The following is a 288358-nucleotide window of genomic DNA, read 5'->3' as shown; positions in this document are numbered from 1 at the left end:
CGGAGCTCCATTTGAAGGGAGGTTTACAACCTTCAAAGGAACTGAGGCCATCATTTCTATAGAGTTACAGGTAGACCAACGAATGAACATTTGTAGCTCATGCATCAAACGGGTTAGGCTTGTAACACTCTCATTTCCTCACAAAACAATAAGCTAATGAGCCGACCATAACGTGTTAAATAGGACTAGCAAGTCTAGTACGAATTAACTAATTGCCTCTTAATATGCTCTATAGCTGACGGGGATGCTAAAGAGAAGCTAGGGCCATGAAATGTATTTGTGTGTGCATGATTTGCACTACAACGCCCATTGTTATACGAGCTGTCACAAATAAATTAGCTTGTTGGCTTCATGTTTCTATAATCTTAAGCCTGCCAATTTAAACTTGCGACTAAATGAGTTGTCACTTGATCCTCAAGCTTGAGGTGAGTAAAATGAGTTTTGGCTCAGGTTTCATTAGGTGAGATTGCCTGTCATAGTTTTAGAACTCTGTGTGGGTTACGCTATCTTTGTAAGTCAGTTAGTTATGCTGAATTTTTAGCATGCTCAATCTTCTGTTCCCCATCTGAGTGCCGTCATATAGTGTGAATGTACAACTGGAGTTTAATATCCAATTGGATATTATTATGAAAAGATTTTCATTGACCAATTGCAGGAACTTGGCATACAATAATTTCACTGGACCTTTACCGGCATCTTTGAAAGGCAATAAAAAGATACAACTAAAGTAAGTGGGCCATTTTTTTTGTTTATTTTGGAGAAGCCAGCCCAGCATCATCATTCAACTCTCTCTGACCATTCAGGTCTCTTTGAGAATCGAAAAACTAAAAATACTATAATTGAAATTGGGTTATATTATTTGATTCATAGCATGGTTTGAGTATCTTTAATTGTCTTTGTGATTCAGTATAATAGGAAACCAGATCGAAGATGACCCAATTCCGCCGCCACCAAATGGTGGAAGAAATATGAAGCCGAGCATCATTGGAGTATCATTTTGGTCAGTCATCCTATTTCTATTGCTAGTTGGTTGTGTCATCTAAGCATGCCTTCAAATCCAACATCCCAAGCCATCACCTGATGTTGTGATGGAGACTTAATGTAGGTAACGCTTTTCATTCCTAAATATGCCTTAACATGCTCTATTTGAATTGATTGCCAATAAAAAACTGCATTAGCTTTCCTGCTCCATCTCGTAAATAGGCCAAGTCACCTCCCCATGAAAAATGGAAGCATTTTTAGCTCTACAAATAATGCTTCTTGTTGCTAAAAATCTTTTCTGAGCATCAACTCTTTTATAAACCTTGGCTAATTCATTCTGCTATTGCTAATGGCCTGGAAGTAATAACTTATGTTATGCTTTAGGGGCATACAATTGACACATAGATTTCCGCATATATGCTTGGTCTATATGTGAATCCAATGCATGTGAACCTCACCCAAACCTCTTAAAGACAGTATATGTGATTCGTGTCATTGGTATGCAATCTCATCCAGATAAGATTTCCTTCAGACTATTATTATCTTCACGGGTCACATGGTATAGAAGTGAGATTGATCCTCTTTCCCTTAGAAAGAGGCCATTTAGAAGTAATCTCTTAGCATGCCCTATGGCCAAGCGTGTTTCCAAACACGGACAAAATCTGCATTTGTCTGTGGCAGATGATCGTGGACTGATCCAAATCTACATTTGTCTAAATCAATTCAGATATCGTTAAAATTTCAGCACTCATTATTCTTTTGTTTGTAAAAGTTGTTTATCCTAGAAGAGTATGACAGTTGAGACTTAGAAAACCTAACCTTTTGCTAATTCCATCTTTCCCTGTCCCATCGTTGTTATTGTGCTTGATTCACCATTAGTTCAATGCTTAGTATATTTTTTCTCCATCAATTTTTTCATTGTTTGGTGTGAAGTTCACAAGGTTGAATGGTCAACCTCCTCCAAACTAAATCACTACCTCATGCTTGCAGCACAATCAACGCCTAGTCAGCTACAACAACGTATTCTAAAACTTCTGCTATTATGTGAAGAAGTGATTGATGTATTATTATTTTTTGAATTAAAGAGAAAAGTATATAAGAAACTATTGCACAGTTTGTCCTAAAGGGGTCGGGGTAGTGGGAGTAGGTAATGGCTGTTAGGCTGACAACCATGGTTTTTTCCCCACAGTTATCACCTCTCCTCAATAAGCTGGAGCAAGGTATGTCCCTTGGGGTTGGGTTGGTGCACAGAAGGTGAACTACAGCTGTTTCTACGAGGGTATGGGATGGATTTTCCTTCTACTTGTTTGACTAATTAATGAAAATTATTGCAAACTTGAAATGACAAATATCTTAAAAAGAAGCTGTGCATTTGTAACTCCCAACTGATATGCATTCAAAATCAATTGCTTGTATTATGCCAAACCGATAGGTGCCTTGTACTTCTTTAAGTGAATTAGGATTTATCTATAAATAAATTATGTATTGGTTATGATAAATTTGTATAGGATTATAAACAAGTTGTCCAAAAAGTAATTTGGAATTCGATTCACCGGAAAAGCTATGGTACAACAACTAGCCTATATTGGTAGTTAAACAAGATTGCATGGTAGGCTAGAATGTTTGATTATTTTATGATCTTGTAAATTATGTTTGGATTGTTTGATGATATTGGAAATGAGTGTTTTATATGGATATTGAAGAGAGACTAAACTGAATGTATTGCTTCGAGTCATTATTGTGTTTAACAATAAGTTCAAAATATGCATACAGTACGCTTACTGATTATATTATATGATTGTTGCAACACAGTTGCAGTTTCAGATTTATAGAAATTTTTTCGAAGCAATTTATGACAAACAAAAACATGCTCGAACTTTTAACATACCAAATAATTTCGTGGAAAATGGATTTATAGTTTATTCGTAAGAACTCCTCGAAGTTGACCTTATTCTAGAACCCAAGTAGGTTCTGTTTTCTAGCAGACTGGTAGAAAATCTGTTTCTCCAAATTTACACGTCAAAAATTCATAAGAACTTATGAGATTTAAAGCTAACGTCTTCATGCATGTTCTCCGAAAATATCTCAACTATTGGATTTATGGTTATTGATTTATAAGGTTTACAACAGAGATAAAACTCCGTACTTGTAACTTACTATCTTTGGGATGGTGTTGGGTTGCTGAATTTTTAATAAATCATCACTACTCAAATGAAGTTGAGTTTTTCAGCATTTTTTCTTAATGGATTTATGTTGCTAGTGAAAATTTTACAAAGGCTAAAAATTATATTTGATTTTGTATTGAATTTCAAATAAATATTCAATTCTATAAAAGGGTTCCATGCAATTCAATTTCATAAACAAAATTTTAAAAATTATTTTTAAAGGATTTTTCAATGAAAATTGAATGTGTGGTTCCTGACATCTTATCAACAGTACAGAAAATTTAACTCTTCTAGTTCCCTTCTAGACATAGTGTTTAAGCTTGTATTCTAACTGTTAAATCTTGAACTCTTTTCTAATGCTCATCTCTAAACATGATTTAAGTCTGATTAATTATGATAAAAAGAAGGACTTTTGAATAAATATATCTTTCCTTTTTGGTATATTTTGTTGAAAATGAATTATGATTTATGAACATAGTATATGTAGAAACCCAACAACTCATATATCGCTTAAAAAGAAAACTTATGTGCAAAGATGTTTAAGCATAAAATTGAGTTTTTGACCACATTTTCATATTAGAAGATAAGAAAAAAAAATTACATAAGTTATGTTTATTTTGAGAAAAACACTTGTGGCATTGGGTGCGCAATGATTTCTTAAATGTTTTTTATGATGAGTGTTATTTGTTTACACACTTAAGTGGGGAAGAAGGCAAGTTTTTGGAGAGCAAGGTGGTACAAAGGGTCTGGCTCCAACATTATATGTTTTGGAGAGCAAGGCATCTCCTTTTGGTCCGCCAAACCTGGATTTCTTGGTGGACCGGTCCTACCATGAGTGCTAGGTATTATGGTCTTAAAACTTCTCGAGTAAGTGGGGAAGAAGGCAAGCTAGTGGGACACTCTTCGATCAAAGATCACCGTAACTGAAAAAGAAAAAATTAAACCGTGTGCACCGATAGTTATCAATTTATTGGTTTGACTGTGAATACAGGCAATGTATTTTATAAAGCAAATTTTGATGCTCTATCATGTGCCACAAATAAACATAGGTTTATAATTTTTCTATTTATGTGACATTGTTTTATTATCTTGTTGGTGGTTGTGTTGGGGGAACGTCACGGTTTTCACCTCGTACTTGTTATATTCAGGAAACAACGATCAGGATCAGATTGGAAGCTAAAGAATCAAATCATCTCATCTATTGGACATCGGCTTCTGGAAATGCTTTCTTTTCTGTTGAATAAATTTTCATTGGGCTCGGAAACAAAAAAGAAATTTTATTGTATAAAAGAAAGTTTACCAATAATATGTGTGATGAAATTTTCAAGAAGACCCATGTCTGAATCATACACGATACCCTTCACAACCGGCTGAATGTCCTTCACATATGGCTCCTTGAAGATGATATTTTGAAGCATATGCAGGTATACGTAGCTCGTAATATATTGAGAGATTGTGTAAGTTTTTACGATTGCACTGGCTTTGAGCTCAACATACGATTTTACATATTGACTATTGACAAATATTTTTTCATCCACCTTGCCTTGCACTTCTTTGTTTTTCAAAGGCAACTACTTTATCCTTTACATGGTAGTAGCAATTTTTGAGATTCATATTAAGTACACCTTATGTCTCTACAGATTGCGTTATCAGCTATTTATAAATGTCTCCCTTGTCAATTTTCCCTGAATTATTAAATAGTGACCTATCTATTGCAAGATTTTGATTACTGTGTGTAACATAGAGAACCAAGGCTATGATGGGTGTGAGAAACAAGTACAACATAGAACACAGAGTTGCATAGAGAGTATTGAGCAGAGCACGATCTCACACACTGTGTTGTTGATTTTTCAAGAATATATTGAATACAACCCTTGGGTTACTAAAAAGAATCAACATTGTTACAAATCAAAGGTTGTAAAAAGTTCTTCTAGCAACGCCCATCATCCTACGGTGGTTACCAGACTTCTTCCAACAAAATGAGGTTAGAAAAATAATTGAATCATAGTTAGTGGTCATACCAGATCTAATTGAGCATAATCAGGTCTGTGGCAGTCAAAATGTTGAATTTACCCCAGATTGCAATTTTAATGCTCCTGCCACATCCGGAATTCACGGTGCTTCATTCCACCACACGATTTTGCTGTGATGTGTGTGGGCATCGGTGATCATGCCCAATATTTTTTCGATAGAAAGTTTTTTCAAATTGTTTGAGAAGAATTCAGAACCATTGTCTGACTGTATTCTCAAAAAATTAGCATTAAACTGTTTTGTCAATGAAGGGTGTTGTGTTGTGTTTGATTAGTTGTAAAAATGCGTGCTTGTTACTAGTTCTAGTATTTTCTATAGAAAGCGCTTGATTATACCCTCAAAGCTCAAGCTTGTCTATGAAGGCTACAAGAACTTGCGCTTGATTAGACCCTCAAAGCTCAAGCTTGTCTATGAAGGCTGCAAGAACTTCTCCTGTTAATTAGTTCCCATTCAAAACAGTGTTATTTGTCGCTACCTCGATCACCTTTACAATCCTATTCGAGGATCACCTTTATTGAATAGTGATACGATTTAAGGCTGTGTTCAGCTAGCCACTCTACCCCATATCCGACACCAAAGTGTTGCACCTGCACAACCAGAATGTAAGCGCTAGAAACGTTGAGTTTGGCATTCAAATTGGTTAAGGAGACCAGCTACTCAAGGCAACCATTTACCAAACACGTTACGGTTACTTCAAGGAAAGGAAATATGATCTTGCAAGAGCTTCCCAACCCGCTTGAAAGACCAGGAACCAACTAGAAAGAATAGGCCTATACCGATGATAGCTATCACCAGTATTATAGCCACTAGATCTTTACCCGTGAATGTTTTAACCTCCAAGATCACCCCTATTGCTTCCTTCGCTATAGCCTTTGGCGGGAAAATGTGCTGCCAATCCATACCGGTTATTGAAATCACAGTGCATTTCACCACCCCTATAGCCTTCAATAATTGAGGAAAAAAAAGCAGTCCATTAAACACGGTTGAATATTTTAAATGCTATTCATGTGCATGCAATAGGTGTAGATACAACCATATGCTGGCATCTAGTTTTATAAAATTTTCAACAACCCCATTATCAAACAACGCAAGCATTGAAATATCCATCAACATTTAAGAAGTTTATTTTACTAAAAAATCATAGTTCACCCATGTTCAACAAGTTTATAGCTTAATATCACTAACTAATTTGAACCAATCAAATAGAGTTGGGATAAAATTAGATGTTAGCACCAAGAAATTACTAAGCAGTACTACAAAGTAATTTGAGATAATTAGCACATTCACCATCATGTAAAACAAAAATGTACAAGAGAAAACGTAAGCCACCAGCTTGAGTAAACGACTAGAATCTAAAGTTTTGGAAAATTTGAAAGAGAAAACTATACAATGCACCATCAAACAAACAGAAGGTTCAGCATATTTCTTTTCTCCTTGCCAAGGCCCACAAGAGCAGGCTTTCAAGCTGTGCAACTTCCACTCTGCTTTCTATTTATTATGGCATCATATGCAACAAAAATAGAAAAATAAATTCATATAAAGGAACAAACTTCATATTAAGAATTAAATTTAGTTTCTATCAACAATACAAGAAAAAAATGCTATTTGTTAAAGAATTCTAAGTCTAATAGGATTATCTACTATCAGCTTGATTCTCAAAACCAATATCACACCTTCTAGAAGCCTATTGTAGGGCATCTACCTCAATCAAATGATACGGACACAACTGAGCCAACAATGTGCCACCAAGTCACAATTTTCTTCGAAAGAATACTGAAAGAAAAAAGAGAAAATCAAATTAAGACAAGAAAAAGACAGTCGAAAAAATAACTACAAAAAATAATATATAAATTGTTCTCATAAAAAAGGTGGCATAAATTAATCTCGGGATGCAGCCAAGGATTTTGGACTGGATGATCTCTGCGACCCCACTAGAGAACAAGAAATTTCAGTAACATCAAAGGAAGCTCTGAAATCTTCCATCAGGTAACAGTAAAAAGTAATGCAGAACAACCAAAGAACAACACAAACAGAAGAAGATAACGCCACCATAAGAAATTGATTAAGTACCGAAGAAAAGAAAAAGGGAAAAAAAATTAGGGTGCACGAATTTCTAGTTTTTTTCTACTGATCAGATTGACACAACATCTCTAGATTCAGAGAAACTAAATGCAGTCTGTAATCGACAATTGCTTCCCTGATCACCTATTAATTAGTAACCTGTCTGGGAGTTGGCTCATGCAGGTTCCAGAACAGGTATGTCTGATCACACCCAGTCCTCCCTTCTTCGGTTTTGCTATCAATTTGAACACATCTGCAACATGAATCAACATCACCAACCATGTACATAACAAAATCAATATACGTGGTAGAAATGAACAGAACAGAGGTAAAGTTGGCATATTGATTTTGTTATGTAACTGTGGGTATGGACCAGCAAACCCTGTTAATCATACTTTATTTTCTTTTTTTGAGCTTTTCATATAAAAGAATTACATTAAATATTTTTCTTTAATTAGTGGGTTAATTAATCACTAATTAATTTTTTACCTTCCTTAAATGCAGGGGTTTCCTTGCTAGTTGCATGATGTTCTAGAAGTAGAGTTCCGAACCAACAACAAACCTTTCAAGGTCAGTACCTCATGCCTAAGCTGTTATGATCAAGCCTAACCTACATGCATTGAATCAATTATTGAATGGTGAAACCCGACAAGTGAAACCAACAAAACAAGTCTGGGGTCAAACAACTTAAGAAAATAAAAATTAGTCTGAAGGTGAAAGATATGGAGGTATCTAAATTTTTTATAGAAGTAAATTCCATCTAAATTTCATATATCAACCAGAGAATAAAATGGAACTCACTTGTATGGAAGAGTGAAACAACTATCAAGTAGAACATCATTTTCTTGATCCGTGGCATTAGCAAATCCAGAAAAATCCTTCAAACAGGCCAGAAGAGTGTCATTGCTTGGTCATAAAGAGTGCTCCAAAACAAATTTATTGGACCAAATCTGAAAATAAATGAAAACGAAAAGCTTCAACCCCAACCTAGACCAGAAAGAGACACACACAAAAAAAGGAGAATTTTGAAATATATGCCATGAACACGATTTAGAAATAAAGCAACTAGTGTTCAGACTACCTTCAAGGATTAATGAAACCATGATTCGAAAGCTATGTACAAATGTCCAAGTAATTCATAATTGAAGCAACTTTTGCTTAGACTTCAAATTTAGTAGGTTCAAAGGTTAATAGAGGCTATAAATCAGAATTTAGACAACAAAGGTGCAGTGCGGGTAAGACTGCAAAGGGCAGGACACATTTCAGAAAATATTAATGCAAGGTAGAGAACCATTTGGAAAAGCTGGATCTGCGTGGTCAACATGCACCCACTCTTTTTCAACTGCAGAGTGTGCAAGACTTGCTGGGTTGATACAGGTCCACCAATTTCTTGCTAAGTCCATGTGACAGTTCAAAGTTTTCTCGATGACAATGATAAGCCTTCTTTTAAAATGCTACGTTCTTATCTATGCCAGATGATAATAGAAAATTTATACAAAGCTGTAGTGATGCTTCTAGAAATAGAATATAACTCCACAATAATGTATCTATTATCATTTTCTGTAGACATTAATTTTATGAAATAAAAAAATTATCCTTCTGATTGACCAATTCCTCTATTGCGTAAAATGGGAAAGCCATTTAGAGTGAAGCCTTCTGCGCAGATGCAAAATACGGTCCTTGATGACATGTGGTCTCATGCGGTCCTGTGGATTAAGCATCTACCTGCAAACTTAAGCAATCTCATGCATGATTCTCACCATCTACTCCTCGAAACACATCATACTATGCATGGAAATTTAAGTTGCAGAAAAAATGGTTCAGTACAAAATATTATATTAAAGATAATCAGCAGACAAACATTTTCAACAAAGTGTTTGCTCAATGCAAATTCCAAGTTGGGCATAAATAGTGGAACACATATTCCAACTTGAAAAAGACTGTTAGAAGACAAGGTTTCCATTATACGGCGTGGAACATATATACTTTAGAAGCATGTATATAACAAAGCTGCAGGAATGTCCTGGATTATCGACATGCTTTAGAGACATTAAACACAAGATTAGGGAACTCCATAATCGGGGAAGAAGGGAAGCATGACAATGTACTCAGATGAGTTAAAAGGAGAGAAGCCAAAAAACTTAATTATGTTTTCTCTTATTTGAGAATATGAAAAATGTTATTAATTAAAACAATTAAAATAAATCATTTTTTAAGACTGATACAAACTGATAGGAAAGTAAGTAAGCGATGCCTACCACCAACAGGTTATACTTTAAAGCTTTGGATACAGACGATTTTTACAACATTGGCATATCTAAACCTAACATTGTCAACTTAATGCCTACTATAAGTTGGAAAAGGCAAAGAGAAAGAAATGACGGAAGCCAGGGAGACCACGGGTCACCTACGGACTACCTAGAACTCTTAAGAAAAAATTCCTAGTGAAAAAACTGAAGCAAGAGGATGAACTAAGCCAGAGCATCCCTCCGGACCTCTCGAAACGCATACAAATGTCAAGAAATTAATTAAAATTGAATTTGATTGGCCGATACTCAAGATGCAAAAATCATCGCTCACTCCTCGAACCAGAGCTCAAGTAAAACCAACTAATTGACGAAACAAAAGCAAGATCAACAACTCGATTCATGAAATCAAGCGCGAATGGTTAAAGGAAAAATGAAAGGAGCTGGTTCAATCTTGACCTTCTCGTTTCGGGAACACGGCAGCAGCCTCGGAGCGGAAGAGCGCTCCGGAATCCAGAGAAACGCAGAGGTGGGCAAGAAAATAAGACGGAGCTGAGGAGTACGGGCGCCTTTGGAATGTATTACTCCGAAATTATGTGTACCTGTTGCCTTGCAACGCATGAAGCTGGATGACGGTCTGCTCCTCTTGCAGGCTGAATTTCCCTCTCTTGATGGAGGGCTTGAGCAACCATTCCCCTGGAAGATAAAGAGAGGGCGACGTATGATTTGGTGATGGAGGGCCGTGGAAGGAGGAAGATGAACTTGTGAAATGGAGAAGAAGACCTCCTCTGCCCCTTTCTCTGCAACCCTAGCCTTCCATCCTTTCATTTTTCCGGTTTTTAATAGGAGACGCGAAGGCCTGTGCGAGAGCGGAACAACGCCTTATGCCTAAGGGAGAGGCTACCTGCATATATCTGCAGCCGTGATGATCATCACCGCCATAGATAAATGTTCACCGGCACACGAAACTTCCTGGTAAATTGGTAATGACACGCCACTATAACGCTTTTTTTGTTTTTTTTTGGGGTGTACGTGCCCACTGTTATTGACGTTTCCCCAATTCTCCTATCCACTGGGTAAAACATTTTGCAGGACAACGTTCGTAATTCATGAAGTGTGTCATTGTGTGAGCTAATTTTTGAATCAAGCAGCCTTCTGCATTTTTCAAAGATTAAATAGGTTTTCTTGTTTTTTTTTTCTATATATTTTTAAATTTGCAAAAAAAGTTGATTGATTGGCAAAGTGTGTATTACTCTGCAGCATCAGACATGTTAATATTTACCCATTGAAATGCTTTCCACTTATCTTGTTGACAATAAGGGGGCGCTTGTTTGCCACATGTTGGAAACAAAAGGACCAGATTGCAAGCAAAATACAGAGTAAGATGAAAAATAGTTTCTTTGTAAACAATTATGTGTACGTGATATCAACAGAGTGAATAGTGAAATGAACGGCAGAAAGCAAAACAGAAAACTAATCTCACAGAAGACACACAAATTACGTGGTTCGGATAGACTGTTTGTCTTCCTACATCCACGAGGAAAAACTAGCAGGATTCATATTATATGAAGCATCAAAAAATACAGTGAGATCCAAAAAACCAGAACATACTAAATCTCCTTACAAAACAACAATGTCTCTGCGTGACCTTCAGCCCCAAAACTCTCTCGCTGTTTTTTGTATGTTCCTCACATAACCCCAAAACTGAAAAACATACCTCTTCTTCTAGAGACGACACACAAAATAACTGCCCACAAGAGATTTCAGCAAGTGAGAGAGTTGGTCGTGGAGTCTCCATGTTGACGACGACACCTTGAGACGCTCCACCAAAATCGCAGGCCACTCGTTGAGTTTCTCCACCAAAATAGCATACCACAAAAGAACCAAAATAGCATACCACAAAAGAATGACGTGAGGCAAAAAAAAAGGGGAAAGATGTCGAGCCCTTCCATAAAGCAAAATAAGGGTTTTAAGAAGAAAGACATAAATGCCCACTGTTGACTTACAAATGGCCAAGTCAAAAACTAATAACAGCCACAGACAAAGATCCATGGACGTTCATTCATAGAGTTTTGTCCATGGATGAAAAACCATGAATCTTTGTTCATAAACAAAAACAAAAAACCAAAAAAAGCCAACTGCGTGTGAAAAGGGCAGACAAATGTCTAGTAGTGTTCTACCTTGTGTAATTGCAGCGTGGACAAAAAAAAGCTGACAAAACACAAACTGAGTAAGATGTTCCTACTCAGAGAATAAAATGTGACGTGAGGAAACGCTTCCTAAATAAAACTATTCTTGGACAACAGTAAATCATCTTATAAGTTCAACAGTAAACCATTTTTTTTCCCTTGTCGGGTAGAGGGGAGTCGGCAGGGTCATGGTCCTCCTTCGAATTAAAAAAAAAAATCAAAAGTTTACTTATAAAATTTGAAAAATTTACACAAAAAATTTGAAACTTATATTCTAATCCTTGTTAAAATTTGGAAACTACAGTTTTGCTCATATGAAGAAATATTCTTAGTGCCCCTACCCTCAGAGTTCGCAAAGCTTGCATCAGTACATATTGTTAACCAGGACTGGACTATGAGAGTAATGCATTGGGTAGCAACATCAACCACTGATTTCATAATGCAAACCTCCTTTTGAGTAGACAACATTTCCACTCTGTTGTGTTACACCCCTCCCCCAAGAGCAATACCAACGTCACCTTTGATTCTGCTAATTACCTGCCACTCCCGTATCAGAACTAGAAGCTGGTTATATGCGTACTATTTTTGTATATGGGTGTGAAATTCTCAGGATGCCTATGGTATGTCAAAAGTAAAGCCCCTTGTAAAGGAAAAAGGTTGGGAAATGAAAAAATAAATTTATCATAATACACATTTCGTTTTTATAATAAAAAATACACAAAATTTCATTTGGTATGTATATTTGTTGCATGCACGAGATTGTACCATCTGAAGATAATTTTTTAGTTAAATATGTCAATGTTTCCAAAAGACACTCTGGACCATGTAAAAATTGTTAGAGTAACTTTATTTATCTACTGCAGGAATGTGACGAGGCCTCACATCGAGAATGAGCTACCACGGCTAGGAAGTTTGGTCTTCATGGACGTAAGCCCCCTTCTCGGACAGGACTCAAGGGAACACAAAGTGAAACAGTAAAAGTAACAAACTTTATTGACATGAATTTCACGTTGATAAAAAATAGAGCATAAAACTCCAAAACCAATTTTCAGAAGCGTGCCACTTTTGGTGTCAGTAAAAGTCAATTTTTAATGCAGCGTCAGTGACATTAATTTTTTCTGATGTTCTAAAAAGGTCAGCAAAAATTTTACTGACAGTCTTTTGGTCAACAAATACTTGTTTTTTTTTTTTTGGGTGGTGAACTTTGAGTCGGAGAGTACCCTTAAGCTTGAGTTAGCAGCTAACTGGCCTGGGCAATAGGGTGCTTCTGGTGCCCACAAATTTTTTGTTTTCACATGCATACCTTCAATGTTTGCTTTTATATATATATATATATATATATATATATATATATATATATTATTTGAAATAGTGCCTGTCGGCCAAAAATGTCATGGCGACTGGAAACTTGGACAACACAGATCTCCGCTATAGGCAACAGTGAGGCTCTTCAGGCCTTCAATGTGTGGCTCATTGGCCTGCTTTGGCTGACAATGGGGTTTTGGTGCTCCAATATCAATGCTGGATGGTCCTTGGTCTCATCCGTCGTGAAGGCCATATTAAAATCCAGATGCACCTCCTTAATCAAGATGTCATTCTTCATGGTCAAGGTGGCACCACCTTTTGGTGAACCACGGGAGCTAGCACATCTCATCCTTGTCTATTCTTGGGACAAATATATCAACAATCTGCTCAACTGGCAGCTTAGGAAGAAAAAATATTTCAACAAAGAAAATGAAAAAAAAATTGAATTTGAACAAGAATAATAAAAATAGAAAAAAAAAACATGAAGAGAAAACAAAAAGATAGAGATCTCGCAATAAATGGGAGCATTTAGAGTCGTGGAATCTAGCTTCATCACTTTTGCAGCATAATTTGAAAGGAAGAGGAAATAAACAAAAGAATATCCTTATGAAGCACACAAGGGGGGAGAGAGAGGAAGGGCATACTTGTATGAGTTATCGAATCAGAAGAATGAAGCATATTAGGTAAGGCTCCTGTAATTCTTTCATTCTTTATTCTTTGAGTAATTAAATGGTGGGGAGCCGTCAACCAGCAGGGTTGCACAGAAGAATATTAGGTGAGGAAGAAGAGATAGTAAGGTTAGGAGGGGAGGGCATCCGTTTTTTAAAAAGGGGCAAAAGATTGTGAGTGGTAAAAGGATAAAAATGCTAAAACCAACACGAAAAATGAAGGTTGAGCGGTAAATTAAAAAAAAAACCCTTACGGACAAGCAGAAGGAAAGAAGAATTTTTTTAAGGGCAGGTCAATGAACTTATTAAAGCCGAATTAAATCCAAAATTCAAAAAATACATTATACAACTTAAATTTTTATATTTTTTTAATGTAATTTTTTTTTTCCAAGTAGTTTGGGTGGGCCACAGCCTAAGTGAACCCCCTCCCTCTGCCCTGAGAACAAGAAATGTCGGGATATTGATAACTAAATTAGTGAAACTCAAAGAAGCGTCACTGACGTATCTGAGAGAAGTTACTGAATACCAAGGCTTTTGTGACGTTATGTACAAAGACATTACAAACGATTGACAAAGAGGATATCTTCGCCGACATCCAGCAAAAATACGAGACAAAAATATTTTAAACCCTTCCACCTATGCATGAATAAACAAAATAGCTCGGTCTTCAGCCCTCTCTCCTCCCCCAAACCTCCACAGTCAAACTGCTCCGTCCTCCTTCCCTTGGAAAGGGATTAAGTGTGCACCCAGCGCATGCATAGGGGTGTATAATAACTGAAATGTCCTTGTTAAAGTAAAAGAAAAAGACTTTTGAAAGAACAAAAAAATTATAAAATGCTAAAAGACTAAAATATACATAGCTTGATAAAATCTAAAATGCCCTCTTGTGCACGCAACTCAATTGCCACCGCTCCCCTTTTCCCCACCAACTCCCACTCCTCTCTCTCTCTCTGGAGAGAGAGAGAGGAGTGGGACTATAATACATAATATATACAATATAAGGTTGAGAATAATCCGGAGGCGCAGATTTCGAATAAGGCTTTGACTTTACAATATTATTTAACATAACGTTTCACGCCCACAGAAGCTTGCCTCTACGGAAATCATCAAACCGGACTTATTATAGTCTCTCTTGGCAAAATTAATCTCCAAAAAAGGTAGGTTCCGTTTCTGGAGTCTGCTTACAATCATGGTTGGAACTTGTATACCGATGGATCATTCTTTCAGGATGGCAAGATCCGTGCACCTTTTTACTTTGTGCACGGCAATCCAAATTCTCTCCTGCTTTGCGGATCGGCGTAAGTGTTCTCATGATCTCCCTTCGGGCCTGTTTTCTTTATTTACACCCAAGAAATAGACATGCCCACATGTATAGTCCACATAATTAGTGCTTCTAGTTTCCCCTCCTGCAATGACATCAACCACACTTTTCTGTTGGAAGCTCACTTTACACATGTCAGTTATTGGTTTCCTTCTCCTACATATTTGTGTTTGAAAAGTGGCATACCTTTGGAGACGAATAGCTTGCATACAAGGAAAGAATTTGATTTGGAGGAACTATAGAACCATCCCCATGGAAGGGACGCCCTTCATGCATGCATCATAACCGGTGATCTTTTCCTTTGTTTCCTTCAGTGTTCTTGAGCATTGACTGTGGAGGAACTGGCGAGCACACCGACGGTTTAGGCATCAAATGGGTGGGCGACGACAGTTACATTAAGACTGGGAAAGCTGCCCATGTCCAGAATCTTAGTAAATACAGCCAAGAGCTCAATAGTCTCCGCTACTTTCCCTCCCACAAGAAAAGCTGCTATGTGATACCAGGCGTAGCCACGGGCAAGAAACACATGGTTCGGGCATCCTTCTTCTATGGCAACTACGACGGCAAGTTATCGCCACCCTCCTTCGATCTTCAATTCGATGGCAACACTTGGGCGACTGTGGATACTTCTTCCACCGACTCCTATTATCGGGAAGTAATATATGCACCCAAGAGAGGCAACATCAGTGTCTGCGTTGCTCAGACGTCGCCGGAACAGACACCCTTCATCTCCACTCTTGTAATTAGCGAATTTGAGCAGGGAATGTACGAAACGGACGGCAAAGAAGACGCTCTTGTGCGAACGAGCAGGACAGCCTTCGGAGCTGCGGACTTCGTAAGGTAAAAATAAAAGATACATAAACTACATGTCAGTTGCTAGGCTTAACGCATAACCTCATTTACACGGACCTCGACTTAAAAGACTCAAACGAACGTATTTTTTAATTTCCCGTCCGTAGTATTTAAGGCTTTTAATTATCAATGTTCTAATGCAAATATGCTGGGGAATAGGGTTGCCTCCCTTTTAGTTAGCCATGTTAATTACGATAATCGGCATCAACGGGCCGATTTGAATCCCATCTGTTTGACCGATTCGATTAGTCGGTAGCCGACCCAAGAGTATAGTGTTCCGTTGTTGAACAAATTTTCTAATAGTTTATACATTTACTGTTTTTCAATAATATCATTTGTTTTTTTATTCATTTATTTGACATTTGACTGCCAATTCTGTTAAATCGCCGAAATCGACAGCTACACAGGTTCAATTCTCAAAGCCGTTTTCGACAGGACAAATTTAAGTACTCTTTATTAATGTCCTAATTAGCACAAAATTCTGTTTTGTCCCTCATGTTATAAAGTATAGTTTTATTGTGCAAATGAATAATATTCATCATTTCTTATGGTCTGCAGCATTAAATACCAAGTTTAGCACCAGTTATTTTACATGTTAGGCTTACGCAAGCTAGCTGTCTCTGGTTTTCTTGGTCAACTTCTTGTTTCATGAAAATCAAAGCCCCACCCAGCCATCACACCAACTACACATACACACATATATACATGTATACATTATTAGGTGAGACTTCTACCAATTCTAACTTCATCGCTTTTAGGTCTACTTGTTTATTCTTTAAATGCTTAGTACAAATCAAGCATTCAATTAAAAGAGAGAAATAGATGCTATTATTCATGGTGGAAGTTGAATTAACCTTGCCACACACACACACACAAATAATATAGCCAGTCCTTAAATGAAATTATATTTTTGGAAATCACCTAGAACGCGAATTCATCAATCAGCTCATTTGCCAGCAAAGGCAGCCCAGGATACATGGACATATATATATATCTAATATGTCTACCTTGCTGAGTTGATTCGGATTTATATTAAATCCAATTATAAAGCATTTTTCAGAATTCTTCACCATTTCAGAATTTGTCACCATCTCAAACTCTTCTATGATTGTCTTTAGATATGAAAGAGAGGTTTACCTTCGCTTGTTAACAAACATAATCAGGAAAATACACTAACAGATTGATGATGCTCATGCCTTTGTAAAATTGTAAAAAAGTTAGTAAAAAAGTTAAAAGTTCAGAAATGATTTTTCTTTTCGAAAATTACCCAAAACACGCCAACTTCCCCTCCTTTTTTTTCACTCCCACTAACCAATTAGGGAAATTTGGCACAGTGTCCAAGTTCAAGCATCCTTATCTTTTAATTCATTTTCTTTAATGAGATTGACCGATTTTAAGGTAGAAAAGGAATTGAAAAAATAGTACTTTAACTGTCAGTTGTTGCATTGGCTGCAGGTACCCGGATGACCCATATGATCGTTATTGGCATCCAAGTGGTAAGATCGATGAAGTAATTACTGCGACGAGAGATAACATGAGCTTCATCCAAAAAACCACGGATATTCCGGTGAAAGCATTGTTCCACGCCATAACACCAGCGTCGAGTAAGGCAACGACTCTGACAGTGCCAACTTCAGGAATATTTTCGGAGGATGCTACCTATTATTACATTTTCTACTTCATGGAAGTGCTGGAGGCAGCTTATCAAAACAAGAGCAGATCATTCGATTTCCTTGTTGATGGCATCAAGCGGAACGATGATCCAATCATCCCTCCATACCAGTGGCGTAGGACTAACTACAATCAAGGCCGTCACCTGACTGCTGGATCGAACATTTCCTTGGTCAACACAGCTAATGCATCCCTTCCTCCAATCCTCAACGCAATGGAAGTTTTCAAGGTCCAGCGAGGACTCGCTAATGGAACCAACGAACAGGATGGTCTCTCTCTCTCTCTCTCTCTCTCTCTCTCTCTCTCTCTTTCTCTCTCTTTCTCGCATTAAAATAAACCCATGACATATTATAAATAATCAATCAAGTTGATTAAATAACTCGCAACTAGTTCATAAAACTCTTATAATTACTAAGTCTATATAAATATAAAACTTATGCGTCGTTTGATATATGAGTTTTTTGATCTATTTAGTTGATGTTCACATGGTGCCATATGCAAGATTAGGCAAAGTAATCTTACACGTAACGTTTTATAAACAATCAAGAAATTAGTTAGACAACTATATACTCAGTTTACAAAACACACAAAAATTCTTATACTTATTTTACTAGTTCTGATCTATTCATGAGATTTTGCAATCTTTTTTGGATGCCTTTATTTTAAACATTTTTAGCACATCCATATACCACATATACATACCTTAGAATCAGCGGACTACCACTGTTGCTGGATTTTTTTTTTTTTTACATCAAACATCACATATGCAGCCGACGACAATGATGGTTGTAATCTGACTGCTGGATCGAACATTTCCTTGGTCAACAAACCAGATGCACCTGTTCGTCCAGTCTCAACACGATGGAGCTTTTTGAACTCAAGACTATACTTGCTGCTGGAACTAACAAAAATGATGGTCTCTCTCTCATAGTGTAATTAGATGATTAATATAGTGCCCTGTGTCCTTCACTTTCACTAATTAATTCCATAATTGTATATTTACTTAGTCTCTATAAACATTAGGATTGACAACCTGATCTATAAGCTGTTTGATCTACCTATATATTCATGGCTCACATGTTAGCAAGTGCAAAGTTATACTTCAAGTTGCCATTTACCGTTTTTATATATAACAGATTGTCAACGATCAATCAAATTGATTCGGTAGTTCATGTTTGATTTACATTGTTCTGATGTTTATTTAGCTGAAAGACACACTAAGACTACTAAATGAACTTATTTTATTAATCAATTTCGTTAACCCATTGGATTTTCCAATATTTTTCTAAATACCATTGCTTTAAACATGTTTACCACATCCACACGCACGGTATCTTTATAGCTGATGAAACATAAGTACTTCCACAAGCTTGCAGTGCATTAACAATTTCAACTTTAAATCAGCATAATAAGATCCTTAGTTTTTTGTTTTAATCTATGATTTAGCAATAAAGAGCTAGGGAGCCCTAAATCCCTACCGGCCATCCTCCTTTTCACATACACAACTCAATGCAGTGCAATATTAGGTTATTTACATAAGTTATTTGTTCTAGGGAAATGCAAAAAAATTAACTAGTGCTCCATTTTTACCATTTCTTTTCACTGGAAATTTGAACAAAATGTTTGGTTTTCGTGACAATATGATTTGCAGTGAACGCATTGAAGGTGTTGCAGGGTCAATATCAACAACTTCAATCATGGGCAGGTGATCCATGCCTTCCTGCAGGGTCCACTTGGGAATGGCTCAAGTGCAATACTGATGATCTACCACGTGTTACTGAACTGTAAGTAGCACATAGTTGTCGGGTCTAAGTCTCCTTTAATTTATATGGCCCACTCCTATATACTAATTGAAATTCGGATATTGAACATATTGGTTAATAATTTCGATTGAATGATACAAATCTTTCTCCTTCTCACATGCAAGATTAATATTTTAAAATTAGGCGTAAGGGAATTTTGTGTATTTTCTTTCCATTTTTCTTTACTTTTCTAGGGACCTTAGTGGGCTAGGCTTGAGCAGTCCCCTTCCAGACTTCAGCAGCTTGATTGCACTTGAGATTATGTGAGTAAAGCACAATCATGCTTGGCTTTTTGCTTGTTTAATCAATTATATAGAGTTTATTTGAACAACTTTGATTTTGCAGTGATCTGAGTAACAACAGCTTGAGCGGACAGATTCCGGACTTCTTGGGGACATTTCCTTACTTGAAGGAGTTGTAAGTTTATACACGGAAAAAAGCTTATTATGAAACCAATTCACCTAATATAAAATTTTCTTTTGATTAGTTGGAGTCCAACACTTTTAGTTCTGGTCATAATTTTGGAAATTGGTCGGGGCATTCTATTTGCTTATACACCAATAGAAATGAAGTTAATTCAACATGTACTAGGACCAAATGTGTGCTCTTCAGTTTGTTCAACTTGTTTCTCTATGGGCCCTCAATAAATTGATCAGCACCCTTCTTGTGGAAAGTTACTTTTTTCTTCTTGCAGGTAGTGAGAAGTCCATGAATATGCAGTGCCTTTGTAGCATGAAGAGACTAATCACAATAGTTTTGTCAATTAGTTATGCTGAAATTGCGGTTTATTGAATCTTCTATTCCTTTATCTGAGTGCATTTATACAGTGTGAATATATAAATGTAGTTTAATATCTATGGGACATTATTGTGGTAAAGTTTTCATTTGTTGGTTGCACGTTTCAGGAACTTGGCAGACAATAATTTGACTGGACCCCTTCCACCATCATTGACAGACACTAGAAAAATAAAACTGAAGTAAGTGGGGTTGTATGGAGAAAGCAGACAGCATTGTGAGCATATTTTGTGTGTGTGTGAGAGAGAGAGAGAGAGAGAGAAAGAGTGAGAGAGATAACCATAGGGTGCCTGGTTACTTGTCTAGGCCATTCTGCTCTCCAAGAATAGAAAAACAAAAAGTATGATAACTGCAATTTGGGTGCTGGTACCTCATCCATAGCATGACAAACTAAACTTATGATACCTATAATTAATGGTAGACGATATTTCCTCCAAAGCATGGTTTGAATCTCTTTAATTATGTCTACTTTACAGTACAAAGGGAAACAATATCACTAAAGGCAACCCAATTCCACCCTCGACAAATGGTGGAAGAAATAAGAAGTTGATCATCATTGGAGTAGCAGTCGGCTCTGTTATCGCATTTCTATTGCTAGCCAGTTGTCTCATCTATGCACGCCTTCGAAAACAATGTCCTAGGCAATCATCTGACGTTGTGATAGATAAAAATGTAGGTAAGTCATTTCATTCCTAAACATGCCTTCATAGGCTCCATTTGAATGATTGCCAACAGCCAATTGCTTTAGTTTCCCAATTTCATCTATTATATAAGCCAAGCTACAGAAAGAGAAATCTTGCACTACAAACAATGCTTATTGCTTGTAATTTTCTTTTTTAAGCATGAGCTTTTTCATACCTCTTGTTTACCTCATCCAACTATTATTAATTACCTAGATAGAGTATTTTTGTTACGCCTTAAAGACATTTAATTGAGTACAATATCCTCCTCTTCACTGCCTCACCTCCTCATGCTTGTAGCACGATCAACACTAGTTAGGCAAAATGATGTTTTCTATCACTTCAAGATTGAAAAGATACAATAAGCCCCTTTGATTAGCAATCACGACGTACTCCTCCTTTTCCTTTTAGATGAGAAAAAGAAAAATATCTAATGAAAGAAAGTCCTTTTATCTTAAACTGATAGGCATTCAAAATCATATGTTTTTTTTTCTTTTTGAAATTGAATGGAACGAAAATTGTTAAACAAACGGCTCAAAAAACATGCAGGCATGATTGGTTAAGGAATTGTTATGTGAAATTGCAGAAAATCCTATGAAGCACAAGGGTGGTTATATTCAGCTGGTGCCAAACCATTCATTCACCTATGAAGAGATTGTGGAGATCACTCGGGACTTTGAAATCCTTATTGGTGAGGGAGGATCTGGCACTGTTTACTATGGCCACCTTAATAAAGGAAAGGAAGTTGCAGTCAAGGTATTGAATAATTCACAGGAACGACTATCTAAAGAATTTGTTGCAGAGGTTTGAACTAATTTATCCTTGATCATTTATTCATCTATTTCCATTTCATTTCTATTAGTAGACAAAAGAACTCACGGTTTGCAATATGCAACACTTCAGGTCAAGATATTAATGACAGTTCATCACAAAAACCTCGTTTCATTTGTTGGTTTCTGTGAGGAAGACATGAACATGATTGTCCTTTACGAGTACATGCAGAATGGAAGCTTGAGAGAATTCTTATCAGGTACACACCTAGATAACTTTCATTTTCTGAAATTTATCATGAATTTCTAAATATAAATGCCAAATATATCATAGAAGAAATAGTCATGTCATAAGAGGAGTCACACAGGATATGTCAATGAACATATGTAAATTACTAGATTATTACTTCCCAGGGTTGTGAAGGAATTCATCTACAACTATTTATAAACATCTTGTGGCATATATGAGATCCTGCTTTGAGTCCATGCTAATAATAAAAGAAGAGTTGATTGAGAAGTTTGGTAGCTTGCAACCTGCCATCAAAAGGTTTCTCACTCCTGTAGGTATAGCAAAAATGTGGAAACTGTTTGTCTAGCCTCCATAGTAGTTTCTGGAACTTGAAGTTGTTTTTTGATTCTTAAATGCCAAAACATTTTAAAACTAAGCTTTTAAACATATAGCATTATTATTACATAGATCACAGCAGAGTCAATATTGTTTCATGTAATAGTGAGTGTGACAGTAACAATCAGAAAATTAGCCACCAAGTGATCGCTTTGGTGATATGTAGCCAAAAAAACCGTAACAAAATCCTTAACATGGAAGAGGCGCCTGCAAATCGCTTTGGATGCCGCAACTGGTATGTAAACCATTGTCATTTGGTTTCTAAAGCATCTTCGTTTTATCATTCATTTGTCAATGTCAATATACTAGCTTCATCTTGCAATGCAGGTTTAGAGTATTTACACTCAGGTTGCCGACCAGCCATCATTCATAGAGACATAAAGTCTGCAAACATCCTTCTGAATGAACAACTAGAAGCCAAACTAGCAGATTTTGGCATTTCTAGGGCTGATGGGAAGACTCAAACATCAACAGTTCAGATTGCTGGCACCCTTGGATACATTGATCCTGAGTATGTCTTTTTTGTTAAATAATTATACCTTTTGGTTTTATATTCACATGCTCTCATGGCCCATAACTTATCAAGTTCATATCCACCAATGGCATGCCATGTTGTGGCTACCATGGGCAATTACCCACATCAGTCCACAAATTTTTTTATTTACACATAGAATCTTCAATAATTTTTTTTAAGATTTAAGTGCCTCTTAAATTTTGAAATTTAATGTACCAGTGCCCCTTGACCAGAAATTTCTGGTCCACCACTGATATCCACCCAAAATATTGTGTCGGCAAGGCCAACATTTTGAAATGTTGGCTCTGCGGGGGTTGCCCCATGAACAAGCCAATTCCACATATAATTTTGTTGGTGAAAAACAAGAAAGCAAAACGATGACTATGCTTGAGCTGCATTTAAGCCTGTAAGGAAAGGGTGGCTGTTGACTATGCTTGAGCTGCATTTGGTTGTGGCATGCTGTACATGCTCAATTAACTACCACATTGTGCAAGTGGGTCACAGTGAAGAAATTGTTAACTACTGCTGCCTTCTTTAGAAGCTACACATAAGCTGCCGACTTTACACTATGCAATTAGTAAAGTTACTTTTCACGACTATAGATAGGCACCCTTCTGACATCTAACTGATTGCTTTATTTCAAATAACCTTATGCATGTATTACATTCATGTCGTACATTTCAGCTATTTATTCTAGAAAAAGAATCACATTCTATACTATCGAAGAAACAATTACAAATGAGGATGTAGTTTCATGTTATATTCGATTAAAAAAGAAAACAAGAGAAAAATTCCAGTTTAGAATATCATCAAAAAGACAGATTAATAGTTGGACTGAGCTGCTTTGGGCCAATATAAACCCTTGTATGATTGTAACTAAATCTTTAGCATTGCATAGCCCAGGGTATCCTGCAGAATGCAAGTGCTGTTATATATAGTTGATCTTCTTTCAATTAAATAAGCTGTTAGATTTTTGACCTTCTTTCAATTAAAGAAGCTCTTAGATATTTCACAATCAAAACAAGCCACTATGACTATTTTTCTACCTTTCAAATGAAGTGAGTGCAGATTTTAATTTGTTGAAGGCATTAACTCTAATAGAAGGTCGATCATGCATCCGTCTCGCAGGTATTCTGAAACAAGCATTCTCACCAAAAAGAGCGATGTTTATAGTTTTGGCGTTGTTCTTTTTGAGCTCATGTGCGGTCGTACCTCTATATTTGGCACTTCAGAGCAGCACTTTCATATTGTTGAATGGGCAACATCAAAGATTGTGAGGGGTGACATAGAGAGCATTGTTGATCCAAGGATTAAAGGACAACACAAAAGGAATTCTATGTGGAAGGTTGTAGACGTAGCATTAGCATGTACTGCGCGTAGGTCTACTGAACGGCCAAACATGTCTATTATTCTCAAGGACTTGAACGAGGCAATGGAGATGGAGACTGGCTACCAGGTGTAGGATACTCAAGCGACAGAATTGATAACTACTTTGGTGTCTTGAACTGAAACATCTGTCCCATATGCAAATATCCCAGGTCATCCATTAGCAAGGTATGAATTTAACTTGAATATCACATGATAACGGGCAGACGAAGCTTCAATGAAATGGTAGTGATCTTTTGTTCCTTGACAATTGATTTCTTCAAGACATCTGTGGATAGTGATGGTGAATAAGCATTTGCTGTAATAAAGGTTTCTCATGTCCTTTGCTTCATCACTTTTTTGTTCTTGTCTAACGTTAAATTAAAAGTGGAGCAGAAGGTGGGCATGTATGTCAAGCTATAGTTAAGCATCAAATCAAACCCACCACTACAAGAAGGTTATTATGAATGGCTTTGAAAAATCTTAAAGATTTGGCATGGGTCTCAGTAATTTGAAAGAGACCCCACAATGAATAAGAAAATATTGTCCATTTTTCTGTATCTTTTGGAATCTAAAAAAGTTAAATTTTTGTCAAAGTTATTGGCAGAAAGATAGCAGAGAACTTGTCCTTTTACAATATTGTTTACACACTAATTTTTAATTTTTTTCTGGGAATTTGCAAGTTTGTTTTCAAAAGTTTTTGATAAAAACAAAGTTTGAAAAAAAAAACATTAAGAAGAACCTTGTAAGAAAATTCTTGAATGACATTTCTGACTATTATATTAACGGATTAAAGACATGCTATTATTTTACATCGATCGCAGCCAGTTTGTGATTACAAGCACTTGGATCCACTTCTATACTTGTCAAAGCAAGTGTTTCAAACTTTTAAATGTCCAGATTAGATGGGTTATTGACAATGTAAAAACCTATTTCGAAAATCCATGAATTAATCGAATGGTCATGGAATAATAAGACGAGAGAAACATGCTTGTAGCATAATTTCAAACCTAACGGCATCTTACTTTTGCCTACGTCTCCTAAATTTCCATGTCGGTAGAAATCAATCATCAGTTTCTGGGAGTTGATGTATAACATCTAAACCAGATTCTGTGTGTGCGCCTGTTATATATGTATATATAAAATGTGCGTGGGTGGGTGTCGGTTTTCCCGGCAGGTATGAAGGCAACAGGAAGCTCCTCCTCTTGAATAGTTCCCCTTCTAATTAAACAAGGTTACGTGTCGCTACCTCACTTTACAATCCAATCCGAGGATCACCTTAGCTGAATAGGGAGATACCATCTAAGGTGTTCAGCTGGCCACTATAAGACACCGGTCTGTTTTCACCTGCACAAACCACGAATGTAAGGGCTAGAAACGTTGAGTTTGGTCCATCTAATGTCCGAGGTTTTAAAATCAGACCATTAAATTGGTGGTGTTTGATGCGGTTTTTTAAAGCATCGGTTCTCCGTCTCTCAGGGTGGCAGGCATTTATAGCTTTCCAGCATTTGGTACATCCGGGCTTTTGACGAGGAATACCCGACGCTTTATAAAAGGCTGCCAAATGTCCCTACCCACGAAGACACAGAGAGGAGAAGAGAAGAGGGAGAGAGAGAGAGGCCTCGTACCTTTTACTAGATGCCGGTCACCGTCGATGGATGAAGAGCCCAGCTTCGTCCACATGAGCAGAGAGAAATCGGGCAACTAATCACCAAACCGCCATCATCTAAGAAAAAGACCGTTTATATATTCCTGTAAAATGAATTCAAAGCCAACTTGCTTATAAACTTCGAGAGCTTCAGAACGAAATCAAACTTTAATAGTGCTTTTGACAGAGTCAAAAACTAACCTATTGAATCCAACTTTTGTTTTACTTATAATCTGGCTTTAAGGAAGCAAAACACATAAAAATATGATAAAAGAAAATTCTTATATAATTAAACAACTAACTTCTCTTCTTCCTTGAACACCACACTACAATAACACCAGTCATTTATATATGCACCGGGTGGATAATCTGGTGCATCATGTACATTTGAAAGACAAAGAAAAGGAACTTCGATAATTACTACATAAAGATACACAAAATGTTCTTTTGACTAATAATGTGTTCATATTTTAATAAAATGACAACACAGAGCAGCACGCTTCATACACGGATGTCAAAATCAACAGAAGTCACAAGAGTCCTTCCTCAATAATAGCTATCAGCAGAAATCCCAGAATTCCAAGCAAATAAAGGCTTGGTAAAAACAACGGCCAGGAATTATATTGTAAGGTAAACAATGTATTATAAATTTATTAATTAATAATCAGAAAATTTTTGTACGCAAAGAATTTAAACAAACCATTTTAAGGCCGGTTAACAGCTGTCAAGCCCTCACTTCACCCCTTTGACAATTATATTTATTGAAGGCGCTGCTTGTGGCAAGCTTCATTGTTGGTGTCCAATCTGATCGTGATAGAAAGTTATTTGCTATTGGTTGCAGAATCTGAGAAGTATTGCAGAATGTTTTTATACTCATCAGTGCCATGCTTATTATCTGTGGCAGATTGCATAAGAACCAGAACCAACTAATATGATCAAAAATCCTCTGAAACCCGGACTTGCTCAATGCCAAGTGGGAGCTCATTTACACAACTTCAAGTAAAATATTTGCAAGGCAAGTGAATTTTTCTGCTGGCTTTTCATTATCAACTTGTATCTGCTTAGTAACATCAACAAGATCACCTTCCACTAAAGCTTGGATAATTGAGTTTTCTAGTGGATCCTCTCGGCTGGTTTGTGTGTGTGTATGAAAGCGTAGGATGTTGTACTTTTTTGTCCTGGCGTGCTGTGTGCTACTCTAGTTAAGCAATCTGTCTTCTGTCACTTGATTAAGCTGAAATGGAGAACATTTTGCGAGGACTTGACTACAGTCACTTAAATTCCAAAACATTTGATATGAAGCACATCAAACTTTTCGCAGGAGTGCCTGAGCGGCTTTTCCTTCCTAATTTTGAATAAGCGAAGCTACATCTTCATTCCACAGATAAATAGGATGGTTCCTGAAATCAATCATGTTAGTGAAATTCAACAATAAGGTCAATCCCAATCTACATAAAGGACAATTATTTGACAACACAATGACTAATTATAAAAGCAATAGATGGTAATAAGCCAAATCGAACAGCACAGTCTTGTTTTACCACTGCACCAGGATGGCTCGTTTCTTGTAAAAGCCTTTATGGTTTTAAACATCCCGTGGACTGTTACCTGCATCAGCAGGAAGAATGACCAAGTCAGATTGGAAAAGAGCATTAGGGATGTCTTAAGCGTCCAATCTCTCAATGAAGGATCATGACTAGAAGCAGGGGCATAGCCCATTCCTTTACTTGAAGGATGATGAGGGCCCAAGAATATTATGAAGATCCTTTGCAAAGTGCAAGTATGACACCATCAGAGAGGCAAAGTATGAGGCCCACAAGCTTAAGCTTACCATACGTTGGCTTGACATTGAAGATGTCCATCCTGCTCATTCATAAACTACAGATTTATTATAGAATAACATGATGGCAATCCTGAACTTGCACATCACTGATTAATTAAGAAAGCTTTTCATATTCTATCAAAATGTGAATCCTAGAATAACATTAAGAAGCTCATGAAAGCTTGAATGATGATTGAATTTTCAGGCTCCATTTTGCAGCCTTTAAGTCATAGACATTTGACCTGTCACATGGGCGCGGTGTGCAGGTGCTGGTATGGGATGTAACAAGTTCAAAAAAAAATTAGGTGTGGGTGTAGCGAGAGCATATAGATATACATATATATTTGTATATATTTGTATACATATGTGTGTGTATTATTTGTTATATAAGTAATGTTATTTGTCTATATTTTAAAACTTTTTTTATCAAGTTTACTTTAATATCATACAAAATCCAAAGTTTTATTAAACAAAATAAGGGGGAAGAGAGAGAAGAGAGAAACATAGGAAAAGGGAAAAAACCAAAAAATAAGAGAAAAGAAGAACGAGTGTAGTCAGCAGCACCTGGTTCGGTTTGAAAGAGTCGGGTGCCATGTGGCCTCACCCGCACCCTCACCCGCATCAGTGCAGGTGCGCTAGTGCACCCGTGTGACTTAGCATTTGACACTATGACTGCCACTCATTCACGGAAAGCTTCTAAAATAGAAAATATCATTTGCTTAAGTATATCTTACTTTGAAATAAACCAACCTGAACACGACTATTAAGATGAAAGTGAAGACTGGAAATACAGCAAGTTGCAAGGGTTTCGGGCTCAAAGTAATCCTCAAACAACATCCTCACCATTCAAAAAGCAGTTTGAGTTTCCTTTTCTTTAAATCCAATAACAGAAAAAAAAGGATAATATAAAGCAAGAAAGTTTCTTTCAAACAAGAACATACCTAAGAAGGGACACAAGGAAAGCCGTGCAAACGAAGCTCCAATACCAAGTTCAGACAGAAAATAGAGGTCAATATTGGCTTGTATTGGAAATGAACTTCTATCGTGGCCCAAGCTTGGCTCACTTGATGATTAAAATTAAACAACAACAAGCTAGGCTAGGATTTGCTTAGAAAATTGAAATATCTATTAAGAAAAATTTGGAGAAAAAGAACTCGACTAAGATTTACGAGAGCAACTCAAACTAATAATTCATATCCATTGACAATGTTTCGGTAAAAATTCTTCTAATGTTATTATAAATTATTCAAAAGAGTAAAAAATTGCTAGAAGTAACGATCCAATGCACCACTATCCAAATCGTTCATCTACTTTCAATATAATGAAAGCAATATAGAAATCAATAACAACAACTAAATTCTCATTCAACCATGCCACGACACAAAATTTTCACTCATCCTGGACTCAACAGGAGGGTCATAGGGATCAAAAAATTAGTATGGAACCATAACCAGTTGAAACGAATAAACGAATGCAAGAACAGAAAAAAAAGTCTAGAAGAGAAAAGGCGTACACAATGCTGATCCGATGGTGACGTTGAGAAGGAAGCCTCCTTCATAGGTGGCTCATGGAGAGGAGAGCGTACGGATTCACACCCACCCCCACCTTCTCAATCATACAAGAATGCGACAAAAACAAGAAGGAGAAACAGAACCCAACCCCATTGTGCATGAATATGAACATAAGAGGGAGCAAGTAGAAGAAACCCTAATCCTAGCAGGCTTGGTGAGAGGAGAAGAAGAAGAAGAAAAAGCACAAGAGATTGATGCTACGAGTCGAAGGACTTTTGCTGAAGAAGAAAAGGAAGTTTTGCTGACCTCGATCAGATCGGAGACGGTGGGAGCGGGGAAGTGATATTCCTTCCTGTACCTCCTGAGGGTGGAGGAGAAGGGGGTGGCATTAAACTCGACGAAGTCGGCGGCGTAGCTCTTCTCGAGCCCATGGAATGGGAGGCATGGGAGGTCAATGGAGCTCGGGTGGACAAGGGCAGGTGGTCTACAAGCGGCTTCTCCAATGATGGGGACGGTGGGAAGGGCAGCGGGTGGCAGGGCGTTGGCGGAGAGACAGGAAGAAATTGGTCGTAGAGGAGATCGAAAGATGAGTCCAAGCAGAACTCCGTCTTCTTGAAGAGACTCATGTTTCTTCAAAGAAATTACCAGAGAAAGAGAGGTACAAGCCTTTGAGACTCGGCGGACAATCACTTTATTAGTTTTTCAGCTCACCAAGAAGACAATCTTGTGATAGGGATGTGAGGGTTATAGAAGTGAAAAACTAATTATTGCCGACACTTTGCATTTCATGTGCCGAGAACGTGGTATGGTATTTTCGTTGTTGTTTGGGCAATGACAAGTGACCGAGGTACCTCGGTGGGGTGTCATCATGCTCTCTCTCTCATGATATCTCTGTGGGGTGTCCCCCCCCCCCCTCTCTCTCTCTTTATATATATATATATATATTATTTTTAAAAAATTAAAGTAATTGAATTTGTGGCACTCCACCACCGATAGTTTATAGACAGGTAATAAAAGTGTTTCAAGAAAATAAACCAAAGAAAGATACCAAATAATACAGATCAGACGATACTCAAGATCTAGAGAACATAAGGAAATGATGAAGGAGAGGATAGAAAGTCTGCAGTAGGAGATCTGCGGCTCAGGTTTGACTCGTTAGCCTCTAGATGTGTGGCTGAGATGTCTTCTTTTCTTTAGTGGGATCTGCTTTTATTCGTTCTGCAAACAGACTTCTTTATTCACTCTGTCTCTGACGAATCTGCCAAACTTCTTTATTCGCTCTGTCTCTGACAAATCTGCCACTACTTATTTATTCGCTCTGTCTCTGAGAATCTGCTTTTCTTTATTCGCTCTTCTTTTATTCACTAATGGACGAATCTGCTTTTGTATGTGGTGTTTCTTTATTCGCTCTTCTTTTATTCGCTCTTGAATTCGCTAATGGACGAATCTGCTTTTGTATGTGGTATTTCTTTAGAATATATTCCAATCAATCACAGTTTTTTCATGGTAATGGTAGTGATTGAAGTATTGACTGGAATTATTAGATTTACTTCGCACAATTCTTTACCATTTCCGCATTCTGCACATTTATGCTCTGGGTATTTTTGCATGAACTGGCAAAATTCCATGAGATTTTTCGTTCCCATCAATGGTCCTTTTATTGCTCTAGTCTGTGCTGGTATATCCGGCATTATCAGGGTTTCTAGCCACCTTAAAATCTCCTATTTACTTCCTTCTTTCGTTTTTAATGACAAGGAATAGATGATCTGTCTGTTTCTTGCTTCGTACATCCACACATTGGGTTCTTGGTACTAGTGTAGCAATTCTTCAAAGATTACTTGTAAATCTCTGGGCCTTTTCCTGATAAAGAAGTCTTTCATTTCTGGCAATAATATCTCTTCCTGTAACTGGTATTTTGGTTGCACAAGCTCTTTTGTTAGTCCTATCTTGACGACATATATGGCAGGAAGTATCCTATCCTCAAATATTTCTGCTTGGGCAGCATATATCCTTAGAAATATAAGAGGTGCTTTTGTTACTTCTAGGTACCGCTTTGCTGCTTTGCATAATTCTGAAATTTCTTCTAGTTCCTTAGCATTACTGGTGTAAATAGTGTGAAGTAATCCATAACTGTGTACCATCTTTACTAGGTTTGGATCTGTGTTTGGATAGGCTATCATTTTATTTATCCCTGGATATGGTATGGTAATATAGCCTTTTCTTGGTGAGATATTCTTTTCTCTAAGATTTTTGTTTAGGTAGTCACAAACTTTTTTCAGGTTTCATAGGTAGTTATTGATTATCATGGATTGGCTTGCGGTTTTCTCCTTCTAGATGGTTTCCAGATAAGTTTGGGTTTAGGGTGGTGTGAATAGGCTCGGTTTAATTTGTATAATAGGTTTTTGGAATCTTTGGTTTAGGTTTGTGTCTTTGAACCTTTGTTTGAATATAATTTATGACTTGGTTATTTCTTGTAATGGCTTTGGTTCTTGGATTTCTATTTTTGTTTCTAGTTTTGGTGTTTGGATAATGATTTCTGGGACTTTTTAGAGGTTTTTTGTTTCGGTTTTCCATTTCAGAAGTTCTCTGATTTGGGTTTGTAACTGGGCTATCCGGGCTTGATGTTCTTCTAATTCCATTCTGATTATTTGCACAAGAAAAAGGTTGAGTTATTGAGATTATTTTTACTGAGAGGCTTGGCATGGTGACCGCAGCTCAGTTTGTAGTGTGTGTAGTGTGCTAATTGGTTCTTATATATGGTTCCAATTGTTTTGCGATCTGTATCGCAATTCATCACTTTTGTATAGTGACCATCCATAAACGGATTTGTTTAGTCTTTACCAGTAGCCGTTTGCTCTAGACTAGTCGTATTTCTCTTAACCAAATAAGGTTTCTGGTAAATACGATTACCGTTGTTACTGTTTTCTGCAGTTATAGTATAATTGGTATCCAGTGGTGTGTGATTTTTGTGTTTAATTTGTTCATGTAAATAGTACTTTCTTCCTGGTTACAATCTCATATTCCTAGACAGACAATCTGCATAGCAGTTTTCATTAGTCCTGATCACTTCAATGTCAAAATCAAATAATTTTATGTTGTTGACTAGCCTTCTTATTTCTTTCTTTACGATCGAGCTTTCTAACTTTGCACCTAACCAATGTCTTACTTGTGTATTATCGGTTCTAAATTTAAATTTAGTATAGACTACATATATTTCGAAATGTCTAAGTGACTGGTATAATCCTAAAAGTTCTTTTCGGTTTATTTCCCATTTTGTTTCGTTTTCTTTAAAGCTTCCTGAATGATATCTACATAGATATTCATTCTTATCATTTTCATACTTGTATTTTAACACTGATCCATAACTATATTCTGAGGCATCATATTCTATAATCCATATAAATGGTTTCTGTTCATTTGGTAATTCTAGTTTAGGTAAGTTTTTACACACTGTTTTAATTTGGTTGATATGTTGTTTGTCTTCTTCCGTCCAATAGTATTCTTTGTGTTTTTTCAGTTTTTCTTGGAGTGGTTTACAATGTTTTGCTAGGTGTGGTATATATTCTTGACTTGGTTTACTAGTCCTAAGAATGATTATAACTTTTTTTTAGTATCGAGTTCTTCTATTTGTGCTATTTTTTGAACAATATGGGTTTGCATTTTAATGCCTGCTTTGTCTATTTCTATTCCTAGGAAGTCAATCTGTTTTTTACAAATGACTGCTTTGTTTTTACTTATAGCTATTCCTGCCTTGTTTGCATATTTTATGAATTCGTTTAGCAACTCATAATGGTCTTCCTGTGTGTGGCTGAAAAGTAGTATATAATCTATATATATTACACAATTTCTTAACCCTTTAAACTGTTCGTCCATAAAACTTTAGAATCTTCTAGGAGCATTTTTGTATCCAAATGGTAGTACATTTCATTCATAAAATCCGTTTGGAACTGTGAATGCTGTTAGTTTTTTACTCTCTTCTTCGAGTTTTAAATGGTAAAAACCACTTTTGCAATCAAATTTACTAAAATATTGGTATCCTGATATTTGTTTAAGTTTTAGTATTTTATTTGGAATTGGGTAGTTATAAGTTTTAACTTTTGCGTTTAAATTTCTATAATCTATAACCATTCTAGTTTTTCCTCTCTTTTGTTCACTGTGCTTATTAACAATGAATGCTGGGCTGTTATGTTTTGAGTTTGACTTTTGTATATATCCTTCTTTTAACAGTTCATTTATGTGTAAATCAAATTCTTTTAGATCATCATATATATTTTAAAGATGGTTGTGTTATTATACTATCTTCTTTTATCAATTCTATTTTTACTGTTGTTTTATGCTTGTCTCAATATTGTAATGGATTTTCTGAGTACAATTTTTCTAATCTTTTTTCTATATTGACTAGTTCATTTATTTCATAAACATTTAAAGTGATGGTATTTATTTTTTCTCTTGTTAATTTTTGGGTTATTTTACTATCTCCTCTTATCCAAGGTGTTTGTTTTCTTTCATTGTTTTTTACTATCAGTGCATTGATTTTATTAACATAAACATAAATTAATGTAATTCAAAAACATAAATTTTATTAATTTTTATTACCTTTTTCCAGATTTGTACATTTACATTTTCGGCTTTGTAATTTATTAGTGCTTTGGCTCCATTAAATCCTCTAACTTCCAAAGGCTTATCTAGTTTTTCACATTCATTATCTGGTAAGCAATTCTTTTTGCATAAGTTTATTTGGGCTCTCGTGTCTATATATGCTGTATAATATCTATTATGATATCCTCGTGGTATAACTTTTATCAATATATATATATAAACTTGTTTTTACTAATATTCATTCGGTATCGCTTGATTCTTCATCACCATAGTTTCTTCTTCCAAATGCTCTATAAGTAAGATATTCTACTCTTTTTTCTTTTTCTTCCCAGCATTCCATAAACTTCCATTCTGCAACTACTCTTGCTCGTAAATAAGTAAAGAAATGCCTCCTGTAGTCTCTAAATTTCCTTCTAATCACCCTTTTTCCTAATTTTTCTATAAACCTGAGTACCCATATGTAAATTCTAAATAATCTTCCTGTCCTATTTCGTACAAATTTCCTAGTGTCTCTATTATATGCTTTTACACTTGTATTTGAAAACATTCTGTTTCATCATATGATATATCTGACATTGATTCATCTGAGTCTATGTTTCTGATCTCTCTAATCCATCTATCATGTGTTTTGTGTATTAGTCGATTAATAAATTGTCTAACTATTACCATCTTTTTTAATAATAATACCCATTTGTTTCGGGTAGCCATAACTTTTCTTCTATCGTTTACATTGATTGGTACAATATATGTTACTCTTGGATCTAATTTAATCATTTTATCCTTTCATTCTATTTATTATATTTCTCCACATTATGTCATCGTCATAGTCATAGTAGTCATTTTCGTAATCTGTATAGTCCTCTGTATAATAATCCTCATTATCATAGGCTGATAGTATGGTCAACCTTCGTTCTTCTTCTTCTACCATGTCTTTTAGGTTGTTAATAAATCGTTTTACTAATATATATCTTTAATATATTAGCTAATTTTTCTTTCCTAATTTTCTTTTCCTCTAATGCTCTATCCAATGCCTTTTTCATATCCTGTTCAAAATTTTTAGTATTTATTTGGCTAATCATCAAAACTTCTTAATATTATTATGCGCTTTCCTAGATGTTCAATTTCTAGTGTATATTTTTCAATACTAAAGTTTTCATATTTATTTAGCCACTTGTTGCCTAATATGATTCCTTTTAAACAGTCATTTCTCAATGCTTGTATTTTGAATTCTACTTCAAACAATATATTCGGCTATCTTAATTTCCTTGCTCACTTTCCCTATGCTTCTTATGATGTTTTCCTGCATATCCTTATATCTATGCTCACTTGGTAATACTATATCATTATTTATCATGTCTGGCGTTATATAATTTTCTTCTGATCTTGTATCTATTAATATTTTCTTTATCATATTGTCTATATTTCCTTTAACATGGAATTGTTTTTGGTGACTAGTTTCTCCTGATGTACTGATACTTAGTCGTTGTTTGATAATTTGTAATTTATTTTGTCCATCTTCTACGTAATATGATTCATCGTCGTTTATTATTGTTATTAATTGTTTGAATGGATTGTCAATTTATACTGTGCCATTTGTTTTTCTTTTTGCTGATATTTTATGTTTATTTGTTACTACATACATATTTTTCCCTTTGATAGTCATTACTTTATAACCTTTCTCGAGTTTTATTCCTGATAGTTTCCAGTACAATACTAGGCTTCTATCTATGTGTTTGTCTGTTAGACTTATAGTATAGTTAGGTTTTACTATAAACTTTAGTTTTTGATAAATTAGGTTTCCTCTAACTTTTGCTATTATAGTTTTCTCTGTTGGGTAGATTATCCTATCGTTTGATAAATAAAGTTCTAATGGAGTATCTATACCTTCTTTAAAACAAGCTTTTACTAATATTTCTATTCCTCCAAAATATACATATTTCGTAGGATTTTTTATTTTTAGTTGTTTTAGTTCTTCTTGGATTCCCTGTCTATTGATACGTGATACTTTAGTTGTTCCTTCAGATAATCCTGCATGTTCTATGTCTATTACATGTTTTCGTTGGTTGATAATATAGTATTCTTCTTTTTTCTTAAGCATTGTTTTTATTACTGGTATTTTTCTTATTAACGGAAAGTCAAATATTTTTTCGGTGCTAATGTCCAATTCTTGGTTCTCTATTTGCTTGAATATTTTTTCATAAAAAATGACTCGTTGTATTGTGTAATCTTCTGTCAACTCTTCTTGGTATCTAATATCTTGTGGTTTTTCTATTTTGTTACTCATCTTCACTACTGTCTGTTTCGTATATTGTCTCATTAGTGAATATCTCTATTTCACTAAGTTCTTCAATATTGATATAATCATCTTCTATTGTATTTACTAATTTTTGTTTTATAGGTTGTCTACAATTTTTTGCTATATGTCCTATTTTTCCACAGTTATAACATTTACAACTTCTTGGGTTTTTGTTATTTTTATTTTTATTTTTAATATAGTATCTTTTCTTTGGGTACTTATGCTTATATTGTTTATATTTTTTATAGTAATGTTTGAGCTTCCTATATTTTTTATTGTATTTTCTTGATTTATAATATGTTTTACATCCTAATTGAGGTGTAATATGTTCTTCACAACATTTATATGGTGATTTTATTATTAATTTTAGTTTTTTGGACTTTACATATTCATTACACATTGTTTTGAACCATGTTCTTAGGATTTCTATTCTTGATCCTAATGTATCTTCCTTTGGTTTATTTTCTTGGAACACTTTTATTACCTGTCCATAAACTATCGGTGGTAATTTTGAAAAGAACAAGTCTAAAAATCTAGGTTTTTCTTCTAAAATTATACTTGCTTGGTAATAATATTTACTGAACAGTTCTGCATATTCTTCTAGGTAGCACATGTCACATACTGCCAAATTTAAAATATTTTGTCTTGCATTTTTTTTATTTGGTTTTCATATATTTTTTCAATATTCGAATGCGAGAATTCTACTTTAATAGATCACAAGTATTTTTCTAAGATGTCTAACGAGTTTGTAGTAGTCGCTCCTTTACTATCTGTGTTTGCTCTTAGAGATTCTTTTGAAGAATTAGGTAACTGGTCAAACCATAAATATACGTTTCCTACTAATGAATTTTCTATATACGCTGGTACATTTTTAATTTCTATTTTTTTTCTGTAATATGTTTACTCATTTCTGCTTTCCATATTTGCAATAATACTAGTATGTTATTTGTGTTATCTAAATTTAATATTCCTTGTTTTCATTCTTTTTCTTCAATTTTTGTTTTTAGCCTGGATTTCCAAATTCTTTTCCATGTTTCATTTTTACTATAATCATCATGGTGTCTATTTCTACTCGGATTTCCTTCATGTGTTCTTGGACCTGCTGGATATTCTTTTCTAATTTTTATCCCTTCTTTAGGAGTTGTGTTCATATTTATTTCCATGTCTGTTATTGATTCGTTTTCTCCTTGGTTCATTAATTCTATATAAGTTATACTTGTTTCGTAGTTTCCTGTTTCAATCTCGTCTTCTGTTTCTAAGTCTTGTATACTATTTGTTTCTACCATATTTATCTCTCTGTGTTTTTGCAAATTATCTAACACGTGATCTATTTTTTTATTTGTTTGTTCAAACTTCTGGTCTATTTTATCTATTAATTTTTCTAATAGTTCTATAACTTTATCCATTTTATTTTCCAGACTCACTGAGCAACTTTGCACTGACTATTCTTGATCAGCAGGGCAACCTTCATATTGCCACGTCTTCAATTTAGGCTTAGGCTTGTATTCCTCGTTAAGTCTTCTTATCCTATGTAGGACTGTTTCGGTGTGCATTTCTTCCTCATCCAGTATTAGGTACATATCATCCTGATTTAACTCTAAAAATTTTCGTTCTAAGTTTGTTTCAATTATTCGGCATTTCTGTCCGAATACAAAAGTTTTCTTGGAATCAATTTCGTATTCTAATTTGTTCATATAAACAACTCTGTTATGACTCTTCCGATAATTAGGTCTCGGTTATACATAGCTGTTAGGTATTTTATCTCTCTTTTAACTATCTAGTCTGAAATATACAGTTTTTTTGGTTCTCGTTCTACCTTTTAGATTTTGGGTTTCTTTTGATCTATGTTTCTTAAGATATCAGTGAGTTGGTTACTTATACGTTTCTGATTTTTCAAAATTATTTTTAAGTCATACAATATTTTTTTAAAGTCTGTTTTATCCATATTTTGTGAAGGGTTTTCCTTTCCGAGAAGTGCAAACATTTCCATTGTCATGTATGTGGTTTGTGTCCTATGATCTATCGGATTGCAATAACTTGAAATAACCTTCATCCTTTATATTATCTGATAGGCTCAAGACTCATCCTTACTGTGTTTCCCTCATGACATGACCATCTCACTTTCCTCGATTGGCCTCTGTCTTTGTGGGTACTCGTCTAGGGTCTTTCCCTCTTGGGTTACACATTCAGATTCCTCTTTTACTATTCAGTCATATAATCGAACTCAGGTGAACTTCAACTTAAACAATTGATAGAAATTAAGACTACTCTGCACATGAGATCAAAATCTTAACACATACTCGTAAGAAAAACTAACACTTTATTTCACAATTAAAGCAAACATACTTACAGTTATTTCATCAATCCCTAACGAGGTTGATGATAGCTTACTACTGCTTGTCTCCGAAACAAACTTCATGAAACTACTAACTAGACTATATAGTTACAATACTCTCAAGCTCTGCTAATGATGCCAACAAATAGGCCTGGGCGTCGGGCCGGGGCCCGGGCGGGAAGGGCAGCCCGGCGGCGGCCCAGCCCGGGCAGGAAGGGTGGCCCAGTGGCAGCCCTGCCCGGCCCGACTCCCACCCTCGGGCGGCCTTCGCCCTCCGCTCGCTCCCCTGACCCCTCCCTCTCTCTTCCTGTCTCCCTCTCCTTCTCCCTTCGTCTCCCTCTCCCTTCTCCCTTCCGTCTCCCTCTCCCTTCCATCTCCTTCTCCCTCTCTCCCTTCCGTCTCCCTCTTGGCAACCCAACCCCGTAGGCAACCAATGTCACTTTTTTTTTTTTCCATTTATTTTCCGTAAAAGAGAGGGCATATAAAGTGATCCAATTTTTTCCATCGGGTCCAGGTGGCAACCAATGCTCTTGACACCAGCTCTCATCTCATTCTCTCTTCAAAGCCTCTCAGAGTACCGTCTCTGTAATTCACCGGTGACCATGAAAGAAAAATAAAAAAAAAGAAGGGGGGAAGACTCCTACTGTCCGCTTGAAAGTGGTTTTTATGTTTGCCTACTGCCTGTAAGAAAATAGGCATTGAATACTGCCTATAAAAGAGATCGGGCAGTGACAACCTTGATCGAATGTGGGCAGGAGGTGGTGATAGGTGCTTGCCCTTCAATCTTGAGCGTCACAGATCTTGTGTGAGGAACCTTTTAATGTCCAACATTAAGAGAGTAGTGTATTGGCGATTCCTAACACAAACCCTTTCTTTGAAAGGACAACGTTGCTGCCTACAGCTTGTTGAGGGATGGCTGCGTTAGCGTTCAACCATAAACTTACGATACCAAACAAGCACCTATTAACAAGTCTTTATTGACTATGTCAATGTGCACTCGGCCACGTCTGAGAAGTAAACAAAAAAAATGGCCCCTTCTAAGGACAAAGCTGGATATAAAAAATGACACCATTTTCGTGAGTCCGCTTATAACCAGACGTTGCTTCCTGTTACAGGGGTCAATGACATGTACAGTACTGTTTCTGTCCTTTAATACGACACAACATTTCAACAAACAAAACTCCACCGCGAACGATAGTATTTTTCTTTTTCCACGGAGAGACAGAAATCAAAGAATTAATATAATATGAAGTTTAATTACAACAGAAAATTTAAGAAGTCTCACAATGATTTGCGGTCCGTCCAGCCAATATGAAGTCAGAAAATTTTTATTAGTCAGGCAAAACCATAGTGTAAAAGTTTTAATAGGGGCCAAAATATTTTTTTAAAATTTTTATATAAACTTAATAATTTTTTTTAAGTTACATGTAAATTTTCCTTTTTTTTTTTTTTTGAAATTTTGGGTTGAAAGGAGGGAGGGTCCTTGGCCCTTGTCGGGGCCCCATGCCCCTGCCTGGCTCCACCGATGCATCTCACCCAACCGTACATTTAAGGACTAACATAGCGTCAGAGAAGATGGATCCTGCTATCGTGTCTGCCTTTATTGGAATGGGTGGTCATATATTTACTTAATTTATCGATCGTCTTACCAGGGATACTTGACCTTTTCACCGTTTTTTGAGTCGTTTCTCAAAATGTTGAGATTACATATGAATGCAGAATATCAACATGCGTAGCATTTAGGGAATTTGAAAGTCAAATTTGTAGATCCATTTACAAGGATTTTGAAAATTTAATAATTAGTTAGTTTCCTGCTCACATTATGAAAGCCCATCCAGGCATTGAAAATTCAGGAATTTTCCATTTTTTATGAAATTCAAATATAGGTTAATTTAATTTCATCAGCTAGCTTCACAATTAGATGAGTAGACATAAACAAAATTACTGCAGGAGTGCAGGTAAAATGATGGTTCAAAGTATGTTCCATACATGCATCAAGTCCACCATGCACGCATGGACAACGGAGGTAGATCAAAGGAAGTAGATAATGAACTTATACATTGTGTGGGTGTCTATATATATATATATATATATATATATATATATATATATATATATATATATATATATATATATATATATATATATATATATATATATATATATATATATATATATATAAAAGAAAGAGAGATGGGGAGGGAGGGGAGAGAGAGAGAGAAAGGTGTGCAAATTAACAAGACTAAACAAGTTTATGTGATTGAATCATAAGGAGGGAAATGTCCTTTAATTAAGACTTCTATTTATGCTTTTGACTTCATTTTAATGGTCTTTAAGAAATTAATGTCATTACGCAGCAAAGCTTACGAGCTTGCCTCTACCCCACAACGTGATCAAACCGGCCTTTAAATAATCTCCCTTGGCGAATTAGACCCCAAAGAAGGTCCGCGCAGCTTTAGGTCTCCTCATTGTGGGAACTCGATCAATCACCATTTCAGGATGGCAAGATCCCTGGCCCTTTTTGGCTTCTGCATTGCAATCCAAATTTTCGTGGGGTTTGCTGATAAACGTAAGTGTTCTCATAGTCTAAACTCAGGGTTCTTCTGGTTATTTGTTGAAGAAGAAATACACATGCCCACATGTATAGTCCGCATAATTAGTTCTGCCAGTTTTCCCAACTACAATAACATCAAACACAACCTACTATTGGTACTGGGAGCCCGCTTTATACATGTTATGTTAGCTTCCTTCTCCTACATATCTGAGGTTAGTAGGTGGTATCAGGGCAGAATTTGATTTAAAGGAACTAGACTCATTCCTATATCAAATTGATTATAGAATAATTCAGATGTTGATCAAAGTTCTCCATCCAAAATGCTTAGGTGAACATATGTGCATGTCAGCACATTGCTATAAACTTCATGGACGTATATCTGGTTTAAACATGTCCAGAATATCGAGGGTTTTCTGATGTCGTTTCCTGTGAAAGAACTGATATTTGCATAGTTCCGGGGCAGCCATGGGAAAATCGTTTTAAAGGGGAGCACAATTTCCGAAAACTTGAGAAGCGAATGCTAGACTCGAAAAATAGCTAATAATAGGAAGACTTTTGTGAAAATATCTATCCAAAAAGAAAAAAATTGATTTTGTGTCCTCCGGATTCATGTATGATAATCGGCGAGTCTCTTTTGTTTCCTTTCAGTGTCCTTAAGCATTGATTGTGGAGTAACTGGCAGGCACTCCGACGGGTTGGGCATCAACTGGATCGGCGACGATGGCTATATCAAGGCCGGGAAAGCTGCCGAAGTGCAGATTCTTGGTATATACTCTCGAGAGCACAACAGCCTCCGCTACTTTCCCTCCCAAAAGAAGAGCTGCTACCTCATCTCAGGCGTAACCACGGGCAGGAAGCATATGATTGGGGCACACTTCTTCTATGGCAACTACGACGGCAAGTCATCGCCACCATCTTTCGATCTTCTATTCGATGGCAACCATTGGGCCAGCGTGATAACTTCGTCCACCGAGTCCTATTATTCTGAAGTCATATATGCACCGAAGAGAGACAACATCAGCGTCTGTCTTAATCGGACATCGCCCAACCAGACACCCTTCATCTCCATTCTTGTAATTCGGGAATTTGAGCTGGGCATGTGTGAAACGGATGACGAAGAAGACGTTCTTCTACGGAGAAGCAGGATAGCCTTTGGAGCAGATGACCTTCTAAGGTAACGCAAAAAAAAAAAAAAAAAAGGTAAACTATGAAGACCTAAGTTTTGGGGTATAACTCATGATTCGACCAACCCGGTGGATATATGTAAGCTCCATTATAAACAAAATGATTAAATATCTTTTCTACCCAAATTTTTCATAAAATATTTTTGCACTATTTTTTTGTCAATTGATCTAAATAATTGAATTGGTCAATTTCGAATCGGCTGATTAGAGAATCCAACTAGCGAACCGGTTTTCACAACATTGGACAAACTACCCTCCTTATTTGCCATAACTAGAAAATTGCATTTTATCTTCCGTTATAGTTCTCTTCTCTCTCTCCCTTTATATATATATATGTATATATATATATATATATATATATAGTCTCACGATTTTGAGCTATTTTTAGTTCACATATGATAATACTTTCGTGCGCCAATATAATCATGATAAAAAATGCCATGGTTAATAGAAAAAGAAAACTTTTATGGAGACAAAAAAGAAATTAAAAAAGTAAGGTTTTAGGACTGGATAAAACTCAAACCTAATGATTTGTGTCAGTTAATAGGTGCAAATGGTTATGACCAATATATTCTTTTTGAGCGGCAAAGAAGCATCTTGTTTTTTTGCCTCGCTCATGTTGTTATTTCATACCTATGTCATTATTTTATATCCATTATCCCATGTTTATATCATTATTTCATCCTCTTGTCGTTGTCTCATACCCTAGTAATCGTTTCATGGCAATCATTATCTTAGACAATGACGTGGGTAAAAGTTTCAAGAATTTTTTTTCCATCATTCTAACATCGCCTTGTGTTCAATAGAATCAATAATAAAGATGGAAAAAAAAGTAATGGCTGTTGGCAAACGTCCTTTTGTATTCATTTTAAGGTTTTTTCTTGAACAAATTAATCATGAAATCAACATTGTACAGCATCAAACAATAAGGGCCCTTAAATATAGGCTTTTCTCTTTCTTTTTTTTTGGGTGTGATTTCCAAACTTAAAATCAAAGAAATGGATCAAGTTAAATGGGGAGTTGGTAAACAAACTTGAACACGTCCAGCTCGAACTAGAAATCTGTCTATCAAAATCGAGCTCAAGTTGACCTTGCACTTGAGTTGAGTTCAGCTGACTGAGCTCAAGTTCCACTCAGCTCTTGACACAGACAGGAAAATTGGATCTCTATCATCATTGCCTTGAAAATTTATTCATTTATGTTTCGACAGCTCATTGTAAATCATTTGATTAATTGATAATGAATTAGACGATACCATTCACGGCATCATAATTACTGAAAGTAAAGATTTGGCGCCTTCAATGTTTATATGTATACGTCACGGTTATTTACAACCTCAAAAAATGTTTTCATAAAATCCAACGGAAAAGCAAAACAATGATGAAGGTCAAAGATCATTTGCAATGAGCAAGAACTAGAACATGTTATAGGCGCTTTGATTTGCATTAATGGCAGGTACCCCGATGACCCTTACGATCGTTATTGGTATCCAAGCGATGCGATGGACGGCGTGATCAGCGTGGCGAGAGATAACATGAGCTTCATCCAGGGCTTCCAGGATATTCCAGGAAAAGCATTGGTCAACGCCATAACACCAGCGTCGAGCATTGCCACCAATCTAACAGTCCCGACCTAGGGAATTCTTTCTGTCGATGCTACCTATTACTACATTTTTTATTTCATGGAAGTGTTGGAGGACGCTTATCAAAACAATAGCAGGTCATTCGATTTCCTTGTTGATGACATCAAGCGGAACAATGATACAATCATCCCTCCTTACCAGTCTTATATAACCGATTACAATGGTGGTCGTTACCTGACTACTGGATCGGTCATTTCATTGGTCAACACAGCTGATGCGTCCCTTCCTCCAATCCTCAACGCCATGGAAGTTTTCAGAGTCCAACGAGGACTCGCTGCAGGAACCAACGCAGACGATGGTTTTTTAATCTCATTCTCTTCCTCTTTAGTTTGTATATACGAAATTGATGGAAGTCATAAGTAAACAAGTCCTCAGCTGCGGTTTGACTCGTTGGAAATATGAAATTGGAAAGAAGTTTCTACAAACTTATTTCAAGAATTGAAGAAATAGAAACAAAATTCAGTTTATCAAAACCCCTTTGTGTTTGTTGGACTTGGGTTTATATTTTAAAAAATAAATTTCTCAGTTTGATAGGAATGAAACATGAAAAAAATAGAATGATTGGATTAAGCACTGCTTTGAGAACCTATGGTTATTTTGTTCGTCTCGAAATTTTTTTTCTACCCCTTGGATTGGGATGAAATTTTTGAAAAGAAATTTTTGAAAACCAACCCAACGGTGAGTTTTTGTTTCCTGCCCATTCAAGAAGCCCATGAAGGAATTTGTGGGGGACATATAGGGTATCAGACCCTCGTCAAGCAGATAGTCAGAGCAGGGTACTATTGGCCCACATTGCAAAGAGACTGTCACCAATTTGTCAAGAAATGCATCAAATGTCAGTTGCATGCACCATCAATTCATGCTCCAGCAGCGTACCTTCATTCGGTCAGCTCACCATGGCCATTCTCCATGTGGGCCTTCGACGTAGTCGGTCCAATCAATCCACCTGCCTCAAATGGACACAGGTATTTTCTTGCAGCTACAGATTACTTCACCAAATGGGTGGAAGCAATCACTTTAAAAACAGTCGAAGGACAACACGTAGTGTCCTTCATTCATAAAAATCTTTTGTGTAGATTTGGCATCCCGCATGATATCGTTTCTGATAACGGTACTCATTTCAAAAATGAGAAAATGCGCAATCTTTGTCATAAACACAAAATACAACATCACTTTTCTGCCCCATATTACCCTCAAGGTAATGGTCAGGCATAAGCAACCAACAAGATTTTGATTCGTGTCTTAGAAAGGATAGTTGAAACAGGCCAAGATTGGCACGAGAAAATGCACAATGCACTTTGGGCGTATCGAACCACAATTCGGACACCCACCAATGCTACACCAGCAGAATTAGTATATGGAACGAAAATTGTCCTTCCATTACATGTCCAAAAACCAGCAATGAAATTTGCTGCTCTCATTGAACTCCCAATTAACAAATATCAAAAAAAAAGACTTGCTCAATTAGACCTCTTAGACGAGAAAAGACTACAAGCGGCAGAGCATGCCGAAGTCTATCGTAAGAGAGTCGCCCGACATTATGCCAAATCAGTCATTGAAAGAAAATTTCAGGTAAATGATCTTGTTTTAAGATCCATAGTTCCACTCAGGAGTAGACCCAAAGGAAAATGGGTGCCGAACTGGGAAGGACCATATGTTGTCAAAGAGGTTCTACCTCACAATTCTTATCGACTGATTGATGCCGATGGGGTTGAAATCCCCGATCCAATTAATGCTTTGCATCTCAAAAAATTCTATACTTGAATTTGCAATTCAAAAAAAAAAAAAAAATTCAAAATAGTTGTGCTTTGGTAAGCACGTTTGTAACAATTTTCAAACCAACTAAGGGGCATGGTATCCCTTAGGGAAAAGTTTCAAAAATGCATCTAAATTTTCAAACTCAACCCATGTCTTGAAGACAATTGCAAGGGCATCGTCTTGAAATAGGCAAGAAATTTCACAGACATTGAGGGACTTATGTATAGTAATTAATGTTGGTCCCGACAATCGACATTTGTAAAGGTCTAGCATGAGATGCCATAAGAAAAAGTCTTGTCACCTAAAAGACCTTGGCAAGATGCTAGAAAAAGCTATCAAGCGAAATGAGTTGAGCAATGAGCTCGGGGTGAGTGTAGTTGTTCCTCTGGTTCAAAGCTCAGCAGGCGCGGGTGGGCATATGACCTATGCTTACACCGTGAAGCTAAAAAGCAATCCATGAACATTTTGCTTATATTAAGTCTCCTAAAGCCTTCTGAATTCGAGCAAGTAAGCCCGGGGAGTGTTTTACATTTGGTACCCTGAGGCCAACTGGTCTAGGAGTTACCGGCCCAAAGCTTGTTACAAGGGTTCAGAAGAAAGCCCGATAGACTTGATATTACACAAAGCAAACTACAGAAAACCGCCAAAGCGGTGGAACTCCATAGTAGCTTTTGGGGTGGTGAGGAATTTCTCCCAAGAGTGAAGGGTGGCTCAAAAAGAAAATCAAAATTCAAAAGCAAAAGAGAGTATGTGAAAAACTAAGTAAAAGAAGAGAAAAAGCACTTGCCAATGGTTTAGAAGGCATCGAGGGCAAATTTCTCAAAGCATCAAATGCAAAAACTTTCACAATTACAAAATTTTTCAACCAACATTAATTCCTCTACAAAGTCTCCAATGAGATGGAGAAAAATCTTCTTATTTCAGGTCTATGCCTAGCATTTCCCCTCGAGCGAGGATGGTTCAACATCATTTGAAAAATGGATTTTACAAACGATTTGCAAAAATTTGGTGCGTGAATCTTTGCTATTAAGCAAATTATTCAATTTGCTTAACAACAAAGAGGGGCATCTGTTAACACCCCAAATTTTTCCACATCAAAACTGAAGCAATGTGAAAATTTCACAAAAGAATTGTGAAAATTTGCAATTTCAAAGCCAATTTCGAATCTAAAGAACAATTAGATTCAAATCGTGAATTTAACTCGATACACGAATCCCAATGCAGGATTACGAGTCCAAATTCAATTGTAAATGTCATTTGAAATCCAAATCCAATTGCAAAATGCAAATTTTGACTTAGATCCAAGAATTGGATCTAATTCAGTCTAAAATGCTACGTGGGACCTACGTGTGGGCCCCACCTAGCTCGTGTGGTCAAGAGCCCCCCAGGGGCCATGCCTCCTCCATGTCAAAAAAAATAATAAATAAATATTTTCTCTCAAATTAATTGAAGAAAAGTCATTTTCAAGAAGAAATAAAGGAGAAACCTAGGAAAAGAGAGACATTTATGTCTCTCTCTCTTCTTTAACCAGGTCCTCCTTAAAGAAAAAAATCATTTTCAAGGAAGCAATTACTAGACTGGTCAAACTCACCTAACCTACTTAATCACCGGGTGCACTCAAATGTTGTGCCAATTCCAGCTAGGTTCGGTCACCATGGGCTCAACACAGTCAAAACGTAAGTCTGTCTCATGATCCAATTAATGGACGAAAATAGACTTTGACCGAACCAAACCCACTTTGACTAAATTCAGTCAAAGTACAATTTAGCTCAATTAAGAGCTTTTTTGACCCAAATTTATCAAATTACCTCAAATAAAGTCAAACTACTTGCAAATGAGCTTTGACTTTGGTCAATTGGTCGAAATTGATCAATTTGGACAATTTTGCCCTTCTACGGTCAACTTAAGATTAAAAAGCCTAAAATGGTTTATGAAAGGCAAATAAACATTTGAATTTGTCAAATGCATGAATCAAATACCAAATTTAAATTGAATTTCTCAAGTGAAAGTTTGATTCAGTTGAAATCCATTTTCAATCAAGTTTTGGACGAAAATACCCTTTTCGAACCAAATTTGATAAAATTTTTAATTAAAATTTAAATTTAATTATCATAATTCAATGGCATTTGGAGCTTAGTAACTAGGTTTTAACCTTATAAGCTCGATTTCAAATAAAAAATAAATAAATAGTACAAAATAAGGGCAAAACCCTGTGCAAGGGCATTTTCGTCCAAAATTTTGGTCAAAATGGTCACCTAGGTCTGAACCCAAGTTGACCAAACCTAGCCCAGCCCACCTAGCTCGTGGAAATGGGCTGAGAAATGGTCAATTAGAGCCTTTAAAGTCTATTTAACTCATTTTACAAGTCCCCAAGGTCTTAAGCAAGTTCCCAAGGTGAGTTAAGAAGGTGGTTGAACCCACCTCCTCCTCTATATAAACCTCCCATTGGCCACCAAGGGGGAGGATGAAATTTTGGAGCATTCTATCAAATTGCTGCAGCCAAGGAGGTAGGAGGGAGAAGCCAAGGAAGAGAGAAGAGGTTCGTCCAAGCCCCCTTCCCCTTTTTCTTCCATTCTCTTCTTCACTTTCTTCCATTCTCCCCATTGATTTTGCTAAGTTAGGGTGCTTAAGTGAACCCTTACTTAGGATTTTCGTGGTGAGAAGCCCTCTTTACCACTCCAAATTCCAGCAAGCAAGCTATTTCTTATTCTAGCTTTGCTAAGCTTGAATCCACGGTTGGATTCTTGCTTAGGATTGCTTGGGTTAGAAAACAAGTGAAGACGAAGGACAAACTTCAAGACCGACCGCAAGGTAGGTGATCTTAACTCACTTCTCTTCTACTTTAGCTTATTGTTGATTTATTTTAATTCCAGCAATTCGTGGGAGGGTTTATTTTCATTTGCTTACGGCTGGGAATGATGTCCAGCTAAGGGAAACCTACGCTTCAATATACATGTTAATGCATAATGCATGCATATGTCGGTTTTTCTTAAATATGAACCCAAGTATCAAATTTTGAAATGGGCCCCAAGGCCAGGTCCCTTTCAAAGGAACCAACTTAATACCATTTTGAACTCCCTACCATGAGAATCCCACGGTGAGAGAGTGATTTTGCTACATCACGTATGATGAAAATGCCTATAAGGGATGGATACGTTTTTATGAATGTGATCCACCCTTGCATGGCGAAATGATGGACGAATAAGCTTGAGTATTGTTTTATTTTCTTTCTTATTCACAGTCATTTTGATTCATGTCTTTCAATTTAATTAATCAAGGGTAGTATGGAAGATTTGAAACAAGTTCTCAATCTTCCTACATAAAAGAACCCAGCCATGAATCATCATGATTCATGAGTCATGCGGTCCCTTGATAAAATTTCATTTTGAAAAGTAAGGTACGTATATGTATACATTGTTATATATGTACATATATGTATCTGATTTCTTGTCAAAAATTACATTCCTCCCTTAAAATCAGGTTGGAACATGTTTCCAAACCGGTCTTTAAGGAAATGGGCCATTTTTATTGATTTTTCTAGTGTAAGATTATAAATTATTTTCATTTCATTTTTACTTAATTTCAGCAAACTCATACGTAAGATGTATGTATGTTGTTGAAATCAGACCATGTTTCATAGGAATTGGTTTAAGAATATCAAAATTTACATATTTGAAATACCAAGCATCCTAGAATCATCCAAAGTAGTTGATGATTTCATTACTACGAAATCTGGAATTTGAATAGATTTGAAAAACTCATTGTTTCTATCTAAGAAACAAGTCCTTATTGGAATCAATGTCCACAATTTTCAGCTATTTAAATCAACACAAGGTCTGATTTTTAGCTATTTTGAGACAAAAGTGGACGTCATCCATGTCTCCCATCCGTTTCAAAGATTGAACTTGAATCATTTATATATTTTCATCATTTTGATAATTTTATGTCAAGCCTCAAGCTTATGGACTATATCTCTAATTCATGTGCTTAATCATATAATGAGCACATATAGAGAAAGTCCTACATTTTAATCAATCTTCATGTATAGATTGTATGACGTGCAATACGGACTTTGAGAGATTATGAGGGAGTGAAGAATGTATGTTTCATATGAATGAATCTTGATGGATTATGAGAGAGAGAAGAATGAATGTTCCATATAGTTTCCATTCTCGTTTCATGCATTCACTTTCACTCAAAATCAATGGCACCACATGCACATTCTCAAGAAATTAAGTGATTCAAATTTAAGTTGCAAAAAGTGACCAAGTCATATTGCAATGAGAATTTGTAAACTTCACTTAACTTCAAAAGAAAACACAAGCAATGCATTCATAATCTTTTGGCCAAAGTGCATTTGAAAAACAACATGTTTTCTAACAATTTGGAACCTATGTTCTTTCAAAAGAATGAATTCTACAAATCACATGATTTGACAAAAGAAGAGTTCAAAATCAATTTTTATCATAAGATGATCATCATCATCTAGAATTCACAACAAAGAACTCAATCCCAAATCTTCAAAAATCCTCAAGAATTATGTGTTTCAAATAACACCAAAACAAAGGTTTTTAAACCGACTTGAAAACCCCCAATATTCAAATTCATTTATTCAAAAAAATGAATTTCGGTTCTTGAATCCAAAACCTCAATGCATAAGCATATAGGACTTACATCAATAACTTGTATATGATCCAAATGATCCTTAGTCCTTGGTCTAATTATCCCTGTTAAAGGCGGCAGGAACGGTTGGACCTCGTACCGACGAGCGGATCCCTTTCTCTTGAAAATTTTCTCAAAACCCCAATTTTAAAAGAATTTTGCTTACTCGCATTTCGACCTTCTTGAAAAAGGAGTGGGGTGCGAACAACCTGACAGTTTTATTTTCACCCGATTAATCTTGCATCCAATTTCAGCTGCTTATAAGTGCATAATATGCAGCAAAAACTTGGCTCTCAATCAATTGAATGGATCACTGCATGCATCTCTAACTAGGAATGCAATGATAAACCTAAAGTGGTTCTTCTGGAACCAGAAATCAAGCATGGTTTCCCTTATGCAGAGATAGTGAAAATAACCAACAATTTTGAGAAAGTAATTGGTGAAGGAGGATCTGGCAGTCTATACTATGGACGACTTAAAAATGGTCATGAACTTGCTGTCAAGGTGCTAAAGAATTCACTGTCACAAGGAACCAAGGAGTTGCTAGCAAAGGTCTGTTTTGGCTTCACTATGTTTTCAGTTGATATTGCATATGTTTAGTGACTTTGAATTGTAGCTCATTTTAGGTGAAGCTACTGGTTGGTTACAGTTCACCACAAATGCTTAGTCCCCTTTGTTGGCTACTGTGAGGAAGGTGGACGTCTGATTCTTCTCTATGAGAACATGAGTGGGGGGATCTAAGGCAGCTGCTCTCAGGTAGGTCATATTGGCCAATTAGGCTTGTAATCAGTCCAGTATTAGTGGTCTCATGATATCGAAATCATGAACCATACCGTTGCTGGTCTTAAGAACTTCGTTGAATCCTGACCGGTGACAATAATGTGTAGATGCTGGAAAAAGAAGGGTTTGTTGTTAATAAATTTTTTATTTCCATTTGCCAACAAGAGATCCATCCACCTTAATAGGGGGATTGACATCTCTTGGCATAAGCTGGTAGGGGTCTTTCCAACCTCAGTTTGTCCTTGAAAAAAGGATTAATATCTTATTAGTTTGAAGTGATCATAGATAGTAGAGAAGTCTATGAGGTTGGAAATAACTTCAAACTAACACAAATTGAAAAAGCGATTCAAGTTAATTTTTATATACTAAGTTTCCTCTGTTGCAGGAAAGGCTAGCACATCTGCGTTTCTAACATGGTTGAGCAGACTTCAGGATGCACTGAGCGTTGCAACAGGTCCTAGTTCTCCAATATTTCCATCGGGGAGCCCTCTTGTCTTATCAATACTTCCTCGTTATCAACTGAAATTCTTGAAAAATTGACCTTCTTTTTTAGTGCAGGTTTGGAGTACTTACACTCCGGATGTAATCCACCAATCATTCACAGGGAAGTGAAAACATCAAATATTCTTTTAAATGCAAAAATGGAAGCAAAAGTAACAGATTTTGCAGGTACTACAGTACAAACCTGGTCACCAAGAAGACCTGGTCACCAAGAAGAGCGATGTCTATAGCTTCGGTGTGGTTTTCTTCGAGCTCATGACTAGATATCCTCCAGTGTTTGATGTATCTGGAGAGCCTTTTCATATAGTTCAGTGGGTAACACCAAGACTCCAGTGTTGCAGACCTTAAGCTGATGAGACAATATGATGTGAACTCCATCTGGAAAGTTGCAAACATAGCCATGTCATGCACCTCTCAACCATCTCATTCAAGGCCACACATGAGCGATGTAGTAAACCAACTGAAGGAGGCTGTCGAGACAGAGAGTTATTATGAACAGACCGATGTATTTCTGCTTCACTTTTCATGAACAAGCTCACAAAGTGACTCAGCGACGAACATGTGGAAACCACTCGTTCTTCTTCGTAATTTATTATTTGTTGTCCTGTGATAATTCTTTTTTAACTGAAACAAGTCCTTCTATTAAGATTAGAGGGAGCATGCTTCACGGTAGTGCTCTCATCATATGTATACGAGCATATATTTTTAGTGTGTGTAAATTGATTGTATTAAATTTCACATGAGCGTTAATAACATGATCTTTAATTGCCTAAACACTTATGGAAATCAGTCAAAATCTTATCATTAAGGCCACTTATGTATTGAATTAAAAAAAAATCCAACAATTTGATTGGAACATAAAGACACAAACATCGACAGAACAGAAACAAACGTTAGACAAGACAGACAGAACAGACACACACGAAACAAACGCCAGACAAGAAGAACATAATATTCTGTTCCTAAAATCATCAAACGGTGGACAAAGGACACCATTGTCCATAAGAACAGGACAATGGTGTAATGGACAGAACGTCCTGTCTCTCCTGTCCCAGTGGACAGCAATCAAACGACCTCTTAGGAATTGACGAGGGGACATGCGGACTACCCACCAAATGGTCAGACCATTATTGGAAAGAGAGAGACACGTAATTGTGTCTTATTTGAATTGGGTATCTCATTGAATCCATCTGGAAAAATTGGATATGAAAAAAAAATTAATATCTGATTAACAAACCAGATTGGATTTAAGAAATGACATTTGATCGGATTCAGATATCTATCGAATTCAGATTTAGATTCAGATGAGACTTATTTTTAGATAAATATCCTATATATAATGATCTTACATTTTGTAAATGCACAAAATTCAGTTCAAAATTCAAATTCGGATTGTAAAGTCAGATTTCAAATTTAGATATAACTTTCTTTTATTTGTATTCAAATCCAAATACATGAATATCAAAAAAAAAAAGTGGATGTGATTAAGAGTACATCTGATTGGTTGGCATACCTAAAGAGAGAGAGAGAAAAAGAGAGAGGGACTTGGTTGGTGTGGAAGTGTGGTGGATACAAGTAAGCTTGGGCACCGGGGTGGGCCATTGGCCGGTACCCCGGTACTCGGCCCAACTCGGGCCAGGCCCCGGACCCAAAAGAAGGCACCCGACCGACATGATCAATTATAGGGCAGGCCTAATATTTTTTCATATATAGTTTATTAATTTTATATATAATTATAATATTTTATTATGATGAATTATATTTATATATTATTTTATAATTTAATAGGGCCAAGCTCTAGTAGGTTTTAGGTGTGGGGCCGGCCGAATGCCCAAACTTAGGTACAAAACATAGGTTTTAGTGTGAATATAAACAAGCGTAGGCCTCCCAAGGCCATAAGGATTTGTTTTAACTCAAGACTGCTGGAGCAAAAGTCTTAATATCATCAAAACTCTTAATATCATCATCTCGTGATTGTTACAAGTTGAGGTTTACCTATAAAGTAGTGCGTAAGGTGTGTGCTTGAGTGACAATTAAAACCAAATTTGTGAAACCCAATTTTGATTCGGGTCTTGTCATACAAAAACATAAACTAGATTTCAGAAACTTATTACAAAATTAATTCTCAGAGGACCTAGTTTTTACAAAATTATGCATTTTTGAAGGCGATATAAACTGGTCGGGGTGCGCTGGTAGAGCGAGAGAGACACTACAAAAAGCATTAATTTCACTTGCGGGCAACAAATGCCAGTAAAAAGGCAAAATCCGTCAATAAATATTTACTAACGGTATCTTTTTACCAATGATAGATATAATGAATGTTTTTCTGTTGATGAGTAAATCCTTGATTTTTTGTAGTGAGAGAGAGAGGGAATGGGAGAGAGGAGGAGGGAGCCAAAAGTAATGAAAAAAACCGGAAATAGAAGGAGTTGGTGCTACATACGTGCTTGAATCGGCAACAGCTTCAACAATTCTTATAGCAGAAATGAAAGGCCAATGAAGTATTGGTAGAGCTTCGTTCCGCTTAAGGCAGACACTGACCGTGTCCACCACAGCCAAATGGGTCCAGTTGTACACTACCACATCCATCGTAGTCTGAACGTTCGCCCAGTTACTGCCGTCGATTTGGAGGAGAAAGGAAGGTGGCTGTGCCTGGCCATCGTAATTACCGTACTGGAAGATGGCATAGACTGTTATTGCAGATCCCCAAGTCACCCCGGAACAATTTACACACAATTAGACACTAATTCTCCCATTAATTAGGGAGGGAGCATTTGAATTGAATATGTGACCGAATCATTCCTAAATAACCAGATATAGAAAAAAATTAGTGTCCAATTAAGAAATGAGATCGGGTTTAGATATCCATAAGTAGCTGATCAGACTGGGATTTGGACTTGGATTTTCAAATGCTCATATCGTTTGAAAATCAGTCCAATTCAGTTCAAAAATCGGATTCAGATTTGGTTATCAATGTGAAAATCGGACTTAGAGCGCATTAAGATTGTGAAATAGGATTTTAGAGGATATGATTTATATTTGAATCCAAATTCGAATGAATATTTGAAAAAAGGGATAGGAATATGATTAAGAGTACGTTGACATCTCTAAGACGATGATGGTTATTCTTCCTATGACCTTTTTACCACCTAAGCAAGTCAAGTTTCACTCGGAACTTGACAGATATAGAACTTGTAAGAGGTCCACGCTTCATAAATCGGGTTACGTCCAATCCAACTAGCAGATGAGTAAGAGCTGTATACGGCCAAAATGTACTCACTGCATGCAACACCATAAAAGCAAAATATCAAACCACAAAGGCCGATATATGTTCACTGACAAGACTGCCAATGAGTTTATCTACCATAGAGAATTTAAAATGCTTTGAAAAAATAAATATAAAATGAGTTGGATATTTTTTTTTTCGCTGCCTTGAACCGGACTCGGATAAGTTGCGCTCGCATAAATAAAATTGAAAAAAACTTGAACCATTGGATGTAAAATTCAGTTAAAAAATTTAAATCAACCCAACAGAGGTTCTTCCAATTGACACTTGAATTTAGTAGTGAGAAAAATTAACTTGGGTGTTATAATACATGCTTCTTTAATCCACAATCAAACCTGGCATATTATCTGATTAGCAAATGCCTCAACAGTTGAGGAGCAGTGCAATGCACCGGCGGAGCCACATGTGGATAGCTGTAGGTAGTTGGTCATGCCAGCTTTTTAACATAGCAATTACACACAGTTAGACACTAATAATCCATGCCTAATTTCAACATAGCAACAAAATCGCATCTAGACGTCAATTATTGGATGGCAAACTATGGCAGAGCTACATGTGAGCTAGTGTAGACCTTAAAATTTTTTTGTAAAAGAGGTCATCTTGAGGTGATTAAAAAAACAAGCACTTAAAATGAGACGGAACAAAGGAAGAAAATTTTGCGCAATTTTTGCTGTGTGGGAGTTAAGGGCCTAGATTGGATCGGGTTGACCCGCTACCCATGATTGATTATTATTGGGCTGTGTTGGGCCGGGTCTGGTCAACCATGTCCGAAGCTCGACCCGACCCGTTTGAACTATTTTTGGGCCTTTTTTTTTCTTTTTTATTTCACACCGGCATATTATATCCTTTTTGGTAACAAAAAGTGGTCATCTTGAGGTCATTACAAAAAAAAAGGATATAATATCCTTTTTTTTTATTTCATGACCCAACGTCGCTCCCTCTAGCTCCGCCTCTGAACGTAGCTATTGTGTAGTTTATGGTGTTGGGCAACTCTGTTTTTTTATACGGCTTTTTCTTGCTTGGGGAATAAGAAGCAAAATTGTCGTTTACTTGCACTTACACTTCTAAAAAAAGTGAAAAGCGATTCTCATGAACTTGATACCTCTAGCTAGAACCGCAGATGTAGCTTTGGGGATCTTAGGACTCTTCCTGTGGCTAGGATGCCTAGTAGGCTAGGTCATCGAACTCTTCTATTTTACTGTCGCACCGGAGTCCGCATGAGTTGAGTGCGCACCGGACATGGGTGCTGCTTCGACTCACATTTGAGCCCAGTTAGAATGTTAAATTACTAAATTACTTATATAATATATGTTGTTTTGATATTTTTCTATGCAATGCAATTATTTAAGTATGTTATATACATTCGTAACTAAATTGTAATAATATGCTTATTTTGTTATATACATATAATAAATTAAAAATAATAATAATAAAATACTATCACCGCACCGCGGATGTGTCTATTTGGCACCTGCACCGGTACCAACACCCGCACCCTGCACTATGGTGACATAGCTAGTAGGGAATAAGATGTTGCAATAATTCCGACTGTCATTGAGAGAGCATTGCCATTGGCCAGCTTTATTTTATTGACCCTAAGCATGGGAGCCTTTTACCACGTAGCGGCGTAAAGCCTCCTTCATGTCGACGGCTTACTCTATAGTTGTCGTATTTCAAAGTTCGTGATCTGTGACTTCCATTCACGTACGTGTATTTCAAGTAACAATCAAGTGAGCAGAAAACTAAAAGTTTCTCCTTGGTCCAAATTTACCAAACTAAGAAAAAGTTGAAAAGTCATGTGAATATAGATTATAGTCCATGTTTATTCTTGTAATTATCTATAGTCACGATTCTTCATTGTCTGTTACGCGACCAGAGGAAAGTCGACTTATTGAATCCATTGCTGCTGACCTATTTATTGAAGGTTGTTGAATGTAGGACAGATCCATTCATGAAAATTTGGATCTGTGGAACCATTTAATTGTTCATAGATGGTTCTCTAAGGAACCACAATAGCATACTCAGGTTGCATAAGATGATAACATGATTTGAGAATAGGACTGGAAACAGCTCTGGTCAGATTCTGCCCTAGTCAGCATAGAACTGATAGCAGATTGTTGTCTATGGCAACTGACAATGTAGCAGTCAAATCTAGGTCAGATGTTCAATGCAATTGGAACTCTGTCAAAGGTCATTAACAAATTTGGTAGCATGAGCCAAAATTTTCTTTTACCATATTTAACAATAATAAATTTAGTAACCAATTTAGTAATATAAACCGACAATATTTTTCTACCAAAATTTGTTAATGACTCTCATGGAAACATTGCAACATCTCCTAAAATAAATGAGCCGATTGAGATGTTATATAACTTGTCACCATGGTTTGATGTGGTGTATGGTATTAGGTGATTCAATACAATAGAATGACATAAGTATTTTTATTTTCTCCCTTTGAACCTTCATTTTGCATTATTTGTGTTTTCATCAAGGTTCATCCTTTGTAGTCTATTGAGATTCACGTTCTGCATCTCCTTAGTCCTCAAGGGACAGCATGGATCTGAAAGGAGGCACAGAGCACTCAAATTTCTTGAGACCTTTATCATGATTTTGCTCCTGCCTTTAGGTGTTTTCAAGCATTAAGGATGTAGGGTAAAGCAAACGAGTTCCCTAGTATTTGTGTTTTTGTTTTTTCAATTTCTTAAAGATCTTTCCTTTTGTTAGACAGTTTGTCAGGAAGAAAAACGTGATAGACAATTTTATCATTTAATATTAGTTTACATTTTTTTTTGTTTTTTTCTTAACTGTCTATCACGATGGATCAAAAGACCTCTATGAGTGAGCTAAGTGACTTGAATATCAGATGTTTTGATTCAGATATTAACTCAAATTCAATTCAGATTGGATTAGGTAAAAATTGTAAAAGGTTAGAGTTGGATTGGATTCAGATATGAATTTGAAATTCAGGTTCAGATTGGATTTCTGATGTATACTTGGAAATGGAATTCAGATTGGATTTTGGATGTAAACTTGGAAATCTGACTTGGATCAGATTTTTGAAATCGGCTTTTGGATGTGGTACAAAATATTTTTTGTTCACATTTGAATCTAAATAATGCCCGCAGGGGTATCCCCTTGCCTTCTTTACACCGTCGCATTGGAAGTTTGCTTTGAAACTGAAAAAATCAGCGAGTCCCTCCATTCCTCCTACCACGACCTCGCTTCTCGTTGCAGAATGCAGGAACGCTCTCGTTTATGCTTTTGTTTCCTCACCTGCGCCTCTGAAACTTAAAAAACTGACTTCTCACTTCTTTATTGTTGACTTTCTAATATTTTCTTAATCGCCAAACCATTGTTATATATACATATAAAGTTTTTTTTTTTTTCTTTTGACCTTTGAGTTTGACTTGAAAGTCTCAACTTGCAATTACACTTTCGCGACCATGCAGGGTCCCCACTGCACTCCCTTTTAATACTGGCAAAAAGTTTATTAAAGAGCCAAACTTTAGAATCTAATTACATAAGCTCCATCTTTTTGGATTTCCTGTTAGCACTAAATGTAACAATGGGACTCACTTTTGGCTCAAGATCTTGGTTTGGCGAATCCCAATATGCTCTCTAACAGTTTTGGATCTAACCTTAAAAAAGCTACGAATCAAGACAACCATCTATTTAATAATCTTCTTATAAGTCTTTAAAAATCTCTCACAATTTTCAATAGAAAAACTAAATTTTTACGGTGTTACACCACTTTAATAAATCTGAAAATTTGCATTCCCCTTTGGTTATTGTAGCTGGACTGGACTTTTAGCCCATTGCAATAAATTACTGCTTCTTTGACCTGATATTTGAATTTGAATTAGCGTTCATGTTGATGTCGGATGGCATCCGACTGTTATCAGAAAAAAGTTTAGTACGAGGCTTGTTTTGAAAATTATTACAGATTTTAAGTTTTCTTCGGCAGTATTGAAATGAAGATTGTATAAAGCATTTGGAACGTGGGGCCTCGTCTTCCTTTTGACATGTGGGGATACCAACACTTGAACGAGTACTCTTTCCATTTTTCCAAAAGAAAAAAAAAATAGTCCGATTTGATAAAAAATGAGTCATTCTTTCTCTCTTTTATTTTTCTCATGGCTCATGGCAAAAGAGAAGACTTGGGTCGCTTAAAGTAAATGAAATGAATGTTGGTGCAACTAAAATGAAAGTTTGCCTTTTAAGAGACCCAAGTCTTATTTTTTGCCATCAGAAAAAAATAAAAGAGAGAATGGATGACTCATTTTTAGAGCAAATCGGACCAGAGGCGTTTTTTTCTTTTTTGAAAGATGTACAAGTTCAAGTGTGTTGGTATCCGCATGTTAGTGAAATGGAAGACGCGTTTGACATCCATATCACTTAATTTCAAGGCCCCAGGTTCCAACTGCTTTATACAATCTTCATTTGAATACCACCCAAAATCTGTAATAATTCTCAAAACAAGCTCCGGACTAAACTTTTAGCTGATAACAGTCGGATGCCAACATGAACTCTAATTCAAATTAGAATCTCAGCTCAAAGAAGCAGTAATTTAATGGAATGGTTTAAAATTCCAGTCGAAGGTACACTAACGAAAGGGGAATGCAAATTTTCAGATTTATTAAAGTGGCAACCTCTGGCTTTTGGAGTTCCAATCTGGCGGCTGTCAATATAAAAGCATGCCAAGCGCTAACAGGAAATCCAGAAAGATGGAGAGGCGGCTTATGTAATGAGATTCTCACCATCTTGTTGAAAAAAGAGGAAAAACTTGTTTTCCGTTCCGTTAATCCCTTTACTTTTGCATAATCCTTCCTTTTCACTCTTTCCTTCTCGCTCCATCCAAACAGTCACCTCTACCGTTTCTAGCTCTTTCCGTTTCATTTTCATATATACAAGCTGTTTATCAATTAATCATCATATCTTTGACTCTTTGTTGTTGGCATATATAGAGACAAGCGCTTGGTGGAAATGCAATCTAGTTTTGGATCAATACCTCTCCAGTCAAAATTCCTGGCTCCACGAATTTTCTTTCAATTCAACTGCCTTGGTAAAAAATGGCAAGCAAGGTTCAGTGATCAGGAATCGACTCCCATAGACCAGGATGATGAAGTTGTTCGACATTTCATAATATAAAGAAGCCTACTTCTCCGCTGGGGCTTGTTTGATGGCCACAAAAACACAAAAGGAACTTTCTTTTGTCAATAAACTGAGTGCCGATCAAATATCTAAAAGTCGACCCGCTAATCTTGGACTCAGATAATTAGAATAAGATCAGAATGCAAATTTAGATAAAAAAAACATGAGAAATCAAACTATGTGTCATAGTTTTAAGCCACGATTAAGTGTATTTTCTACTCGATAATTGGCCTAAAACGTTACATACTAGATCCAATACAAATAAACATGATATACATGTTTCGGATTTAAATTCAGCTCTGCCCCGACTGAATCTAGATCATATTGTTTGTGTTCTAAGCTCAGATTGGGGTCCACGGAGCTCCTAAATTCTTTTGTTCACACCGTCCGGTAAGTTCACCGGAAGCCTGTTTTGTCAAAGTTTACTCGAAATTCTTGGCGAATGGCAGGAATATATTTGGAACTCTTTTTTGTGAAGGAAGGTCGAACGGCGGACCTTAAACGGAAATTCGCCGTAATGAAATGGAAGGCCATTTTTCAAATTAAAAAATAGTCAGGGAAAGTAAATTTCCTAGGTTTAAGAGCCTCGCCCGCTCCCTACATTCCTAAGCTTCCCTCTTACAGTAGAAAATCTCAAAGGGAAGGAGAGCTTCAGAGGGTTCTAGCAGTCCTCTTCCTTGGAGGTACTTTTCTCCTCTCCTCTCACTTTCCAGTTCTATCGTTTTTGCCTAATTGTTCTCTTCTTTTCGGTTTTGTTTTCTGGGATTTTTTTTATCCTCTTCCCGGTTGGTATGAAGGGAATTCCCTGCTTTTGGTGTTTGGGGTTGAACTGGATGTGGATTTTTTAGAATCTTGGAGAAGGAGGAAGGAATTCCGGTAATGTGGCGCTTCCACAGGGTTGTGCTAAAGAGATCTGAATGGTTGGAAGAGTTTTTGGTCAATCTTCTGTCTTTTCTTCGGGATCTTTGTTTATGGGGATCTTGGTCTTTCTACTCTTCCACATCGATTGACCAGAAACAAAGATCAAGAACCCAAGAAACAAAGATCGCTAAGAAAAGACAGAAGATTGACCAAAAACTCTTTCAACCATTCAGATCTCTTTAGCACAACCCTGTGGACGTGCCACATTACCGGAATTCCTTCCTCCTTCTCCAAAATTCCAAAAAATCCACATCCAGTTCAACCCCAAACACCAAAAGCAAGGAATTTCCTTCATACCAACCGGGAAGAGGATAAAAAAAAAATCCCAGGAAACAAAACCGAAAAGAAGAGAACAATTAGGAAAAACGATAGAACTGAAAAGTGAGGAGAGGAGAAAAGTACCTCCAAGGAAGAGGACTGCTGAGAACCCTCTGAAGCTCTCCCTCCCTTTGAGATTTTCTACTGTAAGAGGGAAGCTTAGGAATGTAGGGAGCGGGCGAGGCTCTTAAACCTAGGAAATTTACTTTCTCTGACTATTGTTTAATTTGAAAAATGGCCTTCCATTTCATTACGGCGAATTTCGGTTTAAGGTCCGCCGTTTGACCTTCTTTCACAAAAAAGAGTTCCAAATATATTCCTGCCATTCGCCAAGAATTTGGAGTAAACTTTGACAAAACAGGCTTTCGGTGAACTTACCGGACGGTGTGAACAAAAGAATTTAGGAGCTCCGTGGACCCGAATCTGAACTTAGAACACAAACAATATGATCTAGATTCAGTCGGGGCAGAGCTGAATTTAAATCCGAAACATGTATATCATGTTTATTTGTATTGGATCTAGTATGTAACGTTTTAGGCCAATTATCGAGTAGAAAATACACTTAATCGTGGCTTAAAACTATGACACATAGTTTGATTTCTCATGTTTTTTTTATCTAAATTTGCATTCTGATCTTATTCTAATTATCTGAGTCCAAGATTAGCGGGTCGACTTTTAGATATTTGTTTCTTAGTGGTGTTTCAAAATGGCAGAGTGAAACGTGTGGTAGCTTTGTTTCCTTTTTTACCTTCTTCCTGCTCAATGTGCAACTTTGACAAAACGACACGTTAACATCTTTAAATATTTATTTTTTATTATATATTATATATATATATATAAGTGTATGCAAATCTGTGAATAAGTCTTTTCGACTCACAGCCCACAGTTCAACCATTAAGGGAAGGTGGCTGTTCCCTGTCATCGTAATTACCATACAGGAAGAGGGCAACGACGTCAATTTTGTTCGTCTGAGTCAATTCTTGTTTGATCATCGAAGAAACGGGCGGTGGACAGGAGTTGAGAATACGGGCTCGTATTCTGAACCGTTTCAATGGATCCTGATTGAATGAATTGATCGTCCCCTATCCAGTAATTCCCATTCGAATCATTGAAAGCATAAGTTGTCCCACATGCTATATTGATGTCTGCATGTCCCCCTGAATAAAGAGAAGTAAAAATGAGTACAAAAGATCGGGCAGAATTATATAATAATTGAAAGAGGACCAAATGGTTCATTTGGCAAACAGCACATTTTGTAACAATTTTATAAAAATGGTCCAAAGATTTAGATACATTTATGGAACACCTTAAAAAGTTGTATATATATATATATATATATATATATATATATATATGAAGCATTTCTCTATGTATATTAATTACAAAAATTAATGAAAATTAATGATCTTTTAGCTCATCAAAAAAGTTTTTTCCGTTTGCATGCAAGTCTCAACATCTAACTCCCATTTTTATTTGTTAATAATGCATGGTTTAGAATAGAGAAACATTCTTTTCTGTTACTGACCAAAAGAAATTAATCTTCCAATTTCAGGTTACCTAGAAGGAGGTAGATGAAAGGATGCATACGTCCCCACTTTGAAAAGGATATAATAAAGATATATTAGTCAGCCATTGAGAAGAAGATGAACATATTCGGTTAATTTATGAAAAAAAGAGGGAATTCGATAGAGAATTAGCCTTCTAACATGATGCAGGGGTGGAAGATCAGACTTACCTAGAATGAAGGAAGCCACATGCAGGAAATTAATTAGAGTGAACATAAGCACGGAGAGAATGAGAAATGATTTCTCCATCGCTACCAAGAGGGTGGAATAGAGAATGAGTTTCCTCACGAGAAATGGGGTCGCCTATAAAGAGGAATGGAAGCCATAATTTCTAATATTTCTCCTCGATAAATCAAATTAAGACCAAGAAGCATCAAGCACTCAAGAGGACAGCTAAGACTACTCGAATAAATGGGAAAATCATCATAATTAATGCATCTTGGACTTTTGAGATCAGATAGCAAGTGGTCTGAAAATTCAGATAGGGCCCACCATTTTTATTTAACTGACATCAGCTGATTTTTTTTTTTCTAAAAACCAGTGATCGGAGGTTCGATGTTAATCTCTCAGCCCCTTATATGTTGCGCTTAGGGTTGTTTAATGAGTCCAGCTAACTCGAGCTCAACTCAAACTCACTCAATAAACTTGACTCCAACTCAACTTGTTTATTAAACAAATCGAGTTCGAGTTAAGAAATGAACTCGACAGCCTAAACGAATCGAGCTCGAGTTAAGTGGGCTCAGATGTGTTAAACTCAATTGAGCTCGAGAAAGAAAACATATAAAATATGTCTCATAAAATTATAAAAAAAAATAGATTTTTCAGATGGGTATACATGTGCACGAGGTTTCATGTTCAAAGTCTATATGTTGCCTCTTCATTAAAAAAATATATATTTTTTTAATTAAATGCTTGGTTTGGTCAATCTAAACTTTGGCTCGAATTTTTGAGTTTTAAGAACTCGAGCCGAGTTCGAGTTCCTTTGAAGACATGCGAGCTAAGTTCGAGATGGCTCAAGTCTGCTTGAGCTTGCTCATGAACAGCCTTAGTTGTGATGCATCAATCAACAATTGGCTTGTATTTTCTCTAGACGGGTATATTTGAAATTAATTACAAAAATAAAGCATTTCTGAAATGACATCTGCTTGTATCTTTTTTTTAGATGAGACAATATGGGCCAATTCAAGACCATTAACATTATTGTTAACATCCTGACATTGAGATCGGAACCTTCCGACGCCTCTTTATTGTCATCTCTCATTCTCTTTTGGTGAATCGATAATATATAAATAACGCTTGTAAACATTGTTTCTCTAAATTTGGCATTTTATATATATATAATCTGCAGTGACATGGAATGAACTGTCAGCAAAACTAAATCTTTAATGTGTAAAAGCATCACTCGACTGCCTGCATCAGTGATCCTTTGAATATTATAATGCTTGTCAAGCATAAGTAAAGGCGAAGACACACAAGGTAAGCATAAGTTTACTGAAGGTATCGGTGACGCCGTCTGGACTATCATTATGGACTAGCAATATGCTCGTATTGGTGGAAACGTCAATAAAGGTTTGATTGTTTGTTTCACATCAATAAAGGTCATTTTTCTGTCGTGAAGCTCTTTAACATAGGTGTTTATTTTATAAAGTGACAGCCTGGCCCCTCTTGTGGATAGGCTGATGTCATGCTTCAGTCAATCATAGCATAGACTGTGAACAAACAAATAGTTACTTTTTTATTTGTTTTTTATTTTCTTACTGGACAAATTTGGTTATTATTGTTTGTTTGGAAGAAGTAAATTTAAGTTGTTTCTGCACTCAAATTTGATTGTCACTGGTTCTTTGTCTAGTTGTGATAACCTCTATTTGCTTGATACGGTTGCTTAATATCATGAAACCTTGCATGTTACGTATAGTGGTACTAAACGGAAATTGGCCAAATAAGAATTCTCCTATGTTGTGGCATAAGCGCTTAGCACATATCTTTGAAAGAGGATTACAAGATTTATGTCGAATCGAATTCTTAAATCCCTTGATTTTGCAGACTTAAACGTTTGCATGGGATGTATAAAAGGAAAACAAACAAACATTAAGGGGTTATAAGTTTTATAATCCAATCAGTAAGTCTTTTTTTGAAACGGAAAATGCCCATTTATTTGATGATATTGAGTTTGGGGAGGTGATTAGGTTAAACATATTGTCTTTGAAGAGAGACGTGAGTCTACTCATACAGATGTTGTAAGCAATAGTCAGGTATTTGTTCCTGTCATTGTTCCATCAACATATTCAGAAGAAGACAATGATGTCGGTCTTCCTAATGAAGAACAAACTCAACAACCTCAAGAAAATCAAGTAGATGTGCCACTTATGAGATCCATTAGAGAGAGGAGAAATACAATTTCAAATGATTTTGTCTATATCCAAGAACATGATGTTGATATGGGCTTAATGGAGGATGATTCTGTCAACCTCCAGCAAGTAATAAAGAGTTTTAAATCTCTTAAGTGGATAGATGTCATGAATGAGGAAATAAAGTCCATGATGGACAATGACGCATGAGAAGTTGTTCCCTTGCTTGAAGGTGTGAAACCCATTGGTTGTAAATGGATATTTAAAACCAAGAGGGATTCATTAGGTAACATCGAAAGGTATAAGGTACGTCTTATCGCTAAGGGCTTTACTCAAAAGGAAGGCATTTGTTATACAGAGACTTTCTCTCCAGTCTCGTCGAAAGACTTTTTCAGAACTATAATGGCACTTGTAGCTCATTTTGACTTATAAATGCATCAGATGGATATTAAGACAGTGTTTCTAAATGGAGACATTGATGAAACAATATATATGGTGCAACCAGAAAACTTTGCTTTAGGTGATGCAAAAAAAATGGTCTGCAAACTCAAGAAATCCATCTATGGGCTAAAACAAGATTTCAGTCAGTAGTATTCCAAGTTTCATCAAGTTATAGTTTCATTTGACTTCGAGACTAATATGGTTGATAAATGTATATACCAAAAGTTCAGTGGGCGTAAATTTATCTTTCTGGTTTTATATGTCGATGATATATTCCTGACAAGTAATGATGTAGGCATATTGCATGAAACTAAGATTTTTTGTCAACAAAGTTTGACATGAAGGATCTTGGTTGTGCATCTTTTGTATTGAGGATCCAAATATTTCGAGATCATTCTCGGGATATTCTTGGATTATTACAAAAGACGTACATTGATAAGGTGCTTCAGTGATATAGCATGAAGGATTGTAAACAGGAGATACTCCAGTTGCTAAAGGAGACAAGTTTAGTCTCAAACAGTGTCCTAAAAGTAAAATCGAATATAAGAAAATGGAAATGATTCCCTATTCGTTTGTTGTAGGAAGCCTTATGTATGCTCAGGTTTGTACTTATCCGGATTGCATTTATCGTTGGAATGTTAGACATATACTTAAGTGATCCTGGTATGGATCATTGGAAAGCAGCCAAAAAGAGTTTTGAGGTACTTACAAAGAACATATGATTTTATGCTCACATACAGGAAGTCAGACCAGTGGGAGATCATTGGGTATTCATATTCTGACTTTGTTGGGTGCCAAGATAATGGCATCCAATCAGGTTTTGTGATCGCAAAATTTTGTCACGAGATTACGCATTATGTATGGTATAGAAAGATCACTAAGGTTGTTGTGTGATAATAATTCAGCAGTCATGTACTTTTATAACAGCCACACTTTGTCAAAGTCGAAGCACATCGACATTAAGTATTTGGGCTGTTAAAGAGGGGATACAGAATAGTCAGGTGTCTTTAGAGCATATTAGGACAAACTCTATAATTTGCGGATCCGCTTACCAAGGGTTTAACATATAAGGTCTTTCACGAACATGTTGTTTATATTGGGGTGTTATCCTTGAATGATGTGCTGGTTTAGTGAGAGTTTGTATTTTGTTTGCTCTAATGTATGGACAGGTATTCAATTTTCTATAGAATAAAGTTTAAAGTTCTTTGGTTCCATTCTGTGTTTATATTTTGATCTTCATAAGGTCTTAAAGTTGGACCAGTTGAGAATAGACATGTTGTAATCACATTACATGTAATTCTCATGTTCAGATCTATATCATTGATTATGTTAACATTTGTGATCATTGAAGGTTTAGCTAATTTTGATATAGCGAAAGCCGCTTTGGTTCTGTGTTGATATGATAATGGATAAGATTGGTAAAAATAATGTGTAATAAGATAACAGTTATGAACTCTTAAGGCTTTATGTAATGTCTAAATGTATAAAGACATATTTGGCCCAAGTGGGAGATTATAAGATCATTTGGTGGGCCGACATATGTCTATAAGGAATTTCAAACATTATTGTTGTCTTAATGTAAATATCCGCTTAAGTGATTGCATTTTGGGATATTACGTCATTTTAAATGGTATGAGGTAATTTTGAAATGTATATATACCAGTATGCAATTACGGACTCTTTGATGGGTTGAATCTGTAATTGTCCTCATTATATAATGGTAGTGGTTCTTGGGGTCGTGTGAACAGTTGCTTTTGGATTCTAGGGTTTTCTCTTCCCCATCTGAGAGAGACCTCACGCGCACCGCACGTACCTGGGAAGACCCTGCTGTGATCTTCTCATGCACCAGTTTAGATGGATTCAGGTACGCTTCCGCTTTAGTTTAAGGTTTTGTTTAATTCAATGATTTATCATAAGCATGATCCTGTTTAGGGTATATACGTTTGGTTTTGTATATACGTTATGGGGAGGAATCCCAACAGGTTGCCGATCATTTTATTTGAAAGTTATAATGGAACAAACTTTTGATAAACTGTTGACCTCCAATAACATTTTAGTAAAATACAACACCTCTGTTTAACTTTTTGGTTATTTATGAGAGGCGGGATTCTTTTCCACGATTTAGGCGCAGTTTGCAACTCACATTCTTCCAAAAAAATTTTCTGTTGATGGTGAGGAAATGTACCACTTGAGTGAGAGTCTAAGACTCCTTACTCCCAAGGCCGGCTGGTCCAAGTGAGAGTAGTTATTGTGGAATCAAAACATAGATTCTACCTCTGCCGCTCCTCTTGTAACGATCCTAAGTTTACAAAGAATTTTTTATTAAGAAAGCACTATATGCAACAATAAACATCGATCGACCCTTTAAAACATTTAGCATTCATTACATAATACCAACTACAACCACACCATAACAAACAAACTGAATAAGTTTGACATTATATAGGAGGATAAGAGAAAACAAAGGAAATAAAGAGTTTCCAACATCTAATTCCTAAAATATTGAGACTGAGTTGGGCATCATAAACTATCAGGAGAGCACAACATCCACATCACTGTTTCCTTCTATTTGCAATCACCTGAAAAAGATATGAGGGTGAGAATTTGGAAAAGTTGTCAATATGATGAGTGTCTAAGACTCTAAGGTTTACCAGCTTCTAATTAAAACATATTTGCAATCCAGCTTAAGACAGGCAAACCATAGATCAAGCAAATGAATATACGACTATGGAAATCTTGTTAGAACGAGTAACTGATCATGTCAATTTTCGTCAACTCATGCACATAACCATAATAAGGAACAATTAACAATCAGATTCATACAAGACATCTATAGATATAAGTACACATGTTTTCACTTTTATTATCTGTTGGCATGTTCCGAACCATAATTAAATTTCTGTTATCAATTCAATGCCGGCACTATGAGGGAGGAGGTTCAGCCGATAGTGGTAATTTTAGACAACAGATAACCACCACAATATGTCAACCATAACACGTATTAGTACTAGACTCACAGATCAGCGCAATGTCTTTTCTATTTAACCGGTCCCTTAAAAGGGACCCATGGACGGTTGTTCTCTAAATCTCGTGGCCAGGACAACAGGTCACCCCATGATATGCACACCCAAATTATAGGCAGACACGCTGCAAAACAACAAAAACATGGATAGCATAGCAAGGGCTTACCCGGACCCACCCAGGTGGAAGGACAACCTCCTTCCTCATGCCACCGTGTTGTGCAAGTAGTGCGGACCGCGCATGGTGGGACTAGATTATACATTAATCAATATAAACATTAACTAATTACCTTAGGATATCAATTTGTTTATGTCTTTTCTTTAATCATGCATGTCAGCACATCTGAGTATAATAAGCTACTTACTAAAAGCAGAAAAAATGACAGCAACAAGATTTTCGTCAACATGATGCATGTACTCACATGCATTAATTCAATCCCCTTAACAATTTGCATCTTGAAAATGGATCCATGCACATCCATTAGAATATCACATGATCATATATGCATATGTTAATACCAGCACGATCCAGATCCAACATGTATGACTATATTCATGCACATATATATCTAGCATGACCTAAAACCAACTATTCGCAAAGGCCCAACATTTCCTCCCTTGTATGTGTGTATGTGTTTTTTACTTTCCAGTTTCTACTACTGTTTGACGGGATCTCTCTCTGTTAACACGGAACTAAAGTATGTTGGTTTATATTTGTTTTTTTGCTTCTATATACATATATATTATATTGTCATTTTTAAGTCTATGCACTGCCGGTAACATGTGTTCCTAAACATGCTATCAACACATCGCAACATTTAGCATATGCCACATGCAATGATGTATTATATTCATAAAAAACATGTCATCCTCATGAAACACATGTCATCATCATACTTAGAAAACATAGACATGTCATTCTCCTGTATGGATCGTTATTCCATGTAAAAGTTCAGTTATGGAAAAAAACATGCCTTCTAGCAATATCTTGCAGGTATCAATCATGTAACAAGTGCACAAAGACACATCTATAAAATAAAAGTGATCATGTGTGCATATAACTGTCCACCGGGTATCACTTAATAATAACATATGCAAAAAGCTAATAATATGTATATAAATTTGACCTGATTAAAGTTGAAAAAAACGCATTTTTTTCAAAAAAACGTGATAAATTAAATTATCGTTTAAAACTTAAAAAAAAAACTCGTTTTTTTGAAAAAAACATTAAAAACAAAAAATGTGTTTTTGATGCATTTTTTGCTTTTTTTTACTTTTCCAATTTTTTTATTTTCTAATGCCAACAGTTTTTTTGTTTTCTATTTTTTATTTGTTATAAATCTACTTATCTTTTGATATTTGTGTTATTAGTTTCTCACTTATTTTATTTTTTTTATTTTTAATTTTTTAAAATTTTTAAAAATTTATCTTTTTTTTTTCTTTTTTTCTTCTTTTTTCAAGCTCACCGTATTATATCCAAGAAAAACCTTGTCGTTTAAAACTCCAAAACATTATTTGTGACTATGTATATATAAAATATATGTGTTGCTGGAAAGCAAAAGATGCCCCATAACTTCCTTATGCAGTCTAACAGCTATAAGTCAAAAGCTCAGTGGCAAAGTAACTGCCATAAGTCAAAAGCTCAGCAGCAAAGTAACAGCCAACACAAAAGTTCAGCCCCAATGTAACAGCCAAGACAAAAGTTCAGCCGCAAAGTAACAGCTATAATTCAAAACCCAGCACAGTTCCACCAAGAAGGCACCTTCTGAAGGCCCAAGCAGTTATACTTGCTTGTATAGAAGGCAACTACCTTCAGTTGTCCGTCCCCTAAACTTCATCTTTGCTTTTATCCTCTACCTCAGACTTCTGCTGGTTTGCAGCACCTAGACATTGAATTACAGGCATGAAGCAAATAAGCATGTCAAGATAAAGAACGTGTACATGGTGAACTGCCTGGAGTTATACGAGTGTCTAAACGAAAGACTTCTTTTCTAGAGGAGTGCTTGGAGCAAGAGCAAAGTTTTTTTTTTTTTTTTTTTTGCTAAGCGTCGCTAGTAATACATTTTAAAATTTAAAGAAGCATCAATATATAAATAATTAGAACGAGTTGAGCTCGAGCCACATAATATATGGGTCGAGTTGAGTCAAGTTGACTAAGCTTGCATACGACTAATTAGAACCTCTTGGTTTACATTTTAAATTCAGTCATTTACATTTTTAATCCCTTAACAATCAAGGTTGGCTTGTGTCTCGACATTTTAAATGGTTAGCCCCTCAGAGGGGGTTCACTATTTAACACATGCATTTGAATGGCTTTGACGAGTAAATTTTAAGAAATTTTTATCTTCAAATTCCAACGATAATAAATTTCCTGGCACCAAGCCCTCCCCCAATTAATATTTGCGATATATTTGAGAAAGATGGAGTTACCTGCGACATCCGAATTGCTGTTTATATGAGCCTTCTTGTTCTTCTTTCTTTTCTTCATCCAAGCAATGACAGAGACAACAAGGGTGATGAAGGTCCCGCTAGGGAGGAGAGTGACCAGAATAATGAATTCTTCGAACTTATCCTTTGGGCTCGCATTTGGGCTCGGATTTTCGCTCGCATTTGGGCTGGCCTTTGCAGGAGCCAATATTATGTTGTTAAACACTATTATTGGCGGACTGGTATCCCTGCATGTAGCATAAGTCCGAACAAGAAAGTAAGCGGTACGGTGACACGGTGGACCCAGAAAATTCGGCAGCGTTAGTTTAAAATTAGTATTAGTTTTTAAAAGACAATGAGAAAATTTATACTGAAGTATTAATATTTTTATTTTTTATTTTTTGGTCTGTGGACAATCGCTCCCGCCCTAAGTGACAGTGGTACGCCACTTTTAGTGGCGTACCAGCACCGGTACGGTGGTACGGTAGGGTACGTTTGGATTTGGATTCAGATCGGATCCAGATCCAAACTACATTATAACTTAAAAAACTCAAAAATATTACTTATCTTTTATTTTTTGTTGTTTTTTTTTATTCTTTAACATAAGAAATCTCATTGTTAACGATGAAACATTGATAATTTATTCATTATAAACCTCTTTTTATTGGTAATTTTGTTACAACTTGTGGTTTAATTATATATAATAATTATTTTTTTGAATTATTTATATGTAATAGTTGCCGTACCCACCCCTACCCGTACCATTGTGACATAGCTCCTGCCCCTAGTCCATGTCTACTTGGATGACACCCTCTTTATGACACCCTGTTTTACCTATAAAATAGTGCTTATAAAATAGTGCTTAAGGTGCTTACAGAGCGCTCTTTGAGCGCTCTTTTATCTTCCAACCAAAGACTACTTGTGCTACCCATCACTTAAAAAGAGAAAGAAAGAGGGAGTTTTGGTGTCGCATACGTGTTCTGATCAGGGGAAGGAGCCTCCGTGCTCGGATCAGGGGAAGGAGCCTTTGTGCTCATTTGTATGGCAGAAATGAAGGGCACGCCTGCAGTTTCGTTCCGAGCAAGGCATACACTGACGTTGTTCCCCTCAGGCCAATAGGTCATCCCATACGCTGCCAGATCATCCATTGAAGTCTCAACGTCTGCCCACTCACTGTCATCGATTTGGAGCTTAAAGGAAGGTGGCTGTGCCTTGTCGTCGTAATTACCATACAGGAAGAAGGCAACGACGTCAATTTTGTTCGTCTGAGTCAGAATAGGGATTGTGTAGCAATTCGTGTTTGGATCATCGAAGAAACGGACGGTGGACAGGAGTTGAGAATATTGGCTCGTATTCTGAACCGTTGCAGTCGATCCTGATTGGATGAACTGATCGTCCCCCATCCAGTAATTCCCATACGAATCAGCGAAAGGATCAGTTGTCCCACATGCTATGTTGATGTCTGCATGTGCCCCTGAAGAAAGAGAAATAGAAATGATTACAAAAGATCGGGCAGAATTATATAATAATTGAAAGAGGACCAAATGGTTCATTTGGCAAAGAGAACATTTTGTAACAATTTTATAAAAATGGTCCAAAGATTTAGATAAATTTATGGAACACCTTAAAAAGTTGTTTTAGGAATGTGCACCCACTTTTGAGGTAGATTTATGAAATATTTACATTCCAATTGACAAACTTTCAAATGGGTTCAAAACGATCAATAAAAGAATGGTTGGGTAACAAGTATATATATATATATATATATATATGAAGCATTTCTCTCAATAGCCCAACCATAAAAAGGAGATGTATCCATATGTGGAAAAATATAAAAGAAAAATGTATTTTAATAATATGGATGTACAACCAGAAGTATATTAAGAATAAAGATCGATCGTCCGTCAAACTTTTCATGCCCATAAAATCTCATCTATACATCGAGAATTAATGATCTTTTAGTCCATCAAAAAAAAAATTCGCACTTGCATGCAAATCTCAACATCTAACTCCCATTTTTATTTGTTAATAACGCATGGCTTAGAATAGGAAAACATTCTTTTCTGTTACTGACCAAATGAAATTAATCTTCCAATTTCAGGTCACCTAGAAGGACGTAGATGAAAGGATGCATACGTCCACACTTTGAAAAGGATATAATAAAGATATATTACAGCCATTGAGAAGAAGATGAACATATACGATTAATTTATGAAAAAAGAGAGATCGAAGTCGCTAGAGAATCAGCCTTCTAACATGATTCAGGTGTGGAAGATCAGACTTACCTAGAGTCACATGCAGGAAATTAATTAGAGTGAGCATAAGCAGGAAGAGAATGAGAAATGATTTCTCCATCGCTACCAAGAGAGTGGAATAGAGACTGAGTTTGCTCACGAGAAATGGGCCTTAAGCAGTATACTGGGGTCGCTTATAAAGAGGAACGGCAGCCATAATTTCTAATATTTCTCCTCGATAAATAAATTAAGACCAAGTCAGAAGCATCAAACACTTAAGAAGACGACTAGGTCTAGTCGAACAAATGGAAAAATCATCACAAGTAATGCATCTTGTACTTTTGAGATCAGATAGCAAGTGGAATGAAATTTCATATGCAGCCCACCATTTTTATTTAACTGCAAAATACATTTGTTTTTTTTTCCCAAAACCAGGGATCGGAGGTTCGATCTTGTTAATCTCAAATCGGCCCTTTATATGTTGCGCTTCATCAATCAATAATTGGCTCGTATTTTCACTTATTCAAAACCTTTAACATTATTGTTAACACCCTGAGGTTGAGATCAGGACCTTCCAACGCCTCTTCATTGTACTCCCTCATTCTCTGCAGCTAGCTTTTGGTGAATCGGTATATACAAATAACGTTTGTACATATTTTATATATATATATATATATATAAAATCTACAGTTACATGGAAAAAAATGTCAGTAAAAGTAAATCTACCTGCGGGAGTGATTCTTTGAGAATTGTAATGTTTGTCAAGCATCAGTAAAGGCGTAGACATACAAGGTAAGCATCAGCTCGTCTTAACACTTCATTTGTTATATTCTTATTTCTTAAAAATGTAAGCAATATGGAGAGGTATTGACTTGATCATATTTCGTTACTGAAGGTACCAGTGACGTCGTCTGGACTCACAATCTTTTCTGATTGGTGGAAACGTCAGTAAAGGTTTGATTGACAATTTTGTTATATGTATTATTGTCTGTTTCACATCAATAAAAGCCATTTTTTTTATTGGTGAAGCTCATTAATATAGGTGTTTATTTTATAAAGTCACAGCCTCGCCCTCTTTTGGATCGGCTGATGGCATGATTCAGTCGACCGTGGTGCAGGCTGTAAAGAAAGAAGGTTATTTTAAGGGCAGTAATTAGAGTTGCAGATTATGGTAACAGGAGGACAACTGAAGATTTTTGTGCACATATCTTCAATCTTGTTGCCGTGCAAGATGGTAATATCTAAATGATTGCAACGCCTACTTGCTGCGTAAAATCCTTTGAAGATTTTTTTTTGTTTGTCCATAAAACAGGGGATGGGCAGTTCCTTTTATTTTGCAATTGCAAAAAGTGTATAGTTTAGGAACTGTAACTCTATGTTTCCGGTTTAATTTACAACTCTTATCTTTAAATGCTCTTGTAAACACGTTTTCTGCATGGGAGTCTCTCTCAAACATAAAAAAATAAAGTAGATTTACAACAAATGAAGAAAAAAAAAACTAATTGACATTAAAAAGAAATGGAAAAGTGAAATAACGTAAAAAAACTCTTTTAAAATGCGTTAAAAACACGTTTTTTCATTTTTTTGAAAAGCGTGTCATTTTAAGTTTTAAGTGGCAAGTTAATTTATCGAACTTTTTTTTTGGAAAAGAGTTCTTTTTTACCCTCTCGCCCTTGCCATTTAAGCAGATTGGAGGTTTTTTGTAATATTATTTTGTATTTGTTTTTTTTTTTTTGTTAATAATATGGGAAGAGGCACTCAAAAATGTGGCTTACTCGTGAACACTTGTGACAATATTTCATAAATCTACCGCATGATTTGAAACACGCTTATCAGACTGTAACATCCAGGTGTGCTAAATATGTTAGATTTTTTCATGCCTGAGTTTCTTGAATGGATTTTGAGCTTTAATCTTAACTCATAACACATGCTCCCTTGTTAGCGGGCCATAACATATGACAAAATTTAACAGGCCAGTGTACGGGGTGGGCATCAATGTTGTAACATTGTCACTCAAAGCAGAAGTGCTCCAAATTTTAAATTTCAAGTAAGTTTCAGATAAAGAATACTAGGAATATAATTGATTCCAATGGCAAGGTCTACGTAGCTTTGAGGGGGCCCATGCGCTTAAGACTGAAGGAGAGCAGTCGTATGGATCAGGTAATGAACACCGCAAGCCTCGCAGTCGGAGACTTCCACCACCGTGAGCACAACCAGGTGAAGGTCACCTCCGCCTCAAGTGTATTTTTATCAGTGATTAATGTTTCTCCCCTCCCGGACAAACGCGTCAGTGTCCCTTACATTGTCTCCACTCTCCCTTGACGGCGACAGCATTGTCTTGCAGTGAACTCGTCAACCGAAGGAGAGACTAATTGTATGGATCAGGTAATGAACACCGCAAACCTCGCAGTCGGAGACTCCCACCACCCTGGGCGACAGAGAACAACCAGGTCAAGGCCACCTCTACCTCAGGAGTACTTTCATCAGTCATTAATGTTTCTCCTCTCCCGGACAAACGCGTCAGTGTCCCTTACATTGTCTCCACTCTACCTGAAAGGCGACAGCATTGTCCTGCAGTGAACTCGTCAACCGCCGTGAAAGATGGAACACAATCAAGTCAAGGTCTCTTCCGCATCAGTACTCTACTCTTTTAAGCGATTAATGATGCCAAGTATCAAGTGAAAAACACTTGGTGACCCCATGCACGAACGATTCCGGGTAAGGCATGTCAACCGTTTTTTTTTCCCGTTTAATGTTTACTTAGGCCAAACCTCCTTTACATAAAATTTTCATGGTCACATTCTTTAATGTTTCAAGACACGGACGGACCTATAGTTATAGTTTGGTGGCAAGGACAACTGCTCTAGGAGACTTGTCTTGTCTTAGAACAAGTGTCTTAAGAACAAAAAATCCTTATTCATTTGAAGAAGCTATAATTTTGTCTAACCTTTGTTTATAAGGCAACTTGTCTTCTTTATCATTTGTATTAATGAGTAGACCAATAAGTTTAGTCTTTAGAACAAGTGTCTTAAGAAAAAATAATCCTTGTCCATATGGACAAGCTGTAATGTTGTCTAACGTTTGTTTATAAGGACAAAATTTTCAACTTGTCGTGTCTCTGTTGTTTGCATTAATGAATAGGCGAACAAGTTTAATACATGTTTTGCATTTTTTTTATATTTATATGTTTCTTTCTCTCTCTCCAAAACACATGATAAAACAAATGAAAGATATATAAACTAATAAAAATATTTTTTTTCTCAATAAAACTTCACATATGACAAAGGAAAATATTTTGAAAAGCATATAAATAATGCAAACAAATAAAAGTATTCACTCTCGTTTTCTTTTTCTGTTTCTATGCATGAGGAACTTAAAATCAACATATAATGAAAAATCAAATAAAATATGTAAAAAAAAAATCTAAGTTAACAAAAAATACTTTCCCTCTTGCTCTTTCCGTCCCTACAAATACATGCAACCTAAAATATACTGACCAACAAAATACTCCGTCTTTTTTTCATTCTTGTTCTCTTTTTTTATCTCTCTCTCAAATATAAATGACATAAAATCCATATATTATAAAGAATAACATCAACCAATTATAAAGAATACAAAAACATAACTAAAGAGTAAACTTAAAATTTGCTAGATATAAACCATATAAAAATGTTTAGAATGTTTTTAAAAATAGCTAAACGTACATATCATGATAGTTATTGACAAAAAAAAAAAAAACTTTCAAATTCTTCGTTGAAGTACATGACTTGAAAATGATGACGATCGCATTTGACAAAGCGGCGACCAACAGCCATAAAATAATGCTCGTTATACACAACAAAACATGGTAGCGATACAAGATTCGAAACTTGAATCCCTTGAGTGAGTTACAGACAATTTTCTTGAAACCTGTTACAAGTCTCAACCGACGGATTTGTAGGTGACAAAAGCAACGGTTTTTTTACCAAAATAGATGAAAGAGGCTGGTAATGCAAGTAAAAGTTAAGGAAAAACTATTCCAATATTTCCTTGACGTTCTTCATTCGTAGGCAACTACAGCTTTCGACGAATTGATCTCCAATATTTCCTTGAACGTTAGCCTTCAAGGTTTACTTCTCCATGAGTTTTCAGATCAGATCAAATCAATCAGATCCAGATCGTGTTGTTTCAATCACGAGGAACGAACTGAGAGCAATTATTGATGAAACATTGGCAGTACCCTTTTCCAATTAAATATAAAAATACATGGTCGTGGTTGAAGTTTCATCCGGCAATACAATGTGGTTCCCACCAGATAGAGTTGAATTTTCAGCAATCTTGAATTTTCGTAAGGAAACAATAGATGAAAGAGACTTGTAATGCAAGTAAAAGTTAAGGAAAAACTATTCCAATATTTCCTTGACGTTCTTCATTCGTAGGCAACTACAGCGTTCGACGAATTGATCTCCAATATTTCCTTGAACGGTTGTCTTCAAGGTTTTCTTCTCCATGAGTTTTCAGATCAGATCAAAACAATCCTATCAAGATGGTGTTGTTTCAATTACGAGGAACGAACTGAGAGCAATTATTGATGAAACATTGGCAGTACCCTTTTCCAATTAAATATAGAAATACATGCTCGTGGTTGAAGTTTCTTCGGCAATACAATGTGGTTCCCACCAGTGTACAGTTGAATTTTCAGCAATCTTGAATTTTCGTTAGGAAACAACAATGATACATTATTAATTTGTAACAGATAGACAAGAAAGTTTAAATGTTGGGGGACCCCGCATGGTTGTTAGATAATCAATAATATTTTGCTAAAAGCATGATAAATCTTTAGAAAAAGTACCATGAATCATTTACTATAAATCATCATTAATGGTTTTATAGCGGCAGCTTTTTAGCAATAGTAGATTTCTTATTTTTTGTTATCTAATCTACCAGATGTTGGGTTTGAAAAAATAAAAAATCCGCTATTGCTAAAAATCTGCCGCTATAAAACCATCAATGATGGTTTATAGTATTGCATCGGTATCTGCCAAGGGATGGTGGATAAATTTTTACCTGCAATTGAGAAAAGCCTTGAAAAACGGAGACGCTGCGTCAGTTTTTAACGACATATTGAAAAAAATCCATCAAACATTCGACTGCCGATATTTGAGCATATACTCACATATACGTATACTGAAATCCCACGGCCATTCATCCATCTGGCCACACACATATATCCGGAAGCGAAGTGGGCTGGATGCATCCCGATGGCTGGAGACCCTTTGATTTAAATTTTAAAATATCTTTATTTGCAATCTAAATATGATCTTAAGGATGGGTTGATGCAAGATATATACTAAGTTGAACATTTTGTTAGACTTTAATGGTGATTTTATAGTAAGAGAAAACGGACGGCACCCATGATATCATAATAAAAAACCAACATTTCAACCTGAGTCAAAGAGCATGTTCTTTTTTAACAAAAGATCAAAGGTCTGGTTTATATATATATATATATATATATATATATATATATATATAAAGAGAAAAAGAAATGAACCAATAAAATGGGAACGCATACAAAATTTGGGAACAATAAATGTCCTCAAGATACAAGACCAAACCGCAAAAACAAAATAAAAGAATAAAATATACAAGGCAGTAACACAATAAAACAAAATAAGAGGGACAGAGATATAGTGGATAGGCAGAATGACAGAGTCACCCAACAGCAAACGAAAGACGGTGCCGTAGCTGAATAGCAAGGTAGACATCTCCCTGCATAAGCCGTGCCACATAATTCGACAGTGAGAAAGTGCCCCTAAAAACTATGTTGTTGTGCTTTTTCCAAATGAGCCACAACTTCCACGACCTCAGGAAAAAAGTAAGTAGGAGAAAAGACAAAAGAAGAAAAGAAGGCAAATGGAAGGTTTATATCACCACGCCTGGGTGACCCGTGTACCGGTACTAGTACTTTGGTACGGAGAAAGCGGTGGTACGTTTGGATCTGGTTTCGAGTTGAAACCAGATCCAAACCATGTTTTAATACCAAAAAATAAAACCTAACATTATGCCCGAAGCTCGTCTTCTTCTCCGGTTCTCCTTCACGCTGGGTGTAGACCGTTGAGAGAAGGAGAGGTGGTCCTCTTCATTGGTCGAGTCAAAAACGCAGGCGGCTATTTCCCCTTTGTAATCACCTCCTTCCTTCCCCTTTCCTGTTCTCGATTCCTGCATTTCCCTCTTTTTTCTGTGAATCTTCTGAATCCAGGCGGGCTGCGACACTTCCATATGCTGTATTTCCTGCATTTTCCCTCTTTTTTCCAGCTACATATACTGTATATTTCCAGACTACATTTTTTCCCACATCATGACGACTCTCCTATGATAAGGAACTTTATTAGTTTTGTGGGTTCCTCCATAATCATTTCGAAATTTATAATTTTTTTTAATTAAAAATTTAATATTATCGCATTAAAGAAACCCGTACCCCTATCATGATTTGCAAAACGGCGTACCCGTACCTATTTTCTCTTTCTCGTACCACCATCCGTACCTGCACCTCGATGACATAGTAGAAGGTGAGTTTGAAAGGGTAGAGCAAATGAAGGTGATGTAGAGGCAAAGAAAGAGAGAGAGTGTGTGAAGACGAAGTGGAAAATCAAAGGTACAAAAAGTTCAACAAAAAAGAAAAACAAATTGTCAATGCCAAAAAGGAAAAAAAAAAAAAAAAAAGGTAAGGAGAGTGGGACGTGGAAATCAAAGGCAGAGTTCATAAGGTGGTGGCCAATGTACAAAGCTAAGTGGCCAAGGCTCTGGAGTAGTTACGAGATGTCGGTTAAAAAGAGCCGATTGTTTCACTCTCCGAAATCTGCGTTGTTGCAGAGATAAGAGCACCATGTTATGTGCATTAAGTCCCTGCATGAGCATCATCCCAAATCTGCGTCGTACCAGAACCAGAATTACCATTATTATCCCTGCATGTAGCATAAGTCCGAACAAGAAAATTCAGGAGCGTTTGTTTAAAATTAGTTTTTAAAAGATACCAACATGTAAATGACAAAAATTATTCTGAAATATTAATATTGTTCTATTGTGACAATTTCTTCTGGCACGTATCTCCGCCCCTAGTCCATGTCTTCCCCGTACAATGGCTATTGGGATCTGACTTAATTCTGGATGCGAGCGTGGCATTCTTGGAGGCAGAAATTGAAGGCCAACTATACTAAAAATCGGGTCCCCAAGGTTGAGTCGTCATCCTCATACAAAAGGTCGAATCCCTGGGAACTGAATAGGGGACAATACTTATACACGCCACCTGACTCAACCAGTTGTGCTACTCATTATTCGGTAGGCAGAGAGATTATTTGGTAGAGAGAGGGAGAGACAGCTCTACATGCCACCTGGTCAGACTAGTTGCACTATCCATTGGAGAGAGAGTTATACATGCCACCTGACTGGACCAGTTGCACTACTCAAATAGATGCAACAAAGCAAACATTTACATCAGCAAGGAATACAGTGAGAGACCAGTTCTAGTTTCAAAAAAATAGAGAGAGTAGGCACACTGAGGTGATCAATTTGTTCAAAGGCACAAACAGTACAAACTACCGTGTAAACATAAGCAAACGTGGGCTCCCAAGGCCATGAGGTTTTGTCTTGACCCACGAATGTTAGTGCAAATGGACTTTGGCTGTTAAAGAAAGAATCAATGTCAAAAAATCTTAGTACCATCATCTTGGGATTTTTGCAAGTTTAGGGTGCGCTTGGATGACACCTTTAAATAGTCCTAGAAATCGGGCCAGGCACCCAATGAATACCCGGTATCCAGCTTAATCGGGAGCTTGAAAAAATCGGTTTAGGCTAGCCTAATAACTTTTAATTTTTTTTATTATTAATAATATATATTTTATTATTAAAAATATATTTTTTATACAAAAAATTTAATTTATATTTAAAAAATGTATTTTTATTTTGCAGGGCCCGAACTGGGTCCGAACTCATGTTTCAGGCATCGGGCCCGTTATCGAATTATGGGGAGCATCCCTGGTTTATATGGCAGAAATGAAGCGAACGAGTGCAGTGCTGTCCGGGGCAAGGCACACACTGACCGTGTTAGCCACAGCCCAGTAGGCCATCCCATACCCTATCAGATCCAGATCCATTGAAGTCTCAACGTCTGCCCACTTTAGGAGCAGAAAGGAAGGTGACAGTGCCAGGTGATCGTACTTACCATACTGGAAGATGGCAATGACTACGATTTTATACCCGAGTAAAGACAGGGATTGTGTAGCAATCCGTGTTTCCATCAGAGAAGTAACGGATGGTGGACAGGATTGGAGCATCTGGGCTCGTAAACCGCAGGATCCTGATTGAATGAATTGATAGTCCCCTACCCAGTAATTCTCTTTCGAGTCAGTGGAATGATCAGTTGCCCACATGCTATGCTTGATGCCTGCCCCTGAAGAAAGAGAAGTAAACATGACCGCAAAGATCGGGCATAATTATATAATAATTGAAAGAGGACAAAATGGTTTAATTGGCAAACAGTATGTAACAATTCTATAAAAATGGTCTAAAGATTGTGATATATTCATGAAAAAGCGTGTTATTAATTTGCACTAATTTTTGAGGTAGATTTATGAAATAGTTACAAACAGTTCCCAATCAACAAAAGCATGGCCGGGTATATATATATCATTTTTCTCACAAGCCAAACCATAAAAAGAAGATGTATCCATAATCTAGATGTACAAACAGAACTATATGAAGAACAAAGATCAATCGTCCGTCAAAACTTTCAAGCCCGTAAAGTCTTGTCTATACATCGAGAATTAACGTTCTTTTAGTCCATCATATAGTTTTTCTCACTTCCATGCAAATCTCAGCATCTAACTCCCATTTAGTTTATTTGTTTAGATTAGAAAAACATTCTTTTCTGTTACTGACCAAATGAAATTAATTTTCCAAATTCAGGTTACCTAGAAGAAGATGAACATATACGATTAATTTATGAAAAAAAAAGAGACTGTAACATCCAGGTGTGCTGAATATGTTAGATTTCTTCATGCCTGAGTTTCTTGAATGCATTTTGGGGTTTATTTTTAACTCACAACACATGCTTCCTTGTTAGGGGGCCATAACAGTGAACAAAATTTAACAGGCCAGTGCACGGAATGGGCGTCAATGTCGTCACGCGGTCACACAAACGAAAGTGCCCCAAATTTTACTTTTCAAGAAAAATTCAAATAAAGAATACTAAGAGTATAATTGATTCCAATGGCAAGGTCTAGGAAGCTTTGGGCGGACCCATGCGCTTAAGTCCAAAGGAGAGTAGTTGCACCGGATCAGGTCATGAAGACCTCAAGCCTCGCAGTCGGAGACTTCCACCACCGTGGGCACAACCAGGTCAAGGTCCCCGTTATTTCTCCTCTCCCGGACAAACGCGTCAGTGTCCCTTGCATTGTCTCCACTCTACCTTGATGGCGAGAGCATTGTCTTGCAAAGAACTCGTCAACCGCCGTGGACGACGGAGCACAACCAAGTCAAGGTCTTCTCCTCGGCAGTACTCTACTCTTTTAAGCGATTAATATGCCCGACTGTGCCAAGTATCAAGTGAAAAATACTTCAAGTAATGCAAAGCATAGTTGCATTTCTGAGCTGTATGATCGCTCCCATTAATATGGGTGGTCCCTACCACTATCTTGAATTTTCTACATTATGAACTTGTAATAGACACGTAGGAAAATTTAAATGTGCGGGATGTCGCATAGTTGTTAGATAGTTAAAAATTATTAATATTCACTAAGTGCATTACAAATATTAACTACCATGAACCGTTCCTGTACTGTAAATCATCACTAATGGTCCTCTCGTGGGAACTTCTTAGAAATAACGGACCTTTTTTCTTAGTAGTCTGGACAACACCCAGCATTGGTAGATTTGAACTCTCTCTCTCTCTCTCTCTCTCTCGCTATATATATATATATATATATAAGATGGGGTTGTGATTAATCAAGCCCCCACGTATATAAAAAATTGAAATCTGCTGAGGGTTAGCCAGGTCAACCTGGCCCATGGGGTGAGGAAGAAGGTGGGAAAGAACATATGGGAAGGACGAATAAGAATAATTAAACGAAGACTTCAATTATTGACGGCGGTGACTTTGCAATCTTCTTTGAAAAACGTCATTAGGTTTCGTGCCTAAGGACAGCTTCTGATCGGGATTCTTTATAGTCTCCATCTCCAGGCAAAGTTCACCCAAGAAAAATGGGTGGCTCAGCGTCTGTAGTCTCCTTATTATGGGAAATTGCGCCGATCGAGCACCGTTTCAAGAGGGCAAGTTCGCTCGTCCTTCCTGGGTTATGCATTGCAATACAAGTTTTCTGCGGATTTGCTGAACCACGTAAGTGCTCGCTTGATCTAACCTTGTGCTTGTTCTGTTTATTGTTAATAAAAGAAATGGGCATTCCTACATGTATAGCCCGAATACGTGGTCTTAGTTTTTCCTCCAGGAATAACATCAAGCACAAGTATCTGATTGGTTAACTTTTCCTACATATTTGAAACTAACAATTTTCCAAAGGGACAAGTTTTTGGAGATTGATAGCTATCATACTGGGGCGCCAGAATTTGTTTTATATCAAGTAATTTTAGACCCATTCCGATCGTAAATGATGCTCTTTATGCATTATAACCGGGGAGTTTCCTAATTAATTTGTTTCCTGCCAGTGTTCTTGAGCATTGACTGTGGAGGAATGGACAACCACACCGACCGTTTGGGCATCAATTGGGTCGTCGACGACGGTTACATTAAGACAGGGAAAGCTGCCCAAGTCCAGAATCTTGACGTATACGGGAAAGAGCTCAGCAGCCTCCGCTACTTTCCCTCCCAAAAGAAGAGCTGCTATGTGATATCGGGGGTAGCCACGGGCAAGAAACACATGGTTCGGGCTACTTTCTTCTATGGCAACTACGACAAGAAGTCATGGCCACCGTCCTTCGATCTGCAATTTGATGGGAACTCTTGGATGAAAGTGAACACTTCATCCAGTGAGGGCCAATATTTTGAAGTAATATATGCACCGAAAAGAGAGAAGATCAGCGTCTGTGTCGTTCAGACGTCGCCCGACCAGATAACCTTCATCTCCAGTCTTGAAATCAGGGAACTTGAAACGAGCATGTACGAGACGAACGACAAAGAAGATGTTCTTCTGCGGATAAGCAGGACAGCCTTGGGAGCGGCGAAATTCGTAAGGTAAGAGTGAAAGATAAACTGGGAGGAGCTCGGGTTTGAGGTATAACCTATTCGACCAAGTTGGTGTATGTCAGCCCGATTTAACAAGTTAAAAGAAACGCAACTTTTTAACTTTTATTTCATGCAACTTTTTAACTTTTATTTCATAACATTTACGGCTTTGAAATAAATTAGAGAGCAGTGGAATCATGATTCGTGTTAACTTTGCTTTTTTCAATTGCTTTTGCATATTTCGTCTTACCAAAAAAATAATTTTCAGTATGTTTCCGAAGTCACAACCAATTCATGTAATTGACATGGTAAAGACCGTTTAACTTTCAGTTGTGATCAATTGGCAGGTACCCGGATGACCCTTATGATCGTTATTGGCATCCAAGTAGTGAGATCGACGGCGTAGTAACTGTGGGGAGAGATAACATCAGCTTCATAAAAAACTTCACGGATATTCCGGGACTGGCATTAGTCCATGCGATAACACCAGCGTCGAGCAATGCGACGACACTGGCACTCCCATCGTCGTGGATGGATTTGGAAGATGACACATATTACTACAATTTCTATTTCTCGGAAGTGTTAGAGGCAGCTTACCAAAATAAGAGCAGGTCTTTCGATTTCCTTGTTGATGGCGAAAAGCTTAACGACTACGGTTCTATAATCCCACCTTATCAGTCATATTGGAGTAACTACAATCACCGTGGTCGGAGACTGACTGCTGGATCAGTCGTTTCCTTGGTCAACACAGCTAATGCCTCCCTTCCACCAATCCTCAACGCAATGGAAGTTTTCAAGGTCCAGCGAGGACTCGCTAATGGAACCAACGAACAGGATGGTCTCTCTCTCTCTCTCTTTCTCTTCTCACTCATATGAAAATAGTGAAAGCAATCATATTAATTGGATAGCTCATAACTAAAGTACATAGCCTATATGGGTTACATATTTAATATGTAGATAAAATATTACATAACCTGATTTATGAGTTGTTTGATCCACTTAATTCTCGGCTCACAAAGCTGCCATGTGCGAGGTCATACTTCAAAGTCATAGTTGATGTAGTAATTTACCTATGGCACCTTTTCTTTCTTCCGTCCCTCTCATGGCCTTAACATCGAAGTCGGCCTTTATATTAAAGCGGTCCATGTGGATGAATGGAATGTCTTGGTTGTGCCGAAGTTTTCGTTCGCTCCATCATGTTCTTTTGGAATAGACTGTCTTGGTTGAAAATATATTTATCACGGTTCACACCTTTATGGGACATAGGGCAAACTGGAGGGCTTAGGAGCAGCCTCCAGTTCGAAACCCGGTTACACTCCTTGTACGACATGGAAGCTTAGTCTTTGGCTGTCAAAATACATACAATCAATTTTCTCTATAGGGCAGAGGGAAGGATATAATATCTTTTTTTTTTTTTTTGAGGGACACGAAGCATATTTCTCAATATCGTTGCAAGGATGAAACTATAATTTTTAAAACTTTTAAAGGGACAAATAAAAATTTCTAAAAATTGTAACAGATATTTTTTTTTTCTAAAAAAATTCTCTTGAATGCCATGACCCCTGCCTGCCCCTTTAATCGGCTTCCCTTTAAATGAGAAGAGATAGTCGTCGAATTTGAATGTTTGAGTAAAAGTTGGCAGGGAGCTATTTTTGGCTTGAGAATGCCATTTAGAAGCATATAGCAAAAGGAGGGCTTCATCACTAACTTTTACTTTTGCTGGCAACTATAAAGAAGGCGTGTCAACCTTCTTAATTTTGCACGAACAGGCGAGATTTCATTCTCTCTAATTTTGTCCATTGGTTAAGTTGATGGATATATATTTTTACTTTTGGACTTTTTTTTTCTAATTTTAGCTAATATTTTTATTTGAGTTAAAAGGACAGCGATAAATTTTGGCCCCTATATGAGTACTGACTGGCATCTTTACTGCACTGTCACCTCAGAAAAGGACAGGTAATAAGTTCATTGTTTATTTCTTCACTCATTCCCCATCCAAAAGCAAGTGAAAGAGGTAAAATGTTACTTTTAGTTACAAAACCATTGCATATAGGGACATCCCAGATCTTTATGTTTCTGAAAACTTGGTGAATATAGGGATGACAGCCCTTTTGTTCTCAATTCTTTAAACTGCAAGAAATTTGAAAAAAGTTGCCTGTTTCTTGTGGCGATTGTTTGCAGTGAAAGCATTGGAGGTGTTACAAGGTCAATACCAACAACTCCAATCTTGGGCAGGTGATCCATGCCTTCCCGATGGATCCACATGGGATTGGCTCAACTGCAATACTGACGATCCACCACGCATTACTGAACTGTGAGTAGCACATGATCATCGGATCAAAGTACCTTTACTTAATTAATACATATATCTTCCTCCCAGTTGAAACTCGGATGATTATATTGATGATCAATACTTTGGATTCAAGGATACAAATCCTTTTTCTTCCAACTCGCATAAAAAATTAATATTCTCATCTTAAGGCACTTTTGAGTATCTTTCCTGTTTTCTTTGCTGGTTTAGGCACCTTAATGGATCTGGCTTGAACAGCACCCTTCCAGACTTCAGTAGCCTGACTGCACTTGAGATGATGTGAGTAAAGCATAAATATTCTTGGCTCTTTGTTTGCTTAGTTTTATATGGAGTTTCGCTGAATGAGAACTCTGATTTTGCAGTGATCTAAGTAACAACAGCTTGAATGGGCAGATCCCAGAGTTCTTGGGGAGATTTCCTTGGTTGAAACAGCTGTAAGTTTTTATACCAAAAGAAAAACTTCAATAAATTGCCAAAGCTAGTTCAGCTAAAAGTTTTTTTTTTCATTAGTTCAAGTTCAAAAAGTTTTTAGTATAGAAGCCTAGCTCCAGTCTTGGTTGTTTGCCCTCAAAATGTCTTGTGATTGTTCTTTTAATTATATTGAAGCCCCACTAGATAGAGATATCAATGGATCAGATATTTCAGATTGGATATCCTATCAATTGCTTCAGAAACGTCAGATATGAACCGTATTTTGACATCAGATTAAGATATTGAATTGCATTTGGATTTAAGAAATGGCATTCACTCGAGGTTGGACTTAGATATAATTTTAAATAAATATATCCAATTGAATTTGGATTTAGTTGTAAGTAAAAATTCTTTATCGAATATAAATACATTTTAAAACAAATTTTTAGAATATCATAATGTGGTTGTTATTTGGTTGTATGTGTATTTACAAGTCAGCAGACCATATTTGAATTGTACATTTAAAAGTTGGATTCAGCCACAGTTTAAACTTTTTCTTCATTCTTATGGGAATATGAGTATGTGGACATCCAATAATTCAGTCATGATAAAAAGTAATCGACACATTGCCAAACAGAAAAAATGAGCAAAGTAAGGACCCCAAACAGTGTCCATGGTGGAGTACTAGTTGTTACTCTTTGTCACTGTCTGTTAGCTTCTTGTTTCTATAATCTTGACCCCACCCTTTTAAACTTACAATATGACTCAAAACTTGTGACACGAAGCTCACAACCTCAGCTTATTATGTGAAATGGCTTGTCATACATAGTTTAGGCATCTGTGTGGTGTGCCATCTTTGCAACTGATCAGATGAACCGTGATAGCTTAAACACCACTTGACTAAAGCTACCCAAATGAATCCAGTATTAGCATCAAATGGGTGTTCTTTGGTTTGTTGAGCTTGTTGCATAACCCTCTCTATGGGTTCTTAATGAACTAATCACAAGACTTCTTGTGGAATGTTTCTATTGCTCTTTCATGGAGGAAGGAACCCATAAATATGGGCTTAGTTGTTTGCTTTCCAGAGAAAGGTAACCACAGTTTTGTCAATTAGTTATATGGAAATTTCAGTGTGTTGAATCTTCTGTTCCCCCACCTGAGGGCAATCATTCAGTTTCGATCTACAAGCTGCCCTGTTTAATCTCCTTTGGCTATTAGTATGACAAGATTTCCATTGATTGTTGCAGGAACTTGGCAGACAATAATTTCACTGGACCTCTACCCACGTCACTAGCAGGCAACAAGAACCTCATACTAAAGTAAGTAGAATTTTTTTTTTTTTGCAAAAGGAAATGCAGTTGTGACCATATTTTTGTGTATGGTAGAAAGAGGGTGATAAAGGGAACCTAGATAGCTTCTCTAGGCCATCGATAGGCAAACAAGAGATATGATAACTGAAATTGGTTGATGGTATCCCATCCATAGTATACCAAACTAAAAGTATGATATCTATAATTGAGCCGTAGCATTTCATCCATATATAGCATTTTGAATCTCTTTAATTGTCTATTCTTTTTAGTATAAAGGGAAACAACATCACTGAAGAGAATCCAAGTCCACCCGCGACAGATGGCGAAAGAAATTTGAAACCGATCATTATTGGAGTATCACTTGGCTCGATTATCTTATTTCTATTGCTAGTTGGTTGCTTCATCTATGCATGCCTTCGAAGCCAACGTCCTAGAGCATCACCGAATGTTGTATTCGAGAATAATGTAGGTAAGTCATTTTATTTCCAAATGTGCCTCAATATGCTCAAATTAAGTTGATTGCCAATAGCAAATTGCCATAGCTTCCTACCTCAGGAGAGAAGCTCCATTTCTTCCTTGGGAAACCTATGGAAGGTAAGGGAGAGCATCTTGCTCTAATCAAATACTTTTTGCTCCTCAAAGTCTTTCCTAAGGATGTACTTTTTGTATCTTTCGGTACCATGTTTTGCTATTTTTATTTGCCTAGATGTAACATTTCTTTCATACTTCATAATGTCAGTGTCTTCAACTAGTTAGACAGCACGGAAATAAGCTTGTTCCTTATTCCAACAAAAAAGGCCATGTAGAACTGATCTATTAAGCATGCTCTATTGCTTCTTAATATAAAGCAAATGTACATTTTCTTGGTCTCTGTTTTTTTGTCATGGCATGGGCCATTCCACTTGCAGATCTTGAACCTCATTTAGGTGATGAACTATAAGTGGATGCATTGAATATCCAGACATGAGACCCTATTTGAAATTTCAGCTTGTTTCTTTATTCTTTTGTTCATAAATAGTTGTTTTCTGAGAAGAGTAAGACATTGACTTGGAAGTTAAACCCTAACTTTTTCACGTAATCCTTCTTTCCATATATGATCATTGTTATTGTGTTTGATTCTTCACTAGTTTATTGCCTAGCATTGTATTGGTGGCAACTTTTTCAAGGTTGCATAGTGATCCTCCCCTTCAGTAACTCACCTCATCATATTTGCAACACAATCAACATCAATTAGCTAAAACTGATGTTTTCTATAATTGTTGTTATGAAGGAAGAAAAGAGGTGGTTGGCATACTCCTTTCAAATTGAAACGAAATAAGTATTTAAGAAACTGTCGCACACTTAAACCCAAAACAGGTTGGAATAATGGGAGTAGGCGATTGCTCTCAAGCAATTGCAGTCATTTAATTCCCATGGACATCAACTCCTTACATAAGGTGTGCCAGGTGTGTCTCCTTGGGTTGGGAGGGGCACTCAAGTTGTTTTACAACTGTCCACATTACAGTACCGACATGGATACAGCTTTAACTTGTTTGGAAATAAAAAATTTCTTGCACAATTGAAATGACAATGATGATGAAAGGAAATGTATTTTCTCCCAAATTTATATGCATTCAAAATCAATTGAATGCATTGTACTTCATGAAATTGAATGGAACAAAATTTTTTTAAAGTAATGGATCAAGAAATAGATTTTTGAGACATGGCCACATGAAGACACAAACTACAGGCATGATTAGCTAAGGAATTGTCATGTGAAATTGTAGAGAATCATGTGAAGCAACAGGCTGGTTCCATTCAGCTGGGGTCAAAGCATATATTCACATATGAAGATATTGTCAAGATCACAAGAAACTTTCAAACCCTTATTGGTGATGGAGGATCTGGTTCTGTCTATTATGGTCGTCTAAATAATGGCAATGATGTCGCAGTCAAGGTATTGAAAGATTTGGAACAACAAGGATCCAAACAATTTGTCGCAGAGGTTAGAATGGATTATGTTTGTTGTTTAATTGTTTGTGCTTGTTTTATTTCCATAATTTCATGAATGAACTCAAGTTTTCATGTCCAACATTTCAGGTCAATTTATTAATGACAGTCCATCACAAAAACCTTGTATCATTTGTTGGATTTTGTGATGAAGGAAATAATATGATTGTTCTTTATGAGCACATGCAGAATGGAAGCTTGAGAGATATCTTATCAGGTATAAATCTAGTTAAATTTTCTTTTTTATAGTGTGTCATGAATTTAGAATTATACTAAATAAATTACAAAAACAACATGCCAATCAAGTCATAAAATGTGTTGCATAGAATATGTTAAGGACTTGCATAACCTACTAGATGATCACTTTAAAAAGTCTTAAAGGATCTGGTTATATGAGATCGTGATTTGAATTCCTACTCATTACATAGGGATGATCATTTAAGAATTTAGGTAGTTTCGAACACCGACATTCAGAATGTTTCACACTTCTAGGCATAGCAGAAATGTGGAAGCCATTTGTTTAGCATTGATGGGAGCTTTTGCTATTATGTCTTTTAGACATTTTCGCTATCAGCATGAATTGCTTAAAGAGGCAACTACAGTGTGTGTAGATCTGTTGGGAGAAGAATTGTTCATAAGAAAATACTTGGTAAGAAAACACACACATACACACACACACACACACACACACACATATATATACACACAGCTTCTAGAACTGAAGGCACCTTTTTTTTTAAGCCCTCAAACCTTTTAAGACAATATTGTTTACATAGTTCATACAAGGGCAAATGATGCTTCACGTCATCTTGAGTATGATTATAATAAATCAGAAGATTAACTACTAATAGATTGTTTTAATAACATGCAGGCAAAAGAATCACAACAGAACCTTTAACGTGGAAGAGGCGGTTGCAAATAGCTTTGGATGTTGTGACAGGTATGCAAACCAGTATCATTTATTCCCTACACCTTTATCATCTTTAACAGTCATTTGTGATTGATGATAAAAATTGAGTTTGCATGTAGGTTTGAGTTATTTACACTCAGGTTGCCAACCTCCCATAATCCATAGAGACATAAAAAGTACAAATATCCTTCTGAATGAACGGCTAGAAGCCAAATTAGCAGACTTCGGAATTTCCAGAGTTGATGAGAAGACTCAAATATCAACAATGGTTGTCGGCACACCTGGATACATTGATCCTGAGTATGACTTTTTTGTTTTTACAGTTGTTTGACCTTCTTTGATAAGCATTTGAATATTTTTGTGTTGTACAGTAAGTGATGACTAGTTCACCTAGTAGTCCCTCCTATAGCTAGAGCAGATGTGAAATGTTGGCTCTATTAGACTTGGCTCAAGACCAAGGACCAAGCCAACTAGATAAATATGATATGATTGGAAGAACAAAGAAGCTAAAACAAGAAAACTATTCAAAATATTCTTAAAGTAATGTATATGTATTTTGTATTAGAAACTAAGAAAGTGCAGTTGTTGGCTATGCATGTTTTGGTATGTTGCCACATGCTCAATTGGTAACCAAATCATGCTTATGAATCATAGTCAAGAAATTGTTTACTACTGCCTTCCTAGGCTGCATTTTAGCACTATTGGCACCCTTCTGCATGTCCAGTTCCTTATTTTCAAATACTCAAGATGCATATATTCTACTTTCATATACTGTACCTACTTTGTTTTTATAAAACTATACAATTGTCCACTTCAATATTAAAAAGAAAATAACTAGAAGTAGGAAAATAGATCATATTAAATTCAAGAAAACCATGAAAGAAGACAAATAACACCTATTTAGAATATCTTCAACATGACAACATAGCTAAGAAGAGCTCTTTTGACCAACAATAATACTAAATCCTTCCAAAATTTTGGTAGACTTTCAATGATAACAGCTTGTTGATCTACAATGAAAGCAAGCCATGATGACTGCCTCTAAATTAACTTTGAACAAAAGGTCATTACATATTTTCGTTTTGCAGGTACTCAGAAACAAGCATTCTCACAAAAATGAGTGATATTTATAGCTTTGGTGTGGTTCTTTTTGAGCTTATATGTGGTCGGGAAGCCATATTTGGCAGTCTTGAGGAGCATTTTCATATTGTTGAATGGGCAAAATCAAAGATTGTCAGGGGCGACATAGAGAGCATTATTGATCCAAGGATTAAAGGGCAGCACAAAATGAATTCTATGTGGAAGGTTGCAGATATAGCATTAGCATGTACTGTACGAAGGTCGATTGAGCGACCAAACATGCATAATATTGTGAAGGACTTGAAAGAGGCGATGGAGATGGAGACTGGTTACTAATGCTTCCTATTTTAGTGATATAAGTGATGATTACTTCGGTGTGTTTACTCGAAATACCTATCTTGTCTACAAATCACCCAAAACATCCATTAGCACGGTAGAAATTTGTGTTGATATCAACATTATAATAAATAAACAAAGCTTCATTGAAACATTTGTCAATCCCTTGCTGCTTGAGAATTGACTTATTTAAGAAACAATACAAAGTGGCCGTGTATGCCAATTGACAAATTAAGTTGCTCGTTCTTTTATTCCCAAGGCTTTTACTTTCTAGTAGAAAATCCAAACTGACAACATTCCCTTGAATGGGCAGGGTCACTATTTGATTTGGTGTTTAGCAGAAAAGAATGCATAGTTAGCCTAGATTTTTAGGTTGGAACGTTCAAGGGATGGTTGATCCTTGCAAGAGCTTAGAGGTTGGTATTTTTAAGGAGATGAGAGTAAGCATGAGCCCAGTGGCTCTGCAAGGGCTTGTGGTCCTTCTCCAATGCATGCTTAATCACCTACCTAGTTTGAAAGAGTAGTTTTTTATAACTGAATTTCCATAAACTTTCTATAGTTGCAATATTTTTTTGCTTCGGGTTGAAAATTAAATACAGATCATAGTTTGGAATTTTGTATATAATAAGCATCAATTGATTTATTAATTTTTTAAAATATCTATATAGGGAAAATGATTTTTTTTTAATTACATGTAGATCTTTTTTCATTTGAGGGGGGCCAAGGCTCTTGCTAGAGCCCAGGGGCCAGGTTCCCCCTGGGCTCTACCCTTGGTAATATCCGAGTTGTTTAGAGTCTTTTGTGTATGGAATGCAAATCTCACCGTTCTGAGCCTTTTCTCTTATAAGAGGACAACCAACTTTGATCTGTTTCATTATGTTATGAAAGACTGAATTTGCTGCTTTGTAAAGTGCTGCCAATGCAAAGGAGTGGGAGTACTAAATTTTGCATTTCTATCATTATTTTTTTGAATCCATGTGATCTCACTAGTCGTTGCTGCCATTGCTCGATACTCTACTCTTACATTGGATTTGCAGATAATCTTTTATTTCTCTGTGGTCACCAAATCGTTTCCCACATATACAATAATCAGTTATTGGTTTTCAACCCAAGCTTTTCCAAGCAATATCTGAATATCCTTCAATATTTACATGTTCATTTCTCTAATGCCACAATCGTTGTCAATGGGCTTTCTTTGGATATCTGAAAATTTTTTCTACCTTCTTCAATGTTCTTTGCAAGAATTAAACATGGGTTGGCCTTGTGATAGGAAGACACATAATTTCCAATTATTGGTATCTTGAGACATCAACAGAACTAGTTTGTTTCCTATGGTAACTTTGAAATTGGGACTGACAGGTGCATCAGCTGCTCGACACCCCAATTTGCAAATTTCATTCAACAATTTTAGAACACATTTTCTTTGTGATATGAACATGCATTTCTTGCAATGAACAATTTTAATGCAAAAGAAATATTGAAGCTTCCCCAAGTCTTTTACGTTAAAAGTCTCATGGAGAAGCCCTTTAGCATTTGTAATCTTGATATTACAATTTTTTTCTATAATAATGATGTCACCGACATAGAAGTGAAACTGTTCGATATTATCTCTACTAATAAATAATAATTTATCTATTTTGCTTTGAATAAAATTGTGTTGTTTGAAAACCTAGCCTTGCTTGAGATGCTATGTTTGAGAAGACTAATTTAATCCACCTATATACATTTTTCTAAGTTTACATATTAGGAAGGAGGATTCTTGACTGGATGTCTTGAGAGTAACTTCATGTCGACTTCTTCCTACAAATCATATTGACATCCAACTAAAATATGAGCCAATCAAAGTTACAAGCAATTGAAAGCAATATTCATGAAATAATTATTTTGGCCACTAGAAAAAAACATTGTTGTGACTCCAAACCTTGGGTCGGTGCATCGTTTAGCAATGAGCCTGTTTTTATGTATCTCAATGGTCTCATCATTTATTGTATTTTTTTTTTTTTGCACATTTGTTGACATGCAACAACCCGCTTTCCTTTAAGAAGCTTAGTTATTTCCCATGTTTAATTACGTGAAGTGCATCAAGTTCTTTTTTATGACCTTGGCTCAAATATGGTTTTCCTTAGTCTCCTCATATGCTACAAATTCCATATGTATCCCTAGCAAGGTGAAAAAAGAAATATAAGGTCTGGAGAGATGATCAAGTCTTACTTGTTTACCAGGACTTTATAAGGGGCATAATCTCCAGTACACTTTATGCTTGACTTGTGCTTTTGGATCTCCACAGTTCAACAACACTTTCACTTCCATGCATATTTTTGTTTTATTGTTTTCTATTTGAGGGAGATCCTTGGTTTCAACTTGTGCACACTGTTGTGATTTCAGTAATAGCTACGAAATCATTTGAAAATGCTTATGTCGGGAAGAACTACCAGCCCACCCCCCGTGGCTAATCATTGTATTCCATGTATGATCCTACAGAAAATGGAGCTGACTCTAAAACCTTCACATCTTTTGAAATATAAAGGTTTTTTCATCAACACGATAGCACCTATAACCTCTTGTTGAATAGCCAACAAAAAAACTAAGTTTTGCTTTCTCAGATTTGTCCATTAGACGATAAACCTTGGTCCCAAATATTTTCAGATGATTAATGCCAACTTTACTTTCTATTAAAGTGTGAAGTAAAAGATTTACCTTTAAGTCAAATAGTAGGAGTCCAATTCATAAGATAGCATGCTATGAAGATGGCTTCAGTTCAAAATTGTTTATAAATAGACATGCCTTTTTTTTTCCCTTTTAAACCCTTCCAACCCAATAACAGGAGCTATCGGCTCGGTTGCTTAAGAGGTTTGAACTACCTCTTTTAGAATGTTTTGTGTAACATCATCACTTTAATACACTCTTCACAGACTAGACAATTCTTTCTTCTCTCTTCAACGTATATAGGCAGATGTTCAGATGGATGGAGCACAACTTTTACTATATCTTGCTTTTTGTTCTACTTGCTCAACTGTTGCCTACTTTTCCTTACCCGGCTCTGATTTCGCCCTCCAACCATTGAAGACAACTTCGTTTCGAACACAGAACCTCTATCGCTTGGAAAACCACTTGAAAATATCTGGCTTATTCTCAGAGTATAAACTTTTTTTTTTTCTTTTTCTTTTTTTCTGGGACCAGTATTGCCAGCGAGGCTTGGGCTTGGGACATGAAATTGATGCTTGGAATCAGGCTAGATGGCCCGATGACTAATAGGGCTAAGGTAGCCAAGATGCAGGACTTAGTCCACAAAATTAGGGAACCAACTTCGGCTAGCAAGGAATCTACCCCAGGCAGCCCAAGGGGTCAACCCTGGGCAACCAGGGCGAGCTTCCAGCCATTCACAAATAGCCTCTTTGGCCCCCTCCCTGTTCCTTTTCCAACCACAACTACTATTTGGCATCCTACCTTTGCTGGCTGGATGCTCTGGTCATCGGCTCAACTGATTTTGTTGGTGATAGTGCTGCCATTTGCCAGCCTGTCCTGTTCAGTTGCTTTTGATTATCTAATTTCAATAAAATCAACTCATATGTTTGATTTTTCGTTAAATTACCTTGTCTATGAGGTCATTTGTAACTTTTTTTAAGGTGCATTTCTACTCCTCTTATTATCTGATAATGAGCCCCCACAAACTACCCCTTCCAAGCTTTGCTCTCACTCGATATATATATATATATATAGAAAGAGAAAGAGAGAGAGAGAACATAAGGGGAACGACGTTTAAAAATTTTTCTAATAGCAATTGGGAGAGATTTTTTTTTTCTATGTGCCTTTCAGTGGACAATGAAAAGGCTAAACAGCAAGGTTCATAATGTTTCTATTTTTTTATTAATCTTGTATTATTAGAATACTATTACTATTATCAAGTTATCGTTTGGCAACCTTAAGCTATTATTATTATTATCAAATTACACATTCATTTTTCTTAAGTATTCTTATTTTAAAATTATAAACATATACAGTAATCAATTCCATCTGTAAATGATCCCAATTTTGGTTCGATTCAGCCTATTAGCTTAATCATAAGTTTACGAGTTTCATTTAGAATATGAGATGTACATATTTTGTAAATTGAAAGGGGAAACGTGATCCTTGATAATCTGCCAGTATTTGGTAGACTGGAAGAACACTAGCTATAATGCCTGATACTTTGGCGTATGAAATTTTGGGTGGGTCTGGATGACGGTCCAGATCCGACCTGGAGTTATTATTGCGCACCAAAGGGAACCTGACGGCTAAGGGCTCTCCCATGTCGTCTCAGGTCGAACAGAGGAAGAAGTAGCAGAAGGAGTTGAAGAAGAGGCGGGGAAAACAGCAGAGGTGAGGAGGAAGAAGGGGAAGGCGAAGGTTGAGGAAGTGGTGGCGAAAGGTGGCAGTGTTTTGGTAATCCCTTCTACCTTTCAATTTCTCTCTTCCTTCTCCCACCATCTCTCTGCTTTGACCCTCTCTCATCTTCCTCGCCTGAAATCTCCATCTTGCTCTCCCTTGTTTTCCCGATCTCTGCCGAGCTCTCTCTCATTCTCCCCCTCTCATACGCACTCACGTTCGGTCTCTCTCGTTTTCTTACTAACTTTCACTCCCACTCACTCGCCCGATGCTCACCCACTCATGCTCTCACTCTCCCACTCTCCCTGCATGAACTCTCTCACCCTCTCTGCTCTTCCACTCTTGTTCCCCCGAGTTCTCTCATCCTCACTGTCTCTCACTCTCCCTCTCTCCCGTGTCCCTCAACCAAGCACCCTCTCACTGGCTCCCCATAGTCCCCTGCACTCTCTCACATCGGATGTCTCTCTTTTGCTCATTCTCGTTCTTTTTTTTTTGGATTTGGCAGTGTTGGCGCTATCCCTTAATTCTCACTTAATCCCTTCCCTTTTAGTAAGGGTAAAATGAGAGAGGAGGACATAGGCTGCAACACACTAAGGAGGGAATGTGCAAAGAGAGGGAGAGAGCGCCAACATTTGGTATCAAAGTCAGGTTGTATGCCAAAGCTCCCTCGATTCCAACAGCAACCGATGTCGATCATCACAACTGAGGCAGCGCGGAAGATCGCCAGTGGGACGTTCCAGTATCTACTGCTCACGGCGACCAACTACACCAGCTGGGTGTTTAGGGTCCAGGCCATGATGGAAGATCAAGGCGTCTGAGAGGCAATCGAGCCGACGGCCGGTGTGGCTGTCGACACGAGGAAGGACAAGAAGGCGAGGTCGCTTCTTCTCCAAGCCCTCCCGGAGGATCTCCTAATGCAGGTGGCAAAGAAGGTGACGGCGAAGGAGGTCTGGGATTGCCTCAAGACGAGATTCGTAGGGGCAGATCGTGTGAGGAATGCGCGCTTACAAACATTGAAGAGCGACTTTGACGCCATGCGAATGGAGGAAGGAGAGACGTTGGATCAATATGCGGGCAGACTCACCAGAATGTCCGTCGAGTATGCGAGCTTGGGGGGAACCCTGAGCGACGCCGCCCTGGTGAAGAAACTGTTTGACACTGTTCCAAATCGGTTTCTCAGTGTAATCGCCGGCATAAAGCAGTTTTGCGACCTCGACACTATGTTGTTTGAAGAGGCCGTGGGACGACTCAAGACCTACGAAGGACGCTCGCGTCCCCGAGCATTCGGTACCAGTGGCAACGGTGATGCTCAATTGCTTCTCACTCAGGTCGAGTGGGAGGCACGACAGAAGAGAAGTGGCAGCGACCCATCATTGACCCGAAAGGAGAGGACTCACGGGGAAGGAGGAGTTCGTAGCCGGGGTGGAAGCAGACGTGGCAGAGGGCGCGAGAGAGGCAGATGAGAAGACTTCCCACTCAAGGACAGAGCAGGTGGCTCTGAAAGCAGTGGTCGTGACAAGAGTCACATCCATTGCTTCAATTGCAACGAATTGGGGCATTACGTGAACCTGTGCAAGGCTCTTAAAAGGAAGGAGGAGGCGCATCTTACACAAGCTGACGACACCGAACCAGCCCTGTTGCGTGCAGAGTTGGAAGAAGTGGTGTTCGCATCACTTGAACCACCAGAAAGGCAAGATCAGCAGGATACAGTCCTGCTGAATGAGAAGCAGGTATGGCCGGAACTGCACAGAACCGAGCAAGGCATGAAAACTATCGATGCCTGGTACCTGGATAACGACGCCAACAACCACATGACCGGAGACAAGATCAAGTTTCGGGAGTTGGACGAGGCAATCACCGGCAAGGTGAAGTTCGGCGACGGCTCATCAGTGCAGATCAAGGGTAAGGGTTCAATTCTTTTTAAATGCAAAAATGATGATCAATGGCTGCTCCATGAAGTATATTATATTCCAAGGCTTCACAGCGACATCGTGAGTCTCGAGCAACTCACTGAGGCAGGCCACAAGGTGGTTATGGATGAAGACGAACTGGAGGTGTTCGTCAAAAATCCATGGCAGCTGATCATGAAGGTAAGACACACACCAAATCGTCTCTACCGCATCAAGCTGTAGATTACAAGGCCAGTATGCCTCCTCGCAAACCTTGGGGATCCGGCTTGGCTGTGGCATGCTCGTCTTGGCCACATGAACTTTCAAGCAATGAAGATGCTTGTAAACAAGAAGATGGCAATCAGGATACCGCCGATCACTCATCCCGCTCAGTTATGCCGAGAGTGTTTGGTGGCGAAGCAGTCGAGACAGCCATTCAGGTCGGCAGCCAACTATCGAGTAAAGGAGCCACTCGAATTCTTGCACGCTGATCTTTGCGGCCCGATCATGCCACCCACCCCTGCCGGTAATAGTTATTTCTTACTAATCGTTGATGACTTCTCTCGTTGGATGTGGTTGTGTCTGCCCAGAACAAAAGACCAAGCATGCTCCACATAAATGAGGATCAAGGTGCTGGCCGAGAACGTATGCAGGCATCGCGTCAAGACGCTCCGGACCGATCGGGGTTTGCCAATCTGTATGCGGGTGCCGAGAACGAATTCCTCCCTCTCGAGTTTGCCATTGTGTGTGAACAGGCTGGCATTGCATGGCACCTCATTGTGCCATACTCACCACAACAAAACGATGTGGTGGAGCGTAGGAATAGGACGGTGATGGCGATGGCAAGATCTCTCCTCAAGAGCATGAGCATGTCGGGAAGGTTTTGGGGGCAGGCGGTACGGCACACGGTCTACCTGCTGAACCGCTTGCCTACGAAGGTCATGGGCGAACGCACACCATTTGAAGCTTGGAGTGGCATGAAACCGGATTTTGCGCATCTTCGGTTATTCGGTTGCAAAGGGCATGTCAGGGTGACGACGCCACACATGAAGAAGCTCGATGATCGCAGCCAGCCAATGGCGTATATCGATGTCGAGGACGGCTGCAAGGCACATCGACTTTTCGATCCACAGCGCAAAAGAATCCATGTAAGTCATGATGTTAAATTTGAAGTGGAATTGGAACATGGATGCAGGAGGCAGTGAGTCGTCAAATTTCACTGTTGAGGATGAATCCAACACCGAGTCAGTAGTGGACAACTCAGTTGCAAGCGGACAAGTAGGAAGGTCGTTATCCATGGAGCTAGGCTACCCAGCTTATTCATCAACACCGATGGGTGGCGAAGCAATGCCCGTGGTGACGCCGGCTTGGATATTTCTAGTGGATGAAACTGCCGTGGCCTCGGAGATGGAGTACAGTAATGACGGACCCGTTTGGTACAGACATATCGATGATATCATGCGAGACGATTGGCGTGTCAAGCTCATGATGAAAACGTCAAAGAAGAGGTCATGCTTGCGGCAACAGAGGAGCCGTCGTGTTACCAAGAAGCAATCGGCCAACCGGCATGGGAGGAAGCCATGGCCAAGGAGATTGAATCTATTGAGAAAAATTTGACCTGGATGCTGACAACCCTACCAACCAGAATCAAAGCAATCAGACTCAAATGGATGTTCAAATTGAAGAAAAACTCAGACGGAGAGGTGATCAAACACAATGCTAGATTAGTCGCGAGGGCTATGTCCAGCGGCAAGGGATCGACTTCGAGGAGGCATTTGCGCCGGTCGCCTGGCTCGACACCGTACGAGTCATCCTTCCCATCGCAGCCAACCGTGGGTGGCAAGTCCATCACCTCGATGTCAAATCTGCATTCCTCAACGGCGAACTTGAGGAGGAGGTCTATGTAACCTAGCCAGAGGGTTTCACGGTGAAAAACAAGGAGCATATGGTACTCAAATTGAGCAAGGCATTGTACGGTCTCCGACAAGCACCACGCGCCTGGAACACGCACCTAGATTGGAGCTTGAAGCACCTTGGGTTCTCAAAGTGCGCACTGGAACAAGCCATTTATACTAGGGGAAAAGACCGCACTGGTGTCATCATCGGAGTTTATGTTGATTATCTAATTGTAACAGGGGAGGATTCAGAGGCGATCGCAACATTCAAGCAGCAGATGATGGCTGAATTCGAGATGAGCGACCTCGGCCTGCTCACCTATTACCTTGGGATTGAGGTGGCACAAGGCGAAGACGGTATTCGGATCAAGCAGACAGCCTATGCCAAGAAGGTGTTAACTTAATTTGGCATGGTTGACTGCAATCCAACAAAACTCTCTATGGAACCAAGGTCGTAGCTGTACAAGGATCCCGAAGGACAGCCGGTGGATGCAACAGAGTATCAATGAGTCATCGGATGTCTAAGGTATCTTCTCTACACAATACCAGATCTTTCGTATGCCGTTGGTGTAGCTAGTAGAATCAAGGGAGAACGCCAACAGGCAGCTGGAGGAATATGTTTTTTTTTTCTTTTTCCAATGATTAGAGGAAGTTGTGGACTGCAGCAGTGGACTCTCGGTAACAATTGGTGGCTAGTAAAGCACGTGAGGTGGCTGTCGGGGGACACCTGCAACAATTTGAACTCCATATGAGGGGTGAGTGTAGACTAATTGAACCTATTTTGTCCAATGTTTATCTTTAAGTGCTTCAATAATTATTATTGAGAATGCTAAAATCAACATTGAATGATTTAGGGCACAAGATAAAGATTTTATTACATTGGAGAAGGACTAGGACTGTTTTGGAAGGTGTTCATCTATGTATATTTTGTTGGATTTTGTCGACCCATGTGGAAAGTGAGTACATACGTTGATTTGCATGCAAAATTTCAATTTGAAGGGGATGATAGAACATGTAAATCATTATGGTTCACACATATACTAAGGTGCGATAATAATGCTCGTTTCATGTGGATTTGATTAATTTTATGCTCTTACAAATGAGTTTGTGTCATCATCATTGAATTGACGAAAGAGAAACATGATTGCTCATACGATGGATCAGATGAAGCATGGTCTTGTAGTTTTAATCGATCGATCATGACCTCATTAAAATTGAAAAAACTTATTGGAGGTTCTATGGCCGATTCAACTTGTCAGCTTTTGCTTGAGTCATTAACTTGCAAATTGATGGTTCTATTTTGTAATCACCCCAAATTTTTCTAAAGGACTATGATGTTTTATCTAAATGCGAAATTCAAATTTAGGCACAAGATTTCCAAAATACTACTCTCAGATCCAAATTAAATCCAAAATAGAACTCTCAGATCCAAATTAAATCCAAAATACTACTTTTAGATCCAAAACCCAAGTTCAGATCCAAATCAATCATTTAAGACCGATTTGCCCCTCCTTTTGACCAAAAAACCTTCTTTTAGAGGGTGATTTTAGTCTTTTTTAAACAAGACCGATTTGTCCCTCCTTTTGACAAAAAAACCTCATTTTAGAGGGTGATTTTAGTCTTTTTTTAAACAAGACTGATTTACCCCTCCTTTTGACCAAAAAACATCCTTTTAGAGGGTAGTTTTAGTCTTTTTGGGTGGACAAGACTCATTTGCCCTTCCTTTTGACCAAAAAATCTCCTTTTGGAGGGTGATTTTAGTCTTTTTAGGTCAAAAAATTCAAATTTTGGGTTTTGGCTCCAAAATCCTCTATAAATACCCCCCCATATCCCCCCTCTTGGGCAAGATTGGTCCTTGGGAGAAACTCTAGTGTATTCTCACTTGAAGACTTAGAGTTTCTCTTGAGCTCTCTCTCTCTCTCCCTCTTCCTCTTTTCATTTCCTTCTCCAACTTAGAGCAAGCACTTTTGGAGCTTCATTCAAAATGGGATCTTCAAGTGAATGTGTTCATCTTCCTTAAGTTATTTCCCATTAGAGGTATGTAATCTTCATCTCTCTCATTTCTCTCTTCTTTCTTTTCATTAATGTTCTTATTATTATGTTATTTCTTTCTCTTAAACATAGTGTTGTTGTTGTTTTCATTTTTTTTTCTCTTCTTCCTCTTCCCATGACCAAAGGAGATAACCCTCAATCTCTTTTTAGAGACAAGAGGCTATGCTCAAGTGCATTGGGAGTGTGAAAAGATGAGAGGATCTTTCGTTTCATGATTGAATCATGTTTTTTTCTTTTATTAAATATAACATTGTATCTCTTTCTACATTTTCTTCTCATCTTCATCTCCCCATGGCTAAAAAAGTAGCTCTCAATCTCTTTTTAGAGACAAGAGGCTATACTCAAAGTGCACCGGGAGCATGGAAAGATGAGATGATCTTTCATTTTAGCCATGTTCTTTCTTTTCATGAATACATTCTTATTGTTTTTTTTTTTGTTTCCTCTTATTTTCCTCTCTTCCTCATTTCTCCATGGCCAAAAGAGATAGCTCTCAATCTTTATTTTAGAGTCAAGAGGCTATACTCAAGTGCACCGGGAACATGAGAAGATGAGGTGGTATATCAATTCATAGTTACATCATGTCTTCCCTCCTAATTGAACTTTGCTTTTTCCATCATTCTCTTTCTTTCTTTCATTCCTTGAATGTTATCTATAAATTATGCATGCATGGTTGCTTGGTTCTTTACTTACATGTGAATGTATGGCGGGAATGAGAGTGTGGTTTGGAGACTCTTTATTTTCATATTAATTTTTGAGGTTGGGACTTGTCCAACCCGGGATAAACCCTCACGAAAATGTACATGTTAATATGCATTTTCATGGCATTTTGCGCTAGTTTCCTTCTTAATCATCACATTAGGAACCCTAACGAGTGCTTCGTTATGTTGCTTGTTTTCTTTCATACCCAACGGTGGAAGAAAAATATATCTCTTACAACAAACTAAATAATAACATTCTATACTTATATAAATCATATTTTCCAAAACATTTTCAAAAAGAACCATCTAATATGGCCTTAGGGACTTAGCTTAGACTCTTGCATGAGTCCAAGCTCCCCTCCGGCCTACATTAAATTTGAAGTTGGTAATTTTAAGTTGTTCCTTGATTTTTTTTTTTTTTAATCTTGTGAAGGTATGGATGTATACACATGTTATATACATTTATGTCAACATGATGACCCCCATCTTTCTCTCTCTATGCTTTCACTTTCTATTTTATAAATTTTATATGTGCATGAATACGTATGTACATGTGTTCCATCTCCTCTCTTTCAAATATTTATTCCTCTTTTCAAGACAAAAATCTTCTCTTATAACATTTCTCATACCCATATATGCGTATGATATTTTTCTTTTCCTCTAAAATCTCTCTTTCTCTTCGAATCAATACATCTTTTTCTCTTTATATGTGATGATATGTACACAAGTATGCATGTCTTTCTCTATATCTCTCTCTTTCCTTTCATAAGAGTGTTTTATCTCTTGTATTCTTCTTAACATTCTCATCTCATGAACTTTCTATTTACCAACTTCAATAAGACCACAAATCAAGTAATGACCCAATATTGGAATCATGCTTGATGGTCTACAATCTCTATCCATTTTCAAAAACTTTTTCTTCTTATATATAATAATTATAACAACGAAATCTTAGATGTATATTGTGGTAGGAATGATATTAGATGAATGTTGTGGTAGGAATGTTTTACTTTTTTTTCAATCATATAGGGTAAATGCATTCATGCATTCTCACCCACTTTATTTCACTTATGATTACAAACACATCTCTAAAGGAACTTAAGCAAGAAGGGATGGAACTCTAGCTAGGTGGTAACCGAATTAGAGCAAAATCTCAAACCTACTTAAAGTCTTAAGAGAACACTAAAGTGATTTCAAAATGTTTTCACAAGTTTTTCAAATGATATTTACTAGTTTCACTTTTTCCTCAAAACATTTCACATTTTCAAGCAATTCTTCAAGAACCCTTTCAAAAGTTTGAAACTCCAAACTTTCAATATTTTCTACACCGCATATAGAATCAAAAAGATGTTTTAGTTAAAACGAAATGCATCAATGATAAACATAGTCCTTGGGTTGATTACCCCCGGTAAAGGCGCCGGGAACGGTCGATCCTCATACCGACGGTCGAGTCCCTTTCTTTCCTCTTTCAAAACAAAAACCTTATTTTTCTGGAGCACTCCAAAACCAATGAAAATTTTAGGATGCAAACATATTTCTTACCTAAATAGATTTTAGAGTGAAGTGGATAGAAAACTTATTTCTAAGTGTTTTTGCAAGTGGACCGAGTACATCGAGTAAACCTTGAGTGTCAGGATTTGACCTCAAGGCGATTATGGGTTTTTGTGGAGACGCACAATATGTATGACTACATTTCAGGCAAATTCTTGTTGAGGCCAAATATGGGTTTGAATGTTGCATTCCCAAGTGTGGGTTTGAATGTTATCTTATGAATGTGTTCTTATTGCATGATATGTGAGATGATGTGATTCTTAAAATATGAATATATGTGTGAGATTAATTGTTATAAGATTGATTGACTATTTTTAAAATGTTACACGATGATATATGCATGGTAGAAAGTATATGTGTTTAAGATAGCTTAGGTGGGGTATCAAGTTGAGTATTTCATCGACCTCGACTATCCATTAGTTAACATCTTAGCATGTTCGTAGGATAACTACGAGCCAATCACGGATTGAAATTACTCTCTGTGGTTCGGCTAAGTTTTCATATGAAGTAATTGTTATGTTTTGATTGCTATGAGAATTTCATTTCGTTGCTGTTGGGCAGTTGATTGAATGGACTTAAAGGGTAGAAGTACCCATAGAGTAATGTTTGGCTACCAAAAATATTGATTGAGTGTATGGCCTTTTTATGAAGGCAATTTGGAATCTGGTTGCACTTGTGTGAAGTGAATTAGACTTGTGTGCTAGCCAACTTTCTTGTACGTGCATTTTAATAATAATGAATTAAGGAAGAACAATAGATATGACAATATGTTTGGGATACATCTTGCTCTCGCCACTGGTCTCTCATGCTCAGAGCACAGGCGACGCAATGCCCCAGGATATCATTATATGATGTGTTTAGAGCTTTGGGCTCCTGCCTTCCCAGCTTGGGTGTCTTAAGGAAGGAGCACCTTCCCTTGGAATTTACGCATCCTTGGTTTATTGCTTTATTGCTGCAATGTGTGTAGATTCGTATTGTTTTGGACTACCATGGGGTTGTCTATTAACTGTTGGTCACCCGTGCTATGCATGCGCCTGTGTTTTGCACCTACAGAAGCTATCAATTCACTGAATCAAATGCAAATGAAATCAATGTGAACAGAATGAATATGTAGGAATTTGAATGTGGTTAATAAGTATGTTAATTGTAGCTATTGAGTAATCCCTATTTATTGTGGAATATGCTAAGGACTGCCATAACAAGTTATGTGAATGGACGTATGTATAATGATAGTATAGTGATTATGTTTCTTTGTATATTGGACTTCAAAAATGAGCTCTTTCCTTAAAGGGTTAAAAATTTATCTGGTTTGTTGTCATACCATGAAGGCCCAACATTCTATTGCTTATCATTTTTAGGTTTTGGCAGACCCGAGATAAAAAGTTGATTTTGTGTCCTCCGGATTCATGTATGATAATCATCGAATCACTTTTGTTTCCTTTCAGTGTTCTTGAGCATTGATTGTGAAGAAACTAGCAAGCACTCCGACAGGTTGGGCATCAACTGGATCGGCGACGGTGGCTACGTCAAGGCAGGGAAAGCTGCCGAAGTGCAGAATCTTTGTATATACTCCCAAGAGCACAACAGCCTATGCTACTTTCCCTTCCAAAAGAAGAGCTGCTACCTCATCGAAGGCATAGCCACGAGGAGAAAGCATATGCTTTTGGGCACACTCCTTCTATGGCAACTACGATGACAAGTCATCACCACACCATCTTCTGATCTTCTATTGAAGCAAATCTAAAAAAATATTGTGTATGAAGCTCATTCCAAAGTTAGGCTCGGAGCTTGTTATGGAGGCCTGCATGCGAGAATCACTTTGCCTGATTTGCAGTAATAGAAATGTCTAAAAAGGATATATAAAGTGTACAAAAGTGTAGAATCTTGTGGCTATATCTATATTTCTCAAATTTCTTATCTCTACCATTGATTTGTAACAGATTTGTATACATAAGGCCACCATTTGAATACGAGAAGTAGAGCATTTTCATCCATCTTTTGCTCTGCTCCGTATTCCTAAGTGGATACCCTATTTTCCACCATTTTTCAAGTTCCTGTCATATGGTTTCAAGTTCTTGTCGAAATTGCACTCGTGAATACCCCAAATTCTTCGTCGTCTTAACCTGCTGATCACAACACAGTGGACAACTTAAACCCCTTTTTTCTTCACCACTCTGACAACCTAGGAGCAGTGCTGGTCTCCCAAGTTCTCAAAGGCGACAATTACATAAAGTGGAGTCGCGCTATGGATATGGCCTTATCTGCAAAAAACAGGCTTTCATTTGTCGATGGCAGTCGACCTCAGCCGAAGTTGAACTCACCAGACTTCATTTCGTGGAGAAGATAAAACCACATGGTTTTATCCTGGTTGCTCAACTCCATCTTAAAGAAGCTTGACGATACTGTAATCTACACCTCTACTGCTCATGACGTATGAAATGATCTCAAAGATCAATTTACACAGAGTATACCACCTTTAAAATATCAAAGTAAAATGTCTATTAGTCATCTTTCTCAGAAAAATACGTCTATAGCTGCTTACTATACAAAATTAAAAGCATTGTAGGATGAGTTATCTTCCTATGACGTGTTACCAGAGTGGTCTTGTGGTGCTCTGAAATTGATTGCAGCAAAGCAGCAAGAGAATCGAATGATCCAGTTCCTGATGGATCTTAACAACTCATACAATGCCATTAGGAGGCAAATCCTATTGCTCGACCCCCTGCCAGCTGTGGCCAAGATTTTCTCGCTTGTTCTTCATGAGGAAAAGCAACGAGAAGCAAGAGTCCGAACTAACTTAATTGAGCACGTTGGGTTGACTGCATCTGGTGGAGAAGCAAGAAACATTAAAAACCGTAATTTGAAGAGGTCACAACAATATTATTGTACTCACTGCCAAATAGCAGGTCACTGAGGGAGAGATGTTTCAAGCTTAATGGATACCCTCCCAATTTCAATGGAGGAAAAAAAGGAGCAGATAGTGCTAATGCCACAGATGGAGATAAAATACATTCTAATTCCTCAGTGTCTGTTGTTTCGCCTAATCCAAGCAAGGATCAAGCTCCTGTTCTAACTATTAATGAATACAATAAACTTCTTAAAGATCGAACTACTCTAGCACCACAACCGCCCAATGGTCAATCTCATTTTTCAAGTATGACATATTCACAATCAGGCACTTGGATCATTGACAGTGGTGCCTCTAACCACATGTCATCATCCCTTACTTTTCTGTCTAATGTTATGCTCTTACAATCACCTTATCACATAAAACTATCAAATGGAACTGGTACATGCTAGCAGATTGGTGAAGCCTCTCTACTACCGTCTTTGTTACTAAAAAATGTTGACTACATTTCAAATTTTAAATTCAATCTTGTATCAGTAAGTAAACTTGTTTCACTTACTAATTGTCAAGTTATCTTTGGTTCCAATGGTTGGTCCCCGCAAGACATGAATTCCAGGATGATGACTGGACTGGGTAGTTTGAGAGATGGCCTGTTCGTATGTAAGATCTCTGATTCTTCACATGAATCATTGGTAATGAACTCTAGTCTCAAGCAATTAGATTATGACATCTTAAACTTGGGCATCCATCACAAGCTATGAATTATCTATTTTCTCAGCATGAATCTAGCATTAAAATGTCAACATTTTATTGTGATGTTTGCAAACTAGCAAAACAGTCTAGATTACATTTTAATGAAAGTGTCTCTTGTTCAAATCATCCATTTAAATTGTTGCATTGTGATATTTGGGGCCCATATTCCCAAGCCTTATTTTTTGGAGCACACTATTATATTACCTTCGTTGATGACTATGCTAGAGCAGTGTGGGTTTTTTGATGCGATTTAAGCATGAAACTACTCATCTATTAGAAGATTTTATCAACATGATTGAAAGGCAATATAATGCTGAGGTTAAAATTGTCAGAACTGATAATAGAGTCAATTTTTTTTTTCAAGGGAGATGAATGATTCTTTTCATGAAAAAGTTATTGTTCATCAACACATGTTTATATTCCACAACAAAATGGTGTAGTTGAGAGAAAACATTGTGACATTTTAGGTGTGGCTAGAGCCCTTAAATTCCAATCTGGTTTGCCTTTATATTTTTGGGACGAGTGTGTATTGACATTTGTGTATTTAATCAATCGAACCCCAACAAGTGCTTTACAAAACAAAACTCCTTATGCAAAATTATTTAAAAAAAAACACTTTGTATTGTCATCTACATGTCTTTGGTTGTTTTGCAAAAAAACCAAATCCCAAATCTAAATTTGACCAAAGATCACACAGATATGTTTTTTTAGATTATACATTTGGCCAAAAAGCATATAAGGTGCACAATCTTGAGACTGAAAAAATTTCTGCTAGCAGAGATATATTTTTCAATGAAACAAAGTTTCCATTTAAATTAATAAGAACTAGTTCACCAACTTCAATTATTTTGTTGCCAATTAATGAGACTCATGCTGCTGAAACTAGATACTCTTATGCAAGTGATGAAGTTCAGGTGGACCCCTTGACTGCAGAAAATCATGATTCATTGAGCCATGGACCTATTGAAAATTTGACATCAACAACAAACAACACTGAAGCAGAACCCAATTCCATTGAACCCTCTGAGCCTCTTGCTAAAACTCTTGATCTGACTGTTACACTTCAGCCACCTATGCTCATAAGATCAACCCTCAAGCCCACACCTTCTGTTATATTAAAGGAGTATTACTGTGGATTGGCCATGCTAGATGGACCCAGCCTTTCATCTACTTGAAAGAAGTCCTTGTCCAGGTATCCTTTCACAAGTTCTCTCCTTTTCAGCTTTCTCCTCAGCTCATAAAGCATACTTGTTAAACATTTCATATATTCTAGAACCCACATCCTCCAGCCAAGCTAAGCTTGATCCAAATTGCAGAATGGCGATACAAACTGAAATTGAAGCATTAGAAGCTAATAAAACTTGGATCTAGTTGAACCTCCAAATGGTATTAAACTCATAGGCTATAAGTGGGTTTAACGCATCAAATACAAAGAAAATGGTAAGGTTGAAAGATTCAAGGCAAGGTTAGTTGCCAAAGAGTATGCACAAGTTGAGGGTATGGATTACAATTAAACATATGCATCAGTAGCAAAGTTAGTTATGGTCTGATGTCTTCTAGCAATTGCAGCCAAGCGTAATTGGATTCTTCACCAAATGGACATATACAATGCTTTCTTGAATGACAACCTGGACGAAGAAATTTATATGTTGCTTCCTCCCGGATATAGAGATGGTAGAGACACACAAATATGGAAGCTAAAAAATCATTTTACGGGCTAAAACAAGCCTGTAAAAATTGGTTTGCAAGGTTTTCAGGGGTATTGTTAACGTTTGGCTTTGCTCAATCAAAGTGTGATCACTCCCTTTTCATCTTCAAAAAGGAGAATATAATCATGGCAGTGCTTGTCTATGTAGATGATCTCATAATTGCTGAGAACCACTTGGAGAAGGTTGAAAAATTCAAGAAATACTTAAGTGAGCAGTTTAAAATGAAGAATTTGGGCATCTTGAAATATTTCCTTGGGCTAGAATTGGCAGGATCAAAGAAAGGGATATTCTTGTCGCAACGAAAATAAACCTATGATGTCTTGTATGAGGCGGGCTTGATTAATTTAAAACCAGTTGAAGTCCCAATGGAGCATAAACAAGATTTATCAGTGGATGGTGGTGAGTTGTTGAAGGATCCAACAGCCTATCGACGTTTGGTAGGAAAGGTTAATTTACTTAACCATACCAAACCTGATATTACTTTTGTGGTATATGCAACAACCTTTTGTTGCACACTACAAAGCAGGTTCGAGGGTGTTTAAATATTTAAAACAAAGTCCTAGCCAAGGACTATTGTTTCCATCAAATGAAAATTTCCAAACCGCATATTGTGATGTTGATTGGGGATCATTTAAAGAGACTAGGAGGTCGATAACAGGCTACCCCATCTTCTTAGGAGGCAGCTTAATTTTATGGAAATCAAAGATGCAGCGTATTGGAGCAATGACGTCTGCTGAAGCGGAACACTGATCTATGGCAGGCCCTAGTTGTGAAATCTTATGGTTAAATACTTGCTTTCACAACTGGTGGAATTACTGTGTCGCAACAAATCAACCTTACAAATTGCTGCTAATCCAGTACTGCGCGAAAGAACAAAGCATATTGAAATCAATTGCCACCTTGTTCGTGACCTGATAAAAAATAAAACCATTTGAACCAGTTTTGTTCCCTCACACTGCCAACTAGCTGACTTGTTTACAAAGGCACTGCTAAAAGATCAATTTCAGTCGTTGAAGTCCAAACTGAGCATTTGTGATCTGCATGCTCAGTTTGAAGGAGGAGTGTTGAAGCAATTCTGAAAAAATGCCGTGTATGAAGCTCATTTTCCAGTCAGGTTTAGAGTTTGTTCTGGAGGTGTGCACACGACAATCACCATGTCTAATTTGCAGTAATAGAAATGTCTAAAAAAGGTATATCAAGTGTATGAAAGTGTAGAATCTTGTGGACATATCTGTATTTCTTATCTCTACCGTTGATTTGTAACAGACTTGTATACATAAGGCCACCATTTGAATAATGAGAAGCCTTTTCAACCATCTTTTGCTCTGCTCCATATTCCTGAGCACATACCCTGTTTTCCACCATTTTTCAAGTTCCTGTCACATCTTCAATTTCATGACAACCATTGGGCCAGCGTGACAACTTGGTCCAGTGAGTCCTATTATTGGGAAGTCATATATGCACCCAAGCAAGACAGCAACATTAGTGTCTGTCTTGCTTGGACATCGGCCAACCAGACACCCTTCATCTCCATTCTTGTAATTCGAGAATTTGACCTGGGCATGTTTGAAACGGATGACGAAGAAGTTGTTCTTTTACGGAGGAGCAGGATAGCCTTTGGACCAGAGGACCTTCTAAGGTAACACAAAGAAAAAGGTAAACTATGAAGACCTAAGTTTTGTGGTATCACTCATGATTTGACCAACTCAGGGGATATATGTGAGCTCCATTTAAAAACAAAATGATTAAATATTTTTTCTACCCAAATATTTCATAAAAATATATTTGTACTATTTTGTTGCCAATTGATCTAAATAATTGAATTGGTCAATTCATCGAATCGGCTGATTAATCAATTCAACTATTGAACCAGTTTTCACAACATTGGACAAACCACTCTTCGGATTTGCCATGACTAGAAAATTGCATTTTGTCTTCTGTTATAGTTCTCTCCCCTCACTCTCTTATATATATATTAGATGAACTATTTTTAGTTCACAGAAAATGATAATACATGTGTGTGTTAAAAAATGAAAGTTCTTTTACAGTAATTTAAAAATATTATTCACCAATTAGTATATTTATGCTTATTTATACGAACTGTTTAAAAGAAAAAAAAAATGGCATCAGTGCTTTGTGCAACCACGAGCTTTGCCAATGTTTTGAGGTACGCCACTATGAAGAAGGTTATAATCGTCACCAATGTGCTTGAAATTTTTGTGTGCCAATATAATCATGATGAAAAATGTTCTTATTAATAGGAAAAGAACTTTTATAGGGACAAAAAAAGAAATTGAAAAAGTAAGGTGTTGGAATTAGATATAGCTCAAATGGAATGACTTGTGTCAGTTCATATATGCATATCACTATGACCAATATATCCTTTTGAGCAGCACAAAAGCGTCTTATTTTTTTTGTCTCGCTCATGTCGTTATTTCATATCCATGTTATCTGGTCTACGTTATCTCATACCTCTGTCATTATCTTATACACATTATGGCATAAACATATCATTCTCTCATACTTCTGCCGTTATCTCACACCCAGTCATTATCTCATAGGAGGTCATTATCTTAGACGCTATGGGTATGAGTCAATGACATGGGTAAAAGTTCCACGATTTTTTTTCCCATCATTCTAACATCGGCTTGTGTTCAATAAAACCAATAATAAAGATGGAAAAAAAGATAACGGCCGTTGGCAAACATCCTTTTGTATTAAGTTTAAGCTTGTATTTGCAACAAGTTAATCCTGAAATCAACATTGTCAAGCATCAAACAATAAGGGGCCCTTAAATCTAGGTTTTCTTTTTTTTTTCGTGTGATTTCCAGACTTAAAATCAAAGAAATGGAATTACATGGGAAGTTAATAAACAACCTTAAACAAGTCGAGCTCGAGCTGGGAGCCAGTCTATCGCATCGAGCTCAAGTTGACCTTGCACTTGAGTTGAGTCGAGCTGACCGAGCTCAAGTTCGACTCAGCTCTTCACACACATAGCAAAATTGGATCTCTATCATCGTTATCTTTAAAGATTATTCGTTTATGATTCGAATAATCATTGTAAAGCATTTGATTCATTAATAATGAAATAGACGATACCATTCACGGCATCATAATTAGTGAAAGTAAATATTTGGCGTCTTCAGTTGCCCACGCCAGCTACAAAATTTTTATTTATTTTTACACAGATATCTTATAATAATTTACTTATTTACATATCTTGTGCCCCATCAAAACTAAGAATTTCTATAAATAATGCCCCATAGCCAAAATTTTCTGGCTTCGCCACTGTCCAAGCGGAGGTGGAGAGCTCACTACCTCTAGTCCGGTTGTGCTGACCTCCGGCAGATGGAAATCTGGCATCAGATGCACCCACAACAGGCCATTACCATGCCAACGTTGGACCTTCATTTTCTGATGGTAGTTGATGGCGGGGATGTGGAATCATCCTCTGTTGATGGTTGCCAACTTACCAGCCATGAGGCAGCTTGTAATTGGATAGATTGGGAAATCAGTAATTAGTCCAAATTCAAGTTATTTTTTTCAGATCTGAAGAAAGAGTTATAGATCATTTTTGGTCAAAATCAAGATATCCTTTGACCTAGATCCGTTTTGGTTGACATTTCAATCTGGATTTTATATTCAAGAATTTTAATTTTGGAGTAAAGTGAAATGCAACCAATCAATTTTGGTTTGCAATTTGGATCCAGAACCTAACATAAGGCTCTATCTTAGATCCAATAAAATTTTATGGATCAGATTGGGGTCTATATCCAGAATGTTTATACTCAGATTGGATCCTTGATCCATAACTTAGTCTAGATTTATTATTGAGACTTGACATGCAGCATTAAGATTGAATCCGGATTGAATCTGGGTTTCATGTTCAGGTCTTGATTAGAGCTTGAACTAAATGGATCCAATAAAGTAAAATGTATCATGATTGGGCCATGTACATCTGAATCTACCCGAGTCATTTAAGGACCAGATCTCATATTCAGATCTGGACAAAGGTTCTTCTAGAGCCATTTAGCAATCTAGATCCAATAAGGGATAATGGATCAGATTTGTGTCTGAATTCAGTTTTTTGTTCTTTGCATCTAGAGCCGTTTAGTGAAAAATCAAAGTAAGGATGTTGGATTCTAGTATGGATCCATGTTTGTTTTTGATCCAGCTGTCCACCATTTTTTTGGTCCCATACTAGAATATGTTTAGGGTTCATTCAGTTTAATTGAGTTTGGATCATAAAGTTTGTATCTAACATCTTTAGGGTCCATATAGAGCAGATGAACCAATACAGTGAAACTGATCTATTGCATTTTGGACTGGTTCTTGGTTCATCAGAACTGGATTCTTTTAATTCATAAATTGGATCTTATAGTCTTTGAACTGTTCATAAGGGCTTGGTACTGGTTCAAGACATTTTGTGATTTAGATCCGTATTGGCCCATTTTCATATAGTAATGGATCAATTTTTGAGTATTATGGATATGGATTCAGATTATATATTTTACATCTGGATTAAGTTGTGGCTTTCCATTTGGATTTTTGGGTAGGACCTTGCCGGTTTGCTTGAATTGGATCTATAAAGTTGACAAATCGGATTGGATTATGGCTGATGCTTGGATTTTGGATTTCAGAATTAAAGGTAATTGTTTTTTTTTTTTTTGCCAACTACCAAGGCAAATCCAATAAGGTATCATGGATCAGCCTTAAGTCCAAATTTCAATTGTTTTGTAACCAGGGTTCATTTAATTGTGAGCTGGATTTGGATGATGGATTGATCAGGATACTACCAGCTTGTTCTGGCTCAGGTATCTTATTTAGATTTGATGATCCATTAAGGATTAGATCCAATTAAAGTAAGATCTGGGTCATAAATTTTTTTTGGTCTAAGGGAATCCCAAATCTGTATAGATGGACTTCCACAGTTTGCTTATTGCTTATGCTGGCTCGGTCTTCCTAGAACCTAGTCTATGTGTTACATGAACTTTTTTTTTTCTTTTTTTGCTCATGTTCGTCTAGGTTTTATGGCATTTCTTGGTTTCATTGCTCAGTTCATGGAGTTTTAGAACTTGCATATGGAATTCTCAAATCGGTTCATAACGTCTTGGAACCCATTTAGATTATTTCAAACTGGTTCAATAGTATTGAAGCCAGTTTATATAGGTTTGACACCAATCCAATGCATTCTGAACCAGTTAACACGGTCTTGGTTCATGGATCATTTGAGTGATTTTAACTCGTACGATTGTGACATTGTTTCAGCTCATTTGCTTTCCTGTACACAAGGTTTGGAACTGGTACAGGACGCCTTAGACAAAGTCATCTGGGCATTGGATTTGGTCTCCAGAAATCTACTGTTGATTTATATGCCCTTATATAGGTTTTGGTCTATTTTGGGCCAATTGGGCCAACCATAGGAGTTTTTGGCCAATTCATCCGATAGGAAAACGATTTAGCCAATAAACGAGTTTTGAACTGATTAATTGGTATTGGTTTCTGTTATGCTTTAAGTCAGTTCGTAAGGTTTTGAATTGATTTCTTGTCAACTGTGATGACACCATGTAGATTTAAGCCTGATTCATAAAGTTTTCTACTGGTTCATTAATATTTTTTGCTGGTGTGAAACCATCTTGGGCCATTTTATGGAGTCATAAACCAGTTTAGACAATATTTGAATTAGTTCATAAAGTAAAGAGTTGTTGTCATACAATGTTGGATTGGTTCACAAGGTGCCAAACCAACTTAAAGTTTTTATAGCCAATTCACGAACATTCAAGATTGGATTCATAGCAACCAGTTTTTATTTAGAAAACTAGCTTATGTTGTTTTCTAGCTGATTAATTGTAGAAAATTAGAATTGGTCATTCATTGATTGCATGCAAAATTTGTTGCATTTACAGTGTTTATGCATGGTTTTTATTTATAATGCCTGTAGTTGATTTTTTTTTTTCTTTGAATGAATAAAGTATGATCATACATGCTAGTTGACTATATTCAACATACTTTGTCATTCCAGGCATATTTGTTTATTGACGTTGATTATGTAAGTAATGAAAGATAAGATTGGCATGTAGTAGTACCACCAAAGTGGTTGTCATGTGTTACTTATTTGTTTCAATTATTATAAAGGTTTGTCAATTTCAAGGTTGTATGCTTGTATATATGCATTATTACATGTAGTTATTTGTTCAATATAATGACACGGTGAATATTGCTTTGTAAAATGTTATGATAATGCATATATTTTGATTGCTTGATTACCAAGTATACATAAGGACAATATTGAAATTAAGAGTGGTAAAAGACTTAAACAAATATGCATTTGTGACCACCAAAGCGGCAGAGTGCATGACTGTTCTTGTGTTCTGCGTCGTTATATGTGTAGTTCAATATTAGGTTGTACTTAAACTTATCGAAGTGATGTGTGCTACGGAAAGGGAGTCTATAATGTTCAAAGTTTAAGTAGGGTCAAATAGGAGACATACACTCCAGCATTTGGCATGTAACGCCCAAAGGTGCCATGTCACTTTAGCACAGGCCATGTGGTTTACAACATCTAGATATGATGCGAGATCATATTCAGATAATGAAGTAGCATAAATACAGTTTCCGTTTCATTATTTGTATTCGAAAAAGATTAGGAATCATTTGTTATGTACCAACAATGAGAAATTGTTTTAGATCCTCTTATTAATATATTGGTGCCATATTGTTTTGGGGATCATTTGTGAATTAACTTAGTTGGGTACATTAAATTTTACGTTATCACAATTCAGTATTTTATATGATTCTTGAAATTGCTGTTGTGCATTTCGCATAAAATTTTTCTCTCATTTGAAAACGAGAATTTGGTGAAATAACAGCTTGAGGAACCGTTTGAATAGATTTAAGGCCATTATATTCATAACTACATCGGTATGTATGTGCAGTTGGCAAAGTACATATCCTTAGGCCAGGTGGGAAAATATTGGAATTATTGGCTTAATCCTACTCTATTGGCCTACTTGGAGAAATGACAAAAAAAAAAAAAAACGAGCTTGTGTAATTCACTCGACTTGTTTATAAGTCGAGTTCTAACTCAAACTTGACTCGTTTAATAAATTAGTCAAACTCAAATCAAGCTTATACGAGCGAGTTGAACTAGCGTTCTACATTCCTACCCATACCTCACTCTATGGACACGGCCACAACAGACCAGCATGCCGCATGGGGCGGCAGATGACGCTCACCCCACTTCCACCTTTATACTGAATTGGAATTGCATTAGCATATGTTAAAAGCTGACACTCAAAATGTATGGATATATATTTGTTATATAATATTTATTCAAAACTAATCTGATCCAGTCAAAATCTAAATCCGAATGATATTTATCTTTTCATTTCTTAAATCCACACATATATATAAAATCTGATCGGACATCAGTTTTTAAATCCAAATTCAATCTGACTTTTTAGTTGAATGTTCAACTTTATTTTTCGTGTCTGATTTTTTTGAGGCAGTTCTATTTGATATGTAACTCAAATCAAATTTATTAACATCCCTAAAGATTGCTATATCACACTACAAGAAATCAAGTATTTACTAGTGTGAAACTTAAAGAAAAATGGTAAATGGACGACCATTATGAGTCATTGGGCAAGTCTAAGTAAATTACTGTCAATATATCTGTCTAAAAAGTTTGGGTAGATATATCAAACTGTGTAGCGTACTTTTATGTCTCATGTATTTGTTAAAAAATTGAGACAGATTCATATAATGTAATGCTTTCAAAGGTGCCAATTTTGCCTCAAGTTTTTGGGCAAATCCATGGGACAGTATGTAGCATACTCTTATGTCTCATGTATTTTCCCAAAAATTGAGACAGATTCATGTAATGTAATGCTTTTAAAAGTGTCAATTTTGCCTCAGTTTTTGGGCAAATCCATGGGACAGTAAAATATTCTCAACTTTCAAGCCTGAAAACTACCATCATTAGTGACGCGGCAAAGAGATGTTAGGGAAGCCTTGACTTCTTTCACGTGCTGCTATTGCAACGGTTATATGCCTTGGCCTTATGCTAGAACAAAATATTTATAATACAATATAAAAAATACAATATAATATTTAAATATAATTACATAAAATAAAAACTTATTTTAAATAAAATATTCATTTAACAGCAATTTTGCACTTTCATATATACGAGTGCCCATACGAATCTATAATGGTTTTAATTAGTGCCCCTTGGCTGAGAATCTTTTACTCAACCACTGATTGGATGTATTATCAAGTTTGGCGTACTGGCCCAGTCTTTAGCTGACCTGCTAGGGCACGGTGGAGCGAACTACGAACCCAGCCTCGGTGCCTCGGTTTAGGTTTAGAATGGTGGAGCGAACTACGAACCCAGCCTCGGTGCCGCCTTACAATTTTGTGGGTTTTTTTTGCCTGAATTCCCATGAGACTGCAAAACTAGAGGGTGACTTGTCATTTTATGACTTTTTTTCAAATGTGGTCCTCCGGAACAACTGTCGGAGGAAATGCCCCTAACCTTTTATTTCAACAACAAAATATATATACAACAAAAATTGGCATTCACTCTACCTTCAAATGGGTCTGGATTTGAAAAGTAAGTTGAAACGGCAATTTGCCATTAACAAGAAATACTACAAAATTAAGGGCACAAAGAACAAATGTTCATGTACCATTGAACCACCCATGAAAACATAATTAAGCACAACATACTAGTCAACTCAGTATCCGATTAATGCAATATTACAAAAAACAGTACTGGCGCCATGTCAGTTTGCTCGCCAACATGGTGTATCAGCCGATATGCATCGGGTCTTATCGCTGTAAATCTTTATGAATTCAAAATTTTATTTAGAATATTCTCAATTAAATTATTTTATAAAAAAAAGAGGACCAGTATCAACCATGTGCCTCTATGAGCAAGGGGCCTATACAGTACACATAAGACAAAACACAATAATACTAAGAGATGTTTATAACATAAAATTAATTACAGCAAAGTTTGACAAAGCATGCCTTGATCCGCTCCTGAAGTTGCTTTATGTGGAATGTCGTCTCATGGAGCACATGCTATGTCCCTCTGAATTAAAAACCATACTGATTTGGGAGGAGATAGAAATTTTTCATGTGGCGGACCGAATTAAAGTTTTAAATTTTGATTAAGGCTCAATATCATTTTTCAAAATTTTTATATAAAACAAGTTAAATTTTTTAAAATTTACACCAGGGCTCATGCGGCCCATATTTTGGGTCTGAAGCTTCCAATTTTTTCGAGCGGTGGGTCTCTCACACTGAAGCTCCTTCTAATTTCCCACTTCCAAATAAGGTAGAAAAAAGTACATGTTGTTGTAATAGCAGCATACCCGGTCGCCGGTTGGTATTGATTAAACTACATTCCGGAATGCATGCTGGAGGCTGCACATCAGGAAACAACATCAATACATCAATAAAATTTGCATGTAAATTTCAGAAAATTTCAATTATTTTATATAAAAATTTTGAAAAATATGACATTTTGGCCCTTGTCAAAAATTTGAAACTATAATTTGGCCCCTCTCATGAAAAATTTCTAGCTCCGTCCCACTTGATTTTTTTTTTAATTTTTCATTTAAATTTAAAAAAATACTTACCTTCTATAAAAATTTTGAAAAATAAATTTTTTGACCCATGTCAAAATTTTAAAACTATAATTCAGCATTCCTCATGAAAATTTTTTTGCTTTGCTCCTGCCTAAGGTTTTTTTTTCTAGCTTGGATATTTATAGGGTCTATATGGTGAACTGTCCAATCAAGAGCATGGATGGCCATGGGGTTGCAGATATTCTGGATACATTTGCTGATTTCTTTTGTACATTTAAATTTTTAAATCCAACGTCTTCCTTTGACATAAATCTGTTTTGGTTGATATTTAGATCTGGATTTTATATTCAAGAATTTGGATTTCGGAGTGAAGTGAAATGCAACCAATCAATTTTGGCCTGTAATTTTGATCTAGAACCTAACCTGTATCTTAGATCCAATCAAGTGCATATTTGTTGATTATATAAGTAGTGCAAGATGGGATTAACATGTGCTAGTACCTCCAAAGTGGTTGTCATGTGTTAATGAATTTTTTCAATTACTATAAAGGTTGATTAATTTCAAGGTTGTATGCTTGTACGTATTGCCAAGCAGCAATTAGATCGAGAATACCACATGCACATATAATTTCAGCGTAAGGTTATTGAAAAGAAAGTGCAGTAAACAAGAAAAATCATTGAGAAATTGAAAAAAAAAAGCACAAATACTAGGAAACACTCGTCTGCTTTACCCAACATCCTTAATGCATGAGAACACCTAGAGGCAGGAGCAAAATCATGAGTCGAGATCTCAAGAAATTTGAGTGCTTTGTGCCTCCTTTTCAGATCCATCCTGACCCTTGAGTTCAAAGGAGATGCAGAAGGTGAATCTCAATAGACTACAAAGGATGAACCTTGATGGAACACAAACAATACAAAATGAAGGTTCCAAGGGAGAAGATAGAAATATTTATGTGGTTCTATGTATTGAATCACCTAATGGCATGAGAGCGGTATTTCCACCACATCAATCGATGGTGACAACTATTTTATTAAGGCGTTGCCTAGGGTCGGCATAGGTGTGGACTAGGCGCCAGTCCACACCCATCGCCTAAGTCCATCACTTGGTGTGGTGCTGGCACCTAGGCCGGACTAGGTGCCATGCCCAGTCCATGGGAGGGCCTTTGATTTTATTGTCTAATCCATGTACAATATGTTGTAATGTATAATATATGTACAATCTGAAATATTATATATTTACGTATTGTATATTAATGTTTATATATGCATATTAGTACAATCAAAAGCAATTTTTAAAGCGGTTCCATCTGCAGTTGAATCTGTTATGATGTATATTATATGTACTGATTTGTACAGTCTGCTATAATGTATATTATATGTTATATGTACAATCTGTTGTAAACTTGTAATGCATATTATATCTACTGATTTGATACAACTTTTGTTTGAAATGATTCTAATGAAATAATCTACCAGGTTTATAATTGAAATAGTCTATATGAAATGCAAGCATTGTGTTCAGTATGTAAACAAGAATGACATGCCTTCTTTGGTGTATCAAAATAAGGCCTCAGCTAGAACAGACCATCACACTTTTCCTAGCATGTAAACAAGCTGGAAATGTACTGAGTCTGTCGTGTAAACACAAACAAAACAGTTTTCCAAAACTTAAATGAAATATAACCTTACAGTTCAGTCAATAAGTACATAATTTTATTTTGTAGTTGTTAACATAACAACAATAAAAAACAAGGTGCTAGGCACCGCCTGGTGCCCAGGCAGTGACTGGATGCCTTGACAACATAAAGGTGACAAGTTATATAACATCCCAATCCTCTCCTTTATTTTAGGAGAAGTTTCAATATTTCCATGATAGCCATTAACAAATTTTGGTAAAAAAAACTTGTCGGTTTATATTAGCAAATTTATTATTGATAAATAACATGATAAATTAGAATATCATGAACTTTGGCCAATATTATGGTTTCATCACTCCCCTGAAGTGGGACATATATGTGACAGTAGCCCCACCGGTCTAGCGCCTCAATCAATTGTTATCTTGATATCCCTTTGGTTAGCTATAGAAGGGCAGAGCTAGGAATTTTTCATTAAGGGAGCCCAACAATGATTTCAAAATTTTGATAGCAATCGAAATATAAATTTCCTCAATTTTTATATAGGCAAAAAAAATTTTTAAACAGGCCCCTAGAAAATGTTTGCTAAGACAACCTCAGCTCCAAAGTCTCATGGTTTTGTTCAATCTTGTGCTGATTACGCACTATTCACACTACACCCTGGAGATTACTCACGACGTTGGATGGTAAACGCCTAAAAGATCCAGGTGTCTGGTTGAACGTCTCATCTATGTGACGTCAACAAGACCAGACATAGTTTTTGCAGTTCACTCACTGAGTTGATTTATGCAGCAGCCAACTACCTCACATTTCAATGCAGCATTGGGGTTCTTAGATATTTGAAGTTGCATCCCAGGCCTAGCATATTAGTTTCATTTGATGAAGACTATCAACTAGCAACTTATTGTGATGAAAATTTGGGTGCCTGCAAGGAAACAAAAAAATCTGCCATTGGTTACTGTATATTTGTAGGAGGAGGTTTATATTCCTAGAAACCAAGAAGCAACCAACCATGTCTTAATCCTCTGCTGAAGTAAAATACAGATCAATGGCTGATACCTGTTCTGAAGTTACATGGATTAAGTACTTGTTGGCTGACTTGCAGGTTTGTCACTTAAAACTAGTTACACTACTATGTGATAATAAATATGCTCTTCAAATTGCTGCAAATCCTGTCGTGTACGAATGCAAGAAGAATATAGAATTGGATTGTCACCTTGTGCATGATCTAGTTACTGCTGGGAAGATTTTAGTTCAGTATATTGCTTCACAAAACCAACCCAACAGATTTGTTTTCAAAGTCGGTTTCTAAAGATCAGCATAGTTTCTTAAGTGCCAAACTGAGCATGTATAATCTACACGCTTCATTTTGAAGGGGGGATGTTAAGAAGAGTATGATAAATATCAGAATCGATCCAGCATATCTATACCAACAGCTTATTTTAAAATCTTTTTTTTTTTTTTCAGTTCTTAAAGGATATTTTGCCAAGGAGATATTTCGCATGGTCAAGATATTTTTGGCCCACCGCTTATTTTGTGCACTCTTGACAATTATGTATAACAGAATTTGTTAGTATTGTATCATTGGCATTTTTTTTATAACCATAAGTATGCATTGGCATTCTTTTTTATAACCATAAGTATGCAATGAAATGGACTGAGAGGTGTGCCTCCTGCCGGCTTCGGTCTCTTTTCCTCTGTTTTTGCCCTGTTATGTTTTGTTCATCGCTCTTGAACTCGTCTACCACCTAACGTACACGGCAGAGCACAACCAGGTCGACGACAGTTCCGCTTAATGCTACCATCAGTGATTCACGAATTTCCTCTCCAGTTGTCGCCCTTGACAGCGAAAAGATCGTCTGGTAATGAACCCGACCATCACCGTGGTCGACGGGGCATCGCCACATCAATGTCACGTCTCCCTGTCAAGACAGCATCTACTAATGAAGTCGTCCATCACCGAAGGACGGAGCACAACCAAGTCAAGGTCTCCTCCCAGCCATTACTAATATTCTTGAAGTGATTAATAATGTGCAGCAATGTCAAGCATCAGGTGAAACCTAATCCAACATTAACCTCCTCGATGGCAACTTTTCAAGTTCATGACACAATCTGCCTGCAACTTCTCTGCATGCATTCCATGTTATTCTGTTATATGGGATTCTGATCTGAACTGTTAATTAAGAAGTTGGGCGGTTTGCTGCGCACACCCTTTAAAGATTTCTCATTTCTTGTCTCTGAACTGAAATGTCAAATGTGCAAGCAGTTTATCTAAATCGAAGCTTCAATGTAAAGCTCGTCTTTTGTGCTCTGTTTTGCTATCAATCTTTACACCCTGCAGATTGAGCTAGTTAGAAGGTGATGAGCAGGGATGAAGAACTTATCATGCACCCATACAGATGATGACTTCTCATTTGCATAAGATGTGTTATCATTAGTTATGAGATTTTTGCAATTGACTGGCATTCACTGCACCGTTCACATCTGTAGTTCTATAAGTTGTCTGGGCATTCGTTGCCCTGAAATTCTTTGCTCAACTGTCGTCGTCATTAAAAGAAACAAAGGGACAAAACACTCGCATATATCGGTCCCATTAACAGCTGTGAAGATGACTACAAGACCTTGGAGGTCCACACGCACGAAGAGAAGACTAGTTCTTAAATAGACAGCATCTTCCATTGTCTGGCGTCTCCAATGCTGTAAAGTGTTTGGTCGTCGATCGTCTTCCACATCTACACAACCTGACCTTCCCCATCTGGTTGAAATTGTTGAGCAAGAAAAGAACCTCGATCCTAATTTTCAGCCCCTTCATGTCTTGGAAAAACAAAATTTATTTACTATAAATTTTTTTAAAACATTCAATTTGGCCACCATACAGATATAGAAGAATATAGTTCAGTCCATGTAAAATTTTTTGTCTCTGCCTTGGCAGTGTGCAATTTTGGAGATATGGGTTTCGAGATTGGTCATCAAATTAAGTTCATGGAAGTAAAAAAAATCAAAATTGAGATGAGCTCTTCTTTGATAAGTTTTGGTGGACATTACCGGAGTTTCGTTGGGAAAAAAAAATGTACTAGGGATGTCATCTCCACGTAAAAAGTACTATATACACGGGTTGGAAGGGATAATATGGTCGCTCTATCAAAAAGAGTTTGATGTGCCCGCTTTTCCGGAAGTTGCTTTTAATTACTTCTAGGACAATTTAGAGAAACAGGTACGTGTATACGTAAATTGCCCTACAGCCATACCAATAAAGTGAAACATAAATGCAGTGTGTGGGTCTTCTTCGGTACTCTATTGTCTTTGAAAGTTGTCTATGACGGAATTTTTAGAACCGACGCCATTGAAGAAGAACTTTCTCTAAGCCCTAGGGGAGAGATTAATGCCTTAATGCCACTTAATGCCACCTAAGGAGAGGCGGCCAAATCAGAAAACGAGGAATCGGAAATTTGAGATACAACCCACCGTTTTCATCTAACTGCAAGAAAGGTCAGCCTATGTTTCTTCTTTTCCGGAAATTAGAATCTACAAATTACATGCCCATTTGTTCCTATTTTGAAGATGATTTGAGTAATTCATGGTAACTCAAATCTCAATTTTCATGCGCTCATATTTTCTAGTTCACATACACATAGGTCAACTAGCTAGAAATTATTTAAATCATGCATACTGCCATAAATTGAAAATATATGACTGCAAATCTGGCTCTGATATATATGAACCAACCACTATGTAGTTGAGCACATCTAGATGGACTAGAAGATCCTATTTAACGTAATCTAACTGGGATATGAAACAAAAAATTTTGTGCTACTGACTCGTGGTCCAGGATAAATGAACACATATCATCAGGTGACTCAAATGATTTATCCTTTTAAAAGCGGAAGGAAGAATTTCCACGAAATGATGATCCCAGTCAAAGCCAAGCTTCACGTACTGGGCTGGCGTGTAGATCGGTTGCAGACAAGGCCATCTGGGCCATTTTATTGAGTCAGAAGAAACATTCTATGACCTTGAAGAATTTTTTTATGAACGTAATTGACGGTCACTAGTCTTCTAAAATTAAATCCAGGATACAAGATCTTTGGGATTGTGGTACTTCCCACCAGTATACGGATGAATGTTAGCACAATGATTGCATTAATTACTTTCGAATACTCTTTAAAAACATGTCATTACGTTTCTGCCTTGCAGAAGCTTGCCTCAATGAAAAAATATCAACCCGGACATCTTGCAGTCTCTCTCTGCAGAAAAGAAGTTGGTTCAGCTTCTGAAGTACTGTTCTAAGCGTGGCGACTTGTATTTGTTGCTCATCATCTTAAGATGGCAGGATCCGTGGTCGTTTTTGCCGGCTTATGCATTGCGATCCAAATTTTCTCAGGACTTGCTGATAAGCGTACGTAAGCGTTCTCCAGATCTCACCCAGGGCTTGTTTTCTTTTATTTGTTAATCAATGAGTAAAGATGCCCATCAGTGCTCTAGTTTAATTTCCCTAGCTTTCAACGGGAGCTCATTCGTTGCTCAATAAAATCGATGGAGGCAGATCCTCCTGCAGGGAGTACTTTTCGAATGGTTCTCATTTTTTTGAGATCGATAGCTCTCACACACACACGGATAGATTTTGATTTCAATGAACTATGGAGCCATCCAGAATGAATGCCCTTCATAAATCATAACCCCTGAGTTTCCTTTGTTTCCTCTAGTGTCCTTGAGCATCGATTGCGGAGCTCCGACGAGTACGCGCACTGACGAGCTGGGCATCAAATGGATCGGCGACGGCCACTATATTAACACAGGGCAAACATCGAAGGTCCAGGTTAACAATTCATACTACCAAGAAGACACGACGCTCCGATACTTTCCCTTCCAAAAGAAGAACTGCTACGTGATACCAGGCGTAGCCAGGCGGAGGAAGCACATGATAAGGGCATCCTTCTTCTATGGCAACTACGACAACAAGTCATGGCCACCTTCCTTCGATCTTCAATTTGATGGCAACCCTTGGGTGACCGTGGAGACTTCATCCAGCGAGTCCTACTATTATGAAGTAATATATGCGCCCAAGAGAGGCAACATCAGCGTCTGTGTTGCTCAGACGTCGCCCGACCAAATACCCTTCATCTCTGTTCTCGAAGTAAAGGAATTTGAGCAGGGCATGTATGAAACGAAGGGCACGGAAGACGTCCTTCGACGGCGGAAAAGGGTAGCCTTTGGGGCGACGGACTTCGTAAGGTAAGACTAAAGTTATATCCGTAAACTTTCAAACGATCGGTCTTAGTTTGTAAGGCTGATTTAAAAGTTCAAAATATCTATGAATTCTGCAGTTTAGCGTGCACTTCGCAGTATTTAATTAGCTAATTTTTGTAGTTAAAAAACAATGTTATCGGAATTGGTGATCAAGTGGCAGGTTGAGGAAAGCTGTGTTTAACGAGCTTTTTTAGATAATCTGGAAATTTTATTATTTTTATGCATTTTTATTGAATATTTTAAAGAACAACAGTTAATGTTTTTGCCAATTCACAACAAATTGGAATGAATTACTAGATAATTAATGACCTATTCATTAATGCAGTAACTTTATGAATTGAATAAATATCTAGCTTACCTAATAGGGAGATCGGTTTAGGAACCCATTTTTACAAAAGTACTTCCTATTTGCATCATAATTAATATAATCCGAAAATATAATATTCATCCATTAGTATAGTTCTAGTGTTTCTTTATGCAGCTAATTGTCAAGAACCCAAAATAGCTTCAAAGTTAAAACTATTTAAGAGAGAAAAAGAGGATTTGAGGGACACACATTCTTATATGTATAATAGAATGGTAATTCTAGCTTTTTAAGAGTCACTCAACCAATTTAATCTGTACTGTTCAATTCAACATGATAGACGTTTAAGAAAAAAATAAGGAAAAAAAGGTGGTATGGGCATTTTCATCATCTAATATTAATTTACACATCTTTTTCTTTATTTTTCTCTCAACCATCCTTCTGCTTTACATTTGATTGCCTTGATTAAGTGGTTGGGTGGCTCTAGATAACAAGTTATTGTTCATTCACTCATTATATATGGATAACTAGAGTCATTGAGTGAATCTATATATAATGAGTGAGTGAATGATGACTGTAGTTATCTAGAGCCACTTAATCATCTAATCAAAACCACAAATGGTTGAGAAAAAAAAAAGCAAAAAAATGTGTAAAAAGATATTAGATGACAAAAATGTCTATTACCAATTTCTCTTTATTTATCTCTTAATCAATTATCATATTGGATCGGACGGTGTAGATTGGATAACTACGTTACTCTAAAAAGCTAGAGTCACCATTTAATTTTCCTATATATATACCACCAATCTTATATATATATATATATCACCAATCTTAGCATCATTGATGACATTGTAATTCATTTATTTCTTCTTTAATGCTCATTTTAACACGTCCAAAATTAAGAGAGAAATAAATGATACCATTCATGATGTCGTTTTAGTGGCAGTAAAATTGGTTTATATATATATATTGTGTTGGTGAATGTAGGATCAGATTGTCAAGTCTCTTCTCTAAATAAACAGAAGAAGAAGAAGAGAAAAAAAACATGTGATGGAGTAAGAGAAAAAAGTTTCGTAACTGGTATGCAAACACATGAATCGGTCTTCTAATAAAACAACGGTTCTTGGAAAATCCAAGTCTAGCCCCGGTTGTTAATAAATCCTTTTCTTCTACAGAAATTTGATGAGAAACCTGCGCTTGGAGATGCTAATCTATCCATTTTGGATTTAATATCCAGCCAACTGTTTTGAAAAGATCGAATATAAAAAAAATAATATTTAATTAAGAAATCAGTTCAAATTAGGATGTAAGAATATACCCATAAATATCCGACTGGATTCACATTCAAATTCAGATCAGATTTAGTCTCAAGCAAATACTCAATATCCAATGCCCTTACAGTATCCACTTTGAAAGTCAGCTGCATTAGGTTTAAAATTGAGATTCAAAAGTGTATTGCATTCAAGTATCATATTTGAGTTGGTTTTGGATTTTAAAATCAGGTTTTGGATTCATATTCATATATGACTTTTTTCCTTTGGATTCGAATCTGAATTCAAACCTGAATATATTAACTTTTCACAAAGGGGTTATATTTACATCTTATTCTGATGGACGGTCTTTTGTTGGCAGGTATCCTGATGACCCTTATGATCGTTATTGGCATCCAAGTGGTGACATCGACGGTGTAGTGACTGTAGCGAGAGATAACATGAGCTTCATCAAAAACTTCACGGATATTCCGGGACTGGCATTAGCCCACGCCATAACACCAGTGTCGACCAATGCCACGACTCTGACAGTCCCATTGTATTTGAAAGATGATACATATTACTACAATTTCTATTTCTCCGAAGTGTTAGAGGCAGCTTACCAAAATAAGAGCAGGTCTTTCGATTTCCTTGTTGATGGCGAAAAGCTTAACGACTACGGTTCTATAATCCCACCTTATCAGTCATATTGGAGTAACTACAATCACCGTGGTCGGAGACTGACTGCTGGATCAAACATTTCCTTGGTCAACACAGCTAATGCATCCCTTCCTCCAATCCTCAATGCCATGGAAGTTTTTAAATTGATCAAGAGAGGACTTGCAAATGGAACCAACGAAAATGATGGTATCTCTCTCTCCTCTCCATCGTCTATCGGTTTGTTGTTTACTTCCAAGTTCCTGTTGGGCCTGAGTATTGATTTATAAGATTGAGATAACCACACTCTCTCTCTCTCTCTCTCTCTCTCTCTCTCTCTCTCTCTCTCTCTCTCTCTCTCTCACACACACACACACACACATGGGGCACTTTATGGATCGTCGATTATACGTAGCAGACAACCCTTTATTTATCAGACAACCCGTAACTACTCCGCATTTATAATTTTGTATGCACTTAGTCTATATATGAAGAGAAAGATTATATAACCTGGTGATAAGTAAGCTGTTAGATCTACTTAATCTTGCTTAATAAGGTTTCATGTGTGATATTGCACTTCAAAATCAAAGCTGAAGTTGTCATCCAGATCGAGTTGCACACACGCTTCTGTGCATGCATAAGTATGCACCAATGGGGTGGAGGGTATTTTTGAAATTTTAATAAAAATATTTTGATTTTTTAAACTTTTTCATAATCCTTTTTCACCCTTTCAAAAAGTTTTTTTTGTTAATTTAATGAAGATATTTTGGTAAAGTTTTTTTTTTTTTGTTAATTTAATGAAGATATTTTGTTCATTGCACACCCTGTGCTCATAACCTCTTCGGTTATCATTTCCTGTATTTTTATGTATGAAACTTTGTCAACCGTCAATCAATAGTTGATAATTACTTTACGTAATCCTTATATTTGTTTATCTCGCACAAAGGCGTAGTTTATTAAATCTGATCTATGGCTGGGATTTTGTAATTTTTTTGTTTCATCAATACTGATACGGTTTTAAACATATTAATTTGAGCACATTCATGCTATATATGGAGAGAGGGAGAGAGATTTCTTAAAATATAAATACTTTCAATCAACTCTTCTAGTGCATTAATTTCAACTTCCTATTGGCATAATAAGATGGTGTGGCACTGAACACACATAAAAGAAGTCTTTAAACAGATTAGATACTTGCTATATTGTTTAGTCGTCTTTTTTCACTAGTTAACACTTTTCACAATCATTTTATCTGCAAAACATATTTTTGAAGTAGTGTACGGAAATACTCACAGTTCATAGTATTTATATTTAATAAGGTCTCTGTTTATCTATATATATATATATAATGTTTTTTACGTGTGCTTCGTAATGTTTTAGCCTATCTTTTATAAGTATAATAATATAAATAGATACAAAAATATAAAAATGAGAGGGAGAGAGAGTTGTTGATTTAATTTGAATGTTTTGAGAGAAAGTTGTCGGGCCTAAACTACTTTTGCCTTAGGAATGCCATTTAAAAACATGTAACAAAAGGTCTGAAGTTAAACATTCTAAATTTTGCTAGAACAGGCGGGACTTTATTCTCTCCAATGTTTTTGGTGTGTATATATTTACTTTGGACAAAAGGCATCAGGGGTGCGTTGTACACAACTCCTGATACAATACATGTGTTTACAAATTATTGCTTCTAGATAACTGCAAAAAGTTTATCTGGTAATGCACAAGATCCGTTTTTACCAATTTTTTTGACAATGGTTTGCAGTGAAGGCGTTGAAGGTGTTGCAGGGTTCATATAAAAAACTTCAATCTTGGGCAGGTGATCCATGTCTTCCCCAAGGATTCACTTGGGACTGGCTCAACTGCAGCACTGACGATCCACCACGAGTGACTGAACTGTGGGTACATAACTATCGGATACAAATCTTTTTTGCTTCTAACCCATGCAAGAATAACATTTTGGTCCATTTGACGTCGTTTTGTTAGTCATCTTAATGGTTTAGGCTTAGACGGCACCCTTCGAGACTTCAGCGACCTGACTGCGCTTGAGATAATGTGCGTAAAATACAGTCATGCTAATTGGATTTTAGCTTGCTTAATTAATTAGATGGAGTTTCACTGATCAGTGTCAACTTTGATCTTGCAGTGACTTGAGTAACAACAGCTTGAGTGGACAGATCCCAGAGTTCTTGGGAACATTTCCTCAACTGAAAGAGCTGTGAGTTTATTACATGGAGAAAAAAATAAAGGAAAAAGATTCAATAATTGGTCAAAGCCAATTCACCTGAAACTTAAAGTTGTCTCTTCATCATTTCGAATCCAAACAGCATGTTATCACAAAAAGCTTCAGTTCATTACTGCTTTCTCCCAATCTGTCCTGTGTTGCTTTCTTTAGTTCTAATGAAGGCTACGTGCCCAAACGGGCCGGACCATGACAAATAAGAGGGTTTCCAAGTGGATTCCGGCAATGAATAGATGAAATACTGTCTCCCTGAAATAAGATGAAAATATTCTTCTTGAGAAAAGTTAAAGACCCCTTTTGAAAGGAGAGAAAATAAAGTGAGAAGAAGTTGTGGACCAAAGCCCATGGCAAAGCCCGACATGTTTGGTTGAGGGGCAATGACTGTTTATTTAAGGAGCATTTTATATGTAGATATGCGAAAAATTGTGTTTAATCAGAATTTTTATTAGACTGTGTAGACAATTGCCCACACACGCTCACATGTAGCTCCGTGCCTACCTGAAGCCCCACCCACCATCCTATCTCCTAACCGGGTCTTGGTGCTTGTTAAGTTCAATCGTACAGTGTGAATATGCAAGTTTGCTTACTCAACAATTGGACTCAGCATGATAGGTTTCCATTGGCTTGATGCAGGAACCTGGCATACAATAATTTCACGGGATCCTTACCGGCATCATTGGCAAGCAATAAAAAAATAAAACTAACGTAAGTGACACAGCATTGATCAACATATCTTTTGTGTGTGTGTGTGTGTAATTTGGGTATTCCATGTCAAAGTAAAAGTATGATATCCTGTAATTGGGTAATGGTATATCATACCATATATAGCACCGGATGAGTCTTTTAATTATCTCCTTTTAACAGTATAACAGGAAACAACATCACCGAAGGCAATCCAAGTCCGCCACCAACGAATGACAATCCAAGTCCGCCACCAACGAATGGCGAAAGAAATATGAAGCCGATCATCGTTGGAGTACCACTGGGCTCGGTCATTTTACTTCACATGCTAGTTGGCTAGCTGTCGTCTCTGCACACCTTTCAAGTCAACATCCCAAGCTATCGCCAGCTAACGTTGCGATCGAGAATAAAGTATTTAAGTTATTTCATTCCTGAAGTGGCCTCAATAGGTTCCATGTTATTTGTTGACAAATAATAAGCTACCTTAGCTTTATAGCTTCTTCAAGCAAGCATAAAGGACAAGCCGCATCCCCATGAAAGACAGCAAAAGCATCCTTGCTTTATAAATAATACTTGCTACTATATAAATCTTTTCTTAGCATGAACCCTGTTGTGCCCCTTTTGCATGTCATCTGCTGTTCCTGATTGCCTAGGTGTGTTATATCTGTTACACTTGAGTTCAGTTGACCCATCTACGCTTACCCTCAGCCACACGTTTCCCCATTATTCCGCCTTGATGCTCATTTCCCCTTATTGCAAAACTAACTGATTGATGTTATCACTTCAAATTTTTCAAAAAGATTATATTCGACATATTCGGTAATTTTAATCCACTTCTCCTTCAAATTGATAGTCGTTCACACAGGCAGCATATTCGGATCAATTTTCTTTCATTGGGCTCAAGCTCAAACCAAAAGCATACCTCTAGATCCACAATCAAATCTAAATCTCGGTTCTATGTCCAAAACAAACCCCTAGATCCATATCCAAATCTAAATCTCAACCTTAGATCTAAAATAGATTTCTAGATCCATATCCAAATCCAAATCTTGACCTTAGAACCAAAACACATCTCTAGATCCACAACCAAGTCAAAACCTCAGTCCTAAATCCAAAACGGATGCTTCAATCCATATCCGAATCCAAATTCAAGCTTTAGATACAAAATCCAACCTTAAATCGAGATCTGAATCCAAATGTTGGCTCCAGATCCAAAAATTACACCATGATCCGAAATACAAAGCCAAGTCTGTAATGGAACCCAAAAAGCAAAATCAAGCTCAAATTAGGAAAATAGATCCAGTAAATCTTAAGCCCAAATTAAATCCAAAACCAAAATTTAGATGAAAATCAAAATTTCAAATCAAAATCCGAAATCGAGGCGAAAATATCAAATTCTGACATTATTTTGGGCCTCCCGTGCGCACGAGAACCTCTCCTTTGCTTTTCAACTCAATCTCGCAAGTCGCATCAAAAATTCTAAAATGTCTTTTGTATCGGACCCGGCAATAAAATGAGCCTCGAGCTGCCCAAAATGAAGCCCGACCTATTTTAATCAAAAGACCATTTTGTACTTGAAGAATATATTTTAAAAATATAAATTTTTATTTTCCTTTTTAAGTGAGACCCACCTAAAGGGAACAGGGAGGCAAGAGCCACCCTAAGGGGCCAAACAACCTCTCTGCGCACGCCTGTGCACTGCATGGTGCCCTGGTCGAGCAATGAATGGCCTTGTCGTGCGCTCTGGCAAGGGCACACTGGCAGCACCAGGGTACTGTCACTCCAGGTTTTGCGGCACCAAGCATTGCTGCGCCAGTGCAAGCGCACAACTATTTTGCTTGGAACTCTCCTTGGTAAGCCCCTTTTTGGCAAAAACCACATCTAAAGAGGCGGTTTTGGTCATATTGGGTGGACATTAACCCTGCCAACACCCTCGACGACCGCTATGAGCCAATCTCCTTGGGTGAAGACCTGCACAATAAAAAAAATTTGAAAATAATTTAAAAAATTTTGAAATTCCAATGAAAACCTTGTGAAATAGAAAAAAATCAAAATTTGGATTTTGACTCTAAAAGTTTTTATAACTACCCCTCATATCTTGACTCTTGGGTGAGATAACTCTTGGAGTACTTTTGTAGCTCATGCACTTAAAACTTAGAAGTTTTCTCTTATCTTTAGGGGCGGAGCCAGGATTTTCTTCAGGAGCAGGACGACAGTCCAACCTCTAAATCCGGGTAGGGCCAATTGAATTCAAATCCAAAAAATACATGGCGTAATTAAAAAATTTTATTTTTTTCAATGTAATTTTTTTCTTTTCATTGGCCAGGGTGGAGCCATGACCTAAGCGAGCCCCCCCTCTCTCCACCCCTGCTTAGCTCTCTCCATTTCTCTACTCTTCCCTCTCTTTTCTTCTTCTCTTCTTCTTCTTCATCTTCAACTTTTGTTGTTAGCATCTTCTTCAATCTTTATTCTTCAATACCTTGGATCTCATTTGAAAGGCTTGGTGATCACCCGAGGTAACTAACAGATTTGTCTTTCTTCAACTTTTCTATTTAGAGGTTTGCAGTCATCTTCCCATCATGTTTCTTGCAAGCTCTAAAATCTTTTCTTCAAAGTCAAGAGCTATGCTCGAGTGCATCGAGAGCATGACTAGAGTGAGATAAAATTTCATTTCTTCTTCTAGGCCCAAAATATGTTTCTTTCTTTTCTTATTTCATTGAATGTGTGCATTGTCTATTTTTTATGATAATATTCATGCACAGTTGGTTGAATTTTCAATCAATATGTGAATGAATGGTAAGAATGAGAGCTTGAGATGAGATTTCTTTTCTATCTCATTAATTATTGAGATTGGAATTTGTCCAACACAAAAAAAACCCCTATGAATATGTATATGATAAAATGTATTTTCATGATAGTTCTACACTTAGTAGTGATTACTATTTATTTATTATTCACCCGATTAGTGATCCCAAGAAGAGTTCTTTTAAGTCATTAAATTTTTGTTTCATTTGTAGTTAATGATCTAATATACCTAATAGTAGAAAAAAAAAGTTTCTTTGTAATGGATGAAAACAAGTAAAAATGAGTATTATTCTTACAGACTTAAATAAATATGTTTTGAGTTATGTTTTTAATATGAATTTTGAAAGTAAAAACCATCCATAGGCAATGGAAACTTAACCTATGCTCTTTCATGAACTCAGGTTTCTCTCAAAGGTGGAAGTCCAAAATCCTCAAAACTATCTCTTGATCTTAATATATATATATATATATATATATATATATATAGCCTCTCATTCCAAATCTCATTGGATATCTTCCTCTCGCCTCTTTACTTTGTAATTTCTCTTTTACAAGTTCCTCCATTATGTCGCTCTTTGAATTTAAAATCTTTCATTTATGAATTTTCATATTACATATATAGAGTAAGTGAATAGTGACTCTAGAGTCATCCAACCGTCTAACTATTGCAATCCATCTCATGCAGATGAATGGTTGAGAAAACAACATAAAAAAAAGTAGAAATTGATAGTAAATGAAGAAAATGTCCATCAATTTTTTCTTTTCACTTTTTTTTCATCATGGATCAGATGGTTCTATTTAAATGGCTGAGTGACTCTAAAAACCAAAGTCAGCATTGAATTTTCTTACACACACACACACACATATATATATATATATATATATATATATAGAGAGAGAGAGAGAGAGAGAGAGAGAGAAAGAGAGAGAGAGGAGATAGATTTTCTATATGTAGACACTAAAAGGCTACGCAGCAAGATTCATAATGTTTTCTATTTTTTGTTAATTTATTGTTTACAAATTATCATTTGACTATCTTAAGCTATTCTTATGGTTGTCTAAATCAGCGGTCATGTTTCTTTTGTATTTTATTTTTAAATTTTAGTTTGAAAACCTGTATTCTAATCAACTTCATGTGCAAATGATTCTGATTTCGATTGAGCCTATTGGTTAATTCTAAACTTACCAATTTGATTCAGAAAAAGCGATGTACAGATTTTGGTAAATTAAAAAGGGAAACATGACCAAGCCTGGACTTTATCTGGACAATCGCCACTGGTTGGTAGACCAGAAGGATACTAGCCACCAGTTTTGTGTGTGTGTGTTTTTTTTTGGAGAGAGAAATACTCAATATCAGCCTCTATAAATCTGAAACAATTAAAGCTACAATTTTAGACATGTTTCAACGTCGTGGAAACCACAGCAAATCTCAAGAGAGTCCCTTTACAAAGAGATAAGATACCAGTGATTCACGGCGGACTTGAACCAGGGGACCACAATTCCGCTCAATGCTGTCATCAGTGATTCTCATATCTCCACTCCCGGTTAAAAGAGCGTTGTCAGTTGTCTCCCTTGACAGCGAAATAGATCGTTTGCTAACGAAGCCGCCCATCGCCGTGGTCGACGGGGCACCGCCATGTCAATGTCACGTCTCTCTGTCACAACAGCGTCTTCATATGCTAATGAAGTCGTCCATCACCGGAGGACGGAGCACAGCCAAGTTAAGGTCTCCTCCCAGCATTATTAATATACTTTAAGCGATTAATAATGTGCAGCAATGTCAAGTACATAGTGAAACCTAATGCAGAATTAACCCCTTTGCTCGCAACTTTTCAAGTTCATGACACAATCTGCCTGCAACTTCTTCCCATGCATTCCATGTTATTCTGTTACATAAACTGGGTTATCATTAAATTGTTATAAAATTTTGTATTTGACAGATTCATTTCTCTGTTCACCATCTGGAGTTCTGTTGGTTGTGTGGGCATTCGTGGCCCTGAAATTCTTTTCTAAGCTTTCGTTGTCATTTTAAGAAAAGGGACAAAACAATGGCATCGGTCTCGTTGACAGCTGTGAAGAAGACTACAAGATGTCCACACGCACAAAGAGAAGACTAGTTCTCAAATACACAGCACCTTCCATTGTCTGGCGTCTCCAATGTTGTAAAGTGTTTGGTGGTCGATCGTCTTCTACATCTACACAGCCTGATCTTCCCCATCGGGTTGAAATTGTTGAGCACAAGAATAGAACCTCAATCCTAACCTTCAGTCCCTCCATATCTTGGGAAAACAAAATTGAGTAATTATAATTTTTTAGAACTTTTAATTTGGGCCCCGTAAAAATATAAAAAAATATATGTTTTGCATCAACATATTCTTAAAATCATATGAATAATACCTTAAACATCACATTTAAACAACCTGATTTTTGTCCTAATGGTTTCTACCAATTTTTCTCTATATATATATATTAGAAGATCCAAGATCCAACGCTACTTGGATCCTGGTTTAGGTTGGATAAACTCATAGTGTAAGCTCAATTGAAATTGTTTCCAACGCATGCAAGTAGTTCATGTTTTTAACATGGAAAGATACATTTCCACGGAAAGAGGATCCCAGTCAAATCCTTCTTCCAAGTGCTGGACTCTATTAAGGTCTGGACCAGCCGTACGCAGTTCTGGTCCAATCACTTTTATTTATGTCATTTTAGAAGAGATGGCAATGAGGATAAGGGAGCTCACATTGGTGGCCACCAGTACGCTGCTAAAATTTCTTAGTGTTACTACAAGCACACAGGATCAATAATCGTCAAACGGCAGGGGACTTCCGCTAGGTCGCTTACTGTAGAATATTTTTGAAAAATGTCATTACTATGAATTTCGTGTATTACAGAAGCACGCCTCAAGGCGAAAAAAAAAAAAAAAATCCCCACCGGACTTCTTTATAGTCACACCTTGCCAAGAAGAATTGCTTCAGCTTCTGAAGTATCCTCATTGCGAAACTTGCCCACATTGATCATCCATCGTCTTACGATGGGCTCAAGATTCCTGCTCCTTTTTGGCTTATGCATTGCAATCCAAATTTTCTCCGGATTTTCGGATAAACGTAAGCGTTCTCCTGATCTCACGTCCGGCTCGTTTTCTTTTATTCCTTGATCAATGAATACACATGTCCACAAGTATGGTCCGCATAATCAGTGGCGCTTTTAGTTTCTCCTCTAGATATAACAACAAACACAACCCGCTCTGTACATTTCGCTCATCGGCTTCTCCCTCTACATATCTGTAACAAATTTTTTTTTTTCAAAAGTGGCTCGTTTTTGGAGATCAATACAGCTTGCAATACAAGGCATGATAACCGGTGAGTTTTCTAATTAATTTGTTTCCTGCCAGTGTTCTTGAGCCTTGACTGTGGAGGAACTGCCAACCACACCGACCGGTTGGGCATCGATTGGGTAGGCGACGACGGTTACATTAAGACAGGGAAAGCTACGCAAGTCCAGAATCTTGGTAAATACAGCCAAGAGTTCAACAGCCTCCGCTACTTTCCCTCTCAAAAGAAGAGCTGCTACGTAATCCGAGGCGTCGTGAGGGGAAGAAAGCACATGATTCGGGCGTCCTTCTTCTATGGCAACTATAACCAGAAGTCATCGCCACCATCCTTCGATCTCCAATTCGATGGGAACTCTTGGATGAATGTGAACACTTCATCCGGCGGCTCCCTTTCTTGGGAAGTGATATATGCACCCAAGAGGGACAACATCACCGTCTGTGTTGCTCGGACGTCGCCCCAACATATACCCTTCATCTCCACTCTTGAAATTAGGGAACTTGATCCGAGGATGTACAACACGGACGGCACGGAAGACGCTCTTCTACAGTGGAAGAGGACAGCCTTCGGAGCGAAGGACATCGTAAGGTAAGACGAGGAGTTAGTATACGTTAATATTGGAGAGCTAGCTAAATTTTGGAGAGCTAGCGAAGGACATCGTAACACTTCATCCAGCCGCTCTGCCCCATTTCACTTTTCTTTAAAGCCACGACCCCCAAGGTCAAAAGCAACATCAAGCTTGCTTCGATGGCAGGATCCGACTCATCGATGACAATCAAGCTGCAGTATCCAAAAAATTGCTTGTGCAGGACAATCACCTTTGCTAGTCCTCCGTTGCCAACTTTCCAAATTTCCACGGTTGGATTTAATCACATTCAGATCATGGCTGGCATGAGATTCTTCTCAACCATCAGTTCAAAACCCAGGATTCTGAGAATATGTGCCCATCCCTTGCCCCTGCAGCGAACACCACGCAAGAAGTCACCCTCTTCGTTTTTATGGGACCCGCAAACCGCCTCGAATCCTGTACCACCCATGCTGCAACGTAAATACTATAAGTGTTACCTCTTGCAAACGATCATTTGGCTGAATATATTCTAGTCTGAATCTACACTTTCCACTCCTTCCATATCCATTTGTTTCATATTCAGCATAAGGAACGGTATTGTTCTTTACAACATCCCCGTAGGCCGTAGCTGAGCCAGCATGGTAGCATGTCATTTTTGAAAACCAAAAACTTCATTGGTGTTTTCGTTTCCTCCTTTCCAAATCAGCCTCGCTATAATACTATAGAAGCATTTCCCAAGATTGACCACCATTTCCTCCATATTTTGCATTTTTACCACCATAAAAGTCCCTGCTTAAGTCCTTCAGCTTTTGGGATACTCTGTTTAAATTTTGAGGCAATAAATTTCCAACATTTTTTTAAAAATAGGGCTCTCAAGAAACAAATGACCTTCAACTTCCATGCTTTTGAGGCACAGGTTGTTGGTGTATGGAAGTTGATCCATACTGAACACTCATTTGTAATACCGCCGCTTGTTCCACACTCATTTGAGGCACAGGTGTATGGAAGTTGATACTGGACACTCATTTGTAATCCTGTAAGGGCATATATGTCATTTTATACAAATACGGGTTTGCCCTAATCCTTATGTTTTGAGGATGGCTGCCGCTTGAGTGTGTCTGTTCTGTGTGTTCATAGAAGAGAGTGAATACAAGAGATCTGTGTGACCGTGGACGTAGGAGATTATTGCTCCGAACCACGTAAATCGTTGTCTTCTTCCTAGTTGCTTCTAACCCCCTCTTGAGAGTGCGTGAGGAGAGTTTATTGTTGTTGTTCGTAACAACTGGTATCAGAGCTCGGTTCGTTCGAGGAAGGAACAATGGCGCTGGAAGAAGGAAAGGTCAGAATCGAGAAGTTCGACGGTAAAGACTTCGGATTCTGGAAGATGCAGATCGAGGACTACTTGTATCAGAAGAAACTGCATGAACCACTCATGGGAGCGAAACCTGCAACAATGGCTGATGCAGATTGGCAGTTGCTGGATAGACAAGCCCTTGGAGTCATCCGGTTGACGCTGGCCAGAAACGTCGCCTTCAACATTGTTAACGAGAAAACGACAGCAAGTCTGATGAAGACGCTAACAGATATGTACGAAAAACCCTCTGCTTCAAATAAGGTATATCTGATGCGTCGATTATTTAATTTGAAAATGGCTGAAGGTGCCTCTGTTACGGATCACGTAAATGAGTTCAATGTTATTACTTCTCAATTATGTTCTGTTGATATTAAGTTTGATGATGAGGTTCAAGCCTTAATTTTACTGTCATCTCTACCGGAGAGTTGGAGTGCCACTGTGACCACCGTGAGTAGTTCATCGGGGTCAAGCAAATTGAAGTTCAGTGGTGTTCGAGATTTAATAATTAGTGAGGACATTCGCAGAAGAGAGGCAGGAGAGCCCCTCGGTTCTGCCCTAAATGTTCAAAATAGGGGCAGAACTAATCAACGTTACCAAGAGCACGGAAGGTCCAAATCTAAAGGAAGGAGTCAATCCAAACCTCGAAGTGATGGCTGTTGGAACTGTGGTAAGCCAGGACACCGGAAAAGAGATTGCAGGTTGTTGAAGAAGAAGAACCCAAATCGTGAAGATGATTCAGCAAATGCAGCAACAGAAGATATAGCTGATGCACTTGCCTTGAGTGTACACAGCTCTATAGAGTCTTGGATTTTAGACTCTGGCGCATCCTTTCATTCAACGTATTCTAATGAAAATATGCATAACTATGTTGCAGGAAAATTTGGTAGAGTATACCTTGTAGATGATGAACCTCTGGATATTGTAGGGAAAGGTGAGGTTCACATTAAAATGCAGAATGGGCATGTATGGAAGTTAAAAGATGTCAGACATGTCCCAGGGTTGAAGAGGAATCTCATCTTGGTCGGACAGTTAGACGACGAAGGCTATGTTATTACCTTTGTTGGCGGATCTTGGAAGATAACCAAAGGTGCTATGGTTATAGCACGAGGTCACAAACTTGGCACTTTGTACATGACTGCAGATGTGAATGACACAGTGACTGTGGCGAAATGTGAGAATAAATCATTGTTGTGGCATTACAGGCTTGGGCATATGAGTGAAAAGGGAATGAAAATCATGACAACAAATAACAAGTTGCATGACTTGAAATCTGTAGACATTGGGCTATGTGAAGACTGTGTTTTCGGAAAACAGAAAATGATCACTTTCTCCAAAGTTGGACGGCCTCCAAAGAAGGAAAAGCTAGAGTTGGTGCATACTGATGTTTGGGGACCAGCCCCAGTTCGTTCTCTTAGAGGATCCCTATACTATGTCACATTCATTGATGATTGTACAAGGAATGTATGGGTTTACTTTCTCAAACATAAATCTAACGTGTTTACTGTTTTCAAAAGGTTGAAAGCAGAAGTAGAAAATCAGACCGGAAAGAAGATTAAATGTCTGCGGTCAGATAATGGAGGTGAGTATGACAGCAAAGAGTTTAAAAATTTTTGTGCAGATCATGGGATTCGAACACAAAGAACGGTCCCTAAAAAGCCACGACAAAATGGGGTTGCTGAAAGAATGAACAGAACCCTTTGTGAAAAAGCAAGAAGCATGAGACTGCATTCAGGCTTACCAAAGATGTTTTGGGCGGATGCAATCAGTATAGCTGCATACTTGATAAATCGTGGGCCTTCTGTTCCTTTGGACTATGGAATACCTGAAGAAGCCTAGACCGGCAAGGAGATAAATCTTGCACACTTAAGAGTTTTCGGTTGTGTTTCTTACATAAATATAGACTCGGATAAAAGGGATAAATTAGATCCTAAGTCCAGGAAATGTTATTTCATTGGTTATGGAAATGATGAGTTTGGGTATCGCTTTTGGGATGATAAAGCGAAGAAAATTATTAGACATAATGATGTAGTGTTTAATGAGATGGTTTTGTACAAAGACAATGATAGTCTTATGTCTGAGAAGAATGAACATCATGACACAAGTGAAGACATTGTAGAACTTCAAGATGTCTCTGAAGATGATGTTGCAATTAAGAGTCAATATGGAAACAGTCAGATGGAACAAGAAGCAAGCACATCCCAACCTCCATTAAGGAGATCAAGTAGAAGGCCAAAACCAAATCGAAGGTATTCTCCTTACTTACATTACTTGTTGTTAACTGATGCTGGAGAACCCGAGTGTTTTGATGAAGCAATGCAGGTTACAGATTCTGTTAAGTAGGAGTTAGCTATGAAAGAGGAGATGGACTCTCTACATGCTAACAGAATGTGGATATTAACTGAGCTTCCTTGTGGGAAGAAGGCATTGCAAAACAAATGGGTATACATGATTAAAGAAGAAGCATATGGAAGAAAAAAGTATAAAGCAAGGTTAGTAGTGAAAGGTTTTCGACAGAAAGAGGGTATAGATTATACAGAAATTTTCTCTCCTGTTGTAAAACTAACTACTATAAGATTGGTATTGAGTTTAGTTACAGCTGAAAATTTATATTTAGAGCAACTAGATGTAAAGACTGCATTCCTTAATGGGGATTTGGAGGAAGATATTTATATGGTGCAACCTGAAGGCTTTCAAGTATTAGAAAATGAAAGTCTTGTATGCAAGTTAGAGAAGAGTCTCTATAGTTTAAAACAAGCACCGAGACAGTGGTACAAAAAGTTTGATAACTTCATGGGGAGAAATGCTTTTAAGAAGTGTGATATGGATCACTGTTGTTATTTTAAGAACCTTGATAGTTGTTATATCATTTTACTATAATATGTGGATGATATGCTTATTGCAGGCTCAAATTTGCAAGAGATTAATTCTCTAAAAGAACAACTATCAAAGGAGTTTGAAATGAAAGATCTAGGCGCTGCGAAACAAATCCTTGGGATGAGAATTAGTCGGGACAGTAAGACAGGTACCTTAAATTTGTCTCAACAAAATTATATTGAGAAGATCTTGTGCAGGTTTAAGATGCAAGATGCTAAACCTATTAGTACGCCGCTTGCTAGTCATTTCAAACTGTCCAAGGATTTGTCACCCAAGACAGATGAAGAACATGAAGAAATGTCAAAGATTTCATATGCTTGAGCAGTGGGTAGCTTGATGTATGCTATGGTATGCACTAGACCAGACATAGCACAAGCAGTGGGAGCAGTGAGCAGATACATGGCTGAACCTGGAAAGAAACATTGGGAGGCTGTGAAGTGGATATTACGTTATTTGAAAGGAACTTTAGGTATGAGCCTTTGTTTTAAGAAAAACGAATTACTTTTGCATGGCTTTGTGGATGCAGATTTGAGTGGTGATCTTGACAGTAGGAGAAGTACTACCGGGTACATTTATACCCTAGGAGGAACCTGTGTCAGTTGGGTTTCACAGCTTCAAAAGGTTGTTGCGCTGTCTACCACAGAAGCTGAATATATTGCAGTTACAGAAGCTAGCAAAGAGATGATCTGGCTAAAGACTATTCTAAAAGAATTGCATGTGAAGGAAGATAAGAGTGTTCTTTCTTGTGACAGTCAAAGTGCAATTCATTTAGCCAAGAATCCAGTGTTCCATGCTAGAACAAAGCACATTGAATTGAAGTATCATTTCATTAGAGATTTGTTGAAAGAGAAGATACTATCTCTTGAAAAGATTCGTGGAACAGAGAATCCTGCAGACATGTTGACAAAGCCAGTGACTGCTGAGAAGTTGAGGTTATGTTTAACCTCAGTTTGTCTCCAAGGTTGATTGATGATGAGACGTTGCACAGGTTGAGTATGTGATGTACTAGCACTTGGTTGGATCAAATTCCAAGTGGGAGATTGTTGGTGTATGGAAGTTGATCAAATTCCTGTAAGGGCATATATGTCATTTTGTACAAATGCGGGTTTGCCCTAATCCTTATGTTTTGAGGATGGCCGCCGCTTGAGTGTGTCTGTTCTGTGTGTTCATAGAAGAGAGAGAATACAAGAGATCTGTGTGACCGTGGACGTAGGAGATTATTGCTCCGAACCACGTAAATCGTTGTCTTCTTCCTTGTTGCTTCTAACCCCCTCTTGAGAGTGCGTGAGGAGAGTTTATTGTTGTTGTTCCTAACACAGGTTGCCATATGAAAGCCCAGTTTTTTTAGCCTATCGTCAGTGACAAGTTTTCTTTACAGCCAATCTGAAGTCTGTAATGCTCAGGGAATACCCTTATGTGAACCATAGGTAGCTTCTGGACCCATATTTCTGTATTTTTATGACTTCTTGTGGTGTCCCACATGGACTTCTTGGTCATACAAATGGCAGTGTGACAGGCCCATACGAGCGGGTCAACATGTTCTGGGTCTGGAGTCACATTCCTATCGGCTGATTTGATATCAGCAAACATGTTGAGAGGCGCATGATCACCCCCCAAAATACTACTAGGATTAACAAAATTGGCGTCTACACCGCACTTGCCGTTGGGCCCATTAGTCCCGACAGACCTTAATATTCTGTCCATCTTTAACCTGCCATAAAATTCAATGCTGAAATGATGTCTTTCCATACCACTGAATAGTGTGGAACGAGACTGACGCTCCATATGCCACGACAAAAATTGTACTTCCTCCTCACGTAGCAGAGCAAGCCCATCCATTGCCAGGCGTGAGCACCCTGCAGGCTAAATGAGTCAAACATGTTTTATTGACTTCCTTTAGTTCATGCAGTCCAACCCCTCCTTCGTTCTTCGGAAGACGGAGTTTCTTCCAGTTTACCTGCTGGTCTCTTGACCTCGTGACACCAACGCCACCCATCCCAAAAACAAAAAAAGACTTTCCACTCTATTGCTGAATTTCGACGGTAGCAAGCTGATCATGGCCCAATATTGGGGGATGGAGATTAAAACATACTTAGCTAATCAAACCCGCCCCACAAAAGAGTGGAGTTTGCATTTCCAGGAAGATAGCTCTTCCTCTATTCTCATTAACAGGTGACACTTGCCATCAATAATGCGTCAGTTTTGAAGTAGCACCCCCAAGTATGTTATTGGGAGTTTCCCACTTTCCACCCCAATAACCCAGTAGCTTCATCTAATTTGGTGACTGTCAGGTTGAATCCAATGACAGAACTTTTCTACTTATTAACTGCAAGGCCCGAGCATCTGTCAAATTCAGGTATTATATTCACCATCATTCTCACCAATCTCCTTGGGTAAGCTGAAAAAGGCACAAAGTCATCGGCATAAAATACAGTGTTTGTACCATCACGATACTTACCAACTAAAGGCAGTTTTATGCTATTGTTCTGGATTGCTAACATCAACTGCGAATGGACATCTCTGCAACAATGAGAAAAACATAAGGGGAAACTAGTTCACCTTGTCTAAGTCCCCCATCACGATACTTACCGACTAAAGGCAGTTTTATGCTATTGTTCCGGATTGACAACATCAAGTTCGAATGAACATCTCTGCACCAATGAGAAAAAAGAAGTTGAAAGTAGTTCACCTTGTCTAAGTCCCCTTTGAGAGTGGAACCATTCACCTTCTTTTCTGTTAAGAATTACGGCCGTAGATACTCACCTCAAAATCACTATGATTATCTGAATTCATCAGGATCAAACTCAAGCATGTCAAGGGTATTTTCAAGGAAGGAGTATGGAGTAGGCACTCATAATGTCAGTTTTCTCTTCCATTTTGCATCCTTCAGCTATAATAACTGTGGCTGTATTTTACCTTCTGCCCTTAACTGATTCAAAAAAGAATTTTGTGTTTGAGTTACCCTCTTTCAACCTGTAGACTTTTGACACCAACACTGCTCCTCCTTAGTTAAGATCTTGCCTAGCTGTCGTTTAAGATCTATTTCTTCTGGATTGCCTCCGCATTTCCTCTCTGCCTGCAAGTTTTAATTTTGTCTTCAAAACCTCTCATGTAATGTCAGGACCAGCACCCAATGCTATCCTTGATTATGTCAACCTTCTTTTTCTCAATAGTTCAAATTATGTGCCTATATTCCTCATCTTCCAGCCAGAAGTTATAGAACAAAAAACACTTTCTACCTAAGTCACTTGAGTATTTCAATAGGGTCTACTTACCCGTGTTACCGTACCCATACCCAAGATTGGTACTTAGACACACTTGAGTCCTGTTTAAATCAAAACCAATCCAACTACCTAATTTTAAGTGATTTAGTTTAAAGTTATGTGTCTGTACCCCTATCTCCATACCCATACCTGAATCGTACCCGTACCTATGTGACTTAGCTTTCTACCATTAAAACTCCAAGTTCCCTTACTAGCCATTAGTAGCAATGGATTGTGAATAAAGCAGGTTCCAAAGGTATGGTTAGCTCATTTGGCGGGTATAACATATCTAAATAAGGAGAAAGACACAAAACAGAGAAACGCACAAAGCAATGAAATTTTCTTCATCAGGTTCTCTTCCTTATTCCTATTATTAGTCCATGTGTATTTGCAGACTACTAGGTACTTCATTCAGATTACAGTAATTGATAAAACTCACAAATAATAGACAAGCAGCAGGACCCCTTACTATATGTAATAACTAGGAAAAGCATAAGCAATTTATTCACACCATCAGCTGGCATCTTGCAATTTCGGGTGAGCGAGAGGCTAATCCCATCGCCTGATACAAAAGTAATGTCGGGGAATATCTGTCCAGACAAGATTTAAGCTCCTGCCTTGAATTCCTTCTCACAAACCCTCTTAACATTTTAGCTGGAGATCTTCATCAGGCAGGATAAATTCCCACCCCAGATGCTAAGTTTCCTTACTATTGCCTGTTGCCATCTCACTCATATCGGCCTCTGGTTCCACCATGGTAATGGCTATATCAGCACCTCCCCCAGGGCCTATCGTCATCTGCTGAGAGGTGTCGTATTGCTTAGGATCATCCATGTCGCCCTAATCTACTTTCTTTCTTCTTGAATTTCTATCGGTCGAAATCTCCATAAGAGCTTTCAGAGAGTGCTTTGATGTTGCCCTACATTGAACTAGTTGGCATCCTTATATATAGTTAAGGACAGGTTTCTTCGAGTTTGTAGATTCCTTCTTAACAAATATGTTCTGGATCCACCACGAACAGGATCATTTACTTGATTTTTTTGCAAGTTCCTCTAATGGCTTGCTAAACCTTAGACAACAAGCTTGGAGTCAGCCAGTTGTCGTCTTCCTTGAAATCTTTCTAATTAGTTGACTCCCTTTTTGGGTTAGACAAAGACTGGTTTGCATATTGATTGCTTATCCAAGGCGCTTCACGTGAAGACCCTGTATTGTTCAATGGAGCTCGCTTATGCACTATATAGGGTCGCTTATGCACTATATAAGGTCGAGCCACCTAGAGATTGTCAGTAGCATTAGGGCATTCAGCATTACAGTGTTCTTCTTCGTTAAACAAGAGACTGAATCTGTTCCTTCTCATTTCCAAGCTCGCCCACCCTGTTTGTGGTTTACGCTAAGGTGTCTTTACTAGTTTAACTTTCGAACAACCACCTTGATCTGTTGCCACAACTTCAGTGCTGTCTTGACAACTGCTACAAGGTTCAGTACAATGAGTAGTGGAGCCATATGGTGAACAGAATTTCCACCTTGGCTTTAAATTTCACCATTTGCAAGTAGCTCCTTCTTTCTTCAAAAACTGTCTACACTTCCCAGACTAGCATATTACCCAGCCGAACATTGAATAAGATCTTTGCAAAGCCACCCTATCCATCTTCATTGTGTATTGATCCATCCCAACATAAGGGGCATCCCCATAAAGGAACCGAGCTCATCAAAGGCCCTCTCCTTCCATCGTTCTCTTGCTAGTTCTGCAAAATATACCCATATACGAACACTGGAAGTTGCCACAACTTGTCATCTCCATCCTTGGGTACCATCCATTTACAATAAGTAATCTACCGCTCACTTGGAGCTGAAGTAGGAGTTGAGGCATGGGTAGAGGGGATTTGAGATGATGGTGGTGGGTGATTTGAGAGGGAGTTGGTTGTGGTAGGTAGCATAGGTAAAACAATTGGTAGCGGTATGGTGGTACTGTTGGGATCATGAAGTGGTTTTGGTTGTTCATGAAATGGAAAGTCTGACTCATTGAACACAACGTTTAAGCTAACGATGATTTTGGAATTTTGGAGGTTGTAACAAAGATAACCCTTGTGAACATTTGAGTATCCAAGAAAGACATGTTTGGAGAACTTAGGTTGAAGCTTGTGATGATGATAAGGTTGTAAGTTTGGGTATGCGGCACAGCCAAACACTCGCAAGTAATTTATAGTTTGGAGATTTTTGGAATAAAATTTCAAACGGGGACTAGCCTTTGAGACCTGTTGTAGGGACACGGTTCAATACATATGTTGTTGTGCTAAATGCATAAGTCCAGAGTTCCGCTGGAATGCCTCCATGTTTAAGAAAAGAAAGACCTGTTTTCACAATTGTGTGATGCTTCCTTTCAGCTGTGTCATTCTGTTCATGCATATAAGGGCAAGAAATTTTTCTTTCAATACCATGTTATTGAAAAAATTTGTTAAGCGCTGCATACTCACCATCACCGTTAGATTGGAAAAATTCAATTTTTGAATCAAAAATATTTTCAACTTTCACCTTGAACGCTTTAAAAGCCTTTTCAACGTCAGACTTGTATGCCAAAAAATAAATCCATGTATACTTCAAGTATTCATCTATAAATGAGACAGTATCGATATCTGTCATTGCTAATCATAGGCGCAGGACCCCATAGATCCGAACAAGTGGTTTAATAGCTTTGTGATCAGATGGAGTAAATGGAAGAGCATGTGATTTTTCAGATTGACAAGCATATCAAAAATTATTCTTTTTGACATCATTCTCAAAAGGAAGTTTAAATTGTCTCAAAATAAAATGAACATTATTCAAAGCAGTGTGTCCAAGTCTAGCATGCCATCTACTAATAGTAGTTCATTCTTCATAGAGTGCCACCTTCTTTGTTTATGCTGATTGCTTTCTGGTTGAGAGAGTTGGAGGCGATAGAGACCGTTGTTACTCCTTCCTTATAGGATCACCACCCCTGTACGTTGGTCCTTCACCACACAATAATTTGTAGAAAATTCAAACACAACTTGATTATCTTTGCAAAATTTATTCATAGATAATAGATTATGAACCATTTTTGGAGCATGAAGAATATCTCATAGAGCAACAGTAGATTTAGGAAGATGAAAAAGAGCTGACCCAATGTTTTGAATACACACACCTGATCCGTCCCCAACCTTAACAGTGTCGTTGCCTTCATAAGGTTCATGAATTGTCATCGATCCAAGAGAATTGGTGATGTGATGAGTTGCTCCTATGTCAGGGATCCAATTTGCGTCATTTAACATCTGAGAAGTAGAGTGATATACCTGTGCATTTGGGGATGATGATGTATTCAAGTTGGGTGTTGCTCCAGTGTGATCTTTCCTTGTTAACTTAAAGCAATTCTTGGCACTGTGGCCCAATTTATAACAAAACTAACAGATAATACGTTTTCTTCCATAAAGCAATTCTTGGCACTGTGGGCCAATTTATCACAAAACTGACAGATAATACGTTTTCTTCCACCATAATCAGATCTGCCACGTCCGAAATCATACCTGCATCGACCTCGGCTTATATTAAGCATTGAGGGCTGTCTAAAATTTTCCCTTCCTGCTGAATATGGTTGGGCATAATGCGCAGCAGGAGCAAATGTTTCATGATCAAGATCTTGTTCTTTGAGTTATGTTTCTTGTGTGAGAAGAAGGCCATGTAGATCACTGAGAGATATTGGAGCTACGCGAGTGGTCAGAGAGGTTTTGAAGGCTGAGTATTCGCGAGGAAGGCATCTAAGGATATGCATAATTAAATTTTCCTCTTCTACAGGTTTTGAAGCAACAGCGAGATGATGTGCCAACATCTTGGCTTTATAGAAATAATCGTCCATAGTTAAGTTTCATTTGCCAGCCTTTGTAGTTGTTCCTTGAGTTGCATGATTATTGAGCGAGAATGGGCAGCATAGGACCTTTTAAGAGCATTCCAAACTTTATATGACGTCTTAAGTCCAAGAACCATTTCAAACAAAAAAGATATGATGCTACTTAAGAGAAGTTGGTCTTGTTTCATCCACATCACATACTCAGAATTAATGGACTGGATTTCCCATCACTACTAGTGATATATTGGTTTGGACATAGTTTAGAACCATCAATGAATCCAAGCAAATCATATGAACACAGTAGAGGTAGAAATTGCAACAATAGGACAGCAGATTGACATTTATTTCCAGTCAATCAAGTTGAGGGACGTCAACTCCCAAACCAAAATGAGAAAGAAAAACAGGGAACTCACAGGAGGTTGGCGGGAATTTCAGAAAACCTGCGGCACTTATAAATTTTGTAGCGCTTCAAAGGGTCATCCAAAAATTCTGAAAATTGTTCCAAAAAATACTAGACATCAACGTGAATCCAACGCCACCTTGCTCCACCTCTAGTTCATCTTCAGTGAAAAATGCTCTTCCTTGGAAGTCACGCCTGACTCCTAGAAACGCATTATTTGCTGGTTCTTGAGGGTCACAACAACAGTGGGTCATTCAAAAATTCATATCTCCTCAACGCCTGTTTCAAAAATTTTAAAATTTCAGGCAGTTCCAAAGAGCCCTAGCTCGACCTCTGCCGTCGTCGGAACTGACAGTACCAGCAGGCTTTGTGCCGGAGTCAGGCGCTGCCACTCCCTGTCTATTTACAGAAACAGGGGACACTTCAAGAAATTACAGATTATTCATGGAATCAGTAAAAAATCCCAAACCTTTTTTAGTTGATCTCCAGTGTCTTAGCAATCCAGTCGATCCTTGCTCAACTGCTAATGCCTTTCCAGCAACTAGCGCCAGGGATAAAAAGCACTGCCTCATATATTCTGTGTTGCTCTACCACCAAAGAGTGGGCCCAAAAATCACACGAAATTGATTCAAATCTTGTGTAATCAATAATAGAAATCAACTTCAAGCGACGATAACATGCAGATAAAAGGATAAACTGCAAGATTAATGCATCAAATTGCTGAAAAATCCCAAATTCAATGAAAAAATGAAGAACCAGTCACTGTGGCAGTGGAATGCCCTGTAGCACCGTGGATTTCTGCCCAAATCCGGCTGTGGTCGGTTTCTTCTTCAAAACAGCACCACAGCGTCTCAAAAAGATGTAGGAGAGTACCTTGGGTTTGGATGATTCTACTGCACTGGTCGTCCTTGCCTGATGCTGTCCGATTGACAGGATTTTCACCCTATATTAGGGTCTTGCGGTGGATGAGAGCTTTGATACCATGTTGGAAAACAAGCAAAGGTAAGAGGATGAAAACACTCAGAATTTTAACGTGGTTCTGAGTATGTTCTCCTACATCCCTTACTTTGTCATCGTTCACTGAGTATTTCCTCCTCAAACAGTTAACAGCCAGCCTCAGACTACGAAGCCTCACACACCAACACAGTCACTGCCTAACACCACTCCCCTTCCTCTGCCTGTCATCTTCTGATGCTATCGCTATTCAATGGACGAGGTCCGGTTACCGGTTGAAACCTGATCACTGGTCCGACGCCTGGTCACCGGCCGACGGTTTGGTCATTGCCCAAAGCACCACCGGAGAGAAATCGACAGAGGGATGGATCGGGCGGCTGAGAGGGATGCACAACCGGAGATTGAGGGGGATGCACCGCGGGGTTGCAGGGTTGGGAAGCGGGATGCACCGCCGGAGAGCAGGAATGGGAAAATGGACGCATTGCCGAAGATGCAGTGTCAAGCACAGGAGAAGGAGAGAGAAGGATGAGAGAGAGAGAAGACTGAGAGAGAATCCCAAGAGAGAGAGAGGGGGGAGAGATAGATGTAGGGATGTCAACAGATCTGAATTGCATGTAAAAAATCTGATATGGTTAGCAATTTGACATCCGATTGAGAAATCGGATCGGATTTGGAATACAGATTCAGATTCGGTTTTAAGTATCTTATCCGATCGGATATGGATTTGGATTCGGTTTTAAGTAAATATCTGATCGGATACTTAACCATCTTAACAAGTATATCTGATTCCTGAGTTGATATCTGAATCCGAATTACTGCTTGATATCTGATTCCGAACCGTGAGTTGATATCCGAATCTGAAACGCAAGTGCTGACATCCGAATCCGAACTTGAGATGGAAGTTGTGACCTATGATTGGTTAGGCAAAAGTTCTACCAAGCGCACCAATTTAAAATTATGACATAAAAAGGAAATAAACTGTATATGAATATATAATCTGATTAAGAGCATATGGTTTTTATAAAGTTGCATATAATAATAGTCATATAATTACTATACATAAAATTGAATTTAAAATATTTAAAACTATCTCATATAAAACTAATTAATTAATAATTAATATTATATTTAATTAAACGTTTTTGTGTAAACAAGAAAATTATTATAGTAAATGCATCAACTAAACAGAATATCTTGAATAATGTATTTATTTAATTAAAAATAATAATAAATAACTTCTGTCAAGAAATTTCAATAAAATTATTATTTTAAAAAATATGAAAATTAATCGCAAGTAGATATATTTAATATGAAAAAACTCTTGAACTCATAAAAAAGTTTTAATTTATGAAATTAAAAATTATTTACTTAATCAATCAAGCAAATCATTTTGTATAATCATATAGTATGTCCAAAAGTCTTAGGTATTTGATATATAACACAAAATTCACAAATTTGAAAACAAGAGCCTTTAACTATTAACCATTAGGAAAACAACAAATTGGTCGATTTAATAAACTATCTTACTTTTCATTGGAGTAATTATACAATTTTATGTAAAAAATAATTATTTTAATAAAGGTAAGAGGATTAATAAATTATTTGATATATTATTAAAAACACTTTTACTGGTGTAACACAAATTATTTCAATTAACTCAATAAAATGAGAAAAAATCATTAAATAATGTCTTATAATTCACACTAAGTGATCATCACAAAATAATAGTTTACTCAATTAAAATATGTTATTAGTTAAAATTAAACCAATTAATGTTCAATATTCATAATTTTTATAACGAAAGTATGAAAACTTCTTCACCGTGTATTTTAGCAGGAAATCTTAAGTAATATATTTATTTAATTAAAAATAATAATAATAACTTCATATTTTTTCCGCAAGTTTTTCATATGATGTGTATATTTTTTTCATAAGTTATTCATATGACATTTCATAGTTTTTTCATATTAATTGTGCATATTAGACATTGATTTGATTATTTTTAAATAATAACATATTTTGATGGAGTAAACTATTATTTAATGATAATCACTTATTGAAAATTATTAAATCAAGTGTGCTATATTGTTTCTTATTTAAGAAAAGACATTATGTAATGGTTTTTTCTAATTTCATTGAGTTAATTAAAAGACTCTTGCTTTATATATGTAAAATGAGTGTTTTAATGATGTCAAACTTTCATTCCTTCACATCCTCACTGACTTTTTGGGTTAGTCCTCTTAGCTTTATTGCAAGAAGTATTTTTTTTCATAAATTTGTATTATTTAATAATATCATATAATTTATTAAATCAACAAATTTATTGTTTTCCTACTAGTTAAAGGTTTTTGTTTTTAAATTTATGAATTATGTGTTATATATTAAATACCTAAGACTTTTGGACATATCATATGATTATACAAAATAATTTACTTGATTAATTAAATAAATAATTGATAATTTGATAAATAAAACTTTTTTATGAGTACAACAGCTGTTTCATATTAAATATATTTATTTGTGATTAATTTTCATATTTTAAAAAATACTCATTTTTTTGAAATTTATTTATACAAGTTTTTTTATTTAGTTTTAATTAAATAAATATATTATTTAAGATATCCTCTTTAGTTGATGCCTTAACTATAATAGTTTGTTTATTTACACAAAAATGTTTAAATACATAAATTATGAATTAATTAGTTTTATGTTGCTTTAAGTTAGACAGGGTATATGGTGACTATTTGACTATTATTATATGCAACTTTATAAAAGTCATTACCTCTTAATTTATGTTATACTCTCATATATAATTTATATTCTTCTTATATAATAAGTTTAAGTTGATCTATTTGGTTAGACCTTTTGCCCAACCATTCATAAGTCGCAAGTTCAAGGTTCGGATTCAGATATAACTTAAAATTCTGATTCTGATATAACTTAAAATTCGGATTCAGGTATAACTTAAAATTCGGATTGAATTCGGATATATTAAAATTTGGATTCGGATCGGATTTAAGTATAACTAAAAATTGGATCGGATTCGGATGTGGATTTTAAAGTCAGATTCAGATATGGTATAAAATTCTTATCATCTGAATTCAAATCCTAATCCGAATCTGATTATATGAATATCCAAAAATTCGGATATGATAAAAGGTTTATCGGATCCATTGATATCCTTAAATAGACGCTGGCCTGCTTTCAAAAGACTCGTGGCCCATTAACAAGTTTCTTTGTCTGATTCCTTTATTTATTTAATTTTAATTAATATTTGTTGCCCTTGTACGAGTGGCTGGCATGGAATGCATTTTCACTTCAGGAAAGGACAGGTATACAATTACTTCTTATTACTGCTTCGTCCGTGCCCCTTTTGGAAGGGGGAAGAAAGTAAGATGCAAATGGATTTCTTTTTTCTTCCTCACAAATTAATGCTTTCAAATAATTGCAAAAAGTTTGTTGCCTGCCACTGATCCTTACCGGCATAAGTGGCAGGCAATAAAAGAATAAAACTAACATGGTTAGTTCCCTAGGTGGTTGGGTACCATCAAATGCTATATGCAAACTAAATACATGGTTATTGTAAAATGAAAGTATGATATTGTTAATTGGGTAAAGGTATTTTATCCATATATAATACGGAATATGAATCTTTTTAATTTTCTTGTTTTTCCAGTATAAAAGGAAAGAACGTCACCGAAGGCAATCCAAGTCTCTCACTAAAAAATGGCAATCAAAGTCCTCCACCAATAGGCACGGTTATCTTACTTCTCATGCTAGTTGGCCACCTGCAGGGTGGAGTTAGAAATTATTTTATGAGGGGTCCTCAATTATTGTTTTCAAATTTTGATTAGGTTTAAAATATCATTTTTCAAAATTTTTATATATAATAAGAGAATTTATTTTAAATTTACATATAATTTTTTTAAAAAAAAATTTGAGGTGGGCCAAGATCCAAATGGGCCCTACCTTGGTTCTGCCCCTCGCACACCTTTGAAGTCAACATCCCAGGCCATGGCCAGCTAACGCTGTGATCGAGAATGAAGTATTTAAGTAAATTCATTCCTCAAGTGGCCTCAATAGGTTCCATATTATTTGATATGCTAATAGGAAGCTACCTTAGCTTTCTATCCTCTTCAACCGTACAGGCCAAGCCGCATCCTCGTGAAAAGCAGCAAAAGCATCCTTGCTCTACAAATAATATAATACGTGCTACTATATAAATGTTTTCTTTGCATGAACCATGTTTTACACCTTCTGCATGTCATCTGCTGTTGCTGATTGCCTAGGTGTGTTATATCTGTTATACATGAGTTCAGTTGACCCATGCATGTGTTTTAGGTCATTATGTGAATCCATTGCATTTGAATCTCACCCAACCTCTTAAAAATAGTATATACAATTCATACAGGATTCCTGTTGTTGATAAGCAATCTCCTCCTCCACATAGGATTGCTCATGCAATGGTCACATAATTAGGTTGCGACAACAGGCTTCAATTGCCTCCAGAATATTATTGCCTTCATCAGACACATAGAAAAGAAATGAGCTCGAACCTCATTTCTATAGAAAAAGGCCATCTAAAAATGCTATGTTAATCGTGCCCTGTGGCCACCAACATGAACGAATCTACGTTTTCCTCTCTGCGCATGCCTGGCGCACTGCAAGGTGCCTTGGCCGAGCAATGCATGGCCTTATCGTGTGCTCTGGTCAGCGCACACTGGCAGCACCAGGGTGCAGTCACGCCAGGCTTTGTGGCACCAAGAGCTAAGGGCCAATCTCCTTGGCCAAGACCTACAAAACAGAAAAACTTTGAAAATAATTTAAAAAATTTCAAAATTCCAATGAAAACTTTGTGAAATTGGCAAAAAAAAAAAAATCAAAATTTGGGTTTTGGCTCTAAATTTCTCTATAACTACCAAACAAATTTTCATTCTTGGTGTGAGCTAACTTTTGGAATACTTCTATGGCTCTTCCACTTAAAGCTTAGAAGTTTTCCCTCGGCTCTCTCCATTTCCCTACACTTCCCTCTCTTCTCTTCTCTTCTTCTTCTTCTTCTTATTCTTCTTCTTCATCAACTTTGTTTGTTAAAATCTTCCTCAATCTTCATTCTTCGACACCCAGGAGTCCCATTTGAAGGGCTTCCTGATCACTCAAGGTAGTAGATTCGCTTTTCTTCAAGTTCTCCATTTAGAGGTTATGATAATATTCTTGCATATTAGTTGATTTTTTAATTAATATGTGAATGAATGATAAGAATGAGAGCTTGGTTTGAGATTTCTTTCATATTGCATTAATTATTGAGATTGGAATTTGTCTAACACATAAAAACCCCAATGAATATGTATTTGATAGAATGTCTTTTCATGAAATTCCTATGCTTAGTATTGATTACTTTTTATTTATTATTCACCCGATTAGTGATCTCAAAAAGAGTTCTTTTATGTTATTAAATTTTTATTTCATTTATAGTTAATGATATCATATATCCAATGGTGGAAGAAATAAGTTTCTTTATAATGGATGAAAGCAAGTAAAAACGAGTATTATCTTTACATATGTAAATAAATATGTTTTGAGTCATGTTTTTAATATGAATTTTGAAAGTAAAAAACATCTCTCCAGAGGCAATGGAGACTTAAGTTAGGTTCTTTCATAAACTCAAGTTTCTCTTCATATACATAGAAAGATTGCAATCGAAAATCCTCAAAATTTCCTCTTGATCTTAATATATATATATATATATACATATATATATATATATACATATATATACACACACACACGTCTCTTTTGAAATCTCATTCGACATCTTTCTCTCCCCTCTTTATTTTGCAATATCTGTTTTACAAGTTCCTCGATTATGTCTCTCTTTGAATTTAAAATCTTTCCTTTATGAATTTTCATATTGCATATATAGAGTGAGTGAATGGTGACTCTAGAGTCACCCAACCATCTATTGCAGTCCATCTATTGTGGATGGATGGTTGAGAAAAAACGTGCATAAAATGATGGGAACTAATAGTAGATGAAGAAAACACCTATCAACTTTTTCTCTTCATTTTTCTTTTAACAATCCATCGTTATGGTTCAGACTGTTTTGGTTAAATTTTTCTTTTAACAATCCATCGTTATGGTTCAGACTGTTTTGGTTAAATGGTTAAGTGACTTTAAAAAACCAAAGTCACCATGTAATTTTCTTTAGATTGTCCTAGTTCTTTCAGAAGGAGATAAGCATGGATGAAGAAATTATCATGCACCCAGATGACTTCTCATTTAATTAAACTGGGTTATCATTAATTTGTTATAAAATTTTGTATTTGACTGACATTCATTTCTCTGTCCAACGTCTTGAGTTCTGTCAGTTGTGTGGGCATTCGTGGCCCTGAAATTCTTTGCTAAACTTTCGTCGTCATGTCAGAAAAAAGGACAAAATAATGGCATCGGTCTTATTGACAGCTGTGAAGAAGACTACAAGATGTCCACGCGCACAAAGAGAAGACTAGTTCTCAAATAGACAGCACCTTCCATTGTCTTGCTCTCCAATATAGTAAAGGTTTGGTTGCTCTCCAATGTAGTAAAGGTTTGGTGGTCCATCGTCTTCTACGTCTAGACAACCTTACCTTCCCCATCGCTATCTTGGGAAAACAAAATTGAGTAATTGTAATTTTTTGAAACTTTTAATTTGGGCCAAATACAAATATAGAAAAATATAGTTTAGTCCATGTAAAAATGTAAAAATTTTAAAAATACTGCTTCGCCCCTCCAAGGAAAAAATTTTGTCTCCATGCAGCACCTAGGCAGTGTGCAATTTGGAACTACGAGTTTGGAAATTAATCATGAAATAATGTTCATGGAAGAAAAAACAAATCTGGAACTAGAAGAGCTCTTCTGTGATAAGTTCTTGAAGAAACAGATACTACGTAAGCAACAAAATTTTGGTGGACACAACAGGAGCTACACAGAGTTATGCAAACAATGTTGGGTGTGTGGTTGTAATTTTTTTTTCTTGGTTGAATTGGTCGTCCCCTACTCACTTTCCCAGAGGGCACACGAGATTTCCATTATTTTTCTGTCCTAAGTCAGAGATGAGGATGATGTCTTCTTAAAGACTATAATTGGACTTTTAAGATCAGATAACGACGTGAGGTCTGAAATTTCACATACAACCCCACCACTTTCATGTAACTCCTAAATCATCAGTTTTCTTTTACATAAATGGAAATTACTCTGGAGGTGGTGACAGATTTGCCCCTCCAACCAAGAGTGTAAAATTTACAAAGGATAGCAATACAAACCCGCGAAATAGTCCCTCTCAGTGGTGGAGAAACAAAGGGCATGTTGGAATGCATGCTGAACAAGGCATTTTGTAGTAGAAATACTGCTTTTACCTCGAAAATATCTTTCTTGGCTTGTTTGGATGGCTTGAAAACAGAGTTTTTGGGAAAGTTAGTTTTTTGAAGACGTTGTTTTATAATTTATGAAGAAGTGAATAACATATTTAAAATGTATTTTTCAGATCTCGTTAAAAAAATGTTTCTACATAACCTAGTTGTCTGAAAAATCAATTTTTTCAACGTGCTATCCAAATGCAACCAAAGGGAAAATATGTTCTGAATACTGGCCTTATAGCATGTCATGTTGGTGAATGAAGCTTTTGATTTCATGCCTATCAATTGATTGGGCGGTTCCAAATTTCGGACCTACTTTGGTCCTGGTTGAGGTTATACAAGCGCATACAATAAGGTCCTTCAGAATTATTTCCACGAAATCATCACTGTTATATCCAAGCTACTTCAACTGGACCATTCAAGGTGTAGCCCAATGCAATGTGGTCCTACCAGTGAAACTACTGTCAATGAATGCATTGAATACTCCGACGATGGGTTGATATGTTCATCAACAGCATGGCTCACGTGGGTGGTTCTCACCCGCTCGTGTGTATATATATATAATATATATCTTTTTTTCTTTCTTTTAAATTTCTTTCTCTATCTCTCCCGTTCCCCTCTTTTCGGCTACTTTTCAACTTTATCACAGGGCAACTCCACTCTCTTTCTCTCTTTATATATATATATATATATATATATATATATATATATATATATATATATATATATATAAAGAGAGAGAGAGAGAGAGAGATTTGCTATATGCAGACACAAAAAGGCAAGGTTGCAAGATTCATAATGTTTTATATTTTTTAACTAATTCATTATATTAAAATACTATTATTATTACCAAGTTATCATTTGACTATCGTAAGCTGTTATTATGGTTTTCTAATTCGGCAGTCATGTTTTTTTTTTCGTATTTTATTTTTTAATTTTAGATCGAAGAGCTGTATTCTAAACAATTTCTTGTGCAAATGATTCCGATTTCGATTCGATTGGGCCTATTGTTAATTCTAAGCTTACCAATTTGATTCAGAAAAAGTAATGTACAGACTTTGGTAAATTAAAAGGGAAAACATGACCCAACCTGGACTTTATCCAGATAATCGCCACTGGTTGGTAGACTGGAAGGACACTAGCGACCTGCTTTGTGTGTTGTTGTTTTTTTTAGAGGGAAACACTCAATTCACATATGGTTCAACGTCGTGGAAACCACAGCAAATCTCAAGAGGGTCCCCTAATAAAGAAATGAGTCACCATGGCGAAAGCATAGGAATGTTAGGCGCAAGCGTACATGGCCATGGGTATCAGCTCTTTGTCGTTGGGCGCCTCTGTGTGTTGTGTTTTTCTTTAAAATATATATATATATATATTTTTTCTTGCCAGAACTTCAGCAAAATCATGTCCAAAATGCCTCGAATTTTGTGTTATGTCGTGACTCTTGGCAAATTCTTTTAGGAAGGAGAGTACTTGTATTGTATGCGGGTAAAGAAAATGGTCTGGGGGCGCACTTGAATTCGTCTACCACCGAACGTACACGGCTGAGCACAACCAGGTCGACGACAATTCTGCTTTTAATTTGGCCCAAGTAGCAGTATAGAAAAATATAGTTTAGTCCATGTAAAAATTTTAAAAATACTGTTTGGCCCCTCCAAGGAAAAAATTTTGTCTCCATGAGATTGGAAATTAATCATGAAATTAGGTTCATGGAAGTAAAAGTTAAATAGGAACGGGAAGAGCTCTTATGTGATAAGTTAAGCTCTAAATTTACCAGTAGATGGGAGATAAATGGGTTAATGATGCTTTAATCACTTATATTGATAGAAACACATTTGACAGTATCAGTGATGCAATCATGCATTCTTTTCAGAATATGAAAAATAAACGAGGTCATATGTAATTTTGTTCATGACTATAGTTTTTTGATTTGCTTTTTGAGGTCAAATTGTAAATCTGTTTATAACTATAGTCATTTGATTTACTTTTTTATGCTAATTGTAAATTTGTTCATAACTATAGTCATTCAATTCAATTGACTTTTTTGATGTCATTGATCAATTGTAATTTTATCCATAACTATAAAGATATGATTTGCTTGTTGGGACCAATTGTAAGTTTGCTCATATAACTATGATTATTTGCTTCATTTTTAGAATAACATATATTTTAATTTAGAAATTTTTGCACATACTATGTGCTAGTGCCCCCACAACAAAAAATTTTGGCTCCGCCACTAGGTCTCACGTTCTCACCAGTCACCACTGCGGTAGATGGAAAGGATGCCATTTTGTAGCTGCCCTAATGGCCCTGGCCCTAACCCTTTCTGATTTGGTGAATGGTTGGGCGCAATGGGCGAGGAAAATTCTGAATTACGTTTAAGCTTTCGGTTTTGGACTTGAACCGTTGTTCATTGTGGGGCCCGACCCGATTTTGGCATGAGTAGCACATGCCGTGGGGCTCCTTTCCAATGGGAGCTTTAATGGGCTGGCGTGGGCAGTGGCCCACACCAACCCACATGTAGCTCCGCTACTGGTTCTCTACACAATGATTCTAGACTTGGGCAGCTTCCCCTGTCTTGATGCAACCGTCGTCGACCACATGTTATGGAAGCAACCGGTAACTAACTATGTATAAAGTAAGCTCCCATTTGAAGGTTGTGATGTTGGAATAATGGCCATGAGCCTTATTCATATCTCCCGTAACTATGAGGAGGCACACTCACACGTACCAGATAAACTTTGCAAAATGGTTTTCAAACTAAAGTTCTTCTTCAAAACAAATTTTGGTTTGACATTATCCATCCTTGGAATATCTCACTGGCCCTAACCGCATGTTTGGCCCTAACCGCATGCTAGGTATACGGGAAAACCTATGAGGCTGGTTATAAGAACCCTACAATAGTCAAAATTAGGGTTGATTGAAATATTACCCTCCTTTATGCCTCATAGAAGCAAACCTGCAAATTTTCTCTCTCCGATCTCTCTCTTTTTGTTCTCTTGTTTCAATTACTGCGGCTACCTGTTGTTTTGGTGCTTCTACTGTTCGTGCACTCATCCTGGAGACTCCGTTGGTGAACTTGCTAAGGAAACATAGAAGGGATCACAAGCGCCATTCCTCTGTGAAAACTCCAACGGTGGCATCAAAGCGAGGGAGATCAATATAATCTGAAACAAGTAAATTTCAAACTCTGAAACTTACGCGCATGCTAGAAAATGAATTAAAGAAAAAGATCAATAGAAATTTATTGTGAATGCCTTAAGCATGCTAGATGATATTACTTGCAGTATACTTGTGTTGGTAGTATTGTTGCACTATAGAAGTAAACCAAAGAACCTAGAGTGTTCGAAGACTAGAACAAATCTGAAGTGCTGAAGGTGACAAACAATAACCGACAATATAATTTTTGCGTTGGTTCTTTCTCTACATGCTCGAGTTGTTCTAGTTGAACGAAGACCTTATTCTTAGAAAAATGCCGTTAAATTTTTTTGGTCTACAAACATTAATAAAAGATAGGAGAAGTCTGGTGCTCCTACCGATAGAAAGCAAAGTTTACTCAAAGAAATGAAGGGAAACATACACTAGAGGATATTTTAGATTAGATGTTCGACAAACCTGAGTGGTCGCCGCTGCCCTTTTTCCCTGAACTCGTTCAGTAGGCGTTGTTCCTCTTTTCGGTACACGAGCATGCGGGCGACCACACAGCTGCTTTCTATTCTCGGTGGAATAGTGAGGAGTCAAAACCCTCCTCTCCTGAGGACCTAGACTTGAGTCCAGTGCTGTAGACTAGAAACCCTCCTCTCTCCAGCGATAGACGTTTTCGTCGCTGTCATGACATTTTCGTCGAACCTTCACATCTGGCTAGCTTTTTGTGTCGTGAAGCCCTCTACCACTGACACTTTTTAGTCTGAAGTGCGACCACTCAATTGCTGCTCCCTCCGCCGTGTTACATCCAGGTTGCGGACAATCGCCGGATAGCAGGTCGACGTTGCTTGCCGTAGCACACAGGTTCGAGAGAAGAGAGAGAGGATCCAGCGAAAAATAAAAAAAAAATCGGGTCGGAGCAAATTTTTAGACTGGGATTCAAAAATTATAGTTTTAGTCCACCTCTTTCACAATATTTTCAAAAATGTGTCGGATTTAATGAAAATTAATATTGCAACATTTTTGCTACAACTTTGTTTAGGAAGAGTTTGCGAAAGTTAAATTTGTTCTCCAACCAAAATTTTGTTTTAAATTGTACAAAGATACCGTCAAAAGTAGTCAAAATTACAAAAAGAGGGACTTGAAAATAATTTTGAAAATAAAGTTGGAAAATCTCCTTATAAAATTTCAATTGAGGTATCCTTGCTTATAAGTAATTTTTTAGAATATTGAGTATTCCTGACTTAATACATGTTGTATGCTCTAATGGTTGCTTGTCCTCTTCTTTGTGATGTTTTTTTTTTTCCCTTAAAATTTAAATTTTAGAAATGATTTCTAGAGTGGAAGCCTTAAAACTTGTCAAAACTGAAAAACTCAATGGAATCAACTTTCATGCATGGAAGCATAGGATGAAGCTGGCGTTGATGCTTGAGAGGTTGATTCATCTCATTAAGAAACCCTTTCCCACTTTAAGTGACAAACCCACATATGAGTAAAGGAAAGCATATGATGCTTTTGAAACTGATGACCTGATAGCTAAAACCATAATATTATCCTTCATAAAAAATGACCTAACCAGGGTATTTGAGGACTATCCAACAGCAAAGGTGATGTTTAATGTTATCTTCTCGAAGTATAATACCACTACTACAATGCATGTTTTGTTACTCTTAAAAGAGTATAATTCATATAAAATGAAGGGGTCAAATAGAGTTGTTGATAATGTCAACAAGATGATGGTCATGGCTAAAAACTTAATATGAAACATTATTTCAGATAACATGCAGATATGTACTATCCTGAATAGCTTGCCTTCTTCTTGGGACATGGCAGTCTCTACCCTGAATCTTCAATTTGATACTCTAACTTCAGAAAAACTCCTCATCCAACTAGCTATTCAGCAAGAACACCTAATCAAGAGAAAAAATGCAAAATTTATGATAATCCAGAATAAATCTGCTAGTAGTCATGTGCCTGTTAGACACAAGCAATTTAAAAGGAAGAAAAACAATGACAAGTTTAAGGGCAATTTTATAGGTTTTTAGAGGTCTCAATGAAGTATAGTGAAATGCTATAGTTACGAATAGGTTAGATACATCAAGAAGAACTGCAGGACAAAGTTCACAAACAAAAACAACAATAATAGTCAGAACAATAGCAACAAGAGAAAATCTCAAGCAGACAACAACAGAAAAGTCATGTGTAGTGTGAGATTGTCTGTTTGCTAATAAAGAACTAATTAGTTGGTGGGTAGATTTTGGGGCTACCCACCACCTAGCAAAAACAAAAAAAATTGTGATCCGTCTGAAAGAACTAGGTTTGGAAGTACAAAAGGTTTATATGAGAAATAATTCATATTGTAATGTCATGAGATTCGGGTGGTATCGACTCAATGTTGGGGCAATACCATGTTTGGAGACAAATATTGTCATTCTAAACAAGGTTCTTTATGTTCCTTCTATGACTGGGAACATAGTGTCTATGCCTACTCTGACTGGAAAAGGATTTGAAGTTTATTTTGTTTCAAGAAAAATCATAGTAGAAAAACATGGCAATACCATGTTTGGAGACAAATATTAAAAAAAAAATATAGCGTGTTTAAGCTCAATGAAATGAATAAAATTTTATGTTCTGCTTATGTTGACTATGCATTGAATGTGAATTTATGGCATGAAAGATTAAGCCATATAAGTATTAACAAAATGAATATTCTAACACAACAGGATATAATACCTGATATTAATATAAATGATTTTGCAAAGTACGAGTCATGCTTATATGGAAAGATGGTAAAGAAATCCTTTTAATTATGAAATAATTCGAGCTACTGATCTGTTGGAGATTATCAATACATATATTTGTGGATCATTCAAGATCCAAACACATGTTGTTATGTTATATTTCATAACATTCATTGATTATTTCTCGAGGTTTGATTATATTTACTTGGTCAAAACATAAATGTGAAGCCCTTGGGAATATGAAAATGAAGTTGAGAAATAGCTTGAGAAATACATGAAGATTATAAGGTCTGATCGAGGTGGTGAATATACATCAAATGAATTCCTCGAATATTGTAAAGACCTTGGAATTATTTGGCAAAAAACAATGCCTAAAACACCACAACAAAATGATGTAGCTGAGAGGTGTAACGAAACCCTCTTAAACATGGTAAGATCCATGTTGACAAGTATACACTTACCCAAAGTATTTTGAGATGAAGCTGTATTAACAGCTATGTATACTATAGATCGAGTGTCATGCAAAGTACTTCTGACCACTCTTTAAGAGAGATAGACTGGTATGAAACCAGATCTAAGTCATCTCTGAAGATGGAGATATGTAGCCTATGTTAAAATCTTAAATCAAAATATGGATAAACTAGATAATAGGTCTGTAAGATGTTTATTTATTGGATATTCAAAAAATTCCAAAAGTTACACATTATATCATTCAACTGTGAGATTTATTGGAAGTAGGGATATAGAGTTCCTAGAAGAACTCAATACTGAGGACAATAACTCAGTAAAAGGTCAAACTAGTCCATTTAGATTATTTGATTTATTCAGATGAGCAGTCTAGCAATGAACCGACTGGAGAATAGTCTGACAATGAATCGATTGTGGAACAGTTTGGTAATGAACCAATGGATTCTGGTGTCTCATCTTCTCAGACTTTGTCAAGTCATAAAAGACCTAGAGCTCCTCCATATTTGAATGATTATTATATATACTTAGCAGATGAGCTATGATATTTAGTTAATATTGAAGAAATGTTAGATAATCAAACATATGATGAAATGATAAATTTGCATGAATTTTCATATTAGTTAAAATCTAAGGATGAAGAAATTGAATCCATAGAAAAAAATCAAGTTATTAGTAGATCTTCCTAAAGAAAGAAAACCCATTTGGTGTAAATGTGCACTCAAAAAAAGTATAAGATTGATGATTCAATCGAGAAATTTAAATCAAAACTAATGGTGAAAGGTTATTCCCAAAAGGAATGAAATTGTAATTTAGAAACCTATTCACCAATTACAAAATTTGTCTCCATCAAAATAATTTTGGCTATCGCTGCTTTCGATGACTTGGATATTGGCAGATGGATGTAAAAAATATTTTTTAATGGTAAGTTAAAAGAAACTATTTGTATGACACAACCACAAAGATATGTCATTAAATAAAATAAAGATAACGTATACAAGTTGAAAATATCCTTACGCAGTTCAACAGTGGTGTTTTACTTTTTATAAGGCAAGAAGTAAGCTTGAATATGTAGCAAATCTGCTATACCACTTTGTATATGTATGAAAAAGTGAGTCTTTTTTGCATCCTGTCATTATATGTCAATAACAAATTACTGATTGGAAACAATAATAAAATTATATTCAAAACAAAGACTTGGCTGAATTGAAACTTTGAAATGAATGACATGGGTAAGGCATCCTATATCCTAGGTATAAAGATTACTCGTGATAAAAACTCAAGGATTTTGAGTTTGAGCCAGGAACAATATATTGATTATATCTTAAAGAAGTTCGCAATGCAATATTGATTGGGACTCTCATAGCCGAAAGAGTAAATATAAGCAAAAGCGATAATTTCTGTGAAGGACAACAGAAATTAAATATCCCATATGCTCAGGTTGTTAGTAGCTTAACGTATCTAATACTATGTACAAAACCTGATATAAGCTTTCCTATTAGTTTTGTGAGTCACTACCAAAGTAGTGCTGGTTGGCCTCATTTGCAAGAAGTAAAAAGATTTTTTTGCTTATTAAATGAACAAAAGACTTGACATTGTCCTATCAAGGTCATGAATTAACTTTAGTTGGCTATTCTAATGACAATTTTACAAGTTGTAAAGTCAATAGTAAGTTCACATCTAGATATTTGTTCCGTTTTGAAAGAGGAGCAATAACCTACTCCTATAAGAAACAGTGATGTGTTTCTCTGCATACTCATCAAAGTATATAGCATGTAATGTTGCAACTATCTTTACAGGCTGAATAAATCGGTTTTTGAAACACTTGAAGCTAGATGTTGATCATGAACTAGTTCAACTATATTGTAATAATCAGACAACAATATCTCTTATGAAAAATAGATGGTTAGCTCAAAGAGTAAGCATATAATGGTGAAATATCACAAGTTTATGAAATAATTGAGAAAAATGAAATCTCAACTGATTACATGCTTACCAATGAATGATATAGTAGTTAACCCCTTAAGTAAGGGAATTTTTGAATATATGTTTGCCAAGCATGTAGCCTATATGGGGCTAAGATATGTTCGAAAGGTTGCAAAGGTAAACCATTGAAAGGAAAATTTTTGCTACAAACCTTAAACAAATTAAGTTACGATGGATAAACCAATTATGAAAAATCACGTAGCTGGAGTCTGGGTAGTCTCATGGCCAAGTGAGGGATGTTCGATAGTGGCCATGAGCCCTAACCATATCTCTCATTACTGTGAGGGGGCCCACTAGTAGTTACAAGATAAACTTTGCAAAAAGGTTTTCAAACTAAGGATCTTCAAAACAAATTCTGGTTTTTACATTATCTATTCCTGAAATGTCTCACTGAACTTAACCGCATGCTGAGCATATGGGAACGTATGAGGCTGATTATAAAAGCCCTACAATAGTCAAAATTAGGGTTGATTGAGAGATTGCCCTACTTTGTGCCTCATAGAAGCAAGCCCGCAAATTCTCTCTGCTTCGATCTCTCTCTCTTTGTTCTCTTGTTTCAATTGCTGTTGCTAATTACTGTTTTGGTGCTTTTACCATGGGAGACTCCATTGGTGAACTTGCTCAAGAAACGTAGAAGAGATAACAAGTGTCATTCCGCTGCAAGAACTCCAACATGTGCTTGATGTTACTGCAGCAGGTGTAACTAAGAGCACTAATTATGTGTACCCTACGTGCAGATATGTGTGTTATTCCTTGATTGACGGATAATGAAAACTAGCCGGAGGTGAGATCAGGAGAACGCTTATATTTATCAGCAAATCAGGAGAATGATAAGTTTATCATTCTGTACTCCCCAAATTCAAGAACTGATCAGGGCATCCTCATTGGAGCCGAATGTTTGAGTTTCAATTTCCTTCAAGGGCAAAGCTAGCCAGCTAGCTGCTTCATCCAACTGGACCCTAGATACGATCCAATGGAGCAAAAAAAGGATCTGGATCTATCAAGGTTGGGTGTTGGTGTTCTATCCCGGATCAAGGTAAACCGGATCTTGAAAATAAAAGGGTGGAGGGGCAGACTCCAGAAAATGAGTCTCCTTGCACAACTACGTAGTGATTCCGTACTTTTTCTCAAGTTGCAAGAGATTGTTCTTCTTTTCCTCTCTATGTAATGCATGCTATACTGTATTTCATGTCAGCAGTAGATGTTGATCCATAGCCACTTAACCATCCAAACATGAAATCTAGAACAACTGACTACACAGATGTCCAGTTGATGTTTTTCCCTAGAGGCATGCTTCTGTATGGCACGAAACGCAGTGACATGTTTTTAAAGAGTACTCGAAGGTAATTAAGAAGCCTTAGCAGAAGTCCCCGTTTGACGATTATTCATCATGTGTCATTGTAGTTTCCCCATGAAAATTCAACAAGATAGTACTGGCCGTGGAAACCACCCATCTGATAGGGGTATTTAATGCATGCATTGTGCTAAAATTCATCCATATACTGGTGGGAACCACAATCCCAAGAGCAAACATCTTGGATATTCAATTCTAGATGACTACATCAGAGCCAACGTTCATGAAAAAATTCTTCAAGGTAATATCATATGTCTTCTGACTCAAACAAAATGACCCAGATAGCCTTGTCTGGAGCTGGTCTGCACGCCGGTCTAGACCTTGTAGAGTCCAGTACTTAAGCTTGGCTTTGACTGAGATCATCATTTCGTGGAAATTTTTCCTTGCGCTTTTAAAAGGATGAATCATTTGAGTCACTTGATGGTATGGATTCATTTATCTTAGACCAGGAGTCAGTAGTACAGAATTTTTTGTTTCATATATACCCCAGTTAGATTACGTTAAATAGGATCTGCTAGTCTATCAAGCTGTGCTCAACTACGTACGGGATAAGGAGCCTCAAGGCGTCGCCGCCCCCTAGACCTAAGATAAAGGAACAGACTCAAAAACTCTTGCTGACCGAAAGATGAAAATTGAGATTCGAGTTAATATGAATTACCCAACGCACGTTCAAAATAGGAACAAATAAGCATGTAATCGTTCTTCAATGGCGTTGCTCCTTTGGGCGGCACTGATTGTGGGGCTTTAAAATAATATTTTTACCACTATTTTTCAACCCAGCGGTAAACACGGAAGGAAAATATTCCGTCGTAAGTAACTTCCATTTCCAGCTTGAAAGACGAAAGACGATATCGAGTGTCGAATACGACCCACACTCGGTTCTGAATCCTTGATATATGTTTGGCTTCATTTGTATGGCTGTATATCAATTTTTGTTCTTCTTAAAGCCAATAATTTTTTATGAGAGGGGTCGAATTATAGTTTCGACATTTTGACAAGAACCGAAATATCAATTTTTAAACTTTTTTATATGAAATAAATGAAATTTTAAAAATTTTATATGTAAATTTAACAATTTTATTTTGTTTTGAGAAAGGGGGCGGGGAGAGGCATGGCCCTGCCAGTCCCCCTTAGTTTTGCCTTGCTGTAAAATCTCTAAAGTAATTCATCCCTGCTCTCAAATCTGTAAAGTAGTTAAAAAGGACGCACATTAAACTCTTGTTGATAGAGCGACTATATCAAATTCCCTCCAGGCGTGTATGTAGTAACTTTTTGTATGGAGATAATGGAGATGACATTCCTAGTACCTTTTTTTGCCAAATGACAGATAGAAGAGTTAATTAATCAATCAAGTAGTATATGATTTTTTAAGAACTTATCAAAGAAGAAAAGAGCTCTTCTCGTTGCTGATGTTTTCGTTCTTTCCTTTTTTTTTTTTTTTACTTCCATGGAATTAATTTGATGGCCACTTTCCCAACTCATAATTTCAAAATTGCACACTGCCAAGGCCGAAACAAAAAATTTTCCTTGGAAAGGCCGGTCAATATTTTTGAAATTTTTACATGGACTAAACATAAATTTTCTATATCTTTACCGGGGCCAAATTAAAGTTTTAAAAAATTATAATTATTAAATTTTGTTTTCACGAGCTATCAAGTGTTTGAAGATTAGGATCGAGGTTCTTTTCTTGTTCAACAATTTCAACCAGATGGGGAAGGTGAGGGATGTGTAGATGTAGAAAACGACCGACCACCAAACCCTTTATAACACTGGAGACGCCAGACAATGGAATGGTGCTGTCTATTTGAGAACTAGTCTTCTCTTTGTGCGTGTGGACCTCCTAGGTCTTGTAGTCTTCTTCACAGTTTTCAATGAGACCGATGCCATTGTTTTGTCCTTTTTTTAAATGACGGGGAAAGCTCTAAAGAACAGAGCAATGAATGGGAGTCAAATACAAAATTTTATAACAAATTAATGTTAACCCAGTTTATGCAAATGAGAAGTCATCATCCGTATGGATGCATGATGGTTTCATCATCCCAGCTCATCACCTTCTGAAAGAACTAGGACAATCTAAAGATTGTCTAGAAGAACAGAGCACAAAAGTTCGAGCTTGAGATTGAAGCTTCGATTTATATAAACCGCTTGCATGTTTCAGTTCGGAGCAAAGAAATGAGAAACCTTTCAAGGGCGCGCGCAGCAAACCGCCCAACTTCTTAATAAGTTGTTCATGTTATGAGCATCAAACAGATCAGAATCCCATATAACAGAATAACATGGAATGCTTGCAAAGAAGTTGCAGGCAGATTCTGTCATGAACTTGAAAACTTTCTTGCCATCAAAAGGATTAATGCAGGATTAGGTTTCCCTTGATACTTGACATTGCAGCACATTATTATTCACTTAAAGAATGTGAATAATGGCTGGAGGAGACCTTGACTTGGTTGTGCTCCGTCCTCCGGCGATGGACGACTTCGTTAGGAGACGCTGTTTTGACAGGGAAACGTGACATTGACGTGGCAGTGCCCCGTCGACCAGGTGATGGACGGGCTCATGAGCAGGCGATCTTTTCGCTGTCAAGGCAGACAACTGACGACTTTCTTTTAACCGGAAGGGGAGATACGCGAGTCACTGTTGATAGGATTGCGCGGAATTGTACGTTCGGTGGTCGAGTGCGCCTTGAGACCGTTTCATTACCTAGTTACAATACAAGTATTAAACTTCTTCCAATAATTTATTAGTGTCATGACATAACACAAAACTTGAGGCATTTTGGACATGATTTTGCTGATCTTGTACGCAAGAAAATGTGTTTTATTTAAAGAAAAAAAACGAACAAATGTGGTAATTCATATTAACTCAAACCTCAATTTTCATGGGCTGATATTTTCTAGTTCAAAAAAACACAGGTCAACTAGCTACAAATTATTTAAAGTTTGAAAATATATATCGCCGTAAATCTGGCTCTGATATGAACCAACCGCTACGTACGTAGTTGAGAACAACTAGATAGACTACAAGATCCTATTTATCGTAATCCAACTGGGATATATATGAAACAAAAAATTCTGTTCCTCTGACTCCTGGTCCAGGATTTCATCAATGCTTCATCCTTTAATAGCGCAAGGAAAAATTTCCACGAAATGATGATCTCAGTCAAAGCCAAGCTTAAGTACTGGACTCTGCAAGGTCTAGACAGGCCAGCAGATCAGGTCCAGACGAGGCTATCAGGGTTATTTTATTTCAGTCAGAAGAGATATGTTATTACCTTGAAGAATTTTTTTTTATGAACGTTGGCTCTGATATAGTCATCTAGAATTGAATATCCAAGACGCATGATCTTGGGATTGTGGTTCCCACCAATATACCGATGACTTTAGCACAATGAATGCATTAAATACCCCAAACCGACGGGGTCATTAGACGGATAACACAGCTCAGGGTGGTTCCCACCAGTATACGGATGGATTTAGCACAATGAATGCATTATGGTACCATCTTGTTGAATTTTCGTGGCGAAGCAACAATGACAGATGATGAATAATCGTCAAATGAGGACTTTCGATAAGGCTTCTTAATTACATAGAATACTCGTTAAAGTGGCATGTCATTTCATGGTTTGCTTTAAAAACATCAACGGACTTCTTTATAGTCTCTCTTTGCAGAGAAGGAGGTTGGATCAGCTTCTGAATTGTGTTCTGATCGTGGAGACTTGTACGGTAGATCATCCTTTTAAAATGGCAACATACCTGGTCCTTCTTGCCTGCTTATGCGTTGGGATCCAAATTTTCTCCGGATTTGCTGATAAACGTAAGCGTTCTCATGATCTCACCTCCGGCTAGTTTTCATTATCCGTCAATCAAGGAATAACACACATATCCACAGGCAGCGTAGGCATAATTAGTGCTCTTAGTTACCCCTGCTCCAGTAACAACAAGAAGCACAACCTTCAACTGGGAGCTTGCTTTATACATAGTTAGTTATCGGCTGCTTCCTCTACATATCATTAACCAATGATTTTCAAAAATCGCAAAATTTTGGAGATCAATTGCTCTCACACGGGTAGATTTTTATTTCAAGGAACTATAGTCAATCCATCAAGAATGGAGCCCTTCAATTCTTCATATATCATAACTGGTGAGTTTCCTTTGTTAATTTCCTTCAGTGTTCTTGAGTATTGACTGTGGAGGAACTGCCAACCACACCGACCGGTGGGGTATCGATTGGGTCGTCGACGACGGTTATATCAAGACAGGGGAAGCTGCCCAAGTCCAGAATCATGGTGTATACGACTCAGAGATCAACAGCCTCCGTTACTTTTCCTCCCAAAAGAAGAGTTGCTACGTCATCCCAGGCGTGGCGACGGGAAGGAAACACATGGTTCGAGCATCCTTCTTCTACGGCAACTACGACAGGAAGTCATCGTCCCCATCCTTCGGTCTTCAATTCGATGGCAACCATTGGGTGGACGTCGTCACTTCATCCAGCCAGTCCTACTATCGTGAAGTAATATATGCCCCCAAGAGAAACAAGATCAGCATCTGTGTTGCTAGGACGTCGCCTGACCAGATACCCTTCATCTCTACTCTCGAAATTAGGGAACTGGAGACGGGCATGTACCAAACGAACGGCGAAGAAGACGTTCTCCTGTGGACGAACCGGACGGCCTTCGGAGCGAAGAACTTTGTGAGGTAAGATGAAAAGATGTATACGTGAACTTTGATGCGTTCTCTCGGGACACTTTTGTCGTTTAAAAAATAGATATTTTAGAAAATTCATGACACTTTCGTCGTTTAAAAAATAGATATTTTAGAAAATTCACACTTTTCAGTTTTCACTTCCCAGCTTTTTGCCTTCTTATGCAAAGGCCTTTACCTTCGGCGAACGAGGGGTACCCTGGTCATTTTTCACCCATGCGCAAAAGTCACGTGCATACTTAGGTAATTAGGTCTCCTTTACCAATAGCACATAATATATGGGGATACGCTGGTTAATTTTTGGATGGAGCCGATTTAAATGAGTTATATTCACCTGATTTAGCTTATCTTTAACCCAATTTTCGTTCTTTTTCTGTCGGTGATTGGTCATTAAAATGTACTATATTTATTTATATTACTTTTTAATTATATTTTACTTTAATTTTAACTTTCTACGGTATTTTATGCATATGCATATATATACTCCACATTAATTTTGGTATTTTTTTTAAATTGTTCTGCATATACCGGTATAATATCAAGGGATAAACTCAGTTGGGTGAGGCATTTTCTCTTTCATTGAAGGGTATCTTTTAAAAAGTATTTTCATCTTTGCTTGATGAAAATCGGCTGGGTGGTCTTTGTATATTGAAAATAGAACAACAGAATACGTTATTATTTACAATCAGAGGGCAGAATATTGAAAGGCCTAAAGCCGCACAGCGAGTCCAGCAAAAATGAGTGGAGATCGAGTCCAAATGTACGCAAAAAATGTTAAACAAATTGAGTTCCAGTTATACAAACTCAACTCCTTTAAGCTCGGTTCAACTCCACTCGATTCGGCTACATAATGAATATTGCTGAAATATAATGAGACAATAGTTAAACGAGTAGCAACAAACTTAACAGAAACGAATCAAGGAAAGCTCGACGTTGTATGGAGCTCGGCTTACTCAAGTTCAAGCCGAGCTCGATTTTTTTCATTTGATCAGTCGAGTTGAACTGGCTCAGATCGAGCTCGTGTGCCGCCTTATGAGGCTAACACCAGCAATAGTCCCCTAATAAATCATCCAGGACACGGCTTCACAAGAAAGAAAATCGTCACAAACACGGATGTTCCGCATATGATGGATGATCTTCACTCTGAATTGGCACACCGATGCGTTCACCAGCCAACCAGCCTCGCATCCAATGATTTCAAAATAAGACAGTGAGAGAACTTCCTGACAACCAGTCCCTCCTCCAACGCACAGGAAGCATCCTCCACCAACCCGTCCTACTTCAAGAACACTTCCACACAATATTGTCACACGTCAAACTTCGCCCCTCTAACAGATCCACCACCATCTTTATGCATTTTTCCTTTTGGGTGAGACGATTTAGTTCTGATAAAGTCTCAAGACTAAAGTTTTGCAGAGATGCAGAACAAAAAAACAGGGGAAAGCAGAGTAGGCTGAGATAAAGCAGGAAGAGAACCGATGCTTAGGAGAAGTGTAATTGTTTTTCAATTAGAAATGAACGACTTACAGACGTATATATACAATCAATTAAAACACAGAAAATGAATGAATCTGCCCTAAGTACTTATTTGCTCTTTACAATGAATTATAAACATTGTTAACAGCAGGTGGTTGTCAATTTTTGATGGACGACAAGGTAAAAGCTGATTTGATTCTTTCCACCAACCCACTAACAGCGTAACAGCCTGATTCTCTTGACACGCAGCTCATCATGAGAAAACCTTCTCGAGTCCTCTTGCTTGAGAACCTCAAATACATATTTCTCAACAAGTTTCTTATAAGCAACCGACCATATGGACTATATATATATATATGTATATATGACTGGTATGAACCTCTTAAAAGAGCGTTTGGTAACAGGAATAATGCGGTGTTATTTAGCTGTAACTGGTTTGAGGCTCTTTGATTTTCAATGCAGGTCATTCGACTTCATGGTTGATGGCATCAAGCGGAACGACGATCCAATAATCCCTCCTTATGGGACATATGTGACCGACTATAATCATGGTCGTGATCTGACTGCTGGATCGAAGGTTTCCTTGGTCAACACACGAGATGCATCCCTTCCTCCCATCCTCAACGCCATGGAGCTTTTTCAACTCAAGACAGGGCTCGCTGATGGAACTAGTGAAAATGATGGTATCTCTCTGACTCTCTCTCCCTTAAAGAATTAGTGGACATTTTATAGATTCATCATCAATCGATTAGTGTACATTGATTGCTAAACGGGTTCATATGAGCAGGTTCATTTGCTTCATCTAGATGTCATGCGTAACGTTATGTTGTTTTTGCTTACGATTTCTAAAAATAACTTTGTGGTAGCGTTTGGATGGCACACTAAGGCCGTGTTTGTTTACCTCTGATCTCAGCTCCGAGGTCGGATTTGATGATAGAGATCAGAAGTAAAACACAGTACAGATCTCGCATCGGTAGATTTCAATGCCGCGAGAGGGCTGAAATCCACGGATTAGGGATCAGGCCCCCCATCCGATCTCTATCGCAGATCTCAAATCTGCACACGATGCTATGCTATGGCGGGAGATCTCGCGCCATGCTCGTCGACTGACGCCTGCGATGACTCTCTCTTCACCAAAGAATCAGCAATTACAAAAATGTTTCAGAACACAAAGAAGAGAAGGAGAGGGAGCGAGAGAGGGAAATATTGAACCAAAGATGGCCGACGCACCTTAGAAGTTCAAACCCTCACCCCAATTTTTTTTTAAAACTGATTGCTGCCGAGGGTTTCAGAAAAGATATTGAAACCCTCGGCACTGCCTGCCGAGGGTTGCAAAAATTTAAGGAGAGAGAGAGATGAGGGCAGACCGAGAGAGACGAGGGCTGGGTGGAAAATCCACCCTCGTTGCTGGCCAGAAAAGAAAGGGAGAGATGAAGGCAGAGAGAGATGAGGGCAGACAGAAACGAGGGCTGGGTGGAAAATCCACCCTCGTCGATGGCCAGAAAAAGAAAGGGAGAGATGAGGGCAGACAGGGAGAGACGAATTCTGGGTGGAAAATCCGCCCTCATGGCTGGCCAGAAAAAAGAGGCGCCGACAAGAAAAAGAGGGAGAGATGAGGGCAGAGAGAGAAGGGTTGGGTGGGAGAGACTCGGGCATCGGGCCGGGTCGGTCCGACGGGCACGGCCGGGCCTCGTTATAATATAAAAATGTTTTTAAATTATAAAATAATTTTTTAATATAAATTTTATTTTAAATAATAAAATATATATTATTAAATTTTAAAAATAATATTTTTTAAATATTATTGAGCCAGACCATGGGACCAACACCCGGGCCCATTACAGTGCGGGCATTGGGCCCCCCGCCGACCTAGCACCCACCCATAGGAGAGAGACCAGGGTTGGCTGGAAAATCCACGCTCATGCTGGCCGGAAAAAGAGAGGGAGGAAGAGGGTCAGAGGGAAGGAGAGAAATCAACCTACTGTGCCTCAATGTCTGTCTGACGTCTGGAACTTGAGTTTGGCCTCCAGATACTTATACCTGAACCTCGGGCCGGTTGAGCTCGGTTTAGTAAAATAAAAAAAAATATTTTTTAAATATAAACTAAAAAGTTTGAATATAAAATATATTTTAATAATAAAATATAGATTATTAATCAAATTAATTGGGTCGAATAGAGTCTCATTAGGCCGACCCGAATCGAGTCTCATTAGGCCCTGATATATTATCAACTTGGCCCATGCTGAGAGGGGTAGAGCTAAGTTTTTTTTTTAAGAAACAGGCCAAACTATCCATCAAACTTATCTAAATAGGCCAAACTAAAGACAAATATAAAAAATATATTATCCAACAAAAATTTTTTAATATAATTTTTTTCTTCAAGTAACCCTGAATCCCTGGTTTTTTGGAGATTAAGCCTGGGCCAGATGGTGCTGGGCACCCAGTATCCGTGGAGTACCCAGGTTGCCCAGACTTACCTTTTGTCGACAATGCCACTGCACACTGATTGAAGAAAGCAAAACAACGACATCCATCATGGTGGTCGCAGTCAAGACAAATAGGTGAGAGAGAGAGAGAGTATCCACGGGAGAGATCAGACAGTGGTTCATAAAACCATGTTCTTTAAGATTAGCTCCAGGGAGCCATCAAACGCAACATAAGGAAAATGTGGTTTTATGAAAAATAGATTCTCAAAAAATTGATGTTTTAAGTCTGCTTTGAAAACTGGTTTTTGAGACTGCACGACAGAACCCAAACTTTTTTTTTTTTCAGACAACTTGGGGGTGCACGACTTGGGGGTGCTTATTCACCCCCTTTTGATAGAGAGAGAAAGGGATAAATACAAGTTAAGCAAGTGTTCTTGTATTTATGACATTTTTCATGGTTAGTGATGTTGACAAATCATAATTAAGATCATCATAATTAAGGTCATCTATGGTGAGTAGGGATGCAGTAAATTACACTATAAGGTTGCCGATTTGAGTCTGATTCTTAAGTTTGGGAACACAAAACCATTAATTACTTTTCATTTCTGAAATTGTGATGAAAATGCTGAAGTACAAAATGCATTTTTTCCCGTTTACTATGGTTTACAATTTTGGCCATTTCTATTCACAACAAATTAATTTGAGCACAAATGTTGTTTTTTGTGACAATTGTATGCAGTGAAGGCGTTGGAAGAGCTACAGGACCAATGTGAACAGCTTCAGTCGTGGGCAGGTGATCCATGTCTTCCCGTAGGGTCCACTTGGGATTGGTAGGGTCCACTTGGGATTGGCTCAAGTGCAATGCTGACAATCCACCCAGCCTAACTGAACTGTGAGTATGAGACAAATTTATGAGTTTCCTCCTAAAAATTTTTTTAGTAATAATAAGAACATATATTATTTTTTTTCTAGTAATAATAAGAACATATATTATTTTCCTATAACACAAGTTTGAAAGCGCCATGTTTTAATTAAAAAAACATCCATAACTTCTGACATATTCAGAACCAAGCATGTGTCTTTTGGCACGTGTGTAAAGAAAAGTGTTTGAAAACCTCAATGTTGTCCTTGTCGAACACCTTGTTCACTGTACTATGCGAAAGAATCGAGGAATGTGTCGGTTACTAACTTTAGGTTTATTGTCACAGAAAATCTGTCCTTTTCGACAAAAACCTGTTTTATTCATCAAAAATAGATAAGCTGAAAAACCTTCCTTTTTGAAAAAGACACCCATATGAAAGAAAATGTCAATAACATAAAAAAAATGCATTTCCATGTTCATTTGGTATTCTTTTCACATTTTATTGTTAGGATTTCTTATATATATATTTTTAAACTTGCTGAGATTTTCAACTTTGCCATATTATTCCCTAGACAAACCTAGCCATTTAAAAAGAGCAATAAAAATCTTTCTCCTTGTCACAGCAAGACAAATACTTCCATCACAAGGCATTCTCGAGTAACATTGCCCTCTCTTTTGCTTTTTAAGGCACCTTAGCGGATCAGGCTTTTACGGCAACCTTCCAGACTTCAGCGGCTTGGCTGCGCTTGAGATAATGTGAGCAAAAGCACCATCATTCATTCTTCGGTTTCCACTTGCTTAATTACATGTATGGTGTCTCACTGAACACCATCTGATTTGACAGTGATCTGAGTAACAACAGCTTGAACGGTCAGATCCCAGAGTTCTTGGGGAGATTTCCTTCCTTGAAAGAGCTGTGAGTTTATATACCGAAAAAAGAAAGCTTCAATAAATTGCAAAAGCTAGTTCAGCTGATTTTTTTTTTCTATTAGTTCAAGTCCAAAAAGGTTTTAGTGTAGAAGGTTAGCTCCAATTCTTCATTGCTTAATCTCAATCTGTCCTGTGTGCTTTCTTTTAGTTCTAATGAAGCCCCACCGGTGATATCAATGGATCCCATATTGCAGATTGGATATCATATCAATTTCTTCAGAAATATCAGATATGAAAAATGTTTTAACATCAGATTGGATTTTGAATTTAAGAAGTAATATCCACTCAAGTTTGGATTTTAGATACAATTTTAAACAAATATCCAATCGGATTTGAATTGGCATTTACATTCAGTTGTAAATTATACAATCTTTATCCAATATAAATACATTTTGAAAGTTAATATTCAGTATACTGTAATGTGGTACGGTAAAGAATACATGAAACATTGACATACCTAAACCTCCCACCCCCAATGGTAAAGAATACACCGAAATGTTGGTAGTATTGAAACACAAAGTTCTATCTTATTAACTAAAGCTAACTAAAACAATTAATACCAGATGTTATTTAGGGAAGCACTATAAGTGTATACCTTCAACTCCTATATATGTCAACATTAATCCTTGTGCTCTACGAGTGTCTGTTTTTGGTGGTGTAATGTCTAGCACTCTGGAGAGTTGATAGCTGCAATATCAAGGGAGAGCTTATGCAGCATCTGTAATCGGCCTATAACCTCCAAAAAAAGTGAAACCATCATTCCTGTAGATTTATGTAGCTCATTATACCTCAAATAGGTTTGGCAAGTAACAAATTCATTCCAGCGTAGTGATACAAGCTAATGGGCTGAACATAACCTGCTTAGGCGGACAAATAGGTTGAGCTGCATTAGTAATTGGTTGTTCCATTGAAACTCTAAATGGAGTCAACAGTTAAAGAGAGGTGAGGCTCATTAATGTATGTTTTTGTATAATTTCAGCACTACATTATCTCTTGATGTACAATTAGATAACTAGTTTACATTGTAAGTCTTTGTCTTGTTTCTCAGCTTCTTGTTTCTGTAATCGTAATCCCACCCTTTTGTGACATGAAGCTCAAAACCTCAGCTTATTATATGAAATTGTTTGTCATATTTATTTTTGGCAATCTGTGTGGGTATGTACCATCTTTGCAAGTAATTAGATGAACTGCGATAGCTTAATTACCCGTTGATTGAAGCCACTCAAATGAGTCATGTATTAGGACCAAATATGTGTTCTTTCAGTTTGTTCAACATGTTTCTCAACCCTCTCTTGGGGTCCTTAATAAATTGATCACAAGGCTTATTGTGGAAAGTTTCTAATATTGCTCTTCTAGGGAGAGAGGAGCCCCTAAATATGGAATCTGTTGGTTGCTTTGCACAGAAGAATTACAACAGCTTTGTCAACTAGTTATGTAGAAATTCTAGTGTGTTGAATCTTTTGTTCCCCAATTTGAGGGCAATCATACAGTTTGAATCAACAATCTGCTTGTTTTAATCACCATTGGCCATTATGATGACAAGATTTCCATTGATTGTTGCATGTAGGAACCTGGCAGACAATAATTTCACTGGGCCTCTACCTGCGTCACTAGCAAGCAACAAGAAACTTAGACTAAAGTAAGTGGGATTTCTTTTTGGAGAAGGAAATGCAACATTATGACCATATTTTAGGGGCCGTTTGATGGCCAGAAATTTATTTCTGGAAAAAAATTTCTAGAAAAAAATTTCTGAAATTGATGAAACGGAAATATTTTTTCCATTTTTCCAAAACCAGCTTACGTTTGTTATGGTGGAATTATTTTTCTAGAAAAAAATTTCTTCGTTTGGTGGAAATGGTGAGGAAGAAGGGAAGGAGGTAGGAGGGAGGAGCAAGAAGGGAGCAAGGGAGGAAGGAGGAAGAAGGGAAGACAAGGGAGGAAGAGGAAGAAGGAGGAGGAGGAAGAAGGGAAGAGAAGGGAGGTTCCTCGCATCGTCGGCTCAGGAGCAGCTCTCAACTCTCTGTCTCTGTCTCTTCCTCCCTTCTCTATTGTCTCGCCCTCTTTCCGTTGCTCTCTCTTTCATCTTCACCCTCTTTCTCCATCTCTCTCCCTTTGTATCCCACCCACTCCTTCTCTGTGTCTCACCCTCCTTCTTTGTGTAGCCCTCTCCTTCCGCCTCTTCTCTCTCCCTCCTTCCCTTCTTCTTTCCTCCCTCCTCCTCCCTCATTCCCTTCTTCCTCCTCCCTCCTTCCTTCCCTTCTTCATCCTCTTTCCCCTTCGTTCTTTCTGCGCTGGTGAAACCCTCTGCTGAAAACCTTGGTAGGAATTGCCAAGGGTTCCAAAATCCCTCATTCCCTTCTTCCCTTCTTCTCCTTCCCTTCTTCCCTTTTTCTTCCTCCCTCGCTCCCTTCTTCCTCCTCCCTCCTTCCCTTCTTCCCTTCTTCTTCTTCCTCCTCCCTCCTTCCCTTCCTCCCTTCTTCTCCTTCCCTTCTACTTCCTCCCTCCTTCCCTTCTTCCCTTCTTCTTCCTCCCCGTCCATTCTTCCTCCTTCCTTCAATGGTAAAAAAAAAAAATTTTCCGGAAAAATTTTTCCACCCCTCTGGTTGGAAAAATTTTTCCGGAAATATATTCCCGAAATCACCTCCAACGGTCAAAAAAATTTATCCATGTTTGATAGAATGAGAAAAAATTTTAAAAGTTTGAAATTTTTTTCCTCCGGTATAGTGTTTTTCCAGCATAACAAATGCCCCTTAGTGTATGAGAGAGAGAAAGAGAGAGGGGGCAATCAAAGGGTGCTCATATAACTTCTTTCGGCCATCGATAGAGAAATTAGAAATATGATAACTGCAATTGGGTGATGGTATTGCATCCAAAGCATACCAAACTAAAAGTATGATATCTGTAATTGGTTAATGTCATTTCATCTATATACAACATCTTGAATGCTCTTTAATTGTCTGTACTTTTAGTACAAAGGGAAACAACCTCACTGAAGTCAATCCAAGTCCACTCTCAACAAATGGTGAAAGAAATAAGAAGCCAATCACTGTTGGAGTATCAGTTGGCATGGGTATCTTATTTCTATTGCTAGTTGGTTGTGTCATCAATGCATGCCTTCGAAGCCAACGTCTTAGGCCATCACTAAATGTCATGTTCAAGAATAATGTAGGTAAGTCATTTTATTCCCAAATGTGCCTTAGTAGTCTCCAATTAAATTGATTGCAAATGGATACTCTCTTAGATTCCCAGCTCCTTCTAGCATATTGGGCAAGGCACCTCCCTATGAAAGGAAGGGACAACATTCTCGCTCTATAGTCAATACTTCTTGCTATAAAAAGTCTTTCTAGAGAATGTACTTTTTGTATCCTGTGTACCTCATTATGATGTTGCTAATTGCTTGTGCATTATTTTTTCATACTTCATAATGTCTGTCTTCAACCAGTCACATTGCAGAAGTGAGCTTGAATTTACCCTCATTTTTACAAAAAGAGGCCATTTAGAATTGATCAGTTATGCATGCTCTATTGCCTCCTAATATAGAACACATCGACATTTGCCTGGTCTATGTTTGTTTGTGGAGGACGATGGACCAATCCACTTGCAGGTCTTGAACCTCATTGAGGTGATGAAATGTAAGTGGATGAATTAGATATTCGTACTTCAATATTTGAAATTTCAGCTTACTTCTTCATTCATTTGTTTACAAGTAGTAGTTATTTATCTGACAAGAGTGAGACCTTGACTTGAAAATTAAATTGTAGCTCTTTTGCTTAATCCTTCTTTCCTTGTCAGGTTATTGCAATTGTGCTTGATTGTTCATTGCCTAAAATAATTTCTCTGCTTTCATTTTTTCATTGTATTTTTGGGAACTTTATAAGATTGAGTAGTGATCCTCCTCTTCACTAAGCCATCTCTTCATGTTTACAACACAATCAACATTAGTAAGCTAAAAATGATGTCTTCTATAATTGTAGGTATGAAGGAAGAGAATAGGTGATTGGTGTACTCATTTTAAATTGAAAAAAGATAAGTATTCAAGAAACTGTTAAACACTTAGACCCAAAGGTGGTTGGCATAATGGGAGCAGGCAATTGTTGTCAAGCAAATTCCTTGGTTTAGTTTCCATGGGAATCAACCCCTTACATAATGTTGTTCCAAGTGTGTCTCCTAGGATTGGGAGGTGCAGTCAAGGTGTTTCATGGTTGTCCCCATTAGAGTATTGGCATGGTTAAACCTTGAACATGTTTTGAAATTAAAAAACTATTACATAATTGAAGTGCCAATGATGATGAAAGGAGTGCATTTCATCCCAAACTTATAGGCATTCAAAATCAATTACTTGCATTGAACTTCTTCATGAAATTGAATGACACTAAAATTGTTAAAGTAATGAAACAACAAACAAATTTCTAACACATAGCCACCATGAGGACATAAACTATGAGCTTGACTGGCTAATGAATTGTCATGTGAAATTGTAGAGAACCATGTCAAGCAACAAGCTGGTTGCATTCAACTGGGGCAAAACCATGCATTCACCTATGAAGAGATTGTCAAGATTACACAAAACTTTGAAATTCTTATTGGTGATGGAGGATCTGGTTCTGTTTATTATGGATGCCTTAATAATGGCAATGAAGTTGCAGTCAAGGTATTGAAAGATTGGCAAGAACAAGGATCTAAAGAATTTGTCGCAGAGGTTAGAGTAGATTGTGTTTATTGTTAATTGTTTTTGCTCATTTTATTCCCAAAATTTTGTGAAGGAACTCAAGTTTTTCCATTCCAACATTGTAGGTCAAGTTATTAATGACAGTGCATCACAAAAACCTTGTAGCATTTGTTGGATTTTGTGATGAAGGCATGAATAATATTGTCCTCTATGAGTACATGCAGAATGGAAGCTTGAGAGACATCTTATCAGGTATAAACCTAGCCAAATTTCTTTTTTACAATGTGTCATGAATTTATAATTATACCCAGCAAATCACAAAAACAACATGCCAACCAAGTTATAGGATGAGTTGCATAGAATATGGCAAGGACATGCATAACCCACTAGATGATTACTTTAAAATGTCATAAAGGATTTTGCCTTCAAAATCCTTATAAGCATGTCATAGCATATGATTATTTGAGATCATGATCTGAATTCATGCACATAACATAAGGATGATCAGTTAAAAAGTTAGGCAGTTCACAACACCTGCCTTCAAAATTTTTCACACTTATAGGCATAGTTGAAATGTAGAAGACCCTTGTCTAGCCTTGATAGAAGCTTTTGTTATTTTGTTTTGTTAGACATTTTTGTTGTCAGCATGAATTACTTTAAAAGGAAATTACAATGTGTCAAGAAATTTTCATGCATATTGGTGATTGATTCCCACTAGATTTAGTTTAATTATCAACTTAATTTGTCATATTTCAGTCTTTTGCTAATATTCATTGGTTGTATTTCACTTACTTTAGTTGTACTAGATGGGAGAGCATTACTTTCCCTGCGATTGTGTGTTATACTTGCTAAGAGACCAAAAATATCAAAATATGTGTTGTTAAACAATTTTTAGCATCCGAGCCATTATCAGCCATGAAGAGACCAAAAACTATTGGACAAACAATAACAAGACACACATCTAGCTAACTTTCAAGCAAATAGTGGAAACAAATGCATGGTCCTTGCATTGTCCATTGGCAATTGATTTGGTACTTATCTTCTATATTAGATACCGTAACTTTACCCATTTTTCAAATGTTAAGGAAAAGATAAACTCCATTGCAGATTATTCTTGTAGTGCATGCAAGTAAAATTTCTATAAGTTCAATGTTTAGCCAAGAAACTAAGACCATGGAAGTGAAAAATTTTGAGCAGAAAAAAAAATTATGTGATCATTCAAGCTAAATACAAGTGGCAAAATACAAGAGATGGTACTTTACAAGAGATGTAGATGTCCAATAAGTGGCAAAATACAAGAATAAAAGCATGAACTAGATCTAGTTTGACTTGATTACTACATGAAGCTCTTCAGCAGTTCAAATCCACAAAAGCACCAAATAGTGAACTTAAAATGAAGATCTTCCAAACTATTTCCTATCATCCACAAGTTGGCGTGCTGAAACAAATGAACTGCCTCATTATTATCAAAGACCTCTTGGGATAAGAATTGTTTATAAGAAAATACATGGTAAAGAAACATACATATATGCACACCTTCTAGAACTTGAAGCAGCTATTTTTTTCTTAAGCCCCCAAACATTTTAGGACTATATTATTTACATAGTTTATACAAGGGCCAATAGTGCTTCATGTTATCTTAGTAATAAGTCACAAAATTAAATATTAAGAAATTGAAATTGTTTTCATTAAATGCAGGAAAAAGAACTGGAGCAGAACCTTTAACATGGAAGAGGCGGTTGCAAATAGCATTGGATGTTGCAACTGGTATGCAACCTATGTCATTTAGTCTCGACAGCTTCATCATCTTTAATGGTCTTTTGTGAATGCTGATAAGTTGAGCCTCCAATGCAGGTTTGGAATATCTACACTCAGGTTGCCAACCCTCCATAATTCACAGAGACATAAAAAGCACAAACATACTTCTTAATGAACAACTAGAAGCCAAAGTAGCAGACTTTGGAATTTCTAGGATTGTTGAGAAGACTCAAATATCAACAATAATTGTTGGTACACCTTGATCCTGAGTATGTTTTTCTATTTAAGTTATTTGGTCTTCTTCGATACATATTTGAATATTTTTTGTGGTCTAAAACATGTCATGGCTGATTCACCCAGTAGTAGCTTTTGTAGCTGGAGCAAATGTGAAATGTTGGCTCTGTTAAACTTGGCTCAAGACCAAGCCAACTACATAACATGATTTGATTGGGAAGAACAATGAATCTAAAACATGAAAACTATTCAAACCTATGCTTAAATGAGAAACTAGGAAAGTGCAGTTGTGGGCTATGATTGTTTTGGCATGCACAATTTGTTAACAAAACATGCTGATGAAGTAGAGTCGAGAAATTGTTAAGTACTGCATTTGTTTGAGGCAATGAACTTATTGGCCATTGAACATTATGCTATATATGGGAGCCCCATGCTGCATGTTACCACTATAGGCAACCCTCTTGCACGTCTAATACCTTACTTGATGCACATGTTTTACTTGCACATGCTGTAGCTACTTGCTTTTTTATAAGACTACAATTGTTCAGCTCAATATTAAAAAGAGAATAACTAGAAGCAGAAAAAATGCATCATATTACATTCAAGAGAATAACATGAAGAAGGAGTTAAAATATCAACAAGACAAGATAGCTAAGAAGGGCTCTTTTGACCCACAATGACAGTATACCCTTCTAATAGACCTTCAATAGTAAAAGCCTATAGATCCACAATGAAAGCAAGCCGCAATGACTTCCTCTGATTAACTTTGAACACAAGGTCACTATATATTTTGGTTTTGCAGGTACTCAGAAACAAGCCTTCTTACCAAAAAGAGTGATGTTTACAGCTTTGGTGTGGTTCTTTTTGAGCTTATGTGCGGTCAAGGAGCCATACTTAGCAGTCTTGACGAACATTTTCATATTATTGAATGGGCAACATCAAAGATTGTGAGGGGTGACATAGAGAGCATTATTGACCCAAGGATTAAAGGGCAGCACAAAATGAATTCTGTATGGAAGGTAGCAGAAATAGCATTAGCATGTACTGCAAGGAGATCTGTTGAGCGGCCAAACATGTATAATATTCTAAAGGACTTGAACGAGGCGATGGAGATTGAGACTGGTTACTATGCGCTTGATGTTTCAAGGACAGAAGTGATGACTATGTCAGTGTGTTCTCCTGAAACACTTATTTCGACTACAAACCACCAAGAACATCCATTAGCAAGATAGAAACTTATGTTGATATCAACATCATAGCAGACAGACAAAGCTTCATTGAAACATTAGTTGATCTCTTGCTATTTGACAATTGACTTATTCAAGATGCAACAGAAAGCGGCCATGTAGGCCATGAAAAGTTCATTGGTTTTTACTTTCTGGTAGAATATCTAAACTGAGAACACTATCCTGAATGAATAGGGCGACTATTTGATTAAGTGTTTAGCAAAGATGCATACAATGTTACCCTAGACTTTTAGATAGGAAGCCTCAAAGGATGGTTGATTCATGCAAGAACTAGTTCCTGATTTTTATAGCTTAGTGTTTTTAAGGAGATGAAGAGTAGCAGTGTGGCCAATGGCTCTGCACTAGCCATGTGGGTCTTCTCCAATGTATGCTTGATCAATCACCTAGTTGGAAAGATTAGCTTTTTATAACCGAATGTCCATAATCTTTCTATGGTTGCAATAATTTAACTTGCTTTGGGTGGAAATTAAATACAACTCAATTTTGAATTTTCATCTACAATTAAGCATCAATTCAAGTCCACCAAACTAAAGAAAGTTATTTGTGAACGACAGTTTTAAAAATTCCTAAAGATTGGTATATTATAAGGAGCTCTCACAAGGTAGTAGAACATATTTTCCATTTGCTTGAGTCTACAGTGATTTTTAAAGGGCCATTTGGTTAAATTAAACATCTAGAAACAAATTGGACTTTGTAATTGGAAAAACTAGCTTTTATAAACTCAAGTTTTTGGATAAAAAGCTAGGAAAAAGAACTTCAATCATATTTTTTTGTAAAATATGAAAGTGAAAAAGCCAACAACTAGCTAGATCTTTTAAAATTGGAAATGAAATTGGATTTTAGAGCTTGGGTGCTGGGTCCTTATTTCATTCTTTCTTTCTCTTGCTATTATCTCTTCTAGGCAATGATTTGAGCCAGGACATGAATTGCGACAATTAGATTCTAATGGCAACAATGTGAAATCAATGAGGAGATGAAAAAACTGGACTTCTTGAGGAGGTCCTCGGTAAGGTCAGGGTTATAGACAATAATCTCCACATGATATAGACAATAACCAGTTATAGATTCTCAATGCAAGCTTTCCCAAGCAATATTTGGATATCCATAATTTAACAGCTATATGTTCATTTCTCTTGTTCTATAGTCTGTGTCCAAGGGCTTTCTTCAGATATGTGAGAATTACGGCCATGTCATAGAAAGATAAATAAGCGTTGGAAGATAGACGAGCTTTCCTTAGCAATTGTTGGTACCATGAAACATCATAAACTGCTTTGTCTTTAATGGCAACTTTGAAATTGACAACAACATGCATATCAATGGTTCATCGGCCCAATTTCCCAATTTCTTTCAACAATTTTAGAACACTTTCTTTGCGATATGAACATGCATTTCTTGCCATAAACAATTTAGTTAGGCTGAACACCAAGTCCAATAGCTTGGACTTGGCTTAGTAAAGCTCATCTCAAACCCAAGCTTGAGCTGACTCCTTTCACAAATGATTTGAATTCGAGTTTAAAAAAAAGAACTCATTTGCTTAACCGAGCGAGCTTGAGTTCACTGAATTTGACTTGATAAAGCTTGACCCTGCTCATCGATCCCAGTTTTTTTTTTAAAAAAAAGCTCATTTGCTTAACCAAGTCGAGCTTGAATTCACTGAATTTGACTTGATAAAGCTCAACCCAGCTCACCGATCCGAGGGTCCATTTAAATTTTTGGTCACCGGTCCTTAGGTCTATTTAAATGTTTTGGCCTAAGGCAGATGACATTAATTACTCTCTCTCTCCCCTCCCCCACTCTTTGACACATTAATTACTTGCTTCCTCTCTTCATCGGTTTATATGCCTGTGATAGTGAATTGGCAGCTATAAATTTTTGTTAATTGTTTGAAACAAAAGAGCTTACCAAGCGAGTCAAAATCCAAAAATACATTATTGAGTCAGCTCGAGCTTAATTTGTTGAGCTTGACTTAAGTTCGAGCCAAGCTTGAGCTTCAGCTGAGTATTTCAAGTGTCAAGCCAACTCAAACTCTTCCACTCCAATATAAAGGAGCTATCAGTTCAGTTGCTTAAGAGGTTTGAACTACTCTAATAACCCCTTTTACTTGCCTTGGAAAGAGAAAATAAAAAGGGTCTTGAAAATTTGCCTTTCCATCAAAGTCTCATCTGAATGATGTTCTCTTGATTAATAGTTTAAATGTTATTGGATGAGATTGTCCATTGAAGTTTCCCTCATGAAAAGACATGTTAACTCTATTATCAATTAGAGCATAAATTCTGTAAGAATGCTCATGAATGTGGGAATTATATCTTATCTGGTTGCATAAGCATTATAATGTAGTGAAGATACAAGACATTTTATCCTTGGACAATCTACAAGTTTAAGTGTCATTTGAATAACTTGTTTTCACATGAGGAGTACACTGCACAAGACTTTAGCACAGGCCATGTGGTTTATAACTTGTAGGTATGATGAGAGTGAACTGCATAAGTTAATGCGAGATCATATTCAGATAATAAAGTAGCATAAATACAGTTTCCTTTTCATTATTTGTATTCGAAAATGATTAAGAATTATTCGTTATGTACCAAACAGAGAGAAATGGTTTTAGATCCTATTATTAATATATTAGCGCCATAATGTTTTGGGGATCATTTGTGAATTTATCTTAGTTGGATACATTAAATTTTACGTGATCACCATTCAGTATTTTATATGATTCTTGAAATTGCTATTGTGCATTTTGCATGAAGTTTTTCTCTCATTTGAAAGAATTTGGTGAAACAACAGCTTAAGGGACCAATTGAATAGATTTAAGGCCATTCTATTCATAACTATATGGGTATGTATATATAGTTGTTGAAGTATATATCCCTTAGACCAGGCAGGAGAATATTAGAATTATTGGATTAATCCCACTCTAGTGGCCCAGTAGGAGAAATGAAAAACAAATGAGCTCGCGTAACTCGAATTCTAACTCAATCTCAAACTCGACTCGTTTAATAAACTAGTCAAACTCGAGCCGAGCTTATACTAGCAAGTTTGAGTTGAGATCACTGCACATTCCTACCCACACCTCACTCTATGGATACGGCCACAACATACAAACATGCCACATGGGGCGGCAGATGACGCTCACCCCACTTCCACCTTTATACTGAAGTGGAATTGCATTAGCATATGTTAAAAGCTGACACACAAAATGTATGTATATATATTTAGTATATAATATTTATTTAAAACTAATCTGATCCAATCCAAGTCTAAATTCGATATGATATTTTTCTTTTCATTTCTTAAATCCACACACATAAAATCTGATCGGTCATCAGTTTTAAATCACAATTCAATCCGGCTTTTTAATTGGATGTTCAACTTTTTTTTTCGTGTCTGATTTTTTTGAAGCAGTTCTATTTGATATGTGACCCAAATCAAATTTATTAACATCCCTAAAGATTACAATATCACACTACAAGGAATCAAGCATTTACTAGTGTGAAACTTGAAAAAAAAAAATGGTACATGGGCGTCCATTATGAGTCATTGGGAAGAGTAACAGTAAATTACCGCCAATGTATCTGTCTAAAAAGTTTGAGTACATATATTAAACTGTGTGGCATACTCTTATGTTCCCATCTATTTGCCTAAAAATCGAGACAGATCATTGTAATGCAATGCTTTTAAAAGTGCCAATCTTGCCTCAATTTTTTGGGCAAATAGATGGGACAGTAAGATATTCCCAACTTCCCCTTAATAAAGAGAAGAAAAAGTATCGGCCTTACTTGCATGGTCAGTCCACCCAAAGAATGACACCATCATTAGTGACGCGGCAAAGAGATGTTAGGGAAGCCTGCACTTCTTTAACGGTGATATGCCTTGGCCTTATGTTAGAATAAAATATATATAATAAAAATTTATTTTTAAATAAAATAATAATTTAGTTAAGGTATTGGCCGGATCGAACCAACTCAGGCCATCCATCCCGGTGCATACCCTTAGCCGTGATAGGTGTGGAGCTAAAATCCCTGCTTCCAACCATCCACATAGACAGACAGCTACGATACCAATGGGCATTCGTGTCGCGATTTATTTATGAAAATAGACTTCCTGTCTACTTCATCGACCTTTTTTTCTTAGATTTTTTCCGTTCCCATGAAACACCTTACAAGCCTTTTTCCCAGCACATGGATTCTAACACAATTTTCCCAATTAAGCAGGACCAAAGGTCAAATATGTCATCTCTTATTAAATTTCAACCAGGAACAAGATATTAAACTGTCCGTGATTGAGAAAATGAAAAACTAACCCATAAGATAACATGGTCAAATTTTGGTCATGGAAGCGCGCAGTAGCGAAGTAATATGTTGACTGGTGTGTCCATAAAAAAAATTTGTAGAATTTACATATTGCTCCTGCAACAATTTGCATTTTCATATATACGACTGTGCATAATAATCTAAAATGGTTTAATTAGTGCCCCTCGGCTAAGAATCTTTTACTCAACCACTGATTGGATGTATTATCAAGTTTGGCGTACTGGCCCAGCCTTTAGCTACCTGCTGGGGCACGGATTGAGTTTAGTCGGCTACTATCAACACTGGTCTAGCGTTAGAATGGTGGAGCTAACTACGAACCCAGCCTCGGTGCCGCCTTACAATTCGGTGTGGTCGTTTGCCTGAATTCCCATGAGACTGCAAAACTAGAGGGTGACTTGTCATTTTATGACTTTTCTTCAAATGTGGTCTTTAATATTGGATTTGCAAAGTAAGTTGAGACGGCAATCTGCCATTAACAAGAAATACTAAGAAAATTAAGGCCGCAAAGAACAAATTGATCATGTACCATTCAACCACCCATTAACCATCTATGGTCGAAAACATAATTAAGCAAAACACACTAGTCAACTGAGTATCCGATTAGTGCAATACTATAAAAAACAGTATTGGCGCCATGTGTCAATATGGTGTATCGGCCAATATGTGTCGGTTCTTATTGCTATAATTTTTATGAATTCAAACTTTTATTTAGAATATTCTAAATTAATTATTTAATAAAAAAAATGGACCAGCATCAACCATGTGCCTCCATGAGCAAGGGGCCTATACTGTATACATAAGCCAAAACACAATAATACTAAGCGATGTTTATAACATAAAATTAATTACAGCAAGAGTTTGGCAAAGCGTGCCTTGATCCGCTCCTGCAGTTGCTCTATGTGGAATGTCATTTCATGGAGCACATGCTGTGTCCCTCTGAATTAAAAACCATACTAGTATGGTCAAACCCTATTCACTGGAAATTAAAGAACATACTGGTCTCTCACACTAAAGTTCCTTCTAATTTTCCACCTTCAAATAAGGTAGAAAAAGTAGACGTTGGTGTAATAGCACCATCCAAGGTTGGTATTGATTAAACTAAATTCCGGAATGCAAGCTGGAGGCTGCACATCAGGAAACAACATCAATACTGTAGGATAAAATGTAGCGGATCATCACCTATGTTCAGTCCTTCGTTTTTGCACAACAGATTTACCCTTAGCATCTCGCTCAAGAAGCAACATCTGAAACAGATTGAGAAGAGGAAGAAGAAAAGAGATTTGTTTCTCGAGTTTGCTTCTATGAGGCACCGACTAGGGAGATCAAGTGATTAAACCCTAAGTCTGAGTATTGCTGGGCTGTTTTTATCCCAAAATTTTCATTGGTTTTGGAATGCTCCAGAAAAATGAGGTTTTTATTTTGAAAGAGGAAAGAAAGGGACTCGTCCGTCGGTACGAGGATCAACCGTTCCCGGTGCCTTTACCGGAGGTAATCAACCCAAGGGCTATGTTTATCATTGATGCATTTCATTTTAACTTAAACATCTTTTTTATTCTATATGCGTGTAGAAAATAATGAAAGTTTGAAGTTTCATACTTTTGAAAATGTTCTTAAAAAGTTGCTTGAAAATGTGAAATGTTTTGAGGAAAAAGTCGAACTAGTAAATATCATTTGAAAAGCTTGTGAAATCATTTTGAAATCACTTTAGTGTTCTCTTAAGACTTAAGTAAGTTTTTGCTCTAATTCAGTTACCACCTAGCTAGAGCTCCATTCCTTCTTGCTTAATTTTTTTTGGAGATATGCTTGTGATCATAAGTGAAATGAAGTGGGTGAGAATGCATGAATGAATTTATCCTATATGATTGAAAGAATGTAAAACATTCCTACCACAACATTCATCTAAAGTCATTCCTACCACAACATACATCTAAGATTTCGTTGTTATAATTATTGTATATAAGAAGGAAAAGTTTTTGAAAAGGGATATGGATTGTAGACCATCAAGCATTATTCCAATATTGGTCATTACTTGGTTTGTGGTCTTAATGAAGTTGGTAAATAGAAAGTTCGTGAGAGGAGAATGTTAAAAAGAATACAAGAGATAAAACACTCTTATGAAAAGAAAGAGAGAGAGATAGAGAAAGACATGCATACATGTGTACTTACCATCACATATACACATATATGAAAGTTTAAGAGAAAAAGATGTATTGATTTGAAGAGAAAGAAAGATTTTAGAGGAAAAGAAAAATATCATACGTATATATGGGTATGAGAAATTTTATAAGAGAAGATATTTGTCTTCAAAAGAAGAATAAATATTTGAAAGAGAAGAAATGGAGCACATGTACATACGTATTCATGCACATATGAAAATTTATAAAATGGAAAGTGAAAGCAAAGAGAGAGAAAGATGGGGGGTCGTCATGTTGGCATAGATGTATATAACATGTGTCTACATCCATACTTCACAAGATTAGAAATCAAAGAACAACTTAAAATTACCAACTTCAAGTTTAATGTGGGCCGGAGGGGAGCTTGGACTCATGCAAGAGTCTAAGCTTAGTCCCTAAGGCTATGTTAGAAGGTTCCTTTTGAAAATGTTTTGAAAAATATGATTTATATAAACATACAATGTTATTATTTAGTTTGTTGTAAGGAATATATTTATTCCATCGTTGGGTATACAAGAAAACAAGCAACATAACAAGGTACTCGTTAGGGTTCCTAATGAGATGATTAAGAAGGAAAACTAACGTAAAATGACATGCAAATGCATATTAACATATACATTTTAGTGAGGGTTTATCCCGGGTTGGACAAGTTCCAACCTCAAAAATTAATATGAAAATAAAGAGTCCTCAAACCATACTCTCATTCCCACTATACATTCACATATAAGTAGAAAACCAAGCAACTATGCATGAATAATATATAGACAACATTCAAGGAAAGAAAAAGAGAAAGAGGATGACGGAAAGTACAAGGTTCAATTAGGAGGGAGGATATGACGTAACTATGAAATGATATGTCACATCACTTTTTCATGTTCCCGGTGTACTTGAGTATAGCCTCTTGACTCTAAAATATAGATTGAGAGCTATCTCCTTTGGCCATGGAAAAATAAGAAATAGAGAAAAATAAGAGGAAGCAAAAGAACAACAAGAATTTATTCATGAAAAGGAAGAACATGATTAAAATGAAAGATCATCTCATCTTTCCATGCTCCCGGTGCACTTGAGCATAGCCTCTTGTCTTTAAAAAGAGATTGAGTGCTACCGCCTTTAGCCATGGGGAGATGAAGATGAGGAGAAAATGTAGAAAGAAAAACAATGTTATATTTAATAAAAGAAAGCATGATTCAATCACGAAATGAAAGATCCTCGCATCTTTTCATGCTCCCAATGCACTTGAGCATAGCCTCTTGTCTCTAAAAAGACATTGAGTGGAGAGGAAGAGGGAGAGAGAAAGAGCTCAAGAGAAACTTAAATCTTCAAGTGAGAATACACTAGAGTTTCTCCCAAGAGCCAATCTTACCCAAGAGTGGGGAAGTGGAGGATATTTATAAAGGATTTTGGAGTCAAAACCTAAAATTTGATTTTTTTTGAATTTCACCCCATTTTCATACGAATTTCACTTAAGTTTGAATTATTTTGAAAAAGAAATTGTTTGAAAATGGGTATGGTTGGCCATTAGGCTTATAAAATATTTTTTCTAAAATGGGTTGGGCCTTTGTCTACTCAAAAAGACTAAAATCGCCTTTTAAAAGGAGGTTTTTTTTGTCAAAAGGAGGGACAAATGGGTCTTGCGTACCAAAAAGACCAAAATCGCCCTCTAAAAGGAGGTTTTTTTGTCAAAAGGAGGGAAAAATGGGTCTTGCCCACCAAAAAGACCAAAATCGCCTTATAAAATGAGGTTTTTTGTCAAAAGGAAAGACAAATAGATTTTGCCAACCAAAAAACCAAAACCGCCCTCCAAAAGGAGGTTTTTTGTGAAAAAGAGGGGCAAATGAGTCTTGTTCTAATTTGGATCTGGAAGTCAGATTTTGGATCTAATTTGGATTTGATAATTGGATTTTGAGTTTGAAATGCTAGATTTGGATCTAAACTTGGATTTTTTATCTAAACTTGGATTTAAAATTCATTTTAAAAATAATAGACCCAAAATTTTAATAGCCCCATGTGTTGAAAAATTTGGGGTGATAACATGGGCATAAATAGTGCCGCCTCATAGGTTTTCTCGTATCCCAGCAGGCGGTCACAATGATGAGAGATTGCCAGAGAGAATTAAGCTCATAACTGCAAGTGGGCCCCTTGCAGTTACGAGACAAATGGGTAGGGCTCTTGGCCACTATCCAACATCTCCCACTTGACCACATATAAATAAAACTGCCAAATTGCTTCCACTATTTGTAGGTTTCCATAATCTTTTGTTATGAGGTTTTTCATAATTGGTTTGTCCATCGTAACTTCAATCTTCTTCAAGGCTTGTAGCGAGGTTTTCCTTTCAATGGTTTTCCATCATTGCCTTTCAAGTATTAAATATATTTCACATTAGTTACGAGGTATTTCCATCGTAACATGTTAAAAACTTAGTCCTATGTGGACCACAAGCTTTACATAAAAACCATCAAGAATCCTCTTGATAATAATGCTAGCAATCCAGTTTTTGAAACGTATATGCATATTCACTTCTTGTTCAACAATGAAATCAACCTGAATACTTTTCAACCACTTCACAAAGAGGCAATCCCAGATTTTCTTAGCCCCATACGGGCTACATGCATGGCAAATAAAGCAATAGGAATTCCTTTTGTTAAAAAATATGTGCTTTCAATAAATATATCTTTTGTTTCATTCATATATATGAAAATATTTAACTGCCATATAATAAGGCCAGCGTGGACTTTCTTAATGTATACTTACAAGTCAAATTAGAAGCTTGTATCAAGTCCAACACACAAACTAATATGCATTGAAAGCACATGATATATTTTCTTTTATTGTTTTTCACAATTACTTAACTCCTTTTACAACAGAAGTTCCAAAGCATTCATGCAATACATAATCATATGACAAAACACATATTAGCTTTCCAACATAGCAAAGGGCATATTCAAGTGTGCCCCCACTTATCAAGTATTTACATAGTCATCAGTTTGATTAGGAACACGTATTCTTTATTATGACCATTTAACAGAATGATCATTAACTCATAGTCTATCATACAAGCACTTTTCATCTTGTATAGTTTTCATCAGTGTACTCTCTCTCATAGAAAGAGTTTCATTTAACTTATCAAAGTCAATACATAGCTCCGTTAACAAATGCATGCATCAATAATTCAAATATCTCCATTCAAGTATTCCACAAGATAATAATTGAGATCACTGATAAGTTTCAGTGAGTTCATTGTCAAACTGATTCTTAGTCAGTTCATTACCTGACCGCTTATTAGCATATTCAATTGATCAAACTTGATCACCAAATGAATAGTCAGCTCTTGTGTATGCAACAATGATTCAAGTATAACGATGAAACTCTTGACTTTCGTTGCTATTATCAATGTCTGAAGAATAGAAGAATTTGGACTCAATTAGTTATTTCCCTAACTGATCCATAAATCAATACACAAGGTGATCAATGAACTCATTACCGAGTCGGTTCATTACCAGACTGATCCTCAGACGAATCTTGCTCAGTTGGTTAATTACCAAACTGTTCCCCAGTCGGTTCATTACCAAACTGATCCTCTGAACAAATCAGATCATTCAGTAGATCGTTATGATCTCCCATTGGATTATTATATTTTTTTATTATTAATCGAACACCTCAATCTCATGTATAAAAACATCATATACCCTACTTTCATTTGGGTATTCAATACATATGCATTTAATAACATGTTATTTAACTTCTAGATATACACTTAACATGCATTGTATATCTCCAAAGATATCAATATGGATCTAGTGAGTGTGGATCTCATTATATTCATGAGTGTTATCTTAAACCTCATGACAAATATTGAAAACAAATCCATTCTCAAACAAGAACTTACTTAATAGCATGCTAACATAGTTCGGGCCACAAATAAACAAATAACATAATATGCTTGAATCTAATATAAACAAGATATGGATGTTTAACCGTATATCCAAATATATATTCAAATCTGAATCAAAGTTGTATGTAAGGTGGATCTCAAGCAATGAATAGTTTCAGTTCCAAAAGCCACATGAATTTAGATTATATTAGCATAGATCCAAACTAGTAATATCAACAATACCACTGATATGAATTTAAAATACATGATCCTCATTGAAATATTATACAATACGATTCAACAACCATATTTGAATCAAAGCTAACTCATCTCTCTTTTGAGAAGAAAAAAAAGGTTATCATGTATTAGCACTTTTAGTGCTATAAAGCTTCAATTAAATACATTCTTGCCAATATGAATTTTGGTCCAAGAGTGTTACATTACATCTCTTGAGCATGCATTAAAAGACAAATTCATTTTCCTAAGAAAGGGAAGCAAATGAAGCTTCATTCAATAATTTTCTAGGATAACCTTTGAATCTAGAATAGCAATCCATACTACAATATGATCATATTCAAAGGCAAACATAGTAACATATATTGAAACCAAAGCAAACAGGATATGAATTTTTTCCACATACCCAAACAAGTCAGTTTAGATTTGAAGCTAAACTTTGTGTAAAGTGGATCCGTTCAAATACAGAAATTTGGATCAAACCCGCAATATCCACAATACAACTAATCTGAATTAAAAAAAAAAACACAAATGATCTAAATGAAATATTGTACAACATGATTTCAACAACCATGTTTAGATCCTAAAATTGTTCAATTCTTGAACGAGGTGAAACAAGAAAAATTTCTTTACCTTGAGATGATGCATGTCTTTATCCATGCTAATCCATTACCCTAAGATCAATTAAAGCAAGTCTCCAAATAAAGACATTCAAACTCATATGAGTTTCCGTTCAAGAGTGTTACTTTACACCTCTTGAACATACATTTAAAAATAGTTCACCTCAACAAAGGAGTAAATAAAACCTTGTTCAATAGCACTCTAGAATGATTTGAATTTATATATGATAGCCATCTTTGATAAGGGCAAACAAAATTTCATGTAGTAGAATAAATTTTCAAATAAATATTTCATTAATATGACTTTCATCATGCTTAAGAGTGTTACCTTTCAAAAGGCAAACATGATGATATATTGTATTTAATGTCAGTACAAGTATTTGCAGCCAATGATCCAACCAAATTAATATGGATCTAAATTCATCACGAAACCAACACAATGCTATATGGATCTCACCATGCCTAAGAGTGTTGATTTACACCTCTTAGCATACCAGCATATAGTAATATAATTATTTCTTTTAACTAGGATAAACACAAAGTAATATAATCTTTATCTTGAGAATATTCTTTCATAAGGAGCAAAAAAAATTCATTTTATAACACTATAGTACTAGTCACATTGAAAATGTACAACTTGTAAAACCATTAGATCTAAAAATCAATGCTCTTCGTAATATGTTTAGATCTAATATAAACAAGATATAGATCTTGAACAAGTCAAATCAGATCATGCTCCAAAAGAGTGCAACGTTTAGTATGAGATCCAAATTCAACAACTAAATGGATATATAAAATAAAGTTTTGGTCATTTCCAATATCTGCTTGGACCCAAAATGACGAAGAATATTCGTAAAGTAAGTATAATAACATATACTCGAACCAACATAAATTTGAAATGGATTTTTAACCAATATCCAAACAAATTTTGATATGAAAGTGTCATGATTGAAACTGAATACACATATGGATCTCGAGCAACAATCAGATCCAAAGTAAAAATCCAAATGATTATTTAGATTCAGATCTTACCAATGTGGACCCACACACAATAATATCAACACTATAATTGATATGTATTTAAACAAATAAAGAGGATCCAAATTCAAATCCATCGTTATTACATACACAAGAACTGACTATTCATTTGATGATCAAGTTTGATCGATTGAATATGCTAATAAGCGGTCATGTAATGAACCGGCTAAGAATCAGTTTGGCAATGGACCGACTGAAGCTTATTAGTGAACTCAATGATCATCTTGCGGAATACTTGAATGGAGATATTTGAATTATTGATGCATGCATTTGTTGGCAGAGCTATGTATTGACTTTGATGAGTTAAATGAAACTCTTTCTATGAGAGAGAGTACATTGATGAAAACTATACAAGATGAAAAGTGCTTGTATGATAGACTATAAGTTAATGATCATTATGTTAAATGGTCATAATAAAGATTAGGTGTTGCTAATCAAACTGATGACTATGTAATATTTGATAAGTGGGGGCACAATTGATACGACACAAGATTTATTTCGCCATTGGGTCATGCACACACAAAATAACAAAATTGCATAAGCATACATACATGTTGTTAGTCATTTTTCAGTTTTTGCCAGTTTTGGGGCTCCCACTCATGAAGTAATTTTTAAATTAATTCTATGGCAAGTATTTAAACAATAATACATGGAAAGCAACAAGGAGAATAATACAACAGAAGATCTCCAACGACATTATAAGTTTTCACTTAAAATATGGAAAACTCAATATAAATTTTAGACCACGAGCTTTCCTTCTCATTTTTAAAGTTATTTTCAGAACCATTTTTCTGTAATTTTCAATCAGCTTGAGGTGACCTATATGCAATTGTACATAAAATTTTCTGCCGAAATTGGAAAGTAATTTTCTGAAAACCTCTTTGAGTAATTTATAATAATTCTGAGGGTATCCCAGAGCAATTTCGTATAAATTACCAGGTATTCACTAAAATTAGCTTTTGCAAACCTCTTTTTGAAAAAGTTTTCAGAGAAATCTCGCGGCTTTATTATCAATAAAATCGACAGGCTCTTTGAAAAGTTGATGAAATAGGTGGACTAATTTTGTAATTTCCAAACTTTTACTATATATTCATTCCGTAACCAAGCTTTTTATTTTTTTCGCCCTTTTTCTCTCTCCTCACGATGGCTCCTCTCGCGAAAACCTTTCTTCTTGGGTTTCTTCCCCTGCGCCCTTTCCGCCGTCGTTGTGCGAACCACCACCGCTGCAAGCCTGCAACTACGAGGAAGGCGACCTCCTTTGCTCCCACCGCGAGAAAGCAACAGATTTGCGTCTCTGGTCGTCGTCGGAAAAGAGGCAGTGGGGAATCTCTGGTTGCGACAGAAGAGAGAAAAAAAGATCGAGAGGGCTCCTCCAATTTTTAGTTTTGTTCCTCTCTCTTCGTCGCTTAATCTCTCCTTTCTTTTGACATTTTTCCTCTTTCTCTACTAGCGCTGCTATGGTCGTTCTCGGTAACCGGTGACTATTGTGCATCCACAAACCAGCAGACAAAGATCTGTTGCCTCAGTTCCCAAAAGCAGCAAGCGATTGGAACGACCAGAGGCGGATGGCGAACCTCCCATTCTCTGGTTTTCTACCGAGGGTTTAAATTCACAGAGAGGAAACAAGGAGGTTCCGGAGGCTTACAATGTCTATCTGTGCCAGTCTTGTCTCATTTTTGTTGCCTTTGTTTTCTCTTTTCGATCAAACCTGCTTCTTACTCCTCCATTTCCAGAGGGTTTTGCATATGCTGTTTTTCAGTGAGAGGCTGGATTAACGCGCATGCTGCAATGGCATGCACCACGGGCAGGAATACAAGGCCAAAGCCTGAACTATCAGGCTTATGCTCTAAATTAGGATAGTCTAGCATTTATAGAGACTTACTGAAATTAGAAAGAACCTGACGCTCTGATACCAATTTAGATAAAATGTAGCGGATCATCACCTATGTTCAGTTCTTCGTTTTTGTACAGCAGATTTACCCTTAGCATCTCACTCATGAAGCAGCATCTGAAACAGATTGAGAAGAGGAAGAAGAAGAGAGATTTGTTTTCCGGGTTTGCTTCTATGAAGCACCGATTAGAGAGATTAAGTGATTAAACACTAAGTTTGAGTATTGCTTAGAATTAAGTTCGTAACTGCAAGTGGACCCCACCCCTTTTAGGTAGGAGACAAATGGGTATCGATCCACATTAAAATTATTCCCCTGTGGTTACAGAGAAAACAAAAATTTATAACTAGCACTCACCATTTTTATTGAGTGGTAAAAATATATACACGATGAAAGCAATGAATGTATGTGTACACCTAAATGATGTGTGCGGGGGTATCCATTTTAAAAGGCACTGCACGCCTTTTTACTTGATCGAGATTTTTTTTTGAGACGCTTGAACTCATATTTCGCCTTTTTGCACCCACTCCTTGAAAGTTTTGAATGGAAAAAACTGACTTCAGTGATGTTTTGATATAAAACCATGGTCAAAACCTGACTTATGAAATGTTCTTCCTGTAAAACTCTTCCAAACCGAAACAAAAAAAAGTAAACTAACATATTAAATATGTTTTTAAGCATACCCCAGCCCAAAGCGGCTTGGTTAAAATAAAAAATATATTTTAAATATAAATTATATTTTAAATATAAATTATATTTTAAATATAAATTATATTTTTAATAATAAAATATATATTATTATTAAAATAAAAATATTAAAAAATATCGGACTAAATAGGGCTCCATAAAACCACTTTGGTGGAATTACCACATGCCAACCTAGAAGAGTAGAGAGCCCGCAGAACTGCCCCCATCCCCAAAAAAATAAAATAAAATTTGCATGATTTTAGAAAATTTCAGTTATCTTATATAAAAATTTTGAAAAAGATAATTTGACCCTTGTCATAAAATTGAAACTATAATTCGGCTCCTCTCATGAAAAATTTTTAGCTCTCCTCCACTCAATTTTTTTAAAAATTTTCATTAAAATTAAAAAAAATACTTATCTTCTAGAAGAATTTTGAAAATAATATTTTGGACCCATGTCAAAATTTTAAAACTATAATTCAGCATCTCTCATGAAAAATTTCTTGCTTTACCTCTGCCTAATGTTTGGATTTTGGGCTTGGATCTTTATAGGGTCTATAATATTTGGATTTTGGGCTTGGATCTTTATAGGGTCTATATGGCGAACTGTCCAATTAAGAGCATGGATGGATTTCCAGATATTCTGGATACATTTCCTGATTTCTTTTATACATTTAAATTTTTAAAATCAACGTCTTCCTTTGATATAAATCTGTTTTGGTTGATATTTGGATCTGGATTTTATATTTAAGAATTTGGATTTCAGAGTAAAGTGAAATGCAACCAATCAATTTTGGCCTGTAATTTTGATCTAGAACCTAACCTGAGTCTATATCTTAGATCCAATCGAGAGCATATTTGTTGATCATATAAGTAGTGCAAAATACGATTAACATGTGCTAATACCTCCAAAGTGGTTGTCATGTGTTAAGAATTTTTTTTCAATTACTGTAAAGGTTGATTAATTTCAAGGTTGTATGTTTCTACGTTTTGTCAAGCAGCAATTAGATCGAGAATACCACATGCATATATAATTTCAGCGCAAGGTTGTTGAAAAGAAAGTGCAGTAAACAAGAAAAATCATTGAGAAATTGAAAAAGAAAAAAACACAAATACTAGGAAGCGAGCGTTTGGTTTGAGTGATCTGTGCCTCCCTTTCAGATCCATCCTGATCCTTGAGTTTGAAGGAGATGCAGAAGGTGAATGTCAATAGACTACAAAGGATGAACCTTGATGGAACACAAACAATACAAAATGAAGGTTCAAAGGAAGTTGATAGAAATATTTATGTCGTTCTATGTATTGAATCACCTAATGGCATGAGAGCGGTATTTCCACCACATCAAACGATGGTGACAACTATTTTATTAAGGTGTCGCCTAGGGTCGGCATAGGTCTGGACTAGGCGCCAGTCCACACCCATCGCCTAAGTCCATCACTTAGTGTGGTGCTGGCACCTAGGCCGGACTAGGTGCTAGCATGCCCAGTCGGTGGGAGATATATGCCTTTGATTTTATTGTCTATTCTATGTACAATATGTTGTAATGTATAATATATGTACAATCTGAACTATTATATATTTACGTATTGTATATTAATGTGTTATATATGTATATTAGTACAATCAAAAGCAATTTTTAAAGTGGTTCCATCTGCAGTTGAATCTGTTATAATGTATATTATATGTACTGATTTGTTCAATCTGGTATAGTGTATATTATATGTTATATGTACAATCTGTTGTAAACTTGTAATGTATATTATATCTACTGATTTGATACAATTTTTGTTTGAAAATGATTCTAATGAAATAGTCTATCAGGTCTACAATTGAAATAATCTATAAGAAATGCAAGCATTGTGTCCAGTATGTAAACAATAATGACATGTCTTCTTTTGTGTATCAAAATAAGGCCTCAGCTAGAACAGAACATCACACTTTTCGAAGCATGTAAACAAGCTGGAAATGTACTGTTAGTCTGTCACGTAAACACAAACAAAACAGTTTTTCAAGTTTTAATTGAAATATAACTTTACAGTTCAGTCAGTAAGTACATAATTTTATTTTGTAATTGTTAACACAACAAAACTAAAAACAAGGCGCTAGGCGCGCCTTGACAACATAAAGGTGACAAGTTATATAACATCCCAATCGTCTCCTTTATTTTAGGAGAAGTTACAATATTTACATGATAGCCATTACCAAATTTTGGTAAAAAAATATTGTTGGTTTATATTAGCAAACTTGTTAGCAAATTTATTATTGATAAATATGGTTAAAAATTTTTTTTTTGGTTCATGTTACCAAATTTGTTAATGACGTTTGACAGAGTGTTCCAATTGTATTGAATATCTGACCTAGATTTGACTGTCATGTGAATAACCTACAATCTACAATTTTCTTTCTAAATACCACTGTGAATTTATCATCCAAAAGTCTAACTACCACCACAGCCATCTTCATTATCAACACGATACAAAAAGAATAGGCATGAGAAATTAGTTTCAAGCGGGGAGGCGCAGGTGAGGAAACAAAATCATAAACGAAATAGAGATAGAGCGTACCTGCAGTCTGCAACGAGGAGCGAGGTCGAGCTGGGAGGAATGGAGGGACTCGCTGTACTGCTCCATTGTTTTCGTATAAGAACATTAAACCAGTCCGTTTTTTCAGTTTTAAATTCCAATGGTACGGTGCAAAAAAGGCAAAGGGATACCCGTTTGGGCGTAGTCTTCTTATTGTCTGCTCTACTTTTTCTACTTCGCGAAATTAGAATTGAGATGGACACGGCATCGTCGGTGCAGTGCAATGCCATGAGCAGTTGGATTGTGCTTGATCTAATGGCCCATATTAACACAGGGTCAAATGGGCCGAAGACACACAAAGCCTCTTTTTTCGACGCCATTTTCCCTAGCCCACTCTCTCCCTTCTACTCCACCCCACCTGTCCTCTTCCCCCTGCCTTTACCGGTCACCTTTTGCCTTTACCTATCACCTATACTTCCTTGTCAGGGTGGACACAAAATTTTTTTGTAAGGCTGACCAAATTAAAGTTTTTAAATTTTGATTAACGTGAAAATATCATATTTTTAAATTTTTATATAAAACAATTGAAATTTTAAAAATTTACATGTATTTTTTTTTTTTTGAAAAAAAATTCAGGTGGGACTAGGGCCCATGGAGGACCTACCTTGGGTCCGGCCCTTATTCTTACTGATCACTATCACCAGATATGTAATTGCATGGTCAAGTTCTCAGAAGTTGTTCAATGAGTACATAAAAGTAAACAATAATATATGCTAAATCAAATGAAGCTAAGCCACGATAGGCGGATGATCGTCATAACGACGTTTGCAGAGATTGATGACCATGGTTGCATAAACCTACATACATTTGATCACATGAACATTAACCAGCAATTAGATCAAGAGTAAGTACCACATGCACATAGAATTTCAGCGTAAGGTTATTGAAAAGAAAGTGCAGTAAACAAGAACAATCTTTGGGAAATTGAAAAACAAAAACACAAATACTAGGGAACTTGTCTGCTTTACCCTACATCCTTAATGCATGAAAACACCTAAAGGCAGGAGCAAGATCATGATCATGGTCTCAAGAAATTTGACTGCACTGTGCCTCAGATCCATGCTGTCCCTTGGATCCCCTTTGATGCACAAGAATTTTACTATGCATCGAAGGAAACTGCAAGTTTTTGTATGGCTTTCCCTTCTCAAATTAAACATAAGAAAAATTACCCCGCTAAATTAGATGGAATAGAGTAATTTTACCTTGGAAAAAAGTTGGACCTTAGAGGGTTCAACTTTTTACCATGGATTATTCTTTTCACGGTAACTTTAACGTTCCAAATTTGACCTTGACATCAAACGGGACCTTGAGGATGAAGGAGATGCAGAAGGTGAATCTCAATATACTACATAGGATGAACCTTCATGTAGCACAAAAGGTTCAAAGGGAGAAAATAAAAATAAAACACTTATGTCATTCTATGTAATGAATCACCTAATTGCATAAGAGAGGTGTTTCCACCACATCAAACCAGGGTGACAAGTTATATAACATCTCAATCTTCTCCTTTGTTTTAGGAGATGTTACAACATTCCATGATAGTCATTCACAAATTTTGGTGAAAAAAAATGTTGTCGGTTTATATTAGCAAATTTATTATTGATACATATCGTAAAAATAAATTTTTTTGGTTCATGTTACCAAATTTGTTAATGACCTTTGACAAAGTATTCCAATTGTATTGAATATCTGACCTATATTTGACTGTTACATTGTCAGTTGCCATAGACAACAAGCTGCCATCAGCTCTATGCTGACTAGGGCAGAATCTGACCAGAGGTGTCTCCACTCCTATTCTCAATCATGTTATCATCTTGCCCAACCTGAGTATGTTATTGTGGTTGCTTAGAGAACCATCTATGAAGAATTAAATGATTTTACAGATCCAAATTTTCATGAATGGATCAGTCCTACATTCAACAACCTTGAATAAATAGGTGAGCAGCAATGGATTCAATAAATCAACTTTCCTCTGGTGGCCTAACAGACAATGAAGAACCGTGACTATACATAATTACAAGAATAAACATGGACTATAATCTGTATTCACATGACTTTTCAACTTTTTCTTAGTTTGGCTAATTTGGGCCAAGGAGAAATTTTTAATCTTCTGCTCACTTGATTGTTACTTGAAATGCCCGTAATTGAATGAAAGTCACAGATCACGAACTTTGAAATACGACAACTACAGAGTAAGCAGTTGACATGAAGGAGGCTTATGCCCTGTGTATGAGAAGTTGTGGCTACGTGGGAAAAGAGGCCCCGGTGTTAAAGGCTCCCCATACCAGGCATCCTAGCCAAAGGAAGAGTCCTAAGACCCCCAAGCAAGTAAGTAAACAACAATTTTGCTTACCATTCCCCAAGCAAAAAAAAAGCCGTATAAAGAAAAGCCAGTTGCCCAACATCATAAACTCCACAAAGTTTTGACCACGCAAAGATCTCAAGGGCTTCGTCAGTACGGGAGAAACCTGTGGAGGACCCCAAGTCGACGTAAACTCTAGCCCAAAGAATTTGCTTTATTTACGTATAGATAATTTTTTAGTTTTAATTTTCTTTTTAACATAATATTGCGCAATGAAGTTTGAAATTTGAAGCAACAGTGACCGTTAGTTAGGAACTTCCCGCTTCGCCACTGGCAATCTAAGGTTCAAAATCCAAAATCTATGATCTGAAAGTTATGATTCAAGGCTCATTACATGAAATCTGATCTAAAATTCAAAATCCAAAGTCTAAGATCCAAAATTTAAGACTTGAGATCCAAGATCTAAGATCCAATATACATAATCTAAGATCCAAAATCTAATCCTTAGGATCCAACATTCAATACTTGAGATCCAAGCCCGAGTATGTTAGACTTGGGTTAAATTGTTGTGCATATACCGGTGTCCCTGTATCCATACCTGATACAAACCGTCTCAAGAGTTAAACGTACTTCGGCGAGGCATTTTTCCTTTCGTTGAACTGTATTTTTGACAAGTATTTTCATATTTGCTTCTGATCCAAATTGGCTGGCTTCGTATAATGAAGAAAGAACAAAAAGATACGTTGTTATTTACAATCACAGGGCTAAAAGGCCTTAACACTAGAGCCGCACAACCAATCAAGCCAGTTCCACTAAAACTCGCTCGTCAAAACTTGATTCGAACACAACTTGCTTATAAATGAGCCGAGATCTAGTTTGAATGTATGCAACAAATGTTGGTGTATGAAACTTGATCCATACTGGACACTCATATGCAATACACTTGATCCATACTGGACACTCATATGCAATATCGCATATATGTCATTTTGTACGAATGCGGGTTTGCCCTAATCCTTATGTTTAGAGGATAGCCGCCGCTTCTGTGGTAGTGTGTCTGTATGTTCCTGTGAGAGAGAATACAAGAGATCTGTGCGACCATGGACGTAGGAGATTATTGTTTCGAACCATGTAAATCGTTGTCTTCTTCCTTGCTGCTTCTAACCTCCTCTTGAGTGTGCGACTGAGTGTTGTTTTGTGTGTTGTTCCTAACAACAAATGTGCAAACTCGACTTGTTTAAGCTTGGCTTGACTTGACTACACAATGAATGCTGAAATATAATGACAGAATAGTTAAAAAACTAGATCTCGAGCTGGAGTTTTTTTTTGCCTTCTATTTCAACAACACTTCCACACATTATTGTCACACCTCAAACTTCGCCCCGTTTTGACGTATCCAAATTTCGCAAACGCCATTTTTTTGCCTTTTTTATTTTTTGGGGTAGGATCGATAACCAGACTTAGTTCCTTGAAGCAACCGACCACACGGACCCCAAATATATGACTGGCATTGAACATCTTAAAGGGCGATTGATAACAGGAATAGCGCGGTGATCAATATACAAGCATCCAACTGCACTGCAATTAATGGCACAATTAGTGTGGCAATTAGAGATAATACGAGCTCCATCCAGAACTCGAGAGATATACCGGGACAGGCGTTGGCCCATGCGATAACACCTGCGACGAGCAACGCGACGACTCATAACGTCACCCCCTCTTCGAAAATTCTCCTGGATGTTGCTGCCTGTTACTACACTTTCTACTTTCGGATGTGTTAGAGTTACGTATCAAAATAAGAGCACGTCGTTCGATTTCCTGGTTGATGGCATCAAGCGGAACAACGATCCAATCATCCCTCTGACGGAACTAGGAGAAACGATGGTCTCTCTCTCTTTCTCTCCTCCTCCTCTCTCTCTCTATCCCCCACCCTTTCTTTTTTGTTGGAGTATATATTTGTTGCGTGCACAGAGTTGTGCACGGAACTCGATCTAGCTCTTCTACCTAACTGGAAATAATAGTTGTTTCTAAGAGAATATATTCCTACTGCTTTTATGGTTAGGTGGAGAACACAACTCATGAATTGGAATTATCATCTAAGACTCACTATCAATTCAAGTCCACCATTAAATGCAGGTCATTGTGAATGAGTTCTAATTCACTCTTAGAAAAGTCTCGGATTCATATAACTAATTCAAGGGAGTCGTCTCAATGATGGACGACCATCATAGAATATCCCTCAATTGCCTATGTGATCATGTCCTATGAATTGATTAACAGGATGAGGGGCTTCTAGCTGTAACGACCTCACTTGAACCAGAACCAAAATTCTTATAATCGTTGCGTGAAGCAAAGTCAAACAAGATATGCCCATCCCCGTTAGGCGCATAACACATAATGCACCTACTCCTTCTCAAATCAAATACTTCATTCCACCCAAAAATTGGTGCACAGGGTTGGGAATGTCCAAAACACTCCGTTTAAAATAATAATAATAAAATTAAAAAGATAAAAAATGATTGTAAAAAACGTCTAGAATGACTACTTCCTTTCTAAGAAATTTAAAAAATGCCCACACACGCAAGTGTAATCACATGGATTGCACCCACGGCCAGTAGGGAAACTCTAGGCATACATGATTGAATAATCGTTGAAAGGAGACTTCTATTAAGTCTTCCGAGTTTAGAATATTCTCTGAAAAATATCATTTCGATTGACGCCTTAATTACGGAGAACGCTTGCCTCAAGAGAAAAACATCAACCGGACTTCTCTAGTCTCTCCTCGCAAAGTTTGCCGGTGAAGAAGGCTGGTTCAGCTTCTGAAATGGCCAGAGCATAGGTACTTGTATTTGCAGTGCAGTGAAGATGGCAAGCTTCCCCTTCCTTTTTGGCTTATGCATTGCAGTTCAAATTATCTCCGGATTTGCTGGCACAAGTAAGTATTCTAGTCATCATCTCACCTGAGGCTTTTTTTTGTTGATTTGTCAATCAAGAAATACACATGCTCACATTGATAGTCGGCATAATTAGTGCTTTTTATTCCGAAAGGGATGCCTTCTTGTATGATAGCCGGTAAGTTTCCTCTGTTTCTCAGTGTTTTTGAGCATTGACTGTGGAGGAACAGCCAACAGCACCGACGAGTTGGGCACCAATTGGGTGGTCGACGACGGTTACATCATGACAGGCAAATCTGCGAAGGTCCAGGTTACCAATACATACGCCCAAGAAGATCAGACCCTCCGTTACTTTCCCTTCCAAAAGAAAAGCTGCTACGTCATCCCAGGCGTGGCGAGGGGAAGGAAGCACATGGTAAGGACATCCTTCTTCTATGGCAACTATGACGGAAAGTCGTCGCCACCATCCTTCGATCTTCAGTTTGATGGCAACCCTTGGTTGACCGTGGAGACTTCATCCAGCGAGTCCTACTATCATGAAGTAATATATGCACCCAAGAGAGACAACATCAGCGTCTGTGTTGCTCAGACGTCGCCCGACCGGATACCCTTCATCTCCACTCTCGAAATTAGGGAACTGGAGACGGGCATGTACCAAACGAACAGCGAAGAAGACGTTCTCCTATGGAGGAACCGGACGGCCTTCGGAGCGAAGGATTTTGTAAGGTAAGATGAAAAGATATCTACTTTCATGCGTTGTCTTTGGGGCACGTTTGCCATTTAAATTCAATACATCTTGTAGAAAATTCGCCTTTTTCACTTCCCAGCTTATTGCGTTCATTCATAAAGGCGTTTGGATTGGAGCCGATTTAAATAACTTATTTTTACCTGATTTAATTTTTTTTTTAACTCATTTTCCATTGGTTGGCTGTCGGTGATTGGTCATTAAGACGTACTATTTGTATTTATATTACATGTTTAATTAAATTTTTTTTTAATTTTAACTTTTTACAATATTTTACAAATATATTCAACTGTATTCATGTATCCATTTTTTGTTGTCGGTATCCGTACCTTAGGCCCCATTTGATAGCCAGGGTAAAATGAAAGGAAGGGGTAAAATAAGTACGGACGGGTGAAGTTTCACCCGCCTGACACAAAAAACCATCAGGGTGAAATTTCACTCCGTTTACGATAAAGTGAGCGGGTCAAATTTCACCCGCTCAAAAGTCCGAAATTTCACTCCGTTTACGATAAAGTGAGCGGGTCAAATTTCACCCGCTCAAAAGTCCGAGCTCGACATTTTTCTTTCGAAGCTCATTTCTCTAGCTCTCTCCTTCCCCTGTTCTCTCGCAGCCTCTTTCCCCTTCATCGCCTCTTCCCCTCTCCTCTCTTGCTCAGTGCTTCCCCTCCTCTCTCAGAGCTTCTCTTCTCTTGCTCTCTCCTTCCCCTCCTCTCTCGTTGGCTCTTTCCCCTTCGTCGCCTCTTCCCCTCTCCATCTCTCCAAGCTGAAAAATTTTGGAATGGGTGGCTTCCTAGAATGGCCACATCGATCATCACCGCTGCCTACTGGAGCGCTTCCGGAAGCACAAAATTTTCCATGCCTCGTGATACCACCTGATTCCCTGTTCTTCCTTCCCTCTGCAACTCGCCTTACAGACTTTAATAGGCTTCTGGTCATCCCCACTTCAAAATTTTTTGTGTTCATCTGTTTCTTCCTCCCGCCCAAATATCACTGGAAAAAGACTTGTTTCCTGCTTCGAGTATTCCACCTGGTTGTGATTCTCCCGACTCCATTGACGTTTCCTCACCAATCAAAGGTGCAGACAGGTTTTCTTTTCTTCTCCTCTTTAAGCCTCATCTCGATGGGTTCTTTCGTGGGGATTTGCATTTTGGAGTTCCAATTTGGGGGTTTTGGAAGTAATCAATCTGCATGCAGTTTACTTATTGAGAACAATCACAAAAAAAAAAGAGACAAGAGGACATGAGCAGGAATCTCCATCGAAATACAGAATACAAACCAAATCAAAGAACTATGCAGCCAAATAAGGCGTTTAACTTTTGCAAGTTTAAACACATACAGAAGCTTTCGCTGTAAATTTTTGCTCCAAATCAGACTTCAGCAGAACCAGAAATATTACACATGAAAAACAGCACATTAATTAGATAAATGGAGCTACTAATACAGGAGCAAACAACATAATCTGTACAGACGCTCTGGAACAAACTTAGTTGCAAAACAAATACATTTACTTATCATGTTTCCTGCAAGCATAGCTTTGAAAGCTTGGAGGTATATTTGAAAGCATGGAGGTGTTTCGTGGTGTATCCACTCTTAAACCAGAACTGGTATTATGTGAGAAGCAGGATATAGCTGCAAAACATATGCATTTACTTCTTATCATGTTCTTTTTCTAGCCTTAAAATAATTGATTTGTTGTTTGGAATGCCAATGGTGAAATTCTTGTCCAATAGAGCTGATTTGTCGTCAAGCTTCAAGAAAACACAAGTTTCTTGTGAAGTCTTGATCATATGTTATGTTTTGTCTATGTTATGCTTATGAACATTAAAATTGCGTTCCTTCTTATTTTTTATTCAAGCCTTTAGCCTTGGTATGGTATACACCCTCAATATATTGTTGTTTTGGAAGATCATCTTTCAATTTCTTCCCACGTCAAATTTGGGGATGAGAATACAAAAAAAAAAAAAAACACTTACCATGTTAAATTCTTCATATGCATCAAACATTGTTAAATTTACCACGCTAAATTTTTTATGTCCATTAAACAGGGTTAAATTTACCACGTTAAATTCTTCATGTGCATCTAACAAGGCTTCAAATTGAAAGAGGGAGAAATTTCATTCTGTAAATTTTTCCAGAAAAATTTACCATGATAAATTTACCACGTTAAATTTCACATGACAATCAAACGAACCCCTAAGGGTTAAACTTCTTCGGTGAAGCCTTTTCCCTTTCATTAAAGGGTATTTTTTAGAATCCTATGTGCCTTTAACGAAAATAGGCTGGCGTGGCTTTGTATATTGACGAAACAGCAAAAGAATACCTTATTATTTACAATGATAGGGCAGATTAAACAACCAATGGGTCAAGCCAGCTCCTATGGAACTTGCTCGTCAAAATTTGACTCGAACTTCACTCATTTATTAAAGGATCGAGCTCAAGTTCAAACGTATGATCCGGTTAAGCTCGACTATATAATGAATACTGAAATGTAAGGATAGAATAGCTAAAGGAATAGCTACTAAAAAAGTTAATTGAGTTAAAAAACACGAGACAAGCTTAACAAAAACGATTTAAATGGGTTAAGCGAATCAGTTCGATGCTGTATGATCGAGTAGATCTCGAGCTCCATGCTGTATCAAGCTCTACTCAAGTTCAAGCTAAGCTCGAATTCGAGTTTTCTGAGTCAAGTCAGCTCAACTCCCATCAAGTATGCCCCCCAAACGGAAACAACACATACACTATTAAGAAAACCCCTTTCTTATTATCAAATTAACTTTAGTTAGGACCCAACAAGAACCTATACAGCAGCATTCCTAACTGATAAATTCCATAACTAAGACTGTTCTCTTTTGCTGTGATTTTGTACTCAATACTTCATTATTAACCATCCATACCCTGATTTAGAAAAACAGCCCTCAAAAACTCAACCTGTATCCCATGCACATGAAATATCATTGCCATCATACATCACATGCTAAGATTGACAAGAATCAGATGTCTCCATCAGAAATTCTCAAACAAATATTCAAACTTCAAATATCATAAGAAATTTTACATCTATTTGAACCAAAATTGAAATTTGGATAAACATACTTTTCCCACCGTTTTTCTCTTCCTTCTATCTCTCCCTCTCCCTTCCTCCCTCGCCTCTTCTCACTCGTTTTCCCTTTTTCTCTCTCCCTGTCTCCCCTTCTCGTTTTCTCAACTCCTCTCTGTATGAAGGGTAGTAAAACTGGGTCCGGGTCGGCCCGGTTTTAATAAAAAAATGTTTTATTTAATTATAAAATTTTTTTTAATATGAAATATATTTTTTAATAATAAATTATATATTATTAAATTACAAAAAAATAAAAAAGCTATTTTTTAAATATTAATAGGCCGGATCGAACTGCGCCCAAACCGACCCGGACCTAGCCCACTGGGCTCGGGCTGAGATTTTTCGGCCCAGACCCAGTCATATATATATATATATATATATATATATATATATATATATATATGTATGACTGGCATTGTTCTTCTTAGACTTAGAGGGCGTTCGGACTAACGAGGTGTTATTTAGTTATAACTTGTTTGAAGAGCTTTGACCTTCAATTGTGATCAATGGGCAGGTATCCGGATGACCCTTATGATCGTTACTGGCATCCAGGTGCAATCGATGGCACAATTAGTGTGACAATTGGAGATAATACGAGCTCCATCCAGAACTCGAGAGACATACCGGGAAAGGCGTTGGTCCATGCAATAACACCAGCATCGAGCAATGCGACGACTCTCATCGTCACCCCCTCTTCCGACATTTCCCTGGATAATGCTGCCTATTACTACATTTTCTACTTCTCGGAAGTGTCACAGGCTGCTTCTCAAAAAAAAAGCAGGTCATTCGATTTCCTGGTTGATGGCATCAAGCGGAACAACGATCCAATCATCCCTCCTTACTGGTCATATGTAACCGACTACAACCATGGTCGTAATCTGACTGCTGGATCCGTCATTTCCTTGGTCAACACACTAGATGCATCGCTTCCTCCCATCCTCAACGCCATGGAGCTTTTCAAACTCAAGACAGGCCTTGCTGACGGAACTAGCAGAAGTGATGGTCTCTTTCTCTATCCCTTATATAAGTAGTGTTTTTATAGATTCATCATCAATCGCTTAGTGGACAATTTGATTTGCTTCATCTAGATGTCATGTGGTTTTATGAAACCAATTTTTTTTTAAAGATTTGTTCTCTAGTCTGTTTTTCAGAAAAACTGGTTTGTGGGTTTGGACAATAGAAGCAAATCACTTTTTTTTTTTTTTTCCGTGAGCAACCTAGGGGTTGCCAGGTTATTCACTCCCTTTCGATTTTTATTTTTGGCCAGAAAACGTACTCATTTTTTTGTGTCATCCAAATGGTCATGAAGCATATTAATTTTTTACTCCAAAAATGAGTTTTGGGATGTCATCCAAAAACACCCTATCTGTGTCAAATCTAATTATCAATGATCAATCAAATTAAGTAGACAACTTTACAGTCCTTTTATTGATCAATCCATCAACATTCAAACGTATTAAGTTAACTTATTTTGTTCAATCTGCTCTATTCATAAACTTTTGCAATTTTTTCCAGCGCCATTGTTTTAAACATTTTGAGCACGTCCATGTAGTTCGATAGGCTGTGGCATCCATTGGCCTCAGGACTCAGTAAAAGACAGATAATGTCATTTTATTGTCTGGACTAATGCCTCTTGTTAAAAACGAGAGGAAGAGGTAACATATATAAGGTTTCTTTTTCCTTTTAAAGTAGGGGAAACACAAAACAATTAATCAGTTATCGTTTCTGAAATTGTGGTGAAAATGCTAAAGTACAGAATGTTTTCTCTTTTTTTTTTCACAATCGTTTACAATTTTCACCATTTCCATTCACAAGAAATTAATTTGAGCAAAATGTTTTTGTGACAATTGTACGCAGTGAACACGTTGCAGGTGTTACAGGGTCAATATCAACACCTCCAGTCATGGGCAGGTGATCCATGCCTTCCCGCAGGTTCCACTTGGGATTGGCTCAACTGCAATACTGACGATCTACCACGCATTACAGAACTGTGAGTAGGACACAAATCTGTGAGTTTCCTCGCAGAACATTCAAATAAGAAGAACATATGTTTTGTTCCAAAACACAAGTTGGAAAGCACCACATTAAGAAAACCATAGTTGTCAAACTTTTGACTCAAACTCTGATTGGCAGATAACCGGTGAGTCATTGAGTTGACTCGTCGACTCAGTCGAGTATTCAAACAACAATAATGTAAATTACTGCTGCTGAAATGGGTGACTTAGGGCGCATCAAGGGTTGGTCAAGGCCGAGTCAGACCGAGCCAGGGGCTAGTCAAGCCGAGTCGAGCAAGTCAAGGGCGAGTCAAGACAAAGCTTGACTTGTGGCCAGTGAGTTGGGCAATTTTCGAATCGGCCATGCGAGTTTGCCCACGATGAAAAAAAAACATGTCGAGATTATGTTGAACATTTCATCGTTAAATTTATGTGCAGCATCCATAATTTCTATAATATTCAGAGCCAAGCATGTTTCTCTTGGAACGTGTGTAAAGAAAAGTCAAAACCCCAATGTTGTTCTTATGGAACACCTTATCCGTTATATTCTGATCTTGAGTTTAAAGCAAGAGAATAGATGAATATGTTGGTTAATAATTTAGATTTATTGTTACAGAAAATCCGTCCTTTTTGAAAAAGTACCTGTTTTATACAAAATAGCTCAGCTAAAAACCCTCTTTTTGAAAATTAAAGACGCCAATGTGAAAAAAAATGTCAAAAACACCGAAGAAATGCAATTTCCATGTTCATTTGGCATTCTTTTCACATTTTGTCGTTAGGATTTTTTTTTTTTTTTTACCTTTTTATAAAACTTGCCGAGTTTTTAAACTTTGCCATATTATGCCCGGCCGGTTAAAACACACAAATTATGTTGTTTAGATTCAGCGGAACAAAAACTTTTTCCTTCTCACGGCAAGATTAATACTTTGATCGTAAGACACTTTTGACTATGTTTCCCTTCTCTTTTACCTTTTAAGGCACCTTAGCGGGTCAGGCTTGAACGGCGCCCTTCCAGACTTCAGCGGCCTGTCTGCGCTGGAGATAATGTGAGTAAATCTGTAAAACACCGTCATGCTTCGGTTTCCACTTGCTTAATCATATACATGTAGTTTCACTGAACACCATCTTATTTTGCAGTGATCTGAGTAACAACAGCTTGAACGGTCAGATCCCAGAGTTCTTAGGGAGATTTCCTTCGTTGAAAGAACTGTGAGTTTACATAAGAAAAAAAAAAAGCTTCAATAAACTGCGAAAGCTAGTTCAGCTGATAGTAATTTGTTTTTCCCCATTAGTTCAAGTCCAAAAAGTTTTTGGTACAGAAGGCTAGCTCCAGTTATTGAATGTTTGATCTCAAGCTGTCCTGTGTGCTTTCTTTTAATTCTAGTGGAGCCCTACTGGTGATGTCAATATTGGATGGGAACTTTCAGACTGGATATCCTATCAATTGGTTCAGAAAAAGTCAGATATGAAAAAAGTTTTAACATCAGATTAAGAAATTGGATTGGATTTGGATTTAAGAAATGACATACTCGAGTTCAGATTTAGATACAGTTTTAAATAAATATCCAAATGGATTTGAATTGGAATTTAGATTCAGTTGTAAATAAATATTATTTATCCAATACCTTTAATAAGGTATGGTAAAGAGCAAATCGAAACGTTGACATTCCTAAACCTCCCTCCCCCAATGGTAAAGAATACACTGAAAATGTTGACAGGATTAAAATACATAATTCGATCTTGTTAAAGGCTAACTAAAACAATTAATACCGGATGTTATTTAGGGAAGCATCTGTAAATACCTACTTTGTAACTCCCATTTATGTCAACGTTAATCCTTGGGCACTGCAAGTGTCATCTTCTTGGATATGTTATATCTAGAACTCGAGAGTTGATGGCTGCAAGATCAAGGGAGAGCTGATGAAACATATGTAATCGGCAGGTTTCACAGGGAAGGGAGGCCTATAACCTCCAAAAGAAGTGAAAACGTTATTCCTATATACTTACTGGTAGACCTAAAAAGGGATATTTGTAGCTCATTATACCTCAAATGGGTTTGAATAGTAACAAACTCATTCCAGCATGGTGATGTAAGCTACTGGGCTAAACATAACCTGCTTAGCCGGACAAGTAAGTTGAGCATGAAGTAGTAATTGGTTGTTCCATTAAAGCTCCAAGTGGAGTGAACTATTAAAGAGACGTGAGGCTCATTAATGTATATTTTTGTATAATTTTAGCACTACAGTATCTGTTGTTATATAATTTGATAACTAATTTATGTTATTTTTTGTCAGTTTGTTCCAGAGCTTCTTGTTTTTATAATCCTAATCCCACTCATTTAAACCTACACGCTAAATCATAACTTGTGAGATGAAGCTGGAAACCTCAGCTTATTATGTGTAATTGCTTGTCAAATATAGTATTGGCAATCTGTGTGTTATGCTGCCTTTTCAACTAATTAAATGAACTGGGATAGCTGAAACGCCAGTTGATTGAAGCCACTCAAATGAGTCCTGTATTAGGACCGGATGTGTGTTCTTCAGTTTGTTATATAGAAATTTCAGTGTGCTGAATCTTCTGTTCCCCCACTCTGAGGGAAATCATACAGTTTGAATCTACAAGCTGTTTGGTTTAATCATCATTAGCCATTATTGTGACAAGCTGTCCATTGGTTTTTGCATGCAGGAACCTGGCAGAAAATAATTTCACTGGACCTCTACCCACATCACTAGCTGGCAACAAGAAACTTAGAATAAAGTAAGTGATATTTTTTTTTTGGAGAAGACAATGCAGCATCGTGACCATATTTTTGTGTATGAGAGAGACCAAGAGAGAGGGGCAACCATAGGGTGCCTGGATAACTTCTTTAATCCATCAACAGGCAAACTAAAGATATGATAACTGTAATCGGGTGATGGTATTTCAGTCATATCATACCAAACCAAAGCATGATATCTATAATTGGGTAATGGCATTAAATATATATATATATATATATATATATATATATATATATATATATCATTTTAAATATCTTTACTTGTCTCTACTTCTTAGTACAAAGGGAAACAACATCAGTGACGACAATCCAAGTCCACCCCCGGGACATGGCGAAAGAAATATGAAGCCGATCATTGTTGGAGTATCAGTTGGCTCAGTTATCTTATTTCTATTGCTAGTTGGTTGTGTTATCTATGCACGCCTTCGAAGCCAACATCCTAGGCCATCAGTGTTCGAGGACAATGTAGGTAAGTCATTTTATTTCAAAATGTGCCTCAATAGGCTCCAGTTAAATTGATTGCTAATAGGTGACTGCAGTAGCTTCCCAGCTCCTTCTAGCATATTGGCTAGGGCACCTCCCTATGGAAGGCCGAAGAAAACTTTCTTGCTCTGCAACCAATACTTCTTGCTACTAAAAGTCTTTCCCGAGAATGTACTTTTTGTATCCTTGTGTACTCATTTTGATGTTGCTAATTTCCTGGATGCAATATTTTTCCATACTTGATAATATCTGCCTTCAACAAGTCACATTGCACAGAAGTGAGCTTGAACATCATTCCTACAAAAAGAGGCCACTTCAAACTGATCAGTTAAGCATGCTCTATTGCCTCCTAATATAGAGCAAATCCACTTTTTCTATGTTTGTTTGTGGGAGATCATGGACCAATCCTCTTGCAGGTCTTGAAACTAATTAAGGTGATGAGTTGTAAGTGGACACATTGGATATCTAGACATGAGAACCTATTTAAAATTTCAGCTTATTTCTTTATTCTTTTGTTTATAAATAGTTGTTTATCTAAGAAGAGTGATGCCTTGACTTGGAAATTAAACCCTAATGCTTTTGCTTTATCCTTTCCCTGTATGATTGTTGCTATTGTGCTTGATTGTTCATTGCCTGGTATAATTTTTCTTCTCTCATTTTTTCATTGTATTCGTAGCAACTTTATAAATTTGAGTAGTGATCTTCCTCTTCACTATGGCACCTCCTCATGTTTGCAGCACAATTAGCATCAATAAGCTAGAAGTTGTGTTTTCTATAACTACTGCTATGAAAGAAGAAAAGAGGTGATTGAAGTATTTAAGGAATTGTTGCGCACTTAAAGCCAAAGGGGGTTCGCATAATGGGAGCAGGCAATTACTGTAAAGCAAATAGCATGGTTTAATTCCCATGGGCAACAACTACTTATATAAGGTGGTTCTAGGTGTGTCTCCTAGGGTTGGGAGGTGTAGTCAAGGTGTTTTACTGCTGTCCTATTAGAATACTGGTTTGATTACACTTTCAAGTTGTTAAGAAAGAACAAAAAAGCTATTGTATACTTATAGTGACAACGATGATGAAAGGAAGTGTATTTTCTCCCAAACTTACCGGCACTCAAAATCTACTCTCCGCATTGCAATTCTTCATGAAATTGAATGGCTCTAAAATTGTTAAAGCAATGAATCATGAAATAGATTTGTGACACATAGCCACTTTGAAGACACAAAGTACAAGCTTAATTGCCTAAGAAATTGTCATGTGAAATTGTAGAGAACCAGGTGAAGCAACCAGCTGGTTCCATTCAGTTGGGGCCAAACCATGCATTCACCTATGAAGAGATTGTAAAGATCACAAGAAACTTTGAAATCCTTATTGGCAATGGAGGATCTGGTTCTGTTTATTATGGACGCCTTAAAAATAGCAATGAAGTTGCAGTCAAGGTATTGAAGGATTTTCAACAACGAGGATCTAAAGAATTTGTCGTAGAGGTTAGAATAGATTATGTTTATTGTTTGATTATTTCTGCACGTTTTATAATTTTATGAAGGAACTCAAGTTTTTTCCATGCCCAACATTGTAGGTCAAGTTACTAATGACAGTGCATCACAAAAACCTTGTCTCATTTGTTGGATTTTGTGATGAAGGCACAAATATGATTGTCCTTTATGAGTACATGCATAATGGAAGCTTAAGAGACATCTTATCAGGTATAAACTTAGACAAATTTCATTTTTATAGTGTCATGAATTTAGCAGCATTATACTCAATAAACCACAAAAACAATATGGCAATTAGGTCATGGGAGGAGTTGCAAAGAACCAAGAACATGTATAACCCACTAGATGATTACTATAAATGGTCATAAAGGATTTTGCCTTCAACTCTTCGTTAGCATTTCATAGCATCTGATTATTTGATATTGTAATCTAAAGTCACACACATAACATAATGACAATCAGTTAAGAAGTTAGGCAGTTTGTAGCATCGTCCAAAATGTTTCACACTTCCAAGCATAGCCAAAATTCTGAAGTCATTTGTCTAGCCTTGACAAAAGCTTTTATTAGTATGTGTTGTTAGACATTTTTGTTGTCAGAATGAATTACTTCAAGAGCCAATTACAATCTCTGAAGAAATTGACATGCATACTAATAATTGTTAGACATTTTTGTTGTCATCACGAATTACTTCAAGGGCCAATATTGGTTTATGTCATCCTAGTAATAAATCAGAAAATCAATTACTAGGAGATTGTTTTCATTACATGTAGGAAAAAGAACAGCAGCAGAACCTTTAACATGGAAGAGACGGTTGCAAATTGCTTTGGATGTTGCAATGGGTATGCAAACCCCTACCATTTAGTCTGTACAACTTCATCATCTTTAATGTTCATTTGTGAAGGCTGATAAGTTGAGCCGAAAATACAGGTTTGGATTATCTACACTCAGGTTGCCAACCTGCCATTATCCACAGAGATATAAAAAGCACAAACATTCTTCTAAATGAACGACTAGAAGCCAAAGTAGCAGATTTTGGAATTTCGAAGGCTGTTGAGAGGACTCAAATATCAACAATGATTGTTGGCACACCTGGATATATTGATCCTGAGTATGTGTTGTTCTTTTAAGTTAATTGACCTTCTTTGATAAATATTTCAATATTTTTGTGGCTTACCATATGTCATGGCTGATTCACACATTAGTACTTCTTGTAGCCAGAGAAAATGTGAAATGTTGGCTGTATTAGACTTGGCTCAAGTCCAAGCCAACAACATGAATATGATTTGGTTGTGAAGAAAATTGAAGCTAAAATATGAAAATTATTCAAACTATGCTTAAGGTAATATGTATGTATTATGTATTAGAAACTAGGAAGAGCAGTTTTTGGCTATGCTTGTTTTGGCATATGGTCACATGTTCAATTAGTCACCAAATCATTCTAATGGATAAGAGTCAAGAAATTGTAAACTATTGCATTCATTGGATTTAATGAATCTAATAGCAAATGAACATTATGCTATAAAGCCCTAGGCTGCATCTGTTCTACTTTCATATATTGTAGCTACTTGTCTTTTATAAGACTACAATTGTTCAACTCAATGTTAGAGAATAACTAGAAGTAGGAAAATACATCTTATTACATTCAAGAAAATAACAAAAGAAGAAGAAGAACACCAATTTAGAATATCATAAAGAAGACAAGATGGCTAAGAAGAGAGCTCTTTTCACCCACAATAATGATAAAGCCTTCCAAAATTTTGGCAAACCTTCAATCGTAACAGCTTGTAGATCCACTATGAAATCAAGCTATGATAACTTCATATAAATTAACTCTAAACAAAATGTTGCTATATATTTATGTTTTGCAGATACTCAGAAATAAGCATTCTCACCAAAAAAAGTGATGTTTATAGCTTTGGTGTGGTTCTTTTTGAGCTCATGTCTGGTCAGGGAGCCATATTTAGCCATCCTGAGCAGCATTTTCATATTGTTGAATGGGCAACATCAAAAATTGTGAGGGGCAACATAGAGAACATTATTGACCCAAGGATTAAAGAGCAGCAAATGAGTTCTATGTGGAAGGTTGCTGATATAGCCATAGCATGTACTGCACGCAGATCCATTGACCGACCAAACATGTATAATATTCTGAAGGACTTGAATGAGGCAATGGAGATGGTGACTGGTTACCAAGCACTTGATGTTTCAGTGACAGAAGTGATGACTACTTCCGCATATTCACCTGAAACACCTATCGTATGTGCAAATCGCCCAAAACATCCATTAGCAAGATAGAAAATTGTCTTGATGTCAACATCATAACAGATGAGACAAAGCTTCATTGAAACATCAGTCAATTTCTTGCAAAGTTGAAATGTATGCCAAGCTAAGTTGCTTAGTTTTTTATTCTTAAGGTTTTTACTTTCTGGTAGAATATCCAAAATAAGAAGACTACCTTGAATTGGTTGGGTGACTATTTGATTAAGTGGTAAACAATGGATCATGCAATGTTCAGCTAAGCTTTTGTGGGAAACTTCAAGGGATGGTTGATCTATACAAGAACTAGAAGTTTTTAATTTTTAAAGCTTAGTATTTTTAAGGAGATGAAGAGTAGCAATGTGGCAAGGGCTCAGAACTGGGTGCGTGGGTCTTCTCCAATGCATGCCTCATCAACCACCTAGTTGAGAAGACTAGTTTTTTATAACTGAATTTCCATCATCTTTCTATGGTTGCAACAATTTTTTTAAATTGGGTTGGATTTTCATCTATAATTCAGCATCAAATCAAGTCCACCAAATAAACGAAGGTTATTTATGAATGAAAATTTTAACAAATTCTAAAGATTGGGATATTAGAAGGAGCTCTCACAAGATAATGGAAAATACTTTCCATTTGCTTGATTGATGTATTCTTTGATTGGATATTCTCACTGCATAGTCTTCTTAAAGGGCCAGTTGCTTAAACTAAACATCTAGACACAAATTAGTCTTTGTAATTGAAAAAGAACTAGCTTTTATAAAATAAGTTTTTTGACAAAAAACTAAGGAAATGAACTTAAATCACTTTTTTGGAAAACATGAAAAGGAAAAAGCCAACAACTGGCTATGTCTTTTAAAAATAGAAAAGAAATTGAATTTGAGAGCTTGGGTGCAGGGTCCTTATTTCATTTTTTGTTCATGCTCTTAGCTCTCCTATGCAATGATTTGAGCCATCATATGACTGATGGCAAGGAAATTCAGGTGGTGATGATGCGAAATCAATGAGGAAGTACTCTTAAAAAAGTGGACTGAAGGTCTACAGTCGGTAAGGTCACGGTTGAGTTATAGGGTACGAGCCAAGGGGAGGTGAGAAGAAGGCAGAAGAAGCCAAGAACTTAAGTGTGGCAAGGTTGGATTGTGAAAATGAATCTAAAAGACAAAAATGAGTGATAAAGAGCATGAAATAACATGGTTCAAAACTTTTTGATCCAGCATCCAAGGTAACAACCTCACACAACATGTGCTCGTGTATTTCTCATCAATCCTTCCAATGTGATACGTGGATAATGGTAAGGCTGAGAAGAAGATTAGGAGGGTTACAAAATTGCCCCCATGGCTATGTTTTAAATATGGAAATGAGAATCGCCAATGGCTTGATAATGATATGCATGATAAATTAGAATATCATCCATGAACACTTGCCAATTATCCCGTCATTACTTCCCTCAAGTGGGGCATATACGTGATGGAAGCCCCATTGATCAAGCGCTTGAATCAATTGTTATTTTGATATCCCTTATGTTAAGCTATATGCGGCCGTTTAGGAATTTGTTTAGAGGATTTTCTCTTATAAAATGACAATCAATTTCATTGTGTGTTACGTTCTGTCATTAAAGACTGAATTTGCCATTCTGAAAACCACTGCCTTCTAATCACAGTGCAAAGGAGCAGGACCTAAATTTCAAATTTTACCATTAATGTTGACCCATGGGATCCCACTAGCTGTTGCTGCCATCACCCGATACTCTGGTGTGGCACTGGATTTGGAGATGACCTTTTGTTTTTCTCTTGTCTGGACAAACCAAATCATCTCCCCCGTACAGACAATAATCAGTTGTAGATTTTCAATGCATGCTTTCCTAAGCAATATTTGGACATCCTTCAGTATCTGTATGCTCATTCATCTTATTCTAAAATCATTGCCCAAGGGTTTTCTTTAGATATCTGGGAATTCTTTCAACCACTTCAATGTTCACAGTGCAGGCCAAACACTGAGTTGACTCTCGAGGCCTAACTTCGAAATGACCGCTTCCATAGGCGCACTGAGTACGAGTTTTTTAAAAGTTCGGTAGTTTAACCGAGTCAACTTCGAGTTCTTTGAGTTTGAGTCGATAAACTTTTTGGCATGAGGCATCTGACAGTTACTCAATCTCTCACCCCTGCCTCCTCACTCTCTTTGATTGATGACGACCTTTCTATCTCTCACATACACATTAATTACTCATTTTCTCTCTTCATCGGTCTATCTATATGTGATAATGAAGATGGCGGCAGGTTTTTGTTAATTGTTTGAAAATCAAATAAATGAGCTTCCCAGGTTGACACATTATCTAGTCGAGTTGTGTCAAATGTCGAGCTGAGCTCGAACCCTTCCCACCCAATATAAAGGAGTTATTGGTTCAGTTGCTTAAGAGGTTTAAATTGCCCTTTTTTAAATGCTTTAAGTGGCATCTCCACTTCAATCTGACATTAATTACTCTCTTTCCCCCTTCCCCCTTGCTTTCTTTGACATTTAACGAATGATGACAACCTCAATCTCTCTCACACACATTAATTACTCATTTTCTCTCTTCATTGTTCTATGTATGTGTGATAATGAAGTCAGCGGCAAGTTTTTGTTAATTGTTTGAAAATCAAACAAATGAGCTTCCTGAGTTGAGTCGAGCTCCAAAAATACATTCTTGAGTCAAGCATGAGCCTAATTTATTGAGCGTGACTCATGATCGAGCTGAGCATTTCTGAGCTCGAGCTGTGTCAAGTGTCAAGCCAAGCTCGAACCCTTCCAACCCAATATAAAGGAGCTATTGGTTTGGTTGTTTAAGAAGTTTGAATTACCCTTTTTAGAATGCTTTGTGTGGCATCTTCACTTTAATACACTCTTTCTTGACCAACTAGATGGTTCTGTCTTCTTTCTCTTCAAGGCATATGGGTACGTGTTAAAGTGCATAAAGCAGAACTTTTACTGCATCTTGTTTTCTGTCCTCTACTTGCTTTTCTGCAGTCACCTAATTTTCTTCACCGGACTCTGATTTCCCCTTCAACTGTTGACAACAACCCGATTTAGAATTCGGAGTATAAACCTTTTTTCCTTCCACTCTCATTTTTGGACCAATACTGCCAGGTGGAGCTTGGGACTGGGCTGTGAAAATGATGCTTGGGCTCATCTAGATGGCCCAATGGCTCATAGGGCCAAGGTGACCAAGATGCAGGAATTGTTTCCTGATGTGATTCGATGTATTGATCTTTTTTCCTATTGTGCATTCGGGCATGAGAAATTAGAAGGAACTTTAGTGTGAGAGACCAGTGTGGTTTTTAATTTCCAGGTTTTTAATTTTCAGTGAGCAGGGTTTGACCCACCGCTTGAAAATATTCAAAGCCTCCACCCAAGCCCTCATCCCCCAGGATACAGAACCAGTATGGTTTTTAATTCAGAGGGACACAGCATGTTTTCCATGAAACGACATTCTACGTAAAGCAACTTCAGGAGCGGATCAAGGCACGCATTGTCAAACCCTTGCTGTAATTAATTTTATGTTATAAAGATTGCTTAGTGTTATTGTGTTTTGGCTTATGTATACAGTATAGGCCCCTTGCTCATAGAGGCACATGGTTAATACATGTCCTTCTTTTTATTTATAAAATAATTAATCTAGAATATTCTAAATAAAATTTTGAATCCGTATTAATTACAGCAATAAGAACCGATACATCATATTTGGCTGATACACTATATTGGCAAGCAAACTGACATGGTGCCAATACTGTTTTTTATAATATTGCACTAATCGAATACTCAGTTGACTAATTTTTTGCTTAATTATGTTTTCAGTTGACCACAGATGGTTCATGGGTGGTTCAATGGTACATGATCAATTTGTTCTTTGCTGCCTTAATTTCTTAGTGTTTCTTGTTAATGACAGATTGCCGTTTCAACTTACTTTGCAAATACAATATTAAAGATCACATTTGAAGAAAATCATAAAATGACAAGTCACTCTCTAATTTTTCAGTCCCATGAGAATTCAGGTAACAAACCACACCAAATTGTAGGCAGCACCGAGACTGGGTTCGTACTTGGCTCCACCATTCTAACCCTAAACCAGTGTTGATATTTAGCCGACTAAGCTCAATCCGTGCCCCAGCAGGTCAGCTAAAGACCGGGCCAGTACGCCAAACTTGATAATACATCCAATCAGTGGTTGAGTAAAAGATTCTTAGCCGAGGGGCACTAATTAAAACCATTTTAGATTCTTATGGGCACTAATTAAAACCATTTTATATAATCCGTATTAATTTATATATGAAAGTGCAAACTGTTGTAGGAGCAATATGTAAAATCTACAAATTTTTTGCAAGCTGTGAGTGAGGGCGAATGCTCACACCAGTCAACATGTAGCTCCATTACTGGTGCTTCCATAACCAAACCTGACCATGCTATATTATGGCTTCGTTTTACATTATCTCAAACACGGTTGGTTTAATATGTTGTTCCTCGTTGAAATTTAATACGAGATGGCATATTTGACCTTTGGTCTTGGGAAAATCGAGTTAGAATCCGTGTGCTGGGAAAAGGACTTCTAGGGTGTTTCATGGGCAAGAAAAAAAATTCAAAGAATTTTTTTTATTTAAGAAAAAATGGTTGCTGAAGTAGACATGAATATCATACTTCAAGTGTCTATGACACAAATGTCCATTGGCATCGTAGGTGTGTCTCTGTATGTGGTGGTTGGAAGCAGAGATTTTATCTCCACGCTTATAGGTAGGGGCAGAACCAAAATTTTTTCATGAAGCTGGATTAAAGTTTTTAAATTTTGAGTATGGCCGAAATATCATTTTTCAAAATTTTTATATAAAACCAATAAAATTTTTTATTACATGTAATTTTTTTTTTTTTTTTAAATTTGAGCTAAGGTCAGGGCCCATGTGGCCCTATCTTGCCTTTCCTCCGGCTAGGTGTGCACTGGGATGGATGGACTGAGTTGGTTCAATTCGGGCCAATACCTTAATTAAATTATTATTTTATTTAAAAATAAAATTTTATTATAAATAATTATATTTAAATATTATGTTATATTTTTATATATTATATTATATATATTTTATTCTAATATAAGGCCAAGGCATATCATCGTTGCAATTGCAGTACGTTAAAGAAGTCGAGGCTTCCTTAACATCTCCTTGACACGTAACTAATGATGATAGTATTCAGGTGTCATTCCTTGTGTGGACTCACCAATGCAAGTAAGGTCAATACTTTTGTTCATTTCATTAAGGGGAAGCTGGCAATATGTTACTGTCCCATATATTTACTTAAGAGGCAAGCTTGACACTTTTAAAAGCGTTATATGAATAAAATATGAAAACATAAGAGTATGCTTATCTACCCAAATTTTTTAAACCGATACACTAACAGTAATTTACTGCTACTCTTGCCCAATGACCCATCATGGTCGCCCATTTACCATTCTTTTTTTAAATTTCGCACCACTAAATACCTGATTCCTTGTAGTGTTCTATGGGAATCATTAGGGATGTTAATAGAGTTGGGTCACATATCAAATAGAACTGCTTCAAAAAATCAGATATGAAGAAAAAAAAGTTTAACATCCATTTAAAAATTCAGCTTGAATTTGGATTTAAAAACTGATGTCCGATCAGATTTTTATAAATGTGTGGATTTAAGAAATGATTCCGATTCTTGTTCAAATGATTCCGATTTCGATTCGATTCAGCCTATTGCTTTAATCTAAGCTTAACAATTTGATTCAGAAAAAGCGATGTGCAGATTTTGGTAAATTGAAAGGGGAAACATGACTCAGCCTGGACTTTATCTGGGTAATCGCCACCGGTTGGTAGACTGGAAGGACACTAGCCACCGTCCTTTTGTGTGTGTGTGTGTTTCTTTTTCTTTTTTTTTTTTGGAGAGAGAAATACTCGGTCAAGATCTATAGATCTGCAACAATTAAGCTACAATACACATGGTTCAACGTCGTGGAAACCACAGCAAATCTGAAAAAACGAGTCACCATGACAAAAGCATAGGAATGTTAGGCGCAAGGGAACATGGCCATGGGTACCAGCGCTTTATCATTGGGCGCCTATGTGTGTGTTTTTTTCTTTTTTTTTTAAAAAAAAAGCACATTTTCTTGGGTACAAGATCAGCAAAATCATGTCCAAAATGCGTCAAATTTTGTGTTATGTCATTACACTTCCCAAATTCTTTTAAGAAGGAGAATACTTGCATTGTATCCTGGTAATGAAAACGGTCTCAGGGCACGCACAGTTGAATTCGTCCACCACGGAACGTACACGGCGGAGCACAACCCAGTCGACGACAATCAGTTGTGTCGCAGGAGGACGGAGCTCGTCACCAAGTTATAATTTTTTGAAACTTTTAATTCGGCCCCGGTAGAAATATATGAACATATAATTTAGCCCCTATAAACAAGTTGGGTAATCCATATTAACTCAAATCTCAATTTTCCATGCGTTCGTATTTTCTAGTTCAAATAAACACAGGTCAACTAGCTGGAAATTTTTAAAAGTATGCATACTGCCATGAATTGAAAATATATGACCACAAATCTGCCTCTGATATGAACCAACCGCTACGTAGTTGAGCACAACTAACTAGATAGACTAGAAGATCTTATTTATCGTAATCTAACTGCAATATCGAACAAAAAATTCTGTGCCATTGATTCCAGGTCTAGATAAATGAACACATATCATCAGGTGACTCAAATGATTTATCCTTTTAAAAACGGAAGGAAGAATTTCCACGAAATGATGGTCCCAGTCAAAGCGAGGCTTCAAGTACTAGGCTGTTCAAGGTCTAGACCTAGACTGGCGTGCAGATCACGTCCAGACAAGGCCATCTGGGTCAATTTATTTCGTTGAGAGAGATATTCTATGAACTTGAAGAATCTTTTTATGAATAGCCATATACTCTATAATATAAGCATTATACACACAAATAACGGAGAACATTAGTTGATGAAAGTATATTAGATATGAATTAGCGGTCAGAACATATATGCTCGTACGCATTGGCTACACCCTATACATGTATCATAAATCTTTACTAATTGTGAATTGAATCGAAGATACATGATCTTGGGATCGTGGTTCCCACCAGTATAGGGATGAATTTTAGCACAATGAATGCATTAAATACCCCAAACCGAGGGGGACATCGTATGAATAATAAAACTCGGATTGGTGGTTACCACGTTCAGTGCTATCTTGTTGAATTTTCGTGGGGAACAACGACTTTTGTGGGGAAGAAGGACAGATGATGAATAATCGTCAAACTGGGACTTCTGCTAAGGCTTCTTAATTACCTACCTTCGAGTACTCCTTAAAAATATGTCTCTGCGTTTCATGCCTTACAGAAGCTTTGCCTCTTGGGAAAAACATCAAGCGGACATCCTTGTAGTCATTCTTTGCAGAGAAGAAGGTTGGTTCAGCTTCTGAAGTGCTGTTCTGAGAGCAGAGACTTGTATCGGTACATCAACCTTTTAAGATGGCAGGATCCGTGGTCCTCTTTGCCGGCTTATGCATTGCGATCCAAATTTTGTCAGGATTTGCTGACAAGCGTAAGTAATCGTTCTCCTGATCTCACCCAGGGCTTGTTTTCTTTTATTGTTAATCAAGAAGTAAAGATGCCCACATGTATAGGCCGCACAGTCAGCGTTCTTAATTAGTTTAACCCCTAACCTTCAATTGGGAGCTCATTCGTTGCTGATCAATCAAAAAATCGATGGAGGCAGATCCTCCAGCAGGGAGTACATCCCAAAATGAATGCTCTTCATAAATCATAACCCTGAGTTTCCTTTGTTTCCCTAGTGTCCTTGAGCATCGATTGCGGAGATTCAACGGGTACGCGCACCGACGAGCTGGGCATCAAATGGGTCGGCGACGGCGATTATATTAACACAGGGCAAACAGCGAAGGTCCATGTTAACAATTCATACTACCAAGAACAGAATACGCTCCGTTACTTTCCCTTCCAAAAGAAGAGCTGCTACGTGATACCAGGCGCGGCGAGGGGAAGGAAGCACATGATACGGGCATCCTTCTTCTATGGTAACTACGACGGGAAGTCATCGCCACCATCCTTCGATCTTCAGTTTGATGGCAATCCTTGGGTGACAGTGGAGACTTCATCCAGCGAGTCCTACTATCATGAAGTAATATATGCACCCAAGAGAGACAACATCAGCGTTTGTGTTGCTCAGACGTCGCCCGACCAGATACCCTTCATCTCCGCCCTTATAATTAGGGAACTTGCGCCGGAAGCGTACGATACGAACGACATGGAAGACGTCCACCGCTGGCGGAAAAGGGTAGCCTTTGGGGCGAAGGACTTCGTAAGGTAAGACGAAAGTTATATCCGTAAACTTTAAAACGATGGGTCGCAGTTTGTAAGGCTGATTTAAAAGTCAAAATATCTATGAATGCTGCAGTTTAGCTTGCACTTCACAGTATTTAATTAGCTAATTTTTGAAGTTAAAAAACAATGTTACCGGAATTGGTCTGAAATAGTTAGATCGAGTGGCAGGTCCAGAAGTGTTGTGTTTAACAAGCTTTTTTAAATAATCTGGAAATTTTATTATTTTTATGCATTTTATTTAATATTTTAAAGAACAACAGTTAATGTTTTTGCCAATTCACAACAAATTCGAATGAATTACTAGATAATTAATGGCCTATTCATTAATGCAGTAACTTTATGAATTGAATAGATATCTGGCTTAGTGAGTAGGGAGATCGGTTTCGGAACCGATTTTTACAGAAGTACTTATTTGCATCATAATAATAATCTGAAAATATAATAGTCATCCATTAGTATAGTTTTAGTGTTTCTTTGAGTGCAGCAAAACTTGAATTCAGGGAATAGGATAAGAACATAAATACTTGTCAAGAACCCAAAATAGCTTCAAATGTAGAGAAAAAGAAGATCTAAGGGACACAGATTCTCACATATATAATTGAATGGTAACTCTAAGTCACTAGCCTACTAGCCTGTTAAATCTAACATGATAGACGGTTAAGAAAAAAAGTATGGAGAAAAAGGTAATGGCATTTTCATTATTTAATATTAGTATACACTTTTTTTCCTTGATTAGATGCTCGAGTGACTCTAGATAATCAGTCATCATTCACTCACTCATTATATATAGATAATTAGACTCACTGAGTGAATCTATATATAATGAGTGAGTGAATGATGACTTTAGTTATCTAAGTTACCCAGCCGCCTAATTAAGACCATCCATCTAAATCAAATAAATGGTTGAGAGAAAAACAAGGAGAAAAATATGCAAAATAATATTTGATTGTGAAAATACCTAACACCCATTTCTCCTTATTTATCTCTTAACCATTTATCATATTATGTTGGACGGTGCAGATTGGATAGATGGGTAACTCTAAAAAGCGAGAGTCACTATCCAATTTTTTAATATATATATATATATATATATATATATATATATATATATTACCACCAATCTTACCGTCATTGATGACGTTGAAGTTCATTTGTTTCTTCTTTAACTCATTTTAACTTGTAAAAATTTAAGAGAGAAATAAATGATACCATTCATGGTGTCGTTTTACTCGCAGTAAAATTGGCTTATATATTGTGTTTGTGTATGTAGGATCAGATTGTCAAGCCTCTTCTCTAATTTCATTGGATTGACTAATTCAGTGTGGAGAGAATGATTGAAAAAGAAATAAATAAAAGAAGAAGAACAAGAAAAAACATGTGATGGAGTAAGTGAAAAGGTTTCATAGCTGGTAGAGTGGTACTCTAACACAGGAATCACTCTCCTACTAAAATACCAATTCTTGGAAACTCCAAGTCTAGCACCGGTTGTCAATAAATCCTTTTCTTGACAGAATTTTGATGACAAACCTATGCTTAGAGATGATAATCTATCCATTTTGGATTGAATATCTGGCCGAACAGTTTTGAAATGATCGAATACAAAAAAATTAATATTTAATTAAGAAATCAGTTCAAATTAGGATCTAATAAATGACATATGGTTGAATTCGGATACCCATAAATATTCAACTGGATTCAGATTCAAATTCAGGTCAGATTTAGTCTCAAGTAAATATTCAATATCCAATGCCCTTACAATATCAACTTTGAAAGTCAGCTGCATTAGGTTTAAAATTGAGATTCAGATGTATACTCAAGTATCATATTTGAGTTTGTTTAGGATTTTAAAATCAGGTTTTGGATTCATATTCAAATATGGATTTTTTTTTTCTTTTGGATTCGAATCTGAATTCAAACCTGAATATTGAAACTTTTCAGGAAGCCGTCATAATTAAGAGTACATCTTATTCTGATGGACGGGCTTTTGTTGGCAGGTCTCCTGATGACCCCTACAATCGTTATTGGCATCCAAGTGGTGAGATCGACGAAGTAGTGACTGTGAAGAGAGATAACACGAGCTTCATCAAAAACTTCACCGATATTCCGGGACTGATCTATTTAATTTTGATCTACTTAATTTTGATTACTGTGGATTCATGAGTAACATTGCACTTCAAAATAAAAGTTGAAGTTATTGCAATTTTGTATATTAAACTTTGTCAGCCTTCAACAATAGTTCATAATTACTTTACCTAGTCCTTATATTTATTTAGCCCACACACGGACGTAGTTTATTTAATCTGATCTGTGCATGAAATGTTGTAATTTTTTTAATTAATACTGGTACTGTATTAAACATTTTACTTTTGAGCACATTTATGCTATATATATATATATATATATATATATATATATATATATAGAGAGAGAGAGAGAGAGAGAGAGAGAAAGTTCATAGAATATTAGTACTTTCAAGCAACTCTTATAGTGCATTACTTTCAACTTCCCATCAGCATAATAAGATGGTTAAGCAATGAACACACATAAAAGAAGTCCTAAAACAGATTAGCACAACAACAAAAGGTTCTATTAGCTACGGCCAGTACCTGCCAATAGAAGTTTCCTCTGTGAAATCATGGAGGGAGATCAAAGGCGTATCAGCGACTGAACACCTTTAGGCGATCCTTCTTCTCGACCCATGCTCCTTTTCTGTTTCTCTTAAACTCGCTGCGGCTCGTTTCTGAACGACAGCCCACCATAAACTCGCCCTCACTCTGATATGTGCGAAAGCCCTGTTTCTTTCTCCCATCACGAAATCTTTCTTGTTGTGTCTTTCTGAACCAAATAAATGGGCGCGGAAATATCCTGCAAAACATATACTTCCCGCGCACACGGGATGTTGAGATTTATTCGAATTTCAGAGCATAATCTCTCTCTATATCTCTTTCTATCTCCCTCATTATATATATATATACATATTATGATTTTTTTTTTGTGCTTCTTAATGTTTTAGCCTATCTTTTATAAATATAATGATATAAACAGATACAAAAATATAAAAATACGAGAGGCGGAGACAGATAATATGGGCAAAGTATTTTATCCATAGATAGTATGGAATAAGTCTTTTTAATTTTCTATTTTTTCCACTATAACACCAAAGAACGTCACCGATGGCAACACGGATCGAATTTGGATCGGATATACTTTTTATCATATCCGATTTTTTGGATATTCATATATTCGGATTTGGATTATGATTCAAATTCGATTGAGAAGAAGTTTATACCATATCCGAATCCGACTTTAAAATCTACCGAATCTGATCCGAATTTAAAATTTTAAGTTATTTTCAAATCCGATCCGAATTCTGAATCCAAACCTAAAGCTTGATTTGATTTGGTGTTCCCACGTTTTGAAGTTGCGACCTATGAATGGTTGGGCAAAAGGTTTAGCCAAAGGCACCAACTTAAAGTTATAAGAATATAAATTATACATTAGGGTATAATCTGATTCAAAGGTAATGGCTTTTACGAAGTTGCATATAATAATAATCAAATAATTACCATATACACCATTTCACTTAAAGAATTTAAAACTATATCACATAAAACTAATTAGTTAATAATTTATATTGTATTTAATTAAACGTTTTTGTGTAAACAAACAAACAATTATAATTAAGGCATCAACTAAACATGATATCTTAAATAATGTATTTATTTAATTAACATTAATAAAAAAACTTGTGTCAAGAAATTTCTACAAAATGAGTATTTTTAAAAATATGAAAATTAATCACAAACAAATATATTTAATGTGAAACCGTTGTTGAACTCATAAAAAAAGTTTTATTTATCAAATTATCAATTATTTATTTATTTAATCAAGTAAATTATTTTGTATTATCATATAATATGTCTAAAAGTCGTAGGTACTTGATATACAACACATAATTCACAAATTTAAAAACAAAAACCTTTAACTAGTAGAAAAAAAAAAATTGTTTGATTTAATAAATTGTATAATTTGATTAAATAATAGAAGTTTATGTACAAGAACACTTATTATAATAAAGCTAAGAGGACTAACCCCCAAGCAGTCTTTGTCCGGAAGGTTTGGCATAAGCACATGTGTTTTGGATTCAGATATCAACTCACGGTTCAGATTCAGTTATGAACTCCCAGTTCGGATTCAGATATTAAGCTGTAATTCGGATTCAGATATGGTTAAGTAACCGATCGGATATTTACTTAAAACAGAATCCAAATCCGTATCCGATCGAATAAGATGATTAAGTATCCGATCGGATATTTACTTAAAACCGAATCCGAATCCGATCGGATGTTATTTCTTAAATCTGAATCCGATCCGATTTTCTTATTTAAATGTTAAATTGCTTACCATAACCAATTTTTTAAAGGCATTTTTGGATGGATATCCGATCCGAATCCGATCAGTTGACATCCCTAGCCACCAACGAATGGCGAAAGAAATATGAAGCCGATAGGTTCCACATTATTTGATGACTAATAATCAGCTACCTTAGCTTTCTACCTTGTTCAAACATAAAGGACAAGCCGCATCCCCATGAAAGACTGCAAAAGCATCCTTGCGCTATAAATAGTACTTGTTATTATATAAAATATTCTTAGCATGAACCGTGTTTTATCCCCTTTGCATGTCATCTGCTGTTGCTGATTGCCTATGTGTGTTATATGTGTAATACATGAGTTAAGTTGACTTATGCATGTGTTTTAGGTCTTTGTATGAATCGATAGTGTTAGGGGCGGAGCGAGTATTTCTATCAGGGGTGGGGTCAAACGGTTCAATGAACTTATCCAAGTAGAGCCAAACTAAATCCGAATCTATAAAATACATTACCCAACTAAAAATTTTCAATTTTTATAGTGTATTTTTTTTTTCAATTAGTTGAGGTGGGGCCAGGGCCTAGGTAGCCCCCCTCCCTCCGCCCACGCATAGCATGTGAAATCTCACCCAACCTCTTAAAGATGCAACCTCCTCCCTCACATAATTAGGTTGCAACAACAGGCTTCAATTGCCTTCGGAATATTATTGCCTTCATCAGTCACATACAAAAAAAATGAGCTCGAGTCTCATTCCTATAGAAAATGGCCATCTAAAAATGCTATGTTAATTGTGCCCTATGGCCACCAACATGAACAAATCCAAGTAGGACCAAACAAATCCACGTTTGGCCACCAACATGAACATAAAAAATGCCTGGCGCACTGCAAGGTGCATTGGCCGAGCAATGCTTGGCCTTGTCGTGTGCTCTGGCCAGGGCACACTGTCAGCACCAGGGTACTGTCACACCAGGCTTTGTGGCACCGAGCCTTGCTGCGCCAGCACAAGCACACAACCTATTTTGCGTGAGAAATGGTCTGTCTCCTTAGTAGACCCCTTTTTGGGCAAAAACCACCTCCAAGGGGGGCGTTCTAGTCCTATTGGGTGGATCCAAAGAGTGTTTGCAGACTTAAGGGCCAATCTCCTTTGATCAACACCTACAAAATATAAAAAAAATTGAAAATAATTTAAAAATTTTGAAATTTGAATGAAAACTTTGTGAAATTCAAAAAAAAAAAATCAAAATTTAGGTTTTGGCTTTAAATTTCTCTATAACTACTCCACAAATCTTCACTCTTGAGTGTGAGCTAACTCTTGAAGTGCTTCTATAGCTCTTCCAATTAAAGCTTAGAAGTTTTCCATTAGCTCTCTCCATTTCTCTACTCTTCCCTCTCTTTTCTTCTCTTCTTCTTCTTCTTCTTCTTCTTCTTCTTCATCAACTTTGGTTGTTAAAATCTTCTTCATCTTCATTCTTCAACACCTTGGAGTTCCATTTGAAAGGCATGATCACTCAAAGTAGTAGATTTGTCTTTCTTCAACTTCTCTATTTAGAGGTTTGCAGTCATCTTCCCATTCATTTTTCTTTTCATCATCTTTGTATGGTCATACAAGAGAGCTCTAAAATCTTTTATCCAAAGTCAAGAGCTACTCTAGAATGCATCAAGAGCATGACCAAGGTGAAACAAAATTTCATTTCTTCCTTTGGGTCCGAAGTATGTTTCTTTCTTTTTTTTTTCATTGAACGTGTGCATTGTCTATGTTTTATGATAATATTCATGCATAGTTAGTCGATTTTTCAATTAATATGTGAATGAATGGTAAGAATGAGAGCTTGGGATGAGATTTCCTTTCCATCACATTAATTGTTGAGGTTAGAATTTGTCCAACATGAAAAAACCCTTATGAATATGTATTTGATAGAATGTATTTTCATGATATTCCTATGCTTAGTATTGATTACTTTTTATTTATTATTCACTCGATTAGTGATCCCAAAAAGAGTTCTTTTAAGTTATTATATTTTTATTTCATTTATAGTTAATGATCTCATGTACCCAATGATGGAAGAAATAAGTTTCTATATAGTGGATGAAAGCAAGTAAAAATGAGTATTATCTTTACATACTTAAATAAATATATTTTAAGTCATGTTTTTAATATGAATTTTGAAAGTAAAAACCATCTCTCAAGAGGCAATGGAGACTTAACCTACGCTCTTTCATGAACTCAAGTTTCACTCTGGCATACATAGAAAGATTGAGATCGAAAATCTATATATATATATATATATATATGTATGTATCTTTTGAAATCTCATTCGATGTCATTCTCTCTCCTCTTTTACTTTGCAATATCTCTTTTACAAGTTGTTCCATTATGTCTCTCCTTAATTTTAAATCTTTCTTTTATGAATTTTCATATTACATATATAGAGTGAGTGAATGGTGACTCTAGAGTCACCTAACGGTCTAACTATTGCAGTCCATCTGATGCATATGGATGCTTGAGAAAAAAATGTGCATAAAATGGTGGGAATTGATAGTAGACCAATATAACGCTCATCGACTTTTTCTTCTCATTTTTCTTTTAATCATCTATCATGATGGATCATACAGTTCTAGTTAAATGGTTGAGTGACTAAAAAAACCAAAATCACCATTCAATTTTCTTCATATTGTCCTAGTTCTTTCAGAAGGAGATGAGCAGGGATGAAGAAATTATCATGCACCCATACAGACGATGACTTCTTATTTGCATAAACTGGGTTATCATTAATTTCTTATCAAAATTTGCATTTGACTGATTCATTTCTCTTTCACCATCTGGAATTCTGTCTGTTGTTTGGGCATTCGTGGCCCAGAATTTTTTTGCTAAACTTTAGTCGTCATGTCGAAAAAAGGGACAAAACAATGGCATCGGTCTCATTCACAGCTGTGAAGAAGATTACAAGATGTCCACACGCACAAAGAGACAGCACCTTCCATTGTCTGCCGTCTCCAATATTGTAAAGAGTTTGGAGATCGATCGTCTTCTACATCTACACAACCTGACCTTCTCCATAGAGTTGAAATTGTTGAGCACAAGAATAAAAACTCAATCCTAACCTTCAGTCCCTCGATATCTTGGGGAAAGAAAATTGAGTAATTATAATTTTTTAAAACAATTTTATTCGGGCCCAGTAAAAATATAGAAAAATATAGTTTAGTCCATGTAAAAATTTTAAAAAGACCCTTTGGCCCCTCCAATTAAAAATTTTGTCCCCATTCAGCACCTGGGCAGTGTGCGATTTGGAACTATGAGTTTGGAAATTAATCATGAAATTAACTTCATGGAAGTAAAAACAAAACAGGAACTAGAAGAGCTCTTCTGTGATAAGTTCTTGAAGAAGCAGGTACTACTTAAGAAACAAAATTTTGGTGGACAAAACAGGAGCTACACAGAGTTATGCAAACAATGTTGGGTGTGTGGTTGTAAGTTTTTTCTTGGTTGAATTGGTCGTCCCCTACTCACTTTCCCGGAGGGCACACGAGATTTCCAATATTTTTCTGTCCCAAGTCATTGATGAGGATAATGGGGTCTATGCAAACAATGGTAAAGTCTTCTTAAAAATTTTTAAGATCAGATAACGACGTGACGTCTGAAATTTCACATACAACCCCACCACTTTCATCTAACTCCTAAATCATCAGCTTTCTTTTACTTAAATGGAAATTACTCTTGAAGTGGTGGGTGATTGGCCCCTCCAACCAAGAGTGTAAGATTTACAAAAGATAGCAATACAAACCCTCGAAGTAGTCCCTCTCAGTGGCGCAGAAACAAAGGGCATGTTGGGATGGCTTCAAAACAGAGCTTTGGAAAAATTACTTTTTTGAAGACGTTGTCAAAAATCATTTTTTTAATACTGGCCTTAGAGCATGTCATGTTGGTGAATGAAGCTTTTGATTTCACGCATATCCATTGATTGGTCGTCGTAGATGATCTGTATCCAATTCCAAATCGGAGACGGTACAAAAATTTCGGCTCGACTTTGGTCCTGGTTCTTCAACTGGACCGTTTCAAGGTGTAGCCCAATGCAATGTGGTCCTACCAGTGAAACTACCGTCAAATTTTCATACGGAACCCACAATGAATGCATTCAATACTCCGAGGACAGGTTGACATATTCGTGGGTGTGTGTATATATATTCGTGGGAGCTTTTCACCCCCAGTGTGTAATATTTATTTATTTATTTATTGTTTGGCCCCTCTAAGGAAAAATTTTTGTCTCCATGAATTTGGAAATTAATCATGAAATTAAGTTCATGGAAGTAAAAGTTAAGGAGGAAGGAAATGAAAGTAAAAGTTAAGCAAGAAGGAAAAGAGCTCTTATGTAATAAGTTAAGCACTAACTTTAGCAGTTGCAATAGCAAGTGTTGAAAGTATTTTAAGTTATAAATCTTTTTGAGTTAATAATGATTTAGTCACTTACATTGAGAGGAACACATTTGACAATATCAGTCATGAAGCAATCATGCATACGAGGCCATATGTAATTTTGTTCATGACTATAGTTTTTTTATTTGCTTTTTGAGGCCAAGTATAAATATGTTTATAACTGTAATCATTTGATTTACTTTTTGATGTCAATTGTAAATTCATTCAGTGGACTTTTTTGATGTCATTGACCAATTCTAATTTTGTCCATAATTATAATGACATGATTTGTTTGTTGAGATCAATTGTAAATTTGTTTATAACTATGATTATTTGCTTTATTTTTAAAATAACATATAATTTAATTTTGAATTTTTTTCACATATTATGTGCTAGTGCCCCACAACATAAAATTTTTGGCTCCGCCACTGGGTCTCACGTTCTCACCAGTCACCACCATGGCAGAGAGAAAGGATGCCATTTCGTAGCTGCCCTAATGGCCCTGGCCCTAACCCTTTCTCATTTGGTGAATGGTTGGGCACAATGGGCATGGAAAATTCCACTTGAACCGCTGTTCACTATGGAGCCCGACCCAATTCTGGCATGGGCAACACATGTCGTGGAGCTCCTTTCCAATGGGAACTTTAATAGGACTGGCCCACACAAACCCACACGTAGCTCCGTTACTAGGCTTATACACAATGATTATAGACTTTGGGCAGCTTCCCCTGTCTTGATGCAACCGTTGTCCACGACCCAATTGATGCCCAACCGGTCGGTGTGGTTGGCAGTTCCTCCATAGTCAATGCTGAAGAACACTGAAGGAAATTGACAAAGGAAACTCACCATTTAAGATATATAAAGGGCTCCATTGGAGCCGAATGTTTGAATTTCAATTTCCTTCAAAGGCCAAGCTAGCCAGCTAGCTGCTTCATCCAACTGGACCCTAGATACGATCCAATGGAGCGAAAAAACAGATCTGGATCTATCAAGGTTGGGTGTTGGTGTTGTATCCCAGATCAAGGTAAATTGGATCTTGAAACAAAGGGTGGAGGGGCAGACTCCAGAAAATGAGTCTCCTCGCACAACTACGTACTGATTCCATACTTTTTCTCAAGTTGCAATAGATTTTTCTTCTTTTCCTCTCTATGTAATGCATGCTATACTGTATTTCATGTCAGCAGTAGAACAACTGACTACACAGATGTCCAGTTGATGTTTTTCCCTAGAGGCATGCTTCTGTATGGCACGAAACGCAGTGACATGTTTTTAAGGTCTAGACCTTGTAAAGTCCAGTACTTAAGCTTGGGTTTGACTGAGATCATAATTTCGTGGAAATTTTTCCTTGCGCTTTTAAAAGGATGAATCATTTGAGTCACCTGATAATATGTGTTCATTTATCCTATACCAGGAGTCAGTAGCACAGAATTTTTTGTTTCATATATACCCCAGGTAGATTACGTTAAATAGGATCTCCTAGTCTATCTCGCCGTGCTCAACTACGTACCGGATAAGGAGCCTAAAGGCGTCGCCACCCCATAGACCTCAGATAAAGGAACAGACTCAAAAGCTCTTGCTGACCGAAAGATGAAAATTGAGATTCGAGTTAATATGAATTACAGAGCGCATGTTCAAAATAGGAACAAATAAGCATGTAATCGTTCTTCAACCTTTCCGCCGCACTGATTGTGGACCAAACACCGACGAACGATGACCGACAAACGGTGACCAACGGCGAGTGGGCGACGCCGACAGCAGCAGGTTTTCCATTTGTTAGTTTCTTCTTTTTTGATTTTTAGGGTTCCCAAATTCTGATATGCTTCAATGTTCTGGGATTTGTTCGTCTCTTTAGTTTCCTAAAATTGATGGCACATTCCTGAAATTTTCTGCTCCCTGTTCAACTGTTCCTACGGCCTCCATTTTCTGCCGCTTCATTTTCTGTATTTTATAGTCTGTGGTTGTAGCTGGTTTGATTTTGTATGTGCTTTGCATAGATGTATTTGTGTAGGGATTTTTCTCTTGCTGAAATGCTTATGCATTTTTTGTCCCTGTAAACAACAGAGGCCATCTACCTTATGCATCTTTGGTCTCTGTAAACAGGCATCTACCTTATGCATCTTTGCAGAGACGTATTTGTTTGAGCCGTTATATCTTGTTTTATTTTTTTAAAGTATATTTAACTTATTTGCATGTTTAATTATCTTTGTTATAGACTATGAAACTATGTATGTAGGAACTATATGAAAGAAACTTGATGTGATTATATCATTTTTTTTTTAATTTTTAATTTTTAATTAAAAATATATAATTATCTGTAATTATCCCATACCGTCATATCAAGATTTGTGAAAATGTCGTACCGGTCGTTCGCGGTGACATAGCTGCCTGTCCCCCTTGGTTCGGCCCTGCTCTCAAATGAACAAAGTAGTTAAAAAGTAGTCACTTTTTACGTGGAGATGACATTTCTAGTACCTTTTTTCCCAAAGAAGAGATAGAGGAGTTAATTAATCAATCAAGTAGTATATGATTTTTTAAGAACTTATCAAAGAAGAGAAGAGCTCTCCTCGTTGCTGATGTTTTTTTTCTTTGTTTTTTTTTTTTTTACTTCTACGGAATTAATTTGATGACCAATTTCCGAACTCATAATTTCAAAATTGCACACTGCCAAGGCGGAGACAAAAATTTTTCCTTGGAGAGGCCGGTCAATATTTTTGAAATGTTTACATGGACTAAACTTTATATGTCTATATCTTTACCGGGGCCAAATTAAAGTTTTTAAAAATTATAACTACTATTTTTTTTTTTTAGGAGCTATCAAGTGTTTGAAGATTAGGATCGAGGTTCTTTTCTTGTTCAATGTGTAGATGTAGAAAACGACCGACCACCAAACTCTTTACAACACTGGAGACGCCAGACAATGGAAGGGTGCTGTCTATTTGAGAACTAGCCTTCTCTTTGTGCGTGTGGACCTCCTAGGTCTTGTTGTCTTCTTCACAGCTTTCAATGAGACCGATGCCATTGTTTTGTCCTTTTTTTTAAATGACGAGGAAAGTTCTAAAGAACAGAGCAATGAATGCGAGTCAAATACAAAATTTTATAACAAATCAATGTTAACCCAGTTTATGCAAATGAGAAGACATCATCCGTATGGATGCATGATGGTTTCATCATCCCTGCTCATCACCTTCTGAAAGAACTAGGGCAATCTAAAGATTGTCTAGAAGAACAGAGCACAAAAATTCGAGCTTGAGATTGAAGCTTCGATTTGTATAAACCGCTTGCATGTTTCAGTTCGGAGCAAAGAAATGAGAAACCTTTCAAGGGCGTGCGCAGCAAACCGCCCAACTTCTTAATAAGTTGTTCATGTTATGAGCATCAAACAGATCAGAATCCCATATAACAGAATAACATGGAATGCTTGCAAAGAAGTTGGTGGCAGATTCTGTCATGAACTTGAAAACTTGCCATCAAAAGGATTAATGCAGGATTAGGTTTCGCTTGATACTTGACATTGCAGCACATTATTATTCACTTAAAAATATGAATAATGGCTGGAGGAGACCTTGACTTGGTTGTGCTCCGTCCTCCGGCGATGGACGACTTCGTTAGGAGACGCTGTTTTGACAGGGAAACGTGTCATTGACGTGGCAGTGCCCCGTCGACCAGGTGATGGACGGGCTCATGAGCAGGCGATCTTTCCGCTGTCAAGGCAGACAACTGACAAACTTGAGGCATTTTGGACATGATTTTGCTGATCTTGTACGCAAGAAAATGTGTTCTATTTAAAGAAAAGCACGAACACACATGCACACTGGCGCACGGATGAAGAAATTATCATGCACCCATGCAGACGATGACTTCTCATTTGCATAAGCTGGGTTATCATTAATTTGTTACAAAATTTTGTATTTCACTGACATTCATTGCTCTGTTCACCATCTTTGTTCTGTCAGTTGTGTGTCCATTGCCCTATAATTCTTTGCTAAACTTTCATCATCATTAAAAGAAAAGGGACAGAACAATGCCATCGATCGGTCTCATCACAGCTGTGAAGAAGACTACATGACCTTGGAAGCCCACACTCACAAATAGATAGAAGACTAGTTCTCAAATAGACATCATCTTCCATTGCCTGGTGTCTCCAATGTTGTGAAGGATTTGGTGGTCGATCGACTTCTACACCTACACGACCTGAACTTCGCCATCTGCTTGAAATTGTTGAGCAAGCAAAGAATCCTACTCTTCAGCCCCTTGATATCTCGGGAAAAACAAAATTTAGTAATTATAATTTTTTAAAACTTTTAATTTGGCCCCCATAAAAATATATAAACAAATAGTTTAGTCCCTGTAAAAATTTCAAAAAATACTGACCGGCCCCTCCAAGGAAAATTTTTGTCTCCGCCTTGGCAGTCTGCAATTTTAGAATTATGAGCTTGGAAATTGGTCATCATATTAATTCCGTAGAAGTAAAAAAAAAGCAAAGGAACAAGAAGATGCTCTTCATTGATAAGTTCTTAGATACTACTCAAGAAACAAACATTTGGTGGACATAAGGGGAGCTACGGTCGATTTAACTCTTCCATGTCTTCGTTGGAGGCAAAAAAAAAAAAGTACTAGGGATGTCATCTCCATGTAAAAAAGAATTATATACACGGGTGGGGAAGGGATGATGTAGTTGCTTTATCAAAAAGAGTTTGATGCCGCGTTTTCGGAAGTTGCTTTTAATTACTTTAGGGCATTTGAAATGAAGCCGGTGCACAAAAATTTGGTATACCAGCATATCAAAATGCTTCTATTTAATAGAAAAAATAAACTTTTTATGAAGGACAAAAAGAAAGAAAATCGAAAAAAATAACAAGACGTTAAAAGACATTTATTTTTTCAATAATTTCAGAAATATACTTTTTTTTTTTTCGTCTGGCGTATGTTTGTTGCCTGCACCGAGCAACTCACTCTCCATTTGAGAAGACCAAGTGTGTGTATACGTGCTTATTTGTTCCTATTTTGAACATGAGTTGGGTAATTCATATTAACTCAAATATCAATTTTCATGCGTTCGTATTTTCTAGTTCAAATAAACAAAGGTGAACCAGCTAGAAATTTTTTTGAAGTATGCATACTGCCATGAATTGAAAATATATGGCCGCAAATCTGCCTTTGATATGAAAATAAACAAAAAATTCTGAAGAATTTTCACGAAATGATGATCCCAGTCAAACCGAGTGCTTTAAGTACTGGGCTCTTCAAGGTCTAGACCTAGACTGGCGTGCAGATCAGGTCTAGACAAAGGCAATCTGGGTCAATTTATTTCATTAAGAAGAGATATTCTATGAACTTGAAGAATTTTTTTATGACCGTTGGCTTTCATCTAGTCATCTAGAATTGAATCCAAGATAGATGATCTTGGGATCGTGGTTCCCACCAGTATACGGATGAATTTTAATACCATGAATGCATTAAATACCCCAAACCGAAGGGGTCATGAGATGGATAACACAGCTCAGATGGGTGGTTCCCACGGCCAGTACTATCTTGTTGAACTTTCAAGCGGAAACTACAATGACAGATGATGAATAATCTTCAAATGGGGACTTCTGCTAAGGTTTCTTAATTACCTTCGAGTACTCTTTAAAAACATGTCACTGCGTTTCATGCCATACAGAAGCTTGCCTTTAGGGAAAAACATCATCTGGACATTGTGTAGTCAAGCTTGCCTCTAGGGAAAAACATCAACTGGACATCTGTGTAATCATTCATTGCAAAGAAGACGGTTGGTTCAGCTTCTGAAGTACTGTTTTGGGAGCGGATATCAGTATCGGTAGATCAACCTTTTAAGATGGCAGGATCCGTGGTCCTTTTTGCTGGCTTATGCATTGTGATCCAAATTTTCTCAGGATTTGCTGACAAGCGTACGTAATCGTTCCCCTGATCCCACCTAGGGATTGTTTTCTTTTATTGTTAACCCAGGAGTAAATATGCCCACATGTATAGGCCGCACAATCAGTGCTCTTAATTAGTTTAATTCCCCTAACCTTCAATTGGGAGCTCATTCGTGGCTGATCAATCAAAAAATCGATGGAGGCAGAATGATCACACACACAAGGATAGATTTTGATTTCAGTGAACTATGGAGCCATCCAGAATGAATGCCCTTCATAAATCATAACCCCTGAGTTTTCTTTATTTCCTCTAGTGTCCTTGAGCATCGATTGTGGAGATCCGACGGGTACGCGCACCGACGAGCTGGGCATCAACTGGATCGGCGACGGCAACTATATTAACACAGGGCAAACAGCGAAGGTCCAGGTTACCAATACATACTACCAAGAAGAAAAGACGCTCCGTTACTTTCCCTTCCAAAAGAAGAGCTGCTACCTGATACCAGGCGCGGCGAGGGGAATGAAGCACATGATAAGGGCATCCTTCTTCTATGGCAACTATGACAACAAGTCATCGCCACCTTCCTTCCATCTTCAATTTGATGGGAACTATTGGACCAGCGTGACCACTTCATTAGACACCTCCCTTTATTGGGAAGTGATATATGTACCCAAGAGAGACAACATCAGCGTCTGTGTTGCTCAGACGTTGCCCGACCAGATACCCTTCATCTCTGTTCTGGAAGTTAAGGAATTTGAGCCGGGCATGTATGAAACGAAGGGCACTGAAGATGTGCTTGTACTATGGAAGAGGAAAGCCTTCGGATCAAAAGACTTTGTTAGGTAAGAAGAAAAGTTAGACTTTCAACTTTTTTACTACTTTTTCTTTGTCAACCTTCCACAAAAAAGATTGCTCGTACTTTGAACATCCGGTATATATATATATATATATATATATATATATATATATATATATACACACACACTTAGCATTTCATATAATCAGTTCGGTGCACATAAGCCCGACGTAAAATGTTCAGAAAAGGACTTTTCATACTTTTTAATTTCCACTTCATAGAATGCAAGGTTTTGAAGCCAAAAAAAAAAAAAGTTATCAGAATTGGCCTGAATAAGCTCAATTAACTGTAACGTCCTTTTTAGATAAACTGAAACCTTCATATTTTTTTAGCGAGCTTTTTTATACTTTTTCATGTCTCCTATGAACCACTTCTGACGTTTTTGCCAATTCAAAGCCAATTCTGGTGAATCAATGATTCGGCGGATTCAAGGATTCGGTTTGCCAACCGATTTTCACATTGGACTTACCACTTTATTAACATCATAACTAGAAAAATACGTTTCACCTTCGATGTCATATATATATAGGGTTTTGACAGTTGTGTACTCTCGGCTGTTATGTTTCGTACATAATTAAAATGCTATTTTATGTTCAGCTAAAGATGGGAAATTGTCTTATGGTATATTATATATATATATATATATATATATATATATATATATATATAACTCAATGTAGCATCCAAACTAAAATTGTTTAAGAGAAAGATAGGATATGAGGCAGACCACTTTGTGGATGTTTTCATTTGAATCTAAAAACCATCACAAACACATATACACATAATACACACATATATATCAAAGTTGTATTTGGCTTCTAGCAATGTTAGCGTCATTGAGTAAAGTGATATATATATATATGTGTGTATCTACGTAAGAGAGAACCATGATTCTACTTTTTTGTTTACATCCTGAGGCATATAAAAAGATAAAATAAGCTACCTTTTTGTACTTTTCTTTATTTATTTTGTTATTTTAATTATTTTTTTCCAACAAACCTTTTCACCCCCCACCGGCCCCTCCTTCGCTCCACCTCCACCTGGCGAAGGAGAAAATCTCCCTTCCCTATCTGGCCAAGGAGAAAATCTCCCTTCCCTATCCTTCTCATCCACCAGTCAGGCTGGGGAGCATTGGGGGAATTATACCCCGACGCTGGACAACACCTGGGAAGGAGGAGGGAAGGGGGATTCCTTCCTCCGCCACCGTCCAGTGGCTCTCTCCCCTCCCAGGTGCCGTCCAATGGTGGTTTATCGTCTAGCAACACCTGACAGCTCCGCAATCAAGGGCAGCGCCTGGCCCTTGTTCTATGGCAAGTTGGAACTATGTTAGAAACCATTCAGGAAGATAGTAAAGGATTATGAAAAATTAAATAAAAAAAAAGTCTTAAATGTCTATTAATTTCTCGTTGTCTTTTTTTTAACCATTCATCTATTTTAGATGAACAGCTTTTGTTTAGGTGGCTGAGTTATTCTAGATAATCATCGTTAGTTATATATATATATATATATATATTGTATATATATATATAACCGCCAATCTTGGCATCATTGTTGACTTTGAAGTTCACTTATTTCTTTTTAATGTTCATTTTAACACATCCAAAATTAAGAGGGAAATAAATGATACCGTTCGTACTGTCGTTTTAGTGGCACCAAAATTCGCTTTTATATATATTGTGTTCGTGTATGTAGGATCATATTGTCAATTCCTTTCTTTAATTTCTTTCGATTGACTAATTTTAGTGTGGAGAGAATGATTGAAAAAGAAATAAATAGAAGAAGAGGAGGAAGAAGATGAAGAGTAGAAAAAGACATGCGTTGGAGTAAGAGAAAAAAATTTCATAACGGGCACGCAAACAAAGGAATCAGTCTTCTAATACAATAACGCTTCTTCGAAAATCCAAGTCTAGCCCTGGTTGTCAATAAGTCCTTTTCTTCTACAAAAGTTTGATGAGGAACCGATGCTTGGAGATGCTAATCTATCCATTTTGGATTGAATATCCGGCCGAACTGTTTTGAAAAAATCGAATATAAAAAAGTAATATTTAATTAAGAGATTCAGTCTCAAGTAAATATTCAACATCCCTTGCCCTTACAATGCCCACTTTGAAAGTCAACAGCATTAGGTTTAAAATTGAGATTGAGATGCGTGCTCAAGTATCATATTTGAGTTTGTTTCGGATTTTAAAATTAGGTTTTGGATTCAATTCAGATAATAACTTTTTTTTCTCTTTCGGATTCCAATCTGAATTCAAACCTGAATATTGGATATTTTCAAGAAGCCGTAATAATTAAGAGCATCTTATTCTGATGGAGGGGCTTTTGTTGGCAGGTACCCTGATGACCCTTATGATCGTTATTGGCATCCTAGTGGTGAGATCGACGGCGTCGTGAGTGTGGCTAGAGATAACATGAGCTTCAACAAAAACTTCACGGATATTCCGGGACTGGCATTAGCCCACGCCATAACACCAGCGTCGAGCAATGCGACGACTCTGATAGTGCCATCGTTGGAGATGGGTTTGGGAAATGATACATATTACTACGTTTTCTATTTCATGGAAGTGTTGGAGGCAGCTTATCAAAACAAGAGCAGGTCATTCGATTTCCTGGTTGATGGCATCAAGCAGAACGATGATCCAATCATCCCTCCTTATCGGTCATATGTGACCGACTATAATTCTCGTGGTCGTAACCTGAGTGGTGAATCGGTCATTTCCATGGTCAACACACCAGATGCATCCCTTCCTCCCATCCTCAACGCCATGGAACTTTTTGAATTGATCAAGAGCGGACTTGCAAAAGGAACCAACGAAAATGATGGTATCTCTCTCTCTCTCTCTCTCTCTCTCCTCTCCGTCGTCTGTCGGTTTGTTGTTTCCTTCCAACTTTCTGTTGGGCCTGACTATTGATTTCTAAGATTGAGATAACCACTTTCTCTCTCTCACACACACGCACACACACCTATATATGGAATTGTGACAGTGTAACAGACATGTGGCACTTTAAGAATCGTCAATTATATTTATCAGCCAACCCATAACTAGTCTGCATGTATAATTTTGTAAGCACTTAGTAAGCAGTTTGATCTGCTTAATTTTGATTAATGTGGATTCATGAGTAACCTTGCACTTCAAAATCTAAGTTGAAGCTGTTATGAAACTTTGTCAACCGTCAACAATAGTTGATAGTTACTTTGCCTAGTCCTTATATTTATGTAGTTCGCACACGGACTACAACCCGAATTCTACTGTTTATGGGCCGACGCCCAAGCTTACACCGTGATGTTGTGACTTATTAGTTGCTGCAGATGAAATAACATTGTTGTAGTGTAGATACTTGTCACGAGTCAATCTTTTCACAATCCTTTTTTACGTATGCTTCATAATGTTCTAACGTATCCATATTTATATATATATATTATTATTATTTTTATGTGTGGTTCGTAAGGTTTTAGCCTAAATATAACGATATAAATAGATACAAAAATATAAACATGAGAGGGAGAGGGAGAGAGAGATGTTCTGGCCCACTATTCAAGAGACTCCGGCCCACTTTTGAGGTAGATGTCATGGCACAATGCTTATACAAACTCTGATTCTTTTATTTCTTTAATTTTAATTAATATTTTTTGCGCTTGTACGAGTGGCTGGCATCTAATGCATTCTCACTTCAGGAAAGGTGAGGTATACAATTCTTTCCCATTATTGCTTTGGTCCATGCCACTTTCAAAAGTAGGAGAAAGGAAGATGTAAAAGGATTTATTTTTTTCTTCCTAACAAATTATTGCTTCTAGATAATTGCAAAAAGTTTATACGCTTTTCTACATTCATGAAATTGCGGTGAAAATGCACAAGATCCGTTTACCAATTTTTTTGAAATTGGTTTGCAGTGAAGGCGTTGAAGGTGTTGTAGGGTTCATATCAAAAACTTCAATCTTGGGCAGGTGATCCATGTCTTCCCCAAGGATTCACTTGGGACTGGCTCAACTGCAGCACTGACGATCCACCACGAGTGACTGAACTGTGAGTACATAACTATAGGATACAAATCTTTTTTGCCTTCTAACTCATGCAAGAATAATATGTTTGATCATAAAGGAAATATTTTATGTATTTTTTTAATTTGACTTGGCTTTGTTAGTCGTCTTAATGGTTTAGGCTTGAACGGCACCCTTCCAGACTTCAGCGGCCTGACTGCGCTTGAGATAATGTGCGTAGAACACAGTCATGCTAATTGGATTCTAGCTTGCTTAATTAATTAGATGGAGTTTCACTGATCAGTGTCAACTTTGATCTTGCAGTGACTTGAGTAACAACAGCTTGAGTGGACATATCCCAGAGTTCTTGGGAACATTTCCTCACTTGAAAGAGCTGTGAGTTTATTACACGGAAAAAAATAAAGGAAAAAGATTCAATAATTGGTCAAAGCCAATTCGTCTGAAACTTAAAATTGTCTCTTCATCAGTTCGAGTCCAAACAGCATGTTATCACAAAAAGCTTCAATTCGTTACTGCTTTCTCCCAACCTATACTGTGTTGCTTTCTTTAGTTCTAGTAACAAATAAGAGGGCTTCTAAGTGGATTCGGGCAAGCAATGGATGAAATACTGTCTCCCTGAAATAAGATGAAAATATCCTTCATGAGAAAAGTTAAAGACCCCTTTTGAAATGAGAGAAAACAAAGTGAGAAGAAGTTGTGGACCAAACCCCATGGCAAAGCCCGATATGTTTGGTTGAGGGCAATAACTGTTTACTTTAGGAACATTTTATATGTAGATATGCAAAAAATTGTGTTTAATCAAATGAATTTTTATTAGACTGTATAGACAATTGCCCACACATGCTCACATGTAGTTTCGCGCCTACCTGAAGCCCCACTCACCATCCTATCTCCTAACCTGGTCTTAATGTTTGTTTGTTCAATCGTACAGTGTGAATATGCAAGTTTGCTTACTGAACAATTGGACTTAGTATAATAGAATTCCATTTGGCTCGCTGCAGGAACCTGGCATACAATAATTTCACGGGATCCTTACCGGCATCAGTGGCAGGCAATAAAAAAATAAAACTAACGTAAGTGACACAGCATGGTGATCAGCATATCTTTTTGTGTGTGTGTGCCTGTGAGAGAGAGAGAGAGAAGCATGCCTTGGTTGGTCGGATCCCATCAAATACTAAATGCAAACTAAAGATATGGTTTTTGTAACTTGGGTATTCCATACATGGCATGGCAAAGTAAAAGGTTGATATCTGTAGTTGGGTAATGGTATTTCATCCATATATAGCACCGGATGAGTCTTTTTAATTATCTCCATTTTCCAGTATAACAGGAAACAACATCACCGAAGGCAATCCAAGTCCGCCACCAACAAATGGCAATCCAATTCCACCACCAACGACTGCCAATCAAAGTCTGCAACCAACCAATGGCAATTCAAGTCCGCTGCCAACCAATGGCAAAGAAAATATGAAGCCGATCATCGTTGGAGCACCAGTCGGCTTGGTCATTTTACTTCACATGCTAATTGGCTAGCTGTGTCGTCTGTGCACACCTTTGAAGTCAACATCCCAAGCCATCGCCAGCTGACGTTGTGATCGAGAATAAAGTATTTTAGTTATTTCATTCCTGAAGTGGCCTCAATAGGTTCCATGTTATTTGGTGGCTAATAGTAAGCTACCTTAGCTTTCTAGCTTCGTCAAGCATAAAGGCCAAGCCGCATCCCCATGAAAGACAGCAAAAGCATTCTTGCTCTATAAATAATAATACTTGCTACTACATAAATTTTTTCTTAGCATGAAAGCTGTTGTACACCTTTTGCATGTCATCTGCGGTTGGTTGATTGCATAGGTGTGTTATATCTGTCATTCTAGAGTTCAGTTGACCCATGGATGTGTTTTTAGGTCTTTAAGTGAATCCATTGCATGTGAATCTCACTCAAGCTCTTAAAGATAGCATATACAATTCATACAGGATTCGTGTTGTTGATATGCAACCTCCTCCTTCACATAATTAGGTTGAGACAACAGGCTTCAATTGCCTCCAGAATATTATTGCATTGCATTCATCAGTCACATAGAAAAGTAATGAGCTCGAACCTGATTCCTATTGAAAACGGCCATCTAGAAATGATCTGTTAACCGTGCCCTATGGCCACCAACATGAACAAATCCACGTTTGCCTATATATGTGTTTCTTTATGGCAGATGATAACCGATCCACATGCGGATCTTTAACCCCCATGTAGGTGACTAACGGTAATTAAGTGGATATGGAAGGAGATCTAGCTTCAGATGTTGTTTGAAACAATGTCATATATGGGTGTGTTTTGTGGGTGCTAAAATGCTAGTGCGGGTGCAGGTGCCAGTGCAGCACATCCAAAAAAAGTTGGATGTTGGTGGTGCCGTGAAAGTATACATTTTTATTTTATTTATACAAAAATGTATAATTATATGGTAGTTCCTAAGCTTTATTTGTCCAACTCTTTTCTTTAACTTTACTTATTATAATAAAGATTTATAAAAAGACTATTTTAGTCCAAAATTTTAAAGGTGACGATCCTTTCTAAAATATTATACATACATATATTATATATTTCTCTGTCTTTTTGGTTGAAAAAATGAAATTTTAGACAAAAGTCATTTTAATTCCATTGCGACATATTCGGAGGTGTAGGGTCGCCCTCCCTTTTATTCAAACAAATCAATGAAAAGAAACAATCATAACAAAAAAAAAAATCACAATTATGCATTGAAGCTTAAATTGTCAAGCCATGCAGATAGAAGAAAAATTAAGGGACATCCCCGATTCTAAAATTGTTCAAACTAGCCGGTTTATAAGCCAGCTCAAGCAAATTCTCAGGAGGATTACAATTCTTGAAAAAATAGCATCTAGGAAAACTATTAAACTCTGAACAAGCCTACCCTTACATGAATGAATCTGGACGGGACGTCTTAGGCGCTGTTCGCCATTGCCAAGCTCCACAGATTAGGCATACCATCTATGCTTACCTTCAGCCAAACGTTTCCCCATTATTCCTCCTTGATGCTCATTTCCACTCATTGCAAAACTAACTAATTGATGCTATCACCTCAAATTTTTCATATTTTTCATAAAGACTATATTCGATATATTCAGACAGATTTCAGTAACTTTAATCGGTTTCACACGGACAGCATATTCGGATCAAATTTCAGACGTTCGGCTCAAGCTCAATCCAAAAGCTAACCTTTAGATCCATATCTAAATCCAAATCTCTGTTCTAGGCCCAAAACATATGCCTATATCCATATCCAAATCTAAATCTCGACTTTTGATCTAAAACAGATTTCTATATCCATATCCAAATCCAAATCTCAACCCTAGATCCAAAACAAACCTCTAGATCCACAACCAAATGCAAATCTCTGCCCTAAATCTGAAACGGATGCTTTGATACATATCTGAATCCAAATTCAAGGTTTAGATAAAAAATCCAACCTTAGATTGAGATCTGAATCCAAATCTTGGCTCTAGATCCAAATATTACATCCTAATCTGAAATACAAAGCCACAGTCCATAATTGAACCCGAAAAATCAAGCCCAAATGAGGAAAATAAATCCAAACGGTTGATCTTAGGCCCAAATTAGATCCAAATCAAAAATTTCAATTAAAAATCCAAAATCGAGGCCAAAATACCAATTTCTAACACTATTTTGGGCCTCGCGTGCATGAGCCACTCCTTTGCTTTTCAACTCAATCTCACGTCAAAAATTTTAAAATGGGCTTAGAGCTGCCGAAAGTGAAGACGACCTATTTTAAACAAAAAAGACCATTTTGCAACTTGAAAAATATATTTTAAAAATATAAAATTTTAATTTTCTTTTTTATTGGGAACCCACTGAAAGGGGACAAGGAGGCAAGAGCCACCCTAAGTGGCAAAACAACCTCTTTGCGCATGGCCTTGTCTTGCGCTCTGAACATGGAACACGGCAGCACCAAGGGGGAGGCTTTGGTCCTACTGGGTGGGCACTTGCCCAACCAACACCCTCCAAAGAGTTTTTGTAGGGTTAGGGGCCCATCTCATTTGGTCAAGACCTATGAAATAAAAAAATTTTAAAATAGTTCAAAAAATTTTGAAATTCGCATGAAAACTTTGTGAAGTTCAAAAAAATTTAAATTTTGTGTTTTGGCTTTAAAATCCTGTATAAATACTTCTCAAATCTTCATTCTTGGATATCAGCTAACTCTTGGAGAACTTTTAGAGTTTTTCTACTTGAAGTTTAGAAGTTTTCCCTTAACTCTCTCCATTTCTTTACTCTTCACTCTCTCTTCTTGTCTTCTTCTCCTTCTTCATCAACCTTGGGTGTTAGGAGCTTCTTCAATCTTCATTATTCAAGGAAGCACGAGGCAAAGCTTTGGAGAGCTTCATCAACACATTGAAGTCCCATTTAAAAGGCTTGGTGATAACCCTAGGTAGTAGCTTTGTCTTTCTTCAACTACTCTATTTAGACGTATGTAGTCAGCCTCCATTCATTTTCCCCTTCGTCATCTTCCCATGGTCGTGCAAAAGAACTCTAAAATCTTCTCTTCAAAGTCAAGAGCCACTCTTAAGTGCACCGGGAGCATAAGCAAGGTGAAATAAATTTTCATTTTTTTTTCTAGGTCCGAAGTATGTTTCTTTCTTTTCTTTTCTCACTGATTGTGTGCATTGTGTATGTTTTATGATAATATTCATGCATAGTTGATTGTTTTTTCAATGACTATGTGAATGAATCGTAAGGTTGAGAGCTTGGGATGAGATTTTTTTTCTATCGCATTAATTGTTAAGGTTGGAACTTGTTCAACTCGAACAAACCCCTACAAATAAGGGTGAACAACGAGTCGAGCTACTTGAGCTCGACTCGTTAAAGCTCGGCTCTTGAACGAGTTCGAGCCGAGTCATTTGCTTACCAAGTCAAGCTCGAGTTCATGAGTTGATTCGTTCAAATAATCGAGTTGAATTTGAGCTCAACACGTAACTGCCTAGTTGAGTTTGAGACTTAATCGAGTTTGTCGAGCATTAATCAATTCGATATATTCAAATGAGTTCAGAAGTCTGTCGAGCCTTAATCAGGTTGAGCTCATGCTCAACACGTAATGATGAATATCAATTCAATTTAAAGGAGTTTATCAAACCTTAATCGAGTTGAGCTCGAGCTCGAGCTAAAAACGTAACAATGAATATCAATTCTTTTCAAAACGAGTTTGTCGAGCCTTAATCGAGCCAAGTTGGAGCTCAACACTTAACTGCCGAGTTGAGCTCGAACTGCTTCTATCGAGCTATTCTCGAGCTCGAGGTTTCATTAGTGGATCGGAGCTTGAGCTGACTGAACTCAGGCTTGACTCGGCTCGTGTTCACCCCTACCTACGAATAAGTATATGATAAAATGTAATTTCATGATACTCCTACACTTAGTATTGATTAGTTTTCTTTTATTAATCACCCAATTAGCAATCCCAAAAATAGTACTTTTATCTTATTAACATGTTATTTCACTTATAGTTGATTATCTCCTTTACCCAATGGTAAGTTTCCTTGTAGTAGATAAAAGTAAAAATGACTTTTATCTTTATGAACATATATAAATATGTTTTGAGCCTCGTTTTTAATAAGGATTTTGAAAGTATAACCTCATCCAAAGAGAAAATGGTGACTTAGCCAAAGTTCTTTCATGAGCCAAGTTTCTCTCTGACCTACAGAAAAAGATTGAAATAGAAATCATAAAAATTGTCTATATATATATATTTGTGTGTGTACCCCTCTTTTAAAATCTCATGCTCTATCTTTCTCTCTCCACTTAACTCTGCAATATCTCTTTTATTTTTTTCTTTTGTCCATTCCAAGTGATCAGAAAAGAAAGAAATGGTTGATATATTGAAGATAATTACATATTTACAAAATACTGTTTCAATTCATCCTAGGTTCCTCCATTATGTCTCTCTTTGATTTTAAAATCTTTCTTTTATGAATTTTCATATTACATATATAGAGTGATGAATGATGGCTCTGAATATTCTTTTGTCCATTCCAAGTGATCAGAAAAGAAAGAAATGGTTGATATATTGAAGATAATTATATATTTACAAAATACTGTTTCAATTCATCCTAGGTTCCTCCATTATGTCTCTCTTTGATTTTAAAATCTTTCTTTTATGAATTTTCATATTACATATATAGAGTGATGAATGATGGCTCTAGATATTCAGAGTGACCATTCAATTTTCATATATATATATATATATATATATATATATATATATATATATATATATATATATATATATATATATATATATCTCATTTTTAAAATCTCTTTTTTGATATCTCTTTATTTTTATCTTAAAAACCCTCTTTTATAAGTTTTCAAGTATATATATATATACACACACTTCTCTAAAATATCTTTTCTATCTCTCTTTCTTTTTTCAACTAAAAAAAATCTTTCTTTTAAATTTATTTTTCTATCTCTCTCGTTCCCAGCTTTTGGGTTACTTTTTAACTCTATGACTGGGCAACTCTACCATATATATATATATACATATATATAGAGAGAGAGAGAGAGCGAGAGAGAGAGAGAGATATTTTCTAATATGTTGACACTAAAAGGCTAGGCTGCATGATTCGTAATGTTTTCTACTTTTTAATTCATTTATTATATTAAAATACTATTATTATTACCAAGTTATCATTTAACTATCTTCCAGGGTTAACTAATTACAGGGTCATGTTTTTTTTCCTTGTATTTTATTTTTAAATTTTAGATCGAAGGCCTGTATTCTAAACAATTTCATGCGCAAATGATTCCGATTTCGATTCGATTCAGCCTATTGTTAATTCTAAGCTTACGAAATTGATTCAGAAAAAGTGATGTGCATATTTTGGTAAATTAAAAGTGGAAACATGACCCAACCTGGACTTTATCTAGATAATAGCCAATGGTTGGTAGACCGTAAGGACATTAACCACCGGCTTTGTGTGTGTGTGTGTGTTTTTTCTTTTTGGAAACAGAAATACTCGATGAACTTTATAAATCTATAAAGCTGCAACAATTATGCTACAATACAGATGGTTCAACTTCGTGGAAACCACAGCAAATCTCAAGGGAGTCCCTTTATAAAGAAATGAGTCACCATGCCAAAAGCATAGGAATGTTAGGCGCAAGCGTGCATGGCCATGCGTACCAGCGCTTTTATGTGTGTTCGTTTTTTTCTTTAAATAAAACACATGTTCTTGCGTACAAAATCAGCAAAATCATGTCCAAAATGCCTCAAGTTTTGTGTTATGTCATGACACTCCCAAATTGTTTGAAGAAGGAGAATACTTTTCGCGTTTCTCCTCTTCCGGTTAAAAGAAAGTTGTCAGTTGTCTGCCTTGACAGCGAAAAGATCGCCTGCTCATGAGCCCGTCGATCACCTGGTCGACGGGGCACTGCCACGTCAATATCACGTTTCCCTGTCAAAACAGCGTCTGCTAACGAAGTCGTCCATCGCCGGAGGACGGAGCACAACCAAGTCAAGGTCTCTTCCAGCCATTATTGATATTCTTCAAGTGATTATTAATGTGCTGCAATGTCAAGTATCAAGTGAAACCTAATCCAGCATTAACCCTTTTGATCACAAGTTTTCAAGTTCCTGACAGAATCTGCCTGCAACTTCTTTGCTAGCATTCCACGTTATTCTGTTATATGATCTGTTTGATGCTCATAACATGAACAAACTTATTAAGGAGTTGGGCAGTTTGCTGCGCACGCCCTTGAAAGGTTTCCCATTTCTCTGCTCTGAACTGAAATATGCAAGCGGTTTATCTAAATCGAAGCTTCAATGTCAAGTTCGAACTTTTGTTCTCTGTTCTGCAAGACAATCATTAGATTGTCCTACTTCTTTCAGAAGGTGATGAGCAGGGATGATGAAACTATCATGCATCCATACGGATGATGACTTCTCATTTGCAAAAACTGGATTATCATATTTTGTTATAAAATTTTGTATTTGACTCTCATTCATTGCTTTATTCTTTAGAACCTTCCTCATCAGTTAAGAAAAAGGGCAAAACAATTGATTCGGTCTCATTGACAGCTGTGAAGAAGACAACAAGACCTTAGAGGTCCACACGCACAAAGAGAAGACTATTTCTCAAATAGGAAGCACCTTCCATTGTCTTCCGTCTCCAATAAGGGTTTGGTGGTCGGTCGTTTTCTACATCTACACAACCCGACCTTCCCCATCTGGTTGAAATTATTGAACAAGAAAAGAACCTCAATCCTAATCTTCAGCCACTTGATAGCGAGGCATCAGTGGATACAGAGGAAGGGAGATCTGACGTTTGGTTTTGACTCCATCACTCTGCCAATACTTCTGTCCGGGCGGTCCTTCTACCCTGGTATCCCATTTCCATCGGCCTTTGCTCTCGGGAAAACAAAATTTAGTAATCATGCCCCGGTAAAGATATAGAAAAATAAAGTTTAGTCCATGTAAAATTTCATTAGTTTAACCGGCCTCTCAAAGGAAAAATTTTTGTCTCCACCTTCGCAGTGTGCAATTTTGAAATTATGAGTTTGGAAATTGGTCATCAAATTATTTCATGGAAGTACAATAAAAAAAAAAGAAAAAAACATCAGCAACGAGAAGAGCTTTTCTCTTCTTTGATAAGCTTTTAAAGAATCATGTACTGATTGGTTAACTCTTCCATCTCTTCCTTGGAGAAAAAAGGTACTAGGGATGTCATCTGCATGTAAAAAGTTTCTACACGGTTGGAAGGGATTTGATATAGTCGCTTTATCGACGAGAGTTTGATGTGCGTCCTTTTAATTCTTTTAAACAATTAGAGCAGGGAGAGCCAAGGGCTATGCATCTTCAACTGGATAAATTCACTTATTTCACATAAAATTTTAACTGTACATATTTCATTTATTTTCTATAGAAATTTTTAAATTGAAATTTTGAAAATTGATATTTCAACTCCAATCAAAATTTTGAGAGGAACATAAATTGCTATACAGCCATAAAAATAAAGCAAAACATATATTGAGGGCTCAAAATCGAGTACGTGGGTCTACTGAATATCGTCTTTCAAGCTGGAAATGAAAGTTGCTTCTGACAAAATATTTTCCTCACGTGTTTACCGCTCGGTTGGTAAATAATGGTAAAAATATTATTTTAAAGTCCGACAATCAGTGCCGCGGAAAGGAGCGACGCCATTGAAGAACAATTACATGATTATTGGTTCCTATTTTGGACATGAGTTGGGTAATTCATATTAACTCAAATCTCAATTTTCATGGCTGATATTTTCTAGTTCAAAAAAACACAGGTCAACTAGCTACAAATTATTTAAAGTAAGCATACTGCAGTAAATTGAAAATATATATCGCCGTAAATCTGGCTCTGATATGAACCAACAGCTACGTACGTAGTTGAGAACAACTAGATAGACTACAAGATCCTATTTATCGTAATCTAACTGGGATATATATGAAACAAAAAATTCTGTTCCTCTGACTCCGGGTCCAGGATATCATCAATGCTTCATCCTTTTAATAGCGCAAGGAAAAATTTCCACGAAATGATGATCTCAGTCAAAGCCAAGCTTAAGTACTGGACTCTGCAAGGTCTAGACAGGCGAGCAAATCAGGTCCAGACGAGGCTATCTGGGTTATTTTATTTCAGTCACAAGAGATATGTTATTACCTTGATTTGGGGAGAAGGAGGTTGGATCAGCTTCTGAATTGTGTTCTGATCGTGGAGACTTGTACGGTAGATCATCCTTTTAAAATGGCAACATACCTGGTCCTTCTTGCCTGCTTATGCGTTGGGATCCAAATTTTCTCCGGATTTGCTGATAAACGTAAGCGTTCTCATGATCTCACCTCCGGCTAGTTTTCATTATCCGTCAATCAAGGAATAACACACATATCCACAGGCAGCGTAGGCATAATTAGTGCTCTTAGTTACCCCTGCTCCAGTAACAACAAGAAGCACAACCTTCAATTGGGAGCTTAACTGGTGAGTTTCCTTTGTTAATTTCCTTCAGTGTTCTTGAGCATTGACTGTGGAGGAACTGCCAACCACACCGACCGGTTGGGCATCAATTGGGTCGTCGACGACGGTTACATCAAGACAAGGGAAGCTACCCAAGTCCGGAATCGTGGTGGATACGACCCAGAGTTCAACAGCCTCCGTTACTTTTCCGCCCAAAAGAAGAGTTGCTACGTCATCCCAGGCGTGGCGACGGGAAGGAAACACATGGTTCGAGCATCCTTCTTCTACGGCAACTACGATGGGAAGTCATCGTCGCCATCCTTCGATCTTCAATTCGATGGCAACTATTGGGTGGACGTCGTCACTTCATCCAGCGAGTCCTACTATCGTGAAGTAATATATGCGCCCAACAAAAACAAGATCAGCGTCTGTGTTGCTTGGACGTCGCCTGACCAGATACCCTTCATCTTCACTCTCGTGGTTAGGGAACTGGAGACGGGCATGTATGAAACGAATGGCACAGAAAAGGAACAGGGCGGCCTTCGGAGCGAAGGACTTTGTCAGGTAAGATGAAAAGATGTATACGTGAACTTTGTTGTCGTTTGAAAATAGACATTTTAGAAATTCACATTTTTATCCCAGCTTTTTTGCCTTCTTATGTAAAGGCCTTTAGCTTTAGCATAAGAGGGGCACCTGGTCATTTTGCACTCATGCACAAAAGTTTGTTGAAGCGCACATATCCATGCTTAAGCTTGATTTACAGTGTTTGATAGATACAAAAGTCACGTGCATACTTAGTTAATTAGGTCCCCTTTACCAATACAGCATAACATATGGGGATATGCTGGGTAATTTTTGGATGGAGCCGATTCAAATGAGTTATATTCACCTGATTTAGCTTACCTGTAACACATTTTTCATTCTTTTTCTATCGGTGATTGGTCATTAAATGTACTATATTTATTTATATTACATTTTACTTTAATTTTAACTTTTTACGGAATACACATATATATACTCCACTACATTAATTTTTTGTATCTTTTTTTTTTAATTGTTGTGCATATGCCGGTATAACACCAAGGCTCTCAAGGGTTAAACTTACTTGGGGTGAGGCATTTTCCCTGAAGGGTATTTTTAGAAAGTATTTTCATCTTTGCTTTATGAAAGTCGGCTGGGTGGTCTTTGTATATTGAAGAAAGAACAAAAGAATACGTTATTATTTAAAATGAGAGGGCATAATATTGCAAGGCCTTTAACACTAAAGCTGCACAGCGAGTCTAGCAAGCTCGCTTGACTTAAACTTGTCCATCAAAACTTGATTCAACTCGAGTGGAGATCGAGTCCAAATGTATGCAAGAAAAGTTAAACAAGTTGATTTTGAGTTATACAAACTCAACTCATTTAAGCTCGACTCAACTCCACTAGATCCGATTACGTATTGAATATTGTTGAAATATAATGTGACAATAGTTAAACGAGTAACAACTAAATGCGTTAATCGAATTGAACGAGTAAAAAGACACAATGTAAACTTAACAGAAACGAATTAAGGAACGCTAGTCGATGTATCAAGCTCAGCTTACTCGAGTTCAAGCCGAGCTCGAGTTTTTTTAGTTGATCAGTCGAGTGGAACTGACTCAGATTGGGCACGTCTGCAGCCTTACCTAACACCAAGAATAGTCTCCTAATAAATCATCCAGGAGATGGATTCACAAGAAAGAAAATCGTCACCAACACGGATATTCCGCATATGATGATCTGCAATCTGAACTGGCACACCGATGCGTTCACCAGCTAACCAGCTTCGCACCCAATTTCAAAAAAAAAAAGTTAGATTTCACAAAAAGCAGATCCTCACCTGCATCGATTTACAAGAGAAGAGAGCATAGGCCACTTTACCTCCATCCCTCTACCAACCTGCACATCCTGACCATACAGGAACTTCCTCACAACCAGTCCCTCCTTCAGGCTTCAACGCACAGGAAGCATCCACCGACCCGTCCTACTTCAAGAACATTTCCACACAATATTGTCACACACCAAACTTCGCGCCTCTAACAGATCCACCGCCATCTTTATGCCTTTTTTTTCTTTTGGGTGCGACGATTTAGTTCTGATAAAGTCTCAAGACTAGAGTTTTGCAGAGATGCAGAACAAAAAAACAGAGGAAAACAGAACAGGCTGAGATAAAACAGGAAGAGAACAGATGCTTAGGAGAAGTGTAATTGTTTTTTCAATTAGAAATGAACGACTTACAGAGGTATATTATACAATCAAGTAAAACAGAAAAAATGAATGAATCTGCCGTAAGTACTTATTTGCCCTTTTACAATGAATTATAAACGTTGTCAACAATAGGTGGTTGTCAATTTTTGATGGACGAACAAGGTAAAAGCTGATTTGACTCTTTCCACTAACAGCGTAACAACCTGATTCTCTTGACGGGCAGCTCATCATGAGAGAACTTTCTTGAGTCTGCTTGCTTGTGGACCTCACATACATATTTCTCAACAAGTTCCTTGTAAGCAACCGACCATATGGACCCGACCCTCTTAAAGAGCGTTTGGTAACAGGAATAATGCGGTGTTATTTAGCTGTAACTGGTTTGAGGCTCTTTGATTTTCAATGCAGGTCATTCGACTTCATGGTTGATGGCATCAAGCGGAACGACGATCCAATAATCCCTCCTTATGGGACATATGTGACCGACTATAATCATGGTCGTAGTCTGACTGCTGGATCGAAGGTTTCCTTGGTCAACACACCAGATGCATCCCTTCCTCCCAATGAAAGAAGGCTCCTGAAATGGATGGAGCCAGCAGCGAGACAACCCCTTGCCCTTCTGAGCAGGACCATCGTTATGAGCATGTGACCAGCAACATCGGGCGCTAAGTCAAAACTCTATTCTACCATTGAGCCAACTGGAGCACCAACGGTTGGCGCTATGAACCTTTCAGATTTAGCTCCTCCTGCCATGCCGACCATCATCCGCCCCACCAGCGGAGCTACTTGTTGGCTGGCCTGGGCCACTGTCCACGCCAACCTTATGAAAAAAATTATTATAATGTATTAACTTTAAATTATTATGACTTTAAATTTATATACCGTGCTTACACCAAAACTGTGTCACTTAAACAAGCTCTACTGATTAATCATGACTACGCTAACCACCCTGCAACCCATCCCAGTCTCCCCATCGTTTGCTCTTTACCGTCACTCGACCCCGCCACGCCACCTTGCCTCTCAGGCCGCGGTCTCACCAGCGCGAGACGAGAACCAACCACCCACCTATTCCAGAAGCGTACCGCCGCACCGATCTCCTCGGTTCCATACGGCGTTGCCCGAGAGTGGACCGGGCTTACTCCTTCTCTCCTTGCCGAGAAGTCCTCGGTTAAACCCCTTAGTCTGTCTCCTGTTGCTTCGGCAACCAAATCAGACTAACCTGCCCTCACACCTCGCCCGGTGCAGGACTAGCTTGGTCGGGCCAGGTACGGCCCCACAGAGCCTTGCCATGCTTGGTTCAGCCTGCCATGTGTCAGCGGCAGCTCTTGGAGGGGTTTTTTTTAGTATTTTCATAAAGGTATTTTTTTTAAAAAATGATATTTAGAAAAAATTAAGGCATTTTCTTAGTAACTCAAGGCTATTTTTAAAATCAGTGGTATTTTAAGAAATTCAAGGAAATCTGTGAGAAAATTAGGGGAATTATGAAAAATTCAGACCGAAAATCAATGGTATGTGAAAAATGACCATAACGCCTCCACGCTAAAGCCTAGAAGGGTTTATGACTTGGATTTGGATGTGAAACTAGATCCAAATACCAAGGCAAGTTGAATTTAGAATTTTGAAGCTGCAAATCGATGCATGAATTGGTTTGAATATCAAAGATGGATTTGGATCTAAAAATGGATCCGGGCCTCAAATTTTAAGCTGGATCTGGATCAAAAGTTTAGAACTGATTTAGAATAACATATTTTGTTTTAGATCTCCAATTAGGATCTGAAATTCAGATTTAGATTTGAAATTCAGATTTAGATCTGAATTCAAATTTGGATCTAGATTAAGGTAAAAACATAAAATTAGATCTAAATTTGGATCTAGATTAAGAATTTTGGATCAATGTGGATCAGATCTAAATTGGATTCAAGGCTCAAAATTGGATGTAGATCTGGAGCTGATGTTTGGATTTTTATCGGACTTAGAGATCTGTTTTGGATCTGGAGCTCGAATTTGGATTCAGATATCGATCTAGAGGTTCTATTTACGATATAGAACTGAAATTTGGATTGGATCTCAGGATTTGTTTGGATATGATGCTGGAATTTGCATCCAGATTTAGATCTAGGGTTCTATTTTAGGTCTTTGAATGAGGTTTTGGAGTAGATCCAGATTTCAATTATAAAATAAGTCTAGGTTAGGGTTGTGCTTTGTGTCTAAAGTTCGAAATTATAAAAAATAAGTCCCAAATAGAGTTGACAGTCAAATCAAAGAAGAAATTGATTAAAATCAAAAGAAATGAAAGTGTTTGAGGCTGAAAATCCTTGAAATTTGTTGTAAATTTTTCATAAAATATTAGAAAGATGGTGAATATAGACTTTAAAAAAAATTGGATTGATTATATATATATATATATATATATATATCGATTAGGTTAGAAGTTAGTTTATTGCATTCTGCTTGCTTTTCCTTATTATATTTGGTGTCATATTCCATTTTTCATTTATATTGCTATCATCTAAGTCTTCAATCCTCGACCTTTTCCACCCACCTGGCTAGATGCCTGTTATCCCTCAACAACCTTGCTTTCGTCCCAAGGTGCCCTAAGCAACATACTTGGCTACTCCAGCATGAAACCTCTAAGCTATCAGCCACTCAAGGCTCGGCTATCTAGGAAGCCCAGAGCCGGCCTTAGCCAGGTCTATATCTGAGACAACAATCCAATAAGGGTGAGCGTCATGCCAAATATGTCAGAGGTGCAGTCAAGTTTCAACTTGTAACACAGCAGCAGGCTTGGTCTGTGCGGTAGCCTAGGCTCAGGATCAAATGCTTGAACCAGAGCCACGGCCACGCTTAGCTTCGCCCTGCGCAACTCATTTATAATATACCTGAATAACTATGTCACATGGGTGCTTAAAAAATAACAGTTACACCCACGCTCAGTTGGAATGCGGGTGTAGATGTAGTTCTGACATGGTATATGACTTGGTTTGTTAGAGTTTGTTTTCCCATCGCTTGCTTCTGATCGCACTTCACAAGCAAAGATTTTAAAGGGTTTCTAGTAATCAATTCGATTGCTTTAAAGAAATGGGAACAATGGCGGTTAATGGTAACGATTAGCGAAGTGATAAAGAAAGTTTGATTTCTAATGGGCATTATATTAATGAACGAAACATAAAACGATGGCACGTCGGAGTACTGCTGTTGATGGATGGACTAGGAGCGTCATTAGATCATTCCCATCTTATCCAGACTTGCGGTAGATTTCATATTATACATCATCAGTTTCTAAGAAAATGGAAAGCGCTGGACCTATAATTAATTCGATACTAAAACTCAGGCGCCTTATTGTTTCCATAAAGTTTGAGTAGTGATCCAAGTAAGTGTGGGTAACATGTGGGGAATTACTTGCATAAACTCCAAAGATAACTTTTCTCATTTGGAATTACTTGTACAGTCTATACAACCAAGTTGGCTTTCCGTAGTTACAGTTTGGGTATCTTCTTCAACTTAGAAAGGTTTGTTGGCTGTTTTTTTTTTTCTGAATAAAAACAATCTTTCTTCTTCTCCCTTAATTCTTAAAAAAGAAATAGGACAGCCCTCTTGAAAAGGACAAAAGGGACCCCTTCATCATCTTCAAAAAAGTTAAAATAATTATATGTAAAAGTTATATATGCATATACAATATAAAATAGTTAATCAAATATACAAGAAATTGTATATACGTATATATGTTTTTTTTTTAAGCGATTAATGTATTTCCTCTCCACGTCAAAAGAGATGGAGTTGTCAGTTGTCTCTCTCGGCAGCGAGAAGATCGTCTCCTGATGGACTCTACACGCCTAACGTGGTCGACGGGACGACGTCAATGTCACCTCCGCATCAATACTCTTCCAAGTGATTAATGCATCTCCTCCCCCCGTCAAACACGAGCTTGTTGCCCTGTTCCCCGTCTGTAGTTCTGCCAGATGGGTGTCCATTCGTTGCCCTGAAATTCTTTGCTAAGCTCTCGTCATCGTTAAAAAAAAGGGACAAAACAATCGCATCAGTGGCATTAACAGCGATGAGGAAGAGTAGAAGACCATCCCAGTGAGCCGGGAGATCCACGGGATGGCAGAGAGCCCAAGTTTCTTTGCAACCCTTGTCCCACGAGAATACAAGACCTTGAAAGTCCACATGCACAAACAAAAAGCTAGTTCTCAAATAGACAGCACCTTCCTTTGTCTGGTGTATCCAATAATGCAACAATCTTCTTCTACGTCTACACAACCTCACCTTCACCGTCACGTTGAAGTGTGTTGAGCAAGAAAACAACCTCGATTATATTTTTCAGTCCCTTCATATTTTTGAAAAACAAAATTTAGTAATTAACTACAATTTTTTAAACCTCGTAATGTGGCCCAGTAAAAGTATAGAAAAACATAGTTTAGTCCATGTGAAATTTTTAAAAATACTCTTCGGCCACTCACAGTGAATTTTTGGAGTTATGAGTTTGGAAATTATTCATCAAATTAACTTCATGGAAGTAAAAGAAATCAGGAATAATATGAGCACTACTTCGATAAGTTCTTAAAGAAATAGATATTACTTAAGAAACAAAATGTCGATGAACATAACGGGATCTACACAGAGTTAGATTGGTTGATTGAACTCTTCCATCTCTTCCCAAATCAAAGTCTTCTAGTTACATGCTTATGTCTTGATATTTTGAACATGTAACTAGAAGACTACAATAATAGAAGGATGAATAGTCCTTAAACGTACGAGTTGAATCGTTAATCTGATTTCTTTATAGTGAGGGATGTCGATGGATTCGAGTTGAATCCAATGTACTCTTAATCTATTTACAGATTTAGATTCGAATTTGAATTTAAATATAAATAAAACAAAATTTCTATAGCATATCTGAATCCGAATTTGATACTAATCTAATTATTACACTCAGATTACAATCTTAAGATCCAACTTTCAAAATGTGTGGACAGGGTGTTTATTTAAGACTAAACCTGCAGCTCCGAATTCCAATCTGATCGGACATTTAATCAAGTCCAAATCCAATCAGATGTCACACTTAAAATCAAATTCTATCCAACCTTTTTTTTTTTTTAACTGCAGTTTATCCAAGAGTATTTATTGACATCCCTATTTACATATAGGCTCTCATTGCCAAGTTAACGCACAAAGAAAGGTTGGTTCTGCTTCTGAGCGTGGAAACCGCTTGTATCGATAGAGTATCCTTTGAAGATGGCAGCAACCTCCATGCTCCTTTTTAGCTTATGCATTGGCCTCCATTTTTTTTATGCCATTAGTGCTGATAAACGTAAGTGTTCTCATGACCTCACCTTGGGTTTCTTTTGTTTCTTCATTAATGAAGAAATCCACACGAGATTGATCCACATGGATACTCCCGCACAATTTCTGCTTTTAGTTCCCCTCCTTGATCTTCTACCTATCTGTAACTAATGTTTTTCAAAAGTGGCATGCTTTGGCGGACCGTTTGCTTTCACACAAGGGCAGAATTTGATTTCAAGGAACTATAGAACCACCCCGGAAGGATGCACTTCATACATCATAACTGGTGAGTTTCTTGTTTTTTTTTTTTTAGTGTTCTTGAACATCGATTGTGGAGCAACGGGTACGCGCAATGACAGCCTGGGCATGAAATGGGTCGGCGACGACGGTTATATTAACACAGGCCAAACTGCGAGGGTCCAGGTTACCAATACATACGCCCAAGAACACCAGACCCTCCGTTACTTTCCCTCCCAAAAGAAGAGCTGCTACTTGATACCAGGCGTGGCGACGGGAAGGAAACACATGGTTCGAGCACACTTCTTCTACGGCAACTACGATGGGAAGTCATCGCCGCCATCCTTCGATCTTCAATTTGATGGCAACCTTTGGGCGACCGTGGAGACTTCATCCAGCAAGTCCTATTATTATGAAGTAATATATGCACCCAAGAGAGACAACATCAGCGTCTGTGTTGCTCAGACATCTGCCGACCAGATACCCTTCATCTCCGCCCTTGTAATTAGGGAATTTGAGCAGGGCATGTATGAAACGGATGGCACAGAAGACGTTCTTCTACTCTGGAAGAGGAAAGCCTTCGGATCTGAAGACTTTGTTAGGTAAGACGAAATGTTAGACTTTCAACTGTTTTACTACTTTTTCTTTCAACCTTACACAAAAAGATTGCTCGGATCTGGTACACAATTTTTTTTTTTATATATACTAAGCATTTCATATAATCAGTTCGGTGTACATAAGCCCGAAGTAAAATGTTCAGAAAAAGTCTTTTCATACTTCTTAATTTGCTCTTCATATTACGTAAGGTTTTGAAGCCAAAAAAAAAAAGATCGGAATTGGCCTGAATTAGCTCGATTAACTGTAACGTGCTTTTTAGATAAACTGAAAACTTCGTATTTTTTTAGCGAGCTTTTGTATACTTTTTCATGTCTCCTCTGAACCACTTCTGATGTTTTTGCCAATTCACAGCCAGTTCTGCTGAATCAATGAATCGGCAGATTCAAGGATTCGGTTTGCAAACCGATTTTCACATTGGACTAACCACTTTATTAACATCATAACTAGAAAAATACGTTTCACCTTCGATGTCATATATATAGGGTTTTGACAATTGTGTACTCTCGGCTGTTATGTTTCGTACATAACTAAATTGCTATTTTATGCTCAGCTAAAGATGGGAATTGTCTTATGGTACAAACTGGATGCTACATTGAGTTATATATATATATATATATATATAAAACTCAATGTAGCATCCAAACTAAAATCGTTTAAGAGAAAGATAGGATATGAGGCAGACCACTTTGTGGATGTTTTCATTTGAATATAAAAACCACCACAAACACATATACGCATACACATATATATCAAAGTTGTATTTGGCTTTTAACAAATTAGCGTCATTGAGTTATTTGTCATTGAGTAAAGTAATATATATATATATATGTGCGTGTGTATGGGTGTATGTAAGTGAGAAAGAGAACCATGATTCTACGTTTTGGTTTACATCCTGAGGCATATAAAAAAATAAAATAAGCTACCTTTTCTGTACTTTTGTTTATTTATTTTTGTTATTTTAATTATTTTTTTCCAACCAACCTTTTCACCCCCCACCGGCCCCTCCTTCGCTCCACCTCCACCTGGCGAAGGAGAAAATCTCCCTTCCCTATCTGGCCAAGGAGAAAATCTCCCTTCCCTATCCTTCTCATCCACCAGTCAGGCTGGGGAGCATTGGGGGAATTATACCCCGCCGCTGGACAACACCTGGGAGGGAGGAGGGAAGGTGGATTCCTTCCTCCGCCACTGTCCAGTGGCTCTCTCCCCTCCCAGGTGCCGTCCAATGGTGGTGCATCGTCTAGCAACACCTGACAGCTCCGCAATCTCAGGCAGCACCTGGCCCTTTCTCTTTTGCACCATAGATAGTTTGAATTATGTTAGAATCCATTCAGGAGGATAGTATAGGATTATGAAAAAGTAAAAAAAAAAGTTTAAAATGTTAATTAATTTCTCTTTGTTTTTCTTTAACTTTCATCTATTTTAGATGAACGGTTTTTGTTAGCTGACTGAGTAATTTTAGATAACTAGAGTCATCCTTAGTTATATATATATATATATATATATTGTTGACTTTGAAGTTCATTTATTTCTTTTTAATGTTCATTTTAACACATCCAAAATTAAAAGGGAAATAAATGATACCGTTCATGCTGTCGTTTTAGTGGCACTAAAATTCGCTTTTATATATATTGTGTTCGTGTACGTAGGATCATATTGTCAATTCTTTTCTTTAATTTCTTTCGATTGACTAATTTTAGTGCGGAGAGAATGATTGAAAAAGAAATAAATAGAAGAAGAAGAGGAAGAAGATGAAGAGTAGACAAAAAAAAGTGTTGGAGTAAGAAAAAAAAGAATCATAACGGGTACGCAAACAGAGGAATCAATCTTCTCATAAAATAACGCTTCTTGGAAAATCCAAGTCTAGCCCTGGTTGTCAATAAATCCTTTTCTTCTACAAAAGTTCGATGAGGAACCTATGCTCAGATATGCTAATCTATCCATTTTGGATTGAATATCCGGCCGAACTGTTTTGAAAAGATCGAATATCAAAAAAATAATACTTAATTAAGAGATTCAGTCTCAAAAGTAAATATTCAACATCCAATGGCCTTACAATGCCCACTTTGAAAGTCAACTGCATTAGGTTTAAAATTGAGATTCAGATGAGTGCTCAAGTATCATATTTGAGTTTGTTTCGGATTTTAAAATTAGGTTTTGGCAGATATAACTTTTTTTCTTTCGCATTCCAATCAGAATTCAAACCTGAATATTGGAACTTTTCAAGAAGCCGTTATAATTAAGAGCATCTTATTATGATGGACGGGCTTTTGTTGGCAGGTATCCTGATGACCCTTATGATCGTTATTGGCATCCAAGTGGTGAGATCGACGGCACAGTGACGGTGGCGAGAGATAACATGAGCTTCATCAAAAACTTCATGGATGTTCCGGGACTGGCATTAGCCCACGCCATAACAGCAGCGTCGGGCAATGCGACGACTCTGACAGTCCCATCGTCGGAGACGGATTTGGAAGATGCTACATATTACTATAATTTCTATTTCTCCGAAGTGTTAGAGGCAGCTTACCAAAATAAGAGCAGGTCTTTCGATTTCCTTGTTGATGGCGAAAAGCTTAACGACTACGGTTCTATAATCCCACCTTATCAGTCATATAGGAGTAACTACAATCACCGTGGTCGGAGACTGACTGCTGGATCGAAAATTTCCTTGGTCAACACGCCAGATGCATCCCTTCCTCCCATCCTCAACGCCATGGAACTTTTTCAACTCAAGACCGGACTTGAAAAAGGAACCAACGAAAATGATGGTATCTCTCTCTCTCTCTCTCCCCTCTCCGTCGTCTATCGGTTTGTTGTTTCCTTCCAACTTTCGGTTGGGCCTGACTATTGATTTCTAAGATTTAGATAACCACTTTCTCTCTCTCTCTCTCTCTCACATATATATGGAATTGTGACAGTGCAACAGACATGGGGCACTTTATGAATCGTCAATTATATTTATCAGCCAACCCATAACTAGTCTGCATATATAATTTTGTAAGCACTTAGTCTATATATGAAGATATAGATTATAAAACCTCGTGAAAGTAAGCATTTTGATCTACTTAAATTTGATTAATGCGGATTCTTGAGTAACATTGCACTTCAAAATCTAAGTTGAAGCTGTCATTGTATTTTTGTATATGAAACTTTGTCGACCGTCAACAATAGTTGATAGTTACTTTACCTAGTCCTTATATTTATGTAGTTCGCACACGGAAGTCGTTTATTAAATCTGATCTATGCATGAAATGTTGTCATATTTTTGTCATTATACTGGTACCGTATTAAACATTTTAATATTGAGCACATTCATGCTATATATATATATAAGCGAGAGATAGAGAGAGAAAGAGGTCATAGAATATATGTACTTTCAATCAACTCTTATAGTGCATTAATTTCAACTTCTCATGAGCATAATAAAATTGTTGAGCAATGAACACACATAAAAGAAGTCTTAAAACAGATTAGCACAACAAACAAAAGGTACTATTAGCTACGGCCATTACCTGCCAATATATGCTTCCGCCGTTGGCACCTGGTTTCAACTGTGAAATCAGGGAGGGAGATCAAAGGCATATCAGGAACCATATATATATATATATAAATTTTTATGTGTGGTTCATAAGATTTTAGCCTAAATATAATGATATAAATAGATACAAAAATATAAACATGAGAGGGAAAGAGGGAGAGAGAGAAATGTTCTGGCCCACTATCCATGAGACTCCGGCCCACTTTCAAGGTAGATGTCATGGCACAATGCAAACTCTGGTTCTTTTATTTCTTTAATTTTAATTAATATTTGTTGCCCTTGTACGAGTGGCTGGCATCTAATGCATTCTCACTTCAGGAAAGGACAGGTGTATAATTACTTCCCATTATCGCTTTGGTCCATGCCCCTTTCAAATGTAGGAGAAAGAAAGATGTAAAAGGATTTACTTTTTTCTTCCTCACAAATTATTGCTTCCAGATAATTGCAAAAAGTTTATCCGCTTTTCTACATTCATGAAATTGCAGTGAAAATGCACAAGATCCGTTTACCATTTTTTTTGAAATTGGTTTGCAGTGAAGGCGTTGAAGGTGTTGCAGGGTTCATATCAAACACTTCGGTCTTGGGCAGGTGATCCATGTCTTCCCCCGGGATTCACTTGGGACTGGCTCAACTGCAGCACGGACGATCCACCACGAGTGACTGAACTGTGAGTACATTACTATCGGATACAAGAATAAGATTTTGGTCATAAAGGAAATAATTTATATATTTTTTCCATTTGACATGGCTTTGTTAGTCATCTTAATGGTTTAGGCTTGGACGGCACCCTTCCAGACTTCAGCGGCCTGACTGCGCTTGAGATAATGTGCGTAAAACAGAGTCATGCTGATTTGGATTTTAGCTTGCTTAATTGATTAGATAGAGCTTCACTGATCAGTGTCAACTTTGATCTTGCAGTGACTTGAGTAACAACAGCTTGAGTGGACATATCCCAGAGTTCTTGGGAACATTTCCTCACTTGAAAGAGCTGTGAGTTTATTATACGGAAAAAAAATAAACTAAAAAGATTCAATAATTGGTCAAAGCCAATTCATCTCAAACTTAAAGTTGTCAACAGCATGTCTTCACAAAAAAACTTCAATTCATTACTGCCTTCTCCTAATCAGTCCTGTGTTGCTTTTCTTAGTTCTAATGAAGGCCAAAAAATTACATTAAAAAAATCAAATTTTTTTAGTTTGGTACGACCCATCGCTTCTCTTGGCCCTACCTGTCGCTTCTCTTGGCCCAACTCACGCATTTGTTTGGCCCGTCCCTTAACAAAATCCTAACTCCGCCCCTGACTAGCCAGACCATGACTAATAAGAGGGCTTCCAAGTGGATTATCAATGGATGGATAAAATATCGTTGAGGGGCAATAACTGTTTATTTAAGGAGCATTTTATATGTAGATATGCAAAAAATTGTGTTTAATCAATATGTAAATCAGAAATCTTTATTAGACTGTATAGACAATTGCCTACACATGCTCACATGTAGCTCCGTGCCTACCTGAAGCCCCACCCACCATCCTATCTCCTAACATGGTCTTGGTCTTGGTGCTTATTAAGTTCAATCGTACAGTGTAAATATGCAAGTAAGCAAGTTCAATCGTACAGTGTAAATATGCAAGTTTGCTTACTGAACAATTGAACAATTGGACTTAGTATAATAGATTCCCATTGACTCGTTGCAGGAACCTGACATACAATAGTTTCACTGGATCCTTACCGGCATCAGTGGCAGGCAATAAAAAAATAAAACTAACGTAAGTGACACTAACGTAAGTGACACAGCATGGTGATCTACATATTTTTGTGTGTGTCAGAGAGAGAGAAGCATGCCTTGGGTGGTTGGATACCATTAAATGCTATATGCAAACTAAAGATATGGTTATTGTAACTTGGGTATCCCATACATGGCATGGCGAAGGCGAAGGCGAAGTAAAAGTATGATATCTATAATTGGGTAATAATATTTCATCCATATATAGCACGGGATGAGTCTTTTTAATTATCTCCTTTTTCCAGTATAACAGGAAACGACATCACCGAAGGCAATCCAAGTCCGTCACCAACAAATGGCGTAAGAAATATGAAGCCGATCATCGTTGGAGTACCAGTGGGCTCGGTTATCTTACTTCACATGCTAGTTGGCTAGCTGTCGTCTATGCACACCTTCCCAAGCCATCGCCAGCTAACGTTGTGATCGAGAATAAAGTATTTAATTTATTTCATTCCTGAAGTGGCCTCAATACGTTCCTTGTTATTTGATGGCAAATAATAAGCTACCGTATTAATTCCACCGCTTGAAAAAGGCCCGAAGGCTCGCCATTCCCCCTGCCTCCGAGGTCCTGAACTGCGTCGGTGTCAATGATAACAACGGTGCACCCTTCAGCTTAGATGCCGCGCCCTACCGCTTTAAGACACAAGAACATAACGCCCACGGGAATCGAACTAGAGACCTGCCTTAGTACATGCCCCTAACTCAACTACCTACGCTATGCTCCTTGAGACAGCTTTATAGCTTCTTCAAGCATAAAGGACAAGCCGCATCCCCATGAAAAACAGAAAAAGCATCCTTGCTTTATAAATAATATTTGCTACTATATAAATATTTTCATAGCATGAACCCTGTTGTACCCGTTGCGCATGTCATCTGCTGTTGCTGATTAACTAGGTGTGTTATATCTGTTATATGTGAGTTCAGTTGACCCATGCATTTCAGGTCTTTATGTGAATCCGTTGCATGTGAATCTCACCCAACCTCTTAAAAACAGTATATACAATTCATACAGGATTACTGTTGTTGATAAGCAATCTCCTCCTTCACATATTAGGCACACTTTAACATCTTTCAACATCTGATACTTACTCAAATAACAAAACATGACCTTAGCATCCCATCTATGCTTACCTTCAGCCAAACTTTTCCCCATTATTCCTCCTTGATCCTCATTTCCACTCATTGCAAAACTAACTAATTGATGCTATCACCTCAAATTTTTCATAGAAGACTATATCCGATATATTCGGACAGATTTCAGTAATTATAATCGGTTTCACACGGGTAGCATATTCGGATAAAATTTCAGACGTTTGGCTCAGGCTCAATCCAAAAACCAACCTCTAGATCCATATCTAAATCCAAATCTCTGTTCTAGGCCCAAAATATATGCTTATATCCATATCCAAATCTAAATCTTGACTTTAGATCTAAAACAGATTTTTAGATCCATATCCAAATCCAAATATCGATCCTAAATCCAAAGCAAACCTCTAGATTCCCAACCAAGTCCAAATCTCGGTTGTAAGTCCAAAACGGATGCTTCGTTCCATATCTGAATCCAAATTCAAGGTTTAGATACAAAATCCAACCTCAGACTGAGATCTGAATCCAAATCTAAGCTCTAGGTCCAAAGACTACACCCTAATTGAAATACAAAGCCAAAGTCCATAACTGAACCCAAAAAGCAAAATCAAGTCCAAATTAGGCAAATAGATCCAGACAGCCGATCTTAGTTTCAACTTAGATTCCAATCAAAATTTCAATTCAAAATCCAAAATTGAGGCCAAAATAACAATTTCTAACACTATTTTGGGCCTCGTGTGTGCGAGAGCCTCTCCCTTGCTTTTCAACTCAATCTCGCATCAAAAATTTTATAATGAGCCTAGAGTTGCCCAAAATAAAGTCCAACCCATTTTAATCAAAAGACCATTTAGCACTTCAAAAGTATATTTTAAAAATATAAATATAAATTTTCTTTTTTATGCGGGACCCACCTAAAGGGGACAGGGAGGCATGAAACACCTTATGGAGGCAAAACAACCTCCTTGCCCATGCCTAGCGTGCTGCCGGTTTTCTTTTGTCCCTTTAAAAAATGGTTGATATATTCAAGGTCATTATACCATCTCAATTCATCCTAAGTTCCTCCATTCTTTTTTTGAGGAATTTTCATATTACATATATAAAATGAGTAAATGATGACTTAGACATTCGCGACCCAAAATATATATATATATATATATATATATATATAAAAAGCTGCAACAACTAAGGTATAATACACATGGTTCAAGAGAATCCCTTTATAATAAAATGAGTCATCATTGCAAAAGCATAGGAATGTTAGGCGAAACGTACATGGCCATGGGCACCTGTGTGTGTGTTTGTTTTTTCCTTAAAAAACACATGTTCTTGCGTACAAGATCAGCAAAACCATGTCCAAAATGCCTCAAATTCTGTGCTATCTGACGACACTTCCCAAATTTTTGTAAAAAAGAGAATACAATTCAAGTATTCTCAGGGCGCACTTGAATTCGTCGACCACGGAACGTACACGGCGGAGCACAACCCGGTCGACGACAATCAGTTGTGTCACTCGACAGCGAAAAAGATCGTCTGTGGTCGACGGGGCACCGCCATGTCAATGTCACGTCTCCCTGTCACAACAGCGTCTTAATATGCTAATTAAGTCGTCCATCGCCGGAGGACAGACCACAACCAAGTTAAAGTCTCTTTCGAAACCAAGTTAAGTTCTATAGAAGGCAATTCCAGAGAGATAGAAAGAAAGAAAGAGATAATCGATAAAATGATAATATATAACAAAATTTAAGGACACAAAAACAATTCGCAAAAAAAAAACATACTACAAGAAAAATAAATATACAATATAATGCGCAGAAAAATAGAAGAAAAGAGGAAAGACGAAGCAGCACAGTCACTCAACCGCCGTCAGGCGGCAGCGCTTTAACCGAATGGCGAACTGGATATCTCCTTGCACAAGACGAGCCACAAAATCTGGTAAAGAGAAGGTGCCCCTAAAGACCCTGTTGTTGTGCTCCACCGAAATGCGCCATTAAGCTGAAATGAGCCACGGCCTCCAGACATGACCCCAGAAAACAGTCATGTTGGGTAAGAACAAAAGAGAAAGAGAAGACGAATATGGATGGTGGGTTTGGAAGATTACTAACAAGGGAAGACCAAGTAGAAGTAATGACAGTAGAAAAAAAATGACAAGAAGTAAAAAGATGGACCCGAGACTCAATAGCAACAAGACATAGGAAACACTGGTTAACCAAACTGATATTAAGGCGTTGTAGGTGATCAAAAGTGTTGATATGGCCAGTCAGAAGAATCCAGACAAAAACAATGGCACGAGAAGATGGGCCAGGAGACCAAAGAGACCGGGAGGGGAGTGACGCGACAGAAGGACCAAAGGAGGCCAGGTAGCAAGAAGAAAAAGTGAACTCACGGGTAGGTGAAAGGGGTCAGGATGGGGACGTGGACGATGAGAGGTCAGCAAGGTGGAAGAAAAGAGGAAGGACAGAAAACATGTCAGACCAAAAGTGAGAGGGAGATGTGTGAGAGATAGAACTATGCCAAACGCTAGGGGAAGGCAGGTCGAATTTTGAACTAATGAATTGGGTGATGGAAGAATGTTATGTTGCTAACCGCCACCACCAAGAACAAAGGGAAGACTCGCAAGCCCGACTAAGGTTGGTAACGCCAGCACCCCAAGAAAACGCGGAAAAGCAACCACATCTCAATGCGTGAGGCGATCTGAAGGTCGATCACCATCCCAAACAAACTTATGAATAAGCTTATCAAACCTACGCAAAACAGCCACAGAAGGCTGAAAGACAGACAAAGCATGGAGAGGAACCGACGCAAGGCAGTGCTTAGCCAGAGTAATCCGATCTGGAAGAGAAAGCAGCTTTCCCTGCCAACATTGAAGGCGATCCGTAAGCTTCTACTCCACCTCATCCCAAAAAGAGGGAGCATGAGGCGACAACGTAATCTGAAGCCCCAAATAGTCCATGGGCAGGCTAGTAGCCTTACACCCAAAACAAGCTTCCGTGAGAAGTATCGTGGCCAGATCCGCGTGAATGAGAGAGAGGTGACACTTGGCAAAATTGATAGAAAGACCCGAGATGAGCTCAAAGACCCGAAGGATGAACCACGTTCTCACAATCTGCTGGCGGGAAGCACTGCCGAACAGAAGAAAATCATCAGCGTATTGAAGGGTGGAGAAGGACGGTAAGTGGGGGAGCGAATGGGGTGTGAGGAAGTCAATGACCGTTGCGTGATGGAAAAGCGCAGAAAAGCAAGGGCGATAACGGGCAACCTTGACGGAAGCCATGCTCGAGATTGAAGAAATCGCCACACTTCCCATTGAAGGAGACCGCAAGCTGGGCCCCAATGACAAGCGACATGATCCACTGCCTAAATGAAGGACCAAACGCAAGACAGGTGAGGAGGTCAGAAAGGAACTCCCAACTAACCTGGAACTCCCAACTAACTGAGTCAAAAGCCTTAGAGATGTCCAACTTAAGGATGAATGAAAGTACTCGTAGACAGTAAAGGGAGTGAACAACCTCATTGGCTAGGACAACCGCCTCCCGCAGACGCCGACCCTTGATGAAAGCAACCTGAAAGGGGTTAATGACTGATGACATGACAGGCGCAAGCCACAAAGAGAGCAACTTAGCAATAATCTTGTAAGGCGTGCCTAGGATGGAGATCGGGCGAAACTGGGTGACGTCCGTAGGGTTAGGGCGCTTAGGCACCAGGACGCAGGTGTCTTGATTGAATTCTTTTAGGAAAACAGAATTGGAGGCGAACTCATCACAAAACACAAACACATCTGCGCTGCAAACCTTTCAAAAAGTACGAAAAAAATCGACTGGGAAACCATCAATGCTGGGCGCCTTACCAGAGCCAAGGGCGCAGACCGCGTTCTTGATCTCTTGGTGTTGGAAGGGCCACTCAAGAGCGATCGCATAAGAGACAGAGAGAGAGGAGAGGTGAAAATCCGACAGCATGGCATAGAAGCGAAGGGGTTTAGAGTAGAAATCCTGAAAATGAGCGCTCAGGACCGGGAGGATGTCATCACCAAGAAAAACTCTGCCCCCGATACCCATGGACTGGAGCAACGTCTGACGGCACCTCTGAGAGGCGGTCAAGTGGAAGAATGTAGAGTTTTGGTCCCCATGCGCGAGCCAACCCAGCCTAGAGCGTTGCTGCCAATGGATAGACTCCATAATCCGCCATTCCTGGGCAAGACACTGCAGACAAAGGAGATGGGAAGACTGATCCGCAGAAATATTATCAGAGGCCTGAAGGGACATGATCTCCTCATCCCAATCGGTCACTTTCAAAAATTTGCTGCTCCAGAAAATGAGCTTCCAGACGAGTGTCTCCCTTCTGATGGAGTGCAACTTCCGCAAGAGCCTGAAAGTAGCCCACCTACCATTGGCTGCACGAGTCCACCAATTAGGGACGGTACCTACAAATGATTCATCACAGAGCCACCAAATCTCAAAACGAAACCTGGTGTGCCCGATACCAGCCCTACCCCGAAGAAGGGAAAGGAGCAGCATAGCATGATCAGACAAGTGCCTCAAACCAAAAACCAAGGAGGATGAAGGAAAAACAAAGAACAACTCAGGCGAGAGGAAGATACGGTCCAACCTACGAAGGATCGGAGGGTTCCTATTATTAGACCAAGTAAACGTACCGTTAGTCGAAGGTACGTCAAAAAGACCGAACTCATCAACGAATGATCGAAAAGCACATATAGACGGGCCAGAAGTGACAGGGAAAGATGAGTCAGCAGGGCTAAGCAAACAGTTGAAGTCTAGAGATAGAGAGATTTTCTATATGTGGACGCTAAAAGGTTAGGCAGCAAACTTCATAATGTTTTCTCTTTTTCATTAATCTATTATACAAAAATACTATATTATTTCCAACTTATCATTTGACTATCCTAAGGTATTATTATGAATATCTAATTCAGCGGTCATTTTTTTTTGTGTTTTATTTTTAAATTTTAGATTGAAGACCTGTATTCTAAACATTTCATGTGCAAATGATTTAGATTTCGATTCGATTCAGTCTATTGTTAATTCTAAGCTTACCAATTTGATTCAGAAAAAGTGATGTAGAGTTTGGTAAATTGAAAATGGAACCATGACCCAACCTGAACTTTACGTAGATAATCGCTAGCCACCGGCTTTGTGTGTGTGCGCTCAAGAGGGTCTCCTTACAACGACATGAGTCACCATGCCAAAAGCATGAAAACATTAGGCGCAAGCCTACATAGCCATTGGTATCAGCGCTTTATCATTGGGTGCCTGTGCGTGTGTGTGTGATATTTTCTTTAAAAAGAAGAAAAGAAAACATTTTCTTGCGCACAAGATCAGCACCACCAGGTCGACGACAATTCCTCTCCCTGTTAAAAGAGAGTTCTTCCTTGACAGCGAAATATATTGTTTGCTAACAAACTCGTCCATCCATCATCGGGGTCGACGGGGCACCACCAAGTCAGTGTCACGTCTCCTGTCACAACAGCGTCTTCATATGCTAATGAAGTCGTCCATCACCGGAGGATGGAGCACAACCAAGTGAAGGTCTCCTCCCAGCCATTATTAATATTCTTTAAGTGATTAATAATGTGCAGCAATGTCAAGTGCAAAGTGAAACCTAATGCAGCATTAACCCCTTCACTCGCAACTTTTCAAGTTCATGACGCAATCTGCCTGCAACTTCTTTGCTTGCATTGTTGGGTAGTGTCCTTGAGCCTGATCCCTTTCCCTCTATAACTGCAAAGGAGATCCTCTAGTTATGGAATTAAATCAGGAAATAAATCAAATATTAAAGTTTCCATTTTAATTCTAACCATAAGTCTTCATGCCATAACCGTAGCTGAGATTTGGGGAAATCCTGAGAGGCGGTCTATAAAGCCCAGCCTCTATTCATCTAACAAAAAAAATGTTGAGAAATCAACTGCGTCTCTCAGAAGCAAACCCCCAAAATCAATTTTTCTCTTGTTTCTGTCTTCCTCTCTTGCTCACAGGTCTTGCATTTGACACGCTGTTGGTGGTGGACCTACTTCACAGACGCCGTTCCGCTGCTTAAGATTCAACATTGGTATTAGAGCCATTCTTATCGAATTCCAGTAAGTGAAATTCGATCTTGATCTTTGTGGTGCCTGTGAAGATCATATTAACTGCGTGAGCATGCTAGTCGCCTGTGTATCATGTTGTTTTAAGCACTAGCTTCTGAAAATAAATGCATGCTAGGCTATATTGATTTGAAGCATGACAGCAAAACAGCTCTTCGACTTCAAAATCTAGTAAGTACGTTCGGGCTTTGTTGGTACCTGTGAAGCATACAAAGACACTTCCTACGCAGGCATGAATATCATCTGCCTATCATTCTTTTGATCATGGCTAATAAGTAGGAAGCATACTAGATGATAATATTGATCAAGTTAGACATTCATGAAGCATGCTCAAGTTAGAAAGTTTACATAGAGTTATGTTACGCTCTGCTCTATGGCTGTTTTCTTGTACCCCTGTGTCCCAAGGGGACAGAGTAAGAAACCATCTCTGGCTTAAGCATGTACAACGTTAAGTTTTTTATCAAAACTGTTTTGACTCTCAACAAGGGTCTGGCTAGGAACTCGCACAGGAGAAATTTTTTTTTGGGGGAAAAGCCCTGAGAACGAAAATAAGAAACAGATAGGATTACCTTTCGTGTTGTCCTCTGCGTTTTTTTTTAAAGCCTGTGGTATAAGCCTTGAGAACGAAAATAAGAAAACAGATGGGATTACCTTCGTGTTGTCCTCTGCGTTTTTTTAAAGCCTGTGACAAATATCCTTTAAACTGACTCTTTGGTTCCCTCTGTCGCCATGACAGAGCAAGATCAAAGGGGCAAACTGTTGCCCACGCGGGGAGGGAGAGATCGTCCTCTTCCCATGAGCACCAACGCGAGGGTTCCTCTCCACCAACCGATCGACGCTGTCAGCTACAGACGCTGTCAACAAGAAAAGGGAACGGCAGGTCGTTTTTCTTTTCCTCTTTGACCTTTCCTGTTGACCGAGAACGCCTGAGAGCGTGGGTCGGCCAGAGGACGCCTGATGGTGTGGGTTGGCCGGAGGCAGCGCCTAAATGAGTTGGTCGGCCGGAGGTAGCACCTGAATGAGTTGGTCGGCTGGAGGCGCACCTGAGATTATCAGTCAAACGGAGACAGGGAGGTGCGGCGGGCAGAACCCTAGCAAAGGGTTCTCTCGAGAGGAGAGAGAGTGTCGAGTGAAGAAATGAGGAAAATGAGGTTCCGAGGGGTATTTATAGCATTTTTTTAAAATTTCAAAAATAGTCCACTACTTGTGTATTATTTTTAAAAAGGCTGTTACTTTTCTCAAAATTAAAGCCGCAACTTTTTTGCTGAAAAGTTTTTCAAAAGGAGGCTTGCGAAAGTTAATTTCAGCAAAAACCAGGAATTTAATACGAAATTGCATGGTGGTACCCTCTAATTTCTCATAAATTGCTAAAAGAGGGTTACAGTAAATTGTTTTGTAATTTTGGCAGAAAATAGAGATTTTTATGTACAATTACGTACTGGTACCCTTAAAAAAAAATGCAGAAAAAGAGTTCTAAAAAATACTATGAGAAGGGAATTGATGGTATAAAATAGAGATTGTCATGGAATTAATTCCAAAATGACTACAATAGTGAGATCCTCGTGCAAAAAGCTGAAAATGGTCAGCATGTATGCTTATGGATTTTTGTTATTTTGTGTGTGCATGACCCAATGGCGTTACAAACATTGTGTCGTATTTGGATATGGATATTATGTTGAAACATGTTCATATTGGATCCACTTTATTTGTTTTAAAAAAAAAAAACATATCAAATAAAGTGTTGATGTTATTGTGTGTGGATCCACATTGGTAAGATTTGAATTTAAATAATCTTTTGGATTTTTTCTTTGGATATAATTGTTGCTTAAGATCCAACAAGTACTGCTATCAAAACTTGGAAGCAAAAGAGTTCTGAATATAAATTTGGAAATAAAAGAAGAAATTCACATTGTGTTGCTTCTTGATATGCCTTAGACTTCTACTGGGAATTTCCTGACATGGTATTTTCATTGTTTGCTTCATGTTTATTGTACAATTGTACTTTGTGGGAGCCTTTGAGTTGGTCAAGACTGAAAAACTTAGTGGAAATAATTTTCATGCATGGAAACGTAGAATATTGTTGGCCTTAACTTTAAAAAGATTGATTCATGTGATCAACAAGCCTTTTTCCTGTTTAGGAGAGAAACCTACAGATGAGGAAAAGAAGGAATATGAGACTTTTGAGAATGATGACTTGATGGCTAAAACCATAGTGTTAACATTCATGAAAGATGATCTGATCAGAGTGTTTGAAGATTGCCCAACCGCAAAAGATATGTTAGATAGCATTTCATCCAAATTCAACACTACTACTACTATGTATGTTCAACTATTGTTAGAACAATATACCTCGTATAAAATGAAGGAGTCAGATAGAGTTGTTGACCATGTTAACAAAATGTTGGTCATGGCTAAGAACCCAGCAGTAGTGGGAAATGTAATATCTGATAATATGCAAATATGCACTATTCTAATAGCTTACCACCTTCTTGGGATATGGCTGTCACAGCTTTGAGCCTTTAGTTTGACTATTTGACTCTAGAGAAACTCCTTATACAGTTAGCCATTCAGCAAGAACGTTTGACCAAAGAACTGCAGGACAATAAGAGTCAGAACAACAAAAACAAAGAAAAACAACATGAAGACTACAACGAAGAAGTCATTTGTGTTATGTCAAAGTTCTTGTTTGCAGATGGAGATCTAACTGGTTGGTGGGTCGATTCGGGAGCTACACGTCACATTGCAAAAACAAAAGAAGACATGATTCGTATGGAAAACCTGAGTTCAGGAATGCAAAAAGTTTATATGGGTAACAACTCATACTGTGATGTAATGAGAGTTGGGACATATCGACTGAATGTTGGGGGTACAAGTGTCATTCTTACTGAAGTCGTGTATGTTCCCTCCATGCGAAGGAATTTAGTGTAAGTCCCTACTTTGACTGGAAAAGGTTTTGAAGTTCGTTTTACTCTAGGGAAAGTTACAGTGGGAAAACATGGAAGGACCATGTTTGATGGAAAATATGTTAAAGAACATGATATGTTCAAACTCAATGAAATGAATAAATCTTCTGGTTCTGCTTATATTGATTATATTGATTGTGTGATGAATGTGAATACAAATCTATGGCACGAAAGATTAGGTCATGTAAGCATCAACAACATGAAGATTCTAGCACAACAAGGTATTATACCTGACTTTAAAGCAAATGATTTCACGAAATGTGATATGTGTTTATATGGAAAGATGGCAAGAAAACCCTTTCCATCTGAAGTAATTTGAGCCACTGATCTATTAGAAATAATCCACACCGATATTTGTGGACCTTTTAGAGTCCAAACACATAGTAGAAAGTTATATTTTATAACTTTTATTGATGACTTTTCAAGATTTGGATATATTTATCTTATTAAATATAAGTCATAAGCACTTGAAAAATTCAAGGAATATAAATATGAAGTCGAGAGACAACTTGGGAAAAACATCAAGGTTATAAGGTTTGATCGAGGAGGTGAATATACATCAAATGAATTCTTCGAACACTGCAAAGACCTTGGAATTAATAGACAAAGAACAATGTCTAGGACACAACAGCAAAATGGTGTCGCTGAGAGGTGTAACAAAACCCTCTTGAACATGGTGAGATCCATGTTGGCAGGTGCACAATTACCCAAAGTTTTTTTGGAAGAGACTGTGTTAACAACCATGTATATAAATCGAGTGCCCTGCAAGGCAGTCCCAATCACTCCTTATGAGAGATGGACTGGTGTGAAACCAGACTTAAGACATCTCAAGAGATGGGGATCTGTAGTACATGTAAAAGTTTTAGATCCAAAAATGGATAAATTGGATAACATATCAGTAAGATGTGTGTTTATTGGATATCTAAAAGAATCCAAAGGCTACAGATTATATCACTCTACTATGGGTCTCATAAAAAGTAGAGATGTGGAGTTCCTTGAAGAACTAAATAACAATGATAGTAATCCAGTGAAAGATCATAACGATCTACTGGAGGATCTGATTTATTCAGATGATCAGTCTAACAAAGAACCGACTGGAGTACAGTTTGGTAATGAACCAACTGTGGATCAGTCTGGCAATGAACCGACTGTAGATCAATCTGGCAATGAACCGACTGGAGATCAGTTTGGTAATGAACCAACTGAGCAAGAATTGATTGGAGTACAGTTTGGTAATGAACCAACTGCGGATCAGTCTGGCAATGAACCGACTAGAGATCAGTCTGGCAATGAACCGACTGTAGATCAGTCTGGCAATGAACCGACTGGAGATCAGTTTGGTAATGAACCAACTGAGCATGAATTGTCTGAGGAACAGTCAGGTAATGAACCGATTGAGGAACAGTTAGGTAATGAACCAACTATGTTATCAACTCAGACTTTGTTAGGTCGTAAAAGACCAAGAGCTCCACCTTCATATTTGAGTGATTATTATATATATCTTGCAGAGGAGCTATGCTATTTTGCAGATATTGACAAAATGTCTGACAATCTGACATATGATGAAGCCATTAGCTAGCATGAATCGTCGGATTGGATGAATGCTATGGATGAAGAAATTGAATCCATAGAAAAGAATAAAGTATGGGAATTAGTAGATCTTTCTAATGACAGAAAACCCATTGGATGTCCTGGAGAAGAACTACAGAAATTACATGTTCCTTATGCACAGGCTGTTGGTAGTCTAATGTATCTAATGGTGTGTACCAGACCTGACATAAGTTTTCCTATCGGTCTGGTAAGTCATTATCAAAGTAATCCTGGATGACCACATTGGCAAGCAGTCAAAAGGATTTTTCGGTATATTAAATGAACAAAGGGACTAAAATTGTCCTACCAAACTGATGAGCTGACCTTAGTTGGCTATTCAGATGCGGATTTTACAGGATGCAAAGATGATAGTAAGTCTACATCTGGTTATGTATTCCTCTTTGGAGGTGGAGCGATAGCCTGGTCTTGTAAGAAACAGGGATGTGTTGCTCAACACACACAAGAAGCAGAATATGTAGCATGCAATGTTGCTGCCACATTTGCTGTCTGGATAAATCGGTTCTTGAAAGACTTGAAATTAGATCTTGATCATGAACCAGTTCAACTATATTGTGATAATCAAGCAGCGATATCACTTATGAAAAATGGAGCTGTGAGCTCGAAAGGTAAACATATAATGGTGAAATACCATTATGTTCATGAAATTATTGAGAAAAATGAAATCTCAGTTGAATACATGCCTACCAATGACATGGTAGCAGATCCCCTTACCAAGGGAATATCAGAAGACTTGTTTACTAAGCATGTAGCCCATATGGGGTTGAGATATATTTGAAAAGTTACGATGGACAAACCAATGAGGGAAAACCTCGTAACTTAGAAACAAAAAACCCACATAAAGTGGAAGCAAACTGTCGGTCTCATGGCCAAGTGGGAGATGTTGGCTAGTGGCCTTGAGCCTGATCCCTTTCCCTCTATAACTGCAAAGGAGATCCTGCAGTTATGGAATTAAAACAGGAAATAAATCAAATATTAAAGTTTCTGTTTTAATTCTTACCATAAGTCTTCATGCCATAACCGTAGCTGAGATTTGGGGAAATCCTGAGAGGCGGTCTATAAAGCCCAGCCTTTATTCATCTAACAAAAAAAATGTTGAGAAATCAACTGTGCGTCTCTCAGAAGCAAACCCCCAAAATCAATTTTTCTCTTGTTTTTGTCTTCCTCTCTTGCTCACAGGTCTTGCATTTGACACGCTGTTGGTGGTGGACCTACTTCACAGACGCCGTTCCGCTGCTTAAGATTCAACATGCATTCCATGTTATTCTATTACATGGGATTCTGATCTGAGTTGTTGATCCTCAGAACATGAACAACTTATTAAGAAGTTGGGCAGTTTGCTGGGCATGGCCTTGAAAGGTTTCTTATTTCTTGTATCTGAAGTGAAATATGCAAACGGTTTATCTAAATCGAAGCTTTGATGTCAAACTCAAACTTTTGTGCTCTGTTTTGGTAGATAATCTTTAGATTGTCCAAGTTCTTTCAGAAGGTGACTTCTCATTTGCATATACACGGGTGGGAAGGGATGATATAGTTGCTCTATCAAAAGGAGTTTGATGCGCACTTTTTCGAAAGTTGCTCTTAATTGCTTTAGGGCTTTTGAAATGAAGCTACTACTGGTGCACAAAACTTTGGTGTGTCAGTATCACAGTATGGTTGAGGACCAAAATACCAGCATGGTTGAGGACCAAAATGCTTCTGTATAATAGAAAAAAGAATTTTTTTTATGAGAAAAAAAGAAAATCGAAAAAAATAACAAGACTTTCAAAGACATTTCTTTTTCAATAATTTCAGCAATATACCTTTTTTTCGTTTGGCGTATGCTTGTTGCCTGCACCGAGCTGTTGCCTGCACCGAGCAACTCACTCTCCATTTGAGAGGAACAGGTGTGCGTATACATTTTTATTTGTTCCTATTTTGCACATCAGTTGGCTAATTCATATTAACTCAAATATCAATTTTCATGCGTCATAAATTTTTTAGAGTATGCATACTGCCATGAATTGAAAATGTATGGCCACAAATCGGCCTATGATATGAACCAACCGCTGCGTCGTTGAGCACAACTAGATGGACTAGAAGATCCTATTTATCGTAAATCTAGCTGCGATATGGAACAAAAAATTCTGTTCCACTGACTCCAGGTCTAGGATAAATGAACACATTTCATCAGGTGGCTCAAATGATTTATCCTTTTAAAAGCGGAAGGAAGAATTTCCACGAAATGATGATTCCAGTCAAAGCGAGGCTTCAACTACTGGGCTCTTCAAGGTCTAGACCTTGACTGGCGTGCAGATAAGGTCCAGACAAAGGCCATCGGGGTCACTTTATTTCATTGAGAGGAGATATTCTATGAACTTGAAGAATTTTTTTATGACCGTTGGCTTTCATCTACAATGACAGTTGATGAATACTTGTCAAACGGGGACTTCTGCTAAGGCTTCTTAATTACCTTCGCGTACTCTTTAAAAATATGTCACTACCTTTCATGCCTTACAGAAGCTTGCCTCTGTGGCAAAACATTAGTCCTTCTTTGCGGAGCTGAAGGTTGGTTCAGCATCTGAAGTACTGTTCTGAGCGCGGAGACTTGTATCGGTATATCAACCTTTCAAGATGGCAGGATCCGTGGTCCTTTTTGCCGGCTTATGCATAGCGATTCAAATTTTCGCAGGATTTGCTGACAAGCGTACGTAAGGGTTCTCCTGATCTCACCCTCGGCTTGTTTCCTTTTATTTGCTAATCAAGGAGTAAAGATGCCCACATGTATAGTCCGCACAGTCAAAGCTCTTAA

The 288358-nt window shown here is 37.2% G+C and overlaps 12 protein-coding genes and 2 long non-coding RNA genes across 28 annotated transcripts in view; 10 read left to right on the top strand and 4 right to left on the bottom strand.

Annotated features, from left to right (window-relative positions):
- LOC116254414 (probable LRR receptor-like serine/threonine-protein kinase At5g59680) overlaps positions 1-4407 on the top strand; it is a 6531-nt gene extending 2124 nt beyond the window's left edge. Inside the window, exons 5-7 of the mRNA XM_031629796.2 lie at positions 656-727; positions 908-1101; positions 4295-4407. Of these exons, the coding sequence (XP_031485656.2) occupies positions 656-727; positions 908-1043 (208 nt within the window). The 3' untranslated portion in view covers positions 1044-1101; positions 4295-4407. The remainder of the gene's footprint in view (positions 1-655; positions 728-907; positions 1102-4294) is intronic.
- Positions 4408-6901: 2494 nt separating this feature from the next.
- Positions 6902-9349, bottom strand: LOC126410091 (uncharacterized). Its single transcript, XR_007573484.1, has 3 exons — positions 8040-9349; positions 7383-7491; positions 6902-6950 (listed from the first exon to the last, which is right to left on the bottom strand). It is a non-coding gene; the product is annotated as an uncharacterized LOC126410091 (long non-coding RNA).
- Positions 9350-17612: 8263 nt separating this feature from the next.
- On the top strand, positions 17613-21884 carry LOC116255063 (putative leucine-rich repeat receptor-like protein kinase At2g19210). 2 transcript variants are annotated; one of them, XM_031630798.1, is made up of 7 exons: positions 17613-17759; positions 19142-19274; positions 19487-19555; positions 19638-19709; positions 20198-20269; positions 21354-21571; positions 21671-21884. In XM_031630798.1, the coding sequence occupies exons 1-6, from the start codon at positions 17705-17707 to the stop codon at positions 21415-21417; spliced, it is 465 nt and encodes a 154-aa protein (XP_031486658.1). In that variant the 5' UTR covers positions 17613-17704; the 3' UTR covers positions 21418-21571; positions 21671-21884. The 2 variants fall into 2 exon arrangements, with proteins under 2 accessions (XP_031486658.1, XP_031486659.1); XM_031630799.1 differs by lacking the exon at positions 20198-20269.
- LOC116254413 (probable LRR receptor-like serine/threonine-protein kinase At1g07550) lies at positions 21683-24138 on the top strand. Its single transcript, XM_031629795.1, has 3 exons — positions 21683-21797; positions 22490-22673; positions 23805-24138. Exons 1-3 carry the CDS (start codon positions 21683-21685, stop codon positions 24136-24138), a joined length of 633 nt encoding a protein of 210 aa, XP_031485655.1.
- Positions 24139-40751: 16613 nt separating this feature from the next.
- Positions 40752-50741, top strand: LOC116254412 (putative leucine-rich repeat receptor-like serine/threonine-protein kinase At2g19230). Its single transcript, XM_031629794.1, has 6 exons — positions 40752-40821; positions 41455-41980; positions 43446-43589; positions 43710-43930; positions 50426-50604; positions 50679-50741. The coding sequence occupies exons 1-6, from the start codon at positions 40752-40754 to the stop codon at positions 50739-50741; spliced, it is 1203 nt and encodes a 400-aa protein (XP_031485654.1).
- A 17076-nt stretch (positions 50742-67817) lies between these two features.
- LOC116254411 (uncharacterized protein At1g24485-like) lies at positions 67818-73196 on the bottom strand. Of its 2 annotated transcripts, none has more exons than XM_031629793.2 (5): positions 73096-73196; positions 71786-72284; positions 70814-71058; positions 70194-70266; positions 67818-67942 (listed from the first exon to the last, which is right to left on the bottom strand). In XM_031629793.2, the coding sequence occupies exons 1-4, from the start codon at positions 73163-73165 to the stop codon at positions 70211-70213; spliced, it is 870 nt and encodes a 289-aa protein (XP_031485653.1). In that variant the 5' UTR covers positions 73166-73196; the 3' UTR covers positions 67818-67942; positions 70194-70210. The 2 variants fall into 2 exon arrangements, 1 of the variants encoding a protein (XP_031485653.1); XR_007573430.1 differs by having other exon boundaries at positions 67844-67942; positions 70146-70266.
- A 10054-nt stretch (positions 73197-83250) lies between these two features.
- LOC116254078 (probable LRR receptor-like serine/threonine-protein kinase At1g51810) lies at positions 83251-187178 on the top strand. 4 transcript variants are annotated; one of them, XM_031629148.2, is made up of 13 exons: positions 83252-83419; positions 83746-84271; positions 84610-85100; positions 86444-86576; positions 86784-86852; positions 86936-87007; positions 88232-88303; positions 88564-88763; positions 90061-90278; positions 90374-90500; positions 91155-91223; positions 91313-91493; positions 92282-92755. In XM_031629148.2, the coding sequence occupies exons 1-13, from the start codon at positions 83284-83286 to the stop codon at positions 92607-92609; spliced, it is 2622 nt and encodes an 873-aa protein (XP_031485008.1). In that variant the 5' UTR covers positions 83252-83283; the 3' UTR covers positions 92610-92755. The 4 variants fall into 4 exon arrangements, with proteins under 4 accessions (XP_031485009.1, XP_031485008.1, XP_049933840.1 ...); XM_050077883.1 differs by lacking the exons at positions 90374-90500; positions 91155-91223; positions 91313-91493; positions 92282-92755 and adding exons at positions 183655-183781; positions 185228-185296; positions 185384-185556; positions 186324-186464 and having other exon boundaries at positions 83254-83419; XM_050077882.1 differs by lacking the exon at positions 92282-92755 and adding an exon at positions 186324-187178 and having other exon boundaries at positions 83255-83419.
- On the top strand, positions 125781-132570 carry LOC116254511 (probable LRR receptor-like serine/threonine-protein kinase At5g59680). Of its 2 annotated transcripts, XM_031629944.2 has the most exons (8): positions 125782-125994; positions 126302-126830; positions 128785-129269; positions 130825-130957; positions 131046-131114; positions 131206-131277; positions 131935-132006; positions 132166-132570. In XM_031629944.2, the coding sequence occupies exons 1-8, from the start codon at positions 125922-125924 to the stop codon at positions 132320-132322; spliced, it is 1590 nt and encodes a 529-aa protein (XP_031485804.1). In that variant the 5' UTR covers positions 125782-125921; the 3' UTR covers positions 132323-132570. The 2 variants fall into 2 exon arrangements, with proteins under 2 accessions (XP_031485805.1, XP_031485804.1); XM_031629945.1 differs by lacking the exons at positions 131046-131114; positions 131206-131277 and having other exon boundaries at positions 125781-125994.
- Positions 148900-151981, bottom strand: LOC116254514 (uncharacterized). Of its 3 annotated transcripts, none has more exons than XR_004172701.2 (3): positions 150448-151981; positions 149336-149483; positions 148900-149162 (listed from the first exon to the last, which is right to left on the bottom strand). It is a non-coding gene; the product is annotated as an uncharacterized LOC116254514 (long non-coding RNA). The 3 variants fall into 3 exon arrangements; XR_004172700.2 differs by having other exon boundaries at positions 149336-150713; positions 150904-151981; XR_007573431.1 differs by having other exon boundaries at positions 149336-151981.
- On the top strand, positions 172104-251145 carry LOC116254513 (uncharacterized protein At1g24485-like). 6 transcript variants are annotated; one of them, XR_007573429.1, is made up of 9 exons: positions 172104-172279; positions 172635-173160; positions 175105-175325; positions 177808-177960; positions 178618-178686; positions 178775-178846; positions 180428-180499; positions 182401-182492; positions 183342-183467. XR_007573429.1 is itself a non-coding variant. In XM_031629947.2 (4 exons), the coding sequence occupies exons 1-4, from the start codon at positions 172207-172209 to the stop codon at positions 175750-175752; spliced, it is 1017 nt and encodes a 338-aa protein (XP_031485807.1). In that variant the 5' UTR covers positions 172104-172206; the 3' UTR covers positions 175753-177789. The 6 variants fall into 6 exon arrangements, 1 of the variants encoding a protein (XP_031485807.1); XR_004172697.2 differs by lacking the exon at positions 182401-182492 and having other exon boundaries at positions 183342-183466; XR_007573428.1 differs by lacking the exons at positions 180428-180499; positions 182401-182492; positions 183342-183467 and adding an exon at positions 251136-251145.
- LOC116254510 (probable LRR receptor-like serine/threonine-protein kinase At1g05700) lies at positions 209193-222369 on the top strand. The gene is made up of 13 exons (XM_031629943.2): positions 209193-209414; positions 209574-210099; positions 213730-214217; positions 215073-215205; positions 216187-216255; positions 216347-216418; positions 217895-217966; positions 218267-218457; positions 219738-219955; positions 220048-220174; positions 220735-220803; positions 220892-221072; positions 221833-222369. The coding sequence occupies exons 1-13, from the start codon at positions 209345-209347 to the stop codon at positions 222257-222259; spliced, it is 2643 nt and encodes an 880-aa protein (XP_031485803.1). The 5' UTR covers positions 209193-209344; the 3' UTR covers positions 222260-222369.
- Positions 229625-232777, top strand: LOC116254407 (uncharacterized protein At1g24485-like). The gene is made up of 3 exons (XM_031629788.2): positions 229625-229820; positions 230071-230599; positions 232612-232777. The coding sequence occupies exons 1-3, from the start codon at positions 229748-229750 to the stop codon at positions 232775-232777; spliced, it is 768 nt and encodes a 255-aa protein (XP_031485648.1). The 5' UTR covers positions 229625-229747.
- Positions 245058-274238, top strand: LOC116254112 (probable LRR receptor-like serine/threonine-protein kinase PAM74). 2 transcript variants are annotated; one of them, XM_050077884.1, is made up of 8 exons: positions 245058-245307; positions 245592-246120; positions 248467-248957; positions 272569-272701; positions 272792-272860; positions 272953-273024; positions 273728-273799; positions 274062-274238. In XM_050077884.1, the coding sequence occupies exons 1-8, from the start codon at positions 245235-245237 to the stop codon at positions 274189-274191; spliced, it is 1569 nt and encodes a 522-aa protein (XP_049933841.1). In that variant the 5' UTR covers positions 245058-245234; the 3' UTR covers positions 274192-274238. The 2 variants fall into 2 exon arrangements, with proteins under 2 accessions (XP_049933841.1, XP_031485082.1); XM_031629222.2 differs by lacking the exons at positions 245058-245307; positions 245592-246120; positions 248467-248957 and adding exons at positions 267531-267669; positions 267955-268480; positions 270774-271264.
- A 3338-nt stretch (positions 274239-277576) lies between these two features.
- On the bottom strand, positions 277577-280975 carry LOC116254405 (uncharacterized). The gene is made up of 4 exons (XM_031629784.1): positions 280887-280975; positions 278747-279525; positions 278316-278626; positions 277577-277753 (listed from the first exon to the last, which is right to left on the bottom strand). Exons 1-4 carry the CDS (start codon positions 280973-280975, stop codon positions 277577-277579), a joined length of 1356 nt encoding a protein of 451 aa, XP_031485644.1.
- Positions 280976-288358: the final 7383 nt, after the last annotated feature.

This window comes from Nymphaea colorata, chromosome 5, assembly GCF_008831285.2.
Source record: "Nymphaea colorata isolate Beijing-Zhang1983 chromosome 5, ASM883128v2, whole genome shotgun sequence".
Taxonomy (NCBI): domain Eukaryota; kingdom Viridiplantae; phylum Streptophyta; class Magnoliopsida; order Nymphaeales; family Nymphaeaceae; genus Nymphaea; species Nymphaea colorata.
This window is presented reverse-complemented; position numbering and strand designations above follow the sequence as displayed.

Bases quoted from the DNA above. Each gene is read 5' to 3' on its own strand.
- LOC116254412 (XM_031629794.1), top strand. From the start codon at position 40,752: ATGGCAAGATCCCTGGCCCTTTTTGGCTTCTGCATTGCAATCCAAATT. The intron at 40,822-41,454 runs GTAAGTGTTCTC...GTTTCCTTTCAG, and splicing joins CGTGGGGTTTGCTGATAAAC to TGTCCTTAAGCATTGATTGT. The intron at 41,981-43,445 runs GTAACGCAAAAA...CATTAATGGCAG, and splicing joins GGAGCAGATGACCTTCTAAG to GTACCCCGATGACCCTTACG.
- LOC116254413 (XM_031629795.1), top strand. From the start codon at position 21,683: ATGACAGTTCATCACAAAAACCTCGTTTCATTTGTTGGTTTCTGTGAG. The intron at 21,798-22,489 runs GTACACACCTAG...CTTGCAATGCAG, and splicing joins CTTGAGAGAATTCTTATCAG to GTTTAGAGTATTTACACTCA. The intron at 22,674-23,804 runs GTATGTCTTTTT...TCCGTCTCGCAG, and splicing joins CTTGGATACATTGATCCTGA to GTATTCTGAAACAAGCATTC.
- LOC116254407 (XM_031629788.2), top strand. From the start codon at position 229,748: ATGGCAGGATCCGTGGTCCTCTTTGCCGGCTTATGCATTGCGATCCAA. The intron at 229,821-230,070 runs GTAAGTAATCGT...TTGTTTCCCTAG, and splicing joins GTCAGGATTTGCTGACAAGC to TGTCCTTGAGCATCGATTGC. The intron at 230,600-232,611 runs GTAAGACGAAAG...TTTTGTTGGCAG, and splicing joins GGGGCGAAGGACTTCGTAAG to GTCTCCTGATGACCCCTACA.
- LOC116254510 (XM_031629943.2), top strand. From the start codon at position 209,345: ATGGCAAGCTTCCCCTTCCTTTTTGGCTTATGCATTGCAGTTCAAATT. The intron at 219,956-220,047 runs GTTAGAATAGAT...CCAACATTGTAG, and splicing joins CTAAAGAATTTGTCGTAGAG to GTCAAGTTACTAATGACAGT. The intron at 220,804-220,891 runs GTATGCAAACCC...CCGAAAATACAG, and splicing joins TGCTTTGGATGTTGCAATGG to GTTTGGATTATCTACACTCA.
- LOC116255063 (XM_031630798.1), top strand. From the start codon at position 17,705: ATGGAAGTTTTCAAGGTCCAGCGAGGACTCGCTAATGGAACCAACGAA. The intron at 19,556-19,637 runs GTGAGTAAAGCA...TTGATTTTGCAG, and splicing joins TTGATTGCACTTGAGATTAT to TGATCTGAGTAACAACAGCT. The intron at 19,710-20,197 runs GTAAGTTTATAC...TGCACGTTTCAG, and splicing joins TTTCCTTACTTGAAGGAGTT to GAACTTGGCAGACAATAATT.
- LOC116254411 (XM_031629793.2), bottom strand. From the start codon at position 73,165: ATGGAGAAATCATTTCTCATTCTCTTCCTGCTTATGCTCACTCTAATT. The intron at 71,059-71,785 runs GTATGCGACACC...TGCTACATGCAG, and splicing joins CCTTCCCCTGATCAGAACAC to GGATACCAGTCCGCCAATAA. The intron at 70,267-70,813 runs GTAACTCCATCT...TTCAATGTCTAG, and splicing joins CAGCAATTCGGATGTCGCAG to GTGCTGCAAACCAGCAGAAG.
- LOC116254078 (XM_050077882.1), top strand. From the start codon at position 83,284: ATGGGTGGCTCAGCGTCTGTAGTCTCCTTATTATGGGAAATTGCGCCG. The intron at 86,853-86,935 runs GTGAGTAAAGCA...CTGATTTTGCAG, and splicing joins CTGACTGCACTTGAGATGAT to TGATCTAAGTAACAACAGCT. The intron at 90,501-91,154 runs GTATAAATCTAG...AATAACATGCAG, and splicing joins CTTGAGAGATATCTTATCAG to GCAAAAGAATCACAACAGAA.
- LOC116254405 (XM_031629784.1), bottom strand. From the start codon at position 280,975: ATGGCTCTAATACCAATGTTGAATCTTAAGCAGCGGAACGGCGTCTGT. The intron at 279,526-280,886 runs GTGAGCAAGAGA...GTCTAATAATAG, and splicing joins GCGTGTCAAATGCAAGACCT to GAACCCTCCGATCCTTCGTA. The intron at 277,754-278,315 runs GTTAGTTGGGAG...CAATGTTGGCAG, and splicing joins CAGTTAGTTGGGAGTTCCAG to GGAAAGCTGCTTTCTCTTCC.
- LOC116254513 (XM_031629947.2), top strand. From the start codon at position 172,207: ATGGCAACATACCTGGTCCTTCTTGCCTGCTTATGCGTTGGGATCCAA. The intron at 172,280-172,634 runs GTAAGCGTTCTC...AATTTCCTTCAG, and splicing joins CTCCGGATTTGCTGATAAAC to TGTTCTTGAGTATTGACTGT. The intron at 173,161-175,104 runs GTAAGATGAAAA...TTTTCAATGCAG, and splicing joins GGAGCGAAGAACTTTGTGAG to GTCATTCGACTTCATGGTTG.
- LOC116254112 (XM_050077884.1), top strand. From the start codon at position 245,235: ATGGCAGGATCCGTGGTCCTTTTTGCTGGCTTATGCATTGTGATCCAA. The intron at 245,308-245,591 runs GTACGTAATCGT...TATTTCCTCTAG, and splicing joins CTCAGGATTTGCTGACAAGC to TGTCCTTGAGCATCGATTGT. The intron at 272,861-272,952 runs GTGCGTAAAACA...TTGATCTTGCAG, and splicing joins CTGACTGCGCTTGAGATAAT to TGACTTGAGTAACAACAGCT.
- LOC116254511 (XM_031629944.2), top strand. From the start codon at position 125,922: ATGGCAGGATCCGTGGTCGTTTTTGCCGGCTTATGCATTGCGATCCAA. The intron at 130,958-131,045 runs GTGGGTACATAA...TCGTTTTGTTAG, and splicing joins CCACCACGAGTGACTGAACT to TCATCTTAATGGTTTAGGCT. The intron at 131,115-131,205 runs GTGCGTAAAATA...TTGATCTTGCAG, and splicing joins CTGACTGCGCTTGAGATAAT to TGACTTGAGTAACAACAGCT.